The 288,358-nt window shown below is 37.2% G+C and overlaps 3 protein-coding genes and 1 pseudogene across 5 annotated transcripts; 3 read left to right on the top strand and 1 right to left on the bottom strand.

The window, feature by feature from the left end:
• Nucleotides 1–67,925: 67,925 nt before the first annotated feature.
• Nucleotides 67,926–84,573, top strand: TMEM106B (transmembrane protein 106B). 3 transcript variants are annotated; one of them, XR_004957366.1, is made up of 9 exons: nucleotides 67,926–68,043; nucleotides 71,143–71,364; nucleotides 72,812–72,875; nucleotides 74,491–74,650; nucleotides 75,986–76,126; nucleotides 76,373–76,422; nucleotides 78,105–78,158; nucleotides 79,612–79,816; nucleotides 83,432–84,573. XR_004957366.1 is itself a non-coding variant. In XM_036247110.1 (8 exons), exons 2-8 carry the CDS (start codon nucleotides 71,145–71,147, stop codon nucleotides 79,748–79,750), a joined length of 828 nt encoding a protein of 275 aa, XP_036103003.1. In that variant the 5' UTR covers nucleotides 67,926–68,043; nucleotides 71,143–71,144; the 3' UTR covers nucleotides 79,751–80,420. The 3 variants fall into 3 exon arrangements, 1 of the variants encoding a protein (XP_036103003.1); XR_004957365.1 differs by lacking the exon at nucleotides 83,432–84,573 and adding an exon at nucleotides 80,019–80,420; XM_036247110.1 differs by lacking the exon at nucleotides 83,432–84,573 and having other exon boundaries at nucleotides 79,612–80,420.
• A 6,524-nt stretch (nucleotides 84,574–91,097) lies between these two features.
• LOC118620627 lies at nucleotides 91,098–91,268 on the top strand (annotated as a pseudogene).
• Nucleotides 91,269–123,358: 32,090 nt separating this feature from the next.
• On the bottom strand, nucleotides 123,359–243,535 carry VWDE (von Willebrand factor D and EGF domains). Its single transcript, XM_036247431.1, has 29 exons — nucleotides 243,392–243,535; nucleotides 192,441–192,625; nucleotides 190,605–190,836; nucleotides 184,444–184,509; nucleotides 180,099–180,346; nucleotides 179,486–179,575; nucleotides 177,355–177,499; nucleotides 176,554–176,771; nucleotides 176,241–176,314; nucleotides 173,897–174,167; nucleotides 171,938–172,146; nucleotides 170,841–171,787; nucleotides 168,535–168,671; nucleotides 164,631–164,786; nucleotides 164,414–164,518; nucleotides 162,039–162,153; nucleotides 159,907–160,157; nucleotides 158,210–158,429; nucleotides 156,216–156,353; nucleotides 151,987–152,082; nucleotides 151,811–151,906; nucleotides 150,706–150,801; nucleotides 149,683–149,778; nucleotides 147,534–147,629; nucleotides 144,101–144,196; nucleotides 143,900–143,995; nucleotides 142,456–142,551; nucleotides 139,060–139,163; nucleotides 123,359–123,433 (listed from the first exon to the last, which is right to left on the bottom strand). The coding sequence occupies exons 1-29, from the start codon at nucleotides 243,420–243,422 to the stop codon at nucleotides 123,359–123,361; spliced, it is 4,785 nt and encodes a 1,594-aa protein (XP_036103324.1). The 5' UTR covers nucleotides 243,423–243,535.
• A 5,619-nt stretch (nucleotides 243,536–249,154) lies between these two features.
• Nucleotides 249,155–250,069, top strand: LOC118620495 (taste receptor type 2 member 7-like). The gene has a single exon (XM_036247619.1). It carries the CDS (start codon nucleotides 249,155–249,157, stop codon nucleotides 250,067–250,069), a length of 915 nt encoding a protein of 304 aa, XP_036103512.1.
• Nucleotides 250,070–288,358: the final 38,289 nt, after the last annotated feature.

The following is a 288,358-nucleotide window of genomic DNA, read 5'->3' as shown; positions in this document are numbered from 1 at the left end:
GAACAGCCATCATTCAGAACCACTTGACATCCAGCTGAATGGAAGCCCTACTACTACAAAATTAAAGAGGCCACATCGAGACTGGTCGGAGGGGCAAAGGCACAGACCGGCTGGTCCCACACCCACCTGTGGCAGATAAAATCAGGAGGTTACCTCGGCTATGAAGGTCCTCCCTGGGGAGAGAGGGCTCCCTATCCCACACCAGGTGCCCCGCTCAGGGTCCCAGTGCCAGGAAGAGAAATCCCATAACTTCTGGCTGCAAAAATCAGTGGGAACTGAGGCTGAGGGAGACTGAGGCTGCTGGAGTCCCGGGCAACTCCTCTTAAAGGGCCCGCGCACGGACTTACTCTGACTCCCTCCCTCTATGCTCCAGCATGGGGAAGGCAACTAGAAAGGCACCAGAGACATATGGGGAAGAACTGAGTTATTTGGCATTGGGGTGGAAGTTAGAGAGGTAGCTCTCTCCCAGACAGACATGCTGACGGAGGCCGTTGTTCCTTTGGTAAGCCCTTCCCCCATGGGACCCCCAGATTGCTGCCATATCTGGGACCCCAGCAGCCTGGCTCACATTGTTTGCCCCACCCTGTTATTCCCTGAGGCCCTGCCCCACCCAACTTTCAGGTTCACCTAAGCTGTCTCCAGTGGCTCCACCATAGGAATGGCCTATCTTGGCTCCTGTTTCAGATTTTCCTAAATTCTCTCAAAAAAGCAGCATCTGGCCTCAGTGAGCCCCATGCCTCTCACTTAGTGGCCCCAGGCCCTGCACTAGGAGCAGCCAGCCTTGGTTCACAACTTGGCTTTTCCTGGGCACCTCCACGACCAGCGCAAGAAGCAGCCATGTGCAGATCACTTTGTAGCTTATGCCTCGTGGCCCCGGGTATGATCTTGCCCCAGAGCCAGCACACCCAGTGGACAGCTTCAAACCACATCGAAACACCACCACCCAACCACCTCCACAAGTTACGCATTCAAGGAGTGTACTCAGTGGGTACTAAAGCCCTACTGAAATAAATCTTTCTCTGTGTGGTGGGTCCTGCACAGTTGGTTCTCCAAGGTAATCAGAGGTCAGTGGTTATTGCAGCTGATCAGCCTGAGTAAATCCCTCTCATTGGCATGCCAACAGCAATCAAGACTCAATTACAGCCCTGGCTGGTTTGGCTCAACGGTTAGAGCATCGGCCTGCTGTCCAGAGAGACCTGGGTTCGGTTCCTGCTAAGGGCACGTACCTCAGTTGCAGTTTGTCCCCGGCCCTGGTTGGGTTGTGCGGGTGGCAGCCACTCGATGTGTCTCTTTCACGTCGATGTTTCTCTCTCACTCTCCTTCTCTTGCTCCCACTCTATCTGAACAAAAAATGGAAAAATATCCTCAGGTGAGGATTAAAAAAAAAAAAGGCTCGATTACAACGGAAAAGTGGACAGTCCACATGAAGGGTGCACCTCGAGGGCACAGCTGGGGTGATCAGGAAGGCTGTGCCACTAGACCCTACAGGACATCTAACTACAAGAGGCCACCCTAGGAAGCTTAGGAGACATAGCAACTCTACCTAATACAGAGAAACAAACACAGGGAGGTAGCCAAAATGAGGAGACAAAGAAACATGCTCTAAAAGAAAGAACAGAATAAAACTTCATTTAGAAGGAACTAAATGAAATGGAGATAAGCAACCTAAGAAACGCAGTGTTCAAAACACTGGTTATAAGGTGCTGTATGGACTTAGTGAGGGCCTCAAGAGCATAAAAAAGGATCAGTCAAAATGAAGTCTGCACAGTCAGAAATGAAGGCAGCACTAACTGAAATAAAGAATAATTTACAAGGAATCAATAGTAGAATAGGTAAAGCCAAGAAGCAAACCATCAATTTTGAATATAAGGAAGCAAAAAATACCCAATCAGAACAGCAAAAAGTAAAAAGAATCCAAAAAAATGAGGATAGTGTAAAGAGCCCCTGGGACAACTTCAAGCATACCAACATTTGCATTATGGGGGTGCCAGAAGGAAAAGAGAGACAGCAAGAAATGGAAAACCTATTTGAAACAATGACAGAAAACTTCCCTAACTTGGTGAAGGAAACAGATATACAAGGCCAGGAAGCACAGAGGGTCCTAAACAAGATGGACCCCAAGAGGTCCACACCAAGACACATCATCATTAAAATGCCGGAGGTTAAAGACAAAGAGAGAATCTTAAATGCAGCATGAAAAAAGCAGTTTGTTACCTACAAAGGTGCTCACATAAGACTGTCAGCTGATTTCTCAAAAGACACTTTGCAAGCCAGAAGGGTGTGGCAAGAAATATTCAAAATGATAAAAAGCAACGACCTACAACCATGATTACTCTATCCTGCAAAGCTATCATTTAGAATTGATAGACATATCAAGAGTTTCCCAGACAAGAAAAAGCTAAAGGAGTTCATCACCACCAAGCCAGTATTATATGAAATGTTGAAGTGTCTTCTTGAAGAAAAAGAACAAAAATATGAACAATAAAATGGCAATAAATATATATCTATCAACAACTGAATCTACGAACAAAATTAACAAGAACAGAAAGAGATTCACAGATAGAGAACTTTTTGTTGGTTGCCAGATGGGAGGGGGGTTGGGGAAATAGGTGAAAAGGGTGAAGGAATTAAGAGGTACAAATTGGTTGTTAGACTGACAAACCTCAAAGGGAAGAGGGGGAGGAGGCAAGAAGAGAAACCAAAGAACTAATGTGCATATATGCATAATTAATGGCACAGAAAATAGTGTGGGAAAGGCAGGAGGGGGGCAGGAGTAGGGAGCAAGGAGTCAACAGGGGGAAAAGAAGGGACATCTGTAATACATTCAACAATAATTTTAAGTTAAAAAAAAGATAAGGGGAGACAAGGTTTCCATATTTCACTCAATCTACTGAAGAGATGATACCAGTAGACTGTGATATATATCATAGAAATAGATATAATATAAATATATGGATATAATACAAACACAGACATATTTTTATATATATATATGTGTCAAATGTATCAGAGCAACTACTAAAAAGTCATTCAGGTTTACTCATAAACAATAAGATAAATCTACATGGTAATCTAAAAATGCAAATCAAACATATCAAAATGTGAAGATAGCTAAAGCAGTGCCAAGAGGAAAATTTCTAGTACTAAATGTGTATGTGAGTGTGTGAGTATGTGAAATCTCTTCAAGCCACTTACCACATTTTCTCCTTTAAAACGAAACTGTGATTCCTTTCAGGAAAAAATCACAAGTCCAGAAAAGCAAGGCTGCGTTCCTTGCAATAATATATTCCTACAATGCACAGAAGTATGAGATGGCTAGTCATTGTCCAGCCACTGTTGATAAACCTGTTATTGCTTCTGTGTCTCTAGTGTATTATTACAAAGTACATACAATTTGATTCAAAAATTAGAAAATCTGAGAGTGTGACTCAGTAGTATTTAGTGTCATTCTTCTCTTTTGGGGGATTGAAAAGTGAGAAAAATTAATATCAACCTGCAACATTTTTGCTCAAATATAGTGCAAATCAGTGCAGGATTATATCCAGTTTATTTTGAGGAGCTTGCTCTCAAATACATAGTTCTGATAATTAAGTTAACTTATTTTTTTTAAGATCTTGGAACAGCGCTAGATAATTTGGCTCAGCAGAGTGTCACCCTGCGGACTGAAGGGTCACCAGTTTGATTCCTGGTCAAGGGCACATACCTGGGTTGCAGGTTCAATCCCTAGACCCAGTCGGGGTCATGTGCAAGGCAACAGATCATGTGTCTCTCACATGAATGTTTATATATCTCTCTCTCCCTCCCTCCCTTCTACGCTATATAAAAAAGCCAATGGAAAAATATCCTCACTGAGTATTAACAACAACAAAAAACTGATCTTGGTACAGTATTGGAAGTAGAAATAATGAAGGAAGAATGACTGTAATTTAAAAACAGAACCTAGCATTCAATCCCTTTTTCTTTATAGAATACATAATGAAATGCAAAGAAAAAAAACACTCCAGAGCACATGCAGTAAAATATTAAAATTAATTACATTAGGCAAATATTATGCAAATTGAGATCATTTGTATTTAGAGACTATAATTTTTATTCCCTTAATTACAGCAGATTCTACTATATAAAGAATGAGTAAAATAAACCATTGGTCCTAGTATAATATATTCAATCAATAACACTTGTTGGTACTATGCTTGCTATTTTTAGAAGCCCTCTTAGGAACAATCAATCCTACAGATTCTACTTACACCTTTAGGTCAGGTTACTGTGATGAACAAGTTCAAAAAAGGTCAACAATGACTTTATAAGTGACTTATTCTGTAAAGAAATTAAACATTAGTCATGCAATTAATTTATATAGGCATATAATCTAGAATTATTCAAAGTTGTATTCTTTTAAAACATTAGGAAATTGAGGTTGATGAATTTGAATTTGCAGTGTAAAATAATTTGGTGTTTCTAAACTTTCATATTCTTCAGATACTTCACAACTTAAAGTCACTAAAATTAAAATATTTTAGGGTAATTTATAATCTCATGCTATTGTATAAGGGTATTTTTTTTTTATCCTTACCTGAGGATATTTTTTTTTTTTGCATTTATCTTCACAGAGAGCAGAAGGGAGAGAGGAAGGAAGAGCAAGAGAAACATCGATGTGAGAGAGACACATCAAATGGTTGCCACCCACACAACCCCAACCGGGCTAGGAACAACTACAACCAAGGTAGGTGCCCTTAGCGGGGACCGAACCCGGGATTCTCTGGTCCATGGCTGACACTCTAACTACTGAACCTAACCGGCTAGGGCTATAAGGGTAATTTTTTAATGAACAGACTTAGTCTAGGTTTTCTTTTTTATGTTTTTTTTTTCCTTCATTGATTTTAGAGATAAAGAAAGGGAGAGGAAGAGATAGAAACATCAATGAGAGAGAACATCAATTGGCCGCCTCCTGCATGCCCCCCACTGAGGATTTGGCCCACAACCTGGGCATGTGCTCTGATGGGAATCGAACCAGGAAACTCTTGGTGCATGGGTCAGCGCTCAACCACTGAGCTACATCAGCCAGGCTTAGTCTAAGATTTTAATCTATTTCTACTTAGACACAAATCTAAGTGATATTTTAAAATATTCAACCCACCTCTGGCCAGTTTGGCTCAGTGGTTAGGTTGTCAGCTCTCAGACAAAAGGGTCATGGGTTCGATTCCCAGTCAAGGGCACATACCTGGGTTGCAGGTTTGATCCCCCTCTTCCTGGCCCAGTAGGGGTCATGGGGGGTCATGGGGGAGGCAACTGGGAGAAAACCAATCCATATGTCTCTCTCACATCAATGTTTCTCTCACTCTCTCCCTCCCTCCCTTCTACTCTATCTAAAAATCAATGGAAAAATATCCTTGGGTGAGGATTAACCAAAAAATAAAAATATAAATAAAATTTTCAACCCATAATTTTGTGTCAAAATGGCAAAATAGCCAAGTGATTAAAAAATGTAGGAGCAATGTGATAAGTGCATACTATGAAAAAAAAAAAAAAAAAAGAGTTGTACAGGTTTAAAAGATTGCTCTTCCCACCAGGATATATCCACTACCTGAGAAACCGAAAAAAGTGGGGGATCCTCTTCCCCGCTGGGTGCTGCTGGGGGTGGAGTCCTTGCGATATTCTGAGAAAAAGAATTTTCTGAGACTCGTAGGGGAGGATGCAATGTGGTAGAAAGCTTTATTTCCATAGAATTACACCCCTGGATTTCCAAAGTCCTATTTCCCTTAGTCCAGCCATAGAAGAAGTATAGCTGGGGTTTCAGTAGAGTTAAATCAGAGCCAGTGTCCAAAGTTTCTCTTCCGTGTTTGAGCCAAGTCCAGTACAGCATGATTAGTCCATTGCGTGTGGGGACCACGTGGTCATGGGCTGTGTGGGCAAATGCAAGAAAATAAAAGCTAAAGAGCCCTGCAAGCCAGGAGTCAAGCACAGCACACCAAGGGGAAGCAAGAGCATGAGAGAGCATGCTTCTTTGTTTAGAGGATTGTACATCCCAAATTTCCACATGCTTGCAGGGGCCACGCCTATTCTAGCCAGCCATCTCCGTCCCCAGGTGTGACTGACAGGCAAGTACCTTTCCTATGTCATCCCAACTTTACGGGGCATGCGTCTATCTTTCTTATATGATTCCCTTTCCCAATGTATTGTAGGGAACATGTTGATAATGTCTGGCTTTTGCTTTGCTCCTTTCTTATTAATAACTAGTTAATTACAAAGTATCACCTGGTCAGGGTTCTTCATTTGTTTTATTCACTACTGCATCTCAAGATCCAAGACAGAACTACAAGATGCATACTTTAATCTCCATTTCATGACTAAAATCTAGAAAGCAAATAAAGTAAGCATTGACAAAGGAAAGTTACATAATTTTTAAAGTAAGCCTTCCGCCTCTACTTTTTTTGTCAAGACAAACCATATTAGATTTAAAATGGTTATTTTTAAGGAAACTGACAACAAAAAGCATGATGTATTATAATTTCATATAGATTCGTTGGATGATAACAGTAATAATTAGATAACCTCTTAAATCAGATTACTTGGCTTCTAATCCTAGATCTGATAACTTGCTGTGCAAGTCACTCAACCTTTCTGTGCCTTCTTTTTCTCATCTCTATTTTGCAGATAATAATAGTATCTACCTCTTGGTGTTATGACAATTAAATGAGAAATCAAAACTGCTATTTAAGCCCTGGCCGGTTTGGCTCAGCAGTTGGAGCGTCGGCCTGTGGTCCAGAGAGACCTGGGTTCGGTTCCCGCTAAGGGCACGTACCTCGGTTGCAGTTTGTCCCCGGCCCTGGTTGGTCGTGCGGGTGGCAGCCACTCGATGTGTCCCTTCACGCCGATGTTTCTCTCTCTCTCTCTTCCTCTCTCTCCCCCCCGCTCTATCTGAACAAAAAATGGAAAAATGTCCTCAGGTGAGGATAAAAAAAAAACAAAGAAAAAAAACCAAACTGCTATTTAAGTGTTACTAGTAGTAGTGGTACCAGTCTCACAATTCTGCAGCAGCAGTGTATCTTAACAAAGGTACTGAGTTATTGAGTGTCTTTATTTATGGACACCTCTAATCAAGGCAGACTACACTAAGAAATTCACTATACAGAAGAAATGTATACATAATAACAATTCATTGAATTTCTAATGGTTTCATAGTTATACACAGTAATAACATGTCTCTAAACAGGAATATACAGAACATAAAACAGCCTCAGTGACTGGGACTTACCTTTTAAAACCATGCCTATAGCTAAAATCACAGGTACACTATTCTAACCACAGTTGATTTATTTAATATGTATTTAAATATAAATTAATGTCTGATATTGTTCACAATTATATATCTTTATTTGAATGTTATGTTTAAGTGTTGTGCTAAATATTTGTTGCTTACTGCTTATAGTGTTTCTTCTCTAGATTATTGTTGTAAAAATGCTATTAATTTCTCCTTGGATGAGTCTATCTATGTGCTGTCATGTTGAATCATATAAAAGGAATAAAAAATAAATGTAGTCAATAATGTATAGAAATCTGAACAAGTTTAATTAAAAATAAGTTAAATAACAATTTGATTAGTCTGCATGAAGTAGTCAACATGAGGACATCAATTTCAATTATGTAATTTGAATTCAATATTTCAGCACAAGTGTTTTAAAATGTGATTTTACATGCGTGACTTTTTAAAAAGGTTGTGGGTTGAATTGTGTACCCCCCAAAAAAGATATGTTAAAATCCTAGCCCTCAGTGCCTCCAAATGTAAGCTTATTTAGAAATAAAGTCTTTACAAGATACTCAAGATTTAAACAAGGTCATTATACTGGCCTTAATCCAGTATGACTGGCATGCTTGTAGAAGGGAAATTTGGACACAAAGAGACACAAACAGAGGGAAGATGACACGAAGACACATAGGGAGAATGTCACGTGAAGAATGGCATTCTGAAGATGGGAGTGATGCATTTACTATGACCAAGGAATGTCTGAGACAAAAACTGAGCCTCGGAACAAAAGCAGGGGAATTTCTTTCCCTTTGACTCTGGACTTCTGGCCTCCAGAACTGTGAGACAGGAAACTGCTTCTTGTTTTAAGTCATCCAGCTCTTGGTACTTTGTTACCGTAAGGATGCCACATCCCTACAGAAATAATACTGAACCTGAAAGCGAAAGCAGCACCACAGGCAGGTCAGATATATATTTTTAATCAGTAGATTTTATTGTGTTCTCTTTTATTCTGTAAAAGGTGTATTTTATTTATGCAGAAAATTGGATTAAGGTTTTTTATAGAAAAAGCTACATAAATTTCAGAGGTTTTTTTCCTTTCTTTTTGTTAGAATGCTTCATCTTGAACTGTTTTTCAGTAAGAAATAGGGTTTTCTGTGTTCCTGTACACCTTGATTTGAATATGCAATAGAAACACATCTTAATGCTACATTGGGTCAAGGAGAACAACCCTTAGAGTGAAAGAGATATAAACCACATCCTCCATATATTTTGAACCACAGTAAATACATGCGTTGCAGAATGTGTATTGGTTATAACCATTCATCATTAGCTGAGTACAAAATAACAAAAAGAAATCAACAAAAATTTCTACTATAAAGCATTCCATTATAATGAAAAACATATTTTGTATCATCCTTTTTTAATATTTGAGAAAGTGAATGTAAGTTATAGCTTTATTCTTCAAGCCATAATTTCTAGGCTATTCTTATATATAATTCAGAGGACCTATGGTATAATAATTGTAAAAATGATGAATATGTTTACTTCTTTCTCTCCTACTGAAGAACACTTTCCTTCTTTCCTCTTGGACTTCCTTTTTCTTTAGGTTCAAACTAACAGGTGTTTCTCTGATTCCATCCTCTGCACTACTTTAATTCACTTTTTAATTCTGCAAATATTTCAGTCTTTAGTGAAAAGATTGAAGTTTGTAAAAGACTTTCTATTATACAATATTAAAGCAACTGTGGTCTGCAAAGACGTATGTTGAGAGTTCTCAAAGAGAGGAGGAAATAAGCTGATGTGATCTGGATGGAGGCAAGAGAAAACAAATGAAGAAGAATAAAATTGTACTATTTTCTTAAACTTTTCTCTAAGTCTAAAATTATTTCAAAATAAAAAGTTGTGCCCTGGCCAGTTTGGCTCAGCGGTTAGAGCATCGGCCTGCGGTCCAGAGAGATGCGGGTTCGGTTCCCACTAAGGGCACGTACCTTGGTTGCAGTTTGTCCCCGGCCCTGGTTGATTGTGGGGGTGGCAGCCACTCGATGTGTCCCTTTCACATCTCTCTCTCTCTCTCTCTCTCTCTCTGTCTCTCTCTGTCTCTTTCTGTCTCTCTCTCTTTCTTCCTCTCTCTCCCTCCCACTCTATCTGAACAAAAAATGGTCCTTGGGTGAGGATAAAAAAAAAAGTTGTAAAACAAAAAATAAAAGAAGAATGGAAAACCCATACAGGCTTAAAGAATACCAATCAATTATCAAAAGTGGAAACTTGGACTCAAAGATCTAAGCAAGTTGGCCACTAGGGAGGTCCTATGTTCATTCACTGGCTGTATCTCCTAATAGCAGTGTGATCTTAAGCATTAGCTTTCTTATCTTAAAACAAACAAAAAAACCAATAATATTACCTGTATCATTAGTTTACTATAGGAATAAAGTAAAATGACCTTTATAAAGCTCTTAGCACAGTACTGTGTGGCACATTCTACACATCTGATATTAGCAATCCGTAAAGAGTGGTAGCCGTGTTAAGGCAGACAAGAACTGACCCATTAAATAGCAAAACTGACCCTAGAATTATTTTCTGCAATTTTTTTTTTAATCCTCACCTGAGGGTATGTTTTGATTGATTTTAGAAAGAGGAAGTGAGAGAGTAGAAGGGAGACAATGTGGACATAAAGTGGGACTTGAACATGACAAAGATGATGGGACTTCACTGTTGTGATTGTTACATTATATATGACTCCAACTTGCTAGCTGGCTTGCTCTAGTCTTGGCTCCTTCCTGATTTGAAATATGTAAGATTCAATAAATCTTAAAACTGGTAGGGAAGGACGTCTGTATATGAGTAATCTTGGATGTAGTCATCTTTCCCCAGTCAAGCCACCAGATGAGAGCCCAACTGGCTGATACCTGTTTGCAGGCTTACAGAACACCCAGCTAAGCTATGCCCAGAATCCAACCCCATAGAAACTGTAAGATAATAAGTGTATGCTGTTTTAAGTCACTAAGCTTGTAGCAATTTGTTACATAGCATAGAAAACAGATACAAGAATCTAATAGGCAAAAAAAAAAGAAAGAAAGAAAGAATCTAATTGGCATCATCTCACAGATTAATCCTGTCCAAAATAGAGTATTGATCTTCCTGCCACTCAATTCTATATTTCTTTAAGTGTTCCCTACGTTAACGTTCCCCTCTCCCCCACTCATCCAGCGGATCAGGTAGGACATCCTCATGGTTCTGTTCTTCTCAGACTCAAAAATCCTAACATTCTTACATATGACATCCAAAATAAGAATACTTATAGTCGTTTGGTTCCATATGCCATCTCTTACCTGGGCTACTGTAATAGCCTCTTCGCTTCAATTGTTGACCCTCTAGAGTTTATTCTCTCACAGCATCCAGAGATACCATTTAAAAGGTAAATCATGCCCTGGCCAGTTTGGTTCAGCGGTTAGAGCGTTGGCCTGCGGTCCGGAGAGACCCGGGTTCAGTTCCCGCTAAGGGCATATACCTCGGTTGCAGTTTGTCCCCGGCCCTGGTTGGTCATGCGGGTGGCAGCCACTCGATGTGTACCTTTCACATCGATGTTTCTCTCTCTCTCTCTCTCCCTCCCACTCTATCTGTACAAAAAAATGGAAAAATGTCCTCGGGTGAGGATAAAAAAATAAATAAAATAAAAGGTAAATCATTAATCAGTTCCCTACTCTCAAGTCTTCCAAATACCCTCATGACACTTGGAATAAAATCCAAAGCACTGTGTATGACTTGGGCTCCAAACAACCTGGCCCACGAATAACTCTCTTACCTCATACCCTGTCTCCTCCCTTCCTCCAGCTACACAGATCCTCTTGCCGGTTCTTGAACACTCCAAGCAAATTCCCTACTAAGAGCCTTTAGTTTGTTGTTCTTTCCATCTGCAATATTTTCACAATTTACTTTCTTTTTTTATTCAAACTTATGCTCACATGCTAGCTCCTCATACAGGCCTTTGGTAAATGACCTATGGAAAGTAGAAAACGCATGACTCCCATTTTTCTTATCTTGCCTTAGGTTTCATTTCTTATAGTACTTATTAAAACTATCCTTATGATCATTTGTTCATCCATTTATATTCTGTTTTCTCAGTAGAATATAAATTACATAATGCTAAGTAAGTTTTTTATTTTGTTCATTTCTGTATTTTAGAACACTAACAGCACAAAGTAAGAAGTTGATCAATTTGTCATAAAATTGCATGTAGTTGGAACCATTTTGGAACCCTTCCAGAAAAGATATTCTGCCTCAGTGCTTTTACAAGTCCAGGTTATCCCAGAGGAAGGCACAAGGGTATATTTCAAACTTCGATTGAGCCATGCTAACCAAGCACGAAACCAAATTCTGTCTTCATCTTTTTGCATTCTGTATTGATAAATTATTTAGATGAAGTAACGAATATCCCAAACTGCAGCTCTTGATTTTTCTGCCAGCTACATCTCAACAGTCATTTTATACTCTCTACTGTGTATTTATTGCAAAGAAATAAAAAATAGTGTAGCAGAAAAGCAAAATAACTTATTCCCCCAAGTATGTTAGCAGTGAGTGTTGAAGTCAGGTCTGCATTGTTACCCGACAGCGGCCAGAGACTGTGTTCACAGAGATCTGCTTGGGGTAATTCAATCCATCACATTGCCATTGTTTGACAGTTTCAGACAAGAAGAAATACCTAGCAATCACACGTAAATTTGCTCACTAACAATTCATAGCAATTTTCAGAATGTTGCATTTTGTACATTTTCTTCACGTATGTTCCCTATGTTAAATAAGAAAGCTACTTTTTATGATGTTCATAATTTATACAAGATGCTACTTGCTAACAAGAGCTGTGTAATATGTCAATAAATGAAACAAAATAATCTTCCTCTCTTTTGTCTGAGCTAGTGCTTTGCTGATGGAGCAATGGGTAGCTTAGATGATTGATAACAGAATCCACAACCTTTCACCTCCAAGTCACCAGTTTGAACCCAAACTAGTTGAGCAATGAGAGACATTTGTTTTCATAGGCAACTCATCAATGGCTTGCATGAAATGAATGGGCAGTGTCTATTTGCTTACTGGACCTGAAATGATAGTAACTTTGCAGTGAGGAATACATTCTGCTGTGAGTAAAGGCTTTAATTATCATTATACTAATATTCTTCAAAATCCTAAAGTAAATATGATATTGGTTGGCATTCAGTTGTCTGAATAGCATTTTTGTTCTCTGAAGCAATTTATAGTCAGTGTTTTCAGTGTTCTCAATATGAGATAATTATTATTTTAGATTTTTAATAATTAAAACTTCAATATAGTATAGTAACAAACCAAATATGCATGTACTCGTTAAGGTTGTACCTTAGATTTATTTTCATTTCCTGGAAGATGGAATGTCACCTTTTGGTAAATTTAAATCATTTTTATAATATTTTCTTAATTTCACAGTTAATAAATGTATTAGTAAACTCTTGGAAGGATGTTTCTTGAGGACACTCCAAGATAAAGGAAATTTCATTTACCTCTATTAGACTGATATGTGATCCAATTGGTGAGTTCATTAGAAGTGAGTCAGGTTAGTTGGGCCCTCCTTTATCCAAGAAGCCATCAAAATACATGTAACGAAAGAAACAGTTATTTTTATAGGTAATTAAAATATATATAATTATTAGTAAAAATCTCCTTTGTTTGGTGTACCGAGAGTCCCTATATTCATTCAGGATGCCATTGGAGTCATTTAAAAACATCCCACTGGTCCTTCTTGGCACAGAGCAGGGTAAGTATGACACCTCCTTGCCTCTATTAAAGTCAGCTGTGCACATTGACTTGCTTTTTCAAATAAAATGTGAGTGGAAATGGCATATGTCATCTTGTCTGCTGTTGCTGTGATCATGAAAGCATAAATCAACCTGGCGATACCCCTCCTATCACCTGCTCGACTGTGTACCTTGAACAATTTAAGGGAGATGTATGCACAAGAAATTATGTAAATTATTAGGAGGGCAAGCAGAGGCAGCTTCCCTGTCAGGCAACTGATAGAAACTGATATGAAAACTGATCCCTTGGAGATTTTTAGAGAAATCAGAATCTTGTGTGGTATATAGTATATGACACACCCCTTTAAAGCCTTCTCCCCTACCAGGTTTTTGGTAAAATCTTATTTGGATACTACTCCTCTGTGGAGTATTTTCTTTGGGGTCCTAGAAAATAGACGTTTCAAAGTTACCCCAGGAAGAAACCAGAAGCTACCAATGCAAGGCAATCGACACGATTTGTTTCCTAGAAGACAAACCAATGGTTTATGTGGCTGGAAAAACTATTCATAGCCTTTGTTGTGATAAATATTTAGGTATTCATAAATACTGAAAGTGCTTAATATTGATTCAACAACAATTGTTAATATGTGTTTTGGAAGTATTAGAAGAGGGAAAGTGTGTGTGTTGGGAGAGGAGCCTAAGAGGAGAAACAAAACATCATCCAAGGAATTCAAACAGATATTTGTAATTGACTATCAGGAAATAGCAGCATGCATGTTATTTAGAAATATGGACTGAAGCACTAGAATAAACCATCAGATGAGCTGTAAGTGATCCCCTCTGGGTGACAGAACTTGGGAGTGAGAAGTATTTATTATTTGACATAAAACAATATAGCCCTGGCCACTTTGGCTCAGTGGTTAGAGCATCAGCCTGCGGTCCAGAGAGACCCAGGTTCGGTTCCCGCTAAGGGCACTTACCTCTGTTGCAGTTTGTCCCCGGCCCTGGTTGGGTCATGCAGGTGGCAACCACTCGATGTGTCCCTTTCACATCGATGTTTCTCTCTCTCTCTCTCCTTCCCACTCTATCTGAACAAAATATGGAAAAGTGTCCTTGGGTGAGGATAAAAAAATATATATACATATATATATACATATATATATGTATATATCTATATATATGGAAAATTAAAGAAACAAAATGTATTCACACATTCTCCTTTTCAATCATCTAAATGTGTGTTTTTATGTCTTTACTTTTTAAAAAAATATTTAATATTATTGTGATTATCAAAAAAAAATGTAGTCATTTTACAAAATTAGAAAATTATACTTCTACCTTGATCACACTTCCCCAGCCAGTGTCCAGAGTTGTTCTGTCTCACGCAGGACATGATGATCTCATGTGAAATAAGAAGCTACTCAACTAGACATTAGTGTTTTGTGGGAATACTGAGACCACCTCCCATCTTCGTATTCAAAGGATGTAACAACATCCCAGCTTAGTAAATAATATGGATTGAAATTTTCTAACTAACAATTGAATGTGAGAAGACAGTTGACGCAGATTATCAGGGCACAAAGCAAAGCATACTGTTCAGAAAAGGCTTGGTATAATCAAGAAAATCATTACTTGTGATGTATGACACAATTATATTATTGTGAGAAACACTACAATGCTCAACAAATCTATTTCATTGAAGGATTTTTGATCAATCAAACAAGAAAATAATCAAGAAAGAAAATAGACAATAGTAGACTTTTCTCTTCTTTTTACCCTCCCTCCCTGACTCCCTCCTTCCTTTCCTCCTCCCTTCCTTTTCTGTAAAAAGCGAAGGAAAGGTAATGGTAATTCTTAGTAAGTAAAAAGGTTTCTCCTCAAGAAACAGTTGTTTCAGGCTCAGGGTTCAGCCTAGAATCAATCTTAGCTGAGGAGCAGGGGGAGAGAATCAGGATTTACCAGGCACTTTTTCGATGGTTGTGACCTCCAGGGCTTACCATTCTTGTTGATGTTGTTTCTGACTTGTAGTTTTCTAATGTTTCCCACTAAATCGATTATTGCCTTTAGAAGTAATTTCATGGCTTTTTGAGTACTATAGCTTTATCTTTCTAACCTTCATAGTGTTGTGAAAGATTGGTCTCATTTCTTGTTAATTCTTATTCTTCTTTGAGGTTATTGTTTTACTCTCCAAGGGAATCGTCAGGTATCATTTTATTAGTCTCGCACATCATGCCCCCTCTGGGGAATTTGTACTGGCTAATTTATCTTTCCTGACAATTGCCAAATAAATGGTAGCCAGAGCACTTGTTCTGTTTCTGTGAACTTATTTTATTGCTTACCACCTTTCACAGCAGTGAGCAGTTATAGAGACCAAATAAACCAGGATTTCTTTTTCCAATATTATATGTAATGGCCAGTTTTAAATCATTTTAGTTGCAAAACTTTTTAAAGAACAGTTTAATGCTACATTTTTTTTTTATCTGATATATTCATTTCTTCCTGTGTGTGGCAGCAAATGGTAATAGAAGAAATAACTCACCAGTATTTAAGTCTAGATTCTAGTCCCAACTCTACATATGACCTCACACAATTTACTTAGTTCTCCAAGCCTTAGTTTTGTCATCTGTAAAATACAGAAACCAACCTCTGAATTGGCTGACATTTTAAGAGATTGTATTTCCAGTAAGAAAAAAATATCTCCCAATTGTCAAATCTTTAAACACCAACCAGTTCACCCAAGAGTACATTCATTAAAATGTATCCAGAAGGTAATGTCCAAATGTCTCAGCTTTTAAAAAGATGTCTTGTGATGACATGTTCTTTTATACATAAACAATTAACATGAGACCAACAGATGCAGGAATCATTAAAGCTTACAAAGTTTGGAACATGGTCTTAGAGCAAGTTAGCAGAGTAATAGGTATTTTTTATTTTTCCTCCCAAATCCAGCCTTCAAAGGCTAAAATATTTACTACCTAGCCCTTATCAGAAAAAGTTTTCCAACTCCTGGAATTAAATTTAAAAATGGGGGAGAAAGGACAAATCTTTCTTCCAGAAGAATTCCAAAGATTCAATATGGAAGAAATGAGAGACATAGAAAACCACTATTAGAACAGAAAAGTAGCCCTGGCCGGTTTGGCTCAGTGGTTAGAGCATCGGCCAGCGGTCGGTCCGGAGCGACCCGGGTTCGGTTCCCGCTAAGGGCATGTACCTCGGTTGCAGTTTGTCCCCGGCCCTGGTTGGATCGTGTGGGTGGCAACCACTTGATGTGTCCCTTTCACATCGATGTTTCCCTCTCTCTCTCTCCCTCCCACTCTATCTGAACTAAATATCGAAAAAAAATGTCCTCGGGTGAGGATAAAAAAAAAAAAAAAAGAACAGAACAATAATAATTGCTGCAGACAAGATTCACAGGTGAATAGTAAACTCAGTGCACAACACTTTAAGGAGAAACTGGATAGTTGCAGAGCTTCAAAGTATTCCTCCCAAATATGTATTAATTATTATGGTCATTTTAACGTGTACACAGACTTTTTGACACTCTTCCCTTCAGAAAATTAAGCTCAATTCTATTACTCTTTAGTGTGGGCTGGATGTAGTGAGTCACCTGTAAACAACAGAAGATGCAAAGGGAAAAGCAGTGACTTCGCAGTAGAGAAACCCGGCAGACACAAGCTCAGACAGCTGATCAAGGTTACACCTGCCGGTGATAATGCCTGTTGGTATCACGTGCCTCTGGTAGGTTGCTACGAGAAGGGCATTTCATCTGTGTGATATTCTTCCCCAAACCTCCATGTCAGAATGAGAAAACATCAGTTATGCCCAAATGATGCTACATCTAACCAGTAATTTTCAAAAGTCGTAATGTCTTGAAAAACAAGAAATACTGAGAAAATGCCATAAACCAGAGAAAACGAAGAGAATGAGGCCTAAACACATTATGGTAGTCTGGATTGGATCCAGGTATAGAAAAAGGACATTAGTAGAAAAGTAAACATCTAATAAGTGACTGTTTTTCAGAATATATAGAGAATCCTTAAAATTCTGTAAGTCAAAAGTAGCCCAGGTCAAACCGAGGGCAGGAAAAGGTGGAGAGAAGATGCCCCAGCTGTACATCCCGACACTGTTGATAGAGAACATTCTCCAAATAGGCGTCTCATTCTAAGATCCAAAACCAAAAATGGTTTCCTTTCGATAAGGGAAAAGGGTAAGTGGGCAGGCGGTGAGAGCATTTCCATACCTCATCTGGTAGAGTGGGGGGCAAATACAGATAAATCATTTTTGAACATTGCTTCTTTTCCTGGATGTTGGTTACTCAAGTATTCATTTGTGATAATTCATTGATCTGAATATTTATTTTTGGTGTTTTCCTGATGTTACACATCTATAGAAAGTACTGATGCCCTGGCCAGTCTGGCTCAGTGGCAGAGCATCGGCCTGTGGATCAATGAGCCGCAGGTTCGATTCTGGCCAAGGGCACGTACCCCGTTGCGGTTCATCCCCAGCCCTGGTCAGGGTCATGCAGGAGGCAACCAGTCGATGTGTCTGCCTCATGTCCATGTTTCTCTCTCTCTCCCTTTCTCTCTCTCCCACTCTATCTGAAGATAAATAGAAAAATATCCTCAGGTGAGGATTAAAAGAAAAGAAAAGAAATTATTGATAAGGGGGACCCAACTTCTATTTATAGACTTCCATAATCTGAAGAGAGAGAATACACCTTCAGATCTAGTTACAGCTATGTAACAAAATACTCCAAACAACTATCTATTATCTTCATAGATTCTGTGGGTCAGGAATTCAGGCAGAGCATAGAAGGGATGAATCTTCTCTGCTCCACAGTGTCTTCAGATGGGGGTAATAATAACCTGATGACATGTTCCCTCAGGTGTCGGGCAGTTGATGCTGATTCACAACCAGGCAGAGGATATTATAAAGGATACAGTTCCATTTACAACAGGAGACCAAAAAGGAACAAGGAACGTGAAAGATATCCATGAAGAAAACTTTAAAGTTCTACTGTGCACAAAAGCCAACAGAAAATAAACACTACACTTCTGAATAAAAAAAAAAAATACTGAATACAAAGATGTTAATTCTCCCTACATTAATTTATAATTTTAATGTGATACCAACTAAAATTAAAAAGGGATTTTTTTCCAAGTAATGCAAGCTGATTCTAAGGCAAATTACATAACTTGTTTCACAAGTTTTTATTGGATTCAGATCACCTTTGTCAGCTCCACAGCTGGCCCAAGCCACCATCATCTCTCATTTGGGCTACTATTGTCTAAAACAGTGCTCCTTTGGGGGCATCAATCAGATCCCAGCCCCCCAGCCCCCTGCTCCAGTGGCTTTCCTACACACTTAGAATGTGATCCAAAGTTTTGGACCTAGCCTGAAAGACATTCTAGGACCTGGATTTTTCTCTAACCACCTTTCCTACCACTGTTGTATTTATTTACTTTCTACTTTCTCTACTTTTTCACTTTTCTCCAGTCACATTCGCCAAATATGCTTTTCAAGCTCCTGCCTATTGGCCTTTGCATTCCTTGTTCCGTCAGTCAGCAATGTTCTTGCTCTATGAAACCACATTCAGCCACTCTCATCTCAAATGTCACCTCCTCAAAAAAAAAGTGTCACTGAAAATCCCATAAAAAATACAGATATGCCCAGATAGGCTCAGTGGTTGAGTGTCAACCCATGCACCAAGAGGTCACCGGTTCGATTCCCGGTCAGGGCACATGCCCAGGTTGTGGGCCCGATCCCCAGTGTGGGGCACACAGGAGGCAGCCAATCAATGTTCTCTCTCATCGATGTTTCTATCTCTCTTCCCCTCTCCCGTCCTCTCTCTCTAAAATCAATAAAGAAAAAATTAAATAAAATAAATACAGGTATGTATAATGCTTTATTTTTTTCATGTCAGAATGATTTGTTTGGGGGTTGTTGCCCGTCTTCACTATCAGGTGTATTTCCATGAAGACAGAGAAACTCTTGTTCCTGAATACTGAGAATAATAATATCTGGCATACAAGTGCTCAATAAATATTGAAATGAATGAGTAAACAGAGTGAAAATCATTCCGAAAGTTAGTATATCATAAAAACAACAATGTAACCCTATGCTAGCATAACAGATAAAGAGCACAAGCAATAGAATACACTAAAAGGTCCAGTACAAATGCAATTTAATATAAAAGAGAAAACAATCATTTCAAATTAGGAGACAATTTGGTTCATAATTATTGATGTTTCAAAAACTGAACAACCATTTGAAAAAAGAAAATTAAGTAGGATCCTACACCTTAAAATAAAATAAACTCCAGATGAATTAATCATTTAAATATATGTAAAAAAGAAAACCCAAAAGTACCAGAAAACCATGGTAGAATTTTAATGTCATCTCAGAAATGGGATGAGTTTTATAAAGGTGGCACAAAGCCCAGAAACCTTTTTTTTTAATGTTGAAAACTCTGACTACAAAATTTTTTTAATGTCTTCATTTTTAAAATCACCTTTTAAAAAGGAGAAGAAGACATTTTTAACTCCTATCACACACAAATGCAAATTAGGATCTCAATATATGATGAGTTCCTAAAAATAAATCAGAAAAAAACCAACTTAGTAGAAAAATGAGCAAAGTTTATGAACAGCTACAATACTGAATTAACTGATTCTTAAAGATATGAAAATATGCTCAACTACACTTGGAAAATGCAACTCAACTAACAGTGACATGTTATTATTTACCTGTTTGATTGGCAAGCATTTAAAAAAAAGGATGCCACACTGTGTTAGAAGGTATCGGGCGCTCTTCCACGCTGCTATCGGAAATATGAATTGGAACAACTTCCATGAGAAAATGTATCAGTTATTTATTACTACATAACAAATTACTGGCAAACTTAGAGGCTTAAAACAACAATAAACATTTATTTTTCTGACCGTTTTTCTGGGTCAGAAATTTAGGGGCAGCTTACACTGGGCCCTTCTGGCTCAGGATCCCGGATGGGGCTGGAACCAGAATGTTAGTTGGGGCTGCAGTCCTTGGCAGGCTTGAGTGGGGCTGAATGATCCACTCTCAAAAGTGGTTCACACAATTCGGTGCTGGTTGTTGGCAAGAATCTTCAGCTCCTCTACATATAAGCTTCTCCCAGGGCTGCTTGAATATCCTCCTGACTTGGCAGCTGGATTCGTCTAGAGGCACAAATCCAAAAGAAAGCAAGGTGAAAGCTGTGATCTTTTATGACCTAGACTCCGCAGTCACATATCATTCTCTGAATATCCTTTTGGTCACACAGGTCAGCACTGTTCAATGTGGAAGGGGGCTACACAGGAGCATATATTTCAAGAGAAGAGAATTGGGACCGGGGTGGGGGGTGGGGGGTCAACTTGGAAGCTGCTTACCAGATGGAACATTTTGGAAAATGTTTTTCAAAATGAAAATTTTATATAAATTCTGAAACCAAAATTCCACTTCTAGTTATCCTTCATATATACACTCAGATATATCAAGGAATATATTCATTTCAGTATTGTTAGCAATAGTAGACATTTGAAACATTATCAAATGGGGTCTAACTAAATAAATTATAATGCATCCATACAATGTGATACATATGTATTTTAAAGGAATAAAATACCTTGAATAGAATCCACAAGAAAATAGAAACAGTATTTCCTTTGAGGAAAAAAAAAGTGCTGATTAAGATGAGAAGGGGCCCTGGTCGGTTTGGCTCAGCGGCTAGAGCATCGGCCCGCGGATCAATGAAACCTGGGTTCGATTCTGGCCAAGGGCACATACCTCAATTGTGATTTGTCCCTGGCCCTGGTTGGGGTTGTGCAGGAGGCAACCAGACAATGTGTCTCTCTTACATCAATGTTTCTCTCTTTCTCTCTCTCTCTCCTACTCTATCTGAAGATAAATAGAAAAATGTCCTCGGGTGAGGATTTAAAATAAAATAAAATTTAAAAAAGAAAAAAAAATTTTTAATAGATGACAAGGGGCCCTGGCCAGTTTGGCTCAGAGATAAGAGCATCAGCCCTCAGACCAAAGGATTTGGGGTTCGGTTCCCAGTCAAGGGCAAGTACCTGGGTTGCAGGCTCAATCAGTAGGCTTTGTCAGCCCCAATCAGGGTTGTGCGGGAGGTAACCAATCAATGTGTCTCTCTCACATCAATGTTTCTCTCTTCTCTCTCTCTCTCTCTCATTCCCCCTTCCTCCCTTCCACTGTATCTTTTAAAAAAAAAAAAAAAAAAAAAAAAGACAAGGGGAGAGAGGGAAACTTATTTTTCAGTGAGTACTCTTGTGTACAGCTTACATTTTATAACCATGTACAAGAATTATTTACTTAGAGAAAGTAGAAAGAAATACATAACTGCTGTAATCTTTGTAAAACTTATTTCCCGAGCAAATGTGAGTTGGGCTCCACTGAGCCTTTATCACTTTTTGTCTTTTTGTGACATAAATATTTTTCAATTTGTTATCATTATCATCTTCATTATTTGGACTTTCAACTCAAATATTCTCAGAGATTTCAAGCTTGTTGAGTGTACAGATTATCTGGCATATTTTGTGCCCCCCGCCCCCCCCCCCCGCAATGTTCCTAAGCATAATATCAAGAACATAGGAAATACTCAATGCATATTTGTTTAAATCAATGTTTCTTAACCTCAGCATTACTAATAGTTTGGACCAGAGAAGTTTTTGTTATAAGGGGCTATTCTGTGCATTGTATGACGTTTAGCAACATCCCTGGTCTCTTCCTGTATGATGCCAGTAGCACACTCTAAGTCATAACAAACAAAAATGCTCTAGACATTGTCAAATGTCCTCAGAAGGGAAAGAATCCTCTCCAGTTGAAAACCATTGATTTAAAGTAATGACATATCCTTGGGGTGGTGAACACACAATACAATATACACATGATGTATTATAGAATTATACCCCTGAAACTTATTAACCAACATCACCCCAATAAATTCAATTTTTAAAAAAGAGGTTTGCCTGTAAATATGGGTATTTGCAAGTTTATTTGGTCTTTTATTTACAGCCAATAGCTTTGGATTTGGTCACTGTTATAACATATTAAAATTTTTTCCCAAAAAATAAGGACCGCATTTAATATTGTAGTAATAATGGAGTCTGGGGTTGTTGGCTATGAATGAAGGATTAGGTGTTTGAGTAAATACTTATATTTTACAAGCAAATTTTTTATAAGGATGCTACATTCTGATAATTCTTTGATAGCATCAGAGTGTCATGCAAATCATTTGTTTATTTCTTCCTGATCCAAAAGTAATTTGTTCCATAGGTTGAAGAAAGAGGAAAATGTAAATCCCTTGAACTGTTAAGAATTATTTATCGTTTCTAAAACTTAAGACCATTGAAAAACTAATTTATTTATGTATTTTTTATTTTTTCAAATCCTCACCCAAGGATATTTTTCCATTTATCTTCAGTCAGAGTGGGAGGGGGAGAGAGAGAGAGAGAGAAACATCCATGTGAGAGACACATCAACTGGTTGCCTCCCACATGACCCTGACTGGGGTGGGGGACCAAACCACAACTGAGGTGCGTGCACTTGACCGGAATGGAACCTGAGACTCTTTGGCCTGCAGGCCAATGCTCTAACCACTGAGTCAAACCAGCCAGGGCTTTTACTTTTTTTAATTTTAGAGAGAAAGAAAGGGAGAGGGAGAGATAAAAACATCAATCGGCTGCCTCCTGTGCAGCCCCTATTGGGGATTGAAACGGCAACCTGGGCATGTGCCCGGGAATTGAACTGGGACTTCTCAGTCTGTGGGTGATGCTCAATCCATTACACCACACCAGTCATGCAAAAAAATAAAATTTTAAATGTTTTAAATTATTTTTTATGTTTTTTCTTATTTAAGCAGTTTATAAAGTATTAATTTCGCATTCAAATCTTTCACTTTTCATTATAAAGTCTTTGGGTGGCATTTTATAATAAACAACTGTGTTATTCTTTAAAATAAAATATAAAGAGTAGCCCTGGCTGGGGCTCAGTGGTTAGAGCATCAGACCACTGACCAGAGTCCTGGGTTTGGTTCCCGCTAAAGGCATGCACCTCGGTTGCAGTTTGTTCCCGGCTCTGGATGGGGTCCTGTGAGTGGCAACCACTCAATGTGTCTCTCTCACATCGACGTTTCTCTTTCTCTCTCCCTCTCTCCCTCCCACTCTATCTGAAGATAAATGCAAAAATGTCCTCAGGTGAGGATAAATATATATATATATGAGGATAAATATATATATATGAGGATAAATAAATATATATATATATGAGGATAGACAGATAGATAGATAGATAGATAGATAGATAGATAGATAGATGATAGTAATATTGGAAAATTTGAAGAATTAAATGCACTAAATATGAACAAAAGACATATCCAATCTTGAAAATAGGTACAGAATTTAAAAACAGATTTTTAAGCATTATTTAGTATACACTTTTTTTTACAGAATAATAATTTGGTATATATTAGTGGGGTAAGCAAAGTAAAAGTTGGATATTATATTTTATACAATATAAATTAAACAGAGACTAATCTTTAATACTTTTGTCTTTATTCATTTAGTATTCTTAATTGTTCTTTATTTTATATCCAGAATTGACTTGGCATAGGAAGGTGAAGAAATTAGAATCCCTCATTTAGTGAGCAGTATATTTGAAACATGATGAATGATGATCAGTATGTGAGATACAGCATTTTCTTCCCTTTATTCTAGAGTACTACAATGATAGTAAAAATTGATTATTAATACATCAAGGGTATGATTTGGAGTAAATACTCCACTCTTTGATGCAGACCACTTCATCAAGTAGGGATTAAACTATATAAAGATTAATTGCACTAGCCAAAATGTTAGTTCTGGATGATTTCTTTTAATTGATAACCAATGGTTTACAAACTGGAAATTATCATCTGTGAAATTGGATGAAGAGTTTTACAGTGAGAATGATAGGCAGAGTAACACTAAAGGTACCTGCGATAGATCACTGTCATCTCACAAACAGCATTACTGGGGAGAAAAAACCTTAACACATAAGCAAAGGAATTAACAAATTTTTCCCTATCTTTAATATTGTCATTTGATCATTAAAAGTTTTTGTGGTATTAAGAGCATTTCTCATCTCTCCTACTCAACACATTTTCCCTTTGTGTTAATTCCACCTAAAAGAAAAAGAAAGAAAAGAAAAGAAGGAGGGTGAGAAGACAGGAGAGAGGAACAGAAAAAGTAAAGAAATAAAAGAAAAAGAGGAGCAAAGGAAGAATGGAAGAAATTTTTTTCTTTGGTAGAATAAAATTGCCAAAGGTCTCTAGTCTATAAGATAAAAATTAAACTAATGGCCTAATATTATATATTCTTCTTAAAAATCCTACCAAAACACAATTTAACCAACATCTATAAAGCCTATTTTGAAAAATAATTTAACGATTTATTTAGCTAAAACTACTGTTTGTTTTATTTCTATATTGCAACTTTAAAATATATTATAAAGGAACAATATAGACAGACTTCCTGGTGTTGTTCAGGCTAACTTCAAACAATATTGTTTTAAAAACTAAAAATCCCATCCAGCCAGTGTGGCTCAGTGGTTGAGCGTTGACCCATGCACCAAGAGGGTACCGGTTCGATTCCCAATCAGGACACATGTCTGGGTTGTGAGCCCAATGCCCAGTGGGGGCCTGCAGGAGGTGGCTGATCGATGTTCTGTCTCATCGATGTTTCTCTCTCTCTCCCTCTCACTACCTCTCTAAAATCAATAAAATAAATAAATAATAAAAATAAATAAATAAATAAATAAATAAATACTAAAAATCCCTGCTTCCTTTCATTCTAAATGCATTGTTTTTTCTTATCTGTCTTGAAACCTCAATATCTGCCATCAAATCTCACATAGTTTTATACATCTACCAACAGCCCCAGCACTCTTAAAAAGAGCTAAAGTATTTTCAACTTTTAAAAAAGATTTCTCCTAATCCTAGTCTGATTAGGGTCCAAACTATGAACATTAGGTACCATGTTTAATACTGACTCCAGTTTGTTTGCACCATCATTATGTAACAGTCCATCTAATTAAAATAAAACATAAGCAAGGAATGACGTATCTAGTTACTCATTATTTCATATTAGCATTGAATGTAAGTACAGCATGTTATTATACATTATTTATTTATTTAAAAGGCTACCAATTGTATAGCTTGACTGTCTATAAAGTAAGAAGACATTTATAGAGTCATCCTATCAAGGTAGGTCAAGTGTACAATAACTAGAAATTCACAAAGAATCCATAATTCAATAAAGACAAAATAAGTAATCAAGAATGAATATGCTGTCCGGCTGGTGTGGCTCAGTGGTTGAGTGTTGACCCATGCACCAAGAGGTTGCTCGTTCGATTCCCAGTCAGGGCACATACCCAGGTTGTGGGCCCAATCCCCAGTGGGGGGGGGGCATGCAGGAGGCAGCCAATTGATATTCTCTCTCATTAATATTTCTATCTCTCTCTCCCTCTCCTTTGCTCTCTCTCTAAAATCAATAAAGAAAAAAAAAATTTTTTTTAAAGAATATGTTTGCTGTGCTTTCAGATAGATGTATTAATTACAACTTCTTTGTAAGAAATGTTATTTCACAGAAAATAATGTCTATAACATGATTAGCCTCTGATGAACTGATCTTACAATCCTGATGAAGCTAAGAATCATGTTTATAGCAATGAAGCTAAATCTAATGTTCATCTAAAAATCCCAATTTATCTTTTTTCCAAAAAAAATTGACATATTAATTGGCTCTTCAAAGAAAAATACTCTTGATATCATAAACATTTATCAATTTCCATTGTAATTTCTCTAATATTAATTTGAGCCAAATTAAAGAAACTGCAAAAATTGCAATTTAATGTAGTTCAATCTAATTGTATGAACAAGAAAACTAAGGAACTGAAACAGGAGAAAGAAAATGTAAAGGAGAGTGCTGGCTCGGTAAAAATAGACAATATTTTTTAATTGTGTTATATTCAAATTATTTTTAAAAAACCTTAGGAAAATCACACAAAAAATATAACATTCAAATGGTTCTTTCAATTTGAAGAACTTACATAAAGCATTATGATGTTTAAACAACCAATGTACATGTGACACAGGAATTTTACACTTTCACTTGATGTCATAATTGGTAATTTAATGCATGAGAGATTAATAAATTAAAACATTTGACTCAACACTGAATAGTTAAGCATAATGAATGTATAATTCTGATTATAATTTATAGAATAATGCATTTGCAAATAAACTCAAAATGGATTAAAGACTTATATGTAAAACTTGAAACCATAAAAATCCTAGAAGTAAACAGAGGCAGTATAATCTCAGGCATTTTTCATAGCAGTATTTTTTCTTTATACGTCTCCTCAGGCAAGGGAAACAAAATAAAAAATAAACAAATGGCACTATATCAAACTCAAAATTTTTTGCACAGCAAAGAAAACCATCAATAAAACAAAGGGGAAAAAAGACAACCCACTGAGTGGGATAACATATTTGTCAATGATACATCTGATAAGGGGTTAATATCCAAAATTTATGAAGAACTTATGCAACTCAATACCAAAAAAAAAATCTAATTAAAAAATGGGTAAAGGACCTGAATACACACTTCTCCAAAGAGGACACAGAAATGGCCAATAAACATATGAAAATATGCTCAATGTCACTAATCATTAGAAAAATGCAAATTAAAACCACAATGAGCTATCAATTCACACCTTCAGGATGGCTATCATCAATAAATCAAAAAACAAGTGTTGGCCAAGATGTAGAGAAGTACTGGTAAGAATGCAGACTGGTGCAGCCACTGTGGAAAACAGTATGGAGTTTCCTCAAAAAACTAAAAATTGAACTGCCTTATGACCCAGCAATTCCACTTCTGGGAATTTATCCAAAGAAATCCAACACACTGATTTGAAAGAATATATGCACCCCTAATGTTCACTGCAGCATTACTTCCTATTTGAAAGCAGCCCAAGTGTCCATCAGTAGATGAATGGATAACAAAGCTAGGGTACATGTACACAATAGAATACTACTTGGTCATTAAAAAAAAGGGAAACCTTACTTTTTATGACAGTATGAATGGACCTGGAGGGTAATATGCTAAATAAAATAAGCCAATCACAAAAAGACAAGTACCCTATGATTTTACTTAAATGTGGAATTTAATGAACAAAATAAACAAACAAAATAGAAACAGACTCATAGATCCTGAAAACAGACTGACAGTTGTTAGAGGTGAAGGAGGTTGGGGGAGTGGGTGAAAAAGGTGAAGGGATTAAGCAGAGAAAAAGAACTCAAAGACTCAGACAACAGTATGGTGATTACTAGAGGGAAAGGAGGGTGAGTGGAGGTAGAAGAGGGGATAGGGGGGATAAATAGTGATGGAAGGAGACTTGACTTTGGGTGTTGAACACATAATATAATAAACAGATGATCTATCACCTGAAACAATATAATTTTATTAACCAATAAAGTCCATTAAATTTAAAAATAAATGCATAGGTAAACTACCAAAAAAAAAAAAAAAAAAAAAAAAAAAAACCAAACCCAATATGTTTGCAAGAGAAGAGATCCTTTATTTTTCTTTAAAAGTTGACAGTGGCAGGGCTTTATCACCCTTTCATGACTTTGATTTTCAATCATACTGTAGGAACTAACACATGATATGTGACAATTTACACTAGTAATAGCTCTAACTAAAAACCTAGAAAGCAATCTGGCATAAGTTTATTAAGAATGAAAATGTAATAAATTCTAAGTTATGAATTAGCTATATAATTGATACATTTGAAGGATATAAAGGTCAATTATCTATGGTAATTTAGGATATTAGTACTGACCTCAGAAGAACAAAAATGATGAAAAAAAGCACTGATGTCAGCTTCAGTTTTATAACACACACACACACACACACACACACACACACACACACAGGCATGATACACAAACCAAATGAAATGTAATCAGGCGATGTGGGAAACACTGTCTAGGTTTAGACACAGTACAGAACCTTAAAGTATCTAAAGCCCTCAGTGTAGGGTGTAAGACATTATTCAATACAAACATCATTAACTACATTTTCTATTTGAGTTCTGGATTTGGGGTCTTCTTCTAAGGCAGTGCTTTTCAACCAGTATGCTGCAAGAATTTTTAAAATATGTAATACCTGACTATTTAGTCAGGGGCATTGACCTCTTTTCCCTTAGATTGTCAAATAAAAAAATGACGACAGCCAACAAAACAATAGCCATCTGACGTGAATGCTCTGTCTTGAACCATAACTAAATATAGGTCACATAATAGATTTTGCATCTTATTGGTTATGTCGCATAATAAAGTAGTATATGATTGCGTAATTCTTGGTACCAAAAATCCTTATATAGAAGTATAAGTATAGTCACCTGATTCTTTAAAAAAAATCACTTTGGAGCAAAAAAGGTAGGCAATTACTCTTTTTGTAAGTCATTCAAAATTATACCTATTTTTTGTCAGATCATCAAAAAAATATTTTTTGGTGTGCCACAGAATTTTAGTAGTTTATATGTGATAAGAGATAAGAAGGGTTGAAAATCACTGCTCTAAAGGGCAGAATCACATAGTAATTTAGTTGAGAGAATGACTCAGCAACTCTTTGCTTTGTAAGGTTCGATCACATTTTAGTTGCCACATAATATAGTACTGTTAATTATAGCCACTTTGAAGTACATGAGATCTCCTGAACTTATTCATCTTATAGCTGGAAGTTGTACCTTTTGACCAAAATCTTCCCATCCCTTCCCACCCCCCACCCCCAACCCCACAGCCCAGCCCCTGGCAAACAGCTCTCTACCCTCTATTTCTAAGAGTTAGGCTTTTTTAGATTCCAAACATAAGTGACAAATTACACTACTTGTCTTTCTCAGACATATTTCATTTAACACAATGCCCTCAAGGTACATCCATAGTGTTGCAAAATAAAGGATTTCCTTTCTTTTTATAACTGAACAATATTCAATTGTATATATACACATTTTCTTTTTTTTAATTAATCAATTTATTTTTGTTACAGATGGTTTTCCTTTTTCTCCCATTGACACCCTCCTCCCCTTCCCTCCCTGCCCTGTCCCCAGCTTTGTTGTCCATGTCCATTGGTTATGCACACATGCATGTAAATTCTGTGGTTTATCCCCCCCCCTCTTCTGGGGATTGTCAGTTTGTACCCTACTTCCACGTCTCTGAGACTACCCTGTTCTTTAGACTGTTATGCTCATTATGTTCCATAAATAAGTGAGATCATATGATATTTGTCTTTCTCCACTTGGCTTGGTTCGCTTAGGATAATACTTTCCAGGTCCTTCCATGTCGTCTCAAAGGATAAGAGATCTTTCTTCTTACAGCTTCATAGTGCTCCATTGTACATACACCACATTTTCTATATCCATTCATCCATCATAGACACTTAGGTTGTTTCTGCCTTGGCAATTGTAAACAATGCTGCCGTGAACAGGGGAGTGCAGGTTATCTGTTCAATATCCTAGACCCGGCAGGTGCTGGGGTAAGTCAGGGGCCTGGAATCCCTCACCTGGTGCCCTTAGCTCTTGTGAAGATATTTCTGTGTGTGGACAGTTATTCAAACTTATGAGAGGAAGGTGCTAGAAATTCCTATACTGCCTTTTCCAGATGGCCCTCCCTGGTTCAGAAAAATTTCAAACTACAGATTATTTCATATTTTCAGTTATAAGACTTCTTTTTTTTTTTAATTTCAAAAATGTTAAAACTATGGCAAAGTAAAATAAAGACTTATAAAAACACCAGAAGTCTCACCACCTAGAAACAAAAGCTGGAAATATTCAACTTTAGAATTAATTACCACATGCTTTTTTAGTATTTCAAAAATGAACACTTGAATTAATTATAATTTAATATACACAAAAAAGAAAACCTTTTATGAAAATAAATTAATGTAGGCTCTGGCTGGGTAAGCTCAGTTGGGTAAAGTATTGTCCCTATATTCTAAAGTTGTGGGTTCTATCCCCAGTGAGGGCACATATAAGAATCAACTAATGAATACATAAATAATTGAAATAACAAACTGATATTTCTCTCTCTCTCCATTTCTCTCTCTCTAAAATTAATCAATAAAAAATTAAATTAAATTGGCTTTCCTGCTTTTGAAAAAGAAAAGAAAATGAATTAATGTACTGCTTTCAATTTCAATAATTTCCAGGTTGCGCAAATTTGAGACTATCCTCCTAGTTCATTATATGTAATATCGTATTCTGAAGAAATTAAAGATTTTTTGATCAATTAGTTAAGGTATATGACAGTTGATAGTAAGTGAAATCTTTTCTTTTTTAGATCTTTCTGTTTCATAAGATAAAGAATGATTAGACCACCCAGCCGATGTGGCTCAGTGGTTGAGCATCAATCCATGCACCAAGAGGTCACTGGTTCGATTCCAGGTCAGAGCACATGCCCAGCTTGTGGGCCCAATACCCAGTGGGGGGCAGGAAGGAGGCAGCCAATTGCTGTTCTCTCTCATCAATGTTTCTATTTCTCTCTCCCTCTCTCGCAATAAAAATAAATAAATAAATAAATAAATAAATAAATAAATAAATAAATAAAAATAAATAAATAAGAATGATTAGACCACTAACCCATACATCTTCTGTGCTCCCTCTCCTTGGTCAAGAGCTGCTTCCTTTCTCTGAGACAAATTATTTTGATCTCTGCTTCACCACCACCACCTCCATGTCACTAGTACATCAGCCTTCTCCATGACCCAGCATCCTCTCTTTCATCTTCCAAGTCTGTGAGGCCATCCAGAACGGATACTTCAGCCCCAAATCCTTATAGCATCCCACCGTGGCACCCACAACCAATTAAATCAACTGTTACTGCTTATTCCAGGTCCAAAACCTTCCACCACTCACTGGCCCAAGGGAAAATTGGAGTGATCCAACTAGGGTTACAAATATACTTCAGGACTCTATCATAGAGGCCAGAAGGTAAGAATATCCTGGTCATGTATACCTACCTGGGTGGCAGGCAAGGGGAAATTCTCATAGAAGGAGATTTGGGCAGAGAGCCAATGACATTGTTAGTAAACCTTAAATAGAATCATAGTAATCCTCAAAGGGATGGGGCTGTAATATCAGCCAGTCGTACTGCTAAACAGACTATCCTTTCTTTGACCTCTTTAGAAATTCAGAGTATTACTGTGTTTTATTATTGTCCACCATTTTGGAAGATTAAGTGTATTTTATTTAATTTACTTATTTTGAATCCTCACCTGAATGTTTTTATTGATTTTAGAGAGAAGGGAAGGGAGAGGGAGAGAGAAAGAGAAACATTGATGTGAGAGAGAAACATCAATGGGTTGTTTCCCATACATGCCATGACAAGGATCAAACCCACAGACTAGGTATGTGCCCTGACTGGGAATCAAACCCACAACCCTTCAGTTCATAGGATGACGTTCCACCTAACTGAGCCACACTGGCCAGGGCTCAAGACTATTTTATTAAGAGAGCCTGATCATTCTATTTATGGGTCAAGGAGGAAGAAACATGGCCAGCTCCCCATCTGGCCCATGTACTTTATTCATATACTTAAGCAAAATAAAAAATATTACATGTTAGGGAATGTCAAGTCTCCCATCTAGATTTTTAAAATACAAATACAAAGTTTCTCCAGATATGTAGTGCTATGACAAATATGTGGGTTTTTGTTTTTTATCCTCACCTGAGGACATTTTTCCATTTTTCCTTCAGATAGAATGGGAGGGAGAGAGAGAAGAGAGAAACATCGACGTGAAAGGGACACATCGAGTGGCTGCCACCCGCACGACCCAACCAGGGCCAGGGACAAACTGCAACCGAGGTACGTGCCCTTAGTGGGAACTGAACCTGAGTCTCTCTGGACCGCAGGCCGATGCTCTAACCGCTGAGCCAAACTGGCCAGGGCTGGGGTTTTTTTTTTTTTTAAATGAATTTGACTTCCTCAGAAAAGTTATGTAGCAGAAAAACTGCTTACCCAGTATTCCAATTGGTACAGTCCCTTAGTGAATTAGCCAAGAAATAAAAATAAAAATTAAAGATAAAAAGTATCTTTCTACATTCATTCAGATAGACAGACAGGACAGACAAACGTGAGGTGTTAGCCAGGAACATAGCTTTCTTCTCTCGCACTGCACTGCCCTTCCCCCACCCACATAGATGCAGGCCTTGCCAATACATTCACTCTAGGCCTCTGAATTCTTCCTGGCAATATTTATTTAGTTCATGGGTAGACATTTCACTTAAGCTTGCAAAATAAGATTTTATTTCCTGGGAATTTGGTTTTAGGCTTAGATATAACAGATTATTATTTTCTAATTGACTAAAAAGCGACCTATAATGAGTGTTGGATTGATAGTTGTAGGACATTATATTCTAAGTGATTTTATCCAGTTCTATGTACTAAACACCATCTAAGGTTGATGACAACTGTAGTTATCTGCTGTTGCCCAACAAATTCCACAGACTCAGCAGCTTAGCTGTTTCTGTGTGTCAGCAGCTCGGGCACAGCTTTGCTGGGTCTCACAAGACCGCTTCTAAAGCTCCTCGGGATTTTGGCAGAGTTCACTTCCTTGCGCTGTATGACTTAGGGCCCAGCTTCCTTCTGGCGGTTGAATGGAGATGGTTTTAGGACCTAGAGGCCATCTTCAGCTTCCTGCCATATGGCCCTTATGTCTAGGCAGTTCACAACCATTATTCAAGGCCAGCAAGAGAATCTCTCTGGAAGTGACATCCCATAACCTTTGTCATAGTCTGCTTTCCCTTTTTTCTGCCAACTGGTTGATGATACAGGGATGAGGGAAGAAAGCTACATGCAGCTGTGAGCTGCGAGTATAACAGGGAAAGGGGAGAGAGTGTCTGCAGTCTGGCCTCCAGGAGCTCTAAGTTCAATAGCAAGGTGGCTAATCCTCTATAATGTTACAAACAACTCAGCCCATTTTGGGGGCCAGAGAATGGTCAGCGTTCCTGAGGCAAACTCTCAGAGGGGGTCAGGGTCCAGGCACAGCAACCAGGTCAAAGCGTGCCCTGTCCATGGCTTGCTTTTAAAATTGATTTTCTTGCCCTGGCCAGTTTGGCTCAGCAGATAGAATGTAGGCAGACCTGCAGACCAAAGGGTCTTGGGTTCAATTCCAGTCAAAGGGCACTTACCTGGGTTGCAGGTTCAATCCCTGGCCCAGTTGATGTCTCGCTCTCTCTCTCCCTCCCTCCCTCTCTTCCACTCTCTTTAAAAGTCAATGGGAATATATCCTCAGGTGAGGATTAACCAAAAATAAAAAAGCTATTTTCTTTTTTGAGTAATGGACCCATTCAGGCTCCAAGGCATCTTGTCTTTTATAGCCCTGTTTTATCCTCCAGTTTCCCAGGGTCTATGAGAGAACCTCTTATCTATAGTTACTAAGGTGAATAATCATTAAACAGCTGTGGTTCTAATACGGTGAATAATCATTAAACAACTGTGGTTCCAGTAAGGTGAATAATCATTAAACAACTGTGGTTCTATTCTTATTATGTGCCCTTCCCCCATCACTTATTAACAATTTCATACGTCTACAACCACCATTTCCAAAGGTAATTTTTCAAAATAAAATTAACTTTTACTATTATATGAAAACGTATTAATTGGAGGAATAGTTGAAAGTACTGTGTTGTCATTTCTCATCTAGGTTCTAAGTGCGGTACCACTACAGAAAACAGATCAGTGGAACTTTATGATGACTATGCAAGAGGAAAAAAAGTAACCTTCACTATAAAAGTTATGTAATTAATTAAAAGAAAAAATATATAATTAATATGCAGACAATTATTATAAGCCATATCATCTGTTGGCACCTGGGTCTTAATATTTAAGAACAAATCCCTCAGTATTTCTTGTTGTTATTTAAGACTAACTTAAACCACATGCTTTCTGATACTGTGGACTAAAATGCTGATGTTCAATAATCTATATAACAATGTTCAAAATTATTTGTAGATAATCTACATGATATCAGCATAAAAGTTTACAATTCACATTCCAGGGGCTATTTTGTGGCATTACAAAGCTAAAAAAAAAAAAGGTATGGTGAGTATATTTCTGCTCTTTACAACTTGGATTCTTTCCTTCAGAATCAGAACCAGTAGAATTTTGGACCCCTCTTATGAGTAAACCACTTAGGCAGCGACCCAGAGAACACAGATATCCATCAAAGAAAAAATGATAGTTATAACACATTTTCTCTAAAAAGAAAAATAAGTTGTATCTAGAACTATGAAACAGACTCTATGCCTCTTATAACATATAAGAAAAATGTCTACTTTTAAAAAATATAACTCATAAAGACAATATTTGAAACCGTGAAGAGTTGGAGTATGAGTTAGAAAAATTTACAAAACCAACAGGGGACATGAGCATCGAGACGCAACACAGCTTATCATATTTGGAAATCACAAGAAATTAACCCATATTTGGTTTTTAAAAAGTGATGTCCTTACACACACAGGGTAAATGTTATGTCAATTTCTTAAGGAAAAAGCTACATGTAAACCCTCTGTCTATTGCATATAATTATGCTCCCAGTTGACTGCACAGTACAATTTACATAGTTCTCATTCTAGGGTGAGCTCAGTGATTCTAAACATAAACAAAAAATTTTCTTAAAGTACCTCATAAAACAATTCTCACAGGCATATCTGCAACAATGACCTCTATGTTATTACTCTAGCCAAGTTCTAGTGCCAGGAGTAGAAAAAGCAAAATATGCAGAACCTTCTCACAGATGATTGTTTTTAACAAGGCTTATTTTTGTTTGGGTGTTCTACTTATTATCTATGCATGCCCAATCTCCTGTGAAACTAAAACCTTATAGGAATGTCAGTGTTAGAAGGGAGGCTCTGTAATTTTCCATTCGTCATCGGGTACTAGATTCAAGTATCAGATTGTCTTTCAATTCATTTACTTTGGTGCCAAAGTTTGTTTAAATGTTCCCTGTATTGTTTCTCTTCTTAGTCTCTGTCCAGTAAAATCCTAAAAATAAATCAGAAAACGACTAGTAGTAAATATGAAAGACAGTCTGAGTTAAGATTTGTGATATACAATGATTTTATATTGAATGTAAAAGTTTCGTCCAAATTATTTATGATCAGATCAGGCCAGGTGTACAAGAGAAAATGCATCTACTCAAAGACAGACTCAAAGTATCAGCTCCTATTTATTATTCACCCTCATTATTTTAATTTACTTTTCATGAAAGTAATTTCTTTCAAGTTTATAGTATGCAAGATTAACATTTATTTCAAAACCAACATGCTCCTGTATTTCATGGAGCAGCATTGCAGAGATAGTGGAATGAACGGTAAAGATACACAGGCACAAGAGGAGACTTTCAAGTTCATGCAGGTACTGAAGGTCAGCAGCGCAGTAGGTTCAAAATCCAGGAAAACTGTTTTGGCAACAGGGGTAAGAAAATGAAGAGGAGACTGGGCAACACAGGCCAAAGGCAAATCTATATAATAGGAATTTAGAGCCTAACTCCGAATATTAATGGGAATTATAGAATATCATTATCAAATAGGGTCCCAAACTAATGAACTGAATTTACGACCTATTGTTTCAGGGGGAAAAGTATGAGGTATTGAGTGTCAGTAATTAATGAAAAGCCAAGACCGATAGGAACCTCCAGGCTAGAAGATGAAGTAACGTGACAAGAAAGGAAAGTTTATCTAATGCTTTTTCTTTTTTTAAGTATGAATTTTTAGTTTTTTATTAAGTATTATTACATATAATAAATTGAAATTCCTAACTGTTCAGTTCAATGAGGTTGGGCAGTTTCATGAAACTCTTTACCTATTGCCAAAAACAAGATAAAGAACACTTATATAACCCCAGAAAGTTCCTTTATGGCCCTCTTCCTGTCCATTTCTACCTCTACCTGAGGCATCCACTTCACCATTTTTTAAAATATGTTTTTATTGATTTTTTTAAAGAGAGGAAGGGAGAGAGAGATAGAAACATCAATGAGAGAGAAACATCAGTCAGTTGCCTCCTGCACATCTCCTACTGGAAATCGAGCCTGCAACCCAGGCATGTGCCCTGATGGGGAATCGAACCAGCGACCTGTTGGTGCATGGGATGATGCTCAATCCACTGAACCACACTGGCCAGGCAATTTCTTTAACTATGTATTAATTTTGCCTTTTCTTAGAATTCATGTAAATGGAATCACATTGTGATTGTATACAATTTTTTTGTATACATTTTTTTTGCATCTAGATTCTTTTGTACAAAATGTTTTTGAGATGCATCCATGTTGCTTTTATCAGTAATGTGTTCATGTTTATTCCATATAAATTGTATATCAATTGGTTTACTCTGTTGATGGATATTTGTTGTGGTTTTTGTTTTTTATTTTTCAGTCTTACTGTCTTTCTATGCCTCTCCTGTTACCCGTTTATGGTGCATTTATGTAGTAAACGTTACTTGATGTACCACAAACTGTTCTGGAGGAAATGAAAGAAACTGTCATTCTCTTCTCTTTTAGGAAGTTCTCATTATCGTCTGGATTTAAGTTTATTAAAGTTTATTTGTGCCCTCAGCTCTCTGATAAGTTTTATTGGATGATTTTTCAAAATCTCTGGCTTGTTCTTATTGTAAAGTGGAGCAAGTCTCTTGTAACTTTATAAATCCTGATTTGGCTCTTCATTTTTCTTATATTATAACTCTTTCAGATTACCTCCTCCAAGGTTTCTGGACCTAATTCTCCTCTGTTCAGCAGTAGTGACAATCACTTACTAAAAAATTGAAAATACTCCTTCTTTTCTCCCCTATCCACTTAACCTCATTTAATGTTCTTGCATTCATGTAGTAAAAAGCCACTGATCCTCTTGTGATTTTTCTGTCTGGCCTTGTTTCTTATTCCCGGAGTCTCTCACTCCAGTCATGCTTTCCTTTTTCTGCCTATGGATAGTTGGGCCTCCCTGTAGTTGAGGACAATTTTGACCCATGGTAAGAAATGTATGAGTAGAACTTACCTTAAAGGCCCTAGGTTTATTACTATGCTCCATTCTTGAATTTGTACCTACCACAGATGTATTGCTCAAACATTTTGCCTAGATCCTTCACTTGCATGATGTTGGCTGTTTGTTCAGGGTTTTGCACACTGTTTAAAAAATGGCCTCTTCCTGAAACCTTTTGTTTCTTTCATTCTAACCATCTTGTCTAACCCTGGAATCTGAAAGTACTACGTCTGAACTGGGCTGACCTTCTAGATTTGACAAATTGCCCAGCTGAACACATAAAACTTGTTTATAATTCTCTAACTTCAGCTATAGTTATGGTGTCTGAAGAAAAAACTATGTCATTTCCCCTTCCCTCTAGTTACTAGAACTACAACTTGAATAGTCCCTTTGTCTCCCACGCCACTTACTGTCTCACCTGGGATTGCTGCTCTGATTATATTAATACATAACCTTAAAATACAAATACAGGAGGTACTAATTAAGATGCAAATACTAGGAGAATATATTACTTAAATCTTGAATAATCTTCAATTTGCAAAACGTATCGGGATATATTTTTAATATAGTGGGCTTTATCTATTCCTTGACTACCAGCAGTTATTACTAATCTAATGATCGCCTTGGTCTACTGGCCATTTCATTGATCCTACTCCACTAACTAGTTCATTAGGAAATAAAATATATAAAACACATGGCAAAACTTCCAATTATGCAGCCCTACTCCTTAGCTACATCATTGATGGTGTTCAGACTTAAAAACTCCTTTCTCTAAACTTCATATTTAACTACTTCCACAGGAAATATTCAGTAATAAACAAATCCTGCCAACTCTTCCCAATTATTCCTACCTATTCACCTTCTCTGTCCCCAGGAACCATTGCTTTAGTCCAAGATCCTTCCCTTCCCTTCCTTTCCTTCCCTTCCTCCATCCCTTCCTTCCTTCCTTCCTTCCATTTATTTTTGTCAATCCTCACCCGAGGATATTTTGCCATTGATTTTTCGACAGAGTGGAAAGGAGAGAGGGAGGGAAGATGGAAGAGAGGGACAGACAGAAACATCAATGTGAGAGAGACACATCTATTGGTTGCCTCCTGCACAACCCAGATCAGGACCGGGAATCAAACCTGAAATGCAGGTACATGCCCCCGGCCAGTAATCAAATCAAGGCCATATGGTCCATGGGCTCTCACCACTGAGGCAAACCAGCCAGAGTCCTTCTCATGCTTCTTAGCTATTCCCTCAGTCTTCAAAATCCCATTCCCCATTCATTTTCAGCAACAATTCCAGAATGATCTTTTTTTTTCAATTTTTATAATTCATTTTTGTTACAGATGTTTCTCCTCTTCCCCCCCTAGACACGTCCTCCCCATCCTGCTCCCGCCACCCCCTGGCATTGTTGTCTATGTCCATTGGTTATGCATACATGCATATAAGTTCTTTGGTTCATCTCCTCCATCTACCCCGCCCCCCTATCCTGAAGGTTGTCAGTCTGAACCATACTCCTTTCTATGACTGGGTCTATTTTGTTCATCAGCCCACCTTGTTCATTATATTTCATAAATAAGTGAGATCATGTGCTCTTTCTCTTCTTCTGACTGGCTTATTTCGTTTAGCATAATACTCTCGAGGTCCCTCCATGTTGTCTCAAAGGATAAGAGATCTTCTTTCTTACAGCTGCACAGTATTCCATTGTATATATGTACCGCTGCTTTTTTATCCACTCTTCTATTGATGGACACTTGGGCTGTTTCCAGATCTTAGCAATTTTAAATAGTGCTGCTATGAACAAAGGGGTACATATATTCTTTCTGATTGGTGTTTCAGGCTTCTTAGGATATATACTAGAAGTGGGATCACTGGGTCAAATGGCAATTCAATTTTTAATTTTTTAAGGAAACACCATATTGTTTTCCATAGTGGATGCACCAGTCTGTATTCCTACTAGCAGTGTGCTAGAGTCCCCTTTTCTCCACACACTTGCAAGCACTTGTTGTTTGATGATTTGTTGATGGCAGCCATTCTGGCAGGTGTGAGGTGGTACCTCATCTTTGTTTTAATTTTCATATCTTTGATGATTAGTGATGTTGAGCATTTTTTCATACGTCTGTTGGCCATTTGTATGTCCTTTTTGGAGAGGTGCCTATTTAGGTCCTCTCCCCATTTTTTAATTGGGTTCTTTGTCTTCCTTTTGTTGAGTTGTATGACCATTCTATATATTTTGGAAATTAAACCCTTATCTGATGTATCATTGGCAATGATGCTCTCCCATACAGTGGGTTGCCTTTCCATTTTGATAGTTGTTTCTTTTGCTGTGCAGAAGCTTTTTACTTTGATGTAGTCCCATGTGTTCATTTTTTCCTTTGTTTCTGTTGTGATGTATCAGTACAAATTAAGTGATGTATCAGTGAAAATTCTGCTGCATATAATGTCTGAAATTTTGTTGCCTACATTTTCTTCTAGGATTTTTATGGATTCACAAGTCACATTTAAATCTTTTATCCGTTTTGAGTTTATTTTTGTGTATGGTGTAAGTTCATGGTCTAGTTTTATTTTTTTGCATGTAGCTGCCCAATTTTCCCAAGACCATTTATTAAAGAGGCTGTCTTTATTCCACTGTATGCTCTTGCCATTTTTGTCAAATATTAATTGAGCACAATGTCTTGGGTCAATTTCCGGGTTCTCTGTTCTGTTCTATTGATCTATATACCTGTTCTTATGCCAATACCAGGCTGTTTTGATTACAGTAGCTTGGTAGTATAAATTCATATCTAGTATTGTGATCCCACCTACTTTGTCCTTCTTTTTCAAGATTGCTGGGGCAATTCAGGGTCTTTTTTGGTTCCATATGAACTTTTGAAGTATTTGTTCTAGTTCTGCAAGATATGTTGTTGGTATTTTGATGGGGTTTGCATTGAATCTATAGATTGCTTTGGGTAATATGGACATGTTAATTCTTCCAATCCATGAACAAGATATGTGCTTCCACTTTTTTATATCTTCCTCTATTTCTTTTTTCAATGTCCTGTAGTTTTCTGCAAATAGGTCCTTTACTTCTTTGGTTAAGTTTATTCCTAGGTATCTTAAATTTTTTTGCCGTGATGGTAAATGAGATTGTTTTTTCAGTTTCTCTATCTGTGAGTTCATCATTGGTGTATACGAATGCCGTCGATTTCTTGACGTTAATTTTGTATCCTGCTACCTTGCCAAATTCATTTATTAAATCTACTAGATTTTCGATGGAGTCTTCAAAGTTTTCTATGTACAATATCATGTCATCTACAAATAAGGACAGTTTCACTTCCTCCTTTCCTATTTGAATCCCTTTTATTTTTACTTCATGTCTGATTGCTGTGGCTAAGACTTCCAGTACTATGTTAAGTAAGAGTGGCGAAAGTGGGCATCCCTGTCTTGTTCCAGTTCTCAAGGGAAATGTTTTTAGTTTTTAATCATTGACTATAATGCTGGCTGTAGGTTTTTCATATATGGCCTTTATTATGTTAAGATACGATCCCTCTATTCCCATATGGCTGAGCGTTTTTATCAGACATGGGTGCTGGATTTTGTCAAATGCTTTCTCAGCATCTATTGATATGATCATAAGGTTTTTATCTTTCATTTTGTTTATGTGGCATATCACATTTATTGATTTGTGAATATTGTACCAGCCTTGCATCTCACTTGGTCATGGTGAATAATTTTTTTAATGTATTGCTGGATCCGATTTGCTAGTGTTTTGTTCAGGATTTTGGCATCTATGTTCATCAGCGATATTGGCCTATAGTTTTCTTTCTTTTTAGTGTCTTTATCTGGTTTTGGAATTAGAGTTATGCTACCTCATAAAATAAGTTTGGAAGTCTTCCTTCTTTTTGAATTTTTTGGAATACTTTGAGTAGAATGGGTGTTAGTTCTTCTTTGAATGTTTGGTAAAACTCCCCCATGAAGCCGTCTGAGCCTGGGTTTTTGTTTGCTGGGAGAGTCTTGATTAGATTTTCAATTTCTTTAGTTGTTACTGGTCTATTCATGTTTTCTACCTCTTCCTGGTTCAGTTTTTGGAGACTATGTGTTTCTAGAAATTTGTCCATTTTGCTCAGATTGTTCAATTTGTTGCTGTGTAATTGTTTGTAGTATTTGTTAAGGATCCTTTGTATTTCTGTGGTATAAGTTGTTACTTCTCTTTTATTTCTGATTTTGTGTATTTGGGTTCTCTCTCTTTGTTTCTTGGTGAGTCTAGCTAAGGGTCCATCAATCTTGTTTATCTTTTTGAAAAACCACCAGCTCTTTGTTTCATTGATCCTTTGAATTGTTTTTTTGGTCTGTAAGTCATTTATTTTGCTCTGATCTTTACTATTTCCTTCCTTCTACTTGCTCTGGGGTATTATTTTTGTTTGCTTTCTAGTTCTTTAAGTTGTGAGGTTAGATAGTCAATTAGAAATTTTCCTTGTTTCTTGAGGTAGGACTGTAGTGCTATGAACTTGCCTCTCAGAACTGGTTTTGCTGCATCCCATAGATTGTGTGTTCTTGTGTGTTCATTTTCATTGGTTTCCAGGAAGTTTTTAATTTTTTCCCGGATCTCCTCAGCAACCCATTTATTGTTTAATAACATGCTGTTTAGCCTCCACGTGTTCAATGTCTTTGCATGTTCTTGTTGCAATTGATTTCTAGTTTCATGCCACTGTGATCTGAGAAGATGCTTGATATGATTTCAATCTTCTTGAACTTGTAGAGACTTAGTTTGTTTCCTAACATGTGGTCAATCTTTGAGAGTGTCCCATGTGCACTTAAGAAGAATGTGAATTCTGCAGTTTTGGGGTATAATTCTGTGTAGATATCTATTAAGTCCATTTGATCTAGTGTTTCATTTAGAGTCTCTATTCCCTTGCTAATTTTTTGTCTAGAAGATCTATCCAGTGATGTCAGTGGTGTGTTGAAATCCCTAGGTATGATTGTATTGCTGTTGATTTCTCCTCTGAAGTCCTCCAGAAGATTTTTAATATAAGTTGGTATTCCTATATTGGGTGCCAAGGTTATATCTTCCTGTTGGATTGATCCTTTCAATATTATGTAGTGGCCTTCTTTGTCTCTAGTTATAGCCTTCATTTTGAAATCTATTTTATCAGATATGAGTATAGCTACATCAGCTTTTATTCCTTTCCATTTGCTTGAGAGATTTTTTCCCATCCCTTCACTTTCAACCTATGTGAGTCCTTTGTTGTGAGGTGGGTCTCTTGTAAACAACATATAGACGAGTCATGCTTTCGTATCCAATAAGCTACTCTGTGTCTTTTGATTGGGGGCATTCAGTCCATTTACATTTAAGGTGATAATTGATATGTACTTATTTTATTGCCATTTTTGTTTATTGTAGTTATATTTTTTTCCACTAATTACAGCAGTCCTTTTAACATTTCTTGCAGTGCTGGTTTGGTGGTAATATATTCCCTTAGCCTTTTTTGTTTGTTTGTTTGTTTGTTTGTTTGTTTGGGAAACTCTTTATTTGACCTCCTATTTTGAATGACAGGCTTGCTGGATAGCGTAGCCTTGGATTCAGGTCCTTGTTTTTCATGCCCTTGATTACTTCATGCCATTCCTTCTGGCCTGTAGTGTTTCTGTTGAGAAGTCAGCTGAGAGCCTTATGGGGGTTCCTTTGTAGGTAACCTTTTGCTTTTCTCTTGCTGCCTTTAGAATTCTTTGTCTTTAGTTTTTGACATTTTAATTACTATGTGTCTTGGTGTGGGCCTGTTTGGGTTCTTACTTGGGGCTCTTTTTGCTTCTTGAACTTGAATGCCTTCTTCCTTCACCAAGTTAGGGAAGTTTTCTGTCACTATTTCTTCAAATATATTCTCTACACCTTGCTCCTTTTCTTCTTCTTCTGGAACTCCTTTGATGCAAATGTTACTAAATTTCATATTGTCCCACAGTTCTCTTAAGCTGTTTTCTTGTTTTTTAGTTTTTTCCTTATGGTTTTCTGATTGGTTGATTTTTTTTTCTGCCCTGTCTTCTAATTCGCTGATCCGGTCCTCAGCTTCCTATACTCTGCTGTTTAGTCCTTCCAATGTGTTCTTTATTTCTGATATGTCATTCTTCATTTCTTCTTGGTGATTTTGCATTTCTAATTGGTTGATTTTCAATGTTTCTATATCTTTACGAATGGTTTTGATGTCCTTACTCGTGCTTTTGAGCTTCCTCAATATCATGGCTCTGAAATCTACATCTGATAACTTGCTTAACTGCATTTCATTGATCTCATCTTCAGTAGAGTTCTCTTGATCTTTCGTTTGGGATTCATTTCTTTGTTTCGCCATATTGGCTATCTCAGTGGGTTTTGGAGCCTGCCTAATTTTCCCTATGGGTGTTGGTGTTCTGCTGTTTGTGGCTCCATCTACTGGGTTTGGGTGAGTGTGGGAGGACCCCCATTAAACACCACGGTCAAGTCTTACTTTCCTGGGTAGAGTTGCAAGCCCAGGAAAGGTTCAGTTATCCTCTAGCTTTTTGCCTGCAAGCTATTAGTCTCAGTTACTTGATGAGTCTTGGGTTGTAGCCCTCGCTTAATAAAAAAATTAAAAAAAAAAACTCCCTCAGGTGTTCAGCTTAAGAGGATTTCCAGAGGATGGAGCAGATGCTGGTTGTTAATGAGCCTCAATTTGCATTACTCTGGCCCAGCTGCTGCTTCTCCCCAGAGCTCCAGGAAGGCACAAGTTGGCCACCATCCTGTGTGGACGTTACTCAGCAAAAATTCTGAGCACCCTCCAAATCCTGAGTGTCTCCAGAGAGTTCCAGTCCAGTCCACCCTCCCTCTGACGGAGCTCATCGTGTGTGGCTATAGCTAATTTAGTGCTCTGTTCCAGCCCTCTGTTCATGGAGTTGGCTTGGAATTTTAACCCCGAGAAAGCTGCTCACAGCTAAAACCGCCCCACCCTCTTGCACTTCTGCAGACATACCAGGCTCCACTCAGTGTCCTCTTTTTCTGTCCGTGGTTATATGGGTCCTCTCCAGCTGCTTTTCTGTTGCTTTTCCCCGATGATATGCCTTTATTTAATTGTAATTCCAGTTTGGTCCTGGGAGATGATCTGTGTAGCTTCCATTCACTCTGCCACCATTTTGGAATCTCCCAGAATAATCTTTTTAAAATGCATATATGACCCAAAATGAGTAGTTTTAAGTTATAATTCCTTAACTTAATGGACAGGATCCTTCATGACTAATTTGCTTTATCAATTTTTAGCCTAATTTCATTTTCTTTTTTGTCCTCACAAGTAGAATATGCTTCAGTCATAAAGATGTTTACAGCTAAATACACCATACTCTTTTACAGCATAAAACCTGTGCACGTTCTTTTCCTGTCTGAAGCTCTATTTCCAGCTTTACTCTGCTGGCTCCTCCTCAAGTGTCTCCTACTCCACAAAGTCTGTATTAGTTACTAAGTCTGAATCAAGTGCCATTTCTCCATGCCTCCCATGCAAATCCTTACCATCGTATTTATCACATTATCTTGTAATTGTGTATTCACTTAATTGTCTTCTCCACTAGGCTTTAAGTAATGCTGATGAATTTGATTCCATCAAAATTAAGAACTTCTGTTCTTTGAAAGTAAAAAACAACCAAAATAATAACAATAAAATTGGCAAAATTTTAAACAGACACTTTATCAAAGGTGCTATTAGGATGTCAAATAAGCACTTAAAAAGTTGTTCAACATCAATAACAATTAGGGAAAATTATAAGAGAGGACTTCGGTCAAGATGGCGGTGTAGGTGCCCTGGCCAGTTTGGCTCAGCAGTTAGAGCGTCGGCCTGCGGTCCTGAGAGACCCGGGTTCGGTTCCTGCTAAGAGCGCGTACCTCGGTTGCAGTTTGTCCCCGGCCCTGGTTGGTCGTGCAGGTGGCAGCCACTCGATGTGTCCCTTTTGCATCGATGTTTCTCTCTCTCTCTGTTCCTCTTCTCCCTCCCACTCTACCTGAACAAAAAATGGAAAAATGTCCACGGGTGAGGATAAAAAAAAAAAAAAAAAATGGCGGCGTAGGTAAACGTGGTATCGCCTCCTCCCACAACATCAAAATTACAACTAGACCTGGCTGGTTTGGTTCAGTGGTTAGAGCATCGGCCCACGGACCAGAGAGTCCTGGGTTCGGTTCCCGCTAAGGGCATGTACCTTGGTTGCAGTTTGTCCCGGGCCCCTGTTGGGGTTGTGTGGGTGGCAACCAGTCGATGTGTCTCTCTCACATCGATGTTTCTCTCTCTCTCTTCCTCCCTTTCTCCCTTCTGCTATATCTGAAGATAAATGCGAAAAATGTCCTCAGGTGAGGATAAAAAAAAAATTGCAACTAAATGACAGAACAACCATCATTCAGAACCGCCTGAAATCAAGCTGAATGGAAGCCCTACAACTACAAAATTAAAGAAGAAGCCACATTAAGACTAGTAGGAGAAGCAGAGGCTTGAATGGGCTGGTCCCACACCCACGTGTAGCAGATAAAAATCAGAAGGGATGCCTTGGCTGGGAAGGTCCTCCCTAAAGAGTGAGGGGTCCCCATCCCACCCAGGTGCCCAGCTCAGTGTTCCAGTGCCAGGAAGAGAATTCCCCTCACTCCTGGCTATAAAACCAGCAGGAACTGAGGCTGAGGGAGGCACAGGCTTCTGGAGCCCCAGGCAGCTCTTCTTAAAGGGCCCGTGCGTGGACTTACTAGGGCCTGCCCCCTCCAGGCTCCAACATGGGAGAGGCAGCTTGAAAGGCACCAGAGACATACTGGAAAGAACTCAGTTGCTTGGATTTGCGGTGAGAGTTGGAGAGGCAGCTTTCTCCCAGACGCATGCTGGTGGAGGCTGCTGTTCTTTTGGTGAGCCCTTTCCCGACCAAGGCCAGCAGACAGGTGCCATATCTGGGACCCCAGTAACCTGGCTCACACTGTTGGCCCCACCCTGGTGATTCCCTGAAGCCCCACCCCACCCAAATTTCAGGCCCACCCAAGCTCTTTCCAGTGACTTTACCATAGGATTGGCCTGTCTTGGCTCTTGCTGCAGATTTTCCTAAAGTCTCTCAAAAAAAGAGCACCTTCCCTCAGCAAGCCCCATACCTCTCATTAAGTGGCCCCAGGCCTGTACGAGAAGCAGCCAGCCTTGGTTCACAAATTGGCTTTGCCTGTGCACCTCCAAGCCCAGCACAAACAGCAGCCATCTGCAGACCGCTTTGTAGCTTATGCCTGAGGCTGACCTTGCCCCAGAGCCAGCACACCTAGTGGACGGCTTCAGACCACATCAAAGCACCATCACTCCAGGAGACATACTCCAGGAGACATACTCCAGGAGTGCATTCAGTGGGTACCCCAGCCCTGCTGAAGTAAGTCTTGCTCTGTGTTGTGGGCCCCTACACAGCTGATCATCCAAGGTAGTCAAAGGTCAGTGGGCACAGCCAGTCCTTGCAGCTAACCAGCCTGAGTAAATCCTTCTCATTGATGTGCCAATAGCAACTGAGACTCAATTACAACAAGGGGTGCACCTCAAGGGCCCAGCTGGGGTGATCAGGAAGGCTGACCCTATAGGGCACCTACTACAATAGGCCACCCTACAAAGCCTAGGAGACATAGCAACTCTACCTAATACATAGAAACAAACACAGGGAGGCAAGCAAAATGAGGAAAGAAAGAAGCATATGCCAAATTAAAGAATAGAACAAAAATACAGGAAAAGAACTAAACAAAATGGAGATATGCAATCTAACCGATGCAGAGCACAAAACACTGTTTATAAGGATGCTCAAGGAACTTAGTGAGAATGTCAAGGAATTTAGTGAGAATCTCAAGAGCATAAAAAAGGACTAGTCAGAAATGAATGATGCACTAACTGAAATAAAGAATAATTTATAGGGAATCAATAGTAGAGTAGGTGAAGCTAAGAAGCAAACCATTAATTTGGAATATAAGGAAGCAAAAAACACCCAATCAGAACAAAGAATCCAAAAAAAATGAGGATGGTGTATGGAGACTCTGGGACAACTTCAAGCATGCCAACATTCGCATCATGGGGGTGCCAGAAGAAGAGAGAGAGCAAGAAATTAAAAGCTTATTTGAAAAAATAATGACAGTAAACTTCCCTAACTTGGTGAAGGAAATAGTCAGACAAATCCAGGAAGCCCAGAGAGACCCAAACAAGATGAATCCAGAGGTCCACACCAAGACACATCATCACCAAATGCAAAAGGTTAAAGACACAGAGAGAAGCTTAAAAGCAGCAAGAGAAAAGAAATTTGTTACCTACATGGGAGCTCCCATTAGTCAGCTCATTTCTCAACAGAAATTTTGCAGGCCAGAAGGGAGTGGCAAGAAATATGCAAAATGATGAATGCGAGGACCTACAACCAAGATTACTTTATCCAGCAAAGCTATCATTTAGAATTGATGGATACATCAAGAGTTTCCCAGACAAGAAAAAGTAAAGGAGTTCATCACCACCAAACCAGTATTATATGAAATGTTGATGGGTCTTCTTGAAGAACAAAAATATGAAAATAAAACGGCAATAAATATATACCTATCAACAATTGAATCTACAAACAAAATGAACAAACAGAACAGAAACAGACTCACAGATACAGAGAACTTTTTGTTGCTTGCCAGATGGGAGGGGGCTGGAGGGATGGGTGAAAAAGGTGAAGGAATTAAAAAGTACAAATTGGTTGTTAGATTGATGAACCTCAAAGGGAAGGGGATAGGGGAACGGGAAGAGTTAATTCAAAGAACTTCTATGCCTATATCCATAACTAATGGACACAGACAATAAATAGTGTGGGGAAGGCAGGAGGGGGGCAGAAATGGGGAGGAGGAGATCAATGGGGGAAAAAAGGAAGGACAACTACAATACATTCAACAATAAAGATAAAAGGAAAAATAAATAAATACATAAAAATAAATTTATAAGAAACTGCCCGGGCCAGGTGGCTCATACACCAATCGGTTGTGGGTTTGATTCCCGGTTGGGGCACATACCGAGGTTATGGGTTGGATCCCCCATCAGGGAGCATAAGGGAGGCAACCAATCTATGTTTCTCTCTCACATAAATCTCTCTCTCTCTCTCTTTCACCCCCCTTTCCCCTCTCTCTCAAAATCAATAAAAAAAGCATATTACTGGGTGAGGATTAAGAAAACAAACATAAGAAACCACTACTTGTCTATTAAAATGGCTAAAATTAATAAGAACAACCATATCAAGTGTTGGCAAAGGTGTGGATCACCAGAAACTCTTAAACACTGCTAGTGGAATGCAAAATGATAGTCACTTTGGAAAACACTTTGGCAGTTTCCTAAAACTTTAAACATACACCTATCATAGCCATTCTACTCCTAGTTGTATACTCAAAAGAAATGCAAGCAACATGTCTTGAAAAGATGTGTACATGAATGTTCACAGAAGCTTTGCTTGTAATAGCCAAAAATTTGAAATTTTATTCAGTGATAAATTTCCACCAACAGGTGAATGCATACAGTGGTATATCTGTATATGGGAATACTCCTTAGCAATGACAAGGAATGGACTGTTAGTACATGCTAAACATTGGATGAATCTCAAAATAAGTAAACTGAATGAAAAAATATCCAAAGAAGAGTACATCATGTTTCCAGTAATGTAAAATTCCAGAAGAGGCAAGCTAATCTATAATGACTCAAAATGTATCCATGGAGGATCAACAAAAGTAAGATTTCAAAGGAACACAGGGAGATTTTTGTGGGTATAATATGTTCATTATTTTTATTATGGTTATGGCTTTGTACGAATATTCATGTTCAAACTTCTCAAATTGTATACTTCAAATATCTCCAGTTAATGGTATGTCATTATTATTTTTATTAATGACACTATTCTTATTAACCACAATAAAACTTTATAAGAAATAAAAATCTCTTACAAATATGTAAAAAATCTCACCTTTTCCAGTGAATCTTCATCAGTCTTTTAGCCTCAGTTTGATAACATTCTTCTATGCATACTTCTATCAGTTATATACCTTATCATGTTTCATTGTTTTTGTTGATTTACCTGTCTACCTCAAGAGGTTTTAAGCAATATGAAGCAAAAGCTATTATTTTTGAGACTGATTTATTAAGAGATAGCAACATGTCCTCCCAGAAAATACACACTGGTTCTGTTCAAAGCAGAACACGGACTTGAATGGACAATGTCCTGTACTGATAACTGATGCTTATTTCTAATACTAAGATGTGTTATTGTATTAAGGCCATCATTATTGATTACTAGTATTTAAATTTAAGACTAATCTGGGAGATTAGTAGAATTGAACATCATCAGTGATATTTGAAAACTTGAAAAGTTGGAATCAGAACATGAAATACATATATTTTGACACACTTCTTGTGGATATGCAGCTTCCTCTTGATTCCTTTTTCTTAAATCTAAAACTAACCTGGTTATCATATGCATTTATGTGGCTCATGAAAATTTCTGCATTTCTGTAGCTCAAGAAACTTTGTTAAGAGTCCCATGTTAGAAAATGTAAGAAATAATGCTAATAGGCTAGGCTGTATCCAACTGTCATAGGTTAGGAGTCACTGTTCAGAGAAACTTTAGAAAGCAGTGTTTAGGAAGAGAAAATAAGCATAATAAAATTAAAGCTTAGAGTTGGCATAAAAATCTCAGTTGATATTAAGGTGAGATGTGAATAGTATTCTTTTCTCCCTTAAACTAAAACTTTTTAGCTATATTCAATCAAAAAATTCCTAGGAACTCTATAGGTATTTGTGTTATTATATGGAGCTGTTTTCTAAAAGAGCACTTGAAATGTAGCTACTCAGAACTGAATTGTATAAATTTCTGACTTTGTATGAAAAACAGAAATGTAAAATAACTTATTTTTATCTTGATTACATGTTAAAATAGTATTAGGCATATTGGGTTATTAAAATTAATTTCATCCATTTATTTTTATTCTTACTACTAGGAAATTTAAATCACATATATGGCTTGTTTTTGTTGCTCAGAAACAGTTTTGATTGACAGCAATGATATAAACACTTTCATCCAATGCCTGACCTCATAATTGGCATTTCAGAGGAATAATTTCCATATTTATAGTTGGCCTTTTATGTTTTCCTCATTCTATTTTGAATAGAGGGACAAAATTTTAACAGATGTCAATGGTATTCACTGGATACTACTATTTGGGAACAATCATTTGGGGACATTTTGGTTACAAAAGAGAAATGTCTCTAGGCTAGCCTTATAAAAGAGAGGTCCATATAAGGATAGAGTTAGACTGATCTGTATGAGATAAACTTTCCATTTTCGTCTGTAGCAGATTGAGGAAAGGGGAGTCTGGACAGACCCCAGGACCTATGAAAAAGGTTTTAGGAAAAAGGTTTGCAGGAGACTTCACTTTAGAAAGCAATATGGCTCCTGGAGCAAAGATGTCTGGGAAGTGCTGCATTCTCTGTGCATGGTGAACTCTGTGATTCTCTGCAACCTCATGCTTGGCTGACTGCCTAGAAAGTTGGACTGCCACCCAAAGACACACATCATGCCCCAGGAGGTGTGGGGAGGAGGGGACGGGTGGTTAATGAGTGTATAGAGTATAATAACTGCCTGATGTTATCTGTTAACTTAGAAATGCATTGTTCTTTCTGGTGGACTACTGACTAACCATTATATGGCTTGTTATTAACCTCTTTTATAGAAGGACTCTGGCCCTGCTGGTGTGGACTAGTGGTTGAGCGTCCACCCATGCACCAAGGGGTCACCAGTTTGATTCCCGGTCAGGGCACATGCTGGGTTGTGGGCCCGATCCCCAGTGGGGGGTATGCAGGAGGCAGCCAATTGATGTTCTCTCTCATCCATGTTTCCATCTCTCTCTACATCTCCCTGCCTCTCTCTCTAAAAATCAATAAAGAAAAAATAAGTTTTAAAAAAAAGGACACTGTCCTGGAAGGGGTGTGGATTTTTCCGGGGCCCCCACCACTGGAATCAGCTACTTTGCCCATGTTTGTAAGTTTCTCCTTTTAAAGCTCTTGAATAAGTGTGTCAGTTCTTCAGAATTGATCCTAAATTTACACTCTTGGGGCTTTACACTTTTGGAGACAGAGTGGGCCACTGGAGAACTAATGGCAGACTGGGCTCAGGAGAAAGGGGGATCACTACAATAAACCTTGAAAGAAAATGAACTTTAAAGTATAGTAAAAATCAATATGTAATATACAGTTTTAAGTTATCTCCTTTTTTTTTTTTTTTATCCTCACCCGAGGACATTTTTCCATTTTTTGTTCAGATAGAGCGGGAGGGAGAGAGAGAGAAACATCGGTGTGAAGGGACACATCGAGTGCCTGCCACCCGCACGACCAACCAGGGCCGGGGACAAATTGCAACCGAGGTACGTGCCCTTAGCAGGAACCGAACCCGGGTCTCTCTGTACCGCAGGCCGACGCTCCAACCGCTGAGCCAAACCAGCCAGGGCTAAGTTATTTCCTTTTTAAAAAAATTTTTTTCCATATTGATTTTAGAGACAGAAGAAGGGAGAGGGAGAGAGATAGAAACACTGATGAGACAGAACATCGACTGACCACCTTCTGCATGTCCCCCACTGAGGATTGGGCCCAAAACCTGTGCATGTGCCCTGACCAAGAATTGAACTGGCGACCTCTTGGAGCATAGGTCAATGTGCAACCACTGAGCCACACCAGCCAGACATTAAGTTATTTCCCTTTTTTGTGTTTAAACTAATATTAATTCTACAGATCTCTGGTAATAATCTGTTACACAAATAACTTTCAGTTCATTGTGACTTGTGGTATGAAGAAAAGGAACCATGTTTAAACTTGTGGCAAAGAGATGTAGAAGAGAGCAAAGAAACACCCCAAAGCAGAGATAAGAGCACAAAATAATTTAGACTTGAGCCAGGAACAGAGCACATAAAATAATGACAGTCAATTATCAAAAAGTGAGGCAATTAGAATTCCAAAATGGCTGCACAGTGAATGGAAGCTACACAGACTGTCTCCCAGGACCAAATGGGAATTACAACAAAAATAAAGACAAATCGTTGGGAAAAAGCAACAGAAAAGCAGCTTGGAGGACCATATAACCAGGGACACTGACTTGATCCTGGTAGCACTGCAGAGGCATGAGAGGGGGCTGGGAGCCCACAGACAGCAGTGGCCTTAGCCGTGAGCAGTGTCCTCGGGGTTACACTCCCAAGCAGCTCCACAGTGCTGAGCCAGGACAGACACTAACATAGACACAGCCACTCACCTTAGGCTCCAGCAGAGGGAGGGCAGACTGGACTGGAACTGTGAGGGGACACTCGGGATTTGGAGGGCACTCAGAGCTTTTGCTGAGTTGTAGCCACGCAGGACGGTGGCCATATTGCTCTTTCCCAGGGCTCTGGGGAGAGGCAGTGACCCCTCCCTCGGCGATTTAACCCTACCCAGCTAGGCCATTGAAATGAAAATTGAGGCTCATTAATAACCAGCATCTGCCCCACCCTTGGGAAAACCCCTTACTCTGAGTTTTTCATTCTTACTCTGAGGGAGTTTTTCATTCAACTGAGAATCCAAGGCTCTTCAAGTAACCGCTACTGATAGCCTCCAGGCAAAAAGCTAGAGGATAACTGTACCATTCCTGGGCTATCAATTCTAACCAGGAAAGTAAGACTTGACAGTGGTGTTTAATGGGGGTCCTCCCACACTCATCCAAACCCAGAAGAGAAGGAGCCACAGACAGCAGAACACCAAGACCCACAGGGAAAATTACCCAGGGTCCAAATCCCACAGTGATAGCCAAAATGGTAAAACAAAGAAACAAAATCCAAATGAAAGAACAAGAGAACTCTAAGGAAGATGAGATAAATGTGGAGCAGTTCAGAGCCATGATCTGGAAAGCTCAACAGTATGAGTAAGGACATCAACACCATGAGTAAAGTCATAGAAATGTTGAAAATCAACCAACTGGAAATTGAAAATCACCAAGAAGAAATCAAGAATGACATATCTGAAATAAAGAACACATTGGAAGGTCTAAACAGCAGAGTAGAGGAAGCTGAGGACAGGATCAGTGAATTAGAAGACAGGGTAGAAAAAATCAACCAATCAGGAAACCAAAAGAACAAAACAATTAAAAAACAGGAAGACAGCTTAAGAGAACTATGGGACAACTGGAAACGTAATAATATTCGCATCATAGGAGTACCCGAAGAAGAAGGAAATGAGCAAGGGGTAGAGAATATATTTGAAGAAACAGTGACAGAAAACTTTCCTAATTGGTGAAGGAAGAAGACATTCAAGTACAAGAAGCACAGAGAGCCCCAAGTAAGAAGAACCCAAACAGGCCCACACCAAGACACATAGTAATTAAAAGGCCAAAAATTAAAGACAAAGAGAAAATCCTAAAAGCAGCAAGAGATAAGCAACAGGTTATCTAGATAGGAACCCCCATAAGGCTCTCAGCTGACTTCTCACAAGAAACACCATAGGCCAGAAGGGAATGGCATGAAGTAATCAAGGTCATGAAAAACAAGGATCTGAATCCAAGACTACTCTACCCAGCAACGCTATCATTCAAAATAGAAGGTCAAATAAAGAGCTTTCCAGACAATAAAAGGCTAAGGGAATACATCAGTACCAAAACAAGCACTGCAAGAAATGTTAAAAGGACTGCTGTAATTAGTAGAAGAAATGGAAGAAAAATATAACCAAACCAAACAAAAAATGGCAATAAATAAGTACATACCAATATTCACCTCAAATGTAAATGGACTGAATGTTCCGATAAAAAGACACAGAGTAGCTGATTGGATACGAAAGCATGACTCATCTATATGTTGTTTACAAGAGACCCACTTCACAACAAAAGACTCACATAGGTTGAAAGTGAAGGGATGGAAAAAAATCTTCCAAGCAAAAGGAAAGGAAAAAAAAGCTGGGGTAGCAATACTCATACATGATAAAATAGATTTCACAATGAAGGCCATAACTAGAGACAAAGAAGGCCACTACATAATATTGACAGGATCTATCCAATAGGAAGATATAACCTTCATAAATATATATACACCCAATATAGGAGCACCAAAATATATTAAAAATCTTTTAGAGGACTTCAAAGGAGAAATTGACGCAAAACAGTCATGGCAGGGGACTTCAACACCCTGCTGACATTACTGGACAGATCCTCTACAAAAAATTAGCAAGGAAACAGAGACTCTAAATGAAGCACTAAACCAAATGGATTTAATAAATATCTACACAGAATTACACCCCAAAACTGTAGAATTGACATTCTTCTCAAGTGCACAAGGGACATTCTCAAAGATAGACCACATGTTAGGGCACAAACTAAGTCTCTACAAGTTCAAGAAGATTGAAATCATATCAAGCATCTTCTCAGATCACAATGGCATGAAACTAGAAATCAATCGCAACAAAAACATGCAAAGGCATTTGAAAACATGGAGGCTAAATAGCATGTTATTAAACAATGAATGGGTTGCTGAGGAGATCCAGGAAGAAATTAAAAACTTCCTGGAAACCAATGAAAATGAACACACAACACAAAATCTATGGGATGCAGTGAAAGCAGTTCTGAGAGGGGAGTTCATAGCACTACAGTCCTACCTCAAGAAACAAGAAAAAATTCTAATAGACTATCTAACCTCACAACTTAAGAACTAGAAAGCAAACAGAAAGAAAACCTTAGAGCAAGTAGAAGGAAGGAAATAGTAAAGATCACAGCAGAAATAAATGACATAGAGACCAAAAAAACAATTCAAAGGATCAATCAAAGAGCTGATTTTTTGAAAAGATAAACACGATTGATGGATTCTTAGCTAGACTCACCAAGAAACAAAGAGAGAGAACCCAAATACACAAAATCAGAAATGAAAGAGGAGAAGTAACAACTGACACAACAGAAATACAAAAGATAGTTAACAACTACTATGAACAATTATATGGCAACAAATTTGACAATCAAGTGAAATGAAAAAATTTCTAGAAACAGAAACACACAGTCTCTCAAAACTGGACCGGGAAGAGATAGAAAACTTGAACAGACTCATAACAACTAAGGAAATTGAAGAGGTAATCAAGACTCTCCCAGCAAACAAAAGCCCAGGCCTGGATGGCTTCACGGGGGAGTTTTACCGAACATTCAAAAAGAACTAACACCCATTCTCCTCAAACTATTTCAAAAAATTAAAGAAGAAGAAAGACTTCCAAACTCGTTTTATGAGGCCAGCATAATTCTAATTCCAAAACCAGAAAAAGACACTACGAAGAAAGAAAACTACAGGCCAATATCCCTGATGAACATAGACACCAAAATCCTGAAGAAAATACTAGCAAATCAAATCCAGCAATAAGTCAAAAAAGTTATTCACAATGACCAAGTGGGATCCAAGGCTTGTATACTATTCGCAAATCCATAAATGTGATACACCACATAAATAAAATGAAAAATAAAAACCAAATGATCATATCACTAGATGCTGAAATAGCATTCGACAAAAACCAGCACCCATTTCTGTTAAAAATGCTCAGCAATGTGGGAATAGAGGGATCATATCTCAACATAATAAAGGCCATATATGAAAGACCTATAGCCCACATCATACTCAATGGGCAGAAACTAAAAGCATCTCCCTTAAGAACAAGAACAAGACAGGGATGTCCACTTTCACCACTATTATTTAACATAGTACTGAAAGTCTTAACCACAGCAATCAGACAGGAAGAAAACATAAAAGGGATCCAAATTGGAAAGAAGGAAGTGAAACTGTCATTATTTGCAGATGACATGATAGTATACATAAAAAACGCTAAAGACTCCATCAAAAATCTACTAGACTTAATAAATGAATTTGGCAAAGTAGCAGGATACAAAATTAGCGTCAAGAAATCGACGGCATTCTTGTACACCAATGATGAACTCACAAAAAGAGAAACTGAAAAAACAATCCCATTTACCATCGCGCCAAAAAAGTAAGCTACCTAGGAATAAACTTAACCAAAGAAGAAAAGGACCTATTTGCAGAAAACTACAGGACATTGAAAAAAAAAAGTAGAGGAAGATATAAAAAAGTGGAAGCACATATCTTGTTCATGGATTGGAAGAATTAACATCATTAACATGTCCGTATTACCCAAAGCAATCTATAGATTCAATGCAATCCCCATCAAAATACCAACGTCGCCCTGGCCGGTTTGGCTCAGCGGTTAGAGCGTCGGCCTGCGGTCCTGAGAGACCCGGGTTCGGTTCCCGCTAAGAGCACGTACCTCGGTTGCAGTTTGTCCCCGGACCTGGTCGGTTGTGCGGGTGGCAGCCACTCGATGTGTCCCTTTCACATCGATGTTTCTCTCTCTCTCTCTGTTCCTCTCTCTTCCCCCAACTCTACCTGAACAAAAAAAGGAAAAATGTCCTCGGGTGAGGATAAAAAAAAAAAAAATACCAACGTCATATTTCACTAAAAAGCTACTGTAATCAAAACAGCCTGGTACTGGCACAAGAACAGGCATATAAACCAGTGGAACAGAACAGAGAACCCAGAAATGGACCAAACACATTATGCTTGATTAATATTTGACAAAGGAGGCAAGAGCATACAGTGGAGTAAAGACAGCCTCTTTAATAAATGGTGTTGGGAAAATTGGACAGGTACATGCAAAAAAATGAAACTAGACCATCAACTTACACCATATACAAAAATAAACTCAAAATGGATAAAAGACTTAAATGTGACCCCTGAATCCATACAAATTCTAGAAGAAAATATAGGCAACAAAATTCCAGACATCATACGCAGCAGAATTTTTACTAATACATCACCTAAGGCAATAGAAACAAAGGAAAAAGTGAACACATGGGACTATATCAAATTCAAAAGCTTCCGCACAGCAAAAGAAACAACCATCAAAATGGAAAGGCAACCCACTGTATGTGAGAGCATCACTGCCAATGATACATCAGATAAGGGGTTAATCTCCAAAATATATAGAGTGCTCATACAACTCAACAAAAGGAAGACAAAAAACCCAATTAAAAAATGGGCAGAGGAGCTGAATAGACACCTCTCCAAACAGGACATACAAATGGCCAAGAGACATATGAAGAAATGCTCAACATCACTAATCATCAGAGAGATGCAAATTAAAACAACAATGAGGTATCACCTCAAACCTGTCAGAATGGCAGCCATCAACAAATCATCAAACAACAAGTGTTGGCGAGGGTGTGGAGAAAAGGGGACTCTAATACACTGCTGATGGGAATGCAGACTGGTGCACCCACTATGGAAAACAAGATGGTGTTACCTCAAAAAATTAAAAATTGAACTTCCATTTGACCCAGTGATCCCACTTCTAGGAATATACCCTAAGAAGCCTGAAACAACAATCAGAAAAAATATATGTACCCCCATGTTTGTAGCAGAAATATTTATAATAGCTAAGATCTGGAAACAGCCCAAGTGTCCATCAGTAGACAAATGGATAAAAAAGCAGTGGTACATATACACAATGGAGTACTATGCAGCTGTAAGGAAGAAAGCTTTCCTATCCTTTGAGATGACATGGCAGGACCTGGAAAGTATTATCCTAAGCGAAACAAGCCAAGCAGAAAAATACAAATATCACATGATCTCACTTATTTGTGGAATATAATGAACATAACAGTCTGAGGAACAGAGTGGACCCAGAGACATAGAAGTAGGGTACAGACTGACAACCCTCAGGAGAGGGAGTGTTGGGAGGAGGAAAGAGATAAGCCACAGAACTTATATGCATGTACGCATAACCAATGGACTTGGACAACAAAGCCGGGGATGGGGTAGGGGGGATGGGGAGGAGGGTGTCAATGGGGTAAAAAAGGAAAATCATCTGTAACAAACATAAAATTTTTTAAAAATCTTAATAAGAAAAATAAAACAACAACAACAAAAATTATAAAAAAGATTTCCTTCTTAGAAATCTTTAGAAAAAAATGGGGCATACACTCCCTTGAAGAAGAGGATTAAGCTTACTTTATATGCCTATTTGATGAAGGGGAACAAAATTTGCCACCCCAAAATATGCCTTTTGCAAATTGATTTTAAGCTGGTTATTAAGAAAAAAAAGACTAAGAAGGAAACTTTGACCCTCCCCCTTATCTGCCTAAAGGAATTCAGGTAGAAAAACCTGCTTAAAGGAAGGGAACATTGCCTTAGCATCATAATATAAATTAAATGTGGCAGACAGGGAGAAATCTAGCAAAACCTATTATTAGACTTCTGTGTCCCAGTGTTTCTGGATGGTCCAACAAGAATGTGTTTACCATTTTTGCTCTGTCTCATCTATCTGTGAATTGCCTACTTTCCTTTGAAATCCTAGACCCCTGTCCCCTTCTCCTGTGTCCAAAATGCTATATAAATCTCAACTGCCCAGTGCGACCTGGGTCTCAATTTATGGATTCCTCTGAATCTATATCTAATAAATTTTGGACATTTTCTCCTGTTAATCTGCCTCATGTTACTGTGATTATTAGCCCAGCTTGAAGAATTTAGAAGGTGGAAGGAAAGTTATTTTTTTGTCTCCCCACAGTGAAAAAGGTGACTCTAGAAGATGTGAAAACTAGAAAACCACACTGAGTAATAATAATACAGCCCGGGCTGGTTTGGCTCAGCAGTTAGAGTGTCGGCCTGCGGTCCAGAGAGACCCGGGTTCAGTTCCTGCTAAGGGCATGTACCTCGGTTGCAGTTTGTCCGCAGCCCTGGATGGGTCGTGCAGGTGGCAGCCGCTCGATGTGTCCCTTTCACGTTGATGTTTATCTCTCTCTCTCTCTCCCCCTCCCACTCTATCTGAACAAAAAATGGAAAAATGTCCTTGGGTGAGGATTAAATAATAATAATAATAATAATAATACATATGGGGTCTCTACTCCGATATATTCAGTTTCTCATCTACTTCCAATTCTTATATCAGATTTAACATGCAATGAAAAAAAACACAAAACTTACCTAATTACAGGCTCGAACTAGATTTTTATTTACTTATTCATTTATTTACTCACTTATTTTTTGTTAATCCTCATCTGAGGATATTTTTCCATTGATGTTTTTTAAAATTTATTTTTCCTTTATTGATTTTAGGGAGAGAGGAAGTAAGAGGGAGAGAGAGATAAGAACATCGATGGGAGGGACCGAAAAATGGCGGCGGAGTGAACGGAGCTACACAGACCGTCTCCCAGAAACAAACTGGAACTACAACTATAACACAGACAAATCGACGGGAAAAACCAACAGAAAAGCAGCTTGCGAGGACCATACAACGAGGGACACTGACTCCATCCGGTAGGCTTGCGAAGGCAGCTCGGCAGCGGCCTTAGCTGGGAGCAGCGCCCTCGGGTTACACTCCCAGGCGGCCCCACAGCGCAGCCGGGACAGAGGCTGAAACAGCCACAGCCACTCACCTTGGGCTCCGGCAGAAGGAGGGCAGACTGGACTGGAACTGCGTCGGGACAATCGGGATTTGGAGGACGCTCAGAGCTTTGGCTGAGTTGCTGCCACCCAAGACGGTGGCCACATTGCTCCTTCCCAGGGCTCTGAGGAGAGGCATTAGCCCCTCCCTCAGAGATCTAACCCCACCTTGTGGGCCATTGAAGTGCTAATTGAGGCTCACTAACAACCAGCATCTGCCCCACCCTCGTGAAAGCCCCTTGGCTGAGCACCAGAGGGAGTTTTTCAATCAACTGACAACCCAGAACTCATCAAGTAACCTAGACTGCTAGCCTCCAGGCAAAAAGCTAGAGGATAACAGTACCTTTCCTGGGCTGGCAACTTTAACCAGGAAAGTAAGACTTGACAGTGGTGTTCAACGTGGGTCCTCCCTCGCTCATCTAAACACAGGAGAGGGAGCCACAAACAACAGAACACCAACACCCACAGGGAAAACTTGACAGGCTCCAAAGCCCACAGTGATAGCCAAAATGGTGAAACACAGAAACAGAAGCCAAATGAAAGAGCAAGAGACGTCCACCGAAGATGAGATCAATGTGGAGCAATTAGGCATGTTAACAGAGCTAGAATTCAGAGCCATGATCTTGAGGAAGCTGAACAGCATGAGTAAGGACATAGAGAAACTGAAAATAAGCCGATTGGAAATTAAAAACCAACAAGAAGAGATAAAAAATGACATATCAGAAATGAAAAACACATTGGAAGGTTTAAAAAGCAGAGTAGAGGAAGCTGAGGACCGGATCAGTGAATTAGAAGATAGGGTAGAAAAAATCAACCAATCAGAAAAACAAAAGGAAAAAACGATTAAAAAACAGGAAGACAGCTTAAGAGAACTATGGGACAACTGGAAACGTAATAATATTCGCATCATAGGAGTCCCCGAAGAAGAAGAAAATGAGCAAGGGATAGAGAATATATTCAAAAAAATAGTGAGAGAAAAGTTCCCTAATTTGGTGAAGGAAGAAGGCATTCAAGTTCAAGAAGCACAGAGAGTCCCAAGTAAGAAGAACCCAAACAGGCCCACACCAAGACGCATAGTAATTAAAATGCCACAAATTAAAGACAAAGAGAGAATCCTAAAAGCAGCAAGAGATAAGCAACAGGTTACCTACAAAGGGAACCCCATAAGGCTCTCATCTGACTACTCACAAGAAACACTACAGGCCAGAAGAGAATGGCATAAAGTAATCAAAGTCATGAAAAACAAGAATCTGAATCCAAGACTACTCTACCCAGCAAGGCTATCATTCAAAATAGAAGATCAAATAAAGAGCTTCCCAGACAAAACAAGGCTAAGGGAATACATTAGCACCAAACCAGCACTGCAAGAAATGTTAAAAGGACTGCTGTAATTAGCAGTAGAAATGGGAAGAAAAATAGAACCACACTAAACAAAAATGGCAACAAATAAGTACATATCAATAATCACCTTAAACGTAAATGGATTGAATGCTCCCATAAAAAGACACAGAGTAGCTGATTGGATAAGAAAGCATGACTCATCTATATGTTGTTTACAAGAGACCCACCTCTCAACAAAAGAATCACATAGGTTGAAAGTGAGGGGATGGAAAAAAATTTTCCAAGCAAATGGAAAGCAAAAAAAAGCTGGGGTAGCAATTCTCATATCTGATAAAATAGATTTCAAAATGAAGACCATAACTAGAGACAAAGAAGGCCACTATATAATATTGAAAGGATCTATCCAACAGGAAGATATAACCTTGATAAACATATATACACCCAATATAGGAGCACCAAAATATATTAAAAATCTTCTGGAGGACTTCCAAGGAGAAATCGACAACAATACAATCATACCAGGGGACTTCAACACCCCGTTGACAGCACTGGATAGATCCTCTAGGCAAAAAATTAGCAAGGAAACAGAGACTCTAAATGAAGCACTAGACCAAATGGATTTAATAGATATCTACAGAGAGTTACACCCCAAAACTGTAGAATTGACATTCTTCTCAAGTGCACATGGGACATTCTCAAAGATAGACCACATGATAGGACACAAACAAAATCTCTACAAGTTCAAGAAGATTGAAATCATATCAAGCATATCTTCTCAGATCACAATGGCATGAAACTAGAAATCAATTGCAACAAGAACATGCAAAGACATTTCAACACATGGAGGCTAAATAGCATGTTATTAAACAATGAATGGGTCACCGAGGAGATCAAGGAAGAAATTAAAAACTTCCTGGAAACCAATGAAAATGAACACACAACAACACAAAATCTATGGGATGCGGCGAGCAGTTCTGAGAGGGAAGTTCATAGCACTACAGGCCTACCTCAAAAAACAAGAAAAATTTCTAATTGACTGTCTAACCTCACAACTTAAAGAATTAGAAAGCAAACAAAAAGAAAACCCCAGAGCAAGTAGAAGGAAGGAAATAGTAAAGATCAGAGCAGAAATAAATGACATAGAGACCAAAAAAACAATTCAAAGGATCAATGAAACAAAGAGCTGGTTTTTCGAAAAGATAAACAAGATTGATGGACCCTTAGCTAGACTCACCAAGAAACAAAGAGAGAGAACCCAAATACACAAAATCAGAAATGAAAGAGGAGAAGTAACAACCAACACCACGGAAATACAAAAGATCGTTAACAACTATTACGAACATCTATATGGCAACAAATTCGACAATCTAAGCGAAATGGACAAATTTCTAGAAACACACAGTCTCCCAAAACTGTTCCCGGAAGAGACAGAAGATCGTTAACAACTACTACGAAAATCTATATGGCAACAAATTCGACAATCTAAGCGAAATGGACAAATTTCTAGAAACTCACAGTCTCCCAAAACTGTTCCCGGAAGAGATAGAAAACTTGAATAACAACTAAGGAAATTGAAGAGGTAATCAAGACTCTCCCAGCAAACAAAAGCCCAGGCCCAGATGGCTTCACGGGGGAGTTTTACCGAACATTCAAAAAAGAACTAACACCCATTCTCCACAAACTCTTTCAAAAAATTCAAGAAGAAGGAACACTTCCAAACACGTTCTATGAAGCCAGCATAATTCTAATTCCAAAACCAGAAAAAGACACTACAAAGAAAGAAAACTACAGGCCAATATCCCTGATGAACATAGACGCCAAAATCCTGAACAAAATATTAGCAAATCGGATCCAGAAATACATCAAAAAAATTATTCACCATGACCAAGTGGGATTCATTCCAGGGATGCAAGGCTGGTACAATATTCGCAAATCAATAAACGTGATACACCACATAAACAAAATGAAGAATAAAAACCACATGATCATATCAATAGATGCTGAAAAGGCATTCGACAAAATCCAGCATCCATTTCTGATAAAAACGCTCAGCAATGTGGGAATAGAGTGATCATATCTCGACATAATAAAGGCCATATATGAAAGACCTACAGCCAACATCATACTAAATGGACAGAAACTAAAAACATTTCCACTAAGAACAAGAACAAGACAGGGATGTCCACTTTCACCACTCTTATTTAACATTGTACTGGAAGTCTTAGCCACAGTAATCAGACATGACGAAAAAATAAAAGGGATCCAAATTAGAAAGGAGAAAGTGAAACTGTCATTATTTGCAGATGACATGATATTGTACATAGAAAACCCTAAAGACTCCATCAAAAATCTATTAGACTTAATAAATGAATTTGGCAAAGTAGCAGGATACAAAATTAACGTCAAGAAATCGACGGCATTCTTGTACACCAATGATGAACTCACAGAAAGAGAAACTGAAAAAACAATCCCATTTACCATCGCGCCAAAAAAATTACGATACGTAGGAATAAACTTAACCAAAGAAGTAAAGGACCTATTTGCAGAAAACTACAGGTCATTGAAAAAAGAAATAGAGGAAGATATAAAAAAGTGGAAGCACATACCCTGTTCATGGATTGGAAGAATTAACATCATTAAAATGTCCATACTACCCAAAGCAATCTATAGATTCAATGCAATCCCCATCAAAATACCAACGACATATTTCATAGAACTAGAACAAATACTTCAAAAGTTCATATGGAACCAAAAAAGACCCCGAATAGCCACAGCAATCTTGAAAAAAAAAGAACAAAGTAGGTGGGATCACAATACCAGATATCAGGTTATACTACAAAGCGACTGTAACCAAAACAGCCTGGTACTGGCACAAGAACAGGCATATAGACCAGTGGAACAGAACTGAAAACCCAGAAATGGACCCAAGGCAATACGCTCAATTAATATTTGACAAAGGTGGCAAGAGCATACAGTGGAGTAAAGACAGCCTCTTTAATAAATGGTGTTGGGAAAATTGGACAGCTAGATGCAAAAAAATGAAACTAGACCATCAACTTACACCATATACAAAAATAAACTTGAAATGGATAAAAGACTTAAATGTGACCCGTGAATCCATACAAATTCTAGAAGAAAATATAGGCAACAAAATTTCGGACATCATACGGAGCAGAATTTTCACGATACATCACCTAAGGCAACAGAAACAAAGGAAAAATGAACACATGGGACTACATCAAACTAAAAAGCTTCTGCACAGCAAAAGACACAATCATCAAAATGGAAAGGCAACCCACTGTATGGGAGAACATCATTGCCAGTGATGTATCAGATAACGGGTTAATCTCCAATATATATACAGTGCTCATACAACTCCACAAAAGGAAGACAAAGAACCCAATTAAAAAATGGGCTGAGGAGCTGAATAGACACCTCTCCAAACAGGACATACAAATGGCCAAAAGACATATGAAGAAATGCTCAACATCAGTAATCATCAGAGAGATGCAAATTAAAACAACAATGAGGTATCACCTCACACCTGTCAGAATGGCCACCATCAACAAATCATCAAACAACAAGTGTTGGCGAGGGTGTGGAGAAAAGGGAACTCTAATACACTGCTGGTAGGAATGCAGACTGGTGCAGCCGCTATGGAAAACAATATGGTGCTACCTCAAAAAATTAAAAATTGAACTCCCATTTGACCCAGTGATCCCACTGCTGGGAATATACCCTAAGAAGCCTGAAACACCAATCAGGAAGAATATATGTACCCCCATGTTCATAGCAGCATTATTTACAATAGCTAAGATCTGGAAACAGCCCAAGTGTCCACCAGTAGACGAATGGATAAAAAAGCTGTGATACATATACACAATGGAGTACTATGCAGCGGTAAGAAAGAAAGATCTCTTATCCTTTGAGACGACATGGAGGGACCTGGAAAGTATTATCCTAAGTGAAAGAAGCCAAGCAGAAAAAGACAAATACCACATGATCTCACTTATATACGGAATATAATGAACATAACAGTCTGAGGAATAAAGTAGACCCAGACACATGGAAGTAGGGCACAGACTGACATCCCTCAGAAGAGGGGATGGGGGGTGGGGTGATGGGAAGAGATGAACCACAGAACTTATATGCATGTATGCATGACCAATGGACATGGACAACTAAGCCGGGGATGGGGTGGAGGTGGGGTGGGGAGGGGGGTGCCAATGGGGTAAAAAGGTAAAATATCTGTAACAAAAAAATAAATAAAAATTCATATAAAAAAAAAAAAAAAGAACATCGATGGGAGAGAACATCGATTGGCCGCCTCCTGCATGCCCCCTTCTGGGGATGTGGCCCACAACGCAACCTGGGCATGTGTCCTGACTGGGAATCAACCTGGTGACCTCCTGGTGCATGGGTTGATGCTCAACCACTGAGCCACACCGGCCAGACCCTTTTTTTTTTTTTTTTTTTTTTAGATAGAGTAAGGGGTAGAGAGAGAAAGAGAGAAAGATCGATGTGAGAGAGACACATGGATTCATTGCCTCCAGCAGGACCCTGACCAGGTCTGGGGATGGAACCTGCAACCTAGGTATGTGTCCTTGACTGGGAATCAAACCTCTGACCCTTTGGTCCGGGGGCAGACTCTCTAAGAGCTAAGCCAAACCGGCTAGGATGGCATTAGTATTTTTTAAATGACAATCCATAAAACACTGAATAGACAGATATCTTCCCACTGCTCCTCACCTTGGTAGCCATTAAGGCAACTTGAAAGAACTTCTGTAGCCAGAATTAAGGGTGTCCAAAATATGTCCCATTTCATAAATAAAGATTAAAACTCACTCCTTTAAATGTTAAACTGCAATTTAAATAATGATAATACTTTTTTAATAGAGGAAATAGAAAAAATTTTTTTAAAAAAGGAGGAATCTGTTTAGGGTTTTCTGTAAGGAAATGTAGGGTCTTCTAGTATTGCTATACTACAATTAAATCATACCTCTGTATCTCTAATTCATAATTACTGTTTTCCAAAGGACACTTTTGAAAGCAAGGAGAAATAATGGCTAACATATCTAACACCATTGTTTTAATGATTGAGGTCTAAATATAGCCATTTTTATCTAATTGGGTTTTATAATCCATCTTCTTACCACATTAATCTTAGCTTTTTTACAGCCAGGGTTTTTAATCTGGTCTTCATGAACAGACTTCAAGGAAATCTGTGAACCCTTGGAAAATGTATACTAATTCTGTTATCTCTTTTTAAAAAAAATTTTTTTTTCTGCATTGGTTTTTGAAGAAAAAGGGAAAGAGAGAAAGAAACATCAATGAGAGAGAACATCAATTGGCTGCCTCCTGCATTCCCCCCACCGGGGTTCATTCCCACAACCTGGGCCTGTGCCCTGACCAGGAGTCCAACACGTGACCTCTTGGTGCATGCGTCAAGGCTCAACCACTGAGCCACACCGGCTGGGCATATGTCTCTTTTTATACCCCCTTTTGAGAGGGAGGTCCTGATGATTCTGACTTGTTTTAGCTAAGCTATTTATTTTGAAATTTCAAACAATGTTAGAGAAGGATGTCTACTCAGTCTTCACCTTTGGAAGATATAGGCTACCACAGGGTTGACAATGATTTAATCAATGTCCCATCGTTGGACATTTAGGTTAACTGAACACACTGTATAAAACATTTTAGAGAATTCTCCTTGGGTTTAGGATGAATCCCAAAGGATGTGATTGCCAGGGCAAAGGAAGTGAAAATTTACATTTTTAATATTCTTGATACATATTGCCTAATTTCCAGTCAGAAAGCTTCAGTTTACATCATTGCCAACATTGTGTGAGAAAGCTCATTATCTAACAGATGGGCATATAATTTTAAACATTAAATTTGTATTGTTTTGACTTGCACTTCTTACTTTTATATATCTTCATATTCCATTGGCCAAATACAATGATCCTGTCAGAACAGAAAAATAAAATAGTCACTGTCTTCCTTGGTTACTATATGTATGTTGTGACCATGAATATAACAATTCATAAAATGCTAAACTTTCTGCAAGTCATGCTAGTCTGTGCTTTTTTTAATTCCTCACTGGAGGATCTTTTTCCACTTATCTTCAGATAGAGTGTGGGAGAGAGAGAGAGAAAAATAAATGTGACCCTCATCAGGGCCAGAACCAAACCCCAACCAAGGTACCTGCCCTTGACCAGAATCAAACCCACAACTCTTTGGTCCACAGACCACAATCTAACCATTGAGCCAAACTGGCCAGAGAAAACCTGTTTTACATTTATTCCCAGTATTTCAGTATTTCATTTAACCCTTAAAACAACTGTGTATTGTTATTGTAGTTTTCTAAACGCGATAACGTAGCCTTTGAGATGCTGGGGAGAACAGCCCGTGTCACAGTGGGGAGCTGAAGTATGGGGTTCATGGGATTCGGGCGGGATCTCACCCTGAGCAATGGGAAGGGGGACGCGGACACCGTGTGCAAAATCGAAACCAAACCCAAACCACACAAACCAAAAACAAATTGAACAAAAACCGATTCCCTCCTGGTTCCATCCTCCTTCTACTGAACAGGAGGTTCTAAATGAAAACAGACACGAGTCTCTCCTCCTGGCCATGCCCCTCGCCGCGTCCCACCGTCAGGGACGACTGTCAGGGCGAGGGCAGAACGCTGCTCAGCGGAGGGCCGGGGCGCGGAGCGCTCGCTTCTCCCCCCCGCAGAAGGAAATAGCCTAATTGCGGGGGGCGGGGGGTAGACAATTATTTTTAAATTTTCCACGGCGAGGGGGGTTGCCAATTTTTACCTTTAGGTCTCGGGAGACCAAGGTAACAACCGCAGGAGCGCACGTTCACAACAGCGGCGCTTTCGGGTTTAGGACGGTGGACGAAGGGCGCATGCGTGAGGCCCGCCCCTGGGTCACACTCTTCCCACGGGAGCGCCCTGCGCGGTTGTGCGCGCAGGTCACAGCAGGGTCGGGCATCAGCTGACTCGACCGGCCCCTCCCCCCGGCGCCGCCCCGAGCCTGCTGCAGGCCAGTCGCTCCAGCTCCATTAGCCTAACTGCGGGCTCTGTGACCGTCCTCGGGCCTGTCCTCGCAGGAGCAGCTCGGGACCCCACAGCAACCCGCTTGCCGGTGAGCGACCCCGACGCGCAGCCCCCAGGCCCCTTCGGAGCCGGGAAGGGAGGCCCCGGGGAGCTGGGCTCGCCAGGCGGGGGGAGGAGCCCAGGGCTGTGTTGATGGAGGTGTTGTGCCACCTCCTTCTACCCAGACTCCTGTCACGGGGCTCAGGCCTCGGTGCAAGCCCGACACAGGGGGATGATTCCACGCCTCCACCTTGCGTAGCCAGGCGACCCCTGGTTTTGCTCTTCTTGAGTTTTCTCGCACGGTTGTCAGCATCATATTTTTAACCTCTCCAGAGTCGGCTGGATGCTGGGTTTTGTTTTGTTTGTGTGGCTTATGGAAGGGACTGGCTTCCATCCTTATCGCCGAAAATCACCACGCATTTAAATTGGAATGCTGTACTTTTCTTTTCTCTCTTAATACTGAGTCTGAGATCCATGTTGATTTTCAGTATATTAAAAGACAGCGATAAAAACAAAAACATTGAGCACAGGGAAGACAAGGGGGCCTAGAACCTCTTTATACACCAACCAGCCTCCGGGAATAAAATTGATTAATTTCATACGTGCTTTGAGGAAAATGTAATAGGAAGGGCAGGGATGCCCAGTACTTGGCAAGGTCTGGCGCTTATCTGTAGCCTTGAAACAAACAATCATCTGTCAGAGACCAACTATCAAGGCAACTGTTAGATGAGGTTCAGAGAGTCACTGGATTTGCCTTCTGTGCCTTTTCCCCCTAAGACATTCATTCCAGTGTGGAGACAGTGATGTTAATTCACCCCTGAACCACCTGTGCCTGGCAAGTATTGATTTGGCTGGGATTTAATGTCATTAAAAAAAAATCAAGAGAATATAATGCATTTGTAGAAGTTATAAATTTTTTTTAACTTACATGGACAGTGTGTACATAGATTTTTTAAAAATAGGAAGATAGTGAAAATAAGCATTTTTATTCATCATTTGATAGTTTTAAGTTTGTTTTCTAGTTGAATAGTTTTTTTCACCCTGCTGCTTACACTGTGTTGGTTGACCCCAACACATGGATGGCATGCCAATTTTAAAAAGCAAACTTTTCTACCTTGTTATATTTTGCGTCAGTTTTTCTTATTCAAACCAATGAGAATTTTTAAAAGAAATACCATGTATCTCTTTGTATGAATGTCTATAATCTATTTTAGGACCTGATGAAAGGTATATGATCAAATTTAGAAAGAAGAAATATTTCATTTTTAAAATTTGCTTTATCACTTTATGAATTTTCCCTCAATATCGGCAGATTAGATTATATCACTTAAGTTGTTTTCATTAAAATTGTAAAACCTACCTGCAGAAGTCAGAAGTTATTTTTGTATAGGTACTAATACTAATTATATATAGAAATGGCTTTAAATTTTTAGTTCATTTTCCCCATGTTATTTTTGATAGTGTCATCCTAAAGTTTTGAAATAAATGCTCTAAATTTTGATATTTTGTATGGGTATGCTATAGTCAATATTTTGAAATGTTAATTTCATAATTTTAACTCTGCCAACTGCTGAATGAGAGAAAAACCTGTAGGTCTTGTTTTTTGAGTTGTTTTTTGTTGCAAATGTTTAAATGTTTAAAGCAAGAAATGTGAGGGTGAGAGAGATTGTAAATTTTATTTATCATAAAGAGCATGAATTTTAAAAGAATGAAAAATACTACTTTGAAGTTACTTGCTTATACATATACTACCTAGTTGTTATCTGCCCAAAGCATATTTGCCTTGTTTTCACCCAAGGATATTTTTTTATTTGATTTTTAGATAGAGGGTAAGAAAAGGAAGGAGAGAGAGAGAAAAAAAACATTCCATGTGAGAGACACATTGATTGGTTGCCTCCTGCATGACCCCTACCAGGGCTGGGATTGAACCTGCATCCCAGGTACATGCCCTTGTCTGGGAATCGAACCTGAGACCTTTTGGTCCTCGGGCCAATGCTCAAACTGCTGAGCCAGACGGGCCAGAATGCAACTTTTGTCTTCAGTGCTAATTGATTTAAAGGTGTTATAGAATAATAAGAAGCTAGGGAACTTCTAGGACAAACAGAATAGGGAAACAAAGACAGATAGTTAAACAGAAGTTTGCAGCCTCCTAGTAAATCTTATCTTCCCTAAACCAAGGACACTTGAACAGTAAATGGTTTGCACTTCTCCTCCCCAACCAGAGGGTGAATAGCTTAAATCACTCTACTCAGGGAGACACACACCAGAAATCCAATTAGTGCCATTTGCCAACCACAACCTAGGTCAGACAAATTAAGAGAATAAATCTCATTTTGGTACTTCAGCATAAAGGTGATGGATAGTCTATTGATCCTCCTCTAAAACCTCCCCTAAATACCTGGCTCTTAAAAGCTCTGAAAATAAAGGTCCCAGCAAGCTCTCCCTCCAGGGAATACACCTGTGCCATTCCCTACCCCTCTCCTTCCCCCACAACTCCACAGAACCCCATGAGACTTGCAACCAGAGGAGCAATAAGAAGCAGCAGCTTGTCCTGGGCTAACCACCTGAGCTTGTCTCCAAGACCCCTTTTCTCTGACTTCCAGTGGGCCAAGGCAGCCCAGCCTAGGCTCTCCTGTTGCTTCGTCTATGCCCTTCCATGTTTCACTGTCCTAAGTGTGTTTTTACTGTGGTCAGTAAACTCTTGCTTGCTTTTCTATACTCTGTCTTTTGATTGAAATCTTTCCTTCAAGAAGACAAGAACCAAGGTCTCCTGGTCTCACTGGTAATAGTAGAATGTTTGTGCTTTATTCTAAAAAATGTGAAGCCACATGTTAGTTACTTTTCAGAGAACCCAAAGAAAGTGTAGACTTGTTAAACTGTAATGTTTAAAAGCCAGTTCTCATTTCAAGATTGATACAATATTATTTTATATTTTGTTAGAGAAACACTTTTGGGTTCTAGTAAAAGGCTCCCTTGTTTCAGACATTGCTTTGATTGAATATTATCCTAATCCCCAAAGTAGTCTGAATGTTTAAACATTCCATGAGGTTTTCTAAATTAATTAAATTGGAAGAAATATCCCATAATGTTCTTGAGTATACACTTTTTTGTGTGTGAAGTTTACTGTAAGATTATTCTTTTTCTTTAGACATGGGGAAGTCTTTTTCTCATTTGCCTTTGCATTCAAATAAAGAAGATGCTTATGGTGGAGTTGCATCAACTGAAAACCTGAGGAATGGATTGGTGAAAAATGAAGTCCCTAATGAAGATGGAAGAAGTGGAGATGTCTCTCAGTTTCCATACGTGGAGTTTACAGGAAGAGATAGTGTCACTTGTCCCACTTGTCAAGGAACAGGAAGAATTCCTAGGGGTATGTGCACTATTTTCCCTTTAAAGAATGATTCCAGGCATTTTCACAAGAGGAACTACATGAAGAAGGATATCATGATGAGTTAAATAGGGAGGAAACGTCATTTTGTGGCATATCATAGGGAAAGGGAATGATCCCATGTGCTGTTTGCATGCTACTTAGGAGCAATGGCTACAGTAGTAATAGTAAAAGTACCTTTGTGCTCTCTTCATTTTCTCTTTGGTCAAAGTTGATAATATGACTCTGGAGAAGCCCCGAGGGAAGGACAAAGTGGCAGTGTAAAGTCTAGCAGATTCTCTGATAAAATGCCTTGGGTTTATATTTGAGTTGGCCTCTGAATGTAATGATTTTATCTTTGCGGTTATAGTAACTGTTTGCGAATAAAATGATTATTTTGTTGAAGAGATTAATATACCAGGCTAGGGGGAAGGTGGTATTACCTGAATATATTTTTGAGGCATGGCCAGTGGGCTTTTTTGGCAACCTGGAAGTTGATGTAGCAAATCAAGGATGACTCCAAAGGTATTTTTTGTCTGAGCAACTGGAAGAATGGAGTAGCTAGCTATTTAGTAGGATGAAGAAAAGGTATGAGTGTGTATGTCAGGGGAGTGCTCAGGAGCTGATTTTAATTATGTACGTTTGGAGATGCATATTTGACACGTAAGTAGATCTGTGCAATAGGCGGTTATAATGAGGGCCTGGAATTCAAGGGCAAGGTGTAGGCTGGAGTCATTAGTATGCAAGTGATACTTAAAGCTGAGATGGATGAGAACACCAAGTTCGGTGGTGTGAATACAAAAAGGGAGAGACCCTAACACTGAACCCTGGGGCATTACATTTTGGGTAAGTTACAAGAGAAAGAATTAGCAAAGATACTAAAAATGAGCAGCTAAAGTAGGAAGAAGAAATCTACATCTGTGGTGTCCTGGAAGGTAAATGTAGAACGTATACCAAGGAGGAAAGAATGATCAGCTATGTTAGATCCTACTGATCAGTTAATGTGAGAACTGAGAACTGACCATTGAATTTGGTGATGTAGAGACCACTGGAGACCTTTATTTATTTTATATTTTTAAATATATTTTTATTGATTTTAGAGAGGGGAAGGGAAAGCGACAGAGAGAGAGAGATTGATGTGAGAGAGAAACATCAGTCAGTTGCCTCCTGTATGCATCTAACTGGGGTTGAACCTGAAACCTGGGCTTGTGCCCTGACTGGAAATTGAACTGGTGACTTTTTGGTACTTAGGATAATGCTCAACCAACTGAGCCTCACCGGCCAGGGCACCGCTGGGACCTTTAAAGAGCAATTTTGGTATCCTGTATGAGAAAGTGTATCATGTGTAGAGTGAGATAAAGAGCATAGGAGGTGTTTTGGTCTTTCTAAACAAGCCACTATATTTTTAATTAATCATGTTAATAAATTTTTAAACTTCTTTTACTTTTAGGGCAGGAAAACCAGTTGGTGGCATTGATTCCATATAGTGATCAGAGATTAAGGCCAAGAAGAACGTAAGTAAAGATTTTTTTTTACTTAAGTAAAACAAAGATTTTTTTTGTTGTTCATTTGTTTATTTTTATATTTGCTTTTCAAATTATGTATAATAATTACACTAGTCAACACTGTTAAAAGGGGAAAATGCTATCAGGTTATTAACTAACGCTCTCGTATGCTTTGTGTTGTAAAAAAAAAAAAAAAAAGATTCCCGGTTGTCAAAAGGCCTTGAAAGCAACATGGTCCTAAATCTTCTCAAATCCATTTATTAAAACACACAAACTTAGAATAATAGTAGGAAACACACATAGAGAAAACATTTATTTAAAAAAAAAAAGGGTGTTAAGGTGTTCCCACCAGCCACAGAATAAAAATGCATACTCAGCCCTGGCCAGTTTGGCTCAGTGGTTAGAGCATTGGCCTGCAGTCCAGAGAGACCCGGGTTTGGTTCCCACTAAGGGCATGTACCTCGGTTGCAGTTTGTCCCCGGCCCTGATTGGGTCATGTGGGTGGCAACCACTTGATGTGTCCCTTTCACGTCAATGTTTCTCTCTCTCTCTTCCTCCCACTCTATCTGAACAAAATATTGAAAAAGGTGTCCTCGGGTGAGGATAAAAAAAAAAATGCATACTCAAATCAGCAAGAACCTGACATGCTGAGCAGCTGTGTGGAAGGGAAGCAAATAAAGAGTTCCTAAGAGTCCCCAGACCCCTGATTCCCAGAGCAAATGCCTCACATCGAAGGAAGAGAATCCCACTCGGAGGACTTCCAGAAAATACCTCTGAGGATAACCTGTTAAAATGGGAGAACTCATGCTCAAGCTTGGAGAGAGTGCATAAAAAGCCACAGACATCCACTAAGGGTCCATGAGAAGATCAGAAGGAACTGGCCCATTCTAAGCCCTCAAAGACCTGAGGGAAACGCAGTAAAAACTCTTACAAAAGGACAGGAACATTCTAAGTAAGAACCTGCTGGAGGTAGAATCCAGTTTACACAGGGCAAGAATATGGATAAAGGAGAGAAAAGGTTCAGAAACTAGAGAAATAATCTCAGAGCTATAGAAGTGGATATACACAGTAGCCATATTTTTTAAATAGCTGGTATAATAACAGAGGGTGGCTATACTTGGGGTGAAATTGATGAGTCATGTAGATACGTCATTATTTTTTTAAGAGCTTCAAAGATGGGCCTGATGAGTAGTCAGTTTAGAAAATCACAATGGCAAAATTTACATGTGAAAATTCTGCTTCAGTGAATTCAGGAAAGAGTCTTAAAAATCTGTATATTTTTAAAGCTCCCTATCTTGATTTTAATGTGCAACCCAATTTGTGAATCATACAGTAATGTTTTGTCTATAATAAGCCTGGAATCCCATTCTCCAATAAGGTAAATACATCTTTTTTTTTTTTTTTTTTTTTTTTTTAGGTAAATACATCTTTTAAGGAGAACATTTTAACACTTAATAGACTCAGACCCAACTCTACTCAATACTTTTATAATATAAAAATTTGATAAAATACATCTTATACTGCTAATATAATGGGAAAATTCAAGTTGAAAATATGCTCTCTAAATGTTTAATTATGTATTTTTTAATGCACATATATTTAAATATTCCATTTTCTTTTTCAGAAAACTGTATGTGATGGTTTCTGTGTCTGTTTGTCTGCTGATTTCTGGATTGGCTGTGTTTTTCCTTTTCCCTCGCTCAATCGACGTGAAATGCATTGGCGTAAAATCAGCTTATGTCAGTTATGATGTTGAAAAGCGTACAATATATTTAAATATCACAGTAAGTAAAACTGTATATTAAAAATACTTAACTTTGTTCCTTCATGATGTTAAGCAGAACCTTTGTCCCTGTTGAGAGAATATTAAATGCCACATTGATTGGTTTGCTTTCTGTATATCTGCTGTATTGACCTCCTCTAACATTTCTGGTTCTGCTGAAAGTGGTGAATAATAAACACTGGCAGCTGTGTATACAGAATCATTTAGCATTCAAAGGTGCCTTTAGGATAGTAAATGAATTCAACAATTAATTGCTAGCAAAATATGTATTTACAGTCTGTTTACTTCTCAGCATTTGTTTCTGAATTTGAGACCATTGTGAATTAGAATGTGAGAAGTTGGGCCCAGCTGTTACCTAAGTATAGAAGTGATACACTTGTATCTTTTTCCATCCAGACAAACTTGACTCTATTCCATTTCTTTTCCATAGTGACCTGGTGGAAATCTCTTCTTGTGTATAAGTTAAAAAAATAATTTGTTTAAAGGACTGTTTAACATTTTATATGGTCATCTTTGTATTTATTAGAATAAGAAATAACTTACTAAATTAACATTTAGTAAAAATTTAGATGAAATTTAAGAATTATTTTTATTGAATTTTTGCTAAAACCACAGATACATTTTCTAACATTTATTTTTCTATATTCCTGTATCATTTCTGGGCCTATTTTTAAAATTTTTTATGTTTATTGTAGCATATTCTATATATAGTACTCATTCATAAAACCAAATATTTGGGTCATTTAATATTCTTTGACATCTTTGTTAACTTTTCTTTTTTCTTTTTCTTTTTATTGATTTTAGAGAGAGAGGGAGAAAGAGATAGAAACATTGATGAGAGAGAACATAGATTGGCTGCCTCCTGCATGTGCCCCACTGGGGATTTGGCCCACAACCTGGGCATGTGCCCTGACCAGTAATCAAACCAGCAACTTCTTGGTGCATGGGTTGATGCTCAACCACTGAGCCACATGGGCCGGGCAACTTTTTTTTTCTAATAATGAGGCATGGCCACAAGTGAAGTCTTTTTTTAATCCTCACCCAAGGATTTATCTTCAGATAGATAGAAGATAGCATGGGAGAGAAGAAGGGAGAGAGAGAAACATCAGTGTGAGAGACATCTTGATTGGTTGCCTCCCGCATGAACCCTGCCAGTGCTGGGGACGAACTGCAACAGAGGTACGTGCCCTTGACCAGAATCAAACCCACAACTCTCCAGGCCTCTAACTGCTGAGCCTAACCGGGCAGGGCTGGAGTCATTTTTTATTACTTTTAATACATATCTGTTCTGTTTATTTTCAGATAACTTGTACATTTTCTATCTCATCTCTTGCAGAACACACTAAATATAACGAACAATAACTATTATTCTGTTGAAGTTGAAAATATCACAGCACAAGTCCAGTTTTCAAAAACAGTTATTGGAAAGTCACGCTTAAACAATATAACAAATATTGGTCCGCTGGATATGAAACAGGTAAGCTTCTGTCATGAAATATTTTGGAGAAATTAAATGATCTCAGTTTTGTTTATCATATTAACTTGAGGGAGGTGGGGGTCTCCTCAAAAACTTGACCTTGAAATGTCTTCCATGAATGTATAAGAGTAAATCAGTCTCATAAAGGGAGAGTTTTCTGAACTCTTTGAAGTTATGAAATGTATCTGAAATACTTGATTACTGATCCTATTCTTTATTTGTTTATTTTTATTTTTTGCCTTTCAGATTGACTACACAGTTCCTACTATCATAGCAGAGGAACTGAGTTATATGTAGTAAGTTCTGATGTTTATAAGTATGAAGAATTAAATATGTATATATTTAGTCTCCCATAATCTTAGCGGCCACATGACCACATTTTGGAATATTCCTTCTGGCTTTTGCTCATCTCTGTTCTTTTCTTTTCCTTTATCAACATCATGACATTTATGTACAACACATACATGTAAAAAATTTGTTTTCAGAATTAAGATTATATATACCATGTCACTTTATGTTTACTATGTTAAGAGAACCATATTCTCATATATTCCATTATTGATGTTTTATTGTAGGAAGATTAATAATTATAATGCCCTGTTGGTGTGAAGTTCTAAAGCTTTTAAATTGGTTCTAAATTATTATGAGCTCTTGTTAAGTAAAACAGTGATTAATTTTTCATCATTTGATAGCAGCTTGATACAGAATTTCTGCGTAACAAAATGATTAGTGAAATTTCAAAAGGTACACAAAAAGAAAAAGTAAAAGTAAATTGCCCTATCCGGTGTGGCTCAGTTAGCTGAGCATTGTCTCATGCACACAAAGGTCACAGATTCCCTCCCTGCTTGGGGTGCTTAGGGGAGGCAACCAATCGATGTTTCTTTCTCACATCGATGTTTCTCTCGCTCTCTCTCTTCCTCTCTCTCAAAAATCAATAAAAACATTTTTTCTAAGAAAGTAAAAGTAACATGAAAACATGCTCAAAGCCACTAATCATCAGAGAGATGCAAATTGAAACACCTCACACCTGCCAGAAGGGCTGCCATCAACAAAACAAACAAATGCTGGCGAGGGTGTGGAGAAAAGGGGACTCTAGTACACTGCTGGTGGGAATGCAGACTGGTGCAGCCACTATGGACAACAGTATGCTGTTTCCTCAAAAAAGTAAAAATTGAACTGCCATTTGACCCAGTGATCCCACTTCTAGGAATATAACCTAAGAAGCCTGAAGCACTAATCGGAAAGAATATATATCCCTCTGTGTTCATAGCAGCACTATTTACAATCTCTAAGATCTGGAAACAGCCCAAGTGTCCATCAATAGATGAATGGATAAAAAAGCTGTGGTATATATACACAATGAAATACTATGCAGCCATATAAAGAAAGATCTCTTATCCTTTGAGACCACATGGCAGGACCTGGGGAGTATAATGCTAAGTGAAATAAGCCAGTCAGAGAAAGACAAGTACCACATGATCTCACTTATTTGTGACTGAGATCATAATGAACAAAATAAGCTGATGAACAAAATAGAACTAGTGTTCAGACTGACAAATCTCAGAGGAGAGTGGCAGGGGGTAGGGAAGAGATAAGCCAAAGAACTTATATGCATATATACATAACTAATGGACATAAACAACAATGCTGTGAGGGGAGAGACAGGATGGGAAGGAGGGTATCATTGGTGGGAAAAGGAGAAACATCTGTAAGAAAAATAAATTAATAAAAAAGTAAAAGTAAATTGTGGCCACATAAACTCTACAACTGCTATATTAGGAAAGCTTATTTGTTCTTAGAATAAGAAATCATGAAAATATTAATCATTATTTGAGATATACACAGTGCTCAACCAATACTGCTTATTCATTGTATCTTAATAGTATCTATTAGCTTTAACATAGGAAGAATTATAATTAAACTTTCAAATGTATAATGCTATGGGTCTCATTTATTCACATTGTTTTCTCTTTAACAGTGATTTCTGCACGCTGATATCCATCAAAGTGCATAACATAGTACTCATGATGCAGTGAGTATGAATTTTTTTAAAGAGATATTTCTTTGTTTAAATTTCAGATTTATAACATTGGCTCAGAGCAGTGATTTTTAACCGATGTGCTGCAAGAATTTTTAATACATGCAATACCTGTTTCATCAGGGGCACTGACCTCTTTTCCTTTAGATTGTCAAATAAAAAAGTGACAACAGCCAACACAACAATAGCCATCCTCTGTGAATGCCCTCTCTTGAACCATAAATATATAGGTCATATAATGGAGTTGCATCTTATTGGCCACATTGCATAAGTTTGCATATAATATTTGGTACCAGAAATATAGGCACCTGATTATTTTAAAAAGTCACTTTGAAGCAAAAAGGGTAATTGCTATTATATTTTTGTAAATCTATCAAAGTTATACCTATTCTTTTTTTTTGTCAGATCAGCAAAAAATAGAATATAATTTTTGGTGTACCACAGAATTTCAGTAATTAGTTATGTGTGCCATGAGATGAAAAAGGTTGAAAATCGCTGACTTAGAGCACACACAGCATTTCTACAATGCCATCTCAATTGGGTTTTAAGTCTTACAAGAGTGCTCTGACATCAAATAAATATTATCCCACTTGACAAATGAGGAAATGGAAGCTCAAGAACTAGTACAGGATCACGTGCTGCTGAAGAGTGAGCCTGGACCTTGGGAACTCAGGGAGGTGGCAGGTGTTGGCACAGCGGAGGACTGAGCTCAGCATCCAGTTCCTTGCTACCTGTGGTAAATGATCATTAGCATTAGTGAGGAGAAGCAGGGTAATTGGTGTATAAATTGGGTGTTATCCTAAGCTGTTAAAACATTGGGGACTTATAAGTTTGGAATTTGAGCCACGTGCTAACATTTGACCCTTTTTCTATGATGAGAGAACTGTATGATTTTTAATAGTGTAATGAACTCATACTAAATTTTTTTTTTTTTTTATCCTCACCCGAGGACATTTTTCCATTTTTTGTTCAGGTAGAGTGGGAGGGAGAGAGAGGAACAGAGAGAGAGAGAGAGAGAAACATCGATGTGAAAGGAACACATCGAGTGGCTGCCACCCGCACAACCGACCAGGGCCGGGGACAAACTGCAACCGAGGTACGTGCCCTTAGCGGGAACCGAACCCGGGTCTCTCCGGACCGCAGGCCGACTCTCTAACCGCTGAGCCAAATCGGCCAGGGCTCATACTAAATTTTTAACTGAAGGTAGGTGTTTTGAAAAAAGTATGTTTGTTGTATATAATTATTTGGATAGGGCTTTCTCAGCCAGCATTCCTGTTGTCCGTTGGGAAAATATTCCCTAAGAGACCCATGTCCAGAATATGAAGCTTATCATTAATCAAATTATCTCTCTCTGGAGAGAATTTTGATACATGGAAGTATTCTCACTTGAGAAAACTTTTTTATATGTAACTATTCAGTGTTTCTCTGCATTTATTTTTCTTTTTAGAGTCACTGTGACAACAACATACTTTGGACATCCTGAACAAATATCCCAGGAGAGGTACCAGTATGTTGATTGTGGAAGGAATACAACTTATCAGCTGGGGCAGTCTGAATATCTGAATGTACTTCAGCCACAACAGTGAACATCTGAAAGAGACACAGCTGGAGAAGAAATACCTAATGATACTTTTTAAACTCTGAAGGATGAGGTACTTCCTGATAGGAAATCTTAAATTGAACAGACCTAAAGTTTACACTCTATTTTAAGAATGCGGCTAAAAGTGTGTGGACATGCAAGTTTCTGCAGCTCTCCACTCTGAGTTCGTGATATTTGTACCAGGATCTTTGTTTGAATCTAAATTTACTGATTGGTTTTCTTCTTCCCCCACCCTCTATCCCCACTCTTGAAAGGGGGAAACTGAGACTTTCCCTCCAGGACAATAAACACTTACAATTCACACCCCAAATAATGAGTGAAAACGTAAGTTTGCTGATGAACAAAGTTCCAGAAATATTATTGCTGAAAGTTTTTATATAGACTTATCACTGATAGCCTATTCTAGACTTTTAAGGAATAACCTCTTTTTCCTGTTTTATAAATTCCCATTGCTACAAGGAAGTATTTCAACCCCAGTGTGGTATTATCCTTTAGATAAACATGGTTAGTTTTTATTTACTGAAATTCTACACATTTGCATTTTTTGTCCATCTTATTTCAAGCCCATGCTTGAATAACACTTATAAATAGACCAAAATAATCTGCAAAATTCTGTACCTAAAATTTTTAAAGTCTCTAAACGTGTTTCACATGTCTTTCCATTTTAATTATAGTTTTATGAAATTTTTGTATAATCTTCAAACATAGTTAATGTACAGTATTGTAAATAAACTATGCATGGCTTTTATACAGCTTTAATAAATGTCAAATAAAGTGATACAGATTCAAAATAAAGTAAGTTGCTCATAAAACAAAATAGGAAATGAAATTCAGAAACCTATAGAATGTGAATATGTTCCCATTTACATATTAGATCAGGCATAAAGTAGATTTGAAATAAAATATTTTGATGCTCCACTTTTTTAATATTGTTTTTCATACTAAAAATTGTGAACACACTTTTCACAACTATTAGGCACCCAACTCATCAATTTTATGAATGCTTTAGAGGTGGAAATTATTTCTTTGGTTGAAATTATTTTAAGAAAGCTTGTCATTAAATGATGGTGGCTGTATCTAAATAAAATCTATATTATGCTTTTAAAAATTTAATCACGTTGTACATCACATGGATATCATGCCCCTAGTAGTTATATTTTTTAAATTTTCTACTTTTGCTTTGGATTTTATTTAAAATTGTTTTCAAGTTTAAATTATTGACAGACTGTTGTTTTAAACTTGCCATTCCATTTACCAATTGGACTCTCTGCCTTGTTTACTTACCATGGTCTAAGTACCTTTATTAAAAATATGTTTTTATTGACTTTTTTTAGAGAAGAAGGGAAAGGGAGAGATGGAAACATCCATGAAGGATAAACATCAATCAGCAGCCTCCTTCACGCCCCCTACTGGGGATAGAGCCCACAACCCCGGGCATGTGCCCGGACCCAGACCTCTTGGTGCATATGGGACAAAGCTTGAGCCACACCTGCCAGGCTAAGTACCTTTTAAATACATACCACTGAGTATAGGGACTATGATACCAAAAACAAAAAAAAAAGGTTGGGAGGAATTTGAGATTGATTTCTTTCTGTTCCCTACTAACAGAAATCAGGTTCCCCCGCCCCCTCCCCCAAAGTGCCTAACTTAGGTCTGAAACATGCCTATTTACCAGTCTGACTCTCAACTCTAAAACATATGCTATACTTAATTATTTAGATTAATAATTATTGAATTATTAATAATTACTAAATTATTAATAATTATTTAATTATTAAGCCCTCTTTTCTGCCCTCTTTCCTGAGTGAACATTTTAAATAGGTGGAATGCACTGACATTTTTTTTAACTACTTTGTCTTCCATTAATTTATTGCTAACTCATCCATTCTTATTGCTAAACTAAAATCACCCCTTTACATTTATTATGGACTTCTAATCAAAGCTAATCTTTATTTTAAATTTTTAAATTCTTTTTTGACTACTCCCATTCTTGAAACTGTATACTTCTCTAACATATTGATTCTATTTGTGTTTTTCAAATCACTGTCATTTCATTTTCCCTCATTCTCTATCTTTTAACATCTTTTAGTGAGTATTATCTAGACCCTCTTTTGCCATATCATTTCTATTTCTGTGACTTCAACAATCATCTATATCAGGGCTTCCAAATCTGTGTCTATAGACCTGATCCATCACCCATCTAATTTCTCATGTAGCTAGTGACCTAGAGATAATAGCATTTCAGTGACTACGTAAAACCAAAAAATGTTTTACAAGATCTTACTATTTTTTGTTTTTTTCTCACTTTGTCCTCATGTCCTGTTTCCTTCAAAATCACGTTCATTTCTTCAGAATCATCATTCAGATATGTCTTCTACAAAAACCAATCCTGATTTATTTTCTTGCTTTGTATCTTTTAACCTTGGAAAATTACAGTGTAAATTAAACAGATTTTTCTGTTGATTTGTGGTTCCAATATTCTTTAATTATTTAGAGTGGATTCATAGTATCTACTGAAGAGGCATGAAAGTGAGGGAACTTTTTTTTTAATTTTATTGATTTTTAGAGAGAGAAGAAAGGAGAGGGAGAGAGAGAAACATTGACTGCCTCCTGCACCCTCCCCCTTCACTGGATGGAGCCCTCAGCATGGACCTGTGTCCTGACCAAGTAAGGAACCGGTGACCTCTTGGTGCATAGAAGCTAGAATAAGCCTAAAACAGAGCGGGCTGTAAATTAATAAAACTACAGAAACACATTCAGGTAAAGCCGAATTATAGCCACTCCAAAACAAAAAATATGGAAAGAATGAATGAGGCTTATCTTTTCTTAGGTCATTGTTCAATGCAGTTTCTTACATGGTAGTAGGATAGGTATACATGCATTTTTTAAAACTGCTCTCAGACCGTATCCAAAGGACATGGTAAAGATATTACAAAATTTTTCCTATACTTTCTAGGATAATTTTCTCTTAAATTACACTTTTAATAGCCTGGTCATTCTAACCAAGTATAATACTATAACAAGTCTCTTGTGTGTGGTTGATATTACATGTATATAGCAGTTTCATATGTTTTTCATATATGATTTCCATAGCCCTGTGAGTTAGACAAAAGAGGGTGGTAGGATCCTCGTCTTTTGGAACAGAAAGGAGAGGCATGGGGAACTTGAGGGACCTGCTGAAGTTCACATATTTAGTAAGTGGTTTGACTGGCTCAGACCTAGTTTCTTTTGTCTCCAATATCTGTGCTCTATCATTTAAAATATCCACTGGAAAGCTCTGTTGACTCAGGGTAATCTGATAAGAAATTGTTCACATATTTAATAGTTGACAGTCAAAATTTATTGATGGATTATGATTAAGTTAGTACCCGAAATATTTTAAATGGGAAATGAACACCAGTAAAATATTTTGGAGCATAATCTATAGCTTAATATTTCTGTAAAATTTAGTACTCCTTGATCATTCCAATAAAGATATGAATGATATGTTGTCAGAGTAGACTATAAATAATAGAGATTTTTTGAGATGTGAAATATAAACAGTATGAAAATACTAGCTACCAGATAAATTGAAATTGCTAAAATGGTTACTTTATTATACAGTGCATAACATGTAAATGACTTTTTATTTATGTATAGTTTTTCTATGCCTTTTTTGGTTGTTTAGGCCAATGAGGTCATTATTTTCTCTAAAAATTCATAACAAGAAAATAAAGTTCACTTCAGATCTTCTGAATTGTAGTTTGGAGATGACACAGTGCAGTGTTAACATATATAGGAAGTAACTGCCAAAACAACAAAAATGAAAGTAACCGAGGAGACTTCAAAGGTTAGTCTAACGAATCCTTTGTCATTCTTAGCCGTATCATTATTGCAATATAATTCTGGATGTTTCTTTGGAGGGCATGTCCCCAACTTTCTCCCATGCTATTTTTTTACTTTTTAAAATAATTCTTTATATAATGATTACATCTTACTTAAGAAAATAATTTGTGAAGTTCTTAACCTCAAAATTAAGTCACTGCTTGGCATAGCTAACATTTATCAGTTACTGTGTCTGTCACACACTGTATTAATCTTTGGCGGGCGTTATATTACTCTTCAGAAGAGCCCTCTAAGGTGGATACCGTTGTTGCCACCCATTTTATATCTGAGAAAATTGAGTTTTAGGGAAGTTAAGAAATATGGTTAAGATTGTAAGTGGCAAATTCAAGATTCACAAGTCTGTGTGACTCAAGCATTATTGCTCTTACAATTAGCATATTTTCTTTCCAGTCTTTGAAAGTGTTTTATTTATATTGTTTGTTGCACTTAATATATAAAACTTTGAGGTATTTGGTAGTACAGTTGATTCTTGAACACAGTCAATAATCAGCATATAAATACAATCATCTGCCTACAGGGATTTCCAGCCACAGAGTTGACCCTTGAACAATGTGGGTTTAAACTGTGCTGTTCAATTCAGGTATAAATTGGCCTCTGCAGTTCAAACTGGTGTTGTTCAAGGATCAACTATTTTAAAAAATAGTTGTATTAGGATACTTTGTTATATTGTAGATCTTTGGTCTAATATAAATATTTATCCTTAGTTTTCAAAATATTCATACTTATCTGTTAGGGTTTTATTATTTTTTAAAGATGAAAACTTTTAAATTTACAAATACATGATAAGCAGTATAAATTGATTTTCAAGTTACTGAAGTTGCAAGCCAAAAGTTGTTCCCATAATGCCATGATATTTAGCTCATAACATCTTGGAAGCAGCACATACTTGGCTCAGATACATCTAAGAATAATGAATTAGATTTATTTTGTAAAATATTTTAAATAAAATGTTAAACTATTTTAAGGAAAAATGTGTTTGAGAAGACTGTTAAACATTATTTCTTTAAAACATTTATTTTTACATGAAAACAAAATATCTTTACAATATGCTTCAAGCAAAATTTTCACTTCTATATCCCAGATCCTCTTATTTCAAAGTAAAAATTTTCATTTGTCAGCTGAAATTTCTGATGAGAACTAATTGTGTATTTTTGTGCTTAGTCAGAATGTAGGTTTCACAGTGGATTTTTGAAATTTACCCTTAATTTGGATGAAAGCAAGTGATATATTTATAAAATTACTATCGGGGGAAGAATAGTGATTTTAATTTTTTTTAAATTACTAGTATGATTGGTTATGTTTATAGTTCTTTTTACATGTGTTTAGCACAGGTTCTAAATTTTAAAAATATACTATGGTCTGTATTGATCCTAAAAATATTTCATAAATTAATTTAACAAACATGTCAAGTTTTTCATAGCTAAATCTAACTCTTCTAGAAGGAAATCGTTGCCTTCTGTTTAATTACATTAAATGAAATGTGTTTAAGAGAAATGTTTTCAGCATATTTTGTATACTAAAAAACAAAAAGGATTAGTATTGGGCCAATGGCCAAGAGGTAATATTACTACCATGTAGACTGTTACAGTTCAAATTGTTTCACTTACCCCAGAATTTTAGAACCTAGAAGTCTGGGAGATGCCCTATCAGCATAGTTGGGTGATTCTAAGTGCTGGTTAAGTACGATTTATTTTTTAATTATTGTGTGACATGGAACATATGCCAAGTTGCAAAACATGCATAATTTCATTATGTAATGGTTTGTTTTAGGCATAAAATATCAGTAAGCCATGCCTCGTGTATTGTGTCTTATATTTTCTTATAGAACTAAAGTAAGATTTTGGAAAGTAATTTAAAATGCTTACTGACTTGACCTCCTTGGTCAAATATTTGAATGACGTCATTACTGGGTAGATGCTAACCCATGATTCTCATTGTGGAATGAAGAATAATATAGAATATGAGACTATATTTATAGGGCACTTACTTTTTGTATTATGCATTAGCCTCCATCATGACACACTTATTGAATTTCCAAGTCGAGTAGTTCTGTAATTATAACTATTGTTACTGTTCATGTAACAAAAACAAGCTTATGATAGTAAAATGAATAGAAGTGCCCCCAAATGCTATTTTTTTTAATTCACTTGTAACTGTTAACTCTTGTAACTGTATATGACACAATAAAAATTTGTAAAAATTTTAGCATGAAAAATAAAAGTTGTATCAGTCAAGTATCTTGGTTATGCTTTTGAAATTCTCTTTACATAAATAAATCAGTGTAGATATTGAAAATCCTTTAAAGTTCTTACGTCCTTATTACCTTTACCCAAATCCCACATTAACATCATCTTTGATTTTTTTTTTTCTTTCATCCACTTAGTTTCTAATCTGTTCAACCTCTGTAACATCCCTGGAATCTGTCTCAGACTTGAAATCCTTTTCCTTATAAAGTATTTGGCTATATCTTTAATCCCCTGATCTTATCTCTTTCAATGCTCAGCTGAAGTGACCTACCCCTCCTTCCCTCCAAACTTATTAAACATTTGGTGACATTTTCCCCCAGATGTGTACTTTTTAAAGAAATGCCCAATCACAAAGATTTTTGTTTTGTTTTTTAACTCAACTTTTTGTCTTGAACTAAAAAACATAGTGCCAGCTTGGAGTTAGTGTTTTAACTATAGTTTTAAAAATCTTATATCAAGTAGGCATGATCTGAAGTTGTGACAAAAAAGAAAAAAATCCTGGTTTAATTACTGAAACATATATATTTTTTTTTTTTATCCTCACCCGAGGACATTTTCCCATTTTTTGTTCAGATAGAGTGGGAGGGAGAGAGAGAGGGGAAGAGAGGGAAAGAGAGAGAAACATCGACGTGAAAGGGACACATCAAGTGGCTGCCACCCACACGACCAACCAGGGCCGGGGACAAACTGCAACTGAGGTATGTGCCCTTAGCGGGAACCGAACCCGGGTCTCTCTGGACCGCAGGCCGACACTCTAACCGCTGAGCCAAACCGGCCAGGGCCTGAAACATATTTTATTCCCAGGCAAATATAAGCTTAAACTTACATTTTAAATTTATATTTATTTTTTTAAAAATATTTTTTCTTATTGATTTTAGAGAAGAAGAGAGAGGGAGAGAGAGAGAAACATCAGTGAGAGAGAAACATTCATCGGCCGCCTCCTGCATGCCCCCCACTGGGGATTGACCACAACCTGGGCATGTGCCCTGACCGGGGATCGAACCAGCAACCTCCTGGTGTAGAGATTGATGCTCAACCTCTGAGCCATAATGGCCAGGCAAGTTTATATTTCATAAATAGCTTTGAAAATGACAATGTAGGGGAAAATAAATGTAAGTTTGAATTTTTTAATTAGAGACTTACATATATTTCAAATGATTAGTCTTCAAAAGATCTTTTAAAAAACATTTGAGACTCTGGGCAATGTGTATCATCTTAAAGCGAGTTTATAATAGAGATTCCAACATTTATGTCTATTGTATTAACTCTAGATTCATGGCTAGAATATGTTGATAATAGCATTTTTAAAAATTATCCAAAAGAAACTTAAACTACAAAGAATTCTGATTCCAATTCTGCTTCAGATATTTAATTCTTAAATTTGAAAGGATACACTATCCAAGCAAAACTAACTTTTCTACCTTGTTGATAACTTTTGAATAGTTATTTCTCCAATAAATAAATACAAATGAAGACATCAGTAGAATTTATGTAAATTTAAGAATAAGGTTAAAGTCAACCTTTTTAGATATTTACTTGAATGTAAACTTTGTATCTGAAATTGTGTACTTTGAGTAAAAAGTCTTTTATCCCAAAAGTTACTTTTTAAACCTACACCCTTACTTCTTTATATGTAACTTTTAATTGTGCCCTTACCAGATAACTATAGTGGTTTTTTTTAAGTTAAGCAATATGGAATTTCCTAAAATTACATTATTTGGTTATTCACGTTATTTATTACACTTACTTTAAAAGCAACACCTTCTTAAACCAATATCTTTTCTTCCTGTAATACTAGCTGACTATTCTATAAGCCTGTCCCTGGTTAGAAAAACAAAACAAAAACACAGGCATGCTTTCAGCCCACCCTACCAACATCATAAAATTTACATTCTTCTTTTCATGCCTTTTATTTTGCCATAGCACCTACCACTATGTAAATATTACACATATCTACTTATTTGTCTAGTTCTGTATAATTATACCAGAATGTAGTAAACATGACAGCAGAGATGCTTGTCTGTTGACTGCTTCAGCACTCAATTACTTATCCATCAAATATCCATCAGTGAAAGAAAATATTCAAATACCATTTTGATTTTTATAAAGAATTTTTAAATGTTTTAATATAGTCAAGGACTTTAATTTATAATAGCCAATATGAAAATATTGTTCAGCGATTTTTTTTAGTAACAAAGTATTTTTTTAATTAAGGTGTGTGAAGTACATTGTTTTTTTTTTAGACAATGTTATCGCACACAATAGATTACAATCCAGGGTAAACATAGCTTTTATATACACTGGGTAATCAAATAATTTGTATGACTTTATTGTGATATTTATTTTATTGCAATGGTCTGGAACCCACAATATTTTCAGAGTTACCTGTAAATATTAGGCACTGTAGTTGGTCCTATAGGGGGTACAAAGAGGAAAGGGGTACAGTCCCAACCTCAGGGGGAAAAAAAGACAGTTTAGTGGCTTTGAATAAAGTGGGCACCCACCATTATCTCTTGGGCACGTTACCCTCCTCTGACTTCAGTGTCCATCTCATTCTATGGGGGGGAGGGGGGGGAGCGGTTGGAGTACAACTACAGCATTTGGGGGGCTGGGAGAGGGATACAGGGTCATCCTCGTTGGTTTGTCCTAATTGGCTGAACAAGTATTTTCTGTGAATGCCATGGAAGGGAAAAGTTGGAAAACCCTGTACTTTAAAGAGATGATGAATAAAATAATTTCTCTTTGTTAATCCTAATAACTGTCAGGAGTATGTGGCAGATTTCCTAAGTTGTATTAGAATAGACTGCAGTATTAATATCTTCGTTTAAATCAAATCTGGGCTTTAACTTAGGTTTGCTTTTATCATTTTATGATTTATCGAAGGTAAAGAAACATATAGCCATGTGCCCCATAACAACATTCCAATAGTGAAGGACCACATATGCAAGGGTAGTATGCCATGTAAACCTAGGTGTGTAGTAGACTTTATACCATCTAGGTCTGTGTAAGTACACTCTGTGATGTTCGCACAATGATGAAATCACCTAATGATGCATTTCTCAGAATATATTCCTGTTAACAAGCAGCATATGATGGTATATATGTTCTTAATTCTGAGGACAACTGCCTTACCTACCAAACCTAGGTCAAAATGATATATAGAATGAGTCACAACATGCCTTTTGAAACAACATGATTTTTAACACAGGTAGCTTTATTCAAATCTTCTTTCTACCTTCCAATTGTAAAAATACAGTACTCAAGGACACTTGCTCTCAGCGGTAAGCATTTTTATTTAGTTTAACTAGAGCTGTCGACCAAATCCTGGCAGCAAGCTGCACTCTGAATTGCTTTACAAACTACCCATTTAAAGTTTGGGACAGTTCACTCTAATAGGATTCCAGTTAAGCTGCAGATATTTAGCGTGGCCACCTGGCTATATCCAGAATTAATTGGAACGCTAGTGCAAATAACCGATGTATTCACCTGTATTTATTTTTCAAGGCTGTTACTTTGTGGCTGAAAAGATGGAACCCAACAGCAGCCTAGTAACCATGTCTTCACTCTTTCTATGAACATTATATTCTATTTAATGTCATAGGTAATGTAACGATCTGATTATTTGGGCCTGACTTTCAGCCTACTCATAAATTTATGATCTCATGATTAAATTTTAAAAAAGATGAGGCTAATGCAAGCCCATCCTTTGTAATTCAAATTCATTTATTTTAGAAATCAATACTAATCAAAGGGGGTTGACATTTACACTTGAACTCACGAATAAAGAAACGCAAATAAAATGCGATCTTGTTCCATTCAGACTGGAAAACAGTGCAGAGTTTTATACTGACCACTGGCAGCAGAAGTGTGGAAACAGTGTCTTCTGGGCACACTCAGCAGAAGCCTGAACGTGGCCTCACTGAGGAGCAATTTTTCATTACCTTTCGATTTAAAATGTACAGTTACCTGGACTCAACAATTCCGCTTTCAGAATTTTCTCTGAAATATTTATATGAGTAAATATAAAGGTATGGATTTCAAATTTTAAGTTGGTAATTTGAACACAAATACTGCAGTATATCTTCCTAACCCAAATTATATTTTTAAAGAAAACATGAACTTACAATTGATCAGTAACTGAAGAAAGCTCTGTGAATTAGAAACAAAACATTGAAGAGAAAGAGGTTACGTTAAAGGGAGCATATAGTCTATGCGGTGGTACTGTTCTAAAAGATGGGCCTGGAAGGGGGAAACGGAAGCAGGAGATGGGTTGCCCAAGGGAAACTTACATGTGATCTTCTTAAGAGAAAACAGTGGGAGTTGTGCCAAACTAAAGAATCCAAAACATAGAAAACAAGGTGATATTGGACATAAACAAATTGACAAGTAGGCAATGTTTTGTTTTCTTTTTTTGAGAGAGAGAGAAACATCGATCACCTGCCTACTGCATGCCGCCTACTGAGGATCGAGCCCGAAACCCAGGCGTGTGCCCTGACCAGGAATCACATCGGGACCTCTCAGTCCATGGGATGATGCTCAATCCACTGAGCCACACCAGCCAGGTGACAAGTAGGCAATGTTAATGGGAGACTATATTTCTTTCCTTGGAACTGAAAATTAAAGCTATTAAAGGTTTAGGTAAAAAATAAAGATAAGTACTCTAAACCAGAAACTACATCCTTTTCAAACACATAAAATTTTGTCATAACATTGCTACATGGGCAGACCATGGATAATTCACTCACCCAGAATGCAATACAACTAGGAATCAATAAAAATAATAATAATAAAATTGTATAAAGCTGGAAAATTAAAAAGTGTAAAACAAGTCAAATAGAAAATAAAATAGAAGATACTTAGAACTGAACTGGCATTACATTTTAAAATCTTTCAGATATATCCAAAGTGACAGGAAAAATTATATCCTAAAATCCATGTATTAGAAAACAAAAAAGACTGACAATAAATCATCTGTGTTTTCAACTCACAAAACTATTATCTAAAAACAGTAACAAAATAGCCCCATAGGAAATAAAATGAGAAAGAATCTAGGATGATAGAGCAAAGACCACAATAATAAAGCAGAGATTATTAAAAATAGATTTCAAAAATCAGGCCTTCTATTTCCAACGTGATCATGAGTTAGGTGTCTAGAGAGACCTTCCCAGAACAGAAATCCTAAAACACTACAAAAAAAAAAAAATCGCTTTTCGGCTTTTTGGCTAAGATCAAGTGTAGTGTCTATTCTGATCAGTTTAATGTCAGCTACACCCTCTATCTGAGGACATTATATTAAATGGGTTTTCAGAGCAGGGAGATGGAATGGGAGCTTGCTCCATCCACCAGTATTGCAGTACTTCTGGAAAAGTTGCAGAAAAAGGAAAAATAAACAAATAAAAATAAAAACACTACAAAATGTTTTTACATACATGACTAGGCTGGTGAGAAAGAAACCCTGGGAGGACAAAACTCACGTAGAGTCACAAGGAAGCACTACGTGTCAAAAAGTGTGTGAGGTCGCAAAAGGATTACAAATATTATGAGTTAGTCAAAGAAAAGAGAATAAAACTAAATAAACCCCAGACAGCTCCAAATCCTCATTCAGCTCCAGCATACAGTTGGGAGTCTAGAATCTTTAGAGGGTGAGGAGTCTTTTCCATCATGTCCAGAGACAGCTTCTCATTCTCTGATGACCTATATGCTAAAATGAACAAGGATTTTCTCCCAACACAAGCAACATACAGGATGGCTGCAATAATACTGCCATTTAGCAAAGGAAAGAGATGGGAATTACCACTGGAACATGATCGGGACACCAGTGGCCAAGGATTTCAACCCCATTCCTGAGACCTTTGAGGGAGGAGGGGCTGGAGATTGAGTTGAATCACCAGTGGCCGAAGATTTAATCAATCATGTCTATGTAATGAAGCCCCCAAACCCAAAAACACGGGGTTTGGAGATCTTCCAGGTAGATGAATGTATCTACGTGCTGGAAGGGTGTAAACTTCAGCTCCGTGGCACAGACACTCCTGCACTGAGGACCTTCTGGACCTCACCCGACGTACCAATTTAACAGGCTGCTCATCTGTATCCTTTGTAATATCCTCTGTAATACACTGGAAAATGAAAGTAAATGAGCTCGGTGAGCCATTATTAAATCTAAGGAAGAGGTCATGGGCACCACAGTTTTTATTCAGTGGGTCAAAGAAGTACAGGTGACAACCTGGACTTGCAATCGGTGTCTGAAGTAGGGGCAGTCTTTTGGGACTGAGCCCTTAACCTGCCCTTAACCTGTGGGATCTGATGCTATCCCCAGGTAGATAGTGTCAGAATGGAGTTAAATGTGTAGGACACCCAGGAAGTAAGGCACTTTGAGAAGTAAGGCACTGTTTGGTAGTATCGGAAAGCAAACCACCCCCTGACTACTTTCTATCCCTCAAGTAAAAGCTAGGTGAGCACTATTTCTGCTATGCTACCTGAAGTGGATAATGGCTGGTAACTCACGAGAGACAATCCCTAGAAAAAATGAGCTAATTATATAAATGGGAAGTGTGATTCTCAGATGCAGAATATTGAAAAGCCAACACTTTTTTGTGAGAGCCATCCAACACTCCAGGGGAAACTTGATCTGTCTGAATTACAATGAGCTATAATGATAATAGCCAAGTTCACCTCACAGGGGTACTAAGATTTGATGACTCATTATCTGTGGAACCTCTAATGTAATGTAAGCATAAATGAATAAGTAGGGACACCATATACCATTGTTATTTCTGCATTAAATTTCTCCTGACAATTTATTCTTATAATGTCTTCTAAAGTAGGCTCTGTATGAAACTGAAGTCATAGAAGAAATAAAGTATAAAATAATATACAGTAGTGTTTCCCATGACATAATTATACTTACCTATTAGTGAAAGAGAATGGAGTCATTAATTGTACCTCTAAAGTCATTCCTGGATTCTAAAGTAGGAAAATAAAAATCTGGAATCAACACTTAAGATATACATAGCTAGAAAGAATTTGAAAAAAAATACTTGCTAAAATTTTTTTTCTTGTGACAGAGACAGACTTCAGTTGCTTTATTTATATTGAAGAAATTGTAATGATGTTTTTCTCTGTTTAATTAATCATTTAATAGAAATGACATACATTCTTTTTACGTCTTCCATCTTGCCTTCCCATCCTCCCCTCCATCACTAACATTATACTTATGGCAGTACTTCTCATGGTCTTAGGTTAAAATGAAGTGTTTACATTTTCACTCCTAGAATCTACTCTAACTTTTCTGTGGCCTAAATGTAGGTGGAGAGACTCAAATGAACTACTTTTAGAATGAACAGGAGAGTTCAGCAATATAACCATCCACAAAATATACCAAAAACAATTGCTTTCTCAATGTTCTATGGAAAATAATAAAATAAAGATTCTCATTCATCCTAAAAAATTTTTTTCATCACCCTTTATATCTTTATCATACTTTCCAAACTGTAAAACCGCGATTGTGGTATTGTCTCTTATTTCAACTGAGGTAGCCAAAGATAGAATACATTGGCCCAAACAATCTCTCCAACAAGCTTCATTGTAAGACCTCCATCTTCACCACTGGAAGACAGATGACAGTCTGCACTCTGCCACTGAGTACTGTCTTTTAGAAGGAGAAATCTCCTGAGAGGTTTCTGTTGAGGAAACTCCTCATCCTTTGCTTTTTCCTCTTCACCTAGCTGACATCACCTTCCTCAAGACAAAGGGAGCTTCTCAGGGTGAGAAGGACAAGAAAAGTTAACATCACCTCTTTATGAGGAGGGTGTTCTGAGAGGGACAACTCCATACCAAGCGTAGAGCAGCGTCCTCATCCTGAAAGAGGGCAGAGGGGACACAGAGAGATGTGAAGACATCAGTACAAAACCCACATGCTTAATGTTCTACCTGAGACCAGAGTGATTACCAATAAGAGTCAGAGTCATATGCTTCTGATCGTATTTTCTATTCACTGAATATTCTTGCCAGCATTCTGCTTTTTATTTACAGCATTGTTTTGAACACAGTTAACCATTTTATGTGTTGAACATCCTAAATTGTGTCACTCCAGTAGCATTGTGATCAATATGACTCTTGGACTTGGACAACAGAGGCTACTATCCCAGCAGGTGCTGGAGCTGCCCTACTCCATGTCACTCCCCACAGGGCCAAAGCCATGTGGCCACCCAGAGGCTGGGTTCCACCTTCTAGACCATGCCATGGGTACCTGGGACTCTGGAGTGTCTGTTCCACAAGCCCCAAGGCCTCTTTTCAGCCCTGTGGGATTCTTTTCTGGAGTCTGTCTTCACGCAGGTCTATGTGCAGTGGGAGTCAACCACCCTAGATCCTAGGATGTCCGTGAATCTTGGCTATGAGAGTGACCTGTGGGCCCTGGAGGCCCCTCAAGTGCAGAGTGATATTGGGGTAGGAAGGGACAGGGAGGAGTCGGAGGTGGAGTGAAGAAAGCTGGAGGCAGGGGACCAAATCCTGCCATCTCCACTCTCAATTGGAACACAAATAAAATTCTGACAAGTTCAGTTAGAACCTGGCCTTCCAGCCTCAAGCTATGTCTTTCAAGACTTTTAAAGACAAGCCCAAGAAGTGGGGTCTGGGATTACCAAGTGGGCAGAGGATGCCAGGTATGGACCAGGTTGGGTAAAGAGAAACCTTAAAGCCTCAAGGCGGATTCCCCTTTCCTGCCTAGGCTGCCTTGCCTCATAATATTTTTGAAAAATGAAAAAATTAATTTTGAAATCGCACTATCCACCTTTCTGTTGCTTTACTCACATTTTGAATTTTGTTTTAAAGCTCTATTTGTTTTCAAAAGTAGAAAATATTTTATCTAGCAGTTTGTTGGCTTGTTTATTGCATCTTTTGTGAATGAGAAAGGAGGCACTGTAACCCACAGGGTGATCTGATCATAAATTCCTAACTGGACAGATCATGTGGGGAGACACACCCCGGGCATAACACTTTTTTAGTCCATTGTTTCTGTGCCTCTTTTTCCGACCTCCCCAGAAACTACCCTCAAAAGAGCATATACATTAACTATCCTGTAATCCAATCCCCTCCTTGCTTTCTCCCCCCTAGGAGTTCCCTTTACATTCCCTTCTTAATTCCAAATCCTTAAAAGAAACCTCAAACTGTCATCCTCAGAAGCATTTTTCTCAGCCTGTGAGCTCTTGCTTCCAGCGGAAGCCTCTGTTTGGCTCAGATAAACTCTAATGAACTCCTACAAAAATGTTCTGCAGGTCTGGACTTTCTTTTATATTTGGGCAGGCTGGACCTGACTATGCAACAGGGCAGTCATGGCTTTCCTGGGTACAGTTTTTGGTATAAAGTGAAGACATTTCTGATTCAGATGAATATTCTTCCAGGAGAAGGAAGCTCGATAGAGAAAGTGGTCCGTCAGCAGACCAGGGGAGACCAGAGGTGATGTCCCATGGGCAATTTGAAAGAAGGCATCTTGTCACTCTCTCTAAACTCCTGGCTTTGTCCCATTGGCTGAAGTCAAGGCCTGTGGGCTAGGGAATCATTGAAGGCTTCCAGATTCAGCTTCCTGGGGCACAGACAGGGTGGAAAACATGAAGAAGGTATTTTCATGCAGAAGGTAGTCAGCATAGCAGTGGAAAACAAACATAAATATCTCAAAAACATTACTCCCTCACAGGAGCAAATTAGTTAAACGCGTTTGTTAAAAGAAAATGTGAAATAATGGCTTCAATGAGGTTTCAACTTAGGCTGAAGGTACTTTGTCATACATCTCTGATATGTCCCACAACTTTATAAATAAATTCATGGAAAGGTTTAATCGGAAATGCGAAAATTACACTAGAAAAAAATAATCAACTGTCTCAATGTCTCAATTGTCTATATGCCATCAGACTTGAACATGATAACAGCGTGGCACGGTTGGTCTAGCTCTGTGGGGTTAGATCTGAGAGCTATGAAGTGGAATGGAAGGGTATGGCAAAACAGAGTTTCTCAACTGATTTTAATAACCTTTGAAATTTGAAATAGATGTTCTCTGGCAAATACGTTAACCTCAGTTTTCAGCTGAAGTTTTACTACACAGCAGCTTTTCAAAGGAGTTTTGGCATTAAATGGATTTTATATATAGAAGTTAATCTTTTTCATTGTACATTATCCATTACCCATTTTCTAATTTTAAAAAAATCATATTCCGTAATGATAAAGGATACCGAAAAATAATGATAAGTTTCTTTACATTTCAACTAAATTTAGAAACTGCTTTTTTATTCTCAGTATCTTAAAAATTCTTCATATTAACCCAGCATCACAATGCTCAGTTTTTTCCATTAATAACGTGATGACTGAATGTGTAGAGTTCATTGTCTGTTCACAGTTATCACTGCAGATAACAAAGCAGCAAGAGACAGCTAATAGAACCATCTAAATTTCAGACATCCTCTTGCCTGCCTCTATTACTAGCAGCAACATTATCTCTTCATGATAATTAGGTCCCATTATCCCTCCCAGTATAGTAACTCTTTATTTTTCCCCCCTGTTTGTCTTTGGTAGCAGGAATCCAAAATGTCCAGGTGGCAACCACAGCTGTATGTTTAGTTGCCAACACTTACTGTGTCCCTGATAAAAAATCATCTCATCCCTTATCTCTCACCAGACCGGTACCTCTAATCCAACAACACCTAAAGGTGTGGGAGCGTGCAGCACACGGTTCCCAGGTGAGTCAGTCAGTAGGGGTGGTGATGAAAGAGTCTACCCCCACTCCTGTGCCTTGCCCCCAGCCCCATGCATTCCAGCTTTTGAGAAAATACCACCATATAATGGCTTTTGGTTTAAGTATATATTTGTGGATGAAAAAGGGGTTTTATGGCAATTAACTTCATAGGGTGATTTGATCATAAATTCTTAACTGGACAGAGCATGGTAGGTAGTCACACCCCAAGCCTATAATTTCTTCAGGGTGTTTTCCTCCCTGTAGCAGAAAGAGATAGATGACCTTATGTCCAGAAACTCTTATCACTGGAGAAGGCAAGAACTTACATCTGCAAAATCACCTTCCTCTTGTTTACTGTGCTTTTCCTGGTAACCTCCCACAACTGACTACCTCACTCCCCAACATCTGCTGCTATCTTTACTGAGGATGGTATTTAAGGTGGTAGCCTTAGCCATTTGTGAGTGTTCCTGGTCTCTTCCATGTACACAGGAGGTATACATGTTATTAAACTTTAATTTGTTTTTCTCCTGCTAATCTCTCTTATGTCAATTTGATTATTAGATCAGGCAAAAGAAAGGTTTTTATTTACCTTAAGTAAGGCTTGTCCGTTGTTTTTGTGCATCTAGGTCATTGATTTTCAACTGGAGTGTCAAAAAAAATTTAAAGCATGCAATACCTAACTATTTAGTCAGGGGCACTGACCTCTTTCCCATAGATTGTCAAATAAAAAATGACAACAGCCAACACTACAATAGCTGTCTGGTGTGAATGTCCTTTCTTGAATCATAAATACATAGGTTATATAATAGAGTTGCATCTTACTGGTCATAGGGCCTAATAAGGTTGTGTTTTATTGTTTAATTCTTGGTACCAGAAATCCTTATATACAAATATAGGCACCTGACTTTTTAAAAAGTCACTCTGAAGTGCCCTAGCCAGGTGGTTCAGTCGGTTGGAGCATCACCCTATATACCAAATGGTTCTAGGTTCTATTCCCCGTCATGGCACATATGTAGGTTGCAGGTTTGAGGCACGTACAGAAGGCAACCTATTGATGTTTCTCTCTCACATCAATGTTTCTCTTTCTCTCACTTCTTCTTTCTCTAAAATCAATGAAAAACATATCCTTGGGTGAGGATTTAAGAAAAATTATTTTAAGTCACTTTGGAGGAAAAGGGAAAAGGGGTAGGTAATTACTATTATTCTCTTTTTGTGTGTAAATCAATCAAAATTATACCTTTTTTTTGTCAGATTGTTATAAAATAGTAAGAAGCTAGAAAAATTCTAGGACAAACAGAATAGAGAAACAAAGACAGATAATTAAACAGCAGTTTGCAGACTCCTAGTAAATCTTATCTTCCCTAAATCAAGGACGCTTAAAAGTAGATGGTTAGCACTTCTCCTCCACAACTAGAGGGTAAATAGCTTAAATCACTCTACTTAGGGGGACAGATACCAGAAATCCAATTAGTGCCATTTGCCAACCACACCCAAGGATAGACAAATTAAGAGGATAAATCTCATTTTGGTACATCAGCATAAAATTGATGAGTATTCTATTGATCCTCCCCTAAGACCTACCCTAAATGCCCAGCCTTTAAAACCCCTGAAAACAAAGGTCCCAGCGGAAGGTCCCATCTGGCTCTCCCTCCAGGGGGCATGCCCATGCCATTTGCTTCCCTCTCTCCTTTCCCTACAAGCACATATCTCCTAAACTCCAGGGGACCCCAAGAGACTTGCAACCAGGAGAGAAATGGGCAGCAGCAGCTCGTCACAGGCTGTCTCCAAGGCCCCATTTTCCCTGACTTCCAGTGAACCAAGGCAGCCCAGCCTGGGCTCTCCCGTTGCTTCCTCTCTGCCCTCCTTGTTTCACTGTCCTACGTGTGTTTTTGCTGCAGTCGATAAACTCTTGCTTGCTTTTCTACAGTGTGTCTTGATTGAGATCTTTCCTTCAAGAAGACAAGAACCAAGGTCTTGTTGTCTCGCTGGTAACAAGATTGGCAAAAAAACATATTTTTTTGGCATTCTACAGAATTTTAGTAATTTGTTTATGTGTGCCATGAGGTGAAAAAGGTTGAAAATCGCTGATCTAGGTCAACAGATGTGTGAAATAACCACCCTCAAGAGAGCACATAATCTTAACTATCCTGTAATCCAATCCCCACCTTGGTTTCTCTCCCACTTCCATGTACTCTTCCTTGGTTCCCTCCTTTTCAAAAATATTTTTTTTTTCTTTATTGATTTTAGAGAGAGAGGAAGGAAGAGAGAGAACATTGACTGGCTGCCTCCCACATGCCCCACACTGGAGTTTTGGCCCACAACCTGGGCATGTTCCCTGACCGAGAATCGAACCTGCAACCTCTTGGTGCATGGGTCAACGCTCAACCACAGAACCACACGGGCCGGGCACTTAGTTCCCACCTTAATTCCAAATGCATAAAAGATGCTGTGAAACTGTTATTCTTGTGAGCATTTGTTTCATGGTCATTGTCAGTTTGGGCTCAAATAAGCTTATGAAAATTCTCTACAGGTTTGGACATTTCATACATCGACAAGCTGCATCTTGAAAAACAGCACTCAACCCCAACCACTCCGGGTGTCATCCTCAGGCTGAAGCTTCAGCTGGGCATTTAAGAGGCCACTCCAGAATTGTATCAGCCTGGCAGCTTTTGGGTGAAAAGGTATATAGTAGGACAGTGGGAACTCTTGTCATATGTTCTCTGTTATACCTCCTACACCACGAAATGGGTCCTCCATATCAGTTACAACTCAACCCTGTATCAAACAGTCCTTTTAGAGTCTCAGCCTTCTACCCACTTGCTTTTGATATTCTGGCGTATGTAAGTCAAGGAGTGCATTTATTCGCTGCCTCTCAAATTTGCTCCTAGAACGGTCATAACATATAAGTCCTACCTCTAATCGCCATCATGTGCATGTAAGGTTGCAAAATTTGTCACCCCAAAATATGTCTGTTTGGCATGAGGATTGTTTTTGGCTGGTTATTTGTAAGAAACAGCAGACCTGAGAGATGCTCTGAAAACCAAGTAGGAGTTAGCCTTTGTCAAAGATATTTACATGTATAAGGGAAATTTCCACAGATAAGGGTGTCTCATTCACTGTACCAGGAAGAGAAGAATGACTCTAAATTTCTAGAAACTTTTTTTACTGGAAAAGACAGAGGCTTAAATCTGCAGAATTACCCTACTCTTATTTACTGTGCTTTGTCTGAAAACTTCCCATAACTGACCCCCCCCCATCCCACAACATTATCTTTTGTCTTTAGCTGAAGATGGCGTTCAAGATGGTAGCTTTAGCCATTTTGGAGAGTCATTCAGTGTTCCTGGGTCTCTCTCGTGTATACAGGAGGTATACATGCTATTAAGCTTTAATTTATTTTTCTCTTGCTAATCTGTCTCATGTCAATTTGATTATTAGATCAGCCAGAAAAATTTAGAAGGGTTGTGGGAAGTTCACTGCCCCCAACACACACACACCCCAACATGTACATGCATTTCTTTGCCAGAGGAGTTTTTCTGGTTTTTCCACTTTGCCACACAGACTGGAATGCCAGGTAATGACTTCCTGTCTTCTAGTACCTCATAACATCCTTTGAACAATGACTGGTGGGAATTTGTAGATAAATAGACTGCCCCTCAGATTTCCAGTGAATAGTTTGGAGTGTGAGTTCATCACTCTGTGTAAAACCAGCCTCCAGTTGACCACAGTATTAAATTTCTTAGCTAATTTTCTTTCCCTCTCTGTCTCATTTTCCCACTACCCTACACGTGCTACCTGGGATCACCTTCAAATAAACTACTTGCACTCAAATCTTTGTTGTAGAATCTACCTGGGTAGGAAGAAGTGAAATGAAAACAGTACCAAAAGTAAATCTGGAGATATGATCATGGAATTGGATCACTCACCAGCTTAAATGCCAATAGGGTCCCACTGCTGGTGGCAGATGATAACCCCTGGGCTGCTGTAGCATCACGAAGACCTCCCTTCACCTGTGGTGAACTGAGAAGACATACAGGTGGCAGGCAATGCACAGACTTATATAATATCACTGACACTTGAGAGATATGGGGTGCAATATTATAAGAATTTGTGGGTTTGGTTGGTTGGTGTTAATTGCCATTGTAACATGGAAAGAAGAAAATAATGTTAGGTCATTTCATTCTCAAATTAGTGTATAGTGAAAAAGCCCAAAAGTATTTCAAGAGCCCTTCACCTCCTATAAATCCACAGGGTGGCATCTCACTCATCTTGGCACTGGAAAAGCAATAAAACAATACCTAGGAATAACCACACTAACATATGAAAGTTGTAATGATGTCGACATAATTTGAAGGAAAAAATAACATGTCGATAAATGTGGCTGGGGTAACACTCTGAACTCTGTATAATCTATTTTGAAGATAAAATTATTTTCTCTCCAAATATAGACTCAGCTTTGTGCACATGAAATCATGGTATTTTCTCTTCACAATTGTCCATTCCCACGTAACTCAGAACCTAGAAACAAAGGTCAGTTTCCTCTGACTTATAGTTAACACTTTGTATCTAAAAAATGTTGGAGTTCAGTGTCCCCTCTAAGAACTATTTTCAAGTCACAGTGAGAATACAATTCTTGTAAAGTGACATGTAATTTGGCCTCAGAGCCTCTTGATGACAAAAATTCTACACTCTTACTAAATTTCAGCGTGATGAAAACTGATGGCCCAACAATTTGCACTAGGTAACAGGATCCTGCCTCTGTTATTTATTTATTTTTTTAAATGTTTTTTATTGATTTTTTAGAAAGAAAGGAAGGGAGAGAAAAATAGAAACATCGATGTGAGAGGGAAACATCGATCGGCTGCCTCCTGCCCACTTCTCACTGAGGATCAAGCTCGAAACCCAGGCATGTGTAAAACCAGCCTCCAGTTGACCACAGTATTAAATTTCTTAGCTAATTTTCTTTCCCTCTCTGTCTCATTTTCCCACTACCCTACACGTGCTACCTGGGATCACCTTCCAATAAACTACTTGCACTCAAATCTTTGTTGTAGGATCTACCAGGCATGTGTCCTGACCAGGAATTGGACCGGTATCTCTCAGTCCATGGAGTGTCAATCCACTAAGCCACACGAGTCAGGCAGGATCCTGCCTCTTTTAAAAATTTGTAACAGCATTTTCCCTGGCCAGTGTGGCTCAGTGGTTGAGCGTTGACCCATGTACCAAAAAGTTACTGGTTCGATTCCTGGTCAGGATGTGGGCTGAATCCCCACTGGGGAGATACAGGAGGTGGCCAATCAATGTTCTCTCTCTCTCTCTCGCCCTCTCCCTTCCTCTTTCTCTAAAGTCAATAAAGAAAAAAGAAAAAAAAATTTAAATTTATAAAAGCATTTCAATCAGTAAATGTTAATATTGAAATCACTTATACTCTTTCTTATAAAAATTGCACCTAATTTTTATTAGTTTCAAGGTAAGTTTTCTAAAAAAAAACCAACATGATTCTCTTAAGATAAGCATCACTTTACTATAGTAACAAAGAGCTTATTAACTGTGTTAATTTAATTTTTTAAAATCTCGTGTCAATCTATAGTTTAAATCGAATTAAATTGCTCTATTTATTCCTTCATGAATCCCCCAGATAATTTTTGATCTCTGCCTACACACAAGGAGGTAATGGCGCTAGGGGTGTCTTACAGAGTATAAGAGACAGTTAAATATGCACAGGCTCTGGGTGTGCAAGTACTCAGGACATGATCTGGAGGAACACAGCCTACGGGAGGGTGGCTGAGCTATTTGAGAGTCTTCACTATTCTCTTGTTCATACTGGCACACCCTGTGTAGTGCTTCTTGCCAGGACAGGAGTCTCCTTCGAGCTTCTAGAATTACCTGAAGGTGTCTCCTTTGCCTTACGTTGGATTACTGAGTCATGGGTGAATGAATTCTGTGAATTCCTGACTTTGATCCCAGTGATGTGAAAAATTCTTTCCAAACATCCTGTTTTACAGGCCACTTGTGGATAGCACCTGGCATATCTTTTACCCATGTCATGATTTTTCCAACATTTTCCTCAAGAAAATGAAACAGATTTGTAAGTAACTCTGTGTTATATAATTATTAATATATATACAGGAGGGAGAACACTTATCTAATCCTAACATTTGCCAACCAAATCTTTACTAAGAAGAAATTGTCACTGTTAAGGAAAAGACCTTTTAAGCTATTTGAGCTAAAAGTAATATTCTGCAGAAGCCAAAGCAGTAAAACAGAAGACTCACTACTTTGTAGGAGAAAAAGAGAGGACAAAAATGGGAGGACATTTTTTTCCTACTCTTGCAAGCAAAAAATAAAAGAAGAAGAAGAAAAGAGAAGGCCAGAGAACAAAATGAGAGGTGCAGTGAAAAAGTGGAGGGCTGATTTCTGTGGTGTAAAATGGGAAATTAGAAACTTTCAGTGGTATGAATGGTTCTAGAAATGTTTGAGAACAAACATGGTCAATTGAAGTTTGCTATTTATTGTGTGTAATGTAATTACTCAGCAAAATCTCTGCTCCTTGAAAATCTTATATTGCTTCTTTAGTGGAAGAAGAAGAGATAAAGTAGTGCAATACTTGAGTTAATGCCATGTGCACACAAGGGAATGACAACAAAGCACAAAACAATAGCAACAATTCTCCCCTTCACCCAGGATTTGCAGCGGGAATATAGTATTGGTTCCAATTGACCAGATATCCCAACGGACTGAGAGACTCAACTGACATAAAGGTCATACAGATTTACAATTAACAGTTTGAAACTAAAATGTATATATTGAAGTCAGAGAATATTTCATGGTAATCCTCACAGAATATTAAAATTTAATACCTCTATAATGTAATGAATTAAATTTACTTCAATTTAGAAAAATTGATAAATAAAAGTTAAGTTTGTATGTGTCCCTTAGACACATTATTAACTCATTATAATAATGATTATAATTATTAACATTATTAACTCGTTATGTTAATAATGAGTTTTGGTTATGATCTTAATTTAGTGCGTAGTATTTAGGTATCTGGATACTGACTCGTTCTAGTGGTAGATTTTCTTTTGAATTTGTTTCTTTTATTATTTATTTACCCCACAAATATTTTTTTTCATCTTTATTATTGAATGTATTACAGGTGTTCCTCATTTTTCCCCCATTGACTCTTCCTCCCCATTCCCGCCCCCCTCCTGCCTTTCCCCACATGGTTGTCTGTGTCCATTGGTTATGCCTATGTGCATGTAAGTTCTTCGGTTTATTTCTTCCCACCACCAACCCCCCTTCCCTTTGAGGTTTGTCAGTCTAGCAACCAATTTGTATTTCTTAATCCCTTTACCTTTTTCACCCATTTCCCCATCCCCCCTCCCATCTGGCAACTAACAAAATGTTCTCTGTATCTATGAGAATGTTTCTGTTTTGCTTGTTCATTTTGTTTGTAGATTCAATTGTTGATAGCAATTATTCATTGCCATTTTGTTTGTTCATATTTTTTATCTTTTTCTTAAAGAAGACCCTTCATCATTTCATATAATAACGGTTTGGTGGTGATGAACTCCTTTAGCTTTTCCTTGTCTGGAAAACTCTTTATATGTTCATCGATTCTAAATGACAGCTTTGCAGGATAGAGTAATCTTGGTTGTAGGTTCTTGCTTTTTATCACTCTGAATATTTTTTGCCACTCCCTTCTGGCCTGCAAAGTATCTTTTGAGAAATCAGCTGACAGTCTAATGGGAACTTTCTTGTAGGTAACTAACTGCTTTTCTCTTGCTGCTTTTAAGATTCTCTCTTTGTCTTGAACCTTTTACAGTTTGATGATGATGTGTCTTGGTGTGGGCCTCTTGGGGTTCATCTTGCTTGGAACTCTCTGTGCTTCCTGGATTTGTATGTCTGTTTCCTTCACCAAGTTAGGGAAGTTTTCTGCCATTATTGTTTCAAATAGGTTTTCGATTTCTTGTTCTCGTCTTCTCCTTCTGGCACCCCCAAGATGCGAATGTTGCCATGCTTGAAGTTGTCCCAGAGGCTCCTTATACTATCCTCATTTTTTGACTCTTTTTTCTTTTTGCTGTTCTGATTGGATGGTTTTGCTTCCTTATATTCCAAATTGATTGTTTGCTTCTTGGCTTTACCTACTCTACTATTGAATCTGTGTAAATTATTCTTTATTTCAGTTAATGCCTCCTTTATTTCTGACTGTGCATCCTTCATTTCTGACTGGTCCTTTCTTATGCTCTTGAGGCCCTCACTAAGTTTGCTGAGGTTCTCACTAAGTTCATTGAGCATCCTTATAAGCAGTATTTTGAACTCAACATCTGTTAGGTTGCTTATCTCCATTTCACTTGGTTCTTTTCCTGGGGTTTTGTTCTGTTCTTTCATTTGGAACCTGTTTCTTTATTTTCTCATTTTGGCCACCTCCCTGTATTTGTTTCTAAGTATTACTTAACAAGAGGTGTGGGGCTAGCTGAGACCAGATGCTGCTTGTTTGAAAGAATTTAGGAGAACCTGAAGCAGGATCCAAGACAGGCCAATCCTATAGTTAACCAACTGGCACAGCTTGGGTGGGCCTGAAAGTTGGGTGGGGCGGGGCCTCAGGGAGTCACCAGGGCGGGGCTACCAGTGTGAGCCAGGTTGCTGGAGTCCCAGATATGGTGGCTGTCTGCCGCCCCAGGGAAGGGCTCACCAAAGGAACAAAGGCCTCTTACAGCACGTTTGTCCTGGAGAAAGCCCCCTCTCCAGCCCTCGCTCCAGTGCCAAACAGCTCAGTTCTTCCCTGTATGTCTCTGGTGCCCCGTCCGCGGGCCCTTTAAGGAGCTGCCTGGGGCTCCAGCCGCCTCAGCCTCCCTGAGCCTCAGTTCCCGCTGGTTTTTCCAGCCAGAAGTTATGGGGATTCTCTTCCTGGCACTGGAACCCTGAGCGGGCCACCTGATGTGGGACGGGGACCCCTCAGTCCTCAGGGAGGACCTTCCCAGCCGAGGTGTCCTCATGATTTTTATCCGCCACACGTGGGTGTGGGACCAGCCCGTCCCCTCCGCCCTCCTACCAGTCTCGTGTGGCTGCTGCTTTAATTCTGTAGTTGTAGGACTTCCATTCAGCTTGATTTCAGGTGGTTTTGAATGATGGTTGTTCTGTAGTTTAGTTGTAACTTTGATGTGGTTGTAGGAGGACATAAGACAGCTTTAACTACGCCGCCATCTTGATCCAAAGTTGAATTGGGTTTTTTTTTATTAATTTACTTTTGTTACATGTTTTTCCTTTTTTTCCTCCATTGACACCCTCCTCCCCATCCCCCCACCCCCTACCCTGCTTTGTAGCCCGTGTCTATCAGTTATGCTTACATGCATATAAATTCTGTGGTATATCTCTTCCCTCCCCCCACCACCTCCTCTTCTGAGGGTTGTCAGTCTGTACCCTACTTCCAAATCTCTGGGTCTACCCCGATCCTCAGACTGTTATGTTCATTATATTCCACAAATAAGTGAGATCATGTGATATTTCTCTTTCTCTGCTTGGCTTGTTTCACTTAGGATAATACTTTCCAGGTCCCTCCATGTCGTCTCAAAGGATAAGAGATCTTTCTTTCTTACAGCTGCATAGTACTCCATTGTGTATATGTACCACAGCTTTTTAATCCATTCGTCTACTTATGGACATTTCGGCTGTTTCCAGATCTTAGCTATTGTAAATAGTGTTGCTATGAACATGGGGGAACATATATTCTTTCTGATTGTTGTTTCAGGCTTCTTAGGGTATATTCCTAGAAGTGGGATTACTGGGTCAAATGGCAATTCAATTTTTAATTTTTTGAGGTAACACCATAGTGGCTGCACGAGTCTGCATTCTCACCAGCAGTGTACTAGAGTCCCCTTTTCTCCACACCTTTGCCAACACTTGTTGTTTGATGATTTGTTGATGGCGGCCATTCTGTCAGTTGGGAGGTGATACCTCATAGTCATTTTAATTTGCATCTCTCTGATGATTAGAGATGTTGAGCATTTCTTCATATGTGTCTTGGCCATTTGTATGTCCTGTTTGGAGAGGTTTCTATTTAGCTCTTCTGACCATTTTTAATTGGGTTCTTTGTCTTCCTTTTGTTGAGCTGTATGAGTACTCCATATATTTTGAAAATTAACCCCTTATCTGATGTATCATTGGCAGTGATGCTCTCCCATACAGTGAGGTGCCTTTCCATTTTGATAGTTGTTGCTTTTGCTGTGCAGAAGCTTTTGAGTTTGATGTAGTCCCATGTGTCCATTTTTTCCTTTGTTTTTGTTGCCTTAGGTGACGTATCACTGAAATTCTGCTGCGTATAATGTCTGAAATTTTGTTGACTACATTTTCTTCTAGAATTTTTATGGATTCACAGGGCACATTTAAGTCTTTTATCCATTTTGAGTTTATTATTGTGTATGGTGTAAGTTGATGGTCTAGTTTCATTTTTTTTGCATGTAGCTGTCCAATTTTTCCAACACCATTTATTAAAGAGGCTGTCTTCACTCCATTGTATGCTCTTGCCTCCTTTGTCAAATATTAATTGAGCATAATGTGTTTGGTCCATTTTTGGGTTCTGTGTTCTGTTCCACTTGTCTATATGCCTGTTCTTGTGCCAGTACCAGGCTGTTTTGATTACAGTAGCTTTGTAGTATAACCTGATATCCGGTATTGTGATCCCACCTACTTTGTCCTTCTTTTTCAAGATTGCTATGGCTATTCAGGGTCTTTTTTGCTTCCATGTGAACTTTTGAAGTATTTGTTTTAGTTCTGTGAAATATGTCGTTGGTATTTTGATGGGGATTGCATTGAATCTATAGATTGCTTTGGGTAATATGGACATTTTAATGATGTTAATTCTTCCAATCCATGAACAAGATATGTGCTTCCACTTTTTTATATCTTCCTTTATTTCTTTTTTTAATGTCCTGTAGTTTTCTGCAAATGAGTCCTTTACTTCTTTGGTTAAGTTTATTCCTAGGTATCTTAATTTTTTCGCTGCAATGGTTAATGGGATTGTTTTTTTAATTTCTCTTTCTGTGACTTCCTCATTGGTGTATAAAAATGCCATGAGTTTGTTGACATTAATTTTGTATTTTGCTACTTTGCCAAATTCATTTATTAAATGTAGTAGATTGTTGATGGAGTCTTTAGGGGTTTCTATGTATAATATTATGTCATCTGCAAATAATGACAGTTTCACTTCCTTCTTTCTAATTTGGATCCCTTTTATTTTTTCTTCATGTCTGATAACTGTGGTTAAGACTTCCAGTACTATGTTAAATAAGAGTGGCGAAAGTGGACATCCCTGTCTTGTTCCTGTTCTTAAGGAAAATGCTTTCAGTTTCTGCCCATTGAGTATGATGTGAGCTGTAGGTCTTTCATATATAGCCTTTATTATGTCAAGATATGATTCCTCTATTCTTATATTGCTGAGCATTTTTATCAGAAATGGGTGCTGGATTTTATCGAATGCTTTTTCAGTATCTAATGATATGATCATGTGATTTTTATTCTTCATTTTCTTTATGTGGTGTATCACATTTATTGATTTGTGAATATTGTACCAGACTTGCAACCCTGGGATGAATTCCACTTGGTCATGGTGAATAATGTTTTTGATGTATTGCTGGATCCAATTTGCTAGTATTTTGTTCAGATTTTGGTGTCTATGTTCATCAGGGATATTGGCCTGTAGTTTTCTTTCTTTTTAGTGTCTGTATCTGGTTTTGGAATTAGACTTATGCTACCTCATAAAATAAGTTTGGAAGTCTTTCTTCTTCTTGAATTTTTTGAAATAGTTTGAGGAGAATGGGTGTTAGTTCTTTGAATGTTCGGTAAAACTCCCCTGTGAAGCTGTCTGGGACTGAGCTTTGTTTGCTGGGAGAGTCTTGATTGCCTCTTTAATTTCCTTAGTTGTTATTGGTCTGTTCAAGTTTTCTATCCCTTCCTGGTCCAACTTTGGGAGACTATGTGTGTCTAGAAATTTGTCCATTTTGCATAGGTTGTCGAATTCGTTGCCGTATAATTGTTCATAATATCTGTTAACAATCCTTTGTATTTCTGTGGTGTCAGTTGTTACTTCTCCTCTTTCATTTCTTTTTTTTTTTTTTTATCCTCACCCGAGGACATTTTTCCATTTTTTGTTCAGGTAGAGTGGGAGGGAGAGAGAGGAACAGAGAGAGAGAGAAACATCGATGTGAAAGAAACACATCGAGTGGCTGCCACCCGCACAACCGACCCGGGCCGGGGACAAACTGCAACCGAGGTACATGCCCTTAGCGGGAACCGAACCCGGGTCTCTCAGGACCGCAGGCCGAAGCTCTAACCGCTGAGCCAAACCGGCCAGGGCGTCTCCTCTTTCATTTCTGACTTTGTGCATTTGGATTCTCTCTCTGTTTCTTGATGAGTGTAGCTAAGGGTCCATCAATCTTGTTTATCTTTTTGAAAAACCACTAGCTCTTTGTTTCATTGATCCTTTGAATTGTTTTTTTGGTCTCTATGTCATTTATTCGTGCTCTGAACTTTACTATTTCCTTCCTTCTACTTGTTCTGGGGTTTCTTTTTAGTTTGCTTTGTAGTTCTTTACGTTGTGAGGTTAGATATTGTATTAGAAATTTTTCTTGTTTCTTGAAGTTGGCCTGTAGTGCTATGAACTTCCCTATCAGAACTCCTTTTGCTGCATCCCATAGATTTTGTATTGTTGTATGTTCATTTTCATTGGATTCCAGGAAGTTTTTAGTTTCTTCCTTGATCTCCTCAGTAACCCATTCATTGTTTAATAACATGCTATTTAGCTTACATGTGTTCAAATGTCTCTGCATGTTCTTGTTGCAATTGATATCTACTTTCATGCCATTGTGATCTGAGAAGATGCTTGATGTAATTTCAGTCTTATTGAACTTGTAGAGACTTTGTTTGTGTCCTAACCTGTGGTCTATCATTAAGAATGTCCCATGTGCACTTGAGAAGAATGTGAATTCTGCGGTTTGAGGTATAATTCTTTGTATATGTCTATTAAACCTTTGGTCTAATGCTTCATTTAGAATCTTTGTTTTTTGCTAATTCTTTTGTCTAGAGGATCTATCCAGTGATGTCAGCAAGGTGTTAAAGTCCCCAGCTATGATTGTATTGTTGTTCATTTCTCCTTTGAAGTCCTCCAAAAGATTTTTAATATATTTTGGTGGTTCTATATTGGGTACATATATGTTTACCAAGGTTATATCTTCCTGTTGGATAGAGCTTTTCAATATTATATAGTGGGTTTCTTTGTCTCCAGTTATGGTCTTCATTTTGAAATCTATTTTATCAGATATGAGTATTGCTACCCCAGCTTTCTTTTCCTTTCCGTTTGCTTGGAAGATATTTTCCCATCCCTTCACTTTCAACCTATGTGAGTCTTTTGTTGAGAGGTGGGTCTCTTGTAAACAACATATAGATGAGTCATGCCTTCTTATCCAATCAGCTACTCTGTGTCTTTTTATGGGAGCATTCAATCCATTTACATTTAAGGTGATTATTGATATGTACTTATTTATTATCATTTTTTGTTTAGTGTGGTTATATTTTTCTTTCTATTTCTTTTACTAATTACAGCAGTCCTTTTAACATTTTTTGCAGTGCTCGTTTTGATGCTAATGTATTCTCTTAGCCTTTTTTTGTCTGGGAAGCTCTTTATTTGACCTTCTATTTTGAATGATAGCCTTGCTGGTAGAGTAGTCTTGGATTCAGATCCTTGTTTTTCATGACCTTGATTACTTCATGCCATTCCCTTCTGGCCTGTAGTGTTTCTGTTGAGAAGTCAGCTGAGAACCTTATGAGGTTTTTTTTGTAGGTAATCTTTTGCTTATCTCTTGCTGCCTTTAGGATTCTCTCTTCGTCTTTAATTTTTGGCATTTTAATTACTATGTGTCTTGGTGTGGGCCTGTTTGGGTTTTTCTTACTTGGGGCTCTCTGTGCTTCTTGAACTTGAATGCCTTCTTTCCTTACCAAGTTAGGGAAGTTTTCTGTCACTATTTCTTCAAATATATTCTCTAACCCTTGCTCATTTTTCTTCTTCTTCGGGGACTCCTGTGATGTGAATATTATACATTTCCAGTTGTCCCACAGTTCTCTTAAGCTTGCTTCCTGTTTTTTAATTGTTTTTTTCTTTTAGTTTTTTGATTAGTTGATTTTTTCTACCCTGTCTTCTAATTCACAGATCAGGTCCTTAGCTTCCTCTACTCTGCTGTTTAGTCCTTCCAATGTGTTCTTTTTTCTGCTATGTCATTCTTCATTTCTTCTTGGTGGTTTTTCATTTCCAATTGGTTGATTTTTAATGTTTCTATGTTTTTATTCAGGATGTTGATGTCCTTACTCATGCTGTTGAGCTTCCTCAAGATAATGGCTCTGAATTCTAGCTCTGTTAGCTTACTTAACTGCATTTCATTTATCTCATCTTTGGTAGAGGTCTCTTGTTCTTTTATTTGAGATTTGTTTCTTTGTTTCACCATTTTGGCTATCTCAGCCTGCCAAATTTTCCGTGGGTGTTGGTGTTCTGCTGTTTGTGGCTCCCTCTACTGCATTTGGATGAGTGTGGGAGGACCCATGTTAAACACCACTGTCAAGTCTTACTTTCCTGGGTAGAGTTGCAAGCCCAGGAATGGTTCATTTATCCTCTAGCTTTTTGCCTGGAGACTATTAGTCTCTGTTACTTGAGGAGCCTTGGGTTCTCAGTTGAATAAAAACTCTCTCAGGTGTTCAGCATAAGGGGATTTCCTAAGGGTGGGCAGATGTTTGTTGTTAATGAGCCTCAATTTGCATTTCAATGGCCCACTGGATGTGGTTGAATCTTCGAGGAGGGGCAGCCACCTCTCCCCAGAGCCCGGGAAAGAGTAAGATGGCCACCATCCTGCATGGCAGCAATTCGGCAAAAGCTCTGAGCACCCTCCAAACCTCGAGTGTCCCCACACAGTTCCAGTCCAGTCTGCCCTCCCTCTGCCAGAGCCCAATGTGAGTGGCTGTGGCTACTTTAGCATTTTGTCCCAGCCCTCTGCACTGTGGAGGGAGTTTGGGAGTTTAACCTCAAAGGTACTGCTCACAGCTAAGACTGCTGCTGTCCAGCCCCCCTCTTGCACTTCTGCAATCCTACCAAGATCAGTCAGTGTCCCTGGTTATATGGTCTGCACAAGCTGCTTTTCTGTTGCTTTTTCCTGACGATTTGTCTTTATTTTAGTTGTAATTCCAGTTTGGTCCTGGGAAATGGTCTGTGTAGCTTCCATTTACTCTGCTGCCATTTTGGAATTCCCTCTAGTGTTAGATTTAACAGCAGTTGTTATGCATCCCCAAACACCGGCGAACTTTTTTTTCATACATAATTTCATGTTACTTTGAAAATCATTCTGTGGGTTGTAGAGAAAAATCATATTTCAGTAAAAATAATATTATAGAATCTTATTCTTTATCTGCACCTAGAAATATTCCTGAATCCTACTATTAAACACCCATATCAAGGCAAGTTTTTTTTGTTTGTTTTTAATTTTTTTTTCTTTATTGATTTGAGAGAGAGAGGAAGGGAGAGAGAGAGAAAGTTAGAAACATTGATGAGGGAGAACATTGATTGGCCACTTCCTGCATACCCCCACAGGGGACTGGGCCCACAACCTGAATATGTACTCTGACTGGGAATCAAACTGGCCGCCTCTTGGTACGTGGGTCGATGCTCAATAAGTGAGCCAAACTGGCCGGGCTCAAGGCAAGTTTTTTTTTTTTTAATCCTCGCCCGAGGACATTTTTTGATATTTTGTTCAGATAGAGTGGGAGGGAGAGAGACAGAGAGAAACATCGATGTGAAAGGGACACATCGAGTGGCTGCCACCCACACAACCCAACCAGGGCCAGGGACAAACTGCAACCAAGGTACGTGCCCTTAGCGGGAACTGAACCCAGGTCTCTCGGAACTGCAGGCTGATGCTCTAACCGCTGAGCCAATCCGGCCAGGGCTCAAGGCAAGTTTTAAATAATTTTGAATCTCCTGGACCACCTGGCATTCATCATCCAGACTACTTGATATCTGACTGATAACCATCCTGGACCATTCCTAGGGCGAAGAAAATAAGACTGGTAATTCTCAAGTGTGTACTTTTTATTACAGGAACATTTAACTTTTTTTTTCTTCCTTGGAACACTTCTGGGTTTTTCTCTATCTGTTCCCAGTTTTCAATCTCCAAGACCCTTAACTAAATCTTTATAATTCCAGCCAAATCCCCAGATTCTTTTGGAGTTTGTTTGACACCAATTTGAAAATAAATCACAAATATGTCATGTGTGATAGATAAATTGTTTTTTGTTGTTGTTTTTTTTGTTTTTCTCTTTTGAGTGCTTTAATAAATATATACATAAACTCCATTGATTTAACTATTATTTAATAAAAATTTTGATTAAAATTGCTTTTAATAATATTATCAAAAGACTAGCTATTATTTTTTCCTCTTGCCCTCCATGCATAATTATAAATATGTATTCATCATTTTCTCATTTCACTAAATGGTTTTCTATTTTTTATTTATTTTTATTTTTTTAACTCATCTTTATTGTTGAATGTATTACAGATGCCCCCTTATTTCCCCATTGACCCCCTCCTCCCCAATCCCTCCCCCCTCCTGTGTTCCCCACACTATTGTTGGTGTCCACTGGTTATGCATATATGCATAGAAATTCTTTGGTTTATCTCCTCCTGCCCTCCCTTCCCCCTTCCCTTTGAGGTTAATCAGTCTAACAACAAATTGGTACTTCTTAATTCCTTCAACTTTTTCACCCATTCCCCCAAACCTCACCCATCTGGCAAGCAACAAAAAATTTCTCTGTATCTAGGAGTCTGTTTCTGTTCTGCTTGCTCATTTTGTTTGTAGATTCAATTGTTGACAGATATGTATTAATTTCCATTTTGTTGTTTATATGTTTGTCCTTATTCTCCTTCAAGAAGACCCTTCAACATTTCATATAATACTGGTTTGGTGGTGATGAACTCCTTTAGCTTTTTCTTGTCTGGGAAACTCTTGATAATGTCCATTGATTCTAAATGATAGCTTTACAGGATAGAGTAATCTTGGTTGTAGGTGTTTGCTTTTCATCACTTTGAATATCTCTTGCCACTCCTTTCTGGCCTGCAAAGTTTCTTTTGAGGAATCAACTGACAGTCTTATGGGAGCTCCTTTGTAGGTAACAGACTGCTTTTCTATTGCTGCTTTTAAGATTCTCTCTTTGTATTTAAACTTTGGCATTGTTATGATGATATGTCTTGTTGTGGACCTCTTAGGGTTCATCTTGTTTGGAACTCTCTTTGCTTTCTGGACTTGTATATTTGTTTCCTTCACCAAGTTAGGGAAGTTTTCTGTCATTATTGTTTCAAATAAGTTTTCAATTTCTTGTTCTCTGTCTTCTCCTTCTGGCACCCCTATGATGCGAATATTGAACACTTGAAGTTGTCCCAGGGGCTTCTTACACTATCCTCATTAAAAAAAATTTTTTTTTCTTTTTCCTGTTCTGATTTGGTGTTTTTTGCTTCCTCATATTTCAAATTGATGGTTTGCTTCTTGGATTTACCTACTCTACTATTGAATCTGTGTAAATTATTCTTTATTTCAGTTAGTGTAACTCGTTTCTGACTGGTCCTTTTTTATGTTGTTGATGTTCTCACTAAGTTTCTTGGAGGTCTCCTTAAGTCCTTTGAATATCTCACTAAGTTCCTTGAGCTCCCTTATAACTAGTGTTTTGAACTCTGCATCTGATTGATTGCTTATCTCCATTTTGTTTAATTCTTTTCCTGAAGTTTTGTTCTTTTCTTTCATTTGGGACATGTTTCTTTGTGTCTTCATTTTGGCTGTTCCCTGAGTTTTTTCTATACATTAGGTAGAGTTTATATGTCTCCTGCGCTTCGTAGGGTGGCTATTGTTGTAGGTATCCTGTAGGATCCAGTGGCACAGCCTCCCTGATCACCCCAGCTGGGCCCTTGAGGTGCACCCCTAGTGTGGACTTAACATCCTTCTGTTGTAATTGAGTCTTGATTGCTGTTGGCACATCAATGGGGGGGATTTACTCAGGCTGATCAGCTGCAAGGACTGACTGTGCCCACTAACCACTGGCCTCTGACTACCTTGGAGAATCAGCTGTGTAGGGGCCTACCACACAGAGCAAGACTTACTTCATCAGGTTTCTGGTACCCACTGAGTTCGCTCATTGAGGTGTCACTTGTGGAGGTGGTTGGGTGGCGGTGTTTCAGTATGGTCTGAAGCTGTCCACTGGGTGTGCTGGCTCTGGGGCAAGGTCAGCCACTGCCTATGTTCTATCCAGGGCCACCAGGCATAAGCTACAAAGCATTCTGTAGATGGCTGCTTCTTGTGCTGGGCTTAGAGGTGCCTAGGCAAAGCCAAGATGGGAACCAAGGCTGGCTGCTTCTAGTTCCAGGCCTGGGGCCACTTAACGAGAGCTATAGGGCTCACTGAGACAAGACACTGTTTGTTTGAGAGATTTTAGAAAATTCTGAAGCAGGATCCAAGACAGGCCAATCCTATGGTAAAGCAACTGGGAACAGCTTGGGTGGGCCCAAAAGTTGGGTGGGGCGTGGCCTCAGGAAATCACCAGGGCGGGGCTACCAGTGTGAGCCAGGTTGTTGGAGTCCCAGATATGGCAGCCATCTGCTGCCCCAGGGAAGGGTTCACCAAAGGAATATCAGCCTCTGCTGGAAGGTCTGTCCAGGAGAAAGCCACCCCTCCAGCCCTCTTCCTGAGGCCAAACAGCTCAGTTCTTTTCTGTATGTCTTTGGCGCCTCTCAAGCTGCCTTCCCTCCGAGCTTAGAAGAGCAAGTCCAATTAAGTCCATGCACAGGCCCTTTAAGAGGAGCTGCCTGTTGCTCCAGAAGCCTCGGCCTCCCCCAGCCTCGGTTCCCACTGGTTTTATAGCCAAAAGTTATGGGGATTATCTTTCTGGCACTGGAACCCTGAGTTGGGCACCTGGTGTGGGATAGGGACCCCTCTCTCCTTAGGGAGGACCTTTCCAGCCAAGGTGTCCTGCTGATTTTTTTTTTTAATCCTCACCTGAGGACATTTTTCCATATTTTGTTCTGATAGAGTGGGAGAGAGAGAGAGAGAGAGAGAGAGAGAGAGAGAGAGAGAGGAACATTGACGTGAAAGGGACACATCAAGTGGCTGCACCCACATGACCCAACCAGGGCCGGGGACAAACTGCAACTGAGGTACGTGCCCTTAGTGGGAACTGAACCTGGGTCCCTCCGGACCGCAGGTCGACGCTCTAACTGCTGAGCCAAACCGGCCAGAGCTGTCCTACTGATTTTTATCTGGCACATGTGGGTGTGGGACCAGCCCTTCCACCTCTGCCCCTCCTACCAGTCTCAGTGTGATGCTTTAATTTTGTGGTTGTAGGACTTCCATTCAACTTGATGTCAGGCGGTTCTGAATGATGGTTGTTCTGCAGTGTAATTGTAATTTTGATGTGGTTGTGGGAGGAGGCAATACAGCCTTTACTTATGCCACCATCTTGACTGGAAGTTGTATGGTTTTCTATATGTATCAATTAAATATCAAAGAAACTAAATATTAAAACTTCCATTCATAATAATTATTAGTGGAAACAAAAGTGAAAATAAAACAATTAACACATTTGAAGCTGAATATTTACGTTACATTTTCTTTTTACCATAAAGAGCTGCTTTGAAGTGTAAAACAAATAATTGGTAAAATGCAAGAAAATGTTCGAAGCTTAATAAAACAAAAAAGTTTTGTTCACATTAAAAAGCAAAATATAGATTCAAAGAAAGTAATGGTAAGTTTCTGAAAACTTTCCTAGAACTTTGAAACCTAGGTCATCAGATGGGGCCTAAAAATACAGAACTTTGTATGTGAAATAGAAATGCTTTCTGCAAATGGAAGGAACATCTGGGTAGACTCAGAATCAGAATGCCACAATCAGCTTATAATACAAGCCAACTCAAACAGAAAGAGACGATTCTCAAAAAAGAAAACCCATTTTGAGAATAAAAGAACATACTCAAAACCTACAATTTATTCTTAATGGTGCTTCATTTTTTATTTGTTTTATAGCAGCCTTCTACCCAAGGGCAAAGATTGACAAACTATTCCTTAGTCCCTTAATTTTAGCTGTCCCCTTAACTATGACTCTGGGGCTAGAATGCACAAGTAGGACTATTAATCAGATGGAAGAAAGAATTTTTAAAACTACAAGGCAGAGGAGGGAAGGAAAGTGTGCTGAAAAATTCCCTTTATATATATCCTTAATAATTGATTAAAAGTATCTATTTGCTGAGCCCAGTGAGGTATTTTTCAAGACAGATACATTTGTTTATGGTTTTCCCTGTCTAACTTTCAGCAACAGAGTGCTTTTTGCATTTTCCTGTTAACTTATACTCTAGTCAATTTATTTAAAACCAGAATACATTTGATTTGGTTTGGTTTTAGAAATATTCATACTTGCCATATTCTCAGCACTTGAAAACACACAAGGTATGCTTTTGTTGGTTTGCATAAATTTTAATTTAAACATCTTTTTATTTTTATTTTATTTATTTTGGTTTTTAAATTTGTATCCCAGGACATTTTTTCATTTATCTTCAGATAGCATGTGAGGGAAGGTGGGGGGGGGGGGGGAGAAACATGGATGTGAGAGAGAGAGAGAGAGAGATGTGAGAGAGACATCTAGATGGGTTGCCTCCCGCCCAACCCCAACCAGGGCCAGGGACCAAACCAGAACCGAGGTACGTGCTCTTGACTGGAATTGAACCCTAGACTTTCTGGTCTGCGGGCTGACTCTCTAACCACTGATTCAAACCTGCCAGGGATAATCATCTTTTTAAAAGAAATACACTGTTGCTTTAGTCAGTAATCCTCTAAATGGGGAATTTCTTTTTAGATAAATCTAAACGTTCTGAGACAAGCTTAATTTACCAACCCCAAAACATAAATATCAGTACTTTTTAGTCTCATAAATTATAATAGACCAGATCTTATTAGATTCTTTCCTGATTTAAATGTTTCATAGTTTCCTAGTTGAAGTATATTTTATCTTTGCTGAAATATTGTGTATAATTTCCTTTATGTAAGCATTAAAACATCTTTGACCCAACAAGTAGAAGCATGCATATCAAGGTACAAAGCTGTCATACTAGCTTTTATTACTATTTCATTCCTGTCATTGTAGGGTGGTTAAAAGCAGTCAGGTCTGAAGGACAGCCCAAGAAAGAGGGACTGGTTAGAGATGCTTTGGGGGTGGACAAACGGACCTAGTTATTTCTCATCTCCAGGACCTTGGTGAGACTGTGACAGGTTACAATGGGTAAAATAATTGTTGGGTAGACCAGGGGAGTTGGTTAAGATTTCCTGCCACCATTTCAAAGTAGGCATGTTGGAGAAAGTGGAGAAAAAGCCCTGAAAATGGTGTGTACATGCTTCAGTTCCATGGCACTTTCCAGGGCACCTAAGAATGAGCCTGGACTATGACAGCCCATTGCCATCTGTATTAAATGTAGGTGGTCAGGGAATGTTTATAAAATATAGACATGGGTGAAGAAGTTTTGAACTAACGTGACAGTTTTCCTATAAGGTATGTAATTAGTTTCTTCAACTTTCTTTTTATTCTGTTCTTTCTTAAGTTTCAATGTTAACTTAATTTTTTTTTATTTTATGTATGTCATTAATATTATTGTAATTGCCTATAAATAATAAAACTATATAGAAAAGTAGCAAAGCATTTTTATGATTAGCATCCATCTTTCACATCATTAAAAATAACACACTTTAGCACATAAATTCACTTTTCAGTAATCTTTCTTTTTCTGAAAGCTTTTGAGCACTTTATGCCAAATCTCTAAACGTTTTCCCCCTTTTTATAATGAGATTCCCCATTTCCATTCAGCAATGCCCATTCTGTTACCAGATGTGCTGCATTTAAAGAGAATTGCTTCGCCCCTTTTATTTAGAGTGGAGAAGGATTTGCTTATTTATCTTTAGCACTCTTGAAGCAATTTCATAAAATACTCCTTGATGATGGGCATGGGAATATTCAGATGAAGCAAAAATGGTTTGTTTTTCCTGGTTTATTTGGGAATTGCTCATGATTCTGAAGAATTCAATTCATTCTTGTTTGAGGAAAAATACCCTTTGTGTTTTTTGTGTCTTTCATATGTCAAAGAATAAAGCCCAGCTTCACAAAGAAGTAAAACATTCACTATTAAAATGCAAGTGTTGTAATAACACAGGTAGAGGGAGGGGACTAGGTGCCTTGACATCTCCTTCCTCCAGACCTTAGATCTGCTGCGATGATACCCGTTGCTCTGGCCCCATCCAGAACTAGAGGGTAGGTAAGGCACTCTGTAAAGATCAATGAGCAGGGCACAGAGTCAGGCAGAGAATAGCTAAGCACCAGCACAAATGGGTAAATTAGCAGACTAGTCAAAACTTAAAAGATAATTCGTGATTTAGAGTTAGGTCTGAAGAAATTACCCAGTAGCACAGAAAGGCAAAGATTTGAAAAATAGGAAAGATTAATTAATTGACATAAAGCTTGGAATGGACAAGTGTTTTATATTTCTAATGGGGAGTCCTAGAGGAAAGAGTACAAAAATAATGGTGGGAAGAGCAATATTAAAGAAGATGACGATAAAGATAAACACTATTCAATAATAATAGAAAACACATACATAACATTTTCTATGTGCCAGATATTGTTCACAGCACTTGACATTTTTAAATTTGAATCTGAATTTTTATTTTTTAATCCTCACCTGAGGATATTTTTTCCATTTATCATCAGATACAGTGGGAGAGAGAGACAGAGGGAAACATCAATGAGAGAGACACATTGACTGGTTGCCTCCTGCGCAACCTGACCAGGGCCAGGGACAAACTGCAACCGAGGTACCTTGACCAGAATCAAACCTGAGACTCATTGGTCCATGGGCCGACACTCTAACCACTGAGCCAAACCAGCCAGGGCACAGCATGTGACATTTTCAGTGATTCTAATCCTTGCAACTACCTTATGAGTGGGAAAATCATGAATCCATAGATACAAGAAACATAATGTTTATCAAGCAGTATAGATAAAAAATAAATTGACATTCAGTCACCTTCCAACTATAAAATACAAAATAAAAAGAGGATTAAAAAAAGCCAGAATAAAAGATAGTAACAACCATTAGACTAATAATAAAAATTTTAAGAAGAGTAAAATAATAGCTTCAATGTATAGCAAGAAAATGACTATAAACATAGAATTAGTCATTCTGAAAAGCTATTTTTAAGTATGAGGAAGTCATAGTAATACTCTAAGGTACAAACAAAATGTTTACCATGAACAGACTTTCATTAAAAAAACTTCAAAATGAATATACTTCAGGAGAAAGAACATTGATTTCAAAAAGAAGATCAAGAGACAAGCAAGAATGGTGAGCAAAATGGTAAACATTTAACTAAATTCAAGCAAATATTGTCTTTATAAAATGTTAGTAATAATATCTAACAGGATATAACAAGAATAAAATTAAAATACAAGAGCATGTAACTTGGGAGGAGGTTGACAGGAGTTAAACTGTTGAAAAAATCTCATATTATAAAAAACGAGAGCTATATATCTATATATATATATAAAGAGTGCTTTCTGTTTTGTTCATCAGTTGGGAATTTCAAAGGCAATAATTAAAAGGATTAAAATATATATTATTCCTAAGACAGTTAAAGGGAAAAGATGAAACAAGCATCAAACAAATATGGCATCTCAATCAATCTGAAAGAAAGCAAGAAAGGAAAAAATAAATAAATAAAAGTGGGACAACTAGCAAAAACAAAATGGTAATAATAAGTAAAAACTATAATACAGTTAATTCTTTTCAGTTAAAAGACAGAATGATTAATTGCATTTTTAAAAAAAAGAAACTCAGCTACACGTTGAATTTAACAGGTACACATAAAACCTAAGAAACAGCCTGACTGGTGTGGCTCAGTGGATTAAGTGTGGTCCTGCATTTGAGGTCCTGGTTTGATTCCTGGTCAGGGCACATGCCTGGGTTGCGGGCTCAATCCCCAGTAGAGAGCATGCAGGAGGCAGCCAATCAATATTTTTCTCTCTCCCTTCCTCTCTCTCTAAAAAACAAAACTAAATAGATAAATAAATAAATAGGACAGAAAAGTTGAAGTGTCATAGAAAAAGATCAATCAGGCCCTGGCCAGTTTGGCTCAGCGGTTAGAGCGTCGGCCTGCGGTCCGGAGAGACCCGGGTTCGGTTCCCGCTAAGGGCACGTACTTCGGTTGCAGTTTGTCCCCGGCCCTGGTTGGTCGTGCGGGTGGCAGCCACTCGATGTGTCCCTTCACGTCGATGTTTCTCTCTCTCTCTCTCTCCCTTCCTCTCTTTCCCTCCCACTCTATCTGTATAAAAAATGAAAAAATATCCTCGGGTGAGGATAAAAAAAAAAAAAAAAGAAAAAGATCAATCAGGAAAAAACAGTTTTGGAGGAAAGAATTTTTTTTTAAAAATGGGGTAGCTACCAAAATGACCTTAGCAAAAAACATTATTAAGAATAATGTTTTGATAAAGAAGTCAAAATATTTATTGATTTACCATTAGTTGTATATCACCTACTGCTGTAGGCTTGTAAGTATTGACTTATTTAAACTTCATTTCAATTCTATTAGCTAGGCATTATTTCTATTTCCATTTTTCAGGTGAGGAAATAAAGGAATAGAGATTAAAGAATTTATTCAAGGTCATATTGCTAGTAAGGAATAAAGTTAGGATTCAAATCCAGAAGGCAATCCGTCCCCAGACTCCATGCACTAACCACCATGTTTTGCTGCCTGTATACTAGAAGCTTGTAGGCATCTAATTTAATGGCCTCACATATATAAAATTTTATAAAACTTCAAGGTGAAATAGGCAAATACAAAAATAATTTTTAAAAAGATATTTCAATACTTTTCTACATTATTAGAAGATTAAGCAGTTGAAAATTTTGCAAGATGAGGAATTAAACACTTTGAAAATTTAACAAATTAATATACCCTGTAGTCTTATCAAAACTTTATAAAAGGCAAAGATATTGGTTACCTACTGCTGATCAACAAATTACTCCAAAACCTAGTGGCTCAAAATAACACCCATTTATTATATCACATTTCCCATGGGTCAGATGTCCATGTTTTAACTACCTCTGTCTCATGGTCTCTGAGGTTGCTATCAGAATGATGCCTGGGGCTATGGACTCATCTCAAGGCTTGATTTGTAAATGGCCCACTCCCAAATCTCTCATGTAGTTGTTGTCAAGATTTAGTTCCTTCTGGCTGTTGGACTGAGTGCCTCGGTTCTTCCTGGTTGTTGGCTGGAGGCCTCCCTCAGTACTTTGCTATAGATAGACCTTTTCATAGGTAAACTGACACCATGGCAACGGCTTCATTCAGAGCAAGCAAGAGAGAGCAAGAGGAGACTGGAGAGAGAGAGAGAGAGAGAAGCTATAGCAATTGTATAACCTAATTTCCAAAGTGTCAGTCATTACTTCTGTCATATTCTACTTGTTGGAAGTGAATCATCTTCAAAGCAAAGGGATTGCATAAAGGTGTGAATAACAGTAAGTGGTAGTCATTGAGGGCCATTTTAGAGGTTGCTTAGCATAGGCAGTAAACACAAGATACAGGACAGTAGTTTGGGGTGGGGAAAAGCAGGATTATAAGAGGAGCCTAGATTAGGTACGGCCATGTTGGCTTGGCATATTTCTGAACTGGATGATTAAAATTTAGGTGTTCATTTTGGTAAGCTTTTAACTTTATAAATATAATACTATTTTTTGTATGTATAAAATACATATTTTTTTTCAAAGTGAAAGTTAGTAGTCATCTTCTGAAACAAAACAAATCTCTACCTATTAAAGACTAACCCTTAATAACTTTAGTTCCTTCTAAAAATTAACCATTGCATTTAATCTTACATATGAGTTTTGGTGAAGGTCACTTCATCCCTGCACACCTCATATTATATATTAAAGATTATATATATATATATATATAATTATATATATATATATATATATACAATGAATAATGTGTTTTAATTTTATCTTTAAAGTAAAATGTTCATAAATTCATTTTAAAGTATCATTAATTCAATCCTTTAGAGCTACCAAATTTTTCACATTAAAGGCACTCTACAAACTTACAAGAAGAAAAATTATTTTGTAGTATATTTGCTTTCATAAATTTAGGCAAATGTGAGCTTTGTGCTTGAATTATTCAATAAACTTAACTCTGCTGTAAATGTGACCTCTACATATTAGAATTAATGCAAACAAAAGAACTTAGTTCCATCATTTTGATAAGTAGTGTATTTCTCTCCCATCTATCCCCTTTCCTGGTGTTATCAGAAATATAGTTTGATAACATGAATCAAGCTAAAAACATTAGCCTATGACTGATTACCTGTCCAGTTTGGCCTCATATGAAAATTCTGAGCAATTAATTTTAATCTTATGATAACACTCATGGGACTCTAAACCATTCTCAGTTTAAGTACAATGGTTTCCAACTTAAATGCATATGCAATAATGAGTTAGCAAAATCTTTTGCTCTGAAAAAAGTATAATTATAAGTTTCACAAGTAAAATTTCACAAATAACATTAAATTTTTAATTAAATTATATAGCCCTTTTTTAGTTAAGAAAAACTAGGCAGTGGTTCTTTGATTTTCAACGCATATTATTCTGAATGTCTCTTAATTGGTATTTTAAGAAAGCTGCATTTGTGGAGGCAAATGGGAGAGTCTACAAAAATACAAATACAAAAATACAAATACAAAAATAATTTAAGACCACTATAAAATTTTAAGCACTACAAATATATATGAAGTGTTAAGTAAAATATACCTAAATCAACCCACAACTCCTAATCCCACTTCCCTGAGGTAACACATTTAAAAAATTTGATGTCTAACTTTTTAGAAATTTTCTGTTATTAAAAATGTATATGTGTTTACACAAATGGAAGCACATACATATTGTCAATTCAATTATTACATAATAGCTAAAGAATTCACAACAGTATGCCAATTTCAACTCAAATAAACAGCTTAAAAATAGTTTTAAATATTTTATCTATTTTAGCATAAAAGCCATGATATGCTAGTGTAAGAAGTGTTTACTTTTCTCTGACAGTTTTATACATATAATAAAGAATTTGCTTTTAAAAAAATAATGAGTAGCGATTATCTTAATTAATTATAATGTGGCTTTTACAAAGAGCTTGGGGCCTAATTAGTAAAAATCTCATCTGTAATAGTTTCAGCATGAGTAGTCCATCTGAAGTTACAAACTGATTATTCATTTTGGTGTCAACCATGCTTTTCATTTTAGTTTTCCCTGAGGGCAGGGGAACCTAACTCTAGCAAGTTGTCTCAGTGGTGCTTAGTGATATGGACTGGCAGAGCCTGTAATCTGTCTGCTTACATAGGTTGGTAAAGGAGTTTTGTGTTTTAGTGGAAATGCAGTATTTACCCACTGGGAAGGCTATAATGATGTTTAAACAATTAGAATAGCAATTTTCTCTTAAAAGTTTGGTTTTACAGTGATTGGAATGTTAGGTCATCTAAGCAGAGCACCACCTAGTGCTCCGTCTGGCATCTTCGTTTTCTCATTTCAGGAGAAAAAAACACGAATGTATTTCTTGGCTGCCTTCTTTTTAATGTGAACCTAAGACTGGAAGTTTTTTGAAATGTATTATGCATCAGGACTTTATCATTAACTGTAAACTGCCTTTAGGCCGCTCTAGCCCATCACCCTTCTTGATTCAACCATATGGCTCTAGAAAAATCTCTCTGCAGAGCCAGGCACACAGCCATACGCCAACCCTCAAAATGAGCAATTCAGGTTTTATGTTCTGGAAGTACAAATTTCCATTTCCTACAGCTATTTCTTCTTTGATGGGGAGAAAAAGAAAACTGAAAAAAATTTTTTTCAAAGGATGTGTCCGACTCTTGTGAGAGATGATGCATTTTCTCTGTGAAGATGCCCACATTTTTCACCAAGCTCTGCCGCTGCCCTTGTAATTTTTTCCTGGATTGATACATCCTACTCTTTCATGTAGGCCAGTGTGTAGGAAATGAGGTGGTCAGACTATACATATCGTCTCTAATGCTTTATTTATTTTTCACTAGAAATGGCTGGACTCTTTGATATGAAGAGATGGATTTCAGGTCAACTCAAAAGAAAATATTTGCTTTTCTCACAAGAAGGGATTTTTAAAATCTTATCCGTTTCCACAGTCCTCAGAAATTGTCAACCATCAGTTAGTAAGTAGCAGAAAATGCTGACATGGCAAACAGCAGTCGGAGTAGGGGGTTGAGCCATCCAGCAACTGCCATCTCCATTAACTAATATAAGAGACATCATCAAAGTCATCCCTGGAAATGAAGGACAGGTCTTGGTGGCTAAAAACACAGCTTGGGGCCATGGAAAAGGAAACCCTAAGAATTCCCTAATCAGAACCCTCAACCTGAGAGGAACATTTTAGCTCAAGCAATGTTGACTCAAATCAGTGAAGGAAATGCAGATTAAGATCCTGAGATCCTAGAATGAGAATCCAAACCAGATCAAAAGAATATTGCTAGACCACACTAGCAAGGATTACCACCAATTCCTTGGTGAGGGCGATTGAAGCTGAATAGCAGAATTCACTCTATATATGTTTGCTCTCTATCTATATCTATTTATCTAGCCTTTGTAAATTGGGATTATTCTTATTATAATGTTTGTGTCCAGGAAGTTTTCTTATTTTTTTCAAGTTCATAGTGTCTCAAGTCAAAGGCTGTCCATGCACAAGGTGTATAGCTAGAGGGACCCTAATTACTACAGACAAAATCATGGTGCCAAAAAGGAGCATATTTAGGAGAGCATTATCCTTTACAAAGACTTTTTCTCTCAGGGTCTGCTACCTCTTGACTTATGATTATTTGTTAATGACAAGGAAAAAAGATATAATTTTGAAATAACTGAAAGTATTGGCTGTTTTAATTGACAGAAATTTCCAAGTTCAGTGTATATATGAAAAACAAAAGGTTTCTGTTTACCCTAATTCCACTCACAACAGCTTTAATCTCATATAGGTTAAATTACCAGGTCTTCAGATGAAAGTAACATCCTTTAGCACAACAGGAATTAACTGCACTCAGCCAAGTGGCTACAGTTACTGCTTAATCACTAGGTGTAATGAAGACTTACTTCTAGGCTCAAAGAAAAGACTCATGTTGTGTTAATGAAGGATTTTATTTTTGCAAAAAAAGTCATGCTTGCACTACATATTTAATATGCTTTCTTACCAAAGTAGTAATTTTGCATTTCTGGCCTGTTACCTGGGAACTGAGTATCTAGCACCACCTGCAGGCAAAAATTTGCTAATTTCACAAAAGATTTACAACTGAGGTTAAAATTGTTTCCATATGATGAAGGGGGGTATCCTTATAATAAAAATATAAATTGAAATGCTATCTAGTTTGTCCTCCTCTTATTCTACCAGAGCGTCCACAGTGGCTCTTTAGGGCGTACTATGGGCTAGGACGTGGTCTGCCTCCGGCTACCCCACTCAGGCGGGCAGGACCACCTTCTGGTCAGGCACAGGGGCCACAGCAGCTAGGGTCGAAAATACCTTTAAAGTATTTTAAAATGTTTTAATTTCTTTTAAAGTCATCAGAAAAAATGAACTCCTAGATCAAAGAAAATGTTTTAATATATGTTGTGAATATCCCAACCTATCTTGTAGAATACCATTTTTAATGTTTTTTTGTTTTGTTTTGTTTTTATCCCCACCCGAGGACATTTTTCCATTTTTTGTTCAGGTAGAGTTGGAGGGCGAGAGAGGAACAGAGAGAGACAGAAACCTCCATGTGAAAGGGACACATCCAGTGGCTGCCACCCGCACGACCAACCAGGGCCGGGGACAAACTGCAACCAGGTACATGCCCTTAGCGGGAACTGAACCGCAGGCCGACGCTCTAACCGCTGAGCCAAACCGGCCAGGGCCCATTTTTAATGTTTTTAAGTGGAGGAAGGGGCCTGGGAAGACACAGTGCTTAGAGCCCACAAAGGTCTTACTGGCAGGCTGATTGCTCAATGCTAACAAACCAGGAAGAGTCAAGAGACACAAGCAACATAATCCTTGTAAATTACTTAGATCAGAGCTTGGCACACATACAGCTAGAAAATGTGTCCTTATATGCCAGCTGCTTTTAGCCTTTTTAGTCTGGTTCTAAAATTTATGTTCACTTATCTCATCTTCTTTTTAACTCATATATTATTTAATCAATGTTAGTGAAAAATAAATTCTTTAATTAGAGAAAAAGAAGCAACGATATATAATAATTATCGGGAAACCTAAATGAGGGAGTCTGTCATCAGTTCCTAGGGTGGTTTCTACTGACTTATATTTAGCAACAAAAAACATACAATAAAATCTGTATATTGGGTTTTTATTAGATGACATTCATTATAAAAAATTATTTCTAATAATCTCATTTTAAGTTTTAAATTACCCAGCAATCCTATGATATAGTATTATTTATTCCTTTTTTTTCGTTCTTCACCCGAGGATATTTTTCTATTTATCATTAGATAGAGTGGGAAGGAGGGAGAGAGAGAGACAGAGAGAAACATCGATGTGATAGAGACATATCAACTCATTGCCTCCCGCACGACCCAACCAGGGCCAGGGATGAATTGGAACCCAGGTACGTGCCCTTGACTGGAATCAAACCCACGACTCATTGGTCTGTGGGCTGACACTCTAACTGCTGAGCCAAGCCGGCCAGGGCAATGTGTTATTTATTTCCCTCCAAATTAATTAAATATGCAGGGAAGTGAAGCTCTGTGCAAGTACACACACACACACACACACACACACACATTCATATATATAATCAACTCATAACATGGATTGAAAAGATAAGGGGGAAGAGATAGTCAAGTAAGATCCTTTATCAAGTGGTTGTGATCCATTAAAGTTAATGAAAATTCTTGGTTTTAAAAAAATAATAAGCGATACTATGCCATTAAAATAAATAATAGTCCTCCATTATAGACAGATGTGCATTTAAATACAAACAATGCAATATGTAAGCATCAGGATATTAAATAATTAGACTTTTCTGTCCTCTGGCATCTTCATCTGTAAAGTGGGGATAAATTTCCCTATTTGTAAATAGTTTTGTAAGGTATAAATAATTAATATTGTTTTAAATCCCTAGCATTGTGATCAATACATTTTAGTTTTCTTTCCAAAAATTAGCCCGATAATTCAACAATTGCATAATTGATCTATTTGTAATCAAGAAAAACACTTCTGATTCTCCTAATGTGCTACTGAGTGGTGTATGAAAATAAAGTGGATGTTGACAGGTTATAGCACCACACCTAGCACTGTCCTTTGACAGATATATTTATTCACACAAGTTTTAGTTTATCTGCCTTAAATAAATTTACGAAACCCAAAATACTAACAACTTCCTTTGAGAAGCATGGTCTGTCTAGAATTACCATAATTATTCAAGAATAAGAGCTCAGTCTGGCATACTTATTTTGCCTCAATTAATTTCAGCATCACAAAAGCTAAGCTGTGGAACTATGGCATACTGGGAACTTCCAATGTTCAGACCTGTTGCATGCCCAACTCAGAACATGAACTTCCCCATAGTCCAACACACAGTCAGCTCCCCCCACCATATGACTCTGCTGGCCCTGTTCATGGCTGATTACCCAGGGATGGACACTGGCTTAAGCCTACCCAACCCAGTGAGAGGTCATTACCTTCTGGGATTGTTTTATTTAAGACTTTTGAACTAAACAACGTATTTTATAGCCAATGGATGGCAGCTATAGGAAGATTACCATATAAGTTTGGTAGCCACATCAAAACCTGAGGAAGGTCAGTAAAGGATGGCAAAGGGCAGAGAGAACTAGAGATTTGCAAAGAAGCCAAGGAAGAGAATCTGTGCAGCTCCAGAAAGAGAAAAGAGTGGGTCTCCCTTTCTTGATTGTTTCCTGATTCCATTAAGCCCAGTATCAAGTCTTGCCCTTGAGTTCTGTGAGATTTCTCTCTGTCCTTTTAATAAACCACCATTCTTATTGAGTTGAATCAAACTTAAACTTTGATTACTGTCTTCCACCTGAGAGAAGGGTGGTAGTTTTCATCAAAATGAGATTTAGAGTGGAAAATGAAGAAAATGGGAAGCAGTTAAGCACTCTTCAACATGAAGGATCTGTGGCATTACAGCTTACTAGTCCACAGCAAACTCCAGATCACTCCAGGCCATTGAGAACATAATGAATAGAGGCTGTAGAGCATCAAGGATCATGTCCATTGTTTTCAACATCAATAAAGAGTTATAGGAGGAGGTCCTTGTGAGGCAAGTTGAAAACTGGGGAAATAAAACCTGACAAGAACTAATCAACAAGATCAGTTTTTATAGCCTGATTTCAGGCATTAGAGCTGAATTTTATGAAAAATGGTACATATCTAAGAATAGACTTTGTGTTTCTATTCAACAGTAAATATTAGTAATTTTAGCACAGCTATGTTTAAAAAAAAATTTTTTTTTTTCGTTCTTGATTTTAAAGAGAGAGGAAGGGAGAGGAAGAGAAATAAAATCATTGATGAGAAAGAACATCAATTGGCCACCTCCTATACATCCCTCAATGGGGACTTGGGCCCACAACCTGGAAATGTGCCTTGACCAGGAATTGAGCCAGGAACCTCTTAGTGCATGGGTTGACACTCAACCACTGAGCCACACCAGCTGGGCAGCACAGGTCTGTTTTAATGATCTTCAAAATACACCATTTCATCCACTTCATCTAATGAGAAAAATGTGTTTAAAATTTTTATGCAATTTTAAGACTGTCAGACATTTTGAAAAAAAAGAACTGAGTTGATACTTTCAGTATCATTTGCAGTGACTGTGAAAATATCAGCTGCAGTACTATTCAATGTCCATTATATAAGAATTAATTAATACATTCCATTTACACAATCTATGTTGCTTTCTGTGACCAAATGGCTATTCCTCTTTTTTTAAAAAGAAGAATCTTAAAACTCTGTCTACTATTTAGTTTTTTTTACTTCTTATTTATAGTTTTAAACATTGTAGATATACAATACAGTGTTTCTCCTTTTAGGTTTTCTGTATTTACTGTGTCTTTCTATTTAATATGTTGTTTAATATTTAGGCCACTTCCTCTCATTTTAGAAGTAACTGGCATGTATATCACAAAAATAAATTATTAAGTGGCATAAAGAAAAGAAAAATATTATATTAATTTGATTAAAATAAATATATATGATTTAAACTTTAGCCCATAAATACTTTACAAACAATTACATAGTTATAATGAGGTTTATAAAAGGGGTATAATATATATAATATGTATATGTCTCCATTATGGGCTCCAAATATCTCTAAATAGATATAACCTAAAATTTAAAATTTTATCATGTATGTTGCAGTTTGGACAAGTTCTATATTTTGTGAATATAAAAAATAAAATACATTTATAATTCTATCCAAAAGATTATGATACTTTAATATTATAGAATAAGTGCTATTAGGCATATTTTAAAGTTTAGAGAAGAGCTGTATTTTAATTAGAGGGTCAAAGAAAAGATAAGAATATTTTATAACACAAATATTTTATGTAAATTTTAATAGGAATAAATACAAAATGGCCAAACATATTAAACAATGTTTACAATCTGAATTTATTTTGGAAAATGATTTCTAAGGTAAGCATTGAACATTACACATTTTAAAGTACTTTTGCTTAAATTCTCAAACGCTCATTATCTTCAAAGTATTTTCCAAATAGTTTTGGGTAAAAAAAAAAATGTAAGGTAATAGGTGTGAAAATATCACCAAGAAATAAGCAAAAAAAAAAAAAAAAATTATTTTTCATAAATTTATTAAATTACTTGCTTTTCTAAACTCATTGTATTTCTAAAATATTACTTTCATTTGAATCATTAGCTTTCATAGGAGTGCTTTTATATAAAATCAGTAAACCATAGCATTTCTTCATTATTAGCATATACAGGTCTATTAAATCTACTGTAAATGGATAGTCTACTGATTAATATTTTAATTAAAACTTGAAATTTGTGATTTGGATTTAGGAAATATTTATGAAACATTTAAAGTGCTGGTTTAGCCTGGCTGGTGTGGCTCAGTGGTTGAGTGTCAAGCCATACACCAAGAGGTTGCCAGTTTGATTCCCAGTCAGGGCACATGCCCAGGTTGTAAGCCAAGTCCCTACTGGGGGACATGCCGGAGACAGCTAATCAATGTTCTCTCTCATTGATGTTTCCATCTCATTCTCCCTCTCCCTTCCTCTCTCTAAACAATAAAGAAAAAAATAATTTAAGTGCTGGTTTAGACATTTCAGAATCAATCCCAGAGCAATTATAATTTTTAAACCATAACAGGTATATATTGAAGACCACCAACTTACACCATACACAAGAATAAATTCAAAATGGGTAAAAGACTTAAATGAAATAATGAAAATCCTAGAAGAAAATGTAGGCAGAAAAATCTCAGACATCATACGTAGCAGAATTTCCTTTCTTTCTTTTTTTGTTTTTGTTTTTTTGGTACGTGCCCCTAGCGGGAACCAAACCCGGGACTTTCTGGTCCACAGGCCGACGCTCCAACTCCTGAGCCAAACCGGCCAGGGCCATAGCAGAATTTTCACTGATATATTGCCCAGGGCAAAAGAAACAAAGGAAAAAATTAATGAATGGGACTACATCAAACTAAAAAGCATCTGCACAGCAAAAGAATGCAGTGTCAAAATGAAAAGGGAACACACACTCTAGGAAAAAATTAATGAATGGGACTACATCAAACTAAAAAGCATCTGCACAGCAAAAGAATGCAGTGTCAAAATGAAAAGGGAACACACACTCTGGGAGAACATATTTGCCTATGATACATCAGATAAGGGGTTAATATCCAAAATATAGACAGTACATATATCCAAAGTACAACTCAACAAAAGAAAAACAATCCAATTAAAAAATGGGCAGAGGACCTGAATAGACACTTCTCCAAACAGGAAATTCAAATGGCCAGGAGGTAAGTGAAAAAATGCTCAACATCACTAATCATCAGAGATGCAAATTAAAACGACTATGTGATATCATCTCATACCTGCCAGAATGGCTGCCATCAACAAATCCTCAAACAACAAATGCTGGCAAGGATGTGGAGAAAAGGGGACTCTAGTACACTGCTGGTGGGAATGCAGACTGGTGCAGCCACTATAGAAAACACCATATTGTTTTCCATAGTGGAAAAAAATAAAAATTGAACTGCCATTTGACCCAGTGATCCTACTTCAATGAATATATCCTAAGAAGCCTGAAACACCAATCAGGAAGAATATACACACCCCTATGTTCATAGCAGTGCTATTTACAATAGCTAAGATCTGGAAACAGCCCAAGTGCCCATCGTAGATGAGTGTATAAAAAGATGTGGTACATTTATACACAATGGAATACTATACAGCTATAAAAAAGAGAGATCTTGCCCTGACTGGTTTTGGTCCGTGGTTAGAGTGTTGGCCCGCGGACCAGAAAGGCCTGGGTTCGGTTCCTGCTAAGGCACATACCTTGGTTGCAGTTTGTTCCCAGCCCTGGTTGGGGTCATGTGGGTGGCAACCACTCCATGTGTCTCTCTCATAACTATGTTTCTCTCCCTCTCCCTCCCACTCTATCTAAAAAGATAAGTGCAAAATGTATTTTAAAAAAAAGAGAGAGAGAGATCTCTTACCCTTTGAGACAACATGAAGGAACTTGGAGAGTATTATGCTAAGTGAAGTAAGCCAGTCAGAGAAAGACAAGTACCACATGATCTCACTTATTTGTGGAATATAAAGAACAAAATAATCTGTTGACCAAATGAGATTGAAGCATGGAAGTAGCAAACAGACTAACAAACCTCAGAGAGATGGGGGGATGGAAGGGTGGGAGGAGTGGGAAGAGATAAACCGAAGAACTTATATGCGTATACGCACAACCAGTGGACACAGACATTAGGTTGGGGAAAGCAGGAGAGGGAAAGGAGGTCAATAGGGGAAAAAGGTGACATCTGAAATACTTTCAACAACAAAAAAGAATAAATCATTAGGAAAAAATGAAATAAAAGACAGATATACAATAAATAAATAAATAAGGCTACTGATAAAATTGCTATGTTGTATACCAAGAAAAGGTGGCAAAGAGACAGAAAGCAAAATTATATCTATTTCCATAGTAGAAATTTCAGTTCCATTATTTTAAAAAAATTATTCACTTTTATCTAGAGTACTTTTTCTTTCTAGTACTCATATTTTTACAAGAGCTTAAAATTTTAAGTACACACTAATTGGTAAAGTTTTATTTTGCATTTATATTTTTGCATTTTTGGTAACAAAAATAAAACATCGTGAAATGCATATTTTTAAAAAATAATTCTTTAGCCCTGGCCGGTTTGGCTCAACGGTTAGAGAGTCAGCCAATGGACCACAGAGTTGCTGGTTTGATTCCGGTCAAGGGCACATACCTCATTTGCGATTTGTCCCCGGCCCTGGTTGGTGTCGTGTGGGAGGCAGCCACTTGATGTGTCCCTTTCACGTTGATGTTTCTCTCTCTCTCTCTCTTCCTTTCTCTCCCTCCCATTTTATCTGAACAAAAATGGAAAATGTCCTTGAGTGAGGATGAAAAAAAACAAAAAAAATAATAATAATTTATTAAAACTACCTTTTAGCAAATATGAAATGATAAAATAAATTCTTATTAATTCTGATATTGAATGCTATTACTTAAAGGATTCTTATGAAAGTTAGCAATAATTTTATTCTAATAATGTCTTACTTTATCTTATAATTTAGATGTGGCTCTTACTCTTTCTACTTAAAATAAGTTATGTAAACTCACATGATTTAAAATAGGTATGTATGTTCAAGTTCAAATGAAATGTTATTTGAACAAGTGAAGAGTTTGAAGTCAAAAATGAGATAGTAATACAAAAGATTTATAACTAATTTACAATTATTTTCATCTCTGAGATGTCTTTCAATTATATGTATATTTCCTGTTGACATTACACACTTCCCTAACAATTCATGCATTTAATTTTGTTTTTATTAAGCATATACTTCTCTTTTGATACTTTAGAAGGATTTTATTTTGTGATAGTTTCTCTCTTGCTTCTTCACCAAAATAGATTGAATTTTTGAAAGAATGAAAAGAAAAAACAGATATATCCAGGTTCTTTTTAACATAAACACAATGACAAACGCTTTTTTATTGACTTTATTGGGGTGACATTGGTTAATAAAATTATATAGGTTTCAGGTTACAATTTTATATTATATTATCTGTATATTGTCTTATTTGTTTACCACCCTAAGCCAAGTCTCCTTCCATCACCATTTATCCCCCATTTACCCTCTCCTACCTCCCTTCACCCCGTTTTTCATTTCCCTCTGGTAATCACCATACTGTTGTCTGTGTTTATGAGTTTGTTTTTTGCTTAATCCCCTCACCCTTTTTACCAAGCCCTCTACAAGTCTTTTAAAATAAAAAAAATTCATTATTTCTTCTTCCTTGTCCAGAAATGGTATAGGTGAGAGCAGTAAAAAGACTGGAGAAAAAAAACAGGCAGACAAAACTAAATGTGCTGTTTTAGCAATAAGCAGTAAGATGCAGAACACTTAGTATGTCATGTGTTAGCTGACTGTTTGCCCTTGACACCAGTTACTTCCTTCTAAGGCTGGGAACTAAATTTTCCAAAATCCCCTTCTTTGTGAGGTTCTGGGTTAAAGTTTGCCGATGAGTAAAGCTTTCCGGAGAGTTAGAAGATGGAAAGAAGAAGAAGTCATTATTATTATTATTTTAGAGGTATTTATAGCTACATACTTGGAAAGATAGATGAAGCATTCACAGAGGCTTTTCAGCAAATTTTGGATAATGACCCACATTGCCTGAGACTTGGTGGTATTTTTGGAAGATTTGCAAGTAGTGTAGTAGCTCCAGAAGAGCTTCTGAAAAGCACTGACATCTTCAGTATCAACCTCTTTGACCTTCAGCAGCTGTTTTCCTGACCTCTAACCCACCCCCACCCTTACTGTCCCCATGCTTACCCCCAGCTTTTCCAAAAGTCCTGCAAATTCCTAACTCTGCCATTAAGCACTTAATATCTGAATACATCAAGTGGTTTCTGTTTTGCTAACTGACCCCTGATGATAAAGACGTCACAGTAAGGACTGGGAAAATAGTTTATTAAATATTGTCACTGTCTTGACTATCAGATACATCATGTCAATGTGTAAATATAAAATCACATTTCAAAGTCAAATTTAAATTTACTGGGATTTCTTCTTTGCTTCTCTCTGACAATGACAACTAAGACCATTCTATATTTTATTAGTTTCTTCACTCCTTAAAACAGTTTTTAAGTGATGTTCAAATAAACTTCAAGTAGCTATCTTCAACTCTTTCCGAATAAAAATTTCTGTTCTTGAAGCATAGGCTTGTAATTCATATACTTGATATTACTCAATGGCGTTTTATCTGTAGAAGGAAGAGGAAATCAAATTTCAATGACTATTAGAAAAATGTTTAGCCTGGCCAGTGTGGCTCAGTGGATTGAGCATCATCCTGTGCAGGAGGCAGCCGATAGATGTTTCTCACATCGATGTTACTGTCTCTTCTCTCTCTTCCTCTCTCTCTAAAAAAGTCATTAAAAAAATAAACTGTTTAGCCATTACTCATTTGCTGCCTCTGTCCTCTGACATGATACATTAAGCTCTGCAGGTTCTACATTTGCTGCTAGAGTCTAAGTACTACTTTCATAAAGTTCAGATTCAAGATCATACTTAAAGATCAAAGCAGTTGTGACTCAGTGGAGCTTGACTACTACATGACTCCATCTTGGCAAAGGGTTTTTTGTTCAAGAAACGTCCACAGTCAATAAGACAGAATAATTGTTTTCCCCAATATACTTCAGGAAAACACTGTTGATATTCACAATGCATTATAACATTTCTCTCAAGTCTCTTTTCTAATTCTTTTCCTTCTCCACTTCTCTCTATCTCTACTTATTTAATAACTAGTAACAAACTTACATAATGTTTTCTACATATCAGGTACTTTTTTAGGTACTTCACATATATTAACATATTTAGTCCTTACAATGATCCTATGATTAGGTTTTATTATTATAAGCCCCATATTACAGATGAGGAAACTGAGGCTCAGAGGGGTCCAATGCCTTGTTCACAGAGAAAACAAGTGGCAGAGCCAATGGTAAGAGCACTTGGCAGCTAGGCAGCAGGGTATGAGCCTCAAAGCTGATTATCAACCCACCCTCTTCAGCATCTCTTTCTTCTCCAGCCCATTTCCCCTTTCGCAGTGTCATTTTTTTCTAGCCAGTAATTCTCTGTCTTTTTCATTGAAAGATTCTAACAATCCAATCAGCACCCTCTATTTCTCTTTTTCACCCATGACCTCAGGGTGCCTGCCTGAACTCTCCTTGGGATGACAGAAAAGAGGAGCTGGGGAGGAAATAGGAATGGTTCTGTGAATACCCACAAATAGTAGTTATTTTTCTTCCTGTTAAAGAGAAATTCACCTTTAACCCCTATGTTTAGGAGCTAAAGAAATATTCAAAACAAATGAAACTGATGACACCAATGAGCAACAGGATAAACCTAGAGTGAAAATTAAAGAATTAAAGTGAAGATCTTGAGAGAGCAGGTTATAATAAAGCAGGACATTTAGTCTCTGAACTAGTCTTCTTGTTTTTTGTTTTCCTTTTCCTTCCCCATGACCTTCTGTTTTCTCTTTTCTTTTTTTTTTTTTTAATCCTCACCCTAGGACATTTTTGCATTTTTTGGTTCAGACAGAGTAGGAGGGAGAGAGAGGAAGAAAGAGAGAGAGAGAAACATTGATTTGAAAGGGACACATCGAGTGGCCGTCTCCCACACGACCCAGCCAGGGCCAGGGACAAACTGCAGCCGAGGTACGTGCCCTTTACGGGAACCAAACCCAGGTCTCTCTGGACTGCAGGCCGATGCTCTAACTGCTGAGCCAGACCGGCCAGGGCAAGTTCTCTCTTTTCTTTTCTTTTTTTAATCCTCACCCAAGGACATTTTTTTGATTTTGTTCAGATAGAGTGGAAAGAGAGAGAGAGAGAGAGAGAGAGAGAGAGAGAGAGAGAGAAACATCGCCGTGAAAGGGACACACTGAGTGGTTGCCACCCACATGACTCAACCAGGGCCGGGGACAAACTGCAACTGAGGTACGTGCCCTTAGTGGGAACCGATCCCCGGTCTTTCCGGACCGCAGGCCAACGCTCTAACCGCTGAGCTAAACCAGCCAGGGCAAGTTCTCTCTTTTCTTAATATGGTTCCAGCTGCCATCTCAGAAGCAACATTAATGGGGATGAAGATGATCTGCCATTTATCTTATGAGAAAGTATTAAGTTGGTAAAAAAAAAAACCCCACAAAAACATAATGTTAGAATATAGAGAAGTATCCTAGTTTAGTATGTCAAAATGGACTTGAAGACTTGAAGTCTAGGGCTTTCTGTGCCATAAAAATCTCAAATAAAATAGAATAATAGATATATTTAGGCTGTCTTCAAAGGAGAGAACTCAAGGTTTTCTATTTATTTTTCTCAACAATAGATGATCAAATAAATACTCAATAATTTTTATTTTCCAGGTTTTCAAGCCATGTTAGTATTATGGTCTTGTGCTCTTCAAAATGGGGGTCACACACTTTCAGGTAGAACACCAGTGCTAGGAGAAAAACCTATTTATTCCACGTTGTCTCTAGGTCGGACTGATTCAGTATCACGCTTCAAAAAGACAATTCCTTATTATTTCTCAATATCTAGTATACCAGCATACTTCATGACCTTTTGGCTTTTTGAAATGCTAAACAGTATGTAATTACTTTTTTAATTAGAACGTTAAGCAGGTTTTGAGAGTTCTGCTGCAATTTTTGTTGTGATCATTAGGCCACCCTGGTATGTATAGCAATTGGGATTGAAAAATTAATCTCAGTTGTTAATATTTAGAAATTAAGATTGCAGACCAAACAAAATTCAGTTTAATCTTATGGAAACAGACATGATCACAGAAACTTTTAAAATGGATGTTTATATAGCACTTAAGTAAATGTGGGTCAATTTCAAAAACTCTAAGAAAGCTTCTATTCTCCCTTTGCTTTCTTGATTTCTGAAATAACAGATGTATCCTAATTCTAATGATGTAAAGAGGTTTATTTCTATTGCTTTTCCTGAAAAAGATTTTAATAGAGAGAAAAAAAGAAAGAAGTACTTTCAAGGAAAAGAGTGAGGCCCTGGCCAGTTTGGCTCAGCAGTTAGAGCGTCAGCCTGTGGTCTAGAGAGACCCAGGTTCGGTTCCTGCTAAGGGCCTGTACCTCGGTTGCAATTTGTCCCCAGCCCTGGTTGGTCGTGCAGGTGGCAGCCAGTCGATGTGTCCTTTTCATGTTGATGTTTCTCTCTCTCTCTCTTATTCTCTCTCCCTCCCACTCTACCTGAACAAAAAATAGAAAAATGTCCTCAGGCGAGGATAAAAAAAAAAAAAAAAAAAAAAAAAAGACAAGAAAAGAGTGAGGATTGACAAATCTTTAGAGGCACATGATCCACAGAAAATGTTTTGGGCCACCCTCAAATCAATGAAGTAGTGACCCATTGACTTAAAAAATGGTAGTTTCTTTATGAGAGGGTGATGGTGCTCATGTTTTTAAATTTTTATTAAATCTATTGGGGTGATATTGGTTAATAAAATTATATAGGTTTCAAGTGTACAATTCTATAATACATCATCTATATATATTGTATTATGTGTTCACCACTCAAAGTCAAGTCTCCTTCCATCACCATTTATGACCTCTTTACCCTCTTCTACTTCCCCCCACCTCCCTTTCCCTCTGATAATCATCATAGTCAGCCCCCCAATACTCCCACCCCTGAAGGAGGACATTTTATCTAATATTTGACCAAAATATAAATTAACTGTGTCTTAAATCTGTATTATAGAATATTTGCTCTCTCTCAGCTCCAGTGCCGTAAAATAACTCCTTAACATTTGAAAGTTGTATCTACACACTGAAATTCCTTAAATGCACATAAAAATTTTGAATAAGATAACTCTATCACGATACAAAATAATATTATTTTTAGATTTAAAGGCAAATAATAAATCCTTATATATATATTTTGGAAATAAAAGAAAATAAAGCATTAACAGATATCAGTTACTAAGTAGAATATCTGAGTAGATAGCATATGTCAATATCTAATATTTGTTTTTTTTTTGTTTAAAATTTGAAATACCTGTATTTTCTTTTCACATTTGACTCCAGAATATCCAGTGCGGCAAGAACACACATTGGGAAGTACACATCTGCCTCCATAAAGACACTTTTGATTGCAAATTGCTGTAATACACAAATTTTTACAATTACTATCTTTGACACAAGTGCTTGTGACATATTCCATTCTGGTGGTCTCAAGCCGTTCAATGCCTCAGCAACAGAAATAGTCATAAGAATCTATGAATGACCAAATGCACTCCCATCTTTCTGCAACCAGAGAGCAAACACAAACACACACACACACACACATCAAAAAACTAGTCACCTGAAACTCAACACAATTTTACAATTCTATGAAGACATTACTAAACAAAATTTTCATTGACTACATTTAAAAATATATCTTTTTTGTTATCTTCAGATAGGAGATTCAAATTAGTAACATAAGATGGCATTCATTTATAATATGCTTTTTAAAAATTTAGCATAAATTTTAAAAGGATAATTCAGTACAGGTCAGTAAGTGGAAAAAAAACAAACAACTTCATATACTATCAACAGAAGTTTAAAGTGAAACAACTGTACTGGAAACTTTCTAAAGCTTTTCATACAGCCCATACTAGATTTTTTTTTTTCTTAAAAGCTCTTCTAATGAGATTTAAAAATACCTTTATTTCAATATATCTCAATATCTATCATCTACCTATCTACCTGCCTACCTTTCTACCAATCTGTCATCTATCTGCATACCCACCTATAAAGAGAAAATTTTAATGGTAATAACTTCTAAATAACTAAAATGTTCCACATAAGAGGAAAGGAAAGTGAATTATAGTGTTAGTATTATGGAACTTAATATATCATTTAAAGTTACGTTTTTAGGACATGGAAATGCTTTCAAGTAATATTTAGTGAAAGAAGCATAACATAAATTTATAAACAATACTCTTCTGTTTCCTGAGAAGGGTATCTGCTTCAGTGGCTCACGCTGGAACCTGGTATAATTCAAGACAACATTCCCTTTGGTTTAAATGCACCATTTGAAGGCTGTTTCCTCGGGACTGTGTGGCTGGGCCGGTTGTGCGATGCACAGGGCTGCCCAGCTGAGGAAGCACGGTCACATCACAGACATCATGGGTTTGAGTACTTGTCGATTTTCCAGAAAGAGGCAGCAGGACATGTTGTTCAAATAACGTCATCAATATTTAGACAGTTTCTGAGTAGTTGGAAATAAAGCATTTTAAAGAAGGGGACTTTTAAAAATACACAAAGGGGGAACATTTGACGTCTTTCTCCCCGGCACACGTCATCAGCTGGGCTCCAACAAACTCATGCACGTTCTCCGCAGGTCTGGACGTTCGTCGACGTGCCCTTGACGTGCCCTTGACGCAGTGCGTGGGTTCCGGCAAGCCCCGCCCACACCGGCTCCCTGCTTCCACCCAGGGAACTTGCTGAGTTTCTCCCAGAGTTCTGGGCCTCCTGGTTCCAAGCAGCAGGCCTTGACTTAAGCTGCTCTTGAAAAATCTTCAAGGTGGATAAGAGTTGAGATAACCCAGGGTAAGAAAAAAAAAAAAAAGAGGTGGCGATTTCCAGTTTCGGCTTTTTTAATCCAATTGCTTACTGAGACGCTGGACAAAAATGTTGCTGACGACACGAGAAACTGAACTTTCTTTAATTCCAAAAGAGAGAGGACACTTGCTTTCCCACTCCACGTAGTGAAGGGGGTGGTGACAGTTGTTCAGACGTCACCCCCTCTGAACCCAGATGGCAGAGATGGGCGCCCCTCCGGTCCAGTGCGGAAACGAGGCCCATCCTGGGGAAGCCGGAGCCGGGACAAGGGCACCCTGGAGGGTTCATCCCAGGAGAGGAGCCCAAGAAAGGGGCCCATGCCTTGGAAAGCCTCGTGGTTCTGGTGTCATCCGGTAAGTTCCCACTGGCCCTTGCTCGGGTATTCATAGGCGACTAAGAATTTTTGTGGGATTGCCTAAGGAAACGTTTCCTTTAGGGTGCAGGGTAGTGCTGTAAGGAGATCACTGCATTTGGCTTGTCCGGAGACATGCATGTGAGCTGCTTTCCCTAGAGCTACAGATCTCAAAATTAACGGGAAACCATGAGTCAGAGGCCAAGAAGGCCCACCACAGTCAGCCTCCTGTTGATACTACCGAAATGAGGATCCTTTAATACTTCTAAATTGATTTTGGTGTGCACAGTTAGAAAAAGCTGGCTATAAATTAGGCAGAATGAATGGGGAATGTATTGGTCTTCGGAAGCTTCAAAAAGAGGATTTAGATAAAAAAGATCAACCTATGCTGTAGTTTAGGTGTCAACCCAATTCTTTGAGGTATTACAAATGTCTGTCCTCATTTTCAGAGGGGGAGGGTCACTTGGAACTAACTGACTTCTCAAGGATACAGAGAAATTGTTAATACCTCCAGGGAAAATGTGAACCCAGTTGTTCTTTTATTGCATTTTTCTCATGGCTAAAAGGCTTCTGTTTGTGTCTGCCTGTGTAGTAAATGTGAGATAATTTTCTACCTCCAGATGGTATTCTTAAAAATTAGTTGAAATGCAAGGGCTTGTGATAATTGGCTATGCTAAAATTGTCAGAAGTATAGAAGCTAACTCAAATGCTTTTCAAGTTCATGTGATCTAAGATTAATCCTTAGTAAATAAAAGGTAGCTTAAGTTTGTTGGTTTAAGCAAAACAGACATGTCTTTATTTTGCCTGGGTTTTACAAAAATAATTCCATGTTAATAATTGACTTTTAGGCCTATAAATCATGTTTCTAGAGGTTATAAAATGTCCACACTAAAGAATGCTCCTTGCACCCTGGCCGGTTTGGCTTAGTGGTTAGAGTGTCAGCCTGCGGTCCAGAGAGACCCAGGTTCGGTTCCTGCTAAGGGTGTGTGCCTCAGTTGCAGTTTGTCCCCGGCCCTGGATGGGTCATGCGGGTGGCAACCACTCAATGTGTCCCTTTCATGTCAATGTTTCTCTCTCTCTCTTTCTCTCTCTCCCTCCCACTCTATCTGAACAAAAAATGGAAAAATGTCCTCGGGTGAGGATAAAAAATAAAGAAAGAAAGAAAGAATGCTACTTGCTTATTTAGTTTTTATTAGAAATTGAGGTTTAAAGGGTTAAAAATCTCAATATATGTAGGAATAACTTGGCGGTATTTCAGAAAGGCCCTGGAACACCTCAAAAGATTTGAAATTGTATGAGAAGCACTGTAAAATAAGTGATGAAAATATACACAATAGTGTATATTGTATGGGCAAACAATGGTTATAAATTAAACAAATAGTAGCTTCTATGGGAAACCCAAGAGGTCTGCTTGGTTCTTTCCTGCTCCCTGGCTAATAATTATAACAGGCTGAGATTTAGAACCCATAGTAGAAAAAAGTGCTATAGGCTTACGTAGTTGACACTGCGTTCCTTCCCAGGTGTCAGGACAATGGCATATACTGGGAGCAATACATTCACCACCATTTTTGCATTTCTGAAAGCAGATAGCTGCACATAGAAATACAAATAAGTTACGAATATACTTTACTAGTCAAATTCTATCAAAAACCATGAAAAAATTCATTAGAGACAAAAAGACAGTTATTGCCCTGGCAGGTTTTGCTCAGTGGTTAGAGTGTCGGTCGGCAGACCAGAGAGTCTGGGGTTTGGTTCCCTCTAAGGGCACATACCTTGGTTGCAGTTTGTCCCCAGCCCTGGTTGGGGTTGTGTGGGTGGCAGCCAGTCGATGTGTCTCTCTCACATCCATGTTTCTCTCTGTCTCTCTCTCTCTTCCTCCTTCTCTCCCTCCCGCTCTGTCTGAAGATAAATGCAGGAAAAAAAAGACAGTTAAAAAACAATGATTAAAGGATCTTTTTTCTTAACATTTTATCCAGAATATTTTTAATGTCACTATTTATTCCTGAAAAACATGATTTTAATGGTTGTATACTGTTTCATTGATAAAGGGCATAGTGATTTAACTTTCCTCCAATTGTTAGACATTTATGTTGCTTCTCATTTTTCTCTTTGACCCATATGTTATAATAGCTGCTAATTTAAATTAATAATTTATAAAAAGGAAAAAAATCAAAACATTTGAATGAGAAGAGCTGCCATTATTTAAAAAAAACTCACTGAATTTGAAAGCAGTGTCGCCTTGGGAGGTTCTGAATTGGTTGGTCGAGATGGGACCACAGAATTAGTAATTTTTAAAAAGCTTCCCCTCCAACTTACATCCCACGCCTCAACAGAGTTTACTTGTTGGTAACTGTTTAGCCATAATATCTTATATCAGGAGGAACCTGTAATTTGGAGTCAATTAGGCAGTTTAGAAATCTCAGGTCTATTATTTGTTAGTTATGTAATCGTTATTCGTTATTAAACTGAGCCTCAGTTTTCTCATCCATAAAATGGGGGTAATAATACCTTTTGAGCAGATAAGGATTGAAATAAAATAATGGATCTAAAATGTTTACACCAGTTTATGGCATTTAATATGTGCTCAATAACTGGTTCCTTTTATAATTATCCATTTCTATTAAAAACCAAACAAAAAAACTTTCCCCTGACTCCTACTTAAGACTAGGAGACCAGGACTTAAAAACTGGTTATTTATCCTGGCAATTGTAGTGGATAGAGTGGAAAATACAATATACCCTCTTCCCCTACTAACTCAAAAGAATGCATTGAAAGAAGTTGGCATTTTACTCAGATTTCTGTTTCAAAAAGATATCGCCTAAAATAGAAACAAGCAAAAATAAAAACAAACAAAAACAAGGAAAATGCTATTTGCCTTAAATTCTAATTTATGTTCACAAGATACTGTAGGACTTAGCATTCTGAGTATTCCTCTTACGTGTGTTGCACTGTTTCCCTCTCCAACCAGAAAGACAAGAGCAAATGTTTGGTCCCACACATTTTCCTCCGTTCATGCACATGGGATCACAGATGCCTGAAGGTGAAGAGATGACATTTCAGCCCTTAAATAGCGATAGTTTTGCTATTTAATGTGTTTGCTTTACCTTGTAGTTGGCAAATACATGTAGTGATGTCTTACTTTTTTGGCATCTCCTACCAGTGTATCCTTCACGACAGGTGCATACATTATTTCTCGTGCAGTGCCCACCATTCTTACAGGGAGGGTGACAGATAGCTAAAAGAATACATAGCAGCAATCTGTAAATATTACACATTCAATTATTATATATTACATATTACATCATGTGCTTGTTATCTATGGAGTCATAAGGCAGAGAGATGTGCTATTAAAATAAAAGATCACAGCTGCAAGTCACTAAAATCATCCCTTCTAAATCATAAAGTACAATTCTTAGAGCTATAAGCTGCTAGTAGGTTAGCACAATTTGCAATGTATTGGTGAAGTGGTCATAACAAATGGGGTTTTTGGTATTATAGTGCATGTGTTATGAACCTTATATTTCACCACACTTTGAAGTAAAGTGTAAAATGATCTGATCAAAACCAAGAAAGTAAGTAAAAAAAACCTACCTCTAAGTAAGAATGTATCTGTTCCAGTGGAAATCAGAAAAATCTGAATAATCTGGCACGTAATATTTAGTAAATACTTTTAAATTAACTTTTAAATGCCTACTGAGATAATGAATGCAGAGCTTTATATGTGACATTTCTATGACTGTTTGGTAAAAATCTTTTTAATTATAAACCCTTGGCCTTGTTAGGAATATTGGGTAATCTTGAATATTCTGTAGTGTCTTCTATATATATGATTCTGTTCCATGAAGTTCAGAAGCTAATATTTATCATCTTTTCTGAGAGATTATTATTGCTTCAGGTTTCTTCCAGATAAATGTACTTGTTTTGCAAATAATAATACATGGGCAATTTTAAAATTAATTTTCCATAAATAATAAATAAATGAATTTTAGTTTTTGTTTTAAAAACAAATGTCAAATTAACTGATTTTGATAATAGGGACACTGTAGACTGACTCCCCATTTTAATTAGATTTATCTTAAATAGCTGCTTTCTTTATTTCCAAACACTGTAAGAAAAATTCAACTGATTTCAAATGGGTTTATAAGTGAAAATAATGTAGTACTTTATGTATAAAAACAGTATAACTGAATTATTTTAACAAATGGATAATTATCATTATTTTAGACTGAGCTTTTTCTGGTTCATGCTTAAGTCTACTTTTTTTTTGCTACTTTTTAAAAAAAATATGTTTTTATTGCTGTTTTAGAGAGAGAGAAAGGGAACGAGAGATAGAAACATTAATGTGAGAGAGATCATGCCCCACACTGGGGACCGAGCCCACGAGCAGGGCATTTGCCCTGATGGGGATTCGAACCAGAGCCTTTCAGTCCACGGGATGATGTTCAATCCACTTAGCCACACTGGCTGGGCTTTATTGCTACTTTTTATTATGGAGAAATACTCGTATTTTCTCCTTCTTAATCTTTATATAATTTAAGATTATTTGTGTTTATTAAGAAAAGGTAATTCTTTTTATTACAAAAATACCATAGGAAATGCCTATGGTTAGAAATTTAAAACTAAAAAAATTAAATGAACAGAAGACCTATTTATGATGGGTAACCTTGTTGTCATTTATATTCATCCATTTCACAAAACTTAAATATAGAGATAAATACTACAAAAAAAGTATATGTAATAAATGTAATATAGTGAAAGAAATGGCATAAAAGTTAGGCTTGTTCAATCCCATTTTAGGAGAAGGAGGTTTAGGAGAAACTTCATCTTCACACATACATTTAAGAAATTCTTTAGGATTCAGATAGATCTTTCATCGAATTCCAAAGTAAGCCAAGTTTTCTGGCCCCAACCTTCTGTGTGGGTCATGCTCATGGCATTCAAGGATGAGGGGAATTAGAAGATATATTTAATCATCTCTCCAGCCCCATACTTTAAACTTTGCTTATTAATAGTGTAGTTTAACTCTTTCATGATGTTTCTCACTCAATTTTTATCTTCCCCTTTTGAACTCCTATAGAACGCTCATAATAGTCTGCCTAATTTTATTCAGTGGCTTTTGATGAGTGTACCATCTTTTCTTCCTACCAACTGGGCTCACATCAGGCTCAGTGATGCATGCAATTTAATAAGAATAAAAATTACGTTTCTATATCTTCTGCATCTCCGTAACATGTCTTAGTGACAATAATACTATTACATGATAGTAGCTGGCCATGTGCTGATTGTATGTACAAGCAGTACCTCATAACAACTGTCTGGCTCAGACTTGAAAACTAAGATGGTTTAGTCCTGTAAACTTTAAGTAAATTTCCAAAATCAATGGCAGCTAGGAAGTTGTAGAGACCAGCTAATTCCAAAATCTGCTAACATGACAAATGTTCAATAGATAATTTTAGTTCTCCTTTATAATTTAGAGATGTCCCTCCTCTCCTAGTTATACAGCTGGAATATAGATTTTAGAGAACTTTTAAAATTATATCTTACATCTACTTCAAGTAGTATGAGATGTAAGCTTTTCATTTCCCTTTGTACATTCTCCATTCAATACTATACTTATAACTCATAAACATGGGTTTCAATATAGTCTACTAGTTTTCCAGATTTGCCTTAACTTTACTTTCTTTCATTTTGCTATCTGGTTCCCTGCAGGAAGAAAATCTGAATTAGAGGAACTCATTTCCTATGTGCACATATGTAGTATTAGAGTGATGGTTTTTTTCTGTGCCTTAACTGTAACCTAAGACTCCTAACCAACCTCCAAATAAAAGAATGGAATCAAATCAAATTGTAGCATGGAAGAAATGTAAAAATTTTAGGAATTGAATTATAACATGTTCAGATATACTTTTACTAAAAAATGCACCCTACTAAAAATATGAATATCAGAAAATATGTTTTAAATTTCATTTTCTCACATTAATTCATGCCTATACTGACAGCTTTAGGACATGCCCATTATTCTGGAGGAAAAACAAAAAAACAAACAAAAACACAAGCTGTAGCATTAACATTATGAAGGAAAGTATTAAAATAACAGGACACAAAGGGGAAAATGATGCACCTTTATGTTCCCATATGACCTTGCATAGTGCTTTGTACAGCTGGATCTTCATAAATGTTTAATAAAAACTAAAGTTAAGAGAGAGCATGAGATAAGAGATTGAGTACAAGTCAAACATGTTTTGCTGTAAAGGCAAGAAATAAAACACCATTTTATTATAAAAGACTGCAAGAAATTTGCTTATTTGTTATACACTGTGGTTCTACAAAACTACACAGACAGCTGCCGTGGTTGTGAGCCTAATATATGTTGAATAAATATAACCATTTTTCATCATAATTCTGATATGTTTCTATGAAGTGATCCTTTGGTGGCCAAACCTGCAACATTATAAGAGAAAAAAAACTAAATAGTGTGTTGCCTTTGGGACTTGTCTTTTTGTATTTACTCAGACCTCTATTTATGTCTAAGTTTCCCTTTGACATTTTATTTATAAAGAAAGAATAATTACCATTCTGACACTGTGCACCAAAGAATCCATTTGGACAGAAGCAAGTGTTTGGCTTATTACAGGAACCACCATTGAGGCAAACAGGGTCACACAAAGCTAATGAACAGCAGGAGGGAGAAAGACCATAAAAGTTTTATTATTCAAAAAACGAGAACTGCACAGAAGTACAAAATAGTGCATAATGAATATATTTTATTTTTACTGCAAGCAAAACCCATAACCTATAATTAATTAGACTTTGCCAAACATAAGAGGAATGAAATAACTGGGTAATAGCTTTGAAAGTCTGTTCATTAAGCTTACAAATAAAACCAAGCTAAGAACATGGAGACTGTGGTTAGAATTCAGAATGCCTTGCTAAACTGAAAGAGTGACTGGAAGTTAGAAGACAATTCAAAAGCTCAAAGAGGATTGTCTGTAATGTGCTCCAATACATGTGGCCATGTGTACTCTTTAAATTCCTTCCCAATTGGAAAATGAACACTGCACTCAAGTCCTAGCACACTCAGAAAGTCTTTGTTTCTGCTTCTTTAGCTTTGCTCCATTTTGAAAAGTATCCCCAATTTTATTTTTTTAAATTAATTTATTGGGGTAACACTGGTTAATAACATTATACATATTTCAAGTGTATAACTTTATAATGCAGCATCTGTATACTACATTGTGTGCTCACCATCCAAAGTCTAGTCTTCTGTCACCATATATTTGACCCCCTTTACCTTCTTCATTCTCCCCACCTCCCTTCCCCTTTGGTGACCACCATTGTGTTGTGTGTATCTGCGAGTCTGTTTTGTTCATTTGTTACTTTTTGTTTATATCCCACATACAAGTGAAACCCTTTTCCGTTTTTCAATCCAGATTTTACCCATTCTCTGAGGTCTACCTCAAATACCTTTTTCTTCCAAACTTCATTTGCCAAGATTAATTTTCCTCTTGTCTGTTTCTAAGAAACTAACTGTACATTAATTACATAAATTATTATAACTCCACTTGTATCATAGGGTTTTTAGTAATTGTATCCTGTGTCTCCTTCACTAATGATATGCTCCTTAAAATCAGGGCAAAATCAGATTAATCTTTGTTTCCCTTTGCATTATGCTTCACCCGTAGTTGAAAGGCTACAAATGTTGAATTAAATCTATGTTGAGAAAAGTCATTAGGTCACAATGTATTAGATTAAACGTAGATAATTACAGACACTGCTGCCAAAGTAGTAAGCCTGATATTGTGATAAATAAGTGGAATCATGTGATGGAGCCCACTTAACTCAGAATTGCTAGAATGTATAAGGAATAGAATGTTTGTGATAAAATTAAAACAAACAAACAAAAAAAAAAAACTTGAAAGAAATCTAAAAGATGCAACCCAGATATATATCTGTCCACCATAGGGCAGGTGGATGAAGAAACTGTAAAGAAAAAAAAAAAAAAAAGAAAGTATTGGTTTGGTTGGATAACATTAAGGCTTTTATACAGTCTATGGTCTGATAGATGAAAGATAGATTTTTAAAAATATGTCTGAAGCCTGGCTGGTGTGGCTCAGTGGTTGAGCGTTGACCCATGTACCATAAGATTGACAGGTCAATTCCCGGTCAGGGCACATGCCCAGGTTGTGGGCCAAATCTCTACTGCGGGGCATGCAGGAGGCGGCCAGTCTATGTTCTCTCTCATTGATGTTTCTCTCTCTCTCCCTCTCCCTTTCTCTCTCTCTAAAATAAATAAAGGGGAAAAAATATGTATGAAAAAAACTTCATACCAATCAGATTAGTTTTATGTCTTAGGGTGCAAGTCTTTAGGACCTTGACATACTTAAAATTTCTTTTTAACTGACATTTATTGAAAATATATATATATATTTTTTATCCTCACCCAAGGACATTTTTTCATTTATATCCTCACCCAAGGACATTTTTTCATTTATCTTCAGATAGAGCAGGAGAAAGAGAAGGGAGAAGGAGAGAGAAACATGAATGTGAGAGAGACACATCGAGTGGCTGCCATCCCCACAATCCCCACCAGGGATGGGGACAAACTGCAGCCGAGGTACATGCCCTTAGCAGGAACCAAACCCGGGACTCTTGGTCCGCGGGCCGATGCTCTAATCACTGAGCCAAACCGGACAGGGCTATTGAAAATATTTTTTATTTTACCTGTACTGCAGGTGGGTCCATACCAGCCAGGCTTGCACTGGCAAACATCTGGTATAAGGCACTGGCCTCCATTTTCACAGTGCCTGTTGCAAACCACTGATATCATTTGATAAAAATAAAAGAAAGGTAAATTAAGCTTGGAATTGGTCATGTTATTGGTTATTACCTGGCTAACTCGTAACTGCTAATTACATTTTCTAATTAATAAGATCAGAGAGAAAGACAAAAATAATTTATCCTTTGCCTTTAAGTGGTCTCCAATTCTTATATTAAGTTATTTTTATTTATTTATTTTGCTAATAGAGTTAGGAAAAATAGAAAACCATTGAGCTGAATGGTAAACAAGAAATGAGCATTTGGAAAAATTATTAGTTTCTGATGAAAGTAATCACAGACATAAATTAATTGAGATAAATTTATATACAATTCAAGCAACTGAATTCTTGTTAGTGAAAAAAAAAAGAAAGAAAGAAATGCAGAAATTGGTATGAATATGGTCAAAAAGAGAATTGCTTCTAAGAAGAAACTTTTTTTTTTTTAATCCTCACCTGAGGACATTTTTCCGTTTCTTGTTCAGATATATATATAGAGAGAGAAACATCAACGTGAAAGGTACATGTTGAGTGGTTGCCACCTGCACAACCCAACCAGGGCTGAGGACAAACTGCAACCGAGGTACGTGCCCTTAGCAGGAACTGAACCCGGGTCTTTCTGGACCGCAAGCTGATGCTCTAACTGCTGAGCCAAACTGGCCAGGGCTAAGAAGACCTTTATCTTAGTTTTGGCACCTAGCCTTCCAGCAGTATGCAGAATGGTAACTGTCGTAATAAATCATGAATGTGTGGTTTTTACTTGAGGTTTGGCACCTAGCCTTCCAGCAGCATGCAGAATGGTAACTGTCGTAATAAATCATGAATGTGTGGTTTTTACTTGAGGTTTGGGTTTATTTCAGTTAGCATTAACGCCATAAACTATTCAAAGAAGCAGTTTCATTATATGAGACCACAAGAGAGCTATGCTTACTTGTTTCACACCTTGGTCCCACAAAACCATAAGGACAAGTACACAGATTTCCAGCCAAGCAGGTGCCACCATGTTGACAAGGTGGGCTACAATATTCTGCAGATACAGATTATGTTATTAAATAAGTTCTCAATGAAAAAAAAAGTCAGTTTATGTTTGTGAAGCACAGCCACAATAAAAGCTTCTTGTAAGAGTAAATTATAAGCCTAGTTCTCTTTTACTATGAAATTTGGTTCTGTGGGATTCACTATGAGTTCATACTTTGAAAACACCCACAAATCATTAGCATGTCTTGCTTTATAAAACTTATGGTTAACTGGATAGAAATATATGATCTTAGCTTTCTTCTGAAAAGTGAGACTTGGACTTCTGCATTCCAGCCTACAAATAGAATATTTTTATAGTTCCATAATTATTTTCATATGTATTGATATTGACTGTTTCTGTTAGTTTATTCTAGATTTACTTTGTTAATTTGTACCTTGTTATGAAAGCATTTAATGTGGCTCTATTTTATTAATAATTATATTACCATCTATCAACATATATTCTTTAAAAATATTATCTTTAAAATAACAAATTTATATTTTCAAAATATTATTCACTTTAGCTATACCATTTTATAAAGTCTCCACTTAAGATTTCAGCCAAAAAATAAAATACAATTATATGGCTATAGACATGTTTTTAAAAATCACTCTTTAGATTTCTTCTTACTACCTGGTATCTTTTAATTATTTGGTATTTCAATTCTTTGGAATCACGTTTGACAAGTCATTCAGTAATCAGGTTTCCTTTGCTTGAAAGTAAAATATCTGTAGGGATATGGCAACTTATAACTAAATTTCAAAAAATTATTTCTAAGATAATTTTACCAAGGGCAAATAAGCTATTGCTCTTTGCTCTTTGGCTCTCTGATTTTAGAAATTTATGTTTCTTAAATCTTCAAATAAATTATTTTAAACAAACATTAAAAATTTGACTCCTTCACCAGCATTCATGAATACATATTAGCATGTATACAGGAAAACTCTCTTTAAAAAATGTTTAGAAAACATTGTTTTATTTTGGCTCTATAACTTTGATTTTTAATTTGAATTATCACCTTCATCACAGGTTGCTCCAGTATGTCCTGGGGGACATTCACAAATGTTAGGTTTAATACATTTTCCATGGTTTTTACAATCAGGATGACATACAGCTGTATGAAATAAAGCTCATGGTTAGAAATATCAATTATCAATTAAATTAACCATGCAAATTAATGAGTGCTATACCTACCAGTTTGGCAGTTAGAACCTGTGTAACCAGGTTTGCATTTGCATATATTTGGGGCAACACACTCCCTCCCTTTTCCACATGGGTGTCTACAAATGGCTGCAAAAGTCAAGGATAAAAGGCTGAGTTGTTAATACGGCATGTACATGCTGCCCATAAACTTAGTCATAGTGAAAGTAAAATTCTCTGGAATTTGAAAATTTTGATACTGTTACTAAATAATAACCACATTTATCCATGAAATTATTTTTTGCCCTTATATTTGCTTTACTACGAGAATGACTGAGGAAATGACTAATAGGGTAAGAAAGAACCATATGGGTAATTCCTCCCATAGCAAAACCTGATGTCAGAGATGGTTGCTAACCATAAATGGGATTAGTCTTTTCCGGAGGGCAATGAAGTGTCACATACTAATCAAGTAAATGTTAATGAATGGCAAGGATAACCAGAATTTAAGGATAACCAGAATTTCAGAGAGCAAGATGCCAGGAACACATCAGAAGCTTATAGGTTTATATTCCTTAAGCTTTTATAACTGCTGATATATTCTAACTATTGGACATTTAACACTTCTGAGGTAACTGAAATGTATGAGGTTGTTTTGTTTTATTTGATAATAATGTTTTATATTATAAACATGTAAGTATTAAAGATTATTATCATTATTTTACAGAAACAAACAAAAAATGACAAAAAAAACAAGTGTTGAGAACAAAGGAATACTCCAACAGCTATTGTTTAAGTAAATAGGTCTCAAACACATCAAAACAAAACAACAATAACAAAACAAAACAACGAAAAAAAAACCTCTATGTTGTCAAAGCCAAAACTTTGATTTGCATCAGAAAACACAATGTGAAAAGAAGTAAACACTTTTTTTCAAAATTAGCGGGTTGCCCAATTTGTTTTATTCTCAAGAGCTGGAGGAATTACAGAGAAACGTAATTTACACAAATAAGTAAAGATGCCAAAATTACTAGTAATTTAAAGGGCTAAATGCCTACTGTGAGCTGATAAGGAACCCAGACCACAGTGTTATTCATGTCCTTATTTTATCTCTTTAGCTGCTTAATTCCAGGAAAATCAGTTAGTCCTTTGCCTTCTCATCTGTATAATGAAAAAGTAAAACCCAATTTGTGGGGTCCTTGTGGCTTATGTGACTAAATTGATAAAGAATGTTTCCATAGACCATAGTAGGTACTCAATAAATATATTTATATTATATAGTTTCAATTCTATTTAATATTAACATTATTATTAGAAATAACTCAGAAACACCCATGTTAATTTTTTTGAAATGTGAAAAGAATATAAGCAAATAGTAAATAAGTAAAATGAATAGAAATTAGTGAACTAAATGGAGTAAATAGAAATTAATAAATAGAAAGCATGTCTTCTTAATTACTTTAATGTGAACTTGATAGTTTTCTTTGAATATTCTGAAGAGTTTTCATACTACCTCTGCAATTGATACCATCTCCGTAATATCCAGGGGGGCAGCGTCCACATTGGAAGTGACCATCTGTGGTTGACACACAGGAAACACCCAGAAAGCAAGGCGATTCTGCACAAGTTGATATTTTGGTTGACTCAGGCTTTTCTGGCAAAATAGTGATGGCTCTAGTAACTGGTGATGCAAACCCATCCTTATGCTGTGTGTAGCCTTGGTCAGACTTGTTAATTTGAGAATTATATCCTCCTGCCTCTGTTTGGATGGTCCCTTGGATAACATCCTTTACTTCATCATGGGAGCGGTTTGGGTTAATGCTTATAGAGCTATGATTGTTCATAGGAATGTCTAACTCCCCCAGACTGAGACTTGTACTCAGAGTATGATCTGCGTGTTTAAAACTTGATATCTGATGAGAAATTGCCTTTGAATTATTCATTCTAGTTGTAACTGATTTTAATAAGAATTTCAAGATGTCATTGGTTTTGATAGTAGCCGGACTGTGGGTAAAACTTGCACCAGTTAGTAAATGCTCTGTTGATGGTGACTGAAAATTTATATCTAAACAACCAAAAAAAAAAAAAAAAAAAATGTTAGTATTTTTTATTAAGGTTCTGCTCTACCCACAGTATTTAATATTAAGTAATTCATTCCTTCATTTAATATCTATTGCATGTATAACTATACTAGAAGCAATGCAGTAATGAAGACTCATCTCATGACTCCTGCCTTCAAGAAACTTATGCTCTATTTGAATGCACATGATAAAAGAATGTTATACAGTATAACAGTTAAAGGACAATAACTAATAGTTTTACTAAGCGTTAGAAATAGTCAACACTTATTACCACCTAATACAGATTAGGCTCAAAGCAAAAGAAAGCACAACTCCATCCCTGAGAAATTCAGTGTTGTCAAGGATAAAGACATGTGAGCAACTCATATTAATGATCTGTGATCATTACTATATGAGTGACGGCTATGAAACCTATAGGATCATAGAAGAGTGAACAAACTTATTTTGCCTGGAAAGGGGTGGACAGAAGTCGAATGCATATGTGAAAATTAATTGGTAAATTATATAAATGCTATTTTGTATGAGAGGCAAAGAACTGTGCCTCTAATCATTTTACCAGTGTGACAAAATGGGATTTTATATTCCCATCTTTATTGGTTGCTTACATAGTAATTAAACATTTTTTATCTTCTTTTTTGGAGAGAAGGGAGTCATCATTGTTTCTCTCTTCCAGGGTACTTTATTTTCCTTATCCAGTAACTCTTTAAAAAAAATTCTTTAGTATGAAAAAGTCTAGTATTTTAGAGTATGGACAATTTTAAGTAGTGATTAGATATGTTTCCCTTTTATACTTTCTACTGTCAGTTTAGAGTTGATTTTTGCAGTCTTCATGCATAACTCTTCTCAAATCCCTTACAAGATGAAACAAGTGGAAACCAAATCAAAACCAGAAAAAGACAGAAGAAAACAAACCAAAATCAACAATAAGAAATAATCTTTAACATAATTGACAAACAGAAACTAGATTTTTGATCATTTTGGTAATTTTGAGAACTTACAAAACACAAAAAGCATAGAGGCTCAGACTAATAGAGTTACAAGAGTGTACCAAATATATCCCAAAACAAAAATAAGAACAAAGTGATAATCACAGTATAAAGAGCAAGAGGACCCTGGATCAATCCTCGGGTGAACTGATTAAAATTCTGAGGAAGTTGGTGTCCTCTTCCCCAGCCTTTGTACTCTGAAGGGACTGCTCCTTTCCGCCCCAAACTGCTTCATGTGAATCCTCTCCTTAGGAGAGTTTTTGGCATTAGAAATGAAGGAAGAAGTAGAGAAGAATTGGAATTAATTCCAGATTACGAAAAATATAGCAGAAACAATGAAGGAAGGAGTAGATATTAGCACATGCACATAGTAAACACCATTGTTTTCTTTTGAAATTTAATATAATGACCTTAGAGTTCATGTTAAAGTATGCATCACAAATGTTGAAAAATTACAAAATAGAAGAAATGTGAGGGGATATTTACCTTAGTAATATTAAAGTATATTATAAAGCCACACCAATAAAATAATGCATAATTGGCATAGAAAAAGACTATTGGGTAATAAAAACATAATAGAAAGCTCAGAAATATATCTCAATGTATATGTGAGTTAAATATATAAAAAAACATGGTATCTAAATTCAGTGTGAAAGTATGGCTTATTTTAATAAATGATAATACATAACTGCTTATTTATCTGGAAGAAAAAAATGCTGCACCTCTAATTCACAACATAAAGTCCAGATGGAATAAGAACTAAATGTAAAATATAAAATAATTAAAAATAATAAATAGCTATAAGAAAATTTTAGAGATTATATGCATAACTTTTGATATGCATATCAAAAGACAGAACACCTTGTGGAACTGTGTGATTACATGTCATATTCCCTGCTATTATACTCAAACCCATGAAGTCAGAGGACATATCGTATATACAGGGTGGAGCAAATGTAGGTTTACAGTTGTTTGTGTGGAAATAATATAATAAATAAATAGTACTATAAGAATAAACTGTTCCACATACTTACAACTGTAAACCTATTGTTGCCCCACCCTTGTATTTTTGTATTCTCTGTATTTAGCTTAAAGCATGACAGGTAATGCTTATACACTGAATAGATTCATGAGTAAAAGGGAGACTGGAACTGAGTGATTTGAATTTATTAAATTCAGCAAAACACATTTTATGGCAGAAAATACGGAGTTTTACCATGACATATTTTTCCATCACCATAAAATCCTTTAGGACATGGCCCACAATGGTAGGAAGCAAAGGTATTGAGGCACTCTACTCCTGGAAAGCAAGGGCCAGATTCACACTCGTTAACATCTTCCTGGCAGTTTTTGCCTAAATAAAATACAGATTGAGAGTTCGAATTATTTCATTTGGAAAATAATACATGTCCAATAAAGTGCTCATTATTTGATTTCTTTTACTCTCTCTTTTTTTAATCCTCACCTGAGGACATTTTGCATTTATCTTCAGACAGAGCAGGAGGGAGAGAGAGAGGATGAGAGAGAGAGAAACATCGATGAGAGAGAGATACATCGAGTGGTTGCCACCCATATGACCCCAACCAGGGCCGGGACAAACTGCAACTGAGGTACGTGCCCTTAGCAGGAACCAAACCTGGGCGGGACTCTCTGGTCCAAGGCTAACACTCTAACCACTGAGCCAAACCAGCCAGGGCTGATATCTTTTACTCTTTATGTATGTCCTCCTAACTCCAAAAAAGTTGTCATTCGTTAAGAAGAGACAAGTATACTGTTTAAAAAATTTACTATATAATTAAACATAAAGTTATTAATTAGATTTTATTTAACATTAAGCCAGACCCTTCAATTACATAAGATCTTTCCTATAAATAAGATTTTAGAAGTTTTTAAATATTTTAAAGCAAAAAAATTTACCATATAAAAGTAGTAATTTGAACTTTGTTTTAAAAACTCAGTGATTTAAAATAAAAACAATTATTAGAATGGTTGTCTGTGGAGTTTAAGGACAACTTACTCAGTTGCACTGATTATACAACTTACTGCACTGCCTGTGAAAATCCATGACAATGTTACTATGTGCTAGGATAGTCAGTCTTTCCTCAAAATATTTTGAGGTGAAGTGTTGCTCTTTGAAATGTTAACTACTCCTTTAAATTAAAACATTCACAGTAATTAATGGATGGTAACTCTTATATAAAATGCATGACGCAATCATTTGAATTCTTTCTAATGTAGTCTATAGCATAATAGTCTCAATTTATAAATTGTTGTTTTAAAAAGCTAGAGAAAATTAGACAGCACCTAAATATCATTCTTAGTTCTATTATGATGTTAAAATAGATGCTTTTAAGGAAAATATCAGCCCAAGAACTTTATATTGACTTATTTAATATTTACATCTATTTAAATAAAATACAATATTGGTGTGAGTTTTTAAAAAGCCTTGGGAAGTTAAAGGTTGTCAGTTATATACTTATTTGAGGTTTATAGAATCAGATATTTTAGGACAACTAATAAATTAACAAATATGTTAACATTTCACTTGACTTCAACTCTAATTTTATGCTGTGATGTTTCTAAGTTAATACATTAATAAAACCTTTTAAATGATAAATTTTATATTTCCCTTGGGAAATTTCTTTATCATTCCATATTATATTTCATTAATAATACATTTTAATATATTTTTACCTACCAAATAGAGATAGAAATGCTTAGAAACTTGCAAAACACAATGCAAAAACAGAATATTTCTATTGAAATTGTAAAAATGAGCAAAGTTGCAAGAGTGCACATATAAGCAATTTACAGTAAAAAAAGAGATATGGGCCCAGCTGGTGTGGCTCAGTGATTGAGTGTCAACCTGTGTGCCAAGAGGTCGCCAGTTCAATTCCTGGTCAGGGCACATGCCAAGGTTGTGGGCCAAATCCCCAGTGGGAGGAATGCAGGAGGTGGCCAATCAGTGTTCTTTCTCATCGATGTTTCTATCACTTTCTCCCTCTCCCTTCCTCTCTCAAATTAATAAAGAAAAAAAAGAGATATGGATAACAAATGTGTTTGTGATGACTTTTACTAGAATTTTTAAATGTGTATTAAAATCTTTAGGAGATATATGTGCTTGAATAATCTGTATCTGAAGATTCCAAGGAGCTTTTATTTTCTTATTTGTTTATATAATATTTTTGTTCATAAGGAACCCAAACTTACCTTTGAGCTCAGGTGGACAATCACAGGAATAACTGTGAAAACCACTAACACATCTGCCAAGCCCACAGGGGTTTGATTGGCACTCAGTGACAGCCGCTTCACAGAGACTGCCCTGGAAGCCTGGCAAGCAGACACATATATATGCCCCACTTCCTGGAGGAAATTTAACATCAGACACACATGATCCACCGTTCAAGCAATCACAAGCCTTCACAGTCAACTGAATAAGAAACAAACAAACAAACAAATTTGCAATAAAATCATCTTCAGTTTATGTTCCAGAAGTCATGATAGGAATGTATGTTTGGGTATAAGTAGGACAAGATCATGCATTTTTGCAAATGTATGTATGTTTAATATACAATAGTATTTAAAAATAATTTAATAAGGTAATTATGCCTATTCTCAAGAGCATAGTAAAGTATAAATGCTAGAAATAATTTTTTTAATGTTACATGATGATCACCTTCTGTAATGCAAGCAAAACAACTAGAAAAATATCTTTAAGATGGAAAACAGTTATCAATCTAGAGAGTAAGCAAACACTTGAATTACCATGGTTAACATGACATAGTGCAAATTGCCCTTCATAACACTACTTTTGTGTGAAAGTGTGTCTCAAGTTTCAAGTGAATATAGAGCACAAAAAACAGTATTGGGAGCTTATGACTGATATCAAAATAATAATCAACTTAAATGAGAAAATATAACTCACAATTACTCATTTCAAATCTTATATTTCTGATTTATAATTTAATATTTACAATTCCTTCACCTGAAGGAGAAAGGTATGTTGACCCTGAGAAGGAATAGCCTGCCAAGAATGGCCCCTTGTGGTTAAAAAGGCTCAAATTCATAACCAGAGTCTAGATGCCATTGTGGGTAGAGGACTGTCGTGCACACTGAATTTAAGGGAAACATTTCTAGACTGAGTTGCCAGCCTCCAGCACTGTGTTCCTGCCATCTGAGCTATCCTTTTCAAGGGAGTTCCTGGAAATAACTTTCAACCAATCTGCTGAGACCTGCCATGTTCAATCAGAAACTGCACAGCTATATCCTCATTTGCATCTTCACTGACCAATCAGAGCAGCTCCATCATGACCAATCAGAATACATGATTCTGACCAATCAGGATAGTGCTATTTGGACCAACAGGACTGGGCAAATTTGGATTCCATATTTACATAGAAACAAACCAATCAGGGACCAGGGCAGGACCATGCTTTATAAAAGTGGGCTTTCCTTGTCTCAGAAGAGAGCACTTTGTTTCTTCTGGAGGATATCTTCCCTGTTTGCAAACTGTTTAACTGAATAAAGTTTCTCTTTTTACTACACTGCAGACTGGGGACTCCTACTGGCATTCATTGATGGCAGTGAACTTTTGTTAACAGATATCAATCTTAGATTAATCACAGATCTTTCTCAGAAATGAACATGAATGAGTTCTCTATCCTTGTCATAGTTAAGTGCAGAGAAGATGGTTTAGGAGATAGTAATTTAGATTCGTGCTCTAGACTTGAGACTCTCGATAATGTTTTAAGTTCTCACAAAATAGTTAAAATTTTGGCAGTTTAATGTTCCACAAAGTGTTTAATAATTTACTCTTTATAAATTAGGAATGTAAATTGTATTTCACATTTTAAAGTTATTACTATTGTTAATTAATTGAGTCGCATTTACACAATTATAAACCATACCTCAATTGTGACTTTCGTTTCAACATTGCAGTCATCACTAAGGAGTAGCGTGAATGGCAGGGGAGTTTGTGATTCTGCTTTCCACATAAGAAGTCCTCCAGAGGAAACATTTGCTCCTTCAGGACCAGAGTACAAGTTAAAATAGATGTCAGAGCCTTCTGGATCAAGGGCCATGAGCTGGTATACAAAGTTTTCCCCATAAAATGCCTGTAATTTGTCTTGCTGTATTTGAATCACTGGGGGTTGATTGTCTGTAACAGAGAAAACATTTACTTTTGTTCAAAGAAAGAAGAAAAGCATGCTACAGAGAGCCCATTGAGACAAGCATTTTGATAAAGTTTGAACTCTGCTAAAATTTCTATTACCCGATTTCACTTTAAAATTTTCTTTAACATTCTTAATAAAATCAATTCCATTCTTAGGAAATGTAAAAGTAACGGACAGGTACAAACTTCAAACTTTGCTATGAGAGTTTGAAAACACTTTGACTACAGTATTAAATATATTTTCATCGCCCAGATTGGATGTGCCTTCTCTTCTGTCTGAAATCAGAGTTGACGGTCTCACCGCTTGCTCTTTCACTCACTCGTTTACCTTCTGCACTTCTCAGCTTTCCTTTGTTCTTCACACCCCCTTTCTCTATTGTTTGTTTTCTATCCACGAGTGGATTATTCATTTGGCTCCTCTGAATTTTCCTTGCTATATATGCCTCCCCAGTTACAGCAAATGGGAGCCATTTCGTCATTACCAGTCTTCTGCTCCTCAGAAGTCCGTCCAGTGGCTGAGCTTTCACACTAGAATGGTAGATATTTTAGGGGACAAGGAGCATATTTTATGCTCATGAAAGGATTCAAGCATATTTTATATTGTCTTTAATCTTAAAATTCCCCCTTTTCTTGACCACATGCTTAGTAGATAGAAAAATAGCCTCGTTTTCATCACACTGGCCATAGACACTTTGCTTGCATTAACAAAGCTCTGATGCCAAGAGACTGTAGTTCTGGCTACCATTCTACCCTTGAATATATATCCTTATACAATTTACTGATTTTAATTTCCTCACCCTCAAAACAAAGGATATGGAAAAGATGATATTGCCAGACACATTATATCTTTGAACACTGTGAGTCTAGGATGAATCCGTCATACCAAAGCCATTAAAAACATAGACACCAAATCAGAAATTATATTGTGTTTCCCCTTATCTCTTGTACTACATTTATCCCCATATTTTCCATTGCCTTCCCATAATATCCCATGAGTCTTGCATCTGAACAATGAATCATCTGACATATTATCCAACACAGCAATGAAATTTATATGAGCAATAACATATAGTGGTGTTACAAAGTACTATATAAATACAAGGTTGTAGGACTCCCTTAGATAAAATTACATGGGGCCAGAGAGTAATTATATCTTGTATCTTATGATGCCTTGTCTTTTGACTAAGGAAAAAAAAATCTGAGGAACACCCATGTGGAGTCACATAGCTGTATTTAGGAAAGTAAAGATATTATATGGTACATGTCTATAATTTAGGGTATTTTATGGGTAGAACAAAGAATCCAGAAATTATTTGTACTCAGTATTATCCTCAGAGAGTCACAGAATGGTGGGACTGGAAGGTACTTTATAGATTATCAAGTCTAAATAATCTTATTTAACATGTGATTGGAACTTAAGTGGTTAAATGAAAGAGGTAAGGCTTAGGAGAGGGTTTAAATCTTTGGTGTCACAGTAATAATGTTCTCTTTCCACTCAACCCACTGACCGTTACTGATGGACATTTCTGTGTACTTAAATAGTGCTTGAGAGGCATTTTGCTAGTAGTTATTTGACTTGAACGAATTGTGTGTAGCTGAATTAACTGTTCCCATTTCTTTAATTAATATTTCACATTTGCTTTCTTTATCAAATATTAAAATAAAAATTCCATGCCCTATTGTGGTATAATCATAGAGATTATATAAAATACCAACATTGTATCTTATATTTTCTTCTAGCAAAGTAAATGAAGCAGTTAGGAAAGAATGCACTGTTTATCTTAAAAACATTTATGTAACTTGTGGTTTACAATCACTTAAAATATTTTGTATAAGAAATGTTTGGATTAATAAAGAATAACTTACCTTCTAGAAATGACCAAGTAAATTTTGAAATTTTAGGTCTACAAATCAAACAAGGTCTGGTAGGATTTTTATCTCCATCAGTGTAGCAGAGTCCATCAATAATGCAAACATTTTCCTAATGAAAATTTTAAAAATTTTTAAAGAAGGAAACACCAATCAAGATATAGCTATAGTAAGTATTTAGGGGGGAAAAACTGAACAAAAAAGAATAGTAGCATATATATTGATTATTCCAATGAAATCCTATTATAAATCTCTTTATACATTTTTTTTAAATTGATTTTTTAGACAGAGAGATAGAAACATCTTGTGAGAAAGAAATATCTATCAGCTGCTTCCTGCATGCCCCCCACTTGGAGATCGAGCCCATAGCTTGGGCATGTGCCCTGACTGGGAATCCAACCAAGATCTCTCAGTCCATGGGATGAGGTTCAATCCACTGAGCCACACCGACCAGGCTATGTAAATCTCTCTTGATTAAGAAATGTTTTTTTATATCTCCTAGTCATATGTGCATGCTAGAAAACAAATAACTTTCTTTATGTGTTAATGCTTATGGAATGAATCAGTATGGAAGAAATAAGATAATACATATAGTTGTATCTCTGCAGAATTATAACTATAGCTTATAAACACATGGAAGAAAATCTCTCTCTCTCGCTCGCTCTCTCTCTCTCTCACTGCTAAATCATGCTGGAAGTGCTTTATTTATATTTTGAAAAAGAAGAAAGACATAAAATGAAACAGACCCCCCCCCCAGCACATCTTATAGAATCACATTAGTTTATAGTTATCCTTTCTTCTAGGAGCCTACTATGTCCTGTGAACACAGCAGAACTAGACCAGACCTATAGCATAATTATCCACACATCACAATAGATACTACACAAAATAGTGGAAAGAGATGCTGACATGCACAGAGATAGTATTAAATATAACAATCATTTTTAACCTTGGAAGAAGAACAAATTTTGTTCAGCATATATAAATTTAGCTCACTTTAGATAATCTCCTAAAACATCATTTAGAACATTGCACAAAGAGTAAGTCCAAGAGGATAAAACAACCACAAATTACAACACTTCAGAAGTACTTATTGTAGGACATGTGGAAATGGAATATTTGAGGAAAAATAAAAATCAAACAACTTCTCCCAAAACAGAAACTTCTTATTGATATGATATAATTGTTAATCTCAAGGGAAAAAAAGATATAAACATTTTAAATAATAATACTGTTAATTTTTATATACATAAATATTATTTGATCTGCTCCTTGGTTTTGAAGAACCAAATGATTTTATATTCATGGCATCTTTTAAAACAGCAACTGACATGAGAGAGAGACCTGAGGACAAACCCAGTAGACCAGATATAGATAAGAGGGTGTGGCTGTGAGGATCAGGTCAGGCTGTGCTGTTCTTTAACCCTTCAAGTGGTAGGTATTTTCATGGTTCAGTTAATTTAGTTGCCACAAAAATTTCCTGTAAAAGTACCAGTCTTACACTTTTTACCAACTCTGCACAATGTGCATGCCACTTGCCACAAAGAGCATTAGGTAACAATGAAGTAATATCTTATTACTTTTGCCCTGGCCAGTTTGGCTTAGTGGTAGAGCGTTGGCCCAAGGATCAGTGAGTCGCTGGTTTGATTCCGGTCAAGGGCATGTACCTTTGTTGCAGTTCATCCTTGGCCCTGGTCAGGGTCGTGTGGGAGGCAACCAGTCAATGTGTCCCTCTCACGTCGATGTTTCTCTCTCTCTCGCCCTCTTTCTACCTTCTGCTCTATCTGAAGATAAATGGAAAAAGGGCCTCGGATGAGGATTAAAAAATAAATAAAAAAATTATTACTTCAAAAACTATGTAGAAGTGAAAATTCAATCTGAATCTCTTCTTTTGATTTTTTTAGTAATAAACAACCTGCTACTTTCAAATGTTAAAGGTAGAAACTTCTTTCTTGCCATTTAAAACAAGAGTTATGGGCAGAGTAACAAGTTTTCTTTTTTATGTTAAAAATTTTTTTTCCTTTATTGATTTGGAGAGAGAGAGACAGAGAGAAACATTGATGAGAAAGAATATCAGTTGGCTGCCTCCTGCGTGCACCTCACTGGGCATTGGGCTCACAAACTGGCCATGTGCCCTGACCGGGAATTGAACTGCTGGCGACCTATGGGTGCATGGGTCGACATTCAGCCACTGAGCCACAGCGGCCGAGCAGAGAGTAACAATTTTAATTAATCTTATATACACCTGAGAAGAGATTTTCTGTACTAGTCTTTCTGATATGAAGGTTTAAAAACTACATTAATACACCAACAGCTTGGGAAATGAAAATACCTATGGTGAAAAGTATGAAAATAAGTGAAAAGATACCTACCTTTATAGTACATGAGTCCTCCTCATAGAGACCACAAACTTGACAAGCCCCATCATATATGGTCAATATTTTGGGATTACTGAACCGATGGCCATCATTAGATACCTGTAAGATATAGTTCTGTAATAAGATAACTTGTTCTAAATGTAGCTTCATAAATTATAAAATTTTAATATATATTGACTTTATAAATATGAGAATATATTTTCTTTTTTACCTTTAATTGCCACTTCACAGTTGGTTTCTCGCCCATTAGATCAGTGGCACCAGATTGCTGGCCATCAGCAGGCAGCCGGCAATGAACAGTTCTGCTATTTTGAAAAACAGAATGTGCATGGATGGCTTCTCCAAGGACCCATTCACTGCTATTATACTGGAGGCAGAATGAGAAAGTAATTAACCTCTTTGCAAGTATTTTGCTAGTGACTTACATATAATCAAAATTACATACAAATAAAAAAAACATGTCTGGTATAATGAAATATATAATGGATAAATGAAAGTGTTAGTGATCATTTCTTTGAGAATAATTAAAAATGTATACATCTTTATTTGATTTAAACTGCCTCTAATCACTCAGGCATTTTTTACAGTTTAAATTAAAGTAGTTACCAATATTGACCATATATAATGGATCACTGTGTAATGACTTTTGTAGCAAGAGGAAACCCACTTGACTATGTAGTTGACACATAATGGATTGATTTTTTTTCTCTTGAAAAAAGCTCCCACTTTCTACTTCTACTTGAAACTGTCCATTTGGTCTTCCATCGAAGTGTTCCCACAGGACCTCTCGTGCTTTTGTATGAGACACCTCCCTGACTACACTTGACTGCTCCAGAGGTGGACTTAAGCTGAGCCAATACTTGGATTACATGGGACCTTTTAGGTTTTATTGGAGGGTGTTGGGCCAGTCTATCTCTGGTGCCTTGAGAAGCAAGATACAAACCTATGGAGCTGTTGGTGGCCATGTTTTTCACTATCTGGAAAAAGCCAGTATCTAGAAAAAGGGAAAAACAAAGCCCACAAACAGAGAAAAGCAGAACTGAGACAGATACATCACACACATACAAATGAGCGCATACTGTCTTCATAGTGTTAAAGTCCCAAGTTCAAGATTTCCCCTGAGAATTCAGCTATATTCTTATCCTTGATTCTGTGAGAAACATACTGTCATCATGATATACATCATTCTTGTTCAAGTTCAAGTGAATTTATGTAACTTTAAATAAATTCTAACAAATTTACTCTCTTTAATAATTCAGTGGTTGGGGGAGGGTAGGGGAGCGAAGAGATAAACCACAGAACTTATATGCATGTACACATAACTGATTGACATGGACAACAAAGCTGGTGACGGGGTGGGGAGGATAGGAGGAGGGTGTCAATGGGGAAAATAGGAGAAACATCTGTAACAAAAATAAGTAATAAAAAAAAGTATAGGGGTTATATACCCTGGCTCTGGAAAAATAATAATAATAATTCAGTGGTATATCATGCTTAACCTACACATTAAGTGTTATTCTTTAATAGTGAAAATGCATTGATGCCTAAAGAAGAAAATCCAGAATAGTTTTCCAAGTAGTGTTATCTACATAGAAAACTAATATAATATATTTTATTGCTAAAATTCAGATGTAGACTTTTTAAAAAGTTATGACTGTAGAATGCTTTCAGTCACTCAGAAATGGTCATGGAGCTTACTGATGCTTCAGTATTGTAGGTCAGTAAGAAAAGGAAAGGAAGGCAGGAACATGCTAAGCTGTGGCTAATAGAAGCTATCCGGCTAAAGATTTATAACTGAGAGTGGGCCTCAGTACCAGTCTCTGCAATTAAGGGAAAATACAGTCTGGCCTAGCAGATACATTGGTGGTTCCCCTCTAGCAGATGGGGATTGACAACAATATCTTGGGGGTAGTCATTGTATCAACACTTAGATGGATACAGGATCTCTTGCTTTTGTGTGTTGAAACAAGGCTCCAGCCAATGACTAGGATTACAGGGATTATTTCCACCCCTCTGAGGACCCTACCCAAACTGAGGAAAAAACAGGGTTTTATTTATTTTCTATTCATCAATATTTTGTGAATATCTGTATGTGCTGGGGATAGTCTTATGAAAAGAGATAACAGAGGAAATAGACAAATAAAACATTTTTATTATTGCTATAACCAAGATTTTTAAAAAGTATAATGAGAGATAAAGAAGACATTAAGTCTCATTAGAACAGTCAGGAAGGCTGTAAAATGAAAATGGCATCTTTCTTCCTGAAAATAAAAAAGAAGACTCTTTCATATTTGGACACTGGGAGCAGAAATGGAGGGTGCGGCTCAGCATGGCCTGAGGGAAAGCATGTGAAAGACCGGATGCTTGAATCGCACCGGATCTTGCTGTAAACGGTGAGGAGGTTCAAGTCTGCCAACAGGCCAGAGCCAGATCATCATGGGCTATTCCTTTCTAGTATAACAACTTGAGTTTAATCCTATAAGTAAGTAATTTAAAATGAGCTTCTGTAGAGTCCTGACCGCTTTTCCAGGAGGGAGTGAAGGAAATGATGGGGCGTTTTGATCTTTAGCTACAAACTTATTTAAAATTAGTACTGCAAAGGAAGAAAAAGAGTAACTATAATATGCTACCCTTCATGTAAAAGAGAAGGGATGTACCAAAGAAAATAGCAAGTACAAAAGAAAACAGGAAATAATAAGAGTGGATACCTTCAAGAGATAGATGGGAGTGTGATGGAAAGGAGAGGTAATGGAAAGAGGGAGGTAGGGGTGAGAAGATAGTGATATTTCCCTGTGTATACCTTTTGTATGACACCCAATCTTAGAATCATGATCATTCACATAGCTTTCAAATTAGTAAATAACTAAAATCAAGTAGAGTGTGGAGGAAATTAAAAATGGAATACACATATTTAAAAATAAACCTAATTGTATTAAAAATGAAATACATAAACACTGTGAACAGAGTGGACAAGGGAATAGCTAATCTATTTGGTTTTGGTTAGTGAACATATTTGTTTCTTTCTATAGCTCTGTATAGTGTGTTAGAAAATTCTCAGAGTGTACTCATTTATCAGATGTTTGGAGGAGGGATGTTGTATGAGAATAAATATCACAGCAAATAATATGTCTAAAAGTAAGTACAAAAAGTACTTTCCAAGAGAATATAAACTATACATTTTTTTGTTGGAAAATCACTTAATAGTAGTGTTATTGATTTATTCTGCCAAGAAAAATAAAATGTCTACTCTCCTGAGTGATATTGAAGAAATAAATTTATACATATGTTACATCACTATTGTGTTTTACTATTTCATTGGCATTAAAATATTTCATGGCTCATTTAGAAAGATTATACTGATAAAATCTTAAAATAAGCATATTTCTTGAGGATAAGTACTTGACAAAAACACATACAAAAGTTATTTCCTCCTATAAATTCTCAGTCTCAGAATCACATTTGGCTTCATCAATTTGGGGGAAAAAATAAAAAGAACATTAAAATATGATTTGCTGTTTTCCGTTTTCAGCTTACCCATGTAAATACTTTTTAAATTCAAAGAGCTTTTCTTAAAGTAAAATTTTACTTGAATAAAGAAAAATAAGACTATATAAATACCATTTAAAAATAAGGTAAAATTTGATGTACCAGTATTCAAGCTGAGTGATCATATCTGTCTTTTGTGGCCTCAAGAAAGAAAAACACTGTTTGTTTGTAATTTTCCGGTATGACACCCACAACCAGGGAAATATAAAGGGTGAGTAGTTTGTGAATGGAATTGTTCCTATCTATGTATTCTATAATTCATGCAGGATGTCTTAAATTAAAAATGATCTCCACTCTTCATGTTTTTATATTATAAGAAGCTTACACATCAATCTTATTATGACTGAAATAGTGAGCCAGTACCTCAATAAAAACTGTTTAAAATAGTTAAATACAGTTAACAAATAAAGAATCTTGACGGTTAACTAACGTAATAATTTTTCTGTTCAAATGTGGATATGACTTCCTTTGGAATTGTGTTGATAAATGATACACTAAATTAATCCAAAATAAAATTAATCTGAATAACTCATAAACTTAATTGTATTTCAGCTCTGTAGTTAACATACCTGCAGTTTAGTAACTTCACATTTAAATGAAGGTGATTCTTTGAAGCCTTGACCAAAAACTCTCACCACCATACAATTGTGTTTTTGAACATCACAGAATCCAGCATTCTCAAGCTCTATAATTTCAGGAGCCTTGTCTTTGGAAAAGATCATTAAAGAATAAAACATATTTTCTTTATTTTCAGATAAAATCTAATAATTTTCAAGACCCAAATTCAAAACATGTAAAATAACATTTCACAGTCTATCCCAAATATTATTCAGGACATTAATTAAACTATTAAATGTTAAGAGTGATCTACATTAAGAGAAATGTTATCTACTATCATCAAACCAATAAAAATATTTGTATAGATACTACCAGTCCCTAAATATGCAAGTGTAATTAATCTTGACATCAATGAAGGGCTAGTATTAAGAAATTACTACTGTAATGGCCTGTAATTTGGTTTTACCATAGAGATGGGTTATAGGAAAATACGTTTGTAATAAAATAATGTAGTGTATTAAAATTTTTTGAATCATTAATTTAAGCTTTTGCAAGAGTTGTCAAAATTTACGTATGCTACCATTCTAGTATTATTGATATTTTTGTGTTATTGCTATTTTACATGGTACCATAATCTTAGATGTACTTCTCAGTCATAGAAGAAAAAATTTCTTCTAGCAGTCAAAATTAATTGACCTTTATATGGTTATATCTCTGGTCTTGGTAAGATCATATATTATCTATATAAAGTAAGGTCTGGTTTCAAAATACATAAATACAGTATATAAAAGTAATATAGTATTTTGTCTAAGTACTGGCAAAATTCAAGCAAATATAACTTTACTAGCAATAAGATATAAAATCATAAGTTTTTTGTACTCAGAGCTCTAAAAATATTTACGAAATTCTTAAAATGTTAGTTTATTCTTTTATATATTCAACAAAGGACTACTGAGCAACTTTTATTTTTCTGGTGTTGTTCCAGCTATAGAGGATATAGTAATGAACAAAACCAAGTTCTTGCCTTCATGTAATTTACATTCTAATATGGGAATACAAGACATAAGTGAAAAAATAAAAATAAAGTGTATTACATAAATCTATTAAAATTAAAGTGCATTACATTCATGTCTATGGAGAAGGAAGTCAGTCATGAAGATGTGTGGTGGAAGAAAGCTGCAGTTAGAGGGATCTGCTAGTCCAAAGGTCCTGAGGTAGGAAAAGGCTTGACTGTCCTCTTTGATAAATAGCCAACAGCCACTTGAGAGCACTGGAGAGCAGTGAGTTATGGAGAGAATGGTAGATTTGGTGAGAGAGAAGCCTCAGATTATGTAGGATCTTCTTGGCCACGGTAGGGATTGTGGATTTTACTGGGAAGGAGATGGAGAGCCATTCGAGGGATTTAAGCAGAGGAGCAACATGATCTGACTTATTTCAAAGGGACCACTTTAGCTGCTGAATGGAGAATAAACTTTGAGAGAATATATAATAATCCAGGTAGAAGATAATGGTGACTTAGGCTGAATTTGTAGCAGGGAAAGAGAGAAAAGTTGTTTGAAGCTAGAGCTGGATTGGCTAATGAATTTGTTAATGAATTAACTAATGGATAAACTTGAGGATGAAACATGAGGCATAAGAGAAAAAGAAAAGTCAGAACTATAAATTTTTAATGTGAACAATTGGAGGAATGAAGTTTGCATTTACTGAGAGAGAAAAGTCTGCAGCCAGAAAACGGCAGGACTGTGGCGGTGGGAGGAGTGTCAGGAGCTACCGGTTTACTGGTTGATGGAATCAAATTGACTTTAAAAACTTCTTTCTCTAATATAGTGGGAGAAAATAGCTCCATGTAGATGGGTTAGAGAGAAAAATTCAGCAAGTTAGTATAATTAGCAAAATATTATAAACACAATGCTTAAAAATACTAAATTTGAGTTCTAGAAAAATGTATTATCTGCCAATAGAGGGACCAGCTGTGTGCAAGTCCCCGAGGTCAAGAGAACCTGGCATTTTCAGGGACTAGCACAGAGACCAAAGTGGCTGGAAGGGAACGAGTGAGGGCGATAACAGTACGGGATGAGTTTGGACAGATGTTGTGTATCAGATCACATTGTGCCTTATAAGCTATTATAAGTGCTTCAGCTTTTACTCTGAATAAGACGCGACACTTGTAGAAAATCAATAATGTATTATTTAACATAATTTGCTTTCCCCTATATTATCTGAACAACCCTGCTAAAAGTACTGAAGGTAAAGAAGAACAAGGATATTTTCATAATCAAATAACATTCACAATATCGCAGTGGAGAGTATTACTTACCCTGTGAATCACTGCAGTCATAGGACCTAAAGCCTGGGGAACATATGCACCCCCAGTGCATACACTGCCCATTGCCACTGCAAAAATTGGGGCATTTCAATACCAAGAGAATGTCTTCAATTGATTTGCCGTATTCTTCTGTGTTATAGTTCGCCTCTTCCAAAATCCTCCTTTCACATTCATTTTCTAAAAGGGCCACACCTGCTTCTGCCCAGCTAAGATCATCTTTTAGGAGAACATCCTTAACACACATAGCTATAACACTGCCCAGTGTCTTGCCAAGAAAGGTGAGGCAATGCTTTCCTATGCTGGAGTTGGCTAGAGTCTGCTGGCACAGTGCCAACGTGCTGTACTCTGTGAGGCCAGAGGGTGTGGGCCACGTGGGAACCAACTCTTGTGGGATATCCTCAGTATGGTCCTCGGGGAAAAAATAAGTAAATTCTTCCAGCTTACTCTGGCTGAGACTTTGGAAAGCAAACAAAGGAAGGAACTCATAAAAGTTTTCCCGTTTCCATCTGTTTTGGCTGTGGCTAACCTGGTCCCGTGAGTGTGTCCTATTGTCCAACGTTTTTGGTGCATCTTGTTTCTCATTCTCAGGATATTTTTGTAAATTTAAGTCCAGTTTGGTTAGGTTCACCGGATTTTCTTCTTGAGAAAAGTAATTCCAATTATTTTCTTCTTGAGATGTTTGTTTGCTTATCCCTCTGAGAAGAGCTTCTGGATTAATATATTTAGAGGTGATATCTAGTTCTGGTATTAAGGAAGAGAATTTAACATGTGTGAGGTCTTTGCAGTTTGAAACCGTGTCTGATTGAGAAACACTGTCCAGCTGGTTAGAAGATGGATACAGTGAAGTGGTGTCCAAGGAGCAGCTGCAATAGGATTGCTTTCCAGGTGATGGCAGAGAAGTTGGCATTATGTCAAACATGTTTTTTCCGGGCAAAATCCTTCCAGATGGAAAACAAGAAAGAACAGTAATTTGGACAAAAACATTTTCCCCTCAGTAAGGTATTGCACAAAAAGCAGAATATTGAGTCAACACTCATTTTAAGTCAAATATTAGTACAATAACAAGTGAGAATAATTTACTTTCTTACCTCCATTCATTAATAAAAGCAACACAATTATTAAAAGTTTGATCAATTTCGATCCCATTTTTGTCATGGAAATCATTTTCGGGGTTTTCATCAAAGGTGCCACAAAGTCCTAAGGTGTTTCTGTAATCTAAACTAGGGGCCCTGATTGTTAAACTCATGCCCCATTCACCAAGATCGGCACGGATAAACGCTCCAGAAGAAAACCAGATCTGAAATACAGAAATGAGTCATTTAGAATAATATTCAATATAGATTAAGAAAAAAGTAGTCTTTAAAAAGTAAGAAACAAATTCATTTATTTTCTCAATATAAAAGGAAAATAAAATATTGATTATCCTTAGGCTACACTTTTTTGTTTTAATACCATATGTCAAAATAATGGGTTTTGCATTTTGCGGTCTTGAAATTTGATCTCCACCTTGATCCTTTTATTGAGATATTTTGTTCAAACATCTTTCTTTAAATAAATTAAAGAAAGTGAGACATTTTATACAATTAAAGCCGCTATACATGTTGAAAATAATGTTTACCAAGTGATGCCTCTGATAGTAATTATTTGATATTGACTTAGACTGCCGAGTAATTGATTTACATATATAAATGTAATTCCAGAAGGGTACACATTCCTAATCAGCATTCTCTTGCTGCCAGTAGGCAGATAGAATTGGGAGCCAAATTATAATCAGAATGTTGCTTGGGGAGTTGGGCAGGAGAGCAGGGGTTTGTTGAATCATCCTGATAGTCTGCGTCATCCTCCCAGGAGTATCGCACTCCAGACCAGGGACTTGGGTGTACATGTTGAGAACCCCTCTCTTATAAAAATCATTGAAAACACACCACGTGTGCTGCTCCCCTGACTCTACTTTTTCTTTTAATTTTTTTAGATTTGAAAATTGCATTTTTTATTTTTAGAAAAAATGGTAAGTGTTCACAGAAAATTATTTTTAAAAGCAAGCCAGTGTCATATCATTACTCAATCTGAGGTAGCTAATGTTAGGATCTTGGTGCATATTCTTTGAAAACCTCTCCTGTATTTCATTAATTTATTTTCCTGTCAATAAATACACAGCTACTCCAAAATTTTCATGACTACAAAGCGTTCACTATATGACATTGCTATATTTACAGTTTTGGTTAAACTCTCTTATTCATCACTGATTAATTGTAACTTTTCCCTCTTAAAAGGAGAGATACAATGAACATCGCTGGTGTTGTGCACGTCCTTAATTATTTTATTATGATATGTTTTCAGAAGTAAAATTTCTTGAAAATTGATATGTATAAGTGTATATATGATCTCTGGAAAGTTATACTACTTATTCTTGCCAATATTGTATGCGAAATGTATGCTCTGCATTTCTTTGATTATAATAAAGTTGAAGTTTTTATATTTTCATTGGTTATTTGAACTTGGGCATATTTATCAATTTTATTTCCCTTATGAATTGCCTGTTTATATTATTTACTCATTTTGATTGGAGTGCTGAGCATACATAAGTAATGCATGTTAATGACTATGTAATTTTTCATGTTTCTTGATTTTCTAATCTATTCCATGTATCTACCAGCCTATTCCTGAGGCAGATCCATCTGTATTCATTTCAAAAATTGACTAGCTATTCCTGAATATTTAGTCTTAATTATATACTTCATATCTATCTAAAAGCCATTATTAGGCACTGCCCAAAATATTTTTAAAATATCTACCAAGTTATCATATTGAAATCTTAAATAAGAAAGTTTAGATTTGACAGTTTTAACTATTATTGTCTGTGTGTGGCAAATGAAAAAAATTTTACTTCAAAATCAGTGTTAATCTAAATATTGTTTTCTTGAAAAGTAAAAATCCCTAATGTTGAAAATTATAGTTTTTAATTTAATAGAGATAAAAAGAAATTCAGAATAAATCCAAAATCTGTAGAGAAATGAAAAAATACTTTAAATTATAATCATACATACTGTGACTTTTCTTCCTAAGTAAGATTCACTTATCCTGATATTACTGGTGTTATCTTGGCTCTTTAGAAACAAATAGGGCTGTGATTCCTGTAGCTGACCACCGCACATATCAAAAGTAACCACATCACCGTCTTCTTTGGCAACAAAGCCGCAGTTACATGACACAGGATGGTGAAGGCTTCCACAGTGCCATTGTCGTACATGGACTTCAAAATCGCGTGATGTGCTCTTATAAAGCACAAATGTTCCAGTCTTGAAATTATCATATGCCCTATCATTAGCAAAAGTCAATTGCATTAAGAATTAGTATAAAGTATTACAACAGTATGTTATAAACCAAAAATGTGTGCTAAATGTATTTATATGCATTCAGTATACTTTGTTGCAAGAATGAAAAACACCTATATTTCTGATAGGTTTAGATATCATGATCATTTTTCGTAGGGCACTGAAGGAAACAAGTAGTGATAACACCCAGTCTCTCTCGCTATTCTTCTACCCTTACAGCCCTTCTGTCAGTCCCTGCTTCTAGCATCTCTTTCCACCCCGCTTTACTTTTCTTCATAACCCGGTCTTCTCAGATACGCCTTATTAACTGTGTGTATCTCTTCACCTATACAGAGGTAAGTTCCATGAGGGCAAGGCAGCGGTTCTCAACCTGTGGGTCGTGACCCCTTTGGGGGCCAAACGACCCTTTCACAGCGGTCGCCTAAGACATAACAGTAGCAAAATTACAGTTATGAAGTAGCAACAAAATTAATTTTATGGTTGGAGGTCTCCACAACGTGAGGAACTGTATTAAAGGGTCACGGCATTAGGAAGGTTGAGAACCACTATGTCTGTCTGTCTGTCTTATCACTGCCATACCCCCCACCACTTAGAACATGATTTGTCACTTAGTTTTTGCACAATTAATCTTGTTGGATTATAATGGATTAAATTAGTCACCACTACGATTTCCTGAGGTTTCTCAAGTAAAACATCTAAGTTTTTAATTATTACCATAAAGGATTCTTGCGTGTGGAATCAGTTTCTACAACTTTTCATACTTGTTCAAACTTTTGGAGTATCATTCGTTATTGGAGAGGATCTGCATCTGCACTAATATTGAATAATTTTACTGACAATGCTCACATTGTTATTTTTTAAAAGAATAAATTATTTTGCATCATGAAGAAAAGTTTGAGTCAACAATGAAGTATTCATATCATTTTCTTTAGGAACATCTTTTTTTTTTTAAATTTTTTATCCTCACCCGAAAACATTTTTTCGATATTTTGTTCAGATAGAGTGGGAGGAAGAGAGAGAGAGAAACATCGCTGTGAAAGGGACACATCGAGTGGTTGCCACCTACACGACCCAACCAGGGCCAGGGACAAACTGCAACTGAGGTACGTGCCCTTAGCGGGGACCGAACCCGGGTCTCTTCGGACCGCAGGCCGATGCTCTAACTGCTGAGCCAAACTGGCCCGGGCTCTTTAGGAACATCTTAAAATCATTAATTCCCCAGAACACTATAACTGAATGTAAATCTTTTGCAGATGTTAGTGGTAAGATAGCTTACGTTTCTTTGGTCATTTTGTCCATTTTACTTTAAGTCCCAGAGGCAGCTATCCAGGTATTCGTGATGACTACAGTAGATTTTCCCCTGAGTATTCTAGCCATGTATTGAAGTGAGATTTTTAAAAAATTATCATGTATTAGTTAAACCATCCTACCTTAAACCTTAAAAATCATTTCAGGTCCTGGCCAGTTTGGCTTAGCGGTTAGAGCATCAGTCTGTGGTCTGGAGAGACCCGGGTTCGGTTCCTGCTAAGGTCATGTACCTTGGTAGCAGTTTGTCTCCGGCCCTGGTTGGTCGTGCGGGTGGCAGCCACTCGATATGTCCCTTTCATGTCGATGTTTCTCTCTCTCTCTCTCTTCCTCTCTCTCCCTCCCACTCTATCTGTACAAAAAAAGATGGAAAAGTGTCCTCAGGTGAGGATAAAAAAAAAAAAATCATTTCAGTATCACACGGAAATGCAATACAGTATATATATATTGCTAGGGCAAAATAATATTATTTAAAATAAATAGTCAAGATAAAATGATTGTATTTGTAAGAATCTTCATTTTAAAATTCGACTTCACAACTAATTCATATATTTACTAAGAACTAGATTTCAAAGAAAAAGCATTCTACATAAATAAATTAGTATTTTGAAATAAGCCAGTAATGTCCATATCTGCCTTTCTTTTGTATCTTTCTGTGAGTAGGACTAATGAATAATAACATACTATGATGTTTTTTAAAAAATCCCAAAGAAACACAAACTATTAAAAGAAAAAACTTTGAGGAAATTACCTGCCATCAAATGTAATTATATGTGGGTCAGTAAATGAATAGCAGTAAGCAGTTGGGACATCCTTTACTCTGATCTTAAAAGCAAAAATATTTTCAATAAATGTTATTATTAATTGTTATTTAGTATGTATAATAGATCACTTAGAAATCTCAGAAAATTTTAAATTATGTTATCAGTTATTAAAAATAAGGTCATTTAAAAATTAAAATAACATTTTAAAATTTTGAAATGAAAAGTTTTCAAGGTATAGTAATAAAATATACATAGCATTTTTAAAGCTTCAGTTATGAAAGTACTTTTGTGATTTGTCACCTGGATGCTGTCTGGAATGTAACTGTTCCACAGGAAATCCTCATTAACTACAGGTTCCACTGTAATGTCTGTAATTCTATTTCCATCGCGAGAAAAGTCTGTTACAGCAGTGTAGTACACAAGAGCCTGGCTACAGGTTCCGTTAGCACAGGACGAAGTCTGGGGAAGGTCCACATGACAGGAAGACAGGGCCAAATTTAACCCTAGCTGTTCTTTACCTATGTTATAAAAAAATACATTGAGCATTTTTCTGAGGGTATATATCAACCAAAGCATGTAATCAGTTGATTAACATGGAACATTACATTGAGAGATTATTCTTAAATTGCTTTTCCTTACTTAAAATATATGGTTATAATTTTTGTTTAAATAAAAGCAAAACTGTTGAACTCTTAGCTTGAACTTTTAGCATAACTTATCACCCCTTACTCATAGATATGATTTGGGAAATCTTAATATTTTTTCTGAAAACAAAGCAAAGAGTAAACAGGAGGTGAGAAAAAGGAGGAGAAGGAAGAGAAGAAAAAAGGAAGAGGTAGTGGAGAAAGGGGGAGGAGGAGGAAGAGGTGGATATTGTTAATTATTTTTTTAATTTTTACTTTGACCCCAGAGGGATAAATGTGGATTGCTCTGGCAATCATAAATTTGCTTCAGAATTATTAATATGATTGAGCTATAACTTGATGTAAACATGCAACAGAATGAATTAATATGAGTACACTTTAGTGATTTTTCTAGTGGAAAAAGCATTTGTTACTATTTTAAATCTAATCATAAAATGGAATGAATTTAGCATATTACCTTGATTGACCGTCTTCAGTTTTAGTGAGATTTTGCATTCCGGATCAAGCTCACTGAATTTAGAACAAACAACAGGAATTGTGCTCTCTATCCTCAACTGGTATGCTCTTCCATCTTCTGATATAGTGCTCAATTCAGGTTTTAACTGGTTCGAGAAAATATGTAAACCAGTCATGTAGAAGTAGAATTTATTCCTATGATATAATAATTTTGAAAGGGTGTTTTTTTCTCAACAGGGTATATTTTGCTAAATTAACTGGTAGTAGTAACTAAAGCACGGGAATTTTTTAATTACACAAGATCAATTAAACCCAAACCCTGAAAAACAAACATCAGCAGCACACCGAAGAATACATGGAATTGCTGTACTGCTCTGAGTTTGGTTATTTGGTTGTCCAGTACATGGTAGTCAGTCGGGCTGGAGCCTGACTTAGTGTTGGTTCTGTGGTGGGCACGGGGGAATGGAGGAGACAGAGATTCCTACATCCTTCCACACACTGGTAGATTAATATTATCCCTAATATAAATTTGAAATCTAAGTATTTTTAACACATAAATCAAAACATTACTGTCACTTAAAATATCTCAACCTTCAGCTTATTTCTCAGCCTCTGCTTTCCAGAGTTGAAGATACTGAGTACTGCAATCTAGGACTGGTCCTATAGTTCAATACGCGAATCCTTTTTTGAGGCAGGAAGGTTTTATGAAGTCTTGGTTCTTGGCTAGCTTTCAAAACAGATGGTTCTTAGTACCAAATACTCTCAGTGTTTACCTAATCAGAAACAGTCACTGGAGGCTGCTTGTCCTCATAATCTACTGAGTTCTCACCAAAGTAGATCCAAAGGTTCCATGTTCCCAAGGTCTGAGCTCTATTTCCCCTCTCACTCTGGCGATGCTGTGCTGCTAGAATAGCTCATCAGTTCTTTTATTTTTATTTTTTTACATTATTACCTTTATTTATTTTAAATTTTATTTTTGTTACAGATGTTTCTCCTTTTTTACCCCATTGATACCCTCCTCCCCATCCCCCCGCCCCATCCCCGGCTTTGTTGTCCATGTCCATTGGTCATGCGTACATGCATATAAGTTCTGTGGTTTATCTCTTTCCTCCCCCCACCACCTCCTCTCCTGAGGGTTGTCAGTCTGTACCTGACTTCCATGTCTCTGGGTCTACCCTATTCCTCAGACTGTTATGTTCATTATATTCCATAAATAAGTGAGATCATGTGGTATTTATCTTTTTCTGCTTGGCTTGTTTCACTTAGGATAATACTTTCCAGGTCTTTCCATGTCGTCTCAAAGGATAAGAGATCTTTCTTCCTTACAGCTGCATGGTACTTCATTGCTTATATCTACCACATCTTTTTTATCCATTCGTCTACTGATGGACACTTGGGCTGTTTCCAGATCTTAGCTATTGTAAATAGTGCTGCTATGAACATGGAGGTACATATATTCTTTCTGATTGTTGTTTCAGGCTTCTTAGGGTATATTCCTAGAAGTGGGATCACTGGGTCAAATGACAATTCAATTTTAATTTTTTGAGATAACACCATAGTGTTTTCCATAGTGGCTGCACCAGTCTGCATTCCCACCAGGAGTGTACCAGAGTCCCCTTTTCTCCACACCCTCGCCAACACTTGTTGTTTGATGATTTGTTGATGGTGGCCATGAACCTCTATGCTACCAGCAGTGACCATAAATATTGCCTGTTTAGAGAGTGCAATTTTTAAGATTCATAAAGTCCATATTTTTGGGCCAATTTTACTCTAGCCAGAGGCTGTAGTACTTGACCCTGGTGTCTGTTTTCCAAAATGCGTAATAACTAAATATTGATCTTCTAACTTTTATTTACACAATGGAATAAATTATGAGTATAGGACATGTGGTTTATTTTAATTTGAGCTATTTCTGAAAAAAAAAATGCAAGTACATTTCAACTTTAATTCATTAACAGGGGCCCTCAAACTTTGCTGTGCATTCAAATTATTGGTTTTTTTTTTTAAATACAGGCTCTTTGGTCCCAACATCAGTCTGTGAAGAGGTTCTATAACCAGCATCCACAAATCACAGTATGCAAAACACAGTTCCAAAGGATTAATTTTTCTGATCCATCCCCACTGCTACATACCTTAATGCCTGCAAAAAATTCTTGGCTTTCAATGGCTAAACTTTTTACATGTGGTTTCTTCAAGAAAAATATGGAAGCCATGCAGAATATCTATAAATACAGTTAACACATAATCATTTGGCAATAACATCATGAAGAAAATATGTGTAAATTATTATATTTATGAACTTAATTTTAATTTTTGGTAGATGACAATTAAGAGATAATTAAAAGCCTGCTTAAAATTGAGAAAAATTCCATCTTTATAAAATATTCAAACCTCAATAGAATTAAAGTGTTGTAGACTTTGTTTTTAAGATATATTGAAAAGTGGATAATAAGTGATATCATCATTGAAAAAAAGAAAATATTATTTCTAGAATAAAAGTATATCATTTTAAGACCAGAAAGAGACATTAAGTTACAAGGTTTCATCAATAATAATCAGCAAATTGCTAGAAGCAGATACTCATAGTTACCACTGGAGTTGGACAATTACCAAGGAAAAAAGAAAAAGTAAAACATTAGTGCTTTATATTATGGGAACAAACATTATTTTTAGGATATGATTTAAAAATCCAGTTTGGCAAGTTAATACATCATGAAAAGAAAAGAAAACCCAAACTGAACATACCCTATCTCCGAGTCTGAGATTTATGCCATCCAGTTCTAGAAGAGAGTAGGCCCGAACTGTGGTCTCTTGCTTCAGCTCCTCTTTGACTTCTTGAGAAGAAAGCCTAGACCAAGCTATGATAAATCCCACTGAGTTGTTTGTAGGGGGAACATCAAAAGCACACCTACAGAAAACCCGGGACTCAATCAGCTCCACCACAACCTCTGGCCTTCCTGGAGGTGGTGGTGTCAATGAAGCAGACAGCTGACCTGATGGGAGAAAATGCATAATTTGTAGTTGGACGTCTTTAAAAAATGGAGACCAGCTTAAGGGAAAAGCTCACAAAGACTGTATCTGAGGGATTTATATTAAGAGAAAATAAAATACATTTTTAAAAATAATTAATATCTAGCAGTCAGCAAAGTAGCACATTCTTATTTTGATCCATAATAACATAAATACTGATAGCAGAGAAATTCATCAGCTAATCAAGCTTATATTAATGTATTTTGAAAAGTTTAGCTCTTGAATAAAGAAGTGAATTTACCTTCTATTCATCTATTACCTTTTCTAAAAGATAGGATGAACAAAAAATTATGGTATTCTACATTTTAATTTCTTGTTATAAGGAAAAATAGTTACTATAATGTAAAATCAAATGACTTGTTATTTTACTCTTATAATTTACTCTTGTAACTCAACATGTCACTCCTCTGGGTTGAAAGAACTGTTCCTTACGGGAGTGATTATACTGTCTTCGTGAAATATACCAGTGTTGAAAAATAGTCTTATTCTTTTCATTTTTCTGAGGTTAAAAATGATTGAAGATTCCTCCAGGAACTCAGAGAGATTTTATAATTTTTATCTGTGAACATTTGCAAGATTAAACCTGGGAATCTAAATGTTCCTAAATAAGTTTTAAAATTTGATTTGTTGTTTTAGAAAACAGAACAAATATCTGAGTGACAAATTTAAAAATAAGATTTTTTTATATGTCCTAAAATGTACAGACTTTTTCTATGGTATACATAGTAATTTTTTGATAATTAATATATTAATTTTCAGTCTTATAATACAGATTTTGAAAAATTCCTAGAAACCGCCCTGACCAGTTTGGCTCAGCGGTTAGAGCGTCGGCCTGCGTTCCGGAGAGACCCGGGTTCGGTTCCCGCTAAGGGCACGTACTTCGGTTGCAGTTTGTCCCCGGCCCTGGTTGGTCGTGCGGGTGGCAGCCACTCGATGTGTCCCTTCACGTCGATGTTTCTCTCTCTCTCCCTTCCTCTCTCTCCCTCCCACTCTATCTGTACAAAAATGGAAAAATATCCTCGGGTGAGGATAAAAAAAAAAAAAAAGAAAAATTCCTAGAAACCTTAACCTAAATGTGGGGAAGGAACCTTAGTACTTTCAAATATTTTAAAATGTTATTTTGTTATATATCTGATTATAAAACCCCAATAACAAATCAGTTGTTTTCAAATTAATCTAAATAATAAATATTTTGCTAAACATTTTAAACATGAGGCCAAACCATCATATTAAGACTTGAAGGAAATAATAGACTACTAATGAGTATGTATTGATTTTTTTAAAAAATGTATCTGAGCCTTGGCCTGTTTGGCTCAGTGGACCAATGAGTAGTGGGTTTGATTCCAGCCAAGGGCACGTATCTCAGTTGCAGTTTGTCCCTGTCCCTGATTGGGGTCATGTGGGAGGCAACCAGTAGATGTGTCCTTCTTATGTTGATGTTTCTCTCTCTTTCCCTTTCTCTCCCTCCCACTTTAACTGAAGATAAAGAGAAAAATATCCTTGGGTGAGGATTAAAGTAAACAAACAAACAAACAAACTAACTAACTAACTAAAAAACATATCTGAGTAAAAACTATCTTAAATAAACTAAGAAAAAGTTGAATTTATTTTTAAACAGAAAAACTATCTATAGGCCCTGGCCGGTTTGGCTCAGCGGTTACAGCATCGGCCTGCAGTCCAGAGAGACCCGGGTTTGATTCCTGCTAAGGGCACGTACCTTGGTTGCAGTTTGTCCCTGGCCCTGGTTGGGTCGTGTGGGTGGCAGCCACTCGATGTGTTCCTTTTGCGTCAAAATTTCTCTCTCTCGCTTCCTCCCACTCTATCTGAACAAAATATGGAAAAATGTCCTCGGGTGAGGATTAAAAAAAAAAAAAAAATAAAAATAATTGTTAGGAATAAGAAATATAAATCAAGAAAAAAGTAAGTAATTTATAAAAATTAAATGTTTTGAATTAATATTTTAAATAGCATTAACTATCTGGGTGAGCTGATCATTGCTTGAAACAATGCAAATCAAAGAAAATTTGTTAAAAAAAAGTTAAAGTTTTCAAAAATGACATGTAAATTATTTCTGCTTGAAAAGCACAATTCATAGACAGCAGTATGATGATTACCAGAGGGCAAGGGGGCAGGTAGGAGAGGGTAAAGGGAGGATAAAAGGTGATGCAAGGTGATTTGCCTTGGGATGGTAAACACACAGTACAATATACAGATGATGTATTATAGAATTATACCCCTGAAACCTATATCATTTTATTGACCAGTGTCACCCCTATAAATTCAATAAAAAAAGAAAAGCACAATTATTACTGCCTTGTCAATTCTACTATTAGCATATGCTAAATATGTTACTATAGTCTCTATTTTATCATAAAGCTATATCTGTTGACTTTCGATAATTTTATGCAAGTGTTACTTGCCCAAGCTATGTATGATTTTGAATAGCATTTATTTTAGTTAATTGCATAAACATTCTGAATAGCATAACAAGTAGCTTAAATTTATTGCTTAGTCAAGGAAGAAAAGTGATTTTACTACAATATATATGTATGATAAAGATAATCCAAACCTATTATGCAGAATAGCCAAACAATTATACACTATAGTTAAAATTACTATTATTAGAAATATTATTTTATTCTATTAAGAACTTAAATCACAGGGTCTAATTTCACTGAGAATTTCAGATGAAATACTAGAAAAGGAGACTGAAAATCCTTTTACAGCTAGAATAGGGCACAGAAAAGCAAGTCAGTATTTATTTTGAGGATTATGATAGCAATATTATTTAAAGACAAATCATATTTGATTTTTAGGTATGGTATCTAAGTATTATATAATCTATTCTAATTTGTTTTATGTCATTATGGCTTATTTCACCATAAAATATTTTTGTTAATTATATGTCAACAATCCCACATTCATTTAGAATATTACATCTGGCCAACAGTTTCCAGGAAAAGTCTCATGTTTCAATTAATAATTTTTATTTCTGCCCATCCTTTAGGAAGATGTCATTAATTTTATTAGACAATCTATTTAGAGTCATTTGTCTTAAGGAATATTATAGCAGGGGGTTTCATGATATTTGACATAACTTTAAAAATTTTAACTAAGAAAATGAAAAGTACAGATTATAAAGAGGAGAAAAATTATGACCACCATGAACACTTTTGGTGTTTATCTTTCAAGACTTATATGGTACAAATGCAATCATTCCCAGAAGACAAAAATGAGATTGTGGTGCATAACCTGATTTCTTATTTTCAATATACCATGAATGTCTACTAATATCAAAGAATGTAGTCTTGCATTTATATTGTTTACAGAATATTTTATCATTATGGTACATCAAAAATATTGAATCAACCAGCAGTTATTGAATAGTTGCAGCTGTTTTATATTGTTAGAAAAATGGTGCCCTGGTGGGTTTGGCTCAGTCTCTGGTTAGATGACCACTCTTCAGACCTGTGGACCAAAGAGTCTCTGGTTAGATTCCCAGTCAAGGGCACATATCTGGGTTGCAGATTCTATCCCTGACCCCAGTCGGGGTCGTGTGGGAGGCCAATCCATGTGTCTCTCACATCGATATTTCTCTCTCCCTTCCTCCCTCCAACTCTATCCAACTCTATTTAAAAGTCAAAAAAATATCCTTGGGTAAGGATTTAAAAAAAAAGAAAAAGAAAAATGCTGTTGTAAAAGTTGTACCTGCATGCTTCTTTAAACATATCTCTAAAAGAGATTTTTGGAAGTCAAAATGCTATGGACAAATGCATGTGGATTTTTAAGACTGTTGAAATAAATTGCCAAATTTTCTCATAAAATGACTCTACCAATATACACACATCTGTAGGGTATGAACATGCCCAATTCTGTACCTTTCTGATTCCAACGCTATTTCTTAAAGGTATGATAAAGTGACTTTTATTTTTGATATCCATTGGACTGGGGTTGTAAAATGTTAGCATAATTCAACATCTAAAATAAGTCACAGAACCTAAAAGCCTGTTGAAATTATTAGTTTATAAATACATTATTAAAAATAAAATCTGATACTTACGAACACAGTCACCTTCAACTTCGATTTCATCAGAGCTGCATGGGTGTGATTTTGCATCAGAAATAGCTGCAAAAGGTTGAGGTTTTTATATTATTCAGTTGAGCATGAAGATATAAATATATTTATATATGTGATTGATATATCTGAGATGACAACTCTTCAGAGAAGTATGTTTCAGTGCAGATTAAAATTTATTTGTTTTCTTTTTTCATAAGTTGTTTTTCCTTTTTCAGGATGAGATCAAATAGAGATAACTTGGGACGTATTTTGAAACAATTATAACTCATATCTTTTTTTCTAAATTTTAGTCTGCATTAAGTAATGAAACATTACAAACTTCAGAAATTGGGTATCAGTTCCTTGGGAATTGCCTTCCCATAATCATGTTTGGGATTACAGAAATGAGTCAACAGCTGTCATGGTGATACTTATAAATCCAATGCCAATGTTGGTTTATTTCTGGACTGTCTATTGCTTTCCATTGATCTATATGTCTATCTTGATGCTAACATAACAGTTTGTAGATTTCTTTAACTTTAAAATAAGTCTCAAAGTCAGATAGTGTAAATTGTCCAACTTTTTTCCTTGTCAAAGTAATCTGAGGATTATAGGTACTTTCTATTTTTATATAAATTTTAGAATGAACTTATCAGTTTCCACACACACACACACACACACACACACACAAGGCTTGCTAGTGTGGTGAAGGCCTGGGGGGGGGGGGTCAGTGGGGGAAAGGGGGAGGGATATCTGTAATACTTTCATCAATAAAGATAAATCTTTTAAAATGCTTGCTGGAATATTGATTAGGACTGTTTTAGAACTATAAATCAATTTGAAGAGAGTTAACATCTTAACATTTGAGTCTTCTGATTTCATGAATATGGTTTATTGCTCCATTATTTTAGGATTTCTATGATTCCTGTTAGCAAAATTTTATTGTTTTAACTTTATAGTTCTTGTACATTTTTTCATATTTATTGTTAAGTATTGCATATATACTTAATAATAATTGTACTATTATTGGTATTTTGATGAAATTTCTGATTTTCTTATTGCTAGTATAAAGAAATATAAATGATTTTATATGCTGACCTTTTTCTTTCAGCATTGCTAAACTCACTTAATAGCTCCAGTAACTATTTTGTAGATTCCATTGAATTTTCTGACTAGATGATTAAATCATTTGCATTTATATTCTTGAGGGATATTGTTTCATACTTTTCTTTTCTTGCAAGGTCTATATCTGGTTTTAGTTTCAGAATAATGCTAGCCTGATGGAAGTTTAGAAGGAGTCACTCTTCTTTATTTTTCTGGAAGAACTGTATAAAATTGGTATTATTTTCTTCTTAAATGTTTAGAAGATTTCCCAAGCCATCTATCTAGGCTTGGTGGGGTGGTGATGGGGTTTTGTTGTTGTTGTTTTTTAATGGATAGATTTTAATTAGAAAAACAATTTCTCGAATAGTTTATATAATTATTTTTCAGTAAGGTCTGGTTTTCTGTATATCTCAAAAATTTTTTCACTTTATGTTTTTAAATATATTTTTAAAATATGTTTTTATTGAGAGAGGGAGAGTTATAGAAACATCAGCGTGAGAAACATTGATTGGCTGCCTCCTGCACGCCCCCTACTGGGGATCAAGGCCACAACCCAGGCATGTGTCCTGGCTGGGAATCGAACCAGGACTTCTCAGTCCATGGGATGATGCTCAGTCCACTGAGTAACACTGGCCGGGTTTCACTTTAAGTTGTCAATGTATTGGCAGATTTCTTCACTATAACCTTTTTTAAAAAATACATGTTTTTATTTATTTTTTTCGAGAGAGAGAGGGAGAGAGAGAAAGAAGCATTGATGTGAGAGAGAAACATCGATTGGCTGCCTCCTGCATGCCCCTTCTGGGGATCAAACCCACAACCCCAGGCATGTGTCCTGACATTGAACAGGACCCCCCAGTCCATGGAAGGACACTCAGTACACTGAGCCACACCAACTGGTCTATAACTCTTTTTTTTTTATTCTTGTAATATCTGTAGAATATAGTTATATCTCTCTTTTATTCCTGATATTTATAAGATTGGCTAGAGTATTATTAATTTTATTGAATTTCTCAAAGATCAACTTTTGATTTTTCTTTAATCTTTTCTTTGTGTGTCCTGATTCATTGGCTTTCACACTGATCATTATTTCCATTTGTCTGCTTACTCAGGGTCTCATCTGTACTTCTTCTAGTCCCATAATGAGTATAAGCTGGGTTTTTTAATTTGTGACCTTTCTTATTTTCCAATATAGATGTTTGGTGTGGTTTCCTTTATATTAACTTGGAACTTTTTCTAATATTCACATTTCCTTAAATTAGGGCCCAGATGTGATCTATCCTGGTAAATGTTTCAAGTGCACATCAATGAAGAATATTGATGTGCTATTGTTTTTAGAATCTTCTCTAAATGTTATTTAGATCATGTTGGCTGATAATTTTTCTAGTTTCCTTTTTTGCTGTTTTTGTTTCTACCCATTCAATTAATTATTGTCAGATGGGTGTTGATCTCCAACATTAACTCCAGATTTGTCTATTTCTTCTTAAAAATCTGTTTTGTTTTATGTACTTTGAACCTCTGTTATTATGTACATAAGTATTTATAATTGTTATGTCCTGTTGTTTAACTGATCTTTTTGTCATTAGAAAATGACCCTTGTTTTTCTAAGTAATATCCTTTGCTCTGTAATGTACTCTGTCTAATATTAATATAGCCGCTGTAGATTTCATGTGATCCATTTTACCTAGAATCATATTTTTCTATATTTATACTTTAAAGTATATGAGGTTAAAAAATCTTATTTTTCTTTATAAAGTTGGTTCATCTGAACAGCCTGTAGTTGGGTCTTGCTTTTTTTTTTTTAAATCCAATCTGACTTTCAATTGGGTATTTAGACCACATATATAGGGGTGGGAAAAAGTAGGGTTACAATGCTTGTATGGAAAATAATACAATAGTTACTAAATAATAATGCAAGCCTGGCCAGTATGGCTCACTGGTTGAGCGTCAACCCATGCACCAAGAGGTCATCGGTTCAATTCCCAGTCAGGGCACATGCCCAGGTTGTGGGCCTGATCCTCAGTGGGGGGGCATGCGGGAGGTGGCTAATCAATGTTCTTTCTCATTGATGTTTCTATCTCTCTCTCCCTCTCCCTTCTTCTCTCTTTTAAAAAAAAAAATCAATAAAGAAAAAAATAATAATAATGCAAGAAAAACTTTCACATACAACTGTAAACCTATTTTTGCCCACCTCTGCATTTAATATGCTTACTGATATCTTAAGATTTAAATGTATCATATTGTTATCTGTTTTGTATTTGTCCTGTTGCTACTTTTCACCTTTCTTTCAATCTTCAAAAGATTAAGTATATGCTAGGATTTTATTTTATCTCCTTTGTTGGCTGAACTATAATATTTTATCTTAGTAGGTGCTCTAGGGTTTATTTCATTGATACAATGCCTCCTCATGTATAGCACATGCCTAACTAACTTGCTAACTAGAAGTATGAAAAATGTGAAAACTATCTTCCCATGGATTCTTCTAAATAAATAACATATAAAAATATTTTTGTTTAAATGGCTCTATCACAAAAATTTTGAATTAATGTTTATTTTCTTATTTAGCTTCTAGAAGTCTCTAACAGTAGATAAATAGTATGAAAATTATACATGAATTAAAAAAACAAAACAGTCATGAGAATATATTTGTAAGTAAAATTTTTTCTTTAATGTTTGCTGCTTTATGATTTTGAAATAAATGTGACTGATTGTTGCCTATCCAATAGCTACCAAAGTGCTATTGCATAAGGGCAGGAATATGTCCAACTAAAAATACTACATTTCATAAACTGTCTTTAAGGCAGAGATAAGCCAGAAAATTCTTCTAAAGTACTTGTGATAGTCTCTTTTCAAATAAGCTCCTTAAAAGGAAGTAGGTTTTAGTTAGCACAAGCCCTCTCTGACCCTCTGGGCTTTCCCTTTTGTCCGATCTAAAATGAAGATAAAAAGGCTAAAATTGGACCCTCATCCTGTCACCCTGGAAAGAAAGCCCAGAGACTCATGGAGACCTGTGCCTGGCATTTTAAAATGGCCACATCACCATCAGCAGTGAACATCTGCTCCAGATTCACAGCAAGCAAGGAAAAGAAAGCCTTAATTAGATTAAGTGGCTGGCACTTTAGTTTGCCATCTATGCAGTCGAATTCAAATTCTAAACGGTATTTCAAGGTAAGCTTTTAGTGGCAAGACAGAGAGCATAATTCATGTATATGTCTGATTAATAACTTCTACATTAACAGTGAAAATAAAAACCACTTCCCAGAAATTCCCTCTCCCAAAACCAGAAGGAGGACTTGAATATGGGAAAAGAGAGAAATGATTTTGAATATTTAAACTTGAGAACTTTAGTGGGTGGTAGTGACATTACAAAACAGGAAATATTTTTTGAATTTTAAATTTATATCATAAAATGCAAATTTTAAATATTGAATATTTATGCCTTGGCCTGTTTGGGTTAGCAGTTAGATCGTTGGCCCTCAGACCAAAGAGTCTTGGGTTTGATTCCCAGTCAAGGGCATGTCCCTGGGTTGCAGTTTTGATCCCCAGCCCTGGTTAGGGCCATGTGGAGGCAGCCAATCAATATATCTTTCTCACATTGATGTTTCTCTCTCTCTCTCTCCCTTCTTCCCTTCCACTCTACCTAAGAATCAATGGAAAAAAATCATTGGGTGAGGATTAACAAACAAATATATATATTGAATTTTTAAATTCAATGTAAACAACTATAGCTTTTCTGTTGAAATTATTATTTGTATTTTATGGTATTTTCTGGTGTGAAAGTTTTGTTTTCATTTTTAGTAGTTGTCAGTGTTTTTTAAATTAGTGTAGCTAATTTTTTTTCCTCATTGAAACACCTACAGAATTTCCCACAAATATTTGATAATGTTACTTGAAATTTTACGATATTATTATTTTTTTTGGCAAGAGTATGGAGAAATACCCATTATCTTGACCACCCAGTGAAGCTGATCTATCTCTCTGGATTTTCTTTTCAGTGACAGTCTATTAACTGAGCAGATGCTAAGCTTCCATATTGAACATACTGCTTTCAGCCAGCTTTAGCTAGCCAGCAGCTGTGTAAAACATGTGATTTACTGTCTCACTCTCTCAGAATTATTCTGCAAAGATTTCTCAATGCACAGCAAATAAAATCCAGAGTTTCCTAAGTGTCAGGCCTTGCTGCCCTTCCAAATCCATGTCCTGTTATGTTCTCCCTCACTCTGTGAGACCCACCATCTCTGTCCTGTTTTCACTCTTGCGAGAACACGACATTCTTCTCACCTTAAGGTCTTCCTTGTATTGTTGCTCTCTGGGTTGTGCTTCCCCTCATTCTATCTGACCAAGGCTTGTTTACCCTCAAATTCTCAGTATGAATGCCCTGTTCTCAGAAGAGGCTTTCTCTCGTGACATTCATTAGCATTTTATCCTCCCCTCACCTCCAGTATTCTCATCGACAGCAAATTTTAATATTTTCATCCATACCATTAATTGCAATTTGTAGTTGTCTATTCTTTGGCACTGTTTTGCTGTAGCTGTGTTTTTTGGGGTTATCTAGTTTGGAAAGTCTAACACCTCAGGATGAAATGCTCATAGGTATTACTCATATAATTATTATTATTTGCAAGTGTTTGCCTAGTTTAATAACACTGGTCTATAACAGTATGTTCTAGCATTTTCAGTCTTCTCTATATGAATTTGCTCATGGTTAGACTGGGGTTGTGGCTGTTGAGGAGGAATACCGTGAAGGAGAAATGCCCTTGTTATTGCATGTTGTCTGTAGATAAATGACATCAACATACATTTTCATCAATGATATTAACCTTTGATACTTTCACATCCACAAATATTTGGAGGATTTTAAAATCTTGAGAAAGAATCCTAAACTAATCTGACCAATTTAAACTAGAAATTTAGCTTCACTCGAGCAATAACAGTAAACTAAATGTCTTGAGCTTTGCATTATATAGCTCCATCCATACAGCCTACCCAGAGAATGGCACAAACACACCAGCATACACAGTTCTGTGATTAGCAGTTCATGTGGATTACCCATGTTTTCTTACCTTCTGCACAATATCCCATACATCCCTGAGTGGGCTGTAGTAAGTACACAAAAAATTGTCCACAGTTTCTTACAAACACCGGAATTTGAAAAAGACAGCAGTCTTTCGTGGTGCTCAGCAAAAACTGCCACGTGGCACAAGCTGTCAGTTGCTTGATCTCCCCAGGTGCAGGCAGTGTTTCTGACTCTCTCAGAGACAGCCAGATGGGAGCTTGTGTTCCACAGTGGTTCATCTTTCGCATCAGAGAAGACAAATGATGAAAGTCTAATTTATTTTCATACATGGTAGATAAAGCAATTTTGCATTTTCTTCTAAACAGTCTTTAAAACATTCAATTATCAATCTATTGTTTATTGTTTTAAATCTTCAGCCAAGGATATTTTTCCATTTATCTTCAGATAACGTGGGAGGGGGAGAGAGAGAGAGAGAAATAAAGAAACATCACTCTGAGAGAGACACATCAATTGGTTGCCTCCCACATGACCCAGACCAGGACCAGAGACCGAACCATAATCGAGGTTCGTGCCCTTGACTGGAATGAACCTGCCACTCTTTGGTCTGAGCCAATACTCTAACCGCTGAGCGAAACCTGCCAGTGCTATCAATCTAATTTTTAAAATTTTGTTTAAATATCTAATAGCTTGGTCCGGCCAGTGTTGCTCAGTGGTTAAGCATCAACCCAAGCAGCATGAGGTTGCCAGTTTGATTCCAGGTCAGAACACATGCCCAAGTTGTGGGCCTGATCCCTAGTGGGGGGCGTGCAAGAGGCAGCCTATCGATGTTTTAAAAAAAAGTCAGGGGAGAAGGAAAGGATTGTTCAAAATCTGGAGAAAACAATTGGTTGGAAATTTGGAAAAAATGAAGTTAAAGTCTCACTTGAAGCCAATTTTCAAAATCCGTTTCAGATGGAAAGTAGAATTAAATAGAAAATTAACCCAGGAAAAATGAGAGACTTTATGATTTGGAAAGAACAGAGGCATTTACTAAATGCAGGACCTAGAGCACTTAACATCCTTTGCTTTTGTATTAGGTGAATTGTAATACCCCACTTCACAGTGCTGTGAAGTATAAATAAAATAATGTATATGGCCCTGGCCGATTTGCCTCAGCAGTTAGAGTGTCAGCTCTGCGGTCCAGAGAGACCCAGGTTCGGTTCCCACTAAGGGCATGTACCTCGGTTGCAGTTTGTTCCTGGCCCTGGTTGGGTCATGCAGGTGGCAACCACTCGATGTGTCCCTTTCATGTCAATGTTTCTCTCTCTCTCTCTCTCCCTCCCACTCTATCTGAACAAAAAATGGAAAAATGTCCTCGGGTGAGGATAAAAAATAAATAAAATAAAATAATGTATATGGCACACTTCTACATAGAAATGACTCAATAATTGTTAGTCAGAATGTAATTCTTAATATTATTATTTCCATGCTTAAGAGCAAAGGAAAAGATCAATCATTAGATTAAATAATTTAAAAATTATAAGACAAATACGAGTTAAATAAGGAGAAAATTACTTCCTAATAACATTATATGTAGTATATATTATATTATTTATTTATTTATATATTATTATTTATTGTCACATTATTTTATTTCTTATTTTATTTTAACCATGTAATATCCATTAAAAAGTTCTAAGATCACAAATGGGCAAAATACGATTACTATCTTTATTCCATAACATAATAAAGGATATGGGAATACTCCAGATTAATTCAATCTTGATACAAAATTAAAATAATAAGTCAGCATGGAAAATAAACTGGTTGTAATAAGATTCAATCCTCCCATGAAAAAAATACATAAGAAAAAGAGCATATAGTTCATAGTGAGTTAAAATACCTCGACACATTTTGTAGGCATCTCAGCAGGTCTGTCGAAGATGAGAAATCGATACCATCCAGCAGCAAGGGAATGGTCACATATCAGGTCTTGAGTGGCTGACTGCTGGAGGTGCAGTGAGTCAAAATGGACACTTCTGTGAGGGTTCTGAAGTACCCGGTGCCCCCCGGGAGAGCACTCCTGAGCTAGGATGGAAAGATAGGTGTCTTTATGGAAGTGTGTTCTTTGTTAAAATAGTTCAGTACTCAATGAAAATTGATTCCCAAAACAAAAATAAATCAAATCAACCTATAACTGTACATAAAGCCCGTCTGAAACGCCAGGGTCTTTTAATAGTTAAAGATGACTTACCTTGAATTTTTCATAAATACAATAAACCAATCAACAAACTCTTTAGACTGCCTTTTTAAAATGTACTTAAATTCAAGAACTTTATGTAATTTGAGCAAGCGATACGTTTTATAAAATTTATTTTTTAGTTACAGTTGACATACTATATATTAGTTTCAGGTGTAGGACATAGCAGTTTGGCATTTATATACTTTATAAACTGATAAGTTCGACATACAATACTGCTGATGGATGTTGCATTAGGATTTATTTATTTCTACCCATTGAAATTCCAGGCCCTACAAAGATTCTTCTTGAGAATGATCCTCTAGGTTTGAATGCCATCACTGAGCTCCATGGCCTGCTTTCCTCTGCAGTAGCCACGTGCCCCCCAAACCCCGTTTCTGCCAGGTCACAGAAAACAATAAATTAAACCAATCTTTTGATGCCAATCTAATTTTTGTACAGTGCCCTCCTACGGATGTTTCCTGCATTCTTTAGTGCAGGAAAGAATATAAAGATTTTAAAGTTTTTAAAGATAAACTGTTGGAGTCCATTTTTATTACTAAGCACAGGAAAAGGAATGGGGTGAAGGGGAACAGTTTTGAATGAGAAGAAAATACCAAGGAGAAAGGGAAATTTCTGTAGTTGTTTTAGGGAAGCCATTTTGAGCAGCTGTTGGCCTGGAAGATACTTTTTCTCTCAAATCTACAAAGGCCAAACATAAAGCTCCTCTTCCCAGCATAGAGGATGCAGCGAAAACAGTATTACTTTAGAAATACAGCTCTTCTTTGCTCCTGATTCCCAAATAATAAGAAACACAAGGAACCACCGTTATTTGCGTGCTAGAATACCTTGTTGACATGGTAGGTAGAAAATCTCCAAATATTGGATATATTTTTTTAAGGAAAACACTATAATAAAGACAATATCTATGAAATAGAAATGTGACATTAAAATATCAGTCATTACTAAAGTACTTCACTGTGAAATACATTAATCTGAATAAAACTCTCAAATATTTAATATATAATTTTAGGTTACAGAATCATTAATAAACCAAAATCAGTTTCTGAACTTAATAAGGAGCACAGAAAATTTGAGATATTAATTTGCAAATAAATATCACAAGTGGAGCATATCAAAATTATTATCATTTTCTTGCTTTTTAGTTATAACAATTAAATTGTACAAAAGGTATTGTTTTGCAAGATAAAAGCTCTCCCAAAATAATATTTTTAGTAAAAAATTTTAGAAATGAGCACAAAAGGCCCCTCTTCTTTTTGTCTCTTGTTCCACCAGCTTTAAATTTCACAAGAAGAATTTGATCTAAAAGGCTCTCGTGACTTTGACAATCTCAAGCTGTCAACGTACATAAATATTTTATAAAATGAGTATGAATAGGGGATGTACAGTCATTTCATTTAATTTTGAAATAACTCTAAAATCTTGTCAATACCAGAATATTTCACCTGGTTAGAAACTAAGGACAATATTTTAAAAAGAGATTACTAGTGAAGTTTACATGAATTATTGAAATGTTTTCTCTGATCTCCTTGCAACAGAATTTTTGTCTTGGGAAAAAAGTCAATACCTTTTTGTTTATTTTGTGCAGTATTTCTCCTTTCTAAGTGCCTCTGTAGTTCCCACATGTCCTCTAAATTTGCTGCTTTGAAGAAATATTTTCTTTGATGACATTGTATGTTTTCCTTTTATTGAATTTCTTGTGGTGACAGTTGTTAACAAAATTATACAGGTTTCAGGTGCACAATTCTACAACACATCATCTGTACATTGTATTGTGTCTTCATTGATCCAATTCAAGTCTCTGTTCATCATCATTTATCCCCCCATAGCCTCCTCTACCTTTCCCCAACTCCCCCAAGCAACCACCACACTGTTGTCTGTGTCCATGAGTTTCTCTCTCTCTCTCTCTCTCTCTCTCTCTCTCTCTCTCTCTCTCTCTCTCTCTCTGCTCAATCTCTTCACCAGGTCCATCTCCCTATATAAGTTGAAGTAGGCATGGGATTCCTAGCATATGCTTGTTTTTTTAGACAAGAAAATCAAGATGCTCAAAAGTTTGGTGTGTTTGGAGCTATCACTGTGCATCAACATACTGGCATATTGTGTGTCTGTAATAATTTGTGTCCAGAGATTTTACTGGGTTTTAAATGGTCCATTTATCTAGAGTACTTGCTTTTTTTCAAAATATTGTTTGTCTGGCACAACTGTGCATTTGAAGGAGCAAATCTACCTAACATACATATTAATATGTATAGACTAGTACATTTGTTTGGGTGCATTTTGGTGTTGGCCATACAATTGAATTTACCACCACTTCCCACTTCTTAAAAAGTTTCGATCATGGTCTGTTCTAGCTGCTAACGTGACCCGAGGCAAACATGGTATCGGGTCTTGCTGGGATGCAGTTTCTCAGTGCTCCAGAGTGATCTCTGACACAGATGTTTAGGCCATGAGAAGCATCCCAGCCACACGAGATGGGGAGTCCATCACTATTTGTCATAACTATACCCTATTTGCCACAATTCTGAATCACACAGTCAGTATTCCAATAAGGGAAGATGACTGTTAATTCTGCCCTTGAGAGCCTCACATTCTAGACTCTTACCCTCTCATTGCACCTCTACCCAAGACTGAAGGATTCTAGACAACTGTCATTCCAATAGCTCCCTCCTCCTCCCTTTGCATCTACAAATAGTGAGGGCTTGTATGAGGCACCAGCCTTAGAGGATTTGGGCTGTCACTCCAGGATTTCCCATCCAAAGGCTGACATGAAAGCAACATTTACCCTCTCCGAAATGTAGGAATAACAACAACAATAATAATACCTAGCCAACAAGCAAGATGTTATAAATATTGTTAATCTCAAGTTCAATTCAATTAGTCACAATCCACAGCTCCCCAGACCCTTGGTGCTGGGAAGACAAGCCCAGCACAGGGATTGCACAGGCGCCAGAGGAGTGGTTTTAGGACGACGTCGGATCTGCTCCTGGCTTCAGAGCACCACCTGGGGTGCCATGGAATGTCGACGGAAGGTTGGCGCCAGTTTAAACGCCAGCAGGAATCCCCAGTTTGGGGTGTGGTGAAGAAGGAAAGTTTGTTTAGTGCAAACCCCCCAACAGTAATACAGCATGGCTGTGGAAACTGGATGGTGCTACACCGGGGCTGCTGTGGAAACGGCAGGCAGTGAGGCTACCCCAGGACGACCCCTCTCCAGCCGGGTGGCTCGGCTCGGCTCTGCCCCGCCAGGCATCGGTCGGCCCGCCCACCCCGCCCGGTACGGTGCCCGGCGCTCTGTCCCGCTGCGAGATCGCCGGCTCCGGGCTGATCTGCGGGGATCTGCGGGGATCTGCGGGGACCTGCGGGGACCTGCTCCAGCCAGCCGTCTTTGGTGTTTCAGCTCCAGCCCGGGAAACGCAGTTTCAGCCTTTGGCCTTCGTCTTCAGTGGAAAGTCTATTTCATTGTATTTTAAACTTTTCTTTGTCGTGGATAAAGAAGTGGGAGGGGTGCTATTCCCCCAGTAGAGATCTCTTTTACAGTAATAAAAACGGATTCTAACAGACATACAAAAATACCACAAAATTTAAGCTGATTTATTGTAGGACTAAAATGTTAATCCATTAATTATTTCCTCTGAGGAGTGCGGTGGAAATCCCGTAGTTTGAATGTTACTCTTCATATAATTCGTATCCAATTGCAGCTAGGATACCTCACATATTCAGGAAAAGTTTCTTACGTTAAATTAAAGGAGTCTTGAGCAGGATATCAGCAGGAAACAATAGAACAAAATCAGAACCGAGGATCTTAAAGTAGAAGAGGAGGCAACCTACTGCGCAATAAGGAAAACTGAAGAACAGCAAGGCTGTAAAGTGACCAAAGACGCAGGTGGACAGAGCAGAAGTCGGTGAGGGACAAATATGAGAAACGGCCATAAATATGCACAGGATGCCCCACATGTCACCCTGGAAGCCCCTTCTCCCAAAGGTCCAGGCGTCACCCCTGCACTCCCATCCCCAGCGCCCTACCTCGCCGACCATTCCCTGGGTCCAGGAGCATCAGTGCCAGCGCCAGCGCCCAAACTCCTCCAGGCATCGCTGCTGCCACGGGTAGGGGCGAATGCGTCGAGAGCCCCGGCTGTGGGTGCAGGGAGGATGGGGCCACCACAGCCACTAAGCCCTCCTATCACAGCACTTTCTCAGTCTGTTCCTGCTCGGCCTTCGGCGTAGCTGATTGTCCTTGCACTGGAACCTTTCCAGGGACGACGCCAGGAGCCTGGTGTCTCTTCCCTCCCAGCCCCGGCTTGCCAGCTAAGAAGCCACGCCCAACTTGCCCCAGGAGACAGGTACGCCCACGAGTTCCCGCTTTGGGACCTTAGGTGTCAGCAGCACTCGCACATCCAGGGGACACGCTCCCAGGATATAGACTGGCACTTGGTTTCTGGCTGTTTGAACCAATGCTTCAGGGAAACGTGGTAATCCTAGAAACTATTCAGATGGCCCTCCAATGAAAGAAGTCACAAAATTCTGTTGAAAGGGGCAGTGCCCCATCAGACCTGCAGATTAATTTTTAATCTGGTAATCGGGTTGCTTGCTTGCTCCCCAAAGGCGAACATGCCTCTCAGAAGTTGCTCCTCCCACCTCAGGCCCCAGAGACGAAGGATAAAAATATTGCAATAGTAGCTGTTCTCTTCCTCTACTTCTGTGACAGGTTTTCAAAAGGGAAGGGAGGTTATTTAGACATTTTCCAAACTCATAGAGTCAGTCATTGTGTATTTGTTGACTAATGATCCTCAGAGCTCTCTCAGTGGTCCAGTGGTGACCCAGTGACTCAGGATTAGGTCACATGATGCCCAAGGTTGCCTTGGGGATGGTCTGCAAGCTGAAGTTGTCTTCAGATGTGTAGTAGCTTTTTAAAAAGCTGATTCTGCACTATGTTATTAAATAAAACCTCATTCCCCTAGTTTTCCTTTGGCAGCCTCAGTTCTAGAGTCCCCTTATTCTCCACTTGGAACTTTGCCCTCAGAGCCTGCAGCTGAGGGGAAAGAGCACACTGGGTACAGAGGTAGTTCCGGGTTCCCATTGCGTGCCAGGGTTCAGGACAGAGTTCTGCCTATACAGATTTGTAGGATGAAGCTTGGACTAGGCATGGTGCTAAAGACAGGAGGTGCCTAAATACACAGATAAATTACTTTTAAAATCATTGATAATTATTTTATTTGAAAGAGAAATTGTCATTTAAAAGTTTAAAACCTGGCCCGGCCAGTGTGGCTCAGTGGTTGAGCGTTGACCCATGCACCAAGAGGTCACCAGTTCGAATTCCAGTCAGGGCCAAGTGTGGTGTGGGCCCAGTCCCCAGTGGGGAGCATTCAGGAGGCAGCCAATCGATATTCTCTCTCATCGATGTTTCTATCTCTCTCTCCATCTCCAATAAAGAAAAAAAGTTTAAAACCTGTTTTCAAAAGCAGATGCACCATCTTGGAAAGAAATTTATTTGTGGTGCACAAAACTTGTGTGGGACCCCTTTTACATTCAGAGAAGGCACCCAATCATCTAGAACAAAAATGAAACATAACTTTCGTGGGGGTAGGCAGGTGATTTTTATCTTAAAATCTAATTGTGGAAGAATAATTTAATGTGAGCAGGATGAAATCATGGAGATTTTTAGTGCACATCTTTGGTTTCAGCTTATAAAGCCCTAATAAAAGTGGGACAGAAAAATAAACATTAATTTTCTCAGTATATTTGTAAAATCACCAGGAATAAAGAAGTGGCTAGAATCAGGGTTAAATTGTAACAGGTTCTTGGTAAATTTATTATCGAGCAATGTCTGTAGACATGCAGTCAACTTTTATACTTTCCTGGAGCACAGCATCACTTACCTAACTTTTAACAAACCCTGAGCATGCAATTTAAATCATAGTAGGTCTCATTTCCTGCCTCCATTTGTGATTGCTGAATACCACTTTATGAGTTTACAATAGACACAGAACAAATTTTCCTCCAAATAGGTGAGTTAAGATTGAAAAAAAACCCAAAAACCTGAAACCGACTTGAATTGTTTTTCAAATCTCCATGGAAAATTTATGTAAACGAGCTTTGGGTCTGCAAGGATATACTGAATAAAAAAGTAGTTACAGGGCTTGGTGATAAACAAATAAGGTGTAAAAATGTTGTTTTAACATATATCTAGCGGGGTGCATAAAAATTGGTATAAGACTAAAATTTTTTTTAACTTTATTTTTGAAAGAGAGAAAAAAACAATATCTGCCTGGTATCCTAATTATAAATACTGACAGTACTTGTAAAATGCAGTAAATATTGCCAAGAGAGAAATAATAAGGAATGTTGAGGGAAGAAGAAAAGAGCTAATAAATACAATATAACTTGAATGAAAAGAGAAGCCTATCAGGAGAAAATGTCCAATGATGATTTCCTTGGGGTAAAAATCAACTCCGTTCTTGTCAGGTTCATTTCCAAAATGATGACCGTGTATGGGCGAGACCCCAAATTCAAGGGACAGAAAGACACAGTGACTAAGTCCATAAACCCTGAAGTCAGGACACCTGGGTTCTAATCTGAGATCTGCTAATAGCAGCTAGTTCTTTACTGGCTGTGTAACCTCGGATGGCACACTTCACTCCTCCTAACCTCACTTTTCAGTACAGTGGGAAGGAGAGTAATTATGTCTCCCTCATAGAATTTAAGAAACAAAAGTGTACGCCTGTGGAGGTGGTGTGGGAAAAGGGCCTGGAAAAGAGCTTAGATAAATGTCTGGCACAGAGTAGGTAATGCGAATGTATATAATAGTTTGTTGTTAATAAAACAAAGGTGCAAAACCACATAATTATACTTTTTCTTATATATTGTTATTATATAAAGGTATATCTTTTTTTCCGCATTATCCTATTATAATACACAGTATAATTTGGAGTGCCTTTACTAAAAACACACACATTTATATAATGTACGGATTTCTTGGTCTATGTATGTTTTACTAAATGAGAGAGTCTTGCTCTCTCCTTATGCATCTTTTTGGGGGAGTCAGAGAAATAGTATCGGAGAAGAGGATGACGTCAAGCTCAATACTTGAACTTTACAAATTAACGCCTTGGCTCTGGCCCTGAGTGTATATTGGGGAAACCATTGCTTCCAGACAGACACTAAATGAAACAGACATATTGCTCTCAACAACAGAATATTCCTTTTTGTTAACGAGGAGTCAACTAGAAATTTGCTATGTTAAAGAAAATTTATTGAGAACATCCATTAACTGTGAATTTTATGTTTGTTGTGGCATGCCTTTAGAAAATAATATGAATAAGCTGGGAGAGAGTAACTGCATGCCTGTCATGAATGCTGGTTATAAGTATGAATCTTTCTATATCCATGTTCATAGCAGCATAATTCACAATAGCGAAAATGTGGAAGAAACCCAACAAAATATGGTATAATATACATACAATGAAATATTGTTCCCTTTTAAAAGGGAAGGAAATTCTAATACAAGCTACAAACATGAAGAAACCTTGAAGACATTATGCTAAGTGAAATAAGCCAATCACCAAAGGACAAATACTGTATGATTCCACTTAAATGAAGTACCTAGAGCAGTCAAGTTCATAGACAGAAAATAGAATGGTGGTTGCCAAGGGCTGACAGGAGGGGGCATTGGCAAGTTATTGTTTAATGGGTACAGACAGAGTTTCAGTTCAGAAAGATGAAAAAGTTCTGGAGATGGATGGTGATGATTCTTACACAGCAGTGTGGATATACTTACTGCTACTGAACTATATATTTTAAAATGCTTAAAATGATAAATTTGTGTTATGTATATTTTGCCACAATAGGAAAAAAATTTCTAATGAATCTTTCACCCATTAACTAGAAAGCAAGCCCTTTATATAAACAGATCTCAACATCATTGACTCCAAAGACATTTCTTGGATATATTCAGTAGAGTAGACAGGTTTAATCCCTGATTAAGTTTACTTTTGGACATAAATTCATATTCATAGAGGTTGACAAACTGATTACGTGTCAATCAGCCATGCAGAACTACGCAGACTGCAACATGGTGACATAGCTTTAGCAGCTAAGCAATTTTCCTCTCTTACAGATCAGAATATTTCACAGAAGGCTTAGAAGTTACGTTTCAGAGGTTTTGTTTCAGTCATTTAATACAATAAAATCAACTTTTAAAAATAGTTATTTTAATCAGTTGTGTCAATTTAATATTTTTCACAATGTGATTTAAAATGAGATTGGAATATTTAAGTTCCTTTGCATAGTTAGAAGTGTGTATTTTCCCTTTCAACTGCCATTCATAGACATAAACAATACTGTTTGCATCTTAAATATATATTATCAAATACCTTCATGATTAAAATAGCTGCCTAGCAAGAGTCATGATTATATCTGAATGTTATTTAGATTCTTCTAGAAGCCTTCAATAAAATATTGTAGCAGGTGGAAAGCTGTGTGACATTCCTGTTTTTGTTTATATGATTTATGTTACCATCCTTTTCTAAATCATAAAGCATTTTTAGCCTCACAATTATAACTTGTAATATATAATTAGTTAAATTATATAACTATGGTAGGAATGTTTGATACCATTGGAGAAGTAATGTTTATTGTTTAGGCCATAAATAGTTAGATTTACAAAACAATGTAATAGAGGTCAGTAAATTTAATTTTTGTCCAGCTGTCTCAAACACCCACCCTAATCCACTTTGAAATAAGTCAGAATTTTACTGGATGCAAACTCATTATTTAAATAGTTATGTAATTTACATAACATAAAATTTACTTGTTTATAGTGTATAATTAATGAATGTTAGCATATTTACAGAGCTGTAGAAACACTACATCTAATTTTAGAACATGTTCATCACTGTAAAGATAAACCTGGACTTTGTGGGGGTCCAGAGGCAGCATAGGAAAACATGGTACTCACCTCCTCCCACAACCACATCAAATTACAACTAAACTACAGAACAACCATCATTCAGAACCACCTGAAATCTGGCTGAATCAAAGTCCTACAACTAGGGAATTAAAGAAGAAGCCACATGGAGACTGGTAGGAGGGGCAGAAAAACGGAACAGGTTGGTCCCATACCCATGTGTGGCGGTTTTTAATTGGAGGGATATCTTGGCTGTGGAGGTACCCCCTGAGGAGCAAGGAGTTCTAGGCTCACACCAGACCCTTCAGCCCAGGGTTCCAGCGCTGGGAAGAGAAGTCCTGTTCTTTGGGCTGGGGATCCTGGCGGAGTGACACAGAGGCTGCTGGAGTCCCAGGCAGTTCCTCTTAAAGTGCCAGTGCACGGACTTCCTCAGACTCACTCCCTCTGTGCTCCAGCATTGGGGCAGCAGGTTGAAATGAACCAGAGGCATATGGGGAAGAACTAACTTCTCTGGCATCAGGGCAAGAGCTGAGCCGGGTGGGGAGGAGATTTCTCCCAGAAAACAGAGCTGGCAGAAGCCATTGTTCCTTTGCTGATCCCTTCCCACCACAGAACCGACAGGCAGGCACCATATCTGAGTCTCCATCAACTTGGCTTGAGCATCAACCCATGCACTGAGAGGTCGCCGGTTCGATTCCTGGTCAAGGTACATCCCCAGTTTGCGGCTTGATCCCCAGTATGGGGGGGTGCAGGAGACAGCTGATCAGTGTTTCTCTGTCATCAATGTTTCTATCTCTCTTCCCCCTCTCCCTTCCTCTCTATCTAAAAAAAATCAATAAAAATATATATGAAAAAAAGAATGCAGACTGTGTGTTCGGGCAGATCTGTTCTAGAAATCCTAGCTCTGGACCCTGTGCATGTCTGCGTTCTCCTTTGTAACACAGGAGATAAATGCATCCTCCTAGGGCTGTGCTAAGGATTAACAGGGAGAGTGAATGAAAAGCACTTGGCCCATTCCTGGCACACAGTATTCACTTGATAAATGGAGCTATTATTAAATTTTAGGTTTTACTGAAAACTTTGATATGTGGTGTTAAAATAGACTACTTATGAGCATCATTTGGTAAGCATGATAACTATGCTCATATATGCATTTTTGCATATATACATCTATATATACATATACATCTCAGTTTTACCCTAAATGTTGTGACACTTAATATGGATGGGAAAGGAACTACACCTCAGAAGAAGCAAACAGGTGAATATAATTCACTGCAAAAGGAGAGTGAAAAATTAACATGTTGAAGAAACATGGCTTCTTATACATTATGTCATGTTGAACAAGGGTTTTAATGAAAGACTTCCAACAAAATGAAGCCTTTGAAAATGCCTCTTTCTTCCCCTTTAACTACCAAAGAAAATCACCAGTCTTGCTTCAGGGAGCTGAATTTCCTGTCTGTTATTTCTTAGAGCCACAGTTGCTCCTATGAGTGGCAGTTTCCACTCCAGACAGTAATAAAATAGGCATGTACCACTAACAAACTGTAATAAAAGGATTTTATAGATGATAGAGGACAGATTCCGAATTAAGTGAAAAGGGTTTCAAATAACAAATCACTATATTTAAGGTTCAATTCTTAAAATCAAGTGTATAGCTCATTGTTAGAAGCAGAGTATAAAATGCAAAGATTCCTGGAATTTCTTGGCAGAAAGATATGTTATAGTCCTTTTTCAACCTGATTATTTAAACAGTAATCAGCTTCTTTTAATGAATCAGCATAACTTACTCTTTTTTTCTAATTTTTTTTTCCTGTATTGATTTTTTTTTATCCTCACCTGAGGACATTTTTCTGTTCAGATAGAGGGGGAGAGAGAGAGAAGAAGAGAGGGAGAGAGAGAGAAACATCAACACGAAAGGGACACACCGAGTAGCTGCCACCCGCATGACCAACCAGGGTCTGGGACAAACTGCAACCAAGGTACGCATTTTCTGTATTGATTTTTAGAGAGAGAAGAAGGAAGAGGGACAGAGAGTCAGAAACATCGATGAGAGAGAACATCAACTGGCCACTTCCTGCATGCCCTGCACTGGGGATTGGGCCCATCACCTGGGCATGTGCCCTGACTGAGAATAGAACCAGCAACCTCTTGGTGCATAAGTTGATGCTCAACCACTGAGCCACACCAGCTGGACAGCATGACTTATTCTTAATTTCTGAAAACAATAGAGTAAGTATCAAACTGGCAGCACAGTTGTGTTTTATAATCTTATAATTAAATTAAACTTTCCTAAGAAATTGAAATATTTAGTAATAGTTATTGTATTTTTTTATTTAAATAAGTATTTATGTGGGCCAAAATTTTTTGAGTACTGTGGCTGAAACAAAAATAATGGGTGACTTAAAATTAATGAGAAAGCTGTGTCAGACAATTTACAGGAAGAAAGCAATGACATTAAGATATGTAGGCCAAGCCCTGGCCAGTGTTGCTCAGCGGTTAGAGCACCAGCTCACAGACAGAAGGGTCTGGGGTTTGATTCCTGGTCAAGGGCACATACCTGGGCTTGCAGGTTTGATTCCCAGCCCTGGTCAGGGTCCTGTGGGAGGAGGCAACCAGTCGATGTGTCTCTCTCATACTTATACCCCTTACATGTAATAAAGCTACGAATATTTTTTTGTTTAAATCTAACAAATTATGATTTGGTTGCTATTTTTTTCATCTTATTTTTTTCTGATTTTGGTACTTTCTTTGATTCTTTTCAGTTAATCCATATATTTTTTTAGTTTATTGGGGGGTTTTATTTTGTGTGTTTATTTTCAAATTTCCCCCGCTCTATTATTTTGGGGTTATACATACTTTTTCTATTCCTTTAACATTTAACTTAGAGATTACAGCATAATTACTTAATAGGCTTTAAACTAGTATTTTATCACTGTTTGGACCTTATAATACTTTTACTCATTTGTCTTATATAATACTTTAACTCATTATTCTTATTCCTTCCTTTTTTGCTATTGTTGTTGGGTACCCGCATAGTATTCAGCTTATGTCTGACAATTAGAAATATGTTAAGTATTTTTAACTAACTCTTCCTATTTGACTTAGAGTTAATTCTTCTATCTCCTTCAGAGAGCCAGATGTAAAATACCATAATGGTATAATTTTGTGTTTCAATGAAAACTGATCTTGTTACCTTTGTTATTTTATTTTTATATTAAAATGAAATATCAGTTATAATTCTATGATGATACTAGTAACTATCACAATATAAAAAGTAATTGACTCCATTATAATTTGCATGCACTATAAAACTATAAAACTAAGATGTTCTCTATTATCACATCTCAAAGATAAATATTCTGTATTTCTATTGCTGATGACTTGTAAATAACTCTACCATACTTTAACTGAAACTGTCTTCCAGTTTAATGAGTATTATTTAATTAAATATTTCATGCCCTTATGATACTTGTTAAATATAAAAGATGCTTAATAAGCATTAGTTTCCTCTCACTCCCACTTGTATCTCTACTTGATTAAATGTATAAATATTGTCTAATTTTACTTTTATAGGCGCTTAGAACCTGTAAGTGACAATGCTTGTCTTAGAGAGATGCCAATACTATTTATGTAAAAGCTAAAAAGGAGATATGTAGTCTATAGTAAAAACTCAAGACATTAATTTTTGTAAAATATAAGGGAACTTAGAAAAACAAGAACAAACTACCTTTCCTTTAATATTCCTGTCGGTATGAATCCTGAACTACAGTAAGGAGGAACAATCAATGAACAGTTGTTGTTGTTGTTTGTTTTCTGCACTGTGTATCAGCTATGTTGTCTTTGCCTAGACTGAAGGAGTTGAGGGCAGGAGGGTCTTCCTTCAATAGGTATCAATTTACTGTAGCCAGAGAGATAGCAACAGAATCAGTATCCAATTGTCCTTCTTGCTAATTAGAATTGCCTTGCTGCTAGGATGACTGACAAGATCTAATAGAAGTTTCTTCAAGACTATTAAAGGGACTTTAGGGAGCAGGATATCAGCAAAAACCAAACCAAACCAAACAAACCACGACTTCAGGAAGGAGGCAACATCTGCCAGCATGAAATGGGAAACTAAAAGCAGGAGCCAGGGGGGTGGTCGTTGGTCAGGCTTGGTCATAACACTGGGATATAAAGATGCTCTGGGATACTCCTTATCATCTGAGTCAGAGCTGCTCACCTCCGCACCAGGTGGCGTTCCTGTCCCCCGCTAGCAAGCCCCCTCCTTTTCCCACCGCCCACGTGGCCAGAGACACCAGGGCCCTGCACCTCCAGTCGCACTGCTGCGGCAAGTGGGAGTCAAGGCATACAGAGCTCTGGGCAGCGGGACAGGAAGGGCCGGCCAATCCTGCACTTCTGTCTGTTCCTGCCACACGTTGGAGCCAGCTGCGGGTCCTGGCTTGTGGCTCAGCCAGCCCTTCTAGTGGACAGCGAGGTCAGTCTGTGCGCTGCTCCTTCGTGATCCTCTCTGCCAGCCGGATCCCACCTGCCGTTTCTAGCACTGGGGTGAGGTCGCCCATGCACCGAGGATTCCATAGCTCCATGTACTTCGCATTCTCACAGCTCTGTTTCTGCTCCCCGCAGGAAGTTTACTTTCTCATCTGCCACCCCAGCAAACTGTGAAGTCCTGAGTTATGACTGTGTAGATGAACATGTTATCCAAAGAGGATGTCTCAGTGACTGAGGCATTGACATTGGAAAAGTACTTGCGGGATTACATCGAGTATAGTAGAAGTATGAATTACGCTGATAAGGAAGGGGAGGTCAGGGGTCTGAGTGGACAGAGTTATTCAGTAGGTTAGAAATAAGACCCATTATTGGTCTCAAAAGACAGAGTTGCTTCTGCAACCCCAGCAGCGACCTGACTTCAATACATGAGGACACCTGACAACCTACTTAAAAACAACTACTTTGGTCCTGGCCGGTTTGGCTCAGCGGTTAGAGCGTCGGCCTGCGGTCCGGAGAGATTTCGGGTTCGGTTCCCGCTAAGGGCACGTACTTCGGTTGCAGTTTGTCCCTGACCCTGGTTGGTCGTGCGGTGGCAGCCACTCGATGTGTCCCTTTCACATCGATGTTTCTTTCTCTCTATCTCTTCCTCTCTCTCTCCCTCCCACTCTATCTGTACAAAAAATGGAAAAATGTCCTCGGGTGAGGATAAAAAAAAATTTTTTTAAAAACAACTGCTTTGGCCCCGCTGGTGTGGCTCAGTAGTTGAGCGTGGACCCATGCACCAAGAGGTTCAATTCCAGTTAGGGCACATGCCCAGGTTGTGGGCCAAGTCCCCAGTGAGGGGCATGCAGGAGGCGGCCAATCAATGTTCTCTCTCATTCATGTTTCTATCTCTTTCCTCCCTTCCCCTCTCTCTGAGATCAATAAAGGAAAAAAAAATTTTTTTAACTGCTTTGTCCTGTAATATTTTCTCCTCAAATATATAAAATACAAAGCCAAAGTTGATGTGTAATCATTACCAATTAACGTTAATTGCCTATGAGGTCAACAAAACACTGAGTTAATTCCTCATAGTCTCAAGACTCCATTGAGCATTGTTTTTCAAGTCACAGTCTAATCTATACCAATTACACTTTCTAAGCATGACACAACTTGGTGGCATTATATCTAGACTACAGAATATCAGATGATAAAGGCGTCTCGTATTTGTATTAGGAAATTGAGATTGATGCACACTCCTTTCTGTGACTGCATTGTATTGCTCTGTGACATTGAAATGTACCACATGTTCTCACACTACCATAACCTTATTCATACTGTTTCTTTTGCCTAAACTTCCCTTCCTATTATTTCTTACTGGAAAGATCCTCTTCATGTTTCAGCTGCAATACACTCGAGTGATAAAGGAGTTATAAATTCCATGCCAAGAAAAGCGAGTCATCTCCAGAGTGTCACATTCATTGCTCGCTATGCTCCCTGACTGTTGCACCCATTAATCTTCATTTGTACCTACATAGTAATTGTCAAACTGTTTTAATAAACTTTATATGTTTCTCCCCAATGTTAAATATGATTTATTTCTTGTAAGCAAGTGACATTGGCAGGCTGTGTTTGGAAAACAGTGTTGCTGAACAGGCAATAAATATGTCATTTTTATAAGGATTAGTCAAATTGCACTCTGTTATGTAAAAGTAGACAGATTTCAATGGCTACCTACTGTATGATTCCATTTATGTGTCATTATTGCAAGGCAATACTATTTGGTCAGAGAACAGAGAAATAGTTGCCAGGGGCTGCACATAAGAGTTGTTGATTTCAAATGAACAAGGAGGTACATTTGGGGGTACATCTGTTCTATATCTTGCTTATAGAGGGAGGTGCATACCAATTATGTTTATGAAAACTCTCAGAAATATACACAAAAAGGGTCCATTTCATGTATGGAAAGTATGCTATTTTAAAGGGAGAAAGAAAAAAGAATGAGGAAGTAGCCAAATCTGATCTGTGGTCAAGCTGTCCAGCTCTTCGTGGGGTGAGGAGCTTAACGAGGACGGTTGCAGTATCGTTCTCTTGACCAAGGTGTTATGACAGAGATCACTTTGTACTCATCATGTCTCCATATACTTCTGGTTTATTTACTTTTATGTACTGGCACTAAAAATTTACAAAATGTAAAATATCTAACCCACAAATAACCTCATTCCTGAATAGCAACCTATGAAAAATACACCCCCAGTTTAGCAAAATGTGAAGCAAATACATGGCAAATTCTGAGATAATACACATAACTGTATATTTTGAATAGCTCGCAGAATTCAGTAAAAATAAAGAGCATCCACTGAAGGGTCACTATGTTATTCTCACCTGAAATGATAAAGTGAGGGATGTGGTACCATGCCTAATTTCTAGTAAGTCACCAAACGATGGGATGTGTGTGGCAAGGCAGAATGAGGAAACCTAACATCAATATAACAAATGGTTATTAATGTGTGTGGTCTGTGTTTGACATAGAGGTTCTTAGAAGACAGGAGAGTGCTGCTTCTTTGTGGCCTTGGTGTTGTCAAGGTAGTGGGGGTCCTGCACAGTGGTGAGGCTTTGGCAGGGTGGGGCTCTGCTCTTCTGTTTATCCCCTGCAGGAGGCATTGCCTTGGTCATCATGGATCCTTGGGTTTTCTCAGCTTACTGCTGCTTCACAGCCATTTGAAACCTTTCTGCAGGGTGATCCTGGGCTTTCTGCATAGACCTGCCCTGAGCCACTCTGTTAAGGATTCTGCTCCCACCTGTCTCTCTTCTTCTTTTTCCAAATTTAGAGGAGTCTGGTTGGAGTGTACCTATGGGTCTTTGTGTTTGTGTGGCGCAATAGGTAAAAAGGAACATAATACTGTCTTTGTCATCTTTCTCCCAAAGGTATTTTGTTCACTCTTCAAATACTATCTCTCCTGAACTTAAACCTTGAGAGTCTAAGCTGCGGTTCTCAACCTGTGGGTTGCGACCCCTTTGGGGGTCGAACGACCCTTTCACAGGGGTTGCCTAAGATATAACAGTAGCAAATAGTTATGAAGTAGCAACGGAAATAATTTTATGATTGGGGGTCACCACAACACGAGGAACTGTATTAAATGGTCGTGGCTTTAGGAAGGTTGAGAACCACTAAAGGAAAGAAAGGAAGGAAAAATAAAGGAAACAAAGATTAACACCTCAAAATATATCTTTATGGTTATTGACAAGGTAAAGTACCTAAAAACAAGTCAAAAATAAATATGTAGCATGTAGATGAAGAAAACTCTAATATATAAAAGAAGGCTTAATTAAATATACATGTGTACTTTTCTGTGGATATAGAGCAACATTAAAAAATATACTCTCCTAACTTTGTCTATGAAAGTATTACTAAATCAATACACATCTTAATCACAGGTTTTACTGAAGTTAGGGGGAAACTCAACTAAATTATATTGGACTCATCTATAAAAGATTAAGCATATTTTTTAAATGATAAAAAATTTTAAAGAGAATTAAGAATAAAAATACTAAGTTCTGGTGTTTGTTTGTTTCGTGTGTTTTTTTCCTATTATTTTTAAAACCAATAATCAATTATTAAAGTATAAATATTAGGTTACTTTTATAGATTTCTTAGTGCATTAGATAGCATATAGAAATAGGCTTTAATGTTTCAATATCTCCAGCTATTCATGTCAAACTTCTATTGTGGCCAAAGTAATCATGGAACAATTTACTCATTTAAAATACAATACTTATACAATCTATTCTAGGAAGGCCACTGAAATGGAAATAATGTATTAATAAGAAATATATATCAACCATATATATTCTAAAATCACTGTGGTAGAGGTCATAATATATAAAACTTTGACAAGAGAAAATGCATCATCAGTTAAAGAGCAGCATTTACCCTAGGATGAGATCAATCAAAATTACTTTACGAGAGAAAAACACATTGATGTCTTGCTGTGCATGTGGATGTTTGGGAGTAGGCCGCTCTAAACCTGAATCAAACCTATACATCACCCTGGATCTCTGTGCCCTGCACCCCCTCTCTCTCCCCTGCGTCTGAGAATGCAGGGGATGCTCTGACCTCTGGCTGCTACCCTGGGCTGCAGGTGAAATAGCAGGTGCAAAAGAGCCACTTGGCAAAAACTAGATTCTAAGCTCTGGTTTAACCCCCCCATGTGTCTGTTTTGATTATTTTTTTTTCTTAGTTCAGCTATTTTCAACCAGTGTGCCACAAGAATTTTTAAAACATGTACTACCTGACTATTTAGTCAGGGGCACTGACCTCTTTTCCCTTAGATTGTCAAATTTTAAAAAATGACAACAATCAACACAACAACAGCCGTCCAGTGTGAATGAATCAAAATTATACCTATTTTGTCGGTCAGGTTGGCAAAAAATAAAATATATATTTTTTATGCCACAGAATTTTAGTAATTAGTTTATATGTGCCATGAGATGAAAATGGTTGAAAATTGCTGCCTTGGTTCATTGAGTTTTCTCAGTCAACAGAGCTGCCAAGAAACTTGTTTCATTTTTTTTTAATCATAGAAAATCCACCTGTGATAGAAAGAAGTGGTTCTTTCCAATTCTTTCTTCCAATTGTGGATGTCAAGCTTGCAAACCATAAGGCTGATGTTTTTATAAACTTTATACAGTTTCTACTCTATTTCTTCTTATCTTCTTCAGTCCATGGGACGATGCTCAATCCACTGAGCCACACCGGCCAGGCATCTTCTTATCTTTTTTTAAAACAACAAGTTTCTCTCAAAGTTTTGGAAGCCAGAAGTCAGAAATTAATTCTCTCAGCTGGAATTATGTTTCTAGATTTATCTCACCTCCTTGAGGATAAAAGCCATGCTTATTTACCCATAAATGTCCAGTGCCTAGTTCACTCTTTAGTATTAATAATAAATATCGTTTGAACTGAATCACACCGATCTAAAATGTCTGAAATTCAAGCTACATCTGACGTTCACTACTACATAACTCACTGGTGTATATTGGAGTATTGGTGCAAACTGTAATACTCTATTCTTACCCATAGGTGGCAGCAAGGCCCTAAAATTAGGGGGGAAATGGTCTGTACATAGATATAATTAATCACATATGTTAAAATGATATACAGTGTATTCTAATTTATATTTGGGCCTTTACATGAAAAATAAATATATAAGCTTTCATTTCCCAGAAACACTAAGGAGAAAAGAAGTCAACCTCTTAAACTGGGAGTTCCTTGAAGTGAGTGCTTTTCTGTCTTGATTACCTGCTGTAAATCCAGAGTCCCCTCCAGAGCCTCCCTGGCTCACTCCTTCCAGCCTGTGCCGTGTAGAGACTGCTGTCATGCTAGCCTCTGCATTTGTGTTTGATGGGCACTGAGTGAAATGTATGCAGTTGGCTAAATTTGTTTGGGGTAACATTTTTTTTTCCTTCGCAGAAACCTTTCTCCAGCTATTGCAGAAGTTTTTATCATTCATTTCATATGGATTTTCCTGAAGTATTTATACATTAATTTCTAATAAAATATTTATTAAATTTTATGAAGCTTTGATACCATAATACAAGATAACCTTTAATTTAGTAACAGAAATTACCAAAGGCGTTCATCCTCTTATTTTCTAGGTAACCAGTTATTACCCAGGATGTGTATCCTTTTCCGTATTTACACTCATAGAAAGCTCACACACACACACACACACACACACACACACAAAACTGGGAGTGGTTTTGGTTTTATAAATATTAGCTTATGCTGTATTCATTTATATGAAATATTTTTAACTTTAAAATAGATACTGCATATTCCTCTAGGTTGAGATGTATGGATCTAACTTATTATATAAAAAATATATAAAAATACCAAATATTCCACAGTGTGGACATGTTAAAATCTAGTCAATATTCTACTCTTTATGGATAACCAAATTGAAACCAGCTTTTGATCCCTTTCCTCACAGTATGGCCATACAGATATTTTAAAATTACCCTTAGCCTTTTGTCTCTGTGGAAATCATATACAAACTGGAGCGCCAAAGTATTCTTATTGTTAATTTTATTGATATAGCTGAAAAGCAATACTTATTAATATTCGCCCCAGCACAATAGAGGCCATTTTTTAAAAACCCACAACTAACATTATATTCAATGGTTAAAGACTTTTTCCTTGAGGTCAGGAAGAAGACAAAATGTCTACTTTCACAACTGCTAGTCACCATTTTACTGGTAGCTCTAGCCAGAACAACTAGACAAAAAAAAGGAAATAAAAGATACAAATTGGAAAGAGAAAAGTAAAACTATCTCTATTTGGAGATGACATAATCCTGTATATGGAAAATCCCAAAGAATTCTAGAGAAAGCTACTCAAGCTAATAAATGAATTCAGCACTGTGTAGTGTATAAGATTAACATATAAAAATAACTGGGTTTTTTTTCCCCCCTCTACCTTACTCTCTATAAAACCAATTTAAAAACAAAACATGGCGTTTCTAAAATACCTGCAATACCCTGGCTGGTTTGGCTCAGCAGTTAGAACGTTGGCCCATGGACAAAAGAGTCTCCGGTTTGATTCCCAATCAAAGGCATGTACTTCAGTTTCAAGTTTGATCCCTGGCTCAGGGTGGGGTCGTTTGGGAGGCAACCAATCCATATGTCTCTCTCACATTGATGTTTTTCTCTCTCTCTTTCCCTCCCACTCTATCTAAAAAAGAAATCAATGGAAAAGTATTCTTAGGTGAGGATCAAATAATAATAAAATACCTGCAGTGAAAAATTCAAAAAGGAAATAGATAAAACAATTATATTTATAATAGCATCTAAAAGAATAAAATACGTAGGAATAAATTTAACCAAACAGTGCAAGACTTGTACACTGAAAATTATAAAACATTGCTGAAAGAAACTAAACAGGACCTAATAATGAAAATGCATCCTGTGTTCATAGGTAGAAAGACAATATTGTTAAGGAGTCAATACTATCCAAAGTGACCTACAGATTCAATGTAATCCCTATCAAAATTTTAACAGACCCTTTGCAAAAATGAAAAAGTTGATCGTCAAATTCATACACGTAGCCAAAAATTGTGAAAACAAATGACAAAGTTGGAGGACTTACAACTCAATTTCAAAACTTACTATAAGTTACAATAATCAAACAGTGTATACTGACTGGCACTAGGATAGACATATAGACCAATGGAATAGGATTGAGAGTCCAAAAATAAACCCATACATTTATGTTCAATTAATTTTTAACAAGGTTTCAAAGCCCATTCAATTGGGAAAGAATAGTCTTGTCAACAAATAGTGCTAGAACAACTGGATTTCCACAAACAAAGGAATTATCTTGGACCCCTACCTTACACCATATACAAAAATCACCAGAAAATGAATCAACAACCTAATTATAAGAACTAAAACTATAAAACTCTTACAAGAAAGTTTAGGGGTATTTTTATTAACTTGAATTTGGCAATTAATCCTTAGGTATGAAATCAAAAGCATGACCAACCACAATTTTTAAAATTAAATATATTGGATTTTATAAAAATTAAAAACTTTTGTGCCTCAATGAACATTATTAAAAGAGTGAAAATACAAAGTAAACAATGGGAAAATATTTGGATATATCTAATAAGGGTTTAACATCAAACTATATAAAGAACTCTCTACAACTCAACAGCAAAAATGTCACTCAATTAGAAGGCAAAGGATTTCAATAGACATTTTTCCAAAGAAGATATACAAGTGGCGAATAAGCATATAAATAGATGTTCAATATCATCAGTAATTAGGGAAATATAAAACAAAAGCATAATGAGCTACCACTTCATACCTCCTAGGATGGCTTTGATTATTTTTATTTATTTTATTATACTTTTAATTTTATTTTGTTACAGATGTTTCTCCTTATTTACTCCATTGACACCTTCCTCCCCACCCCCTGCCCCATCCTCGGCTTTGTTGTCCATGTCCATTGGTTATGTGAACATGCATATAAATTCTGTGGTTCATCTCTTCCCTCCCCCACCACACCCTCTTCTGAGGGTTGTCAGTCTGTATCCTACTTCCATGTTTCTGGGTTTACCCTATTCCTCAGACTGTTATGTTCATTATATTCCACAAATAAGTGAGATCATGTGGTATTTGTCTTTTTCTGCTTGGCTTGTTTCACTTGGGATACTACTTTCCAGGTCTCTGTATGTCGCCTCAAAGGATAAGAGATCTTTCTTTCTTATAGCTGCATAGTACTCCGTTGTGTATATGTATCACAGCCTTTTTGTCCATTTGTCTACTGATGGACACTTGGGCTGTTTCCAGATCTTAGTATTGTAAATAGTGCTGCTATGAACATGGGGGTACATATATTCATTCTGATTGGTGTTTCAGGCTTCTTAGGGTATATTCCTTGAAGTGGGATCACTGGGTCAAGTGGAAGTTCAATTTTTAATTTTATGAGGTAACACCATCTTGTTTTCCATAGTGGCTGCACCAGTCTGCATTCCCACCAGCAGTGTACTAGAATCCCCTTTTCTCCACACCCTTGCCAACACTTGTTTGATTTGTGGATGGCACCATTCTGACAGGTATGAGGTGATACCTCATTGTTGTTTTAATTTGCATCTGATGTACTATACAGCTCTGATGATTAGTGATGTTGAGCATTTCTTCATATGTCTCTTGGCCATTTGTATTTCCTGTTTGGAGAGGTGTCTATTCAGCCCCTCTACCCATGTTTTAATTGGGTTCTTTGTCTTCCTTTTGTTGAGTTGTATGAGTACTCTATTTTGGAGATTACCCCCTTATCTGATGTATCATTGGCAATGATGCTCTCCCATACAGTGGGTTGCCTTTCCATTTTGATGGTTGTTTCTTTTGCTGTGCAGAAGCTTTTTAGTTTGATGTAGTCCCATGTGTTCATTTTCTTCTTTATTTCTGTTGCCTTAGGTGATGTATCAGTGAAAATTCTGCTGCATATGATGTCCGAAATTTTGTTGCCTAAATTTCCTTTTAGAATTTTAATGGATTCATGGGTCACATTTAAGACTTTTATCCATTTTGAGTTTATTTTTGTGTATGGAGTAAGTTGATGGTCTAGTTTTATTTTTTTGCATGTAGCTGTACAATTTTCCCAACACCATTTATTAAAGAAGCTGTCTTCACTCCATTGTATGCTATTGCCTCCTTTGTCAAATTTAATTGAGAATATTGCCTTGGGTCCATTTCTGGGTTCTCTGTTCTGTTCTACTGGTCTATATGCCTGTTCTTGTGCCAGTACCAGGCTGTTTTGGTTACAGTCGCTTTGTAGTATAACCTGATATCTGGTATTGATCCCACCTACTTTGTCCTTTTTCAAGATTGCTATGGCTATTCGGGGTCTTTTTTGGTTCCATATGAACTTTTGAAGTATTTGTTCTAGTTCTGTGAAATATGTCATTGGTATTTGGATGGGAATTGCATTGAATCTATAGATTGCTTTGGGTAATATGGACATTTTAATGATGTTAATTCTTCCAATCCATGAACAAGGTATGTGCTTCCACTTTTTCATATCTTCCTCTATTTCTTTTTTCAATGAACTGTAGTTTTCTGCAAATAGGTCCTTTACTTCTTTGGTTAAGTTTATTCCTAGGAATATTAATTTTTTTGCTGTGATGGTAAATGGGATTGTTTTTTCAGTTTTTCTTTTTGTGAGTTCATCATTGGTGTATAAGAATGCCGTCGATTTCTTGACATTAATTTTGTATCCTGCTACTTTGCCAAATTTATTTATTAAGTCCAGTAGACTTTTGATGGAGTCTTTAGGGTTTTCTATATATAAAATCATGTCATCTGCAAACAATGACAGTTTCACTTCTTCCTTTCCAATTTGGATCCTTTTTATTTTTTCTTCCTGTCTGATTGCTGTGGCTAAGACTTCCAGTACAATGTTAAATAAGAGTGGCGAAAGTGGACATCCCTGTCTTGTTCCTGTTCTTAAGGAGAATGCTTTTAGTTTCTGCTCATTGAGTATGATGTGGGCTATAGGTCTTTCATATATGGTCTTTATTATGTCTAGATATGATCCCTCTATTCTCACATTGCTGAGTGTTTTTATCAGAAATGGATGCTGGATTTTGTCAATTGGTTTTTCAGCATCTATTAATATGACCATGTGGTTCTTATTCTTCATTTTGTTTATGTGATGTAACACATTTATTGATTTGCAAACATTGTACCAGCCTTGCATCCCTGGGATGAATACCACTTGGTCATGGTGAAATTTTTTTTTTTTTTATGTATTGCTGGATTCGAATTGCTAATATTTTGTTCAGGATTTTGGCGTCTATGTTCATCAGAGATATTGGCCTGTAGTTTTTTTTCTTTGTAGCATCTTTTTCTGGTTTTGGAATCAGAATTATGCTGGCCTCATAAAAGGAGTTTGGAAGTCTTTCTTCTTCTTGAATTTTTTGAAATAGTTTGAGGAGAATGGGTGTTAGTTCTTTTTTGAATGTTTGATAAAACTCCCCTATGAAGCCATCTGGATTTGGGCTTTTGTTTGCTGGGAAAGTCTTGATTACCTGTTCAATTTCCTTAGTTCTTATTGGTCTGTTCAAGTTTTCTATCTCTTTCTGGTCCAGTTTTGGGAGACTCTGTATTTCTAGAAATTTGTCCATTATGCTTAGATTGTTGAATCTGTTGCCATATAATTGTTCATAGTAGTTGTTAAGATCTTTTGTGTTTCTGTGGTGTCAGTTGTTACTTCTCCTCTTTCATTTCTGATTTTGTGTATTTGGGTTCTCTCTCTTTGTTTCTTGGTGAGTGCAGCTAAGGGTCCATCAATCTTGTTTATCTTTTCAAAGAACCATCTCTTTGTTTCATTGATCCTTTAAATTGGTTTTTTTTTTTTTGGTCTCCATGTCATTCATTTCTGCTCTGATCTTTACTATTTCCGAATTCCTTCTACTTGCTCTGGGGTTTTCTTTTTGTTTGCTTTCCAATTGTTTAAGTTGTAAGGTTAGATAGTCTATTAGAATTTTTTTTGCTTCTTGAGGTAAGCCTGTAGTGCTATGAACTTCCCACTCAGAACTGCTTTTGCTGCATCCCATAGATTTTGTGTTATTGTGTGTTCATTTTCATTGATTTCCAGGAAGTTTTTAATTTCTTTCTTGATCTCCATTCATTGTTCAATAACATGCTATTTAGCTTCTATGTTTTCAAATGTCTTTGCATGTTCCTGTTGCAATTGATTTCTAGTTTTATGCCATTATGATCTGAGAAGATGCTTAATATGATTTCAGTATTCTTGAACTTGTAGAGATTTAGTTTGTGTCCTATCATGTGGTCTGTCTTTGACAATGTCTCATGTACACTTGAGAAGAATGTGATTTGGGGTGTAATTCTATGTAGATATCTATTAAATCCATTTGGTTTAGTGCTTCATTTAGAGTCTCTGTTTCCATGCTAATTTTTTGTCTAGAGGATCTATCCAGTGGTGTCAGCAGGGTGTAGAAGTCCCCTGTTATTACTGTATTGCTGTTGATTTCTCCTTTGAAGTTCTCCAGAAGATTTTTAATATATTTTGGTGCTCCTATATTGGGTGCATATATGTTTATTAAGGTTATATCTTCCTGTTGGATAGATCCTTTCACTATTATGTAGTGGCCTTCTTTGTCTCTAGTTATGGCCTTCATTTTGAAATCTACTCTATCAGATATGAGTATTGCTATGCCAGCTTTGTTTTCCTTTTCATTTGCTTGAAAGATTTTTTTCTATCCCTCACTTTCAACCTATGTGAATCTTTTGTTGTGAGGTGGGTCTCCTGTAAACAACATATAGATGAGTCATGCTTTCTTTTTTTTTTTTAATCCTCATCCGAGGACATTTTTCCATTTTTTGTACAGACAGAGTGGGAGGGAGAGAGAGGAAGAGAGAGAGAGGGAAACATCGATGTGAAAGGGACACATCGAGTGGCTGCCACCCGCACGACCATCCAGGGCCGGGGACAAACTGCAACCGAGGTACATGCCCCTAGCGGGAACTGAACCCGGGCCTCTCCGGACCGCAGGCGGACACTCTAACCGCTGAGCCAAACCGGCCAGGGCTGAGTCATGCTTTCTTATCTACTCAGCTACTCTGTGTCTTTTTATCGGAGCATTCAAACCATTCACATTTAAGGTGATTATAGATATGTAATTATTTATTGCCATTTTTGTTTAATGTGGTTATGTTTTTCTTCCTATTTCTCCTGTTAATTACAGCAGTCCTTTTAACATTTCTTGCAGTGCTGGTTTGGTGGTAATGTATTCCTTTAGCCTTTTTTTGGCTGAGAAGCTCTTTATTTGACCTTCTATTTTGAATGATAGCGTTGCTGGGTAGAGTAGTCTTGGATTCATATTCTTGTTTTTCGTGACCTTAATTACTTCATGCCATTCCCTTCTGGCCTGTAGTGTTTCTGTTGAGAAGTCAGCTGAGAGTCATATGGAGTTTCCTTTGTAGGTAACCTTTTGCTTATCTCTTGCTGCTTTTAGGATTCTCTCTTTGTCATTAATTTTTGGCATTTTAATTACTATGTGTCTTGGTGTGGGCCTGTTTGGGTTCTTCTTACTTGGGGCTCTCTGTGCTTCTTGAACTTAAATGCCTTCCTCCTTCACCAAATTAGGGAAGTTTTCTGTCATTATTTCTTCAAATATATTCTCTAACCCTTGCTCATTTTCTTCTTCTTCAGTTACTCCTATCATGCGAATATTATTATGTTTCCAGTTGTCCCACATTTCTCTTAAGCTGTCTTCCTGTTTTTTAATCGTTTTTTCCTTTTGGTTTTCTGATTGGTTGATTTTTTTCTACCCTGTCTTCTAATTCAATGATCCGGTCCTCAGCTTCTTCTACTCTGCTGTTTAGACGTTCCAATGTGTTCTTGATTTCAGATATGTCATTCTTGTTTTTTTCTTGGTGGTTTTTAATATCCAATTGGTTGATTTACAACATCTCTATGTCCTTATTCATGCTGTTGAGATTTTTCAAGATCATGGCATTGAATTCTAGCTCTGTTAGCTTGCTTAACTGATCCACATTTATCTCATCTTCGGTAGAGGACTCTTGTTCTTGTTCTTTCATTTGGCTTTTGTTTCTGTGTTTCATCATTTTGGCTATCACAGCGGGTTTTGGAGCCTGCCAAATTTTCCCTGTGCGTGTTGGTATTGTGCTGTTTGTGGCTCCCTCTCCTGGGTTTGAATGAGCCAGGGAGGACCCACGTTGAACACCACTGTCAAGTCTTACTTTCCTGGTTAGAGTTGCTAGCCCAGGAATGGTACAGTTATCCTCTAGCTTTTTGCTTGGAGGCTATCAGTAGTGGTTACTTGAAGAGCCTTGGATTCTCAGTTGAATGAAAAACTCCCTCAGGTGCTCAGAGTAAGGGGATTTCCTGAGGGTGGGGCAGATGCTGGTTGTTAGTGCGCCTCAGTTTGCATTTCAATGGCCCACCTGGGTGGGGTTGAATCTCCAAGGGAGGAGCTGCTGCCTCTCCCCAGAGCCCTGGGAAGGAGTAAGATGGCCACCATCCTGGGTGGCTACAACTCAGCAAAAGCTCTGAGCCCCCTCCAAATCCAGAGTGTTTCCACACAGTTCCAGTCCAGTCCCCCCTCCCTCTGCTGAAGCCCAAGGTGAGTGGCTGTGGCTATTTTAGTGTCTGTCCCAGCTCCGCACTGTGGAGCCACTTGGGAGTTTAACCCGAAGGCGCCGCTCCCAGCTAAGGCCGCTCCTGTCTGTGGGCTTCCAGCCCCGTCTCTTGCCTCCACAATCCTACTAGTGTCAAATCAGTGTCCCTGGTTATATGATCCTTGCAAGCTGCTTTTCCATTGCTTTTTCCTGTCGATTTGTCTTTATTTTAGTAGTAATTCCAGTTTGGTCCTGGGAGACAGTCTGTGTAGCTGCCATTCACTCCACCACCATTTTGGAATTTTTTCTATTTTTTATTTTTTAATCCTCACCCGAGAATATTTATTTTTCTATTTATCTTCAGATAGAGTGGGAAGGAGGGAGGGAAAGAGAGAGACATCAACACAAGAGAGATACATTGACTGGTTGCCTCTCACATGACCCCAACCAGGGCCAGGGATGAACTGCAACCGAGGTACATGCCCTTGAGTGGAATCCAATCTGCAACTACCTGCAACTCATTGGTCCATGGGCAGATGTTCTAACCACTGAGAAAAACCGGCCAGGATAGGATGGCTTTAATTATTATAAAACTCAAAAATAATAGAAAGTAGCAACCATTGGTGAAGATGTAAAGAAATTGAAACCCTGTTTATTTCTAGTGGAAATGTAAATTGTGAAGCCACTGGAAAACTCAAAAAGTTAAACATAGTATTACCACATAGCCTAGTAATTCCACTTTTAGTCATATATCCAAAAGAATTGAAGTCAGGGTTTTGAAAACACCTTTATGCCAATACTCACTGCAGCATTACTCACAATAGCCAGAAGATGTAAACAATCCATTGACAGATGAAGGATAAACAAAATGTAGCATATACAAACAATGGATATTATTCAGCCATAAAAAAAATGGTGTTTTGATACATATTACAACATGGATGAACCTTGAAAACATATGCTAAGTGTAATAAGCCAGACACAAAAGGACAATGATCTGATTCTACTTATATAAAATATCTAGTATAGGCATAGTCATAGAGATCAAAAGTAGGTTAGTGGTTACCAGGGGCTAGATGAAGAGGTTAATAGGATCTTTTGCTTAATGGTTAGTTTCTGTTTAGGGAGATAAAAATTTTGGAAATGGTGGTGATGGATGCAAAATATTTTGAAAGTAATGAATTCCGCTGATTTGTCCACTTAAAATTTGCATTAAAAAATACACTTTCACCAACAACATACAAGTTTTTCTCTCTTCACATTCATGACAAAACTGGATAGGAAAAGTTTTATTAACTCTTGCCAGTCTGGTGGGTGAATATGATTATTGCTTCAATTTCCATTTCTCCAACCAGGGGTAAAGTAAACTTTTTTTCATTTTTAGTGACCATGTGGGTTTCCTTGCCTGTGAGTTTTAATATGGTTATTTCAGTTTTATATTTGTTTACTTATCAGTTTGTAAGAACTCTTGAAATATTATGAGTACCAAAATAATCTCCCATATGTGTCATAATTTTCTTATTCGATCATTTTTCTTTTGAAACACAAACCTTTAAATGTCAAAGAATATTTGTCCCATATAGCTATAGATAAAAGTTAAGGGCATTCTTTTTTAAAGAACACTCTTAATACTAGTTTCACAAAGAGAAACCATTAGATAGATAGATAGATAGATAGACAGACAGACAGACAAACAAGTTATATAGTGTAGTTGATATATATATGGATAGGTATAGCTACAGACATATTTTCAGAACAATATAAAAATAAGGAGCTTGAGGCAGGAAGATGGTGGTGGGCAGGACCTGAGATAGGGTGAGTGTGTGAGAGAGTGTGAGTGGACGTGAAGGTGGACGACCAAACCCGAGCAGTGCAGAGCCTTGGAGCAGAAGGTTTCTGTGCTGTGGATGGAGCAGCCGGATACCGCGGTGAGCGGCCTTTCAGGGGCCTCTCCCTGTGCACAGGGAGGTCCCACCATTTGGAAGATCCCAGGTCTTCCCTGGGAGGAGGCAGTGGGAGCGGCCAGGGCCCAGAAACCTGAGCCCACCAGCGCACCTGGCACCATCGGACCAGTGGACACTCTGTCAACACAGACCGGTGCACAGTAGTGGCGCTCCCAAGGTGCCGGTCACAGAAGCCACAAAGGGCTGGGACCCCAGCACCATCCACCACAGTAGCAGCCCGATCAGAGTCCAGATATACCCCCAGCAACAGAGGCAGGGGAACAGACATCCATTCCCAGGCAACAGAAGCACAGACCAGCAGCTGAGACCCATCCCCAAAAACTACAGCAAAAGCTGAGTAGGAGCTGAGCCCCACAGGGCAGCAGCACACCCCAGCCGACAGTGGGGGACCTGCGGCTCCACAGAGGCCTGTGAGGTCCAATAGCTCACAAGAGCAGTGGGAAGCCAGAGCCCAAGAGAGACTGGTGTGATCCAGATGCCCACCCACATGAACTACAGGGTGCAGGGGCACCAGAGAGGCCTGTGCAACCCAGCAGTGCATAAGATAGGCTTAGAGGATGTGAAAATGGAGGTGGAGTGAATAGAAGCTACACAGACAATCTCCCAGGACCAAACGGGAATTACAACTAAAATAAAGACAAATCCTCGGAAAAAAAGCAGCAGAAAAGCAGCAGGACAGGACCATATAACTAGGGACACAGGTAGGATCTGCAAAAGCACAAGAGGGTGGCGGGCTGGGAGCCCAGGGACAGCAGCAGTCTTAGCTGTGAGCAATGCCCTTGGGGAATAAAGACCAAGCCCACTCCACAGTGCAGAGAGCTGGGACAGAGCGCTAATATAGCCACGGCCACTCACCTGGGGGCTATGACAGAGGGAGGGCAGACTGGGCTGGAACTCTGTGGGGACACCCGGGATTTGGAGGGCACTGAGTTTTTGCTGAATTGTGGCCACAAAGGATGGTGGCCAGTGTGCTCCTTCCCAGAGCTGTGGGGAAAAGCAGCAGCCCCCCTCCCCGCCCCATGGAGATTCAACCTTTCCCAGGTGAGGTAAAGAAATGCAAATTGAGGTTCATTAATAACCAGCATCTATGCCACCCTCTGGAAATCCTATTATGCAGAACACCAGGGTTACATTTCAAGGCACTGAGTAACTGAGACTACTAGCCACCAAGAAAAAGTTAGAGGATAACTGAACCTTTCCTGGGCTTGCAAATCTACCCAGGAAAGTAAGACGTGACAGTGGTGTTTAACATGGGCCCACCCAGGCTCATCCAAACCCAGTAGAGGGAGCCACAAACAGCAGAACACTAACAACCACAGGAAAAATTGGCAGGCTCCAAAACCCATGGAGATAGCCAAAATGGTGAAACAAAGAAACGAATTACAAATGAACAAGAGGACTCTATCGAAGATGAGATGAATGAAATGCAACTAGGCAAATTATCAGAGGTAGAGTTCAGAGCCATGATCTTGAAGCTTAACAGCATGAGTAAGGACATCAGCACCATGAGTAAAGATATAAAAACATTGAAAACCAACCAAGTGGAAATGAAGAATGACATAGCAGAAATTAAGAGCACATTGGAAGGACTAACAAGCAGAGTAGAAGCTGAGGACTGGATCAGTGAATTAGAAGACAGGGTAGAAAAAAATCAACCAATAAGTAAACCAAAAGGAAACAGTGATTAAAAAAACAGGAAGACAGCTTAAGAGAACTGTGAGACAACTGGAAACATAGTAATATTCACATCATAGGAGTCCCCGAAGAGGAAGAAAATGGGCAAGGTTTAGAGAATATATTTGAAGAAATAGTGACAGAAAACTCTCCTAACTTGGTGAAGGAAGACGGGATTCAGATTCAAGAAGCACAGAGAGCCCCAACTAAGAAGAACCCAAACAGGCTCACATCAAGAAACATAGTAATTAAAATGCCAAAAATTGCCCTGGCCGGTTTGGCTCAGTGGTTAGAGCATCAGCCTGTGGTCCCGAGAGACCCGGGTTCGGTTCCCACTAAGGGCATGTACCTTGGTTGCAGGTTGTCCCCGGCCCTGGTTGGTCGTGTGGGTGACAGCCACTCGATGTGTCCCTTTCATACCGATGTTTCTCTCTCTCTTCCTCTCTCTCCCTCCCACTCTACCTGAACAAAAAATGTCCTCGGGTGAGGATAAAAAAATAAAAAATAAAATAAAATAAAACACCAAAAATTAAAGGCAAAGAGAGAATCTTAAAGGCAGCAACAGATAAGCAACAGGTTACCTACAAAGGAAACCCCATAAGGCTCTCAGCTGACTTCTCAGCAGAAATACTACAGACCAGAAGGGAATGGCATGAAGTAATCAAGGTCATAAAAAACAAGGATCTGAATCCAACACTACTCTATCCAGCAAGGTTATCATTCAAAATAGAAGGTCAAGTAAAGAGCTTTCCAGACAAAAAAAAAGGGTAAAGGAATATATTAACACCAAACCAGCATTGCAAGATATGCTAAAAGGACTGCTGTAATTAGTAGAAGAAACAGGAAGAAAAATATAACCACACTAAACAAAAATGGCAATAAATAAGTACATATCAATTATCACTTTAAATGTGAATGGTTTGAATACTCCGATAAAAAGACACAGAGTAGCTGATTGGATAAGAAAGCATGACTCTCATATATGTTGTTTACAAGAGACCCACCTTACAACAAAAAACTCACATAGGTTGGAAGTGAAGGGAAGGAAAAAATCTTTCAAGCAAACGGAAAGGAAAACAAAGCTGGCATAACAATATTCATATCTGATAAAGTAGATTTCAAAATGAAGGCCATAACTAGAGACAAAGAAGGCCACTACATAATAGTGAAAGGATCTATCCAACAGGAAGATATAACCTTGGGAAACATATATGGACCTAATATAGGAGCACCATCATATATTAAAAATCTTTTGGAGGACTTCAAAGGAGAAATCAACAGCAATACAATCATAGCAGGGGACTTCAATACCCCGCTGACATCACCGGATAGATCTTCTAGACAAAAAATTAACAAGGAAACACAGACTCTAAATGAAGCACTAGATCAAATGGATTTAATAGATATCTACAGCGAATTACACCCCAAAACCGCAGAATTCACATTCTTCTCAAGTGCACATGGGACATTCTCAAAGATAGACCACATGTTAGGGCACAAACTAAGTCTCTACACGTTCAAGAAGATTGAAATCATATCAAGCATCTTCACAGATCACAATGGCATAAAAATAGAAATTAATTACAGCAAAAACATTTAAACAAATGGAGGATAAATAGCATGTTATTAAACAATAAATGGGTTATGAAGGAGATGAAGGAAGAAATTAAAAACTTCCTAGAAACCAATGAAAATTAACACGCAACAACACAAAATCGATGGGATGTAGTGAAAGCAGTTCTGAGAGGGCAGTTTATAGCAATACATGCCTAACTCAGGAAATAAGAAAAATTTCTAATTGACTATCTAACCTCACAACCTAAAAAACTAGAAAGCAAACAAAAAGAAATACCAGGAGCAAGTAGAAAGAAAGAAATTATAAAGATCAGAGCAGAAATAAACAACATAGAGAGTAAAAAAATAATAATTCAAAAGGTAAATGAAACAAAGAGCTGGTTCTTTGAAAAGATAAACAAGATTGATGGACCCTTAGTAGACTCACCAAGAAACAAAGAGAGAGGACCCAAATGAACAAAATAAAAAAAAAAGAGAAGTAACACCTGACGCCACAGAAATGCAAAGAATTATTAACCAATGCCATGAACAGTTATACAGCAACAAATTAGACAATCTATGCCAAATGGACACATTTCTAGAAACACATAGTCTCCAAAAATTGAACCAGCACGAGATAGAAAACTTGAACAGAGCAATATCAACGAAGGAAATTGAAGATGTGATCAATTATCTCCTAGCAAACAAAAGACCAGGCCTTGATGGCTTCATGAGGGAATTTTACTGAACATTCAAAAAAAGACCTAACACCCATTCTCCTTAAACTATTCCAAAAAATTCAAGAAAAAGGAAGGCTTCCAAACTCATTTTATGAGGCCAGCATAATTCTAATTCCAAAATCAGATAAAGACACTACAAAGCAAGAAAACTATAGGCCAATATTCCTGATGAAGATAAATGCCAAAATCCTGAACAAAATACTAGCAAATCAAATCCAGCAATACATCAAAAAAATTATTCACCATGATCAAGTGGGATTCATCTCAGGGATGCAAGGCTGGTACAATATTCACAAATCAATAAATGTGATACACCACATAAACAAAATGAAAGATAAAAATCATATGATTATATCAATAGACACTGAAAAAGTATTTGACAAAATCCAGCACCCATTTCTGATAAAAACGCTCAGCAATCTTGGAAAAGGGGGATTATATCTCAACATAATATAGGCCATATATGAAAGCCCTACAGCCAACATCATACTCAATGGGCAAAAACTAAAAGCATTTCCCTTAAGAACAGGAACAAGACAAGGGTGCCCACTTTTGCCACTCTTATTTAACATAGTACTAGAATTCTTAGCCACAGCAATCAGACAGGAAGAAAAAATAAAAGGGATCCAAATTGGAAAGGAAGAAGTGAAACTGTCATTATTCACAGATGACATGATACTATACGCCGAAAACACCAAAGACTCCATCAAAAATTTACTAGACTTAATAAATGAATTTGGCAAAGTAGCAAAATAGAAAATTAACATCAAGAAATCAATGGCATTCTTATACACCAATGATGAACTCACAAAAAGAGAAACTGAAAGAACAATCTCATTTACCATCGTGGCAAAAAATAAAGATACCTAGCAATAAACTTAACCGAAGAAATAAAGGACCTATTTGCAGAAAACTACAGTTCATTGAAAAAAGAAATAGAGGAAGATATAAAAAATTGGAAGCATATACCTTGTTTATGTATTGGAAGACTTAGCATCATTAAAATGTCCATATTCCCAAAGCAATCTATAGATTCAATGCAATGCCCATCCAAATATCAATGACATATTTCACAGAACTAGAACAAATACTTCAAAAGTTCATATGGAACAAAAAAAAGACCCCGAATAGCCACAGCAATCTTGAAAAAGAAGGACAAAGTAGGCGGGATCACAATACTGGATAGCAGGTTATACTACAAAGCTACTGTAATAAAAACAGCCTGGTACTGGCACAAGAACAGGCATATAGACCAGTAGAACAGAACAGAGAACCCAGAAATGGACCCAAGGCAATATTCTCAATTAAATTTGACAAAGGAGGCAATAGCATACAATGGAGTGAAGACAGCCTCTTTAATAAATGGTGTTGGGAAATTGGACAGCTACATGCAGAAAAATGAAACTAGACCATCAACTTACACCCTACAGAAGAATAAACTCAAAATGGATAAAATACTTAAATGTGACTCATGAATCCATAAAAATCCTAGAAGAAACTGTAGGCAACAAAATTTCAGACATCATATGCAGAAGAATTTTCACTGATACATCACCTAAGACAGCAGAATCAAAGGAGAAAATGAACACATGAGACTACATCAAACTCAAAAGCTTCTGCACAGCAAAAGATACAATCATCAAAATGGAAAGATAACCCACTGTATGGGACAGCATAATTGCCAATGATATATCAGATAAGGAATTAATTTCCAATATATATAGCTATATATATATATATATATATACACACACACACACACACAACTATATATACAAACATAGTTGTATATATACACAACTCAACAAAAGGAAAACAAAGAACCCAATTTAAAAATGGGCAGAGGAACTAAATAGACACCTCTCCAAACAGGACATACAAATGGCTAAGAGACATATGAAGAAATGCTCAATATCACTAATCATCAGAGAGATGCAAATTAAAACAACAATGAGGTATTACCTCACACCTGTCAGAATGGCCGCCATCAACAAATCAACAAGTGTTGGCGAGGGTGTGGAGAAAAGGGGACTCCAGGGAATTGCTGGTGGGAATGCAGACTGGTGCAGCCACTGTGGAAAACAATATGGTGTTACCTCAAAAAATTAAAAATTGAACTTCTATTTGACCCAGTGGTCCCACTTCTAGGAATATACCCTAAGAAGTCTGAAACACCAATCAGAAAGAATATATGTATCCCCATGTTTATAGCAGCACTGTTTACAATAGCTAAGATCTGGAAACAACCCAAGTGTCCATCAGTAGACGAATGGATAAAAAAGCTGTGGTACATATACACAATGGAGTACTATGCAGCTTTAAGAAAGAAAGGTCTCTTATTTTTTGAGATGACGTGGTGGGACCTGGAAATTGTCATCCTAAGCGAAAGAAGCCAAACAGAGATAGATAAGTATCATATGATCTCACTTATTTGTGGAATATAATGAACATAAAAGTCTGAGGAATGGGGTAGTCCCAGAGACGTGGAAGTGGTGTACAGGCTGGGGAAGGGGGGGTGATGAGGGAGAGATAAACCACAGAACTTCTATGCATGTGTGCATGAACAATGCACATGGACAACAAAGCAGGGGACAGGGCGGGAAGGGAAGGGGAAAGGTAATCAGTGGGGAAAAAGGAGAAACATCTGTAACAAAAATAAATAAATTAATTAATAAAAAATTTTTTCAAAATAAGGAGCTTGTAGTATCCTGTAGGAGCCTGTTTCCCTAACCTTTCACTCCTTTCACTGAAGTCAATGCATTTTGTGGTCCAGGCTGTCTTTCGGATTTGACTGGTAACAAAAGCAGTATTATGGATGTCTCCTTGACCATGTTTTTGAATACTTCAGGGCACCCCGCTTTATTTTATAGTTATAGTGGAAAACCGAAATTCTGAGTTAGGTCTGTCTGTATGTACAACCCAAATAAATGTCATGGTCAGTGCAACCATCTCACTCAGGTCCTGAGGATCGTTCTTCTCTCCATGTTCCCAAGGTCTATTCCCACCACCCAAAGCAGGCAGCTACTCTTCATTGAAGTACATTCCACAGAATTGTGATACCAAAAGTCAGGTGCTGTTTCTAATGAATTCAATAACGTTGTTGGCAAAGCTACTTGTTAGGAATTTGTGGAATTAAATTTTTGTTTAATCAGGTCACACAAATAGCCCTATTGTTACTCTTGGTTTATTTCCATTATAAGTACAGTCTAGAAAGAAACTTGTTGCTCATTCTTTTCCATAAGACCCTAAAGAAATAAAAATATAAAAAAATGTTCCATAATAAACAATCTTCACAAACTAGAGAGTGAAAATCTAGGTAGAAGAACAAATAGTTTACTAAAGATGAAGGTCAATGATTATGATGAAGTTTGTGGATAATAATAATCAGATGGTGATAAGCATTCTTTTCTTCTAAAGCAACGGTTCTCAATCTGTGGGTCACAACCCCTTTGGGAGTCGAACGACCCTTTCACAGGGGTCGCCTAAGACCATTGGAAAACACGTATTTCCGATGGTCTTAGGAACCGAGACATCGAGACACCGCTCCTCTATCCGTCTCCAGGAGCGTCCGCCCACATGCAGATACGCCCACATACAACATGAGGAACTGTATTAAAGAGTCATGGCATTAGGAAGTTTGAGAACCACTGTTTAAAGGAAGAGAGAGGCACGAAATTTTTTGCTGTTAAAAGTCCATATATAATATTTATCTGGCTTAAATAAAAACTGTTTATATCCGCTCTGGTGTCTACGTTCATAATGAGTACATCCTGGATAGTTATATTTGTCAAATTATCAATATTAATAATTTCTTCCATGAGTAAACTTGTGGGAGACTCTTTGCATGGCATCCATTTTGCAAAAATCTGCTCTGCCATCTCCTGCCCCAAGGCAGGATATCTCTGTCTGCATCTCTGCATACAATGTTTCTGCATTCCTTTAAGTAACCATTTACTCAGCCAGTTATGCTCTGTTTGTCTTTTGTTCCACCTGTGATATTTACATGATATTTACTTCAAATTGCTTTGGGGTGGTCACCACAGACATCGCTTGGCAACAAATGTTCTTGTTTTTCTGCTTCTTGCCATATATATACTGTGGATCTCCCCAGAATAAAGGAGACTTGATCAGAGCCCTGTCTTGTCTCCATTTCTCGTGTCTCTTGTCCCTCCTCATCCTCACTCCCCCGCTAGAGTCCTCGTTGCTCGACCTGCGGGACGGGTCACTTAGATATTTAGTACATAGTCTTTTCTCTTTTCATTGCCTCAAGGAGAATTCTGAGATAGGAAGCTGGAATATATTGAGAATCTTCCAGCTTTGCTTTAATTATACAAGTTCATAGGAGAATTTAGTGAGTTATTACACAGAAGAAAATATCTGTACTCTGTGGATAGAGTGGTACCCTTGCACCCCTGTACTCTGTGCAAAACTTATGCCACCTGACCAGGTAGTGTAACAAGGACGGTGATGATGCACGTCGGTTAGAGAGCAAGCACCATGCTCTCTGTTCTCGTCCCAATGGTGAGTGAGGCTGGAGCAGAGAAGCAAATATTTCATGACTGATTATTATTTTTGCATTAATATTTGTTTTTATCTTGCCAAATCACAAAGTTATTATAATTAGAGTGACATCCTCTTTGGCCCACAATGGCTCTCTTGTTCTGATGGAATTATTATAGGTTCTCCATTTCACTTTAAAAAATGCCATGGGTGATAACAGTCACTCTAACTATAATCAATGTATATCAAAGGTATTCTCTTTTTTTTGCTCTTCTGCTTTTGTTTCTCCACCTTTCTCATTTTCAAAGAAAATTCAAAATTTCTTTCACACTCACAGCTCACCACTAAGGCTAGATTGTCTAGTTTTAGGATTGTTTCCTTTATTCATAAGCTCTAAGGCTAGGACAAATTTCCATAGCTTTTGAATATGTGTGTTTCAAGACCAATGTTTTTCTCCCTTTCTGCACTTGTAATGTTAGATTGTTGTTGGACATGTTTGTAGAGTAATAATGCCTTTTCCTCGGGTGCTTAGCATCCTTGTGACATGACACCAACTGAGTTGGCATGATGGATGATAGGAAGCCATTCCTACAGAGGGACAGCTGGCAGTGATGTAACTCTAAATGCACAAGACTGTTAACCACATAACTACATTGTTTCAAATTCAATCTCAATGTATACCCAACTCAACTTCCTTTACACAGATCTCAAAAATTCCTGTAGTCACTTCAATCCCACTTATCATGTGGAAAATATAAAGAAGGCGAAGTAAGGAGAGAACAGTCTTAGCTGATTTCAGATAAAACATTTCACTTTTACCAGTGTTCCAAAAGTATATGCTCACAAGCATTTTGAAGCCCCTTCCAAGTCCTTTAAAGTAAATGGCCATGGGTAGTAAGAGTCTCTGAAGCTCGTGCATGGTTAGCTTCCTGGTAGATTCACCTCAACCCAGAGAGTGCATTTTGTTTTACCAAAAGCTAGTTTCCTGGAATTTCCCTCTCACCCAGAGTTGATAACTCTTCATAGACATGGACAGAGCTGTGTGGCACAAAGTGTCCGCATAGCTTCATGAACATTTGCTCAGCTAAGTAGGTGTCTTTCAATACCAAAGATTATTTCAGTATTTTGGTGTATTGGACAAATAAGTTTAATAATGCATTTACATTATGATCATATGTTTATAATATGATGACAAACAATAATAATAATAGTTAACTCACTTATAATATTTCCCTCTGTTTATAAGGTATTTTTAACTTTTCAATGTACATTTCCATAAAGTACTACAGCTGTTAACTGGATTCACTGTCACCAGTAAAAATCCAGATAATACATGTAAATATGGATTAGTAAAAAGACTCATATCTCACTTATTTACATAGAAGGAAGCCTGCATTTCCCTACAGTATTGTGTTTGCATGTGTAAGCAGACACAACAGGTCCTGCAACCTTCCTCAGGTAAATATGTGTCATCCTATAGATACAAAGTGCCTCTAAACAAAATGAAGATTAGACGAATGGGATTAAAACCCACAGGACATTATTTTACCTTTATAAATGTGCCATTTCAGTAATTTCAAGTATTATCTTGAGACATAAGATTTACTAATCTCTTTTACTATATCACAGAGTTAGTTATTTTATGATCCGGTTACTAATAATAAAAATTAAAATAATATTCTTGTATTAGTTGTGGAAAAAGAAAAATACAATAATTAATTATTAAAATATCTGTAATTTTATGATAGATTATGATCAAAAAAGAGTGTTCAGGGGTTGCGGATTCTGTCCCCAGCGGGGACCTGAAGGAGGCAGCTGATCGATGTTTCTCTCTCATAAATATTTCTATCGCTCTCTCTCTCTTCCTTCCTCTCTCTCTAAAAATCAATAAAAACATATGTGTGTGTGTGTGTGTGTGTGTGTGTGTGTATACATTGTTTTTTAAATCCTCACTCGAGGATACTTTTTCATTGATATTTCAGATAGAGTAGGAAGGAGGGAAAGAGAGAGAGAAACATCAATGTGAGAGAGACACACCAACTGGTTGCCTCCCACATGACCCCAACCTGGGCCAGGGATTGATCTGCAACCAAGGTACATGTCCTTGACCAGAATTGAACCCAAGACTCCCTTGGTGTACGGGCCAACACTCTAACCACTGAGCAAAAGCAGCCAGAGCTAAAAACATATATTTTTTAAAAAGAGTACTAAGTGATAAGAAAATGTATATATTGCCTTTCTGTCTGCATTCTAAAATTATTATAATTAGAAAGTTTTCTTTCAAGTAAATTATACAAGCAAAATGAAGATGAGAATATTTATAAACTAAGACACATAATAAGCATTCTGACTTTTGTTTATGTTTAATTCATCTGAATAGATCAATAATGTGTTAGTTAACCAAAATAACAGCAACAGTCAGAATACCACTATAACTTTAACTGGGGAGCAATAAGTCAGCTCTGTCATACTGCTTGTTGAACATGATGAATGTTTTGAACCTATGTTATATGACACCATAAAGCTGTTTTTTTTTATCATCAAATAGTGGACATGATTGTGTCCAGATGATTTACTGTAGAAAACAAATATCAATTTCAGAGGTATTCCATAGAAATCAGTCTTGGTATTCATAACTGATGCCTTTTTAAAATTGACATTTTTAAAGTTTTTATTATTATTATTATTTTGTTGTTGTTGTTGTTGTTAGTCTTCACCCAAGGTTATCTTCCCATTAAATTTTAGATAGAGTGGGAGGGAGGGAGGGGGAGAAAGAAAGAAACATCGATGTGAGAGACACATTGATTGATTGCCTCCTGCACGGCCCCCGTTGGGGCCAGGGATTGAACCTGCAACCCAGGTATGCACCCTTGACCAGAGTCGAACCCACAACCTGATGCTTTAACCACTGACCCAAACTGGCAAGGCTAAAGTTGACTTTTTTTTAATACACCAAAGAAAATGCTATCGCCACATCTCATTCAACTAACACTGAATTAATTAGAGTCTCACAAACTTATTTGAAATTAAAATTAAACTTGAAAATAAATAAATGCACTTCTGGCCAAGGGAGTTTTGAACATTATTTATTGTGACTTATAAAAGGATAAATCTCACAGATAAGTGACCAAAGATCTCTTTATCACCATGCCCAACATGTTAAAATCTAGTTGCTTTAAAAGTTAGCTATTATGACCTCCTAACACATACATCTTTTTTTTCCCTTAAGACGTGGACCTTAATTGGGGACTGTTATTCATGAATTAACCTCAGATTCTGTGAAACCTCTGAAATTATATCCATATTTTTTGGTGAAGAGGGATATTGTTAGAGGAAGGTGGTTCATAATGTTCATCAAATTCTTAAAATAGTCTGTGACCCACGTGTTCTCAACACCTAACTGACGTTGCTGTCATCTAGAATGTAAGAAAGTGAAAAGCTAGAATCTAAGAAAGTCGCTGGACCCCCCAAGAGACTATGTGTGCATCTCTGTATCCAACTGAATTTTCATATTGTTATATTAATTTTATATGTAGCTATTATTGGTTTTACTCACAATAGATTCCCGTCACGTATCACTATCACAGATAATACTTAAACGAAGAAGTATACAGAAATCATTCACTTTGTATTTCTGAAAATTACTAAAACCTAAGTTGACATGTTTTTCTTTTAGTTCCAAATAACTGTGTAACAAGAACTGTACATTCTGTTTAAAGGAGTTTTAAAATGGTTCACTCATTTTGTTATACTTAGTAGGCTACTTAAAAAGTATGGCATATCGGTTGCAGTTTGTCCCCGGCTCTGGTCGGTTGTGCGGGTGGCAGCCACTCGATGTGTTCCTTTCACATCGATGTTTCTCTCTCTCTCTCTCTGTTCCTCTCTCCCCCTCCTACTCTACCTGAACAAAAAATGGAAAAATGTCCTCGGGTGAGGATAATTTAAAAAAAAAAAAATGTATGGCATAAACACAGCCTTCTGTTTCTGTGTAGGGCGTGTATGTCATTTGCTGAAGAGCCTCCGTGAATACATAGTCCATCTTCATTTTTTCCATTTAATATTTCAGTGCTCTGTCTGTTACCCACTTCCTAAAAAGCCATTATAATTTGCTTTTCTTCCTCTGCTCAGCACATTAATTTTTGGCATCCACTGATGTTTAACTTGTTAAAACTGACAATTGGGAAATCACCTATATTTACAGGCAGAAGTTCATCTTTGAAGATATTATTTTTAGAAATTTATTTTAAAAAAGACCTTTCTGTACTGCATTTTCATTTCCCCAATTGAAGAGGGTATTGTCCTTGGTTATTATTTTGCATTGTTTGTTTGTTTTTTGCTTTCTAAATGGCTCCCGAGGAGTTTGGTATAGGATTCAGAGTTATTATATATGTACATATATATAGTTCCTTCAGAAAATAAGAAATATGTATTTTATTGATACCTCTATTTGTTTAAAATTAAATTAGAATAGCCAGAATTGAGAGTGCAAAGTAGACAAAATCCTTTTACAGTATTTACGAACAATAGAATAGGTCTTTCTGTGCCATTCACTCCCTCCTTATCAGACGGATGAGTTCAACAGTCACTCATTTTCTGAATTAATTTTAGATTTTTTTTAAAACAAGAGCTTTTAAAAATGTTATTGATCACATTAGAAATTCTAAAGAAAATTCATCACAGGAAACACTGAAACATCCACAGGAAAACAACAGAAAGCCTTCGATTTTTAACACTAACAGCACATCAAGATGGTTTTCAAATTTGTTTGAATGGTAATTTTGCCCTTCATTAAATATGTATACACTTCAACCAAGAAGAAACCATTAAAAAGCAGTTTTATTGGGAGGGAAAAAAAGTATATCCATTTTTCTTTTATCATGCTGAGTGATATGTGATTTTAATATTGTGAAATTGTTTGGACTCTGCTATATAAGAAGACTGATTAAAACCCCATGTCATAGCTAAGAGCATTTTGTAACTTCTCCGTAACGTATTCACACACTCACTGCTTGGAACGAGTGTATCAAGATGGCTTAATTCAGTATGATCCTATTGTGAGATCTTTCAAACGGCCAGCCTGAAAGGGGGTCCTGTACCTGCTTATCAGTGAAGTCCACAGAAAAACAAGAGTCTATTTGCAAATGAAAAAAGATTTTTAACATGAGTTTTATTGTGTCCATATGGCATTCGGCTCACTCAGTTTCTAGTATACATGTCAGTGGCTTCACTGCCCCTCCCAATAATTTAATTCAGTCTTCATTCTGACTGCCCCTCAGCCTGCTTTCTGAAAAGCAAATTAGTTCCTGGAAGGAAATCCACTCACTACCCATATCAGAAGAGCATGTTCCCTTGGGATGCAGAGTCTCCCTCTGCAGTTCAACAGGAGTAGTCCAATCTCTCGCCCACCATAAAACACACTAAACACCAGCAGGTACCTTGTACAAAGTTGTATCTTTTTTAAAATTATTATTATTACTCAAGAGAAGTACAGAAACTGATGCATTTTTAAAATGTGGTTTCATTAGATGCACTCTTTTCACCTAGCAATGATAAATTACTGATTGAATAAAAGAGAAATTTAATGAAATCTATAGATAATTCAAGAATCTTAATTTTAGATACTACTTTGAAGATTTTTCCTCACCTAAGGGACCAACATTACAGGGGCAGAAAATGAATTGTTCAAAACTCCACCATTTTTTTATTCCCTCGTCTCTAGTAGAGATATTAATATTAACCAACCATGAAATGAGCTTGGGGGGACTGGATAAAGTACTGCTCATATCATCAGTCTGAATGTCATGTATAACTATAGCCCAAAGAAGCAACAGGAGCTTAAACTGTTAGCAGAATATGTTACCAATCTTAAGTGCTTCTTTATCAGATTTCCTGTGTATTCTGAGCTCCATCTGTAGACAGTGTATTAAAAGGTATTGAAACAGTTTTTTACAAAGCATAATAGCTAAAGAGTTCCCATTAGAAGTGCTTTTACAAATGATGCAGTAAATGTATATTCTGCCAAATAAATACATAATAACTTTTAGTTATAAGTATAGAATTAAATTTGTCTTTCTGGTTAAGAAATTGTTTAAAGCAAAAAGATGAAGTTCCCAAATTCTTCAATTAAAAAAAAAGCCAACAGGCAGTGGACATAAACAGACAATGAGTCACGGAAGAGAAAATTTAGATTTGTAATTTATATATCTAAAATAGTTCAACCACACTTCTACTAAATATGCAAATGAAAAGTATGCCCTGGCTAGTTTGGCTCAGCGGTTAGAGCATCGGCCTGCGGTCCGGAGAGACCCGGGTTCGGTTCCCGCTAAGGGCATGTACTTCGGTTGCAGTTTGTCCCCGGCCCTGGTTGGTCGTGCGGGTGGCAGCCACTCGATGTGTCCCTTTCACGTCGATGTTTCTCTCTCTCTTCCTCTCTCTCCCTCCCACTCTATCTGTACAAAAAATGGAAAAATGTCCTCGGGTGAGGATAAAAAACAAAAAAACAAAAAAGAAAAGTAAATGCCACTTTCCATATCAAATTAGAAAATATCTTTAAAAGATTATACAAAATGCTGCTAGACATACAGTAAACAGAAACCCTCATATAAACTGGCTAAATTTCCCTGGAAACAATATGGCAATAAATTTCAAGAATAGTCATATACTTTATTCCATTCCTACATCCCAATTTAAGGAATAAGAAATGAAATCAAACAATCATTTGCAAAAATGTTCTATTTAATATTACTTATACTGTTAAAAACTGGGAACAACAAACATCTAACAAATTAAAATAATTAATTATCCTTGATCACTTTGACTCAGCTGTTAGTGTCAGCCTGTGGACCGAAGGGACTCAGATTCGATTCCTGATTAAGGTCACCTACCTGGGTTGCAGGTTCAATCCCCAGCCCTGGTCGGGGTCATGCGGGAGGCAACCAGTCCATGCACCTCTGTCACATCCATGTTTCTCTTTCTCTCTCCCTTCCTCCCTTTCACTCCATTTAAAAAAAATCAATGGAAAAATATTATTGGGTGAGGATTAACAAAAAAAAAAAATACATGCCAGTAATCATATTATTAATAGAAATGATAGAGAAAGAGACATTAACTGTAAACTTTGCTTTCACTTTTGTAGAGGAATCTGTGTAGTAGAATCCATGGTTATATTTAGTTACCTTTTTAACATATATTCTTAAACTTCCTAGAAAAAATAGGGTCACTTTGCAATTTTAGTCATATTTATTTGTCTGATCACTGATAACTATTGAGTGATTTGATGCAACAGTTATAGGGATGTTAATTTGTAAGGTTTATAGTGAATGGACAAATACTGTTCTTCACTTGGAGGCAGAATTGCTCTAGCATAAATATAAAAAGAAAAGTCTCTTAAGAATTTTTTCCATTTTCCTCTACTTATCACTAGTGATCCCAAAATGTTAGTGAATCAGATATGCAGTTCAGATAAGCAACCCACATCTAACCCAAATGAAAACTTCAATTCCTAAAATCCAGTCTTCAACCAGAGTTGCCCTATTTCCTAGAATCCATAGAATATTTCCAAGGGCAGAATCAGCAGACTGGTACTAAGCACACAGGCAAAAATGTAATCTTAGAAGAGGAATTTTTTTTTTTACTTTATTTACTATTTTTCAGATGTCACAGTTTTAAATATACTAACTTGATGTTTCAGGTTCAGAAGAAATATGTCTCCTAGAAGTGTTAGCATTTTCACATGTGACTACCTTTTGAGAATAAGCTCAATTTACACACATTGCTGTGCACATCATCTTTTTTTTCTCTGAGTTAGTACAGAAGGCCCACCTGACATCCATATGTAAATCAGTGAAGGGTTATACTGCTTTTACGCCACTCATAGATGAATGCTTCATACGACTTTCTGAAAGAATCATATACAGCCACTTCAATTCATCAGGATTTCTTCTGAAATGTCAGTATCACCGAAACTGGGCACAAAGCTTTTTATTTTCTACAAATGTTGTCTCAAGGTAACATGAGCTAGATCTCAGACCAGGGAAAATATCGTTTAATTAAGCTTTTGAAATCTCTCAAAAACAAAGAACATGGGGAAAAAACGCCAAGGACAGAAATTGATCTTCAATTGCGGACAGCCCAGACTACCATCCCACAGCTAAGGAGATGAATGGTGTTGGAGTGTCAATGCTGATTGGTCTCTCAGAGCTACAAGTCCTTCCTTTGAAGAGTTTATCTTTGAACAGATCAGGAAAATAGTACAAATATATCATTCTTCATGACATTGCTCTCTTTTCACATTGAGTCCAGAGCACTACTAGAACTATAAAGGGTCTTCCATTGGAGTATGGTCACCTCATATAAAGAATGAATATTGAAAAAAATGGATATTAAAATAAACACACTAAGAAGGGACAGATCGCTGTCAAATATCTAAACATTGTACGTTTTTTTCAAATTTATTTAAACAATTTGGTCTTCCAAATGGGCTAAATAATACAAGCCTTTCTTATTTTTTTTATTTTTTATTTATTTTTTTATCCTCACCCGAGGACATTTTTCCATTTTTTGTTCAGGTAGAGTGGGGAGGGGGGGAGAGGAACAGAGAGAGAGAGAGAAACATCGATGTGAAAGGAACACATCGAGTGGCTGCCACCCGCACGACCGACCAGGGCCGGGGACAAACTGCAACCGAGGTACGCGCCCTTAGCGGGAACCGACCCCAGGTCTCTCAGGACCGCAGGCTGACGCTCTAACCGCTGAGCCAAACCGGCCAGGGCTCTTATTTTTTTTTATTATGTGTAATTTGAACCATGATTTGGAATTGTATTTGTTTTATAATTCAGCATATTAAATAGATCAACTATGGAGAGACTGACTTGGTGACCTAAAAAGTATCAATTTGTGTATATGGGATTTCAAAACTTATTTCTACTTTGGTTGTAGATTGTCTGGTTAAATTTAGATAAGTTACCTAACATAGCAAGGCTACAGTATTCTTCCCCCCCCCCACCCCACTTATCTCTATTGTTGAATGTATTACAGATGTTCCTCATTTTTCCCCTATTGACCCCCTCCTCCCCACTGCCAGCCCCCTCCTGCCTTTCCCCACACTATTGTCTGTGTCCACTGGTTATGCATATAAGTTCTTTGGTTTATTTCTTCCCTCGCCCCCCCCCCCTTCCCTTTGAGGTTTGTCAGTCTAACAATCAATTTGTACTTCTTAATCCCTTCACCTTTTTCACCCATTCCCCCAACCCCTTCCATCTGGCAGCCAACAAAATGTTCTCTGTATCTATGAGAATGTTTCTTTTTTGCTTGTTCATTTTGTTTGTAGATTCAATTATCAATAGATATGTATTTATTGTCATTTTGTTTGTTCATATTTTTTATCTTCTTTTTGTTCAACATTTTATATAATAATGGTTTGGTGGTGATTAACTCCTTTAGCTTTTTCTTGTCTGGGAAACTATATGGTCATTGATTTTAAATGATAGCTTTGCAGGATAGAGTAATCTTGGATGTAGGTTCTTGCTTTTCATCACTCTGAATATTTCTTGCCACTGACTTCTGGCCTGCAAAGTTTCTTTTGAGAAATCAGCTGATAGTCTTATGGGAACTCCCTTGTAGGTAACTAACCGCTTTTCTCTTGCTGCTTTTAAGATTCTCTTTGTCTTGAACCTTTTGCATTTTGATGATGATGTGTCTTGGTGTGGGCCTCTTGGGGTTCATCTTGTTTGGGACTCTCTGTGCTTCCTGGACTTGCATGTCTGTTTCCTTCACCAAGTTAGGGAAGTTTTCTGTCATTATTGTTTCAAACAGGTTTTCAATTTCTTGTTCTCTCTCTTCTCCTTCTGGCACCCCCAAGATGCGAAGTTGGTATGCGTGAAGTTATCCCAGAGGCTCCTTATACTATCCTCATTTTTTTTTTTTTTAATTCTTTTTTCTTTTTGCTGTTCTGATTGGGTGTTTTTTGTGTCCTTATATTCCAAATCGATGATTTGCTTTTTGGATTTACCTACTCTACTATTGAATCTGTGAAAATTATTCTTTATTTCAGTTAGTCCCTCCTTCATTTCTGACTACTCCTTTTTTATACTCTTGAGGCCCTCACTAAGTTCACTGAGGTTCTCACTAAGTTTATTGAGCATCCTTATAAGCAGTATTTTGAACTCTGCATCTGTTAGGTTGCTTATCTCCATTTTGTTTGATTGTTTTCCTGGAGTTGTGTTCTTTTCTTTCATTTAGAACCTGTTTCTTTGTCTCCTCATTTTGACTGCCTTCCTGTGTTTGTTTCTATGTATTAGGTAGAGCTGCTGTGTCTCCTGGGCTTCTTGGGTGGCCTATTGTAGTGGGTGTCCTGTAGGGTTCAGTGGCACAGCCTCCCTGGTCTCCTAGTTGGGCCCTCGAGGTGCACCCCTTGTGCGGACTTTACATCCTTCTGTTGTAATTGAGTCTTGATTGCTGTTGGCACATCAATGAGAGGGTTTTACTCAGGCTGATCAGCTGCAAGGACTGGCTCTGCCCACTGACCACTGGCCTCTGACTACCTTGGATGATCGGCTGTGCAGGGGCCCACCACACAGAGCAAGACTTACTTCAGCAGGGCTCTGGTACCCACTGAGTCCATTCCTTGAGTGTGTTATTTGTGGAGGTGGTTGGGTGGTGGTGCTTCACAGTTTTCTGAAGCTGTCCACTGGGTGTGCTGGCTCTGGGGCCAGGTCATCTACTGCCTGTGTTCTACCCGGGGCCACCAGGCATAAGTTACAAAGCATTCTGCAGATGGCTGCTTCATGTTCTGGGCGTGGAGGTGCCCAGGCAAAGCCAAATTGTGAACCAAGGCTGGCTGCTTCTAGTGCCACGCCTGGGGCCACTTAATGAGAGGTATGCTGCTTGTTTGAAAGAATTTAGGAAAATCTGAAGCTGGATCCAAGACAGGCCAATCCTATGGTAAAGCAACTGGGAACAGGTTGGGTGAGCCTGAAAGTTAGGTGGGGCAGGGCCTCAGGGAGTCACCAGGGCGGGGCAAAGAGTGTGAGCCAGGTTGCTGGAGACCCAGATATGGCGGCTGTCTGCCAGCCTCATGGGGGAAGGGCTCACCAAAGGAACAAAGGCCTCTGACAGCACGTCTATCTTGGAAAAAGCTGCCTCTCCAGCCCTCACCCCAATGCCAAACAACTCAGTTCTTCTCTGTATGTCTCTGGTGTCTTTCAAGCTGCCTCCCCCATGCTGGAGCCTGGAGGGTGCGAGTCTGAGTAAGTCTGTGCGCGGGCCCTTTAAGGAGCTGCCTGGGGCTCCAGCCGCCTCAGCCTCCCTGAGCCTCAGTTCCCGCTGGTTTTCCAGCCAGAAGTGATGGGGATTCTCTTCCTGGCACTGGAACCCTGAGCGGGGCACCTGGTGTGGGACGGGGACCCCTCAGTCCTCAGGGAGGACCTTCCCAGCCGAGGTGTCCTCCTGATTTTTATCCGCCACACGTGGGTGTGGGCCCAGCCCGTCCCCTCCGCCCTCCTACCAGTCTCGTGTGGCTGCTGCTTTAATTCCGTAGCTGTAGGACTTCCATTCAGCTGGATTTCAGGCGGTTCTGAATGATGGTTGTTCTGTAGTTTAGTTGTAACTTTGATGTGGTTGTGGGAGGACGCGATACCACTTTTACCCACGTAGCCACCTTGACCAGAAGTCCTCAGGTACAGTTCTGAATACGTAACTAAGGCTACAGTTTTCTGTCTCAACAATAGAGATATCTCTTACTTCTACAAATACTAGACATTTTTAAAAAGTTAAATGACCTTTTTTTTACTCTGTATTTTGGTCAAGACTATATCATGTAATTATACCCCATTTATTTATTATCTTAAAAATTATTTTATAAAGTCTCAATTGGAGGAGTACATTCATGCTATTACTTTATTTTCCGCTGTCAGCTACTTTTTCTGATTATATGCCTATTGCTAAGGAATGCTACAGTCCCTTTCAGTGCTGAGGTATAACAGAATGTATGTTTCACGTTTGTTGGTATGTCATTCTAAATACTTCTCTCTGACTTTTGGACTAAGCCTTTCTTCTTTTGTGTGCTCTGTTACATTGTTTAATACTTACTCAATGCAGTGAAAGAATTAAAATATTCTTCCCCCAAATTTGTCTCTCTTCTATTATCTTAGATACACATTGTCATATGTAGGCATTTCATAGCAACTGATTAACATTTTGCATCTTTATGCAACTTTCAAAAGTATCACATCTTTAATTTCCTGCTTGTCTAAACTGTCCATGGATTAATGGAAGTTGAAATTTAGTGATGTGGCAAGGAGATAATGAAGTCCTTAATTAAAGTCTCTTTGAGAAACTGAGCTCTTCTCTACTCCCTCCTTCACTGATTGTCTGAGATACAAATTAAAATTTTCACATAGGCCCTGGCTGGTTTTGCTCAGCAGGTAGCACGTCGGCCCTCGGACCAAAGATTCATGGGTTTGATTCTGGTCAAGGGCACGCGTACCTCGGTTCGGTCTCCGGCCCTCGTTGGGCAACCAATTGATGTATCTCTCTCACATAGATGTTTCTCCCTCTCTATCTGTGGATAAATGAAAGAATGTCCTCAGGTGAGAACAAAAAAAAAATTTTTTTTCACATAGGAAGAACTTCAAAGTAGAATTATTATACATATTATGACATCAGCTGGAGTGGGGAATTGAGAAGAATTGGTTCTTAGTCAGGACTTTAACCCAATACATTAACTAATGAATCATAAAATGATGGGACATGACTCATTCAAAGACAGCTCAACTGCTTCATGGTTTTGGCAGAAAGTAAGTTTAAAAGCGTTACAAAATCAAAATTTTAAATATTCATATTTTCCCTTATAAACTTGTTTTGTCTATGAAGAAATGTAAGCTCAGAAAACTGAAATGACCTTCATAAGTTCTACCAGTTTTTATTCATTTAAACCTTGACAAACTACTTAATCTTTAGGATGCCAAAAAATCTTTCTCTATAAAATTGGGATGATGGACGTGGAATCTGATTCCTTTCTTTGACCAATAAGGTTTTTATGAATCCTGACAGTTCTATAACTTTCCAGTGAACTGAGTCATGTCTCATTTTCCACAGAAAGGTCAATAACAATACTTATTGAGTACTTACTACTAAGTTTCATTTGCCGCCTCGGTTCCATGATTTGTGTTGCAGACAAATGTGCTAAGGATCCAGGGTCTCCATGGCTTTATCACTTCACTGATGTACTCCTGAACAAATGGATTATATTCCATTTTTCCCCATTAATGTCTATAGGAAAATAAAAGATCATGGTTATTAAAATGTGATTATCCGGTTGATTTTACATGTGCTCTCTAACAATTTTGATGAAGCAAAGTATTACAATCTGAATATACCATCGTGTTTTGGTCAACAACATGGGTTCCCGACAGGGTCAGACTGTATTCAACCAATCCTTGTGTCCTTATTTATGCTATTCTGAAGCTTCATTGTTTGAACTTCATTGTGTTCATCAAATGAGATAATTCCATTATTTTTCATTAAGTATTAAACGATAGTAAGTATGTAGAACAATGCTTAAAATGTATTTTAAAATAAATACTTGCTAATATTATGGCAAATTAACTGATATATTATTGTCAAATCTGAACATGATTATCAAATTTCCTTAATTTTTATTACTTGAATTTAGAGTCTACTTCATCCCTCCCCACCCCCCCACCGCCAACGGCCCATGAATATAATATAACACATGTGGGAATAGTCTGACCTCTAGGATTAGGAGCCTGATGCTCACTCTCTTTGCATGCTCTGCCACCCATCTGTTACTTAATATTCTAGAAACTTGGGAAGGAAACTCAAAGACTAAATTTTAAAAATTGTCTTCAAGTTCAAAATCCTCACAACCTATTTAAATATTAAAATCTACCCAACATAAAAGAAGAACTACATTGAACATAAAAAGACATGAAGACATATAGATTGCATGGACTTTAAAACATTGTTTCTCCAGTGATTAGAGTCTGGTCTCAGCAAGGAGAGAGTCGCCCAAATGCTGCCCATGTGTGAAAAGGGATCTTACAGAGCTACAGACTCCTCCTTATAACTCTGATGACCATATAATGACAAGACACATCGTAAATGAAATTTTGAGTCAGTTCTTTACAGAAGGCCAAAAACCATTTTGATGGTTTTTCATAGAAATAAACCAATCTATTGGATTTATTTGGCCCAATAATCAATTCAGTCTTTAGTGCTGATTCTCTCTGCAAAGCTGTAATACTGAAGCAAGGGTAGTGGGAAAATTGCAAGCAAAAATACTTTCACCTAAAAGAATGAAAGCAAGCTTCAATCCTTTTAGTGATTCATAAAGCACCAAAGCATGGGAAAGTCGTAGCAATTCAGTGTGCTTATTTTAAAAATTCAGACATTTGTACAGTTATAACCAATGAGAACTAAATGAGCTGATTTCTGTGCATGGGAAACACCTGGTTATAACTGAGCCCTGGCTGGTTTGGCTCAGTGGTTAAAGCATTGGCCTGTGGTCCAGAGAGATCTGGGTTCGGTTCCGCTAAGGGCACGTACCTCTGTTACAGTTTGTCCCCGGCCCCAGTTGGGGTCATGTGGGTGGCAGTCAGTCGATGTGTCTCTCTCACATCGATGTTTCTTTCTCTCTTCCTCCCTCTCTCTCACTCTATCTGAAGATGAATGCAAAAATGTCCTCGGGTGAGGATAAAAAAATAATAATAATAAAATAATAAAATAAAGTTCATCTTAATTTGTGAAGCAATGTATGAACATCACCTTAGAATCAGGTGGACTCTTACCATGCTATTCAAATCAAAAGCAAAGCAAACAAACAAAAAACTTTATTGGAGAAATGCCTGTTTTCAAGGTTTATGTGAGCATTTAGAACAGCAATTTTCAACCTGTGGGATCGTGACACCTTTGGGGGTCAAATGACCCTTTCACAGGGGTCACCTAAGACATAACAATAGCAAAGTTACAGTTATGAAGTAGCAACAAAAATAATTTTATGGTTGGGGGTCACCACAACATGAGGAACTGTATTAAAGGGTCGCAGCATTAGGAAGGTTGAGAACGACTGATTTAGAAGAATATATATTGATTGGAAGATGTCTAAACTGAAATTTACTCAATGAATTTTAAATATCCAATGTCTCTTGGTAGATACTGTTATTTCTTTTTTTAATTGATTTTTTTAAGTAAAACTTTCAGAGATTGTTTATTTTGAAAATCATCTCTCTATTTGGTCAACGCCATTCACAGATCTCTAAACAAATCTGTGAATTATTAACTTCAAGACTGTCTCACTCTCCATTAGCTTTTCCAAGATCTAAGAAAGAGCTCTTCACTAAAATTCTCCTTCCCAAATGAGATTCAATAAGGGCAAATGCAAAACAGTCCACATATGACAGGAAAATCACAAATGCAAATACAAACCAGCTAAATTGTAGCTGACCGTCAATGACATCTTTAAAACAGTTCTTGGAAAATTCAAGCTTTCTCTTCAATTAGCTGATGTGTTTATGAGGCAAATGAGAGCTGGAATGCAGTATTTCAGAATGAAATCAGTTCTGGATAAATTGAAACCTCAGAGTAGAAGTACATAATCCACAGACCCTGCAGCCAGCTGCAGCTGTATGACTGTCACAAATGCAAGGTTGTTTGAAACTAACTCAGTAAAACGTTTTAAAGCACTTGGACACTCAGTGGGGATAGGTTCCAGTTAACAAATTAATTTTTAATCTAAACAATGAGATTCAAAATAACTTTATAAAGTGTTTTGTTTGTGTGGTTTCATATTTTCTTAAGATTTTACATATTATAAACATATGTGCATTCTGAGATAGCTGCTATAAATATTCAATTTTTAAAAGAAATTGCTTTTTATAAACTAAAATTGTCAGGGAACTTAATCTTGATTATAATTCATTTGCCCATTTTTTTTTTGGCTATCAAGTATTTTCAGCCCTGGCCGGTTTGCCTTAGTGGTTAGAGTGTCGGTCGGCAGACCGGAGAGTCCTGGGTTTGGTTCTCTCTAAGGGCACGTATCTCGGTTGCAGTTTGTCCCCAGCCCCGGTTGGGGTCGTATGGGTGGTGACCAGTCAATGTGTCTCTCTCACATTGATGTTTCTCTCTCTCTCTTCCTCCCTCTTTCCCTCCTGTTCTACCTGAAGATAAATGCAAAAATGTCCTCAGGTGAGGATTAAAAAAAAAAGAGTTTTCATATATTGGTCTATCTTTTATTGCCCTAGCTTACTATGGAAAAATTGAGTGAAGGGACCAAAGAAAAAGAATAATGAAGGATAAAAAATGTAATATGATTGTTGTCTCCCCAAATACTGGTTGTCATGGTAAAGATATTTGAAATATTAAAATCCATATTGCCATACTGGAATAGGATATACATATTTTGAACATATTCACATATCCTTTGCACAGTATAGGCAAAAGCAGTGAACATCTATCATAATAAAAAAAAATTATCCTAATGGTCAGCATGCATTCCAAGATTTTTAGTCTAACATGACACAATTAATGATGCGTCGTGTAAATATAAACTGGCTGGAGGCCCTAGCTGGGTATCTCAGTTGCTTAGAGCATCATCCTGATATGATAAAATTGCTGGTTTGATCCCCGGTCAGGGCACACACAAGAAGCAACCTATGAATACATAAATAAGTAGAACAACAACTCTCTCTCTCTCTCTCTCTCCATTCTTCTCTATAAAACCAATTAAAAATTTAAATATATTTATAAACACACACACACACACACCACACACACACACACTGGATGGCTATGTATATGTCAAAGTATTGTCCATCATTTGTTTAAGCATCTTTAATTTAACAAGCTCATTCAGAGAAACACAATAATAACATAATATTAATTAAAACAGAATTTTTGGAAAATAAAACATGATCATTGAAGATTTATTTTTAACTAAGAACCAGAATCTGTAGTGATTTTGGTTCAAATAACCGAATTTGAAAACTCAGTTATCATATCCTTTTAAATACCATCATTCTCAGAGAAGTAACTTGGAACACTGAACTGTGGACTGTCCAAATCCCATTTTCTTTCCCCTCACCTCAGGATCATGACACTGGTCTTTAGAGTTTGGAACTGAGCTGAAACTTCTTCACCTTTTCCTAAAATGGGAATAGCTTCCTAGAGGCCATGGGGGTAAGGTCCACTCACTGGGCAAAGTCATGTTTTATAGACAAGGAAGATTGCAAATTCAAAAGCCAAAGGCAAACTTGATGTGCAGGTTTCAAAAACAACATCTTTGAAGAGCTAAAGATGGGCTAAATCTTGCTGCATGTTGGATATTGTTACGTGTAGAAGATAAGTGAGAGGGTGACAAGCTGGCAGGGGGATGTCACATATGTAGCCCTGACATTGGCTTTCATGGGCTGGTGAATATGCATTTTATGGATGACTCTGAGGAGGCTTTAAAAACCATGAATGGGGTAGACAGTGAGTGGCAAGTCTAGATCTTTGCTTTTTTCTATTTTCAATACTCTTACAATCTTATTTGTTATTGAAAATATTTAAACTGTTGAAAATATTGATAAATAGAGTTATTATTTTCTTGCTGGAGTAAGCACAGTATGAAGACAGACATTTAGTAATATTAATAGTTAACATTCGTTGAGTGCATAGCATGACCAAGCCACTGAGCTAAAGCACTTTGAGCACTGTATCTTAGTTGTGAAGTAGTCATGCTTTATTTCCATCTTACCTGTGATGTGACAAAAGTTCAGAAAGGTTATGTGAACATTTCTCATTTTAACACACAGGTAATTATGCCCTCTGCTGGTGCTTATAAGTTTCTGCATCATCTACCTTCCCACATGATGCTCTCCAGATCCAGTCTTAGATGACGTAGGCAGGTGGATTAATTATGCACTACTTTCATCACTGGTTTGCTGATTCTCAGATCAGAATTCTACCAAGAAAGCTTTAAAAATATTAAAGATCCCTTAGGGGAATGAAGAATTATCATACAAAGTTAGTTCCCAGAAAATGATTTTCAAGTGTGGAGAAGCAATTGTCTTTGGTGGGGCTTGGGGTAGGGGAGAGAATGGGGAAATTTTATTAAAGTATCTTGGAATTACTATCAGGAAAAAAAAGTGTACTCAGTTTGGATACTTGTGGCAATAATAGGAAATAGTTGTCTGTCCCAAGGATGTGGCATTTTCCATTAGGGAAAAAAAAAACAACAGAAATAAGATAATAAGAAAAAAGGCAAAATAAGAATTAAGGCAAAACAGAAACAATAGTAACCTAAGTAAAATATTTCTTATCAAAATTGAGTAATTGTGAAAACTGAATAAGAGTAAGAGTGAGGCCCTGGCCGATTTGGCTCCACGGTTAGAGCGTTGGCCCGCCGTCCAGAGAGACCTGGGTTCGGTTCCCGCTAAGGGCACGTACTTCGGTTGTGGTTTGTCCCCCACCCTGGTTGGGGTTGTGTGGGAGGCAGCCACTCGATGTGTCCCTTTTACGTCAATGTCTCCCCCCCCCTCCCGTCTCTCTCTCCCTCCCTCCCACTCTATCTGAATAACAACAAAAAAAGAGTAAAAGTGAGAACTGAATAATGCCAATGTGGCAGTTTTTCCTAGGGTGTCATTGGAAGACCTAACCATCATTCAAATGTTTGAATTTGCATTTCTACTGCTTCATGTGAAGGGCATCAAGTTCAAAATTCATCCCTCTGATTTTCTTTCTACTTTAGGGGAAAAGTCTAGTGTAAGACTCTACACATGACCCAGGAGTTGGCAGAACAGCAGATTTCTCAGTCTGTGTTCCTATCTGCAAGATCATCTGGAGGAGGTGTTTAACACCATCCACAAGGAAAAGCTAAGATTTGTGGTAGGAGACATGACCACCTCTTTATCAGCCATTCCTCATGTTATCATCATGTCAGCAGAATTTGTTATGGGGATTACAGTAAATGGATTTCTTATAATCATCAGCTGTAACAAATTGATCAAAAGCAGAAAGCTAACACCGATGCAACTCATTTTAATATGTATAGGGATGTCTAGATTTGGTCTTCAGGTGATGTTAATGATACAAAGTTTTTTCTCTGTATTCTTTCCACTCATTTATCTGGCAAAATTGTATGGTGCAGTGATAGTGTTCCTCTGGATGTTTTTTAGCTCTGCCAGTCTCTGGTTTGCCACCTGCCTTTCTGCATTTTACTGCCTGAAGTTAATAAGCTCCACCCAATCCTGTTTTCTTTTTCTGAAATTCAGGATCTCGAAGGTAATACTTTGGCTGCTTCTGGGAAGCTTGCTGGCCTCGGTGAGCACTGCAGTCCTGTGTATTGCGGTAGATTACCCTAAAGTAGCGGAGGATATTTTCTTCGGGAATGCCACGCGTACAACAATGTCTAAATTCAAGACCAAGCAAACTAATGAAGTGCTCCTTGTCAACTTGTCACTCATATTTCCTCTAGCTGTATTTTTGATGTGCACTTTTATGTTACTCATGTCTCTCTGCAAACACACGCATCGGATGCAAAATGGATCTTGTGGTTTTCAAAGGGCCAGCACAGCAGCCCATATAAATGCCTTGAGAACCGTGCTAACATTCTTTCTTTTCTTTATTTCTTATTTTGCCGCCTTCATAGGAAACTTGACATTCATTGTTCCTCATGGAACTCAGTGCTACTTTCTGCTGAAGGACATAATGGCAGTGTATCCCTCTGGTCATTCAGTTATAATAATCTTGAGTAATTCTAAATTCCAACAACCATTCAAGAGACTTCTCTGCCTCAAAAAGAATCAATAAAAAGAAGGACCAATGTAGAACATTTTCTTGACATGGAGTCAGTGGACTTGTGTTTTGTTTTATTTACTTTATATGAATTATGTGTGCTCTGTATTTGCAATTTCCTGTCCATCTCCCACCCCAGGACATGTGAAGCACTAATTTTGATGTTGGATAAATAGGATATCTCTTTTTCTAGGGCTCGTGGACTTACTAATTCTATGAGAGTAGCACGTTTAAATAATTAGTACTTGCATTGGTGTGTAAGAAATCAGGATAAAATACTAAGACTTCGTTTGGCTGACCAGTGTAGTTCTATTATTTCTTCCTAGGTCATTGAGAATCTTCTGATTTAGAGGAGGAAAACCATGTTGGTTTAGTCTAAGACTTGGAGCAATATAATAAATTGACTATTTGGTTACGCATAACAATTTTTCAAAGAGACTCATGACTGTAGTTATTGTTAAAATGCAAATTATGTGTTGAAAGGGTATATCAAGGCAATGTACCCAGATATACAGGGTATTACTGTCTTATCTGGCTTTTGATTTGCTACTCATTTAGGTTGGTAATGAAATCTGTTGCTAAATTTGAGTGGATTCTGCTCTTTAAGGATCTTGAATGGTCTTGATTTAAAGAAGAAAAAAATTTTACAATATCTTAGGATATCTCAGGATATCTGTTTTAATCTGTAAAAATCTCATTGTCTCTTTAAAAAGATGTGTAGTTATTTTAATTGCAAATAAAGTGGATTAGAAGTTGCCAGAACAACAACAAAAAAACTAGGGGGGTGTGTGTGAATTTTTTATTTTTTTACTTTACAAAATATTTTCACACACAATTGTTTGGTTTATTTTCAGAAAACTCTGTAAAGTAGGTAGTGGAATTATCTCAATTTTACACTTTAAAAATCAGATGCGCCTACGTCACTCAATTATACACAGTGGCAGAATTCAAACTCACACCAGGCTCTTCTGTGTCTAAACTAAAACTAGTACCCTCTCTGTTTGGTTTTCCTTTTTATTATTACTATTTTTTAATATGTTTTAATTTAAATATGACTTTTTAGAGAGAGAGATAGAAACATCGATGACAGAGAGAAACATCAATCGGCTGCCTCCTCCACGCCGCAACCCAAGCATGTGCCCTGACTGGGAATCGAACCAGGATCTCAGTCCATGGGACAGCGCTCAGTCCACTGAGCCTCACCGGCTTGGCATCTTTTTATTATTCTTAATAGCTTTAGATTCTGAAAACCATGACAATAAATGTTTAACTTATGACCAATGACATTCTGTGACCTTTTCTCTATTTGTCCCTAAAAAGTCAATTAAGAAATATTCCATGAGCCCTGGCTGGTTTGGCTCAGCAGTTAAGTGTCTTCCCATGACGAAAGAGTCATGGGTTCGATTCTGGTCAAGGGCATGTACCTTGGTTGCAGTTCTTCCCCTCGTCCTGGTCGGGGTCATGAGGGAGGCAAACAATGTGTCTTTCCCACATCAATGTTTCTCTCTCTCTCCCTCCCACTCTTATCTGAAGATAAATTGAAAAATATATCCTCGGGTGAGGATTTAAAAAAATATATATTTCATGAATCTCTGAATCTCTATTATTTGGTCAAATTATTTATTTTGTACTTTATTTCATTTAAGAGTTGGTTTACTAATAGTCTACAGTGACCTAAACATAGGCACCCCAAGTTACATTTCAGTATCACTTGACTCATGATAGAGAAATTGCTATGCCAGTCTCACTTGTTATAGATCAGGGGGGACAAAACTCTGCTAGGAAAAATTCGTATTCATTATTTTACATCCTGAGTTCTGGGTAATTGTGTAACTGGAACTTATATCTTAGATTATAGAACAGGCCTATAGGCGTTGTGTCCGATAGCTGGGGACTGGCACCAGGCAAACTGCTCGACCACTGTCTCGCTTGCTCAGCCTAGCCTCCCACCCTGTTCTGAGAAAGGCCTGCCCCGGGCTTGTAGACTAACTCCTTCCTGCTCTTAGCCACTCACATTCCAGAGGCTCCCATGCATAGCCCCCGCAAGGTCAAACCCTAACAGACAAATTTCAGCTGCATTCCAGAGGCTCCCATGCATCCCTCCCCCCCCCCCCCCCCGCAAGGTCAAACCCTAACAGACAAATCTCAGCTGCATTCCAGAGGCTCCCATGCATACCCTCCCCCCCCCCACAAGGTCAAACCCTAACAGACAAATCTCAGCTGCAACAGGCAGATATAAAAAAGCACCGGGCACGGCTTCTAGGACTTGACCCCGGAGTCTGTGAGCCCGCCCGGAGTGTGCCCAATAAGGCCTGATCCCTGTTCATTCGGCTGATTGGCTCTCCAGTCTCTTCTCTGTTTTTCAGCCGCGCCCCTGATTCCTTACACGTTGCATCGCCCTGGGGAAGCCCCATGGCTCCTACTATCCAGGGCCAAGCTGAACGCCCTATTCATGCAGGTTCCTGAATGGCACAGGTAGTCACGGCAGACCCCCACTGAGGCGTGATATCACTGGGCTGTTTACATCCTCTAATATATTCGTTTATCTTTTTAATTTTAATAATTGTTTTTAAATTGTAAAATAACACATGGTCAATGCAGAAAATTTGGAAAATACAGAATTATAAGTAGTGAACCTAATACAATCACAGGTAAATTTTCATATACATTCTTTCAGGATTTGAAATACTGTATATACATATGTATATTTCTGTATGTGTGGGAGGGGTATAATTTATTACATATAGGGAGCATGCTGTATGTGTACTTTATACTGCCTTTTCATTTAAATTACATGTGAGAAATTTTGCATTTTTAACAGCTTTCTAAAATTTCATTTTATAGATGTAAGCTTTGTTCTTAATCATTTCTCTATTATTAATTTGTATCTTCATTAATAAAGAGAACTATAGAGTTAAAAATAATGTTGATATTATTGAAGAAAAAAGAAACTCACCCAAACAAAACAAAATAATACCCCTCCCAAAATAAAATAAAAGTCTCAATTAAAGAAAAAGGAGAGCCCTGGCCAGCGGTTAGAGCATTGGTCTGTGGTCCAAAGAGACCCGGGTTCGGTTCCTGCTAAGGGCATGTACCTCGGTTGCAGTTTGTCCCTGGCCCTGGTTGGGTTGTGCGGGTGGCAGCCACTCGATGTGTCCCTTTCACGTCGATGTTTCTCTCTCTCTCTCTCCCCCTCCCACTCTATCTGAACAAAAAATGGAAAAATGTCCTCAGGTGTGGATTAAAAAAAAGAGAGAAAAAGGAGAATCTTTTACTATTATTACTATTTGTACATGAGTAACCAAATTAGTCCTAATGCCTTGAAAGATTTTGGCGTGGGAACCCTTGGTGCTGTTGGCCTCGGAACCTTTCATAAGGATGCCATGTGCTGGGGGTTCCCTGGAATGGGGTTGTGGCATGACAGGCAGTCTGGGATTTCATCGAGTCTGTGTAAAAGACATCATTGTCTTAAGGAACTTCAATAATCAGATAATTAATTTTCTATTCCAGAATTACTTTACTTTTTGTGTATATTATCTCACTGATCTTCAAAACCCTGGTAGAGGATAATATTATCTATATTAAAGATGAAAAAATCTAAACTTGGAGAGACAAAGAATGAGTGACTTATCTAGACCTGAATCTTACCTTCTAAATAGAAATTTCTTTTTTTATTTTTCTGAGCATAATTGCATATAAAAGTCATGTGGGAAATATTTTTAAATTGTAGATTTCCAGCCTGAACCTAGACATGATGGATATAGGCTCTGGGGATGGAACCCAAGCATGTTTATCATAAACCTCCACAGGCAATTTGATACGTGTTCATGGCCTACCACATTATAGCATGTTAATGCTACTCATTGGAGGTTAAAAAATATATTTGCATCAATATAAAATCTTTGTTGGGAGAAACTTTAAAAGGTATTTAAAACATTCAAGTTATAACTCACCCTTTCATTTATGCTCTTTTTGTTGAAAGGAGCTGATTCACATTTTGGTTACCTAATGTAACAGGATATATATAGAACGATAAAGAAGAAACCCTGTCATAGAAATCTAAAAATAGAAGCTGAGACTGACTGAGTCATAGGCAACTTTTTAAAGCTCAATAGCCATAATTTTTGGAACTTTCTCTCATGCTCATTCAATATTGTGAGTCAACCACTCTCTACACATCTGCTTCCCTCCCCTTACTGTAGACATTTCTTCTTGGCCTTCTATGTGTATCTTTTTTCTGTCATATTTTTTCATTAGTGCTTTTGCTTATACATAATTTCTGCTCTATTATAAATACAACTCACTCTGGGCCTTGAATTTCATCATGACTTCTCTCTCGCTACGTGCTGTGCTTTAATTCATGTTAGCATCTGAATTTGCTATATTTCTTTGAATTCAAGTTTTTCTAGAGTGAATCTGATTATGCATTTGTCACTATTATTAGGCAATGTACTAGGATGAATGCTGGGACTAGGTACTATTATCCTTGGATCAGGGTCCAAGTTCAGTCTGGAAGGTGACGCCATAGGTTTTGCCACTGTCCTCGCTCTTCAGCTGGGCTGTGAGCAGGGATGTTTCTCTGAAAGCATCTTGGGGTAGCAGGTGTCATGGTTATCATGACTCTGTATGCTTCTGTAATGCCTATTTTTTAAGCACTCAGATAAGTCAAGGGATACCCACAGATTCTATGAAGACTTTTCATGTAATTAAAAGTTTGAAATTCACAAATAGAAGTTTGACTTATCTCCCCTTTATATTCTAGATAATTGTTTTGATCAAAGGAGACTTATAATGTATGAAAGTGAGATCTTTCACTGTATAATACCACATACACAGTATTTAGAGAATAAGTATATGCTGAGAGTTAATTATGTGCTCTCACTGAGAGGTGCACATGTTTATGTTCACAATTCTTGGGCACATCACAGCTGATTTAAACCTAAAAATGAGTTTGAGGATATCTGTATTTACTCTATTTCTCTGGCTTTTTCTTCAGTAGACACAGCTCTCTCCCACTCATCTCAACACTAGAAAATTTATATTTAATTAATCAACAATGAGTTTTAGTTTTAGCTCCTGGAGTTATTAGAGAAAAGGCTTTTCCAATTTAAGCCTGAAATCGAATACCTCTTTTGTATGACAGTACTTAATAGTAAATCTTCAAAAAAGATTTAAATGGTCCTGTCCACATACACACATATGTATCCAAACTTCTAAAAGAATAAGAATGATAAAATATTATTGCTTTAAAAAGTCTTCCCTTTTATTAAGCCAGCTTCCTGAATTTTATTGAAGGGGTGGATAGGAAAATGACCAATACATTTCACATAAGTAATTTCAGAACAAAAAGAGATAATACAAATCTCTCATGACTGGGGCTATGAGTAGGCCACTCCCACTACTAGTGACACCAAATGTTAGCAGAAGGAGGTATTCTGACAATAGCATAATTAACTTTATCAGTTACTTGACCCCTGAGTCCACAGAACAAAGAGAAGAGGTCAATTTCAATAAGGGTATATGCTGGAAAACTAGCTCTCTGTGTGTTTGACTTAGATGGGATGACTCTCAGTACGAGAGCCAGGAAGGGGTAGGTTAGAAAAAGGACAGGGGGGACAGTGGAATATTGTATCAGCTTCGCAATTTTTGTCTAGAGCTCTGCTCTGGGTCATAGATTCCTCACTGCAGAAGCTCCCTGACATGGAAAACCATCCCCGGATCCCATGCTTTGAGTTGAGGGGAATGGGTCATTAATGGATTTCTTATGACACTGTACTATCAGCCCATGCTATATATAAAAGACAAATTAAATAAAATATTTAAATGTCAAAACTCAGGAAATAACACAGAGGTGATAAAGACAGGCACTCCATGGAAAATTAGGAGAATTAGAGAGGATAGGGCTTTATGAACCCAGTTTTCTGTTATGATTTTTAACTTTAAAATTTAGGTTTACATTTTTGGAGACCCTTAACTGTAGGCCATGTTTTACTAATTAATTTCAAAATTACCAAGTCTATACTTACGTCCCTTTTAAAAACTTTGCTTTCTCATTATGGTCTACTAAAGATTTTTCAATACCAAATTTCACAAAAGTATGATAAAATGGCCATTTTTTTTTTCTTTTAAATTGTCCTAAACTCATTAATGGATTTTGTTTTTGCTTTTCAAATATATCTTAAGTTTTCTGAAGAATGTCGGTAGCTCTACCAATATTCCCAAATATCTAACATATGCAGTATGTGTGAAAGCTTCTGTAATAATTTTAGGCATAAATTTACATAAAGAAGAAACAATGACTTGTTACCAGGTAAAACAGCCTTGTCTGCTCAACTAATGTTCGTTTGCCACTGCCTGTTCTCTCCTGAAATGTAACTCATGTGGTTTTAGGGGCCTGAATTTATGTAAATAACCATGTTGTTTCATTTCATTTATCTCAAGCCTCAACTCGTTCTCCTTCATGTTTATTTTGTTCAGGTTGGGAATTGTTCCCTTTCATAAAGAAGATAAAATACAAGTTAACTATTTAGCTACATACAGCATCTGCTCATATTATTCCTTCTGCCTAAGCAAAGAAACCTCCTTATTCTTATTTTCTTATTCTGGTGTAATTTGAAACCAATTATACTTCATGATTAATTTATAGAGTATCTCAAACCGCAGTTACTGGTTATATGATGAATTTTTTACTACAATGAATTTTAAGTTAATTCATTTGTATAAAGATATGTTATTCAAGTAGCTTTTTCAAAATTATGCTCATTGTTTAGTACCTAGAAACATAAAAGTCGGAGAGTTGAAGTTATTATTTCCCACAACATATTACCTTCCCAAATTTGTGGAAACAGTAACAGATCTCCTCACATCCTATAGAGACTCATGCGCAGGTAAATTTTATTGCACACTCAAAATTATCTACCTGAGAGTAGATTTTTGAATGGTTCTATATATAACTTGGATCACTTAACCATGAAATAATATTTTCCTATCAGAAAATTCTGGAAAGTCACTCAAGAAAGCATTAAAGAGAATTCTGGTAGTTTTTATGCTGTTCATCCATCCAAACCACCACCTTCCTCTCCTTTTTTACTCAGAACATGGCTATTGTCAAGAATCAGAATTGGTCTTAGTTGCCCTGAAGATCTGCAGAGATGTTATCAAACCCCAGGGATCTTTAATTTCCCATGAGAATAACTGTTAGGACTGATCACTTGGCATTTAGTACCATATTCTTATAGGTCTGTATCTTTTCTAGCCAATTATTTATAATTTTCTTGAAATCTGGGGCTATGTTTTATGTATTTTGTCATCCCGAACAACTAATATTAGTGAACTCAACCTAGACACTTGAACATAGGCTTTTGAGAAAGAATCACAGGCATCTCTATGGAGAGGGGGGGAAAGAGGTATCAGCATAAAAATAGGTTAATTTTAATTCAAAAACTGTAAGAAATTGAGTGAGCTCAACTCTACTGCCATTTCCATGGGAAAACAAACAAACAAAAAACCCAAACACAATAAAATTTTACATTGGGGGATCCAGTACTGGCAAATTTATCTTTGTCTCAGTTCATAAACTGGAATAAAATCCTAAGTAATGCAGTGCCACCCAGTGGCAAACCTTCAGTTTAAATGAAATAATGGTTCAAGTAGCCTTTAGGAATCTTGCTTCAGGAATTTTTATACCCCTTTAAAATAAGTTAATACTCAAGTCGTAGGAAGTGTTGGATCAAGTGAGAATAAATAACTAGCCCCAACCAATCAAACAAACAAATTGTAAAGTAAAAAGCAAAAACAAAATTATTTGTAACTCTAGCAGATGGCCAGAAGCTTTGAATTTTGCCTGGATACGCAATATCAGTGAATCAATGCCTGTTTTTTTAGACATCGGTGGTGCTGTGTTTACGCTTCAGAAAGAAATAAAAGCATTTTTATATTTTAGGGGAAATGTTTGAAATAATCACTGATAAAACATTGTGTTACATCAAAATATGAGGAATGGAGGGAGATACATTGGAGGTATATTTGAAGAATTTGGGCTAGAAATTGATCATTTTTAGTGTTTGGTGATGGTTTCATGGGGATTCATTACATGATTCTGAATGAATACATCCTCTACTTAGATGGTAATTCAACACATTGATATGACTCTTAGTAAGTAAAGAGAAAAGCAATAGGACTGATAATAGCAAAAAAAAAAGTAGCTAGAAAAAAGAATAAATTTTTTCCACTGGGAAAATACAGGACAGTTAAGAGCATGGCCTCTGGGATCAGATTATCCCTCTTTTCTTACTCTAATAATTTTCAACAAATTATCAAGCCTCTTTCTTTGTTTATAACATGGGATAGCAATACTGTGCATTTTATATGGTTATTTTAAGTATTGAAAGAGACAATTATATACAGAGTATTTACAATTGGGTTTGGAATATTGAGGTATTCAATGAATGTTAAATCTTATAAGCTATTAGGATAAAAATTTCAAAATCTAGAAAGCCTCAGTCGGTAACCCTCTTTACTTATTCAGGGTATGTAATCACTTCTCTTCATAGTAAATAACAATGTTACCTTTCGGAGATGCTATCAAATGTCTTGGTTTGTTAAACATTTCACTAGATACAGTTAGACTGGAGTTGAATTAATTTTGAGGCGGAGTAAAATAAATTGTACAACCACCAGGGGTCAGTGTTGTTACAAAATTAATTTCAAGGGAAGTGTTTTGAAACTGACTTGGCCTCACATTTTATTTAATTGCAGAGTGAAATTTAGAGAGAGATTTCTTCTTCGTGACTTTTAATATTTTCCCATTGGCTTGTGGCAGGACCTAGAGTCACTCACTGAGAAGAGAACGCCATTTAACTTCTGCTTGAAACGGCAAGGAATTCTTGCAAGCAGAGACATTGTGATGTTTTTGTAAGTTCTGAAAGTGCACAAATTCTCTTTCAGTTCAAACTGGCGCATTTAAACAATCTTTAAACATTACTTTATTTTAAAGCTCACAAAAAACAGTAAACAGGTATTCTATTCCTGAGCAAATTATATTAGCTTTATTTTTTTTTTTTGTTCCTGAAATAAGTTTAGCTCCAGAAATATAATACATAACTCTATGTGCCAAGTTTTGAGTAGATTTCTTGAGTAGATTTCTTTCTTTATTTTCATCCTGTTTAAAATACCATTTCTGATTTACTTGCACAAGAATAAATGAAGTACTGCTCTTCACCACAAAATGAATTGTTTGTACAGTTCCTGAAGTTTAGATTACTTTTTTTCAAGTGTCATATGTAAGTCTTAAAAACTACAACAAAATCACTAAAGTTGTCTGGCTGGTGCGGCTCAGGGGTTGAGCATCAGTCCATGCACCAAGAGGTCGCCTGTTCGAATCCCGGTCAGGGCATATGCCCAGGTTATGGGCCTGATTTCCAGTGGGGGGCATGCAGGAGGCAGGCAATTGATGTCCTCTCTCATTGATGTTTCTATCTCCCTCTTACTTTCTCTCTCTCTAAAAATGAATAAAGGGAAAAAAAATGTCTCTTTTAAATCACCAAAATTGCATTTTGCCAATGAAGTATTTTTTATTTGAAAAAATCAAATTTCAAATACAATAAGAATCAAATACAATAACAGTACAGTCTTCTCTTCACATACCTAGCACCCATATAATTGGATTAAAATTTAGGGCATGACACTAAGTACAGGTAAGTCATTATCATCAAGTTATTAATAAGATACAAAAAACTTTCTGCATTATATTTTAATAGTAATACTTATAATGGCATATAACTAAAAAGGGGGATTTTTATATATCACCTTTAATAATTTGGTAACTTTCTCTGGACCGCAGGCTGACACTCTAACCGCTGAGCCAAACCGGCCAGGGCAATAATTTGGTAACTTTCTAAATGCCCAGTTAATTGATGGCAACAACCCATGTACTTTGTTGCTCACACTTTTAATTTATTATTGAAAGTTAAGTTTGTAATTCGATGTGTCATGTGTAGAGAGCTGATAGGGTATAGACTCTGGAAGCAAGCTGTGAGCTTTGAATCTTGGCTTCATTGCCCCAAATTATCTAACTGTCCATCTCTTGGTTTCCCCCTCTGTAGATGGGGATGATAATAATTTAATCTACATCATAGAATTATTGTGAGCATTAACTCTATTCTGCCACATGCAAATCATGCAGTTAACTATGTTTGTAAAGCACATTTCATCTGACACATGATAAATACACACACAAACCATTATTATTATTAATATGGTGCTATTTGTACAGTGTTTATGTGGGGTTAATTTGTATTATTCAGGGTTCCTTATTTGGATAAGGGTGAATAATACATGCATTCTATATTTACATATTATAATTACATATCGTTTATACATAAAACAATAAGATGTTGACAGCGGTTGTCCTTGGATAATGGGATAATGGTTGAATTTTATTTTCTTCTTTTCAAAATGAGAAGAAAGTAGTTTTATAATTGTAAAATTTATATAATTTATTTTCAAATAATGTATGCATTTTAGCATGGATTATATTCATAAAAGTCTTGTCTAAGTGTGTATGTAATAAAACAAATCATGTTAACTTCCCTTAAATGTGCTCTGTGTAAGTCACTATGGAAGTTAATGCCAAGGGTATTTTATAAGACCCAGCCTCTCATCTCAAGGAACATTCAAGTAAAATATAAGGCAAAATGTAAAATATGCTATTCAAGACATAAGGCACTATTGAGAAGTTATGAAAGAGGTTTCCAGAGAAATGAAAGAAGGTGGGATTTGACTTGGAGTTTGAAGAAGAAGGTCAACATTATTCCAACAGAAAGAATAGATTTTATTTGTTTGCATTTATAAATTGTCCAGCAATTTACTTCTGGATCCTGATCTCCAAAATGATACCATATTCTGAGACACATCGTGAACAAAGACTGTGTAATTGCTAAGTCTCTCATTTGTCTTCATATCTCTAGTACATGGGTGCCAGTCACTCAAATAAACAGAAGAACAGTACAGAAAGATTTATCGCCTACAAGCCTGGTGAATGCACTGGGGATTCAAAAGTAAGTTTACCAAAAGCCCTGCAGCCCATTAAATCTGCTTCATACACAGAGAGTTTGACTCTCTGCAGCTGTTGGGAAATATCTCCAGCAGAGACATTTGACAGTTAATATCTTTCTATTAGCTTGTGGTGGGATGATTGTTAATGATTGCTTTAACGCAGGAGTTTTTAATTTTGTTAGTGTATATAGGGAAAGATACTCCTATCATTAACAATAAAGCATGCAGCTCTCTGCTTTTCCTTAAAGTGTAAGGAGTTGATTATCTGGGATTTGGGGTTTTCTCTGCTTATTACATAGATAGTTGGTAGGATGGATTGAGGCCTGAATATTAAGGAATTTCCTCCAAAGTTGCTCCCACCTCATTTGCAGCAGCCCGTCTGGAGTGAATTGCACTCCAGTAGGGAGGCCTGACAGGAAGACTCTGTCTTACACTCATGAAAAATATTGACAAACATACTTTGACCGTAGCTCAAATGCTTCCCTGGTAAAGAAGGCTGCCTGTAGCCCTGAACGTCCAACAGAACTAAGTGTGCATTTGGCATACAGAGCAAGCTTTTAAAACAAAGATTATTAAATAGCAATTCCTAAAAGATAAACAACAATTAAAGTCAATACATGTTTGCTTTCACTAACTTCCTTGTACCACCTTCCTTAAGAGACCCAGAAGGCCAGGAGGTGTCCACAGTGCATTTATGGGTAGTGTGGCAGACAAGTTTACCAAGACACGCAAGAAGAGGCGGGCAAAATTTTAAGATTCGTTGTCAAACACTTATGTTAACTCTTCATAATTACTACTCAAATGACTGTTTTCAATAATAGGTACTTTACCCTATGGAAGCTCTACAATCACAGGAACTATAAAGAAAGTATTTGCATGGTGCTTAACCCATTTTTAGTGGAGCCGGAAAGAATCCAGTCCCTTGATCAGGCCATTATTATTTTTTTCCTGGGTTTCAGTGGAATTCTGGAAAATTACCGTGACATGTCACCATTCCAGGTTTGCAGACACTGTCAGTGCCCCTTATGTGCCCTCAGGCTTGATCCTGCCAGAGCATCTTTGCCTAACTTCCTCTCCTTGCCCAGAGCTTTCTCTGGCTGTGGGGCTGCCCACAGGTCAGAAGTGCTGGGGTTCAGTATCACCCAGAAACAGTCCTGACGCATAACTGAGGTGATTGCTCTGCAGTGTTCCCCCAGGGCTCCCGAGAGGGTTAAGCTCTAGTTGCCCCACATCCTTGGCTTCTTTCCTTTTCCTGTCTCACTTGCTTGGATTCTTACCTCCGTTTTGGGGGTCACCTCTGATTTCTCTAGAATCCTTGTGTCTGCTTCTGGAGAAACCTAAATCAAGACACCAGGAGACAATTTAATGAACTCAGAAGACAGAGAGCCTGGCTGGCCTCCAGCCTTGCCACAGGGTGTGTGTGTAGGGGGCGGGGTCTGAGTCACAGTATGCCTTCTAACATCTCTTATCTGTCTTTATTCACTTGTCAATGTCATCTGTGGGAAGGAGGTGGAAAGGCAGATTAATGTAGTGCATAGAGTTTGGGCTTTCGGTTTGGTTGAAATGGATTCAAATTCTAACCAGACTACCTAACTGAAGTCTTGGATGATTTGCTTAAGTTTTCTGAATCAATCTTTCTCAGGTTTTAAGAGAAATAAATGCAATGGGATATATAAATTGCTGCAAAGTCCTTTTTAGAGTCTGGTTTCACTTATTATTATTATTATTATTATTATTATTATTAATACAGAGTTGTAGCTTTGCATGACCATGGAAAAGTTACTTAATTTTCTGTGGCTCAGTTTTCTCATCTGTAATATGACAATAATTAAGTACGAACTTCACAGAGTTGTTGTGAAAAGTCTAACATTTGTATTTGTAAAACACTCGGAACATAGCACATGACACTTATTAATTGCTTTATTTTATGAATAAAAATTCAAAAGCTATGCCCTGGCCGGTGTGGTTCAGTTGATTGGGCACCGTCCGGTGCATGGAAGGATTGCCGGTTCGATTCCCGGTCAGGGCACAAGCCCAGGTTGCAGGTTGATCCCCAGTAGGGGGCATGTGAGAGGCATTGATGTTCTGCTCTCCTATCCACATTGCTTTTTTCTCCCTTTCTCTCTCTAAAAATTCAAAAGCTATGCATTTTCTTGCATACAAAATAAAATTTATACAATGTGCAGGGACTAGCCAAGTCAAGAGTTGACTGAAAGTTATATGTGTTTGAGTGTGTGTGGGGGGGTTCATTTTAGTTTGGTAGAATTAATCTATGGATTTGTGTAAATGAGGGGAATCCAGGGGATGAACTCTCAGCAGTCAGCTAGCTCTCTAAGATGACCAGATTTCAGATAAATACAAAAGAAGAAATAGATTCCAGAAAACTGTCTTCAAATGGGCAGAAATTCATTTCATACTTACAAGCAGTCGGTATGAAGTCAGTCCATCAGTGACTCAGGCTGCAGACAGCCTTTCAAAGTTTACAAGGTGGTTCTTTGAATTTGCAGAGATGCTACTGTGCATATGAGAGAAGCTTGATTGCTATGGTGATAGCAGGGGCTTCTCCCCCATAGGCAGTCCTGTAGTGGAGCTTAGGAATTGGGGACTCAGTGCTGACTACTCTCTTGTAGCCTGATACAAGCCCCAACCACAAAGGAAATGACATGCTGTCCATTACAGAGTATCTTAAAGGCAGTTTCAGAAAATCATAGGCTACTGCTGATTATAGGATGCTGACTTCACAGCCTCCAGCCTCGCCCAGAACCTCGCCCTTTCTCGCTGGCACTGGGAAGCATTTTCTTCTGTTAACTTCAAGAACAAATCTACCTTTGTATCCCACGGGCTTCTCAAAATAAACATATTTTTATCTAAAGTCACAGTTTCCCCTTTTTTTTCTCCTGTTAAAAAACATTTGATATACTACTTAGGAAACTGAACCCTGTGATGGCTCAAACAAAATAGCTTTGTTTTCCTCAAACCATGACTTTCAAATGAGCTGTGTCAGATCTCCCTTCTCTCAGCTTGAGAACATCGCTGACAGATCCCGTAGCTTTTCAGCCATTTCCATTATACTACCAGTCATTGCTGTGACCTAAATCCATGCTCCGCCGTGAAAAAGCTCGGCCTAGGGTGAAAATATGTATGAGTCCTACTTCACACCATGCGTGAAGAAATCAATTCGTGGCTCGTAGATCTAAATATGCAGAAAAAATAAAACTTCTAGAATACATTTGAGAAATTAAATGAGATCTCAGGGCCCACAAAAAGCAGTATCCATATAGAAAAAAATTATGGAACGTTCTACTTAAGCATTAGAATTCTGACCTTCTATTCATCAAAAGACACCATCAATAGAGTGAAAGGTTACATGGTTTACTACTTATATAACCAAAAAAGGTCTGCATTAGTAATACAGGGCAGGCAAAAGTAGATTTACAGTTGTGAGTACAGGAAACACATAGAGAGAGAGAGAGGGAGGGAGGGAGGGAAGGAGAGAGGGAGGAAAAAAAATAGAAAGGAAGACTCACCTATTTTAAACTAAAGTGTGAATCTCGCACCTTCTTTGCTCTCCTTGACAAGAACTTGCACTGCAGCTTGGGGATTTACAATGGGGAAGGGAACATCATCTTCCCTTTTCCTGTTTCTGCACAATTGGACATAAAACGGTCCATTGTAACAGTCCTCAGCACCCTCTGCCCCAGTTGCCGGTGGGGGAGTGGTTGAACTGTGTGAGATGCGTGTATTCAGGAGTTTTTGAGTTTTGCATGCTTTAGTTGTCTTTATCAATCAAACTCACTTCCATGGACACAACTCTACTCCGTTCTGTTTAGCTAGGTATTATTATTACCATCATGATTATTATTACTATTACCATTTATAAACAGGGAAACTAAAGTTCTCATTAGGAATCTATTGTTCAGAGCTCTTATCCAAGATGACAATGCAAAACACAGTACAAGACAGATCACAGTGGCACGTGCATACTTTCTGATAAATAACCAGAAAAAAATGTACTTGGCTAACACGGCACAGTTCGCATTTCATATCATAACGTAGTCCTGCTCCACCATTGCTTTTTGTTTGTGTGCAGTGACCAGCTTGGTTTTAGATGGATATCTTTATAATGAGGTAAAAGGACTGAGCAGGTGATATCAAGCCTTACCCTTTAAAGAGGTTGATTCAGGAAATTCTGGTCTCTCATTTTTTCTCTTGTTCATTTAGATAGCTGATAGACCAGAACAACATAGGGCTTCCTGAAATTTCTCTTGAATGTTTATCTTCTGTGTGTTTCCTTATGACAACATCGATGGATTTTGGCGTCGTCCTGGATTCTAGGGAAATATGCACTCTCCCAGAGGCATAATAACTTCTAAAACACCACACTTTTCAACTGAAGTTGCCTAAACTGAAATTCCTTTGTAATAGCGATAAGAATCCTGTTACCAGGGTTTTGATTTAGTTTGTGAAAGTTAGATCTTTCAACTTTGAATGGAAATGCTGACAAAACTTGTACTTTCTATTAATGCCCAGGGTGAAAGCCATGTTCTAATCTCAGGTTAAGCTAAGAAGCAGATAAATGAGAATAATGCTAAATCGGATAAACGAGAATAATGCTAAATCATTTTGACCACTAAGTTTCTCTAAGGAAGGTATTACAAATTGTATTTGTTTGCACCCTTCATTGTAACACAGAAAATTCCTTATAAATTCCCTTAAAAGATGAATATTATACTATGTGGGGAGTGGGTATAGTTGGTTAAAGGTAAAAAATTTTGACCTCAAAAAAATAAAGAACAATTTAGCAACCAGAGTTGGTAGTATACAAATAGGACACTTTTTTCAGAGGGATATTCCAAAGACAAAAAGGAAGAAAGTTAACTTATGGTACAGCACCATTTCTTAGGGTTTTTTTTTTTTTTTTTATCCTCACCCGAGGACATTTTTCCATTTTTTGTTCAGGTAGAGTGGGAGGGAGAGAGAGGAACAGAGAGAGAGAGAGAGAAACATCGACGTGAAAGGGACACATCGAGTGGCTGCCACCCGCACGACCAACCAGGGCTGGGGACAAACTACAACTGAAGTACGTGCCCTTAGTGGGAACCGAACCCGGGTCCCTCTGGACCGCAGGCTGACGCGCTAACCGCTGAGCCAAACTGGCCAGGGCCTTAGGGTTTTTGAATTGTTCCCAGAAGTAGATTCCTTTTTAAAAATCTTAGGATAGTATTTATTTCTCAAAAAATTCAAGAGTTATATGTATGAACTTTATGTTCATATTTATAATGTGACATGGCACATTGAATCAAAATCTGAATCTTTATTTTTCAATATTTTTTCAATACATTTTTTGAAGTTTATTTAAGACACTCAAATATATTAAAAAGAGAAAAGATCTCTAACTGAGATTAGGCTTGGAGAATTTATAGGTCCAGGGGAGAAAAAAGTTTTTTTCTTTAACATATTAATTAAAATCATTTTCTAAAATGGCTTTTAAAAATCTTGTGGGAAAGTAACCAAATAACTTGAAATTTATTTGTTTTTTATCAAGATTTGATAATTATCATTTTAAGTAAAAAACAATAAGGGGGTAGATACTCATACCACTGACATTCTATTAAGTGCATTATCTTGTCTTTTTTTCCTATTTCATTATGAAAACTAAATGGAATAAAGTCAAATAAGTATTTAATAGCTCTGTTTACATAGCAACATTAAGTGGAAAGATGAGGCAATGAGTTATATCATTTCCCAAGGGATGTTCTACATAATTAAAATTCCTTGGACTTTTAACAGTTGAGCCATGAAAAGGTAGTGTATTCTTTAGAAAAATAAATGTAGCAAATACTGGATTAAATACAGTAGACAGGGGAATTTACTCAGGACGTGAGTAGAAAGCTTGGAGTTCTTGACCCTCATCTCTCTCCTCTCTACATACACCCCCTTGGTGATCTCATTCATTCTTCTTACTGTAAGTAAATTACTGTGATCTACATGCTTAAGACTTCCTAATGTCAATTCCTAGTCCTGGCATCTCTCCTGAATTCTAGACTCTTAACTCTGTGTATGACAACCTACTTCATAGCTCCCCATGATGTCTACCAGTCCTCTCCAGTTTCCCCCTCCAAAACTTAGCCCTGATATTTTCCTCTAATCCTTTCACAGTCTTGCCTATCTCATTAAAGGGCAACTCCATCCTTCCATTTCTTGAGGCAAAAAAAGATGAATAAATAAACTGGAGTCATCCTTGTTTCTATTCTTTATTTTATACCCTATGTCAACAAATCTTGTCCTTTTTACTTCACATTATACCATAAACCCAACTACTTTTCATCACTTCTAGTAAATACACTGGTCCAAATCTCCATCATCTCTTGCCTGAATTATTGCAATAGCCTCCTATCTGGAGGTCCCTTGGAGGCCCACCCCACCTCAGTTTATTCTCAACAAACAGCAGAGTGGTTTGGTTCTTGTAAAATGCAGTTCCCATCCTGCCATTCCTCTGCTCAAAACCCTCCAAAGTCTTTACATCTTAAGCCAAAATTCTTTCACTATCCTACATGGTCCTTTGCTATTTGGTCCGGATTATTTCTCTCTGCTCATCTCCTACTAATCTCTTTATTTACTCTTCTCCAGCCCAGAATTCACCTACTAACTAACAGGGAAGCTTCATGAAGGCAGGGAATTTGTCATTGTTGTGTCCCAGTGCCAAGAAGAAGTGCTTATTAACCATTTGATGAATGAATGACTTCACTGGAATAATCTGAGAGCTGCATAAGGCACAGATAACAGTTGATTCCCACTCCTAGGAGCCAGTGAAGCTGAAGTCACCCACTAGCAGTTGAAGAGTCCTGGGTTATGTATATACTTACTTGGCTCTTCTCTTCTAGCTTACATTAAGTGAAAACAAACTTTGATTTCTAAATTAATACCTTTGGAGAGTAGCGTGTGCTTATTACACTGCTTTGTATCTGTCCAGAATGTTAAAATTTAAGATTCTTGTTCCTTGCACTTGAAAGGGACATACCATCCCCATGAGGTAACAGATGAAGCTTTTAAGGAAAGTGCTTGGTATATCTTTTCATCAGAACCAGATGAATACAGGCTTAATGTCAAGGCTTGCTGAGAACATTAATGATTAGCTTTCAAAGAAGCATGACAGAAATGATCTAATTAACATAAACCTCTGTGATATCAGTAGTCACATATTCACACACAATGGATAAAGGCTATGCTCTAAAGTTCTGGTCACATTTCTCTTTTTGAGTATTTTTGTATTTTTGTTATTGTTGTTAATCCTCACCCGAGTTTATATTTTTTCCATTGATTTTTAGAGAACGTGAAAGGAGAGGGTGAAACATCGATGTGTGGGTTGCCTCCCGCAGGTGCACTGACTGGAGCTGGAGCTCAAACTGCAACCCAGGTATGTGTCCTTGACGGGCAACCAAACCCGTCTCCCATCTGTGCACGGGCTGACGCTCTAAGCACGGAGCCACGTGGGCCAGGGCCCTCTTGGTGAGTTTCTAAAAATGTATCTTTATTGTTTAAAGTATTACACATGTTTCCCTATTTCCCCCATTGACCCTCCCCACCCTGCTTTCATCTTTATAAGCTTTTTGTGAACTGTGACTTTCAGAACAATATTAAATGTTATACCTGACTTTTGAGAAAAATATTACGTAATTAGCTTACCAGAGAAAGCTTGTAAAAGCCAAGCACAGTAAAAACATGTTTTCCATTCAAAGTATAATTTTCAAAAAGTTAAAAAAAATACTTTCTTTCAGGTATATTATTAGCTGGAAATGAACTCTTCTAAACCGTATCTATTAAGCCACTAGAGTGAATACATGGCATAGTTTTACTAACTCATTATTGAGAAAATAAAAAAGATAGCCAAGCTGGTTAATAAGCCATTTTGAGATTCTGGGTATTAATACACATTTAAAAACTGTAGCCCTGGCCCTGGCTGGTTTGGCTCAGCGGTTAGAGTGTCAGCCTGAGGTCCAGAGAGACCCAGGTTCAGTTCCCACTAAGGGCATGTACCTTGGTTGCAGTTTGTCCCCAGCCCTGGTTGTGTCATGCCGGTGGCAACAGCTCTGTGTGTCACTTTCACATTGATGTTTCTCTCTCTCTCTCTCTCTTTCTCTCTCTCTCTCTCTTCCTCCCACTCTATCTGAACAAAAAATGGAAGAATGTCCTCAGGTGAAGATAAAAAAAACAAAACAAAAACAACTGTAGCTCTGGCTGGGTGGCTCAGTTGTTTGGAGGGTCATCCCATGCACCAAAAGGCTTCAGGTTCCATCCTGGTCGGGGAGCCTGTGGGAGCCAACAACTGATGTTTGTTTTCTTTCTCTATGCCCCTGACCCTCTCTCTAAAATCAACAAAAATATTTCCCTGGGTGAGGATTAAAAAAATATATTGTAATAAGATTCCTAGGTTTTTTTTTTACATAACTTCTTGCTGTCCTTTATGACAATAAAATCATAACCTATGGCCTTATCTTTTCTACTAGAGAGAAATCATTTGCGTTCCTCCTAGAACTAAGTCTACCAGTTAACATGTAACTTCACAGAGTCTGGGCCTTAGATAATGGTAAATAGTGAGTCCTACAAGGCTATATTCTCTAGGTCAGCACCATCCAGTAGAAATAAAATACCAGCCACATATAAAATTTTAAATTTTCCAGTAGGCACATTAAAAAAAAAGTAAAGTAATTTTAATAATAAACTTTATTTAACCCAATATATCAACACTATTTAAATTGGACATGTAAAATGACAACTTATTAATAAGATATTTTACTTTGTTTTTCATACTAAGTCTTCAAGGTCTAGTATCCATTTTTCACTTACAGAACATCTCAATTCCACTGGTCACATTTGAAGTGCTTAACAGTCACATATGGTGAGTGGCTACCATGTTAGACAGTGAAGCTTTAGATGATTAAATAATCATTGAACAGGTTTGTTATTGCCCCAGGAGGATGTTGAAAGGTTATATGCTGTACTTTTTTGGCCTTATTTCCAAGTTTTGGGTCATTTTACCTCACATTTTCAACCAGAAATATTAATCTTTTTCTTTTCTTTTAAAAAAATCCTCACCAAGGGTACTTTTTTTTTCATTTGTCTTAAGATAGAGTGGGAGGGAGGGAGGGAGAGAAAGAGAGAGAGAGAAACATTGACGCGAGAGAGACACATCATGCTCCCACATGACCCTGACCAGGGCTGGAACCACAACCAAGGTACATGCCCTGACCGGAATCAAACTCGAGATTCTTTGGTCCACGGGCCGACACTCTTACCACTGAGCCAAACTGGCCAGGGCTTGTTAGTCTTCTTCATCGGCTCTCAGGACATTGAGGGATGGCCAGTAGACTTTCTATAACATTGCTTCATTTAGTGTAATAAAGGTGTTTTTTTTTAAGTTATTTTAAAGACTTTTTTGTCCATCATATGTATTAAGTTGCTTAAACTTTTAACTAAAGATTCTTTAAATTATAATTGAATTATTCTAACAAAATATATCACACTACAGATAATAACCATGAGCCAACTACTCTAAATTTCTTTATATTTATCATCTAAGTTAATTTTCACAAAATATGTTTAAGATATTATTGTTTTAGAGATGGGGAGGCTAAGAGAGTTTACATCACTTGACAAAGGAGATACAGCCTGTAAAAAGGACCTGGAAATAAAATCCAGGCTTAACTACAAAATCTGACCCATTAACCACTATATGCATGCTGTATGCAGGGATGACTTCAAAATTAACTCTTCCAACCTGTATCAATGAAATAGCTGAACATTTCATATGCAAATTGAAATTAAGGATTCATCATTCTTTCTTTACACTGGAAGAATAGTTTGTTTTCCACAAAAAGAAGGGAGAACCATACCCCCAAAAATGTTTTTATGAGTAACTGTAGGAATATACTATTTTTCCATTACATAACATTTATAAAGTGAGAGAAGTTACTCATAGTAAATTGTTTTGTAGTGGAATGAAATTCAACACTTTGGTTTTATATCAGTCCTACTCTATAGGTTTGGCTTGTAAACTGTTCTTATTTGATAGGTTGAAAGCAGAAAAGATTAATTCTGATTCTCACTATCACAAAATACAATTGTAAAGATTTCTGAAATGGAAATAGACAATTGAAATAGAAATGGAACTAGGAAAAGCTTGTTGCTTAATGATTTTGAAATGCAGTCTCCTAACAATAGTTTGGAATTTTTCTTCTTTTTCTTTTTCTCTTTTTGATTTAATTTGTGTAAATCAGGGATTAACACTGATCCCTGAATATGTGGTAGTAATTACCTATAAAATTTTAAAATGTTTTTAATTACAGTTGACATACAATATTACATTACTTTGAGATGTATAATATAGTGATTAGACATTAATATAACTTATGATATGATCCCCTGGTAAGTCTAGTACCCATTTGATACCCTATATAATTATTACAATATTATTGACTATATTCTCTATGTTGTACTTTATAAAAATGTTCTTGTCTAGCACTTTCTAAGAGAGAAAACTTTCAATTAGTAATACAATATATTTAGTGGTTATAATTTTTCTCAAGTGTTTTTTTTTTCTTTTATTTATTTATTTTTTTCATCCTCACCCGAGGACATTTTTCCATTTTTTGTTCAGGTAGAGTGGGAGGGAGAGAGAGGAACAGAGAGAGAGAGAGAAACATCGATGTGAAAGGAACACATCAAGTGGCTGCCACCCGCACAACCAACCAGGGCCAGCGACAAACTGCAACCGAGGTCCGCGCCCTTAGCGGGAACCGAACCCGGGTCTCTCAGGACCGCAGGCCGAGGCTCTAACCACTGAGCCAAACCGGCCAGGGCTTTTTTTTTCATTTTTTATTAATTTTGTCACTTCACATTTTCACATTCTTTGTTTAATTTGTTTTTCTAATGTAGTGTGAAATTATTAGTTACAAAATAATTTGAGGTATAATCATATCTTTTATATATTTAGTTATTTTATCTTCTTTAATCTGTGTCTTGTTTATTCATACATACTCCTTTACTGATTATCAACTTTTTCGAACATATGTCTAGCTTACTAATCTTTAAAAAAAGACCAGCTTTCAGTTTTGTAACTCATACCTCTTTCTTACATTTCAGTTTAACGACATTATCTTTATTATTTTCTTGTTTCATGTTGTTATTTGTTTATCTCATTGATTGTTTTCTGTTATATCTATTTGAAAGCATAGATAGTTAATATTACTTTTTACTTTCTAAATAATTTTTTCAAAATCATACATTTACCTCTATTCACTACTGTACTCGCTTTGAATTACCTCCTAGAATAAGAAGCACATGTTCTCCTACCATTCATTGTTTTCTTAGCTTTAGTTGCTGCATTGGTCTGCTACTCTTTATTTCTTTCCAATGCTTATCCTCTCACAGGGAAAATTTGCTCAGAAATTTAAATTTGATATATAGCTTCTTCATTTCATCCCAATCTGCTGTTGAAGCAGAATACTATGTTTCCTTTCTAGAGTGGTGACTTTCTTTGACAATTTGGCCTTTATACTTACTTAGCTTTCTCAGAGTAGGAACAAAATATAAAGGTTATGAATTGAGAGAAGTTTTAAAAAGTTAGATCACGTGACTGGTATATATTTTTTTCAAGGGCAACAGTAGATTATAAATGGAGCTGCCACCAGTCTTCCCAGATTTCAACATTACATTTCATGATTTTTAAATACTATTTTACATAATAAAAGTAAATTTTAATGAGAAATCATGTTCAACACAATATTGATTTTGTTTAAAAATTGCATATGTATACACATAAAGATTGGATAATATATATGAAAATATTTAAAGTGATTATTTCAGAATAAAATTTTTTATTTTTAATATATTTTCTAAATTTTCTTTAATGTGTATGCATTAATTTAGCAAGTAGAAAACAAACAAAAATGCTAAAAAATAATGCTAATAAAAATTGAAACAAGTTAAAAACCATCCCTCTCGAAAACAAACATACCACAGATTATCTCTTTAAAATGTGTGTCAAGTCTGCCAATATATGTATTTTAAGATGCAAATTGCATGTTTTCCTACATGAGGCTATCGTATAAACTGAGATTTGTAAATGGAATATTAAACTTCATTATTTTCCAAAGAAGGGTTATGCCAAACCAGAAATTGAAGAAATTTAGATTTTTGAAAAAAAAAAAAACTTACATTAAAAGAAAACAGGTCGGAATTTATTCCTATCTATCTGAATTAATACTGTAAAGGCTTATTATTTCAGAGAAGGACAAAAATATCTAGAAAGGGAAGCTAAACATGAAACTAGTACCAGCCAAATTGCTCAATACAGATCCATGTGACAAGTTGTGTCATGACAAGAGATGATCTGACCAAATGAGGAAATTCCAAACCAGACATCAACCTTTTCTAAAAAATTTTTATTGAATTTATTGGGGTGACATTTGTTCTTAAAACCATACAGATATTAAGTGTATAACTGAATAAAATATCATCTGCATATGTTGTAATGTGTCAGCAAGGTAACCAGAAACACAGCCAAATTGTAAAGGAGCACTTTATTCAGTGGCAGGCTACAGGGCATAGTCTCCCCAAAGCGCAGCCCTGAGCTTCCTTTGTTCTTTGCGTATATAGGCACAAACTACAGAAAAAACTACATTCAAAACGCCTACATTCTTTTTGGCTCTGCTTAACTGGTGCCAGGGCTGATACAGACTGCTCCAGAGGCAGTGGGGGGTGGGGTGATCTGTTGCAGGGATCAGGGCAATCATTAGTCTCTTTTTTTTATGGTCCCTCCAAGTTTCTCAAGGCTATTATTAACTCCTTATCTTTATGGTTCCTTTGGGTGTCAGTCCCAGGTTTTTTAGAAAACTGCTTGGGTGTTTATGTGCAGGAATAACTGGTCAGAATGGAGTATAATTTTAAATAGCCCAACTCACATACAGCACCATGCACTCATCACCCGAAGTGAAATTTCTTTCTGTCCCCATTTACTTCCCTTTTGTCCACTTCCACCCCCCCACCCCCTTTCCCTCAGGCTATTACCATACTGTTGTCTGTGTCTATGTGTTATATATATATTTAATTTTATTTGCTTAACCCCTTCACCTTATTCACCAGTCCCCCAACCCCCCTCGCCCACCCCCACAGCTGTCAGTCTGTTCTGTGTGTCTATGCTTCTGTTTTTATTTTGTTTGTTAAATTATTTTCTTCTTTAGATTCCACATATAAGTGAGATCATATGATATTTTTCTTTTCTAGCTTATTTCACTTAGAATTATACTCTCCTGGTCCACCCATGCTGGCATAAACATCAGCCTTTAATTTTCAAATCAAATTACCCTGAATGCTGGCTTTAATTACTTGGCTTTCTTTGGTGAGCCCTAGTCACCTGAATAGCAAGATGTGACTCTGGACTGAATGGTCTTCAAAGTTTCATCACCTCTAAATTTCTGTCTCTGATGTCACATTTATTTAACTATGAGGAAACTGGCTACTGGATAGGTGGAAAGTTATAGAATTATAATCACCATGTGCAAAAGTATTTTACATTTAGATTAAAAATCTAAAGAGCAAAATCAAAGTTATAAAATTGCCTTACAGCCTGGTTAATGTTGTCAACCTCTCAGGATCCCAAGAATCCTAGAATCTCTTCTCTGATTTATCTATAAGCATTTTATGAGTTTTCCTACATTTTTTAAAGGCTTGGTCTTTTTTTTCCCTCCATAGGTGCCTGAATTCTATCTTTGATCTCTGAATAAATACCTCTATGAAATAAAATGGAGGGTGAGTGGATTTAAAATATTAAGGCCCTATTAGAGAAGAAAAAGCTTTTGGAGAAAATACGGGCACTTATATGACAAGAAGCTTCTTAATGGAATTACAATAACATTTAATTATGGGCTTGATGAGAATATTAAGAACTGAAAGCAGTAAGGAAATGTTCTACATTGCATATAGTTGTAAAACAATGGTGAGCCAGAGATGGGCCTGCTCACATTCTTAAGGTCATACAGTTGTATTAACAATTGAAAGAAAAAAAGGGAGGAATATCTGTAATACTTTCAACAGTAAAGATAAAAAACAAACACACACAAAAAATGAATCTGTAAAGGCCCAGGTATAACCTGCTACTTATATTTCTCTTTAAGAAAGTTTTGAGCAATCAAGTGACTATCCAAAAAAAAAAAAAAGACATTATCATGTTTATTTGGAGGTTAACAACCACTTATTTTAGAAAAAAAGAGCAATGATTTCCAAGGCTAATTCAAACCAGAGGCAGTTTAAAACACAAAGAAAAGTTTTCCAATGAAAAAACTTTGTTTCTTTCAGGGAATTTCAGGACACTCAGTATTGTTCAACTATGCAGATAACATGCTGTGTTTTTACCTCATTCTGTACAACAAATCTGTTTCTAAAACTTTTCAAAACAGTTATTTTTTTTCAATCATACATATTCATTGATAAATATTTTAAAGTAAATGTAAATGCTATCCCAGAGCAACTAGTAACTAATGTTTACTGAGCACCTTCTATAAATGTTCTAGCTATTTAAATTATGTACCTTTTCAGCACAATCTAATTTAACCTTTATAAAAATGTGCATATGTTTTAATATAGATGCTCTCAGTATATGGTCATCACTACCATTTTACAGATAGGGGAGGTTGAGGAGGTTACTAATTTGCCAAAGGCCACATTACTTATAAATGGAGAATCTAGAAATCAAACCCAGGTAGTTTTGGTTTTCATAAATGCGAAGTCCAGGTTCCTAACTATGCCTGCAAAGGTCAGGAAACAGTTTTCAAGGGTCATTTTATGTCTAATTTTATCACTGGGAAACTAACTCTGCTCAATTATACCTCCTAAACTACAAAGTGTTTGACATTTTCATTTGTCTACAAAATTTGAGACGCAAAAAAAAAAAAAAAAAAAAAGGTGGCTGTTCTTCTCTTTAAGTTGAAGAATGCCTTTTCTATGCTTTCTAGGATAATAGAAAAAACTTAAAGCAAAGATAATTGCGGTATTTTTTAATGACTGTGGAGCAAATTCCATTCTCTTCACTTGCTGAAACACAAAGTTGAAATATTCAAATTTCAAACTATTTTCCTTTTATTAAAATAATTAGAACTTTATACATTTTTTTCTACTTCAACTTTTTCATGAAACTTTTAAACTTCTCTTAGCAGATTGGCAAAGCACTTTAAATCCTATAATCCCAAGAGGAAATAGTGAAGGCTATGTAAATTAAAAATCTCCCTGGTCATCCAAATGATAAAAGAAAGTTAACATCCTGAGACCTTTTGAATGATGTCACCATTCTCTTTAAAAAATGAGCTGAATTTACTTGATACAAGAAGGGAAAGAAGCCAGGTTGTTATCTTGTTAAATGGAAGCCTGCCCGGCAGAGACTTCCAGAGTTGTTCTCATCAGCTTCTAACATTCTTCTTCAGACTTTAGTACTTATAATTAAAAATGTTAAAATTATCACAGACTTTGAAAACAAATGTTACTAACTTTCAGCTGGTATTTTAATACAGAAAATTCTGCCTAAGACAAATACCCACTAGTTTACACTGTGTCAGTAACATTAACCAGTTTTGCTCACTAATGCCTTTCAGGCAGTTGTTCTCTTTACCACCTTTTGGAGATTGCCAAAAAAAAAAAAAAAATCTTTATTTTCTTTCACAAAGTTACTTGATTATCATAAAGATTCAGTATTGGATGGTTTGATTTTGAAATTGCTCGAGAGGAAAAGCAACGTTCGCAGACAGGATCTGTTATTGGAGAAATGCATGGATGGACTTTCTCCATTGCTAGTGGGAGTGGGGTTCTTGGGGTACCACTGGAATAAGCATTTCTGGAGTCCCCCACAGGAGGATGAGATGTGGTAGAAAGCTTTATTTTCATGGAATTACATCCTTGGGTTTGCAAAGTCCCATTTCCCTTTATCCAGTCCTGGAAGATACGCAGCTGGGGATTCTGTAGAGCTAGAAGCAAAGCCAGAGTTCAGAGTTACTGTTCCATGGTGGAGCTGGGTCTGGTTTAGTGTTAGGCTGGATGCAGTCCATTAATCCATTGTGTGTGGGGTCCATGTGGCTGTGGGCCATGTAGGTGAATGCAGCAACTTGAGAACCCTGACAGCCAGGAGTCAAGAACACAAACACGTAAGAGGCAAGAGAGGGAACTCCTTTGTTTAGCAGAGTAAATATCTCAGATCTTCCCAATGCTTGCAGTAGCTACACCTACTCTGGCCAATGACCTGGTCCCATTTGTGACTGAGAGGCAAGTACCTTCCCTACGTCACCCAGACTTTACTGGGCATGCCTATAACATTTGGCCTTCCCGTTGCTCTCTTCCAGTTATTCATAACTACGTTAAATTACAGTGGTATCAGAGCTGCTCCACAAACTTGGAGAGGGAGACTCTGCAATGAGTATCACACTTAAGGAAAAGCAGCCCCCACCTGCCAGTTGCTTCGGAATGGGATACAGGGGTCAGGTCATTCCTCATCCTGAGTGCGCTTGGCCTTTCGGACTCGCATCATAAACTCTTCTAAATATATCCAGCCATGCAGCTCTGAAAGCTTTGTTCACTCATAAATATTTCAGAAGGCAATTACTATAAAATAATTTTTAAAACCACATGAAACCTCTGTTTATGATTTTTTAAGAAAAAACTTTTGATAATGAAGAATTTGAATCTTATATAAAAGTTGGCCTAAGAAAATAATGAACCCCTATATGCCCATCACTCAATAGCAGCAATTATTATCACTTTACCAATTTTATTTCATTTATTCCTCCCAACTTTCTTCTGGAGTATTTCAAAGTAAATCACAGACACTTGCCATTTTATTCATAAATATTTTACTATATCTCTAAATTAGAATAAGATGATTTATATTTTTTACCTCTGCTTTTTAAAGAAATATATACATTGCATTTTTGTCATTATTTAAATAATTAAATATTGCAATAAAATAATAAAGGTCATAAATGCAAGAGGATAGTATTAAGACCATTGGACAAAGAACAGCTTGAAGGGAACAAACATTGTGCATTTTTCTGCTTTCTCTTACATTAAGTGCTCACCAAGCTATTTCCTCCTTGCTGTTTCTTTGATTCAATAAAGCTAGACCCCCAAAAGGCCAACATAAATGCAAAATAATGCATATGCTCCTTAATAATTATTTGAATGTTTTTGTAATAATAGTTTGTTTGCAAGGCTGCAAGATTTCAGGTCATAGAAACAATAATTTTTGTACATATTCTTAAACCACATGCTAATAAAATAGTAAATCAGTAACCCAGGTTTTACAATTCACGTGGAACACTTCCTGAATTAAAGACTTTTCTTTTTGTCACATAAGCTAAAAATAGAATTAGAACTCTATGTTCTTAAACAATAATTATCTTTGCACTATTCTCTAGCCCCCCAATTTATTTAAATCCCTACATAATTTTTATTATAATAGGTCTAAATTTTATATATTTATATGCCAACATTAAAGAAATCTTAAATATAGTAAATGATGGAAAGACAGACAGGTAGATATAGATTTTAAATTTTGTTGCTATTTTTACTTTGGTTTGCTTTGGGGTTTTGGATCTCAGAATTGAATTGCTTGTACCCCTTGGTTCATGGTAAATGATTGAATTGGTGTTCTCCTTGGTTCTTGGCAAATTTTTCTTGTCCACCAGTGCACCTTCCCTTTTTTGTTTTATTTCATGATTTTTCCCATTCTTTCCTCCATCGTCATTTCCCTTCCCACACCTACTTGGCACCCACTCATGTGCAGTTAATGTACACTCTTCCAATTCACATTCCACATGGTTCGTGGCCATTTCCAAATATGTGCATCCATTAAATTTATTTTATTAATATAGATATGGTTTCAATGGCACAGATGGCATCATATTCCATTTCTCACTATTTTATTCTGTTTTACAGTTTTGATATGTGTACTACTCTCTGTTCCATGTTGTTCATTGGCTCTGATACTGTGCAGTATTCCTGTCATGCATGTCCGCATACATATTTTACTCATCCATTTACCTATTTTTGAACTCCTAGGTTGCCTTTCTCCTTGTGCATCTGTAAAGAACATCTCTGGAGTAGACCTCAAGAGTGGAATTTTGGGCACAAAACATGTGGCTGCAATTTTCACTTAATACAGCCAGATTGCTCGCCAAATGGCTACATCATGTTAGAGTTGCCCCTCTCTCACTGTTATATGAGATTTCTCCACCTCCTCACCAGCCTTTAATGTTATCACTCTAATTTATATTAATATGATGACTATAGAATTGTGTAACAAAGGCAGTAGGTCATAGTGGGTAGTGGTTAGGTACATGGACTCAAAGGCATTCCACCTGGATTCAGATTCTAGACTTACCACTTAATACTTATGTAGCAACTTGTAAAATGAGACCATAACACCTAGTTTATAGAGTTGCTAAAAGGATCAGAACAGTTATTTCTAAAAGCACTTACTATAGTGCCGAACCATAGAAAACACTCAAATACTGGCTGTTTATGTAGTGAGGCCCAAATAAATGAGCCTCGTCATATATCTAATGGCCAGATTACTCCATATTTTCACATTATTTTTTCATAAAGTTTCTTGACTTTATTTTTGCTGCATCCTTTTTGTTTCCATATATTCTTGAAATCCTTAGTCATTTATAGAAATTGAAAATATTTTCATAGTCTACCACCTATCATTTAATTTTGTCTTTGCTGTCCTGTTTTGAGGCCACATCTTTAATTCAATGCAGTTAAAGAGATCAGTTTTTCTCTTTATGTTTACATTTCATGGTATTTTGGATATTACTTAAGAAATCATTTTTTTCTACTCAGAAATCAAATACACATACAATTTTAAGTATTTTAATTCTTTTGAATTTGCATTACATTTTATATCACATTATTCTAATCATTTAATAACCTTGTTTGACTTTCTTTTTAGTTCTATTAATTTGTCAGTAGATTTCTCAGACTTTTCACTTTCAGATTATTATCTGCAATTAATGTTTTTATTTTTTCCTAGCACTACCTAATATCCTTTATTATTATTTTTTCTAATCTTATTGTATTGTCCAAGACTTTCAGTACCCTATTGAACAATAGTGAGGTATTGGGGTTCCTATTGTATTTTCCTAATCTCAGATGAAATCCTTCTAAAATATTTTCCATTTTGTATGTTATTGCCATAATTTTTTATTATGACATTAGATTAAGAAGTGTTCTCTCGCCCTGGCCGGTTTGGCTCAGCAGTTAGAGCGTCGGCCTGTGGTCCTGAGAGACCCGGGTTCGGTTCCCGCTAAGGGCATGTACCTCGGTTGCAGTTTGTCCCCGGCCCTGGTTGGGTCGTGTGGGTGGCAACCACTCGACGTGTCCCTTTCACGTCGATGTTTCTCTCTCTCTCTCTCCCTCCCACACTCTATCTGAATAAATAAATAAATAAATAAATAAATAAATAAAGAAGTGTTCTCTCTACCTAGTTTTCTTCTTTTACCAGATTTAGAATACAGAGTTCTCTGAATATGTAAAATAAAATGTCTTCTACAATCCTTTCCATCAATTTGAATAGTCCATAGAAACACATGCTTTCAGGGACGTCTCAAAATATTCCAGATACGGGGACGCTGAGCGCAAAAGGAGAACCAGTCAAATTGCTTAATTTAAACGCACAGTAAGAGGTGTTGAATCAAGAAGAGAATTACGAACATGGGGGTACATATATTCTTTCTGATTGGTGTTTCAGGCTTCTTAGGGTATATTCCTAGAAGTGGGATCACTGGGTCAAGTGGAAGTTCAATTTTTAATTTTTTGAGGTAACACCATATTGTTTTCCATAGTGGCTGCACCAGTTTGTAGCAGCACCATTTACAATAGCTAAGATCTGGAAACAGCCCAAGTGCCCATCAGTAGATGAATGGATAAAAAAGCAGTGGTACATATACACAATGGAGTACTATGCAGCTGTAAGAAAGAAAGATCTCTTATCCTTTGAGATGACATGGAGGGACCTGGAAAGTATCATCCTAAGCGAAACAAGCCAAACAGAGATAGACAAGTATCATATGATCTCACTTATTTGTGGAATATAATGAACATAACTGTCTGAGGAATGGGGTAGTCCCAGAGATGTGGAAGTGGGGTACAGACTGACAATCCCCAGAAGAGGGGGTGGTGGGGGGAGATAAACCACAGAACTTATATGCATGTATGCATGAACAGTGGACATGGACAACAAACTGGGGACAGGGCAGGGAGGGAGGAGGAGGGGGAATCAGTGGGGTAAAAAAGAGAAACATCTGTAACAAAAAATAATTAATAAAAAAATTAATTGATTAATAAAAAAAAAAGAAGAAGAAGAGAATTAGCTGAAGGAAGTGATTTCTGGTCGGTGGGAAATCTTTAAGTCTTAACCCTTTTGAAGAGCCTGCCACTTGGTTTAGGTGAACTAATGAACCTTGTTTTTGTAAGTACCTGCACCACAAAATGGTGATCTGATGATGTCTATGCTCAGTCATTGTTGACATATTCCTTGAACATCTGAAGTTATTTCTCACAAGCTGGTAAAGTCATGGCTACAAACAAAACTGAATAACATGTTAATTGTGATTAATAAATGGGACACATTTAGAAAAATCAGAGCAAAAAGAGCTGTTATAATCTCAAGCAGCTATAGCTTCAATTTTATATCTTAAAACCAAAATTATCTTCAGATCTCTATTTGTATAAATATATGCTTAAAGCACATATCATTTTAAAATCATAAATCTTCATGAGACCTTGGATTATCAACCTTTCTTTTAGTCATAAACTCCTAAAATTGATGATGATGTCCTCTTTCAATAATCTTACAGGGGTTAGCTATTTCCTATATAATAATAGCAATAATAATAATAAATGGTTTTATATATAATAAAAACAGAAGAAGTGCTGAATTTACTTGCTGTAGTAAGCAGGTTTACAAAACGTGGATTATTTATCAAAACAGCAGACATGGAAGACCAATAAAACTTTCACCTTAGGACTGAGCCATGACTGTGCCTTTATAGTTATAGCATGTGTAATTTTAAAATGACTCATTAGTGAAAGGGAAAGTCCTAGATCCTGACTGATGCTTAAAAAAAAAAAAGGTGAACCCTGGCTGGTGAGACTCAGTGGATAGAACATTGGCCTGTGTATGAAGGGTCACATGTTCAATTCTAGGTCAAGCGCACATACTTGAGTTGTAAGTTCTATCCCAGCCTGGATGGGGCACATGCAAGAGGCAACCAATCAATATGTCTGTCTCTTCTTTCCATCTGTCTCTCTCTACCCCTTCCTCCCTCTCTTCCACTCTCTCTACAAAAATAAAAAAATCAATGGAGAAAATATCCTTGGATGAGGATTAACAACAACAAAAAGGTGAATTTAAGACATAAGTTTTAATTTGTCTAGTATGGAAAGGAAGGATGAAATACACTTCCTTAGAGTACATTTTCGCTTTTTATCATCGTGTATCTTTGGTAAGTACTGGGGCTAAGAGCTCCTGCTGATTATTAATTAACCATGTTTTTTGCCTGTGTTCCCAGGGCTTTGACATACATCATCTCTTTTAATCCTGAAAGCACTCAAGTTTTCTGACTCCAGTTCTATGCTTAAACCTTAAATAATATGGTAAATCAAACATACATTATTAAAATTTAGCAGGATGTGGAGGCTAACATTTTTAATATTTTCCTTCCACCATCCAAGTTCTTCTAGCTAGGCTAATAATCAAATTAACAGAGAAAGAGTGAAGAAAGTAAAACTTGTAATATGTATGCATGGGAAATTCACATAAGCATGAAAATTCCAAAGACAGTGAGGCAAGACCAGAGGTATATGACATTTTGGACAAAGGAGAAAGGAGGGGGGGTGTAATCTTAGATTTTCGAGGTGAAAATGGGTAATTTGCAGGTAACTGAGGAAGAGCCTGCAAGTACATTTTTGCTACAATAAGACGGGAGAGGGTAATGTAAGAAACATACCCCTGCTACATGTCCTCACTCCCACCATATGCAATTCAAATTATGCTAGGGTGAATATGCTAAAATTTCTTACCTGGAACAGGTTTTTCTATCCGAATCTCTTTGGCAGAAAAGTGGGGAGGGTCAAACATTCTTTCTGAGACTTCGGTTTTTTTAATAACAAGCTTAAAACCATTGTCCCAGAAAGCACAGTTTTAAGGGTGGCAAAATTTTGGTTCCCTTTAAGGACTACCAGGAAAAGAAATGTATTTTTAATTATATCCTTTCATTACTTATAATCAAAGGGAAGCAAATAAATTGCACACTCAAAGCATTTTTTTCTCCTAGTGTTATCAGTGGGCAGAGGTCCTTGCCCCTATCCATTGCTCGTGAGAGTGGAATTGTGATATCCCAAGAAAAAGAATTTTCTGAACTTGCAAGGGAGGATGAAATATTGTAGAAAGCTTTATTTCTGTGGAATCAAACCCCTGAGTTTCCAAGATCCCATTTCCCTTGGTCCCCCAAAGGAAGAAGTCCCATTTTGCCTTTAGCAGGGCTAAAATCAGAGCCAGTGTCCAGAGCTTCCATTCCATATTGGATCATTGTTCAGTCCAGCATCAGGCTAGCTTAGCTTGTCTTTCTTGCTGTAGTCCAGTCCATTGCATGTGGGGTCTGCAGGGCCATATTACTAAGGAGGAAACATGGGCGAATGTAAGGAAGCAAGAACAAGAGAGCCCCACAAGCCAAGAGCCAAGAGAAAGCCAAGAGTGTGAATTGCTTTGTTTGGGGGATTATGTATCCCCAAATTATCATGGGCTTGCAGTGGCCATACCCATTCTGGCCAGTGATCTTTGTTCCCGGGTTTGACTGATAGGCATCTTCCCAACTGCACTGCGCATGAATCTATCTTCCATTTTTGGACCCCTCCCTGCAGTGATCTGTGGGGACTGGGCCAGTGGTTCCTTTGCAAGTGTGAAGGAAATTGCAGCGTCCTGGTGAAGCTGCCCAAATGACATGCCTATAATGTCGGGCCTTCCCTTTGCTCCTTTCCTATTATTAATAACTACCTAATTACAATAGTATCATTAGGACAAAAGTACACTTTCTGTCTTTCCTGTGTTTTGCATATATTTAATTTAAGCAACTCTGTGGTCACAATGCAGTGATAGAAATAAAATAAGAGCTGCTCAACTCTGAGCATCTATAACTTGGGGAATGAAAGATTACGTGAAGCCAACTGGTGTGTGGTGTGTGTGTGTGTGTGTGTGTGTGTGTGTGTGTGTGTATTTACCAACTCATACCAATGAATTGCATGCACAATGAATGAATTATATTATTTAACTTTGCTATTTATTTCTAGAATTAAACGATGCAATATTTCCTCTTGGGCATTAACATTCTAGAAGATCACACACCATGAATTTAACCACAGGCCGACACCGCAAACCTCCTGACTCTTAGTAAAAGACTTATTCACCTTGGCTGTTTCTAACTGAACTGAGAGAAGATTGGTAACTTGATTTTTTTTTTAAATGTAATATAATCCAAAATTAACTACTCAGCCACGTCTTTGTAGCATGTATTATCATAAAGCCAGGGAGTGAAAGAACGAGTCAGAAGTCTCTGAGTGAGCCTGCAGTCTTGCGAGAGGAAACACTTCAGAGTGTGGGAACTGCTATAATGCAAGAGCATATCAAGAGCATTGGGAGCACAGGATGCACACATGTAGTGACACCAGGAGAATAGTAATGATAAAGACATGTATCTTTAGTTAAACCTTAAAGTACTGGTAAAACTCAACAGACAGATAAGGGGAAAAGGGTAATAATATAAAAGGGAGAAAATAACCTACTTTTAAGAACCTAGGAAATGAGAAAGAGAAAATAAAGGCATAGAAAGCAAATTGGCATCTGGTTTTAGAGACCTTTTTTGTATAGAAAACTGATAGTCCTTATCTGAACTAGACTTGGAAATATTATTCTTATAGGATTGGATTTGAAGGAGTCAATTAGCACTCATCAACCTCGGTTGAGTTTACTGTCACTGAGTATATGCAGGCACCGCTCCAGGTTTATAATTGTACTAGAATAAAATAATCAGTCTTTCTGACTGCATCTTGCTGAGTCTGACATGTCAGTTATTGACTTCTGCTTAGTCTGGCATGTAGATATGCTAATATTAGAGGAATCGAGTCTGTAGCCTAGAAATTACTGAAACAACCTTCCTGCTGGAAACTATCTCCCCAAGGAGGTAAGGAAGGTGATGATGGAGGAGTGAGTCTCTAGTGAGGACTTGAGCCCCAAGCCAAGAGAGTTCTTGGCTTCAGACAGGAAGGAATTCAAGACAAGAGGTTAAAGTGGGAAAGCATTTTATTGAGTAGAGAGGATAAGCAAGAAAAGCCATTCCTCAGACAGAGTGGTGGGCTCTCCTCTGGAGGGAAGGAGGGGAGACCCCAGGCATCTCTAGAGGTTGAGCTTATATGTTTGTAGTGTCTATGGAAGATTGCCAGTATGAGGAAATAGAGAGTGAAAAAAGGTTGAGATTGACTTCAGCCTTCACATGGCATATTCTGTGGCCTGTGTTTTCCCTTTATGGTATGAGTAAACAGTAAGGTAGGCTCTTCATGGTGGCTTGCATCTCCGGTCAGCAAGCTCCATGTCAGGCAATATGTAGCAGCCCCCTGCCTTAGCTTTGACCTCAGCTGATTTGCATACTTTTCATGCCCCTCTCCTATATTAAAGGTATGTGCAAAAATAATGATTGTCTATCAAAAGATTTATAGGGATTTCAGTCTGTGGTCATCAACCATCTCCTGCTCTCAAACCCCTTTGTTCTCCACTTCCCCTGACATAAAAGAAGCCTGAAATCTGTACTTTCTCAAGACAGTTCTTTAAGATACTAGTCCATCATCTTCTCAGCTTGCTGGCTTTCTGAATAAACTCGCTTTCCTTGCCCCAACTCCTTGTTACTAGACTTACTGGCTGTTGTATGGTGAGCAGAACAAGCTTTCACTCAATTATTTATCTAGTTGATACTCATGACAATCCTACAAGGTCATTCCTGTCAGTAAAATGAGATACAAGAACATTAGGTAATTTGTCCAACCTCAGTCAGCTGAAAAGTACCAGTGGTAGGTAGGATTCAACCTAGGTCAAGGCCATACTGTAATCTCGGCTCTTTCTCTCATTGCATGTCTCTCCTGAAGATGAGAATCTGAGATATGGCAAGAGAGTGGGCAGCTGGGAGAACTTCTGGACACCCTCGTTGAACGAACGTGGAGATAAAATGAGGGTGCTGAGTCAAAATGAAATCATGCTGTTAATGAAATTAGGTAGGATAGGAGAAATATGTTTGGAGGGAATAATGACATTGTTTGAGCATGTCGAACTTGACCTTGGCAGGATCGGTTAGGTAGCTTTTGCAAGTATGAACAGAGGCTGTTAGCCAGGCCAGAGCTATCATAATGGGAGTGAGCACAGGCCTCAGGTACAAAATTTAAGGGGGATGGCACACTCACAAAAGTAGTAGTCAAGATCCATAATATTTTAATGTAATATGTTTTTGCAGTATCAAAATTAATGCCCAAAATGATAAACCAAGTATCAACATTTTAAGTAAAGGAAGAGCAGTATTTCCTTTAAGGCCTCAGCCTCAACGTGGTCCCGTGCAACATTATTACCAATTCTGCCTTTATTTGAAAACTTGGTATTTTTAATCATGATTTTTCAAATTAATTTTTATTTTTTTAAATACTACCTCAGAAATTATTTTCTTTTATTTTTATTTCTCCACTTAAAGGAATTTTTCACTAAAAGGAAAGGAATTAAACTGAAACTGAACTTAATTAATAATTCCGATTATCTTAAGTTCAGAGCACCAGTTCTCATATTTTTCCCTAGAGAAAGCAAGAGAAAAAATGATTTCCACTTTGCAGATAAGAAAACCAAGACATACAATGGCTCAGTGACAAACTAAACTTCTTGGTACTGCATTTGACACACTAGATCAGAAGCCTCTCTAGAAACGAGCTGAAGAAAATAAAAATATCATATATACTTATGTGAACAAATCTTGGCCAAATAATTTGGATTGAAAGAATAAGTTTCTGCAAACAGCATGTGCTTTTGCATTAGACACAGTGGGCTTGAATTCCTCTTTAACCACTCGCCAGCCGGGTGACCTCTGACAAGTTCCAAAGCCTCAGTTTCCTCATCTGTAAAATGAGCCTCACTCAGCTGCCTTTCACAGTCTGGGTTAGGAGAGAAAAGGAGCCGGTAGCTAATGACATTGATCAACCAGATCCTCCATTTGTAACATAACACACACAAAGCAGGAAGATTCCAGACTTTTTTCCGTCAGGTGAAATACAGATAAACTTTATTGTACATCTTGTACTTCTGATTTTTTTTTTTTTTAACCATTGTTATGTAATATCTATTAAAAACTACTAAGGGGCCCTGGACGGTTTGGCTCAGCGTTAGAAAGTCCAAAGGCAGACCAATGAGTCACGGGTTCGATTTCAGCCAAGGGCACATGCCTCAGTTGCGGTTAGACCCGGCCCTGGTTGGTGTTGTGCAGGAGGCAACCAGTGGATGTGCCTCTGTCACGTTGATGTTTCTCTCTTTCTCTCTCCCACTCTATAAGATAAATGGAAAAATAGCCTCGGGTGAGGATTTAAATAAAATAAAATAAAAACTACTAAGGAAATAACTGAACTATATATTATTAGTGACTTTCAGAAACTCTTGTTTGGGAAATTAGGAAATGTACATGCATAAAAATCATCTTTCTTACTCTACATGAGGAGCGATTTTTTTTTTTTTTTTTTTACAACTGTAAATAACAGTAAACTCCATTTCAGCTGCGGTTAAATCAATGCAAAATACAGAGTGAACCGCCATCTATATTTTACAGTGCTTTGCCCATGCTGGAAAAGCAAAAACCGTAGGGAAAATAATGAGAAAGTTGACCAGGTAACAGGTAACTCACAAGGTCAAACATAATATCATAGCACCAACAGCCTAGCCTGAGAACACCCCAGGAGGACCACTGCTGTCGTTTTCATCAACTGTCTCCACCAAAAGGAGGCAGGTGGCGAGCAGTTTAACCCCAAATCCTGAACCACAGGGATCACAGGGCTCCGTCTCCCGGGTAAAATCGCCAATCTTCCAGGTTTTCATCCTTCCCAAGAAACCTGACGTGCTCTTTTTCAAGGCAT

Source organism: Molossus molossus, unplaced genomic scaffold, assembly GCF_014108415.1.
Source record: "Molossus molossus isolate mMolMol1 unplaced genomic scaffold, mMolMol1.p scaffold_m16_p_7, whole genome shotgun sequence".
Lineage (NCBI taxonomy): Eukaryota > Metazoa > Chordata > Mammalia > Chiroptera > Molossidae > Molossus > Molossus molossus.
Note: the sequence above shows the minus strand (reverse complement) of the source record. Positions and strands in the feature narration are given on the sequence as shown.

Excerpts from the sequence above, each read along its gene's own strand:
- LOC118620495 (XM_036247619.1), top strand. The coding sequence starts at position 249,155 with ATGACCACCTCTTTATCAGCCATTCCTCATGTTATCATCATGTCAGCA.
- VWDE (XM_036247431.1), bottom strand. The coding sequence starts at position 243,422 with ATGGAACCGAGGCGGCAAATGAAACTTAGTA. Across the intron at positions 192,626-243,391 it reads GCGGCAAATGAAACTTAGTA|CTCAGGAGTGCTCTCCCGGG; the intron begins GTAAGTACTCAA and ends TTTCCATCCTAG. Across the intron at positions 149,779-150,705 it reads GGGACCAAGGTGTGAAACAA|TGGTTTGCAACAGGCACTGT; the intron begins GTAAGCATAGCT and ends AAATGATATCAG.
- TMEM106B (XM_036247110.1), top strand. The coding sequence starts at position 71,145 with ATGGGGAAGTCTTTTTCTCATTTGCCTTTGCATTCAAATAAAGAAGAT. Across the intron at positions 74,651-75,985 it reads CAATATATTTAAATATCACA|AACACACTAAATATAACGAA; the intron begins GTAAGTAAAACT and ends CATCTCTTGCAG. Across the intron at positions 76,423-78,104 it reads GAGGAACTGAGTTATATGTA|TGATTTCTGCACGCTGATAT; the intron begins GTAAGTTCTGAT and ends TCTCTTTAACAG.